Genomic DNA, 239,365 nt, shown 5'->3' with positions numbered 1-239,365 from the left:
CAGTCATTGAGACAGGCTGTCATGAGCTGAATACAGACGGTAGCAACGTGTGGGATGAGGTGATGAATGAAGCAGGTTTCGTTGTCTGCATTAGCTTCCTTAACATACTGTATGAATTACAATCTTTAGGCATGGATTCATATCCTATTTGGTCCAAGAAAAAATTAAGTATAGAAGGCAGATTATCACAATTATATGTCTTATTTATATATTACATTTTTTAGTCAGTTTAAAATTAAAATTCCTAACTTGAAGATTTAAATCATTCAGATTTAAATTCATTCCTCAACAGATAGAGAATGAACTTTTCGATTTATTGATGTTTTTGGATTAGGATCTAACGGGTCAGATTGTTTAATGCCGTACAACATGTAGCTATTAATTAATAAGAACAGACGTGTGCGGTCAGCTGTGGACGGCTGGTAGTCTGATAAGTCACGATGTTGTAGCTCAGGTGGGCGTAAAGAAGTGTTTCATGAACATGGATATGAACGTGTGTGAAAAGGTGCATGTGAGATGTCCTGTGAAGCTCTGAGAGTGTTCTGTAAGAATAGAAAAGAGCATTATAAAAGCATTTCGTGGAAACACTATAGGATTTATGAGATTTTAGAGAAGAATGTGTTTTTGTGTAGCCTACAAACATTTGGGTCTATTATAGGGACCACACATAGATCAGACTATATAACACCAGAGTATTGTACAGGTCAAAGTGGTGCAAAACATATGAAATATTCAGTTCCACTGTGTTATATCACACTATGTTAACCACACCCGGGCACCTGCTGCCGGTGACGTCGCCCCCACACCTCCACACACGCACGCACACAGACAGAAGTTGTTTTTGGGAGTGTGTGTGTGTGTGTGCGCGCGCGCGTGTGTGTGACCGCTCGCTCGGCGCGCGGCTCCAGCGGTTCCACAGAGCGCTCGCGCTTTCCTTCGTCAAACTGCCCAAGAGGACAATGACAGGGTCATCCGGTCATCTCTTCCAAAATTAAATATCGTAAATACTGAAAAGGAAATTAGGCAATGTGTTCTATGTGAAATAATAATAATAATAACCCCTGTGCAACTTTTGTAGACCTTAAATGTAATTTAATCCACACAGTTTTAAATCAAGACCTCAAACCAAACTTCAATGCTGAATAGGAGCAAGGACGCCGTAAAATTGGGCAAAGAAAATCACAATTAACTTTATGCAAGCAGCAAAGTAACTAAAACAAACAAATATGATGTATTAAAGGGGGGATATGCTTTAACAAAGGTGCAATACCATATGAGATTGAAATGTATCTGAAATATTTGTCTTGTATTTTCTAACATGATCTGGATTAAATTATACTTGGCCCCTTGATGGCAGCCACATGTAGCAACATAACAGACAAATCAAAATATGGCTTAATAATAATAATGATAATAATAATAATAACCTGGGTCAGGCTACATTAAATTGTCAAGTGGTGCGGCAAGGCAAGACAGTTTTATTTCATTTATAGAGCCAGTAAACCCAAGGTGCTGTCCTGAGACTTATTAAACAACACAGAGACAAAATGATTGGAAAACAATCAAAATCAGAAAGCACAGTTCTAAAGATTTAAAGAACGGCAACTATGTCAGTATTTCTTTCTGCAAAGCGACCAATTTGAAAAACAAGACAGGTCCCATATAGAGCTTTGACTTTGAAAGAGACACCGCCCAGTTTCCGGTGCTGCTCTCGGTGTCTCGCGCTGGTTTTACGCAGCTGGAGCGGCTGGCGTCGGCACGCGCGCCTCAGGGTACACAAGCGGACGTTCACCGGAGGAGAGAGAGAGGACACCGTTCACCGGAGGAGGGCTCCGCCGGTTTCCTTCTCCTCGCCTCTGGACCATGGGGACACCAGGTGACACACGGGCTCCGGTACATTCGGTGGGAGGAGCGGCTCAGTGACAGCCGCTGCTCCCTGGCTGACAGACCGCCCGGTGAAACGTGACGGACAGGTGAACTGCTGCGCGTCTCCAACCGATGGCCCGGGGGTTACCGACAACACCAAATATGCTGTAACGTGAAGTGCGGGGGTTTATTCAAGACTTTACCGCGATCCCACCGCAAGTATGGGGCTGTTATAGCCGCTGGAGCGGAGACACCAGGGGTTTGTGTCTGCTTGTGTCCGCGCTCCGCTCCGTCCCCTCCGGTGGACACGGCTGAAGGGACGAGAGACGCGGACGGAGACAGGGCTGCTTGTGTGGCGGCACATTCGGCGGAGACATGGCAGCGGCCATCGCCAGCGGTTTGATCCGGCAGAAGAGACAGGCGAGGGAGCAACACGCCCACCGACCGACCACGCACCGGCGGCGGAAGAGCCCCGGTAAGAAGCAGGGGCTGTGCAACGGGAACCTGGTCGACATCTTCTCCAAAGTCCGGATATTTGGCCTGAAGAAGAGGAGGCTACGGAGACAAGGTGCGACGGGCAAACGCGCACATGCAATGCACACGCACAATGGCACATGCATATTGATAACCGAGAGAGAGAGCGCACGCACGGATACACTTTTACGCGCGTCCGCAATCATGGCTCCACAGGCACCTTCACACGTGCACGCCCCGGCTGGTGCATGCATGTGCTCTCGAGCGCGCGCTCACACTCGCGCACGAACCCCAATCACGCACAAACACACACTGACACACTCGTTCCTCTCTCTCTCTTTTTGTCCTCTCTCTTCTATTTTGACGCACACACACACACACACACACACACACACACACACACACACACACACACACACACACACACACACACACACACACACACACACACTCACTCACTGTCAGGTCTTGTAGTGTCCCATGGTTCAGTAGTTTCCAGGTACATCCATTATTGAAGCCACAGATTAGTCTGTCTGGTCTCTCCCTCTCTCTGTCTCCTCATGCATCTCTACCTCACTCTCTCATTTCCAGCTCATAATTCAAAGTGCCCCATCACCAAGATCTGACTTTGCCGAAACAACAAAAACACCAAAACAACACAATAACGCTCCTCGCTCTTATTTTGAAATTGCACCCAGCTATGTGTAAGTCAGATTTTTCTCTCAAAGGAGTCTCTCCCAAATCTAACTTAACGTCATTCACCAATTATGGGATGGATCTCTGTGTCTGTGCATATGGACGTGATTAGATATGGAAGCAAATGCAAATTCGCGAGTGTTGTGATTGTGTGCCATGGTTAACGTTGGAAAGCCGAGGCGATAAGTGCTGTTGTAATCAATTGATTTTGTGAGAAGCCAGCAGGTGACGGTGTACGGAGGGAGGAGAGACGGAGGCAGGAAATGAGGGGAGGAGGACGAGATAGAGGGGAGGCAAACGTGAGGAGTCATGTTGATGGGAATTGGTTTTCACCAGTTTGGTCTGGTGAGTGACGGCTGTCGGTGGCATCACCAGAATTCCAGCTCTCTGTGGGAACCGAAGGTGATTTCCTCTGTTCGCCCTCTTCCTCCCTTTTTTAGCCACCTCCTCCTCTAATTTCCTCCCACTCTCTTCCTCTTTCTCCCTCCTACCTTTCGCCCTTATGTCCTTTCTACATTTCTACTTACCTTCCATCTCTTTTTGTCCTTCCACTCTTCAACAACAACCTCCTCCCCTTTTGTCACCTTCCTCCCTACTGCAGAGCTTTTCAACCCGTCTTCCTACTCCATTTTAATTTTACTCCCTTTCCTCTCTCCATTTTCCTTCTCTTATTTTGCCTCATCCTCTCCATGTTACTCACACCTCCTCATCATTTTTATTCCTTTTGTCTTTACCCTTTTTGTCTCTTCTTGTCCTCCACCTCCTTTTGTCCCTTCATCCTTGCACCCCTCTTAAATCCCAATCCTCCTTTCCTATATCTTAGGTGCTCCTCGTTCCCTTCTTTCCGTTTGGAGGAGAGTACATAAAAACGGCCTCTCCTATCTCCTTCTTTACTCCTCCTTTCCCCCTCCTCCATCTCACCACATGTTGTCTTCAGTTCCTCTTAATTTTTAGTCCTCTTTCTCTATTTTGTTGTCACATCACCTCCTTTCTCCTTCTCCTCTTTGTGTTTCTTCATTATCCTCTCATCCAGTCCACCCCCATATCTTAAATCTTTTACACCCTCCTCTTCCTTTCTTATTTGGGGGACAACAGCTTCCTCTCCTCTGCTTTTGTCACCTTTCTCTGTCTCTCAATCCTTGGCTCATCACCTTCCTCCACCTTTCTGCCCAATTCTCCCCACATATACTTTAGCTCTTTTCATCCTTCCTTCCTTCTCTTTTTTCTTTCCACCACCTTTCCCACCTTCTCTGTGTTCCCAGCTGTGAGAACTGCTGCTGAAAGCTTGGCAACGTCCATGATCTCCCTGCTCTGTGTGTGTGTGTGTGTGTGTGTGTGCGTGTGTGTGTGTGTGTGTGTGTGTGTGTGTGTGTGTGTGTGTGTGTGTGTGTGTGTGTGTGTGTGTGTGTGTTTTGCCAACATCCCCTACTGTCTTCCAGAGGTTTTGTGAAGGAGAGACAGACAGACCCAACTCAGAATGGTGTGCAGCCTTCATTGTAATCAAAGATTTTGCTCAATAATAAGTTATAGTAATTAGACCTTTTGAGCAGAGAATACATATGAAAGGATTTTTACTCTGTTGTTTGTAAACCCTGTGGTGAAATCAGCGTGACTTAATAGCTGTTAACCTAAAACTGGTCCCCCAGTCAGACTTCGAGTGGACAATTTGATTGTGACACAATGGATGAGGTTTCCTCGCCAAATTAAAAGATTATCCCGTAGAACTATTGGCTTTTAGTCACTTGAATCAAAAAGGAAATCATGCAGCCTTGAAAAAATCCCATCGGCTGAGTCACACCACAGTGATGTATTCTTATTTTACACGGTCACTGACATGCACTTGCACTAATATGTCCATACCACATCAAATAGGGGTTTTAATGCAAAGCCAGGCCAGTATGTGGGGTATATTGTACATTACGTTTTTATAAATGAGCACAGATGAAATACAGGAGATAAGGCATGTTCTGGAGAATGATGAGAGCCCATAACAAACATTTATAGCAGCTTCTTCAGACCTTGCGTCACACAAGGACAGAGAGATGTGACTGATTTCAGTCTGCGTGCAGCAAATGGCAGTTTCTGTTCTCTCCTGACGGACGGACGCCGGGCAGGTGAACTGTTATTTCGAATAATAAAAGCAGCGAGAAAGGCCACAGCTGTCAGCTGGAGTGATATTAACTTAATGCGTGAAAATATAGAATTTGTTTTTCTCATAGAAACAAAAAAGCCGCGGGAGTGTGTGTCTATGTGGATGTCGGCTATTTTTAATCATCTGTAAATATATCAATACATTTTCTTGATAAGAATATGACCAGAATACTCAATGTATTGAAATATTGCTTGTTAGTTGGTTATTTAATTTATTTTAACAATCACATAAATACAAGTACCCGGTTCATATGGTCTCACAAGACACTAAAAATAAGATTGCATGTTAGACAACATAACCTCTTACATATTAAATTTAACTGCAAAAAGAAGCACATTCACTAGAATTACAATCAGCCCATTTGTTGATGTTGTATCTAGTCCTCACCTTTTGTCATTAACTCATGTCATAGAGATTTTGGATATGCCAGACTAAGGAAGATGAAGAATTAAATGATGGAGGAAGAGCCTAAAATTTTTGTCGAATGTTGTTGAACATTGGTCTCCAAATATAATGAGCATCAAAATAGTTCTCTTTCTAAAACACAATTATAAAACCTACCATTAACCGATTTTCTCATAATCATGAAGATTTTGAATAAGCCAGAATAAGGAATTACTGTAGGAGATGAGGGAGGACCGAAACATTGTGTTGCTGCTTATTCATATCAATAGAAGCAATTTGCACGTTTTCATGCACCTGATAAGGACACCCCCTGCAGCAGAGATCTGCCCTATAAAAAAGAAAAGCCTGTAAACATGTGATCGAAGACTTAAAAATGTGAATCAGCATTTTCTCAGGACATGCGGTCAGAAGTCTTTCCCCCAGCCGGCCTGTGATGACCAGAAGACCAGGGCGAACAAGAAGAGGGCTAAATAAAATGACTTCTCAGCCGCTCTGTTGCCATGAACCTGACCCAGACACACAGCTAGAAAACAGCTAAAAAACACTCTGTTTCCTCCATCTCAGAAAAGAAAAACAATATTTTTACATTAAAAAAGCTGATGAATGTTTTTCTCCATGTGGGACAGATCTGAGGCTCCCTGGTTAATGCAGTGATTGACAGGCTTTCAGTACAGGTTGTTCTCATGGCTTTCAGTCGATACGTAATCATAAGCAGGATCGGAAAATCCATATCAGTGCATAAAAGCTGAAGGAAATGGAATTATGAGGTGCAGACATTTGATCATAATGTCTCATTAGGACAAATTATGCTGTAGGAGTTTGTTATTTTTTAGCTAGATACATAAAAAAACTGCATCATTGCTGTAATATCACATATGAAGTATATTAACAGAGGCTAAACCTGATCTGAATGGACGAACAGTGTCTGTATTTTAACGAGAAGTCTGCCCTTTTCAGCACCATGAGCCTTCGTCTCATCAGTAATCATTCAGATGTAAATGAGGGTAGTTGCTGCTCGTGAATTGCTTTTGTTTGGGGAGATTGTGTGTGTGTGTGTGTGCGTGTGTGTGTGCGTGTGTGTGTATAAAAGATACGAAGGTCTTCGATGCATCGCTTGTATGAGACGCCCATAACACTTAATACTTCATACTGGGGCGAATAAACAGACAATACGACATGTCAAACAAAACGGCGTGGCCGTCTGACGAGCTGACTGATTCAATCAAATCACATCATGATAAAAACATAGCTGTGTGTGTGTGTGTGTGTGTGTGTGTGTGTGTGTGTGTGTGTGTGTGTGTGTGTGTGTGTGTGTGTGTGTGTGTGTGTGTGTGTGTGTGTGTGTGTGTGTGTGTGTGGGGAATACCCTTCCACTGGAACAGTCTGGAACCACAAGACTGTTGCCATGGCAACGCAAGGATGGGAATTTCCCTAGTAACAGACAGGATTTGGAGATACTGGTAAGAATGGGAACATCACCTTGACGACTGTGGGAATGTCACTGTGGCAATGTTTGTCCACGTCAGGCCGGTCTCGGGGTAAATGGATAAATGGTAGCAAGACGGGTGGACAGACGTGTTAACAGAAGATGATGCAGCAGGACAGTCCCTCGTGGAGAAGCATTGATTTTTCATCCATTACAGCAGGGAGTTATGCAAACGCCTCCATTTCAATTCAATTTCAGTTCAGGTTTATTCTTATGGCGCCACACAACATGCATTATTTCCAGGCACTTTACATAGTGAGATTGAGACATTACAATATTACCGAGAGACTCAATAATTTCCATAATGAGAAAACAGAAACTTTTGAGAAACTTCCAGAACTTGACTAAATAATACAAATCCTAATAATGATAGCTGAGTACTTAGGAGAAAAAAAACACAAACTACAGGAGAGAGAAAACATCAAGTTAGTGTCATAGTAACTTCATATAAACACATGGGGGGCAGAAGTATGGAGGGAGAGAGAAGTGCTCAGTGTTTGATGAGATGATGGGAGTGCTCGAGCACTCTCTGCCTTTATCAGGGCTCCGACCTGAGCAGCTTTAAGCTTTAACAAAGAGGAAAGTTTTCATTTAATGTCAAACGATTATTAAACATGTAGTGGTGCACATATATATATATATATATTTGACTGACACCAAATAAGAAATCTACTTCAAGCCTGATGAAAAGTTCATTTCTCAAAAAAGGGCCAAACAAGACAAAGTTTAAAACTTTCAAAGACTTAGCCACTAAGAGAGAATGTACAAAGGCCTGAAAAGAAAATGATATATGAGAATATATAGTATATTGAAATTGGGAGAATGATGCTAGTGAGTGTGAAGGGTCAGGCTTCATACAGAGTACTGATTACATACAGAGCCGTTCTTATAAATACAATTGAAGACACGTTGCCACTGACATGCACCTACAGTTATATATCAAGTATTTTAATGGCTGGAATACAGAAGGTACATTCCAGAGAACGATGAGAGACAATAAAGAACAGTTGCGGCAGCATCTTCAGACGGTGCGTCACACAAACAAGGACAGAGAGACTGAAATGAGTCTGTGTGCAGCAGCGGGCAGTTTCTGTTCTCTTGCTGTCGGCTTTACGCGAATGAAGATATAGACAGTGCTGCAACATAACAAAATATAGGAAACAAGAAATGCAGTTGCACTGGGGAGAGGTGTGCACATACATCACATGAAATATCAAATGTTATGATTTCATGTGATCTGCACATGCAGTGGTGGGTGATACCTGCCAGCAAACGTAATTGCCATTTTTCTGATCTAACTAGGATACGTTATTGACGGCACCACACAACGCGCAAAAGCAGTGTGAAGGGAATATTGTCAGTTGGAGCGCTGGTTACAAGCTTCACGTCTTCTCCTCCCTCCTTCTGCCCTATTGCACAAGATGGATCCCTCACAAAGATGGAAAACACCCATGCCTCTCTCCCTCACACACACACACACACACATAGAACTGGGTCAGCCTGGCTTTTTTCTGTCTTTCTGCATTAGCGTACTTTTACACATTCACCCTCTCTCTCACTAACACACACACACACACACATATGTTCAAAGGGGATTCCCCCCCCTGCTGATGGCTGCCCCGACGAAGACGAAATCACTGCCGTGTGCGTAGGTAGAATGGGTGTGGTCACATGTACGTGTGCGTGAGGAGCCGTATCAAATAATTAGTGTCAACAACCAATGTGGAAAAAGAATGACTGCATCCACAGGAGAAGGTGTGATGAGGGGTAGTGACGATAGACTGGGGAAAAAAGCATGTCTGTACCTGTCGGAGATGCTCCACTGTCAAGTCACCAGTTGTGTCTCGTTCTGAGCAGCTGTAGTTTCATTTCATTTCATTTTTATTTCATTCATTTCTGGTTTGATTGCAAGTTGCAGGAATCAAACAGCAAGAGGCAAAAGTGAGTGCTGCTTAATTGTCTCAATATGAAATAGCCCAGAGCGCCTGAGTTTGATAAGGATAATGAAAAAAAAAAAAACATAATGATTTTCATCTCCTTGCAATATTAGATCGGTGTTTATGTAAACATCCCATCTAATATTTTACTATTTTTGAGAAGAGTAACATCTTATCTTAAAAATATAATGCTTCAGATGGAGATAAACAAAAACATCAGAGATCCAAAGAATCATCTACGTTTTACTGACTCATACCTACAAACTAAATATGACGGCTTCAAAGCTACAACGCAGCTGCTCTTTGCTATCAGTGGTTCAGAAATAAATTATCAGCGTCATTCGAGTGGAACAATGACGGCGAAGGAAGGATTAGTCCAAGAATCCTGTAATGGATTGGATGTGCTTGACTAGTCTCTCCAGAGGAAATCCCTCAGGATGCAGCAGGTTACATGTGGCCACATTGTACTTCCTTAATGCTGAACCGCATTGTATCCCCAGTGTGGCCTTCTGGGAATGTGTGTGGAAATTGAATTCACAGGATAAATTTGTGCATAAATTGCATAAAAGCTGACGGCGCTTATTTAAAGTTTCACTAAATCGTATGACGTCTGACATGTCGTGATTTGAAGTTGAATTCTTAAAAACAACCCGTGTGGTTCTCTCTGTTCTGTCTGTGTTATAGAACCACAGCTGAAGGGCATAGTGACCAGGTTGTTCTGCAGACAGGGCTTCTATCTCCAGATGGGCCAGGATGGAAGTCTGGACGGGACCAAAGACGACAGCACCAACTCCTGCAAGTAGACACACCACACACATATACAATATATGAAAGTAAATATGCTAAGAGCTTGTAAATGTGCATTTTTCTAAGGTAAACCTGTTTAAATATATAAATATATAACAGCAATTGTGTTTTGATAGAAAAGTACTGCAATTTAATTACTTTATTTACTCAACATAATGAGAAAAACATTTTTAATTAAGAAACTGGCCGAGTTGCAAAATGTTCACTTACTATATACACCATATTTCAATTGCTTCCTTATATCCACTCTCAGCAATACAATATTCGCTCACAGTAAATTAAGTTTCACAGGATTGTATTCAAGCCCTCAAAACAGTGGGTTTAGTTTTGGGAAATGATGTGGCAAGAGTGACTTAAAGCACAAGACATTACATCTTTATTTAACATTTTATTATTTAAGCAAAACCTCTATCCTTACTATAACCGATGTGCCTGAATCCCGGAGATGTATTTCTGTTTCAAAAACGAGCGAATACTGAAAAAACAAGCTTTGAATTACATCATGTCGCACAGTAGAAAAAATGATTTGTTCCCGTGCCAACTGCAGCTGCACCCAGCTGCACATTACATCACTCACTATACAGAAAAGGGAGGATCTGTAATCCACAGCAACGTATGCATTTATTTTAAGTGGCTCTTATATAATCCATCAATTAGCAAAGCAGCTACAAACATATTGTACAGCTACCCCACCTACCATTTATAGAATGCTGATATCAAAGCCTGACAGTCATTTTAAACGTTGGTATAGATCGACGTTCACAGCGTATGAAACTATAAAGACAGTTGAAGTGTTTTTATAACGGCTCTGTTTGGAACATTTCATAAAGTGCAGGCATTACGGCTTCAGAGCGTTCCACTGAAAGCAACAAGCCGTTGCTCAGAGCATTTTATTTTTTAAGGCCTTTTTTTATTAGACCTCTACACTCGACACAACCTTCAGGGAGGAGCCGCAGACGGATGGCGTATTGACAAATGTAGCTTTCGCCACATTCCAGATTGGAACTCTTGGAGAAAAAAATTATTGTTGATAACTAAAGCATCCAACTCACTGGTCCGAAGTGTCCTGGTTGCTCTCTGTCAGTCGCCGGTTGCAGCTATGTCCCACTTGTTTACTAGGATTTTCAGACATGGCTCTTCTTGCACATCAAACAGAATTTCTTGCAGCTTGCAACCCTGAATGCTGTAAATGTTGTTTAGAGAGATTCAGCATTAATATCTGTGCAACTCTGATAATGAGGCCTCTGCTATTTGGATTATTTAGAGTATCCAGAAAGATGCACTGCTGTGGAGGCAGAACACTTACATGAGGATATTTTACAGCAAGATATCAAACTCACAGCATGAAACGACAATATCTATACATGCTTCAGCCAAAACCAATCTGATCCCTGAGATGAAACAGCTCAAGATCCAATATAATAAAAAAGTGGAGATGAAACACACTGTGCGGACAATGCAAAATATTGTTTTTGTGTTTGTTTTGTATCGGTGCGAGGGTTCAAATCGGAGAAAGGGGTAGGAAGATCAAACCACAGCCAAAGTCTGGTAATTTGTCAAAAGTCCACAAGTGGAGACGGTGAAGATGAGTGGAGAAACCTTGGGTGACCTCAAAAACACGGAAAAATAAAACTGTGTGTAAAAACTCAAGTGAAATAACCTTTATATATTACTATATATAATATAATTACTATAGATATTTGCACATTTACCAACACTGACATCCATTCACTGTAAAATATGAACATTGAGTCATACCACTTGATATATGAATCGAGGCAGGGCTGAACAGCTGGACTGTCTGTTTCTGTCAGCAGGCTAATCAATATGATGATAAGAGCTGAACAGGTTAAAGAGCTGCCATTTCAACTGACCTCAAAGTGATTTCAGCATCTTTTGAAAGGTCACAGCAATTGAATTAGTTTGCTTCCTGTATTAGTAATTACTACTAGTAATAGTGTATTGTAATAGTAAGTATAATAATATTCAACATGCATCATTCTAGTTTTTCTTTGCTTTAAATGGTCTAGTGTAGCTGCTCCTCTAATGTTCTTTCTGGGTCTTTCACTCGCAGACTATTATTCTAGATATTTGTGAATCACTTCTGTCTCAGCATACTTTGATTGTTTGGAGGTATAAAGACACATTGTCTGGGTTTTTAGGTATGATGAATATTTCCAGTTAAAGCAGTGGTTTGAATTTTCAGTCAGTGTTCTGCAGGCATCTTCTCCTGCAGACTTTAAAAGCCCTGCAAGCAGCCCCCCGAGGGTGAACTGCTTTATCACCTCACCAAACCAGTGGAGCAACAGACGAACATTTCAGCGCTCAGAGCACACACACACACACACACACACACACACACACACACACACACACACACACAAACAGACACACATGAAAATAAATGTTTCTGTTTTTTGTCCTCAGCTCTGTTTAACTTAATTCCTGTGGGTCTGAGAGTCGTGGCCATCCAGTCAGTCAAGACTGGCCTCTACATCGCCATGAATGGAGAGGGTCACCTCTATTCCTCGGTGAGAACACATACGAACACATACGAACACACACTCACACACACACACACACACACACACACACACACACACACATGGAAGCAAAGGCACAAGAATAAGCAATTGCTTGCCAGTTTGTGACATGTCACGGTGCACAGAGCTGTTGTGGAACTGGGCAGAGGCTGTATGTCATTCTTATTGCTCTTTTCTTTTTTGAGCAGCAGCCAGTCCTGCCGGAGGCTCACAATAATGTTTGTTTTTGGGAAACTGTTGCACTTCATTGCAAATGTGTCAGGTCCCAGGTGTTTGGTTCTGATCTGTGTCATAAAGCGTTCCAGGATTTCAATAAGAGACAAACAGTAAAATCATTAAATCTCTGGTAATTTATTTGTAACCTCCAGTCGCGACATTTTTTTATGATGACATTTTAATCAAATTGGTGATTTATTGTTGCTTTCTCCAACAACTTGCAGTGAAGCTTTGAACTGTCATGAAATAATTTTCAATTTTCAACATTTTCACTGTTTTCCAAAATTCCAATTCAATTAAATCAGGTGTATTTAGGGACATGACATCTGTGAATGTTTGAAATTTAGTTTAGTTTAGCTTATTTGATTTTTATGGGACTTTTAGGCCTTGGTCCTTAGTTTTCACTATCCATGAATCTAATGATTTAAAGTAACTTTCTTAAAACAGATTTCCTCCTGCTTTCGTCTCATTATTCTGCTTGATGAGGCACTGGGTGATTCTAGCTGCTGTATAGACCATTGCATCCTCTGTGTCCAGAGACTTGAGTCTGTCTGCAGAGCGGCTCCTGCTCTGTCTGAAGAAACGCTATACCCCGAGCAAATAAAGGGAAATGAATAATGAGCAGTTTAAACAAATCTTTCTCTAAATCATACAATCTGCAACTTACATTCAGGCTTAAACTTAAAGGAGAATTTGTGGGACAATAAAATCAAGTCATTATGTAGATTGTTCCAAAGAAGTGGCACAGAGCCGCAATTGATAAATTCTTAGAGATCAATCCAAAATGAAAAATGAAAACGTGTCCAACTAAAAATTAGATGAACTTTCTTTTTCATTCTTGTGAAAAGCCTGGCTGCTGTTACTGATTGAGACAAGAATACAGAGTTGGAGCAAGCGGTGCATAATAACACAAGAAGATGGAGGTGGTGAAGAGCAAGTGGAAGGGTGGAGGACAGAGGGGAGGTGAGGTAGAGGCGTAGCGACCGACTGCGAGGAGATCTGCTCGAGCAGAATATGAATTATTTCCACGCTGACTCTTCTGAGAGAGTTCACACTCCTTTACTGATGTCTCTTCTACATCTCATCGTCCCTCTTACCTCCCCTCCATTTCTTTGAGATGACAGGTGCAGGAGAAGAGCGGAAAGGAGACAATGGGTGGAGGAGAAGACGAGAAAGGAGAGGTGATGGAGAGAGGAGGCGAAAGTGGGTTGGAGGGAGAAAGGAAGAGGCAGAGAGAGGAGAAAAGATGAAAGGAGGGAAATGAAAGGGAGAGGTGAGAGGAAGAAAGGTGAGGCCAGGATAAAACATGGAAAAAAAGACGGGGCGGGGAGAAGAAAGGATTGGGTGGGTGGCAAAAGAAAAGAGGTGAAGAAGAAATGGGACATGGATGTATAATGAGAAGAAAAAGGTGTGAAGGGAGTAAAAAGGTTGTTTACAGAAGATGAAAAAGGGGCAGTGGGAGGAGGGACATTGGTGGTAGAGGAGAAAAAAGGTAAAAGAAGTTTGCACACAAGAGGAAAAGATGGAGACGAGGGAAAGAAACTGTTATAAACAGAAAACAAGGAGAGGCACCGAGGAATGAAGAGACATAGAGAAAGGAGGAAATAGTACAGAAGATGGAGAGGAAGAAATTAAATAGCTGCAGACGGGTACAAGACGAAGAGAAAGGAGTAATCAGGAAGAGGAAGAATGGAGATCTGTGCTGCTCTGCTGGGCTTACTCAGCCTGTCGCTGAAAGTCACAGATGCATGAGGGCTGCCTGTAAATAACTGAAGAGGGGGAGTTCCCCCCTACACACACACACACACACACACACACTAAACACATTAAATACACACTGTAGAAATCCCCTCAAAAGCTGCGTCGACGGAAAGTGTGAACGTTTGATCATGTTCCAGTTCGGCGACTGAGGTGCAGGCAGCGACATGATCACAAATACATAAATAAAATACAGCAGGTCTAATTTATCATGATGTCACTGCTTCCTGATGTTTAATTGGTTGCTGCTGTGAAGGTCCTGACAAGTGTGCTGTGTGGTGACGGTGCCTCCGTAGATGCTCATTAAACATTATATTGCAGTTTGTTTTATTCTGGACGTTCACTTTAATGTATTTTTGTAATTGGTTCGGTTCAGGTTCTCTCAGACCGAGCAGCTTATTTATTGAGTTTTTCATTTATTTTATCCTCCCAGCTTAGTTATTGTAGAGGTGACAGGAGGTCGATACAAATCAGATTCTAGTTCCTGTAACTCCACCAAAAACACACGGGGAAGTTGTCACCACTCTTTGTTATAATGTGTTCCACATGGATCATTAGTCTGCAGCATTTTGGCCCTTTGTAGATATTTATGTTTTTATGTTCACTCATAAGTGTTAGGTTGTTCTGGTGCTGCGATATCATGGCAGATCAACAAACATAGAAGAACCAATAACCTGATATTCCTGTATTAACATACATTATGCTCTTATTCAGGTTCATAACTTTAATTTGTGTTATCACCTGAAAAGGTTTACATGCTCTCAAAACAGCTTTTTCTTATTTACTTCTGTTTGTCAGTGTAGCAGCCTGTTACTATGATAATTGAAAAATCTATTTTAGACCCACCCCTGTCTAAAAAATAAACATGTAGGACGTGTCCTTGTGTGGTGTGTTCTCCGTACAACAGAGCTAGTTAAGTCTGAGCCTGCTCTGCTTTCAGTGAGATTCTTTATCCTCTAATTGCAAATTGTTAATGATATGCTGCAAACTTAGTTATACATGGTAGGACCTTCTTATTAATCCCAGATCCTGGGCATCTGGCGGTGTGTGGTTGTGCATGCACGTGTGGCGTGTGCACACGTGTGGGTTTTTGGTGCGTGTGTGCGACCAACAGATGGCACAGTGCAATGAGCTGCAATGTGATAATTATGGAGCATGCTGGGGAAAGGAGGCAGAAAAAAAAGGTGCTGATGAGTTTGAGACTCGATGTGTGTTTGTGTGCGAATGGAGTGTAGAGAGTGTGTTACTGTGCAGAAATGTATTGAAATGCACATATCGTGTGTGTGTGTGTGTGTGTGTGTGTGTGTGTGTCTCAGTCTCAGGGTTGTTAGGTGGGTGTCAGGATGTCGGCACAGAGGTGAAAGAGGAAATTGGGTTTCCTCTAATACACTGCTATAACTGCTACTCCTACTACTGCTACAAGAATAAGGTGAGACAGAGGATAAACAATAATATGTGAGGGATGAAACGATGTATAGTATTTAAAAAGGCTTTCTTGTTGAGATTATAAATTGTAGAAAAATCCCCAAGGAGACAAACATTTGAATCTGGAGTTTTCTCAAGTACATTCTGTGGATGAGATCAATACAGTCATGACATGATGTCAAGATCATGACTGAGGCTCGTGTGAGGCTATTTATTTGAAATCTGAATAGTGCTGACTGTCCACCAGCCAAGTTTAGAAATGGAAATGTATTTCTCCATGCCAGCTCCTCTGAGTCAGACTGTTAGAGCAGACAGACCTGCTCGAGAGGCCCTGGGAGCCCAAACACCATCAATTCAAGTCCACTCTCCATCCGTCTCTTTCATCCGCATGTTGCTCCTCTTGTTTATTTGCTGATCCTCTTATCTCCTCTTTCTACCTCTGTCCCTTTAAGTCCAGGCATCTTCAGGTCACAGATACGTCTTTAAGTACTGCAGGGGTCGGCGAGTAGCCTGCGGTCATTTTCCCTTCAACAAAGATTTAGTTTGAGAAATCAGTAAATATACAGGTGGAGCATCACAGGGTGGACAGCTCCTGGTGCTGAAATGAAGTCTAAAAAAGAAAAGAAAAAAACACTCACTATTATAAAGAATATAAAAAAAGGACTGAAACTGTTTTGAAAGTAATCTGAGTTAGTTCTATTTCATTGATTACACCGTTAAAAAGTAAATGGGGAGCCTTTTGTACAATGTGCATCCGTCCTTCCATTTTCTTTTCACCTTCTTTACTTCTGTATCTCTCTCTCTCTCTCTCTCTCTCTCTCTCTCTTTCTCTCTCTCTGAGATACATATTTTCTTACAACAGGTTGCTTTGAATGAACACAGGAGTGTGTGTGAGTGTGTATGGCGTGCACTTCCATTCATTATACAGTCAGTATGGTACTCAGAGAGAGTGAGTCCTGTGATGTCTGCATCCAGAAAGATGAGAGGGAGGAGGAGTGGCAGAAAGAATAAATGTTAGCCATGTGAGTCATGACACACACACACACACACACACTTTGTGGTGACTAGAGAATGAATGAGTTACTTTTCAAAGGTGCCACTCTAAGAATAATGACATTAGAAAAGCACAGGGCACAGACGCAGACATCACACTCAAACAGCGACACCATGGAATGAAATGAGCTGAGTCAGTAAAGGAAGTGAGAAGTTTACAGTCGTTCTCTCGTCTCTTTCCAGAACTGGTCCTTATAGCGCATCGCCGCAGCTGTAACACACCTGATCCAATTAGGAGCCGCACATTTTCATAACAGTGTAATTGGATGAAGTGGTTGAGGAACACGCTGAGAGCGACTGTGATCAGAGTCAGATTCCAGCTTTGATTCTATGTCTGGGCCGCAGGACGTCCTCACATCCCCTCCTCTAACCACGCTCTTAACTCTTTTGTTGTCGCACTTTTCTTCCACTCCTCCGCCTTCTTCTCCGTAGGCTTCTTTTCTTTAGAATGATTTGTTTACCCACAATTCCCCTGGGTAATTAGTGCTTTGATAATAACTGGTGTTGGAAATAAACACACCCACTCACTAAGCAGCTCACACAAACAGACAGAAACGTGACCAAACACCCACATGTGTCTTTACACATGTGGGTGAAAAAAACAACTTTCTTGAGCTTGGTTACATTAAATTATGAAACACTCTTAAATGAGGCGGGTAGATCTGACCACATGTTAGTGTAGTTTGAAAAGTAGTAGTAGTTTTAACCTTCCACAAGACTTAGTTTGAATTAATGTTTAAAAACCAGAGGTTGAAGTATTTCACGTCATTTATTAAACATCATTTTGATTATTTGATATTTTTTCATATCATTGTATGGATTTCAACTATATCACACAGCCAGATCTTATGACTTCTTAAAATACATTTTTACAGCTGCAGCATTAAAACGTGTCAATATTTTAGTTTTACTCTTTACTTGCTCTTTCTCCCCATTTCACGCTGTATAGCAACATTTTTGAGGAGGTGCACATCCCTGCAACCTGTTAAGTATCCGTCTATCTGCAGTCAGTCATTCAGACAGTCAGTCTTTAGAGTGAGATCTCGGGGTCACCAGCCTGACCTCTCTGCCCTCCATCACAGTATGATGCCACTCATCCAGCTCCCTTTAACAAGACATGTTCCCAATCGCATGTGGATTAAAAGCTTTTGAAAATTACAATTATTGTTGTGCTTCTACTGGGAGGCTCCCAGTGGCCAGCAGTCAAGCTGTGTTAGCACTGGGCAGCTGATTGCCATGTGTTATTAGTGCAGCCTGGTGCTGGGCCAAGAGTTAACTCTGTGTTTCCCAGTTGTTTCTTATTTTGAAGTCTTTAACGCCTCTGCACACCTACAGGCAGGTGTTTACTGTGGGAAGACTCCCCTCTTCTGCTGGAGGAGCCCATGAAAGTAAACTGAAGACCTTTAGTTTTAGCTGCACCTTTCAGTAGTCTGGTTTAAATTGACCATATTATTTTTATTCCTTTTGTTATTTTTAATGTGTGTATTTGTTTAAATCTGTGTCTCATTTGTGTCTTTAAACTAACCAGTTTTCTGGTTACAACTTCCATGGTCGCTTATGCTTTGTTTTGTTTCCACCTGGAACGAAATATGTTATGTGTCCATACAGTCCCTCGCCTACACATTCTGCAAATTCACACGCAGAGTCTGTTTATAGAGATCATTGAATACTAAGTTTACATTTACACATCTTCTTCAAGGTCCATTTTAAGGCAGCAAATGTGTGTGTGGAAATTTCTTTTTTGACAGACTGACAGTTTCATTCTACTGTTAATTTTGTGGCTTGCATGTAAGGCGTTATTTATTTATTTATTTTTGTGACATCATAAATTCCTACCTTTGTTCCACACAGCTTCAACCTGGCTAGGTGCAATCAGCCAGGGTAATTAACCACACGTGTGCAGAGGCTTTAATAGATGCAGGACAAAGTGCTGCCTGCATCAATTTAGTCTGTTTTGGAGCTTTGGAGGATATTTAATATGTTAATGGCCTCTGTCTGATTATGGCAATCTGAAAAACAGCACCTATTCAGCCATGCGTGTGTGTTGTGTTGTGTTGCATGCATGTGTGCAGCGTATTATCCTTCACTATATCTCTGCAGCGCACAAAGAAATGACAGAGTGAGGGGGGAAAAAAGAAGAGCGATGAGAGAAACAAAAGATAAGAGAAGGGAGAGAGAGAGAAAGAGAGAGAGAATCCCCTGCTGTGTTTCCAATCAGGAGGCGTCGTCCTCCTCGCCGAGTGATTTATTCTCTCTTCTCTCCTCCATGTCCCAATTTCCAAGCCACCCCCCTGCGCTCTACTCCGCCCCACCCTCCACGTCTTTCATTCATTCTTTCTTCCTGTGGGCAGCTGGAGAACATACCAATTAGAAATGACGACAGAAACACATTCAGGCAGGCACCGTTGTTAAAATGACTCACCTGTTAGGCTGCAAGGCTCTTGTCTGAAGTAATTCTCACAGTTCGTTCTTTCTTCCCATCTCAAATTTTAGTCTGGAATAAATGCTACTGCAAATATCAGACATTTATATTTATTTATATCTTTTATATAAAAGAAGCATTAAAGGCTTTATGACCACACTGACCAACAGAAATTGGCGTCTGGAAGATGAACATCCTATAACTAATGAATAATGAATGGGGTTTGGAATAAATATACGTTTTATTAAGTTTATCTAATTCAGGAACGAAAAATATGATGCTATTAATACATATCAAAGCCATGGTTGCCGAAGGAGAACATTTGACATTGCCAATGAATGAAACACTCATTCATTATCACCTGTCTTGTTTTGTCGCCAGCCAATCATTTAGTCACATTTCACATCCCGGCGAGTCCCCTCCTGCACCTCCCTCCATTCATCCCCTAGAGCCACAAGTGTGTGTGTGTGTGTGTGTGTGTGTGTGTGTGTGTGTGTGTGTGTGTGTGTGGCAGTGTGTGATCCCTTGCAGCTGGTGCCACCCTGCCCTACCCTTATTAAGTGTCATCCTGTGTTAGCATGAGAGCCCAAGATGTAACACACTATATGTTAAATACCCAATGCATGTGTTTGTGCGTGTGTTTCTCCCCGTCTCGCTCATGCTGCCCACCTCTCTCTCACACACACACACCCACTGACCCCTCCCTCTCAGCACTGGTTGGTTGCCACGGCTACAGTGTCGCCTCTCTTCCTCATGTTGCTATGAGACTCGGACCAACAGACCTGAGCTGAATGACAATGTGTCTGTGGCTTGATGGCAAGAGGTCCACAACAACCAATAAGAGACGGTCTAGACAGACACTTCCCATTCTGGGGTCTGGGGACCTCGGGGGCGATTGTTTGGTTTGGCAGGAGCCTCCTCCGCCATTTGAGGAGTAATTTATTAATATTATTACTTTTCACTTCCTCAGCAGATGTCTCAATGAGGAATATGTGTGCGTCACTGAATGCTCAATAATTATGAGAGTGCATTGATGAAATCTATGTCTGATAAAGATATTGCCTTAAGACAGGAAGATTCATACAGTGATGAATAAAACACATTTCATTACAAATGAGGAATTCAAAAACAATCATTGACTGTTGTTTTAATATGTAAGTGAATCATTTAGAATGTGTAATATTCAAAGTGATGCTTATAGTGACAAGAGGATAACCAGCTCTACAAGTCTACTCTTCTAGCTCATTGTTTTGGTTTTCTCTCAAAAGTTGCACTGCTCTCCCAGACTCTATTCATTTCATATAAGAAAATGGTGAAAACTTCCTATTTGAAATCATACATCATTGACCTCGGCTTTAAGATGTCACTATTGCTTGAGAAACTGCAGGAGGATTCTGTCCTCTTTTTCCCTGACCTCCCCTAAAAAAGAATATTTTAAGTCAGCCTGCCTTTTATACTCCCTGTGTATCTGTCCTGCACACAGACACTAGATAGAGGCAATTTTTTCCCTCTCCCGGTAAGAATAACACCTTGTTTCTGTGCAGCAGAATGCTCAGCTGGAGGTGCCAGCACCCAAGGAGGAGAGTTTTGACACATAACGGCAAAGCAGATGTGGGTGGGCATGCGAAATCTGTGGGGCATTGTGTCACCAGATTCAATCCGCTTTTTTTTTTCTTTATCTATGTCGTTTCTTATTCATGTGCACACAGAGGGAGTGATGGGGGAGAAAGACAGGTCAGAGCAATACACCATAAAGTGAGTGTTGTGCTGCTACTGTCGGTCTGTGGCTGGTCAATATGGTTTCATTATTTTTTATATCAGCTCTCAGACCAGAGAATGCCCAGGACAGGATTTTGTTTGTTTTGTTACTTTTAAAACAACGCTCTGTAATTTCTTTCTGTCTCTTTTTGTGTTTCTCCTCAGGAACTGTTTACAGCAGAGTGTAAGTTTAAGGAGTCAGTGTTTGAGAACTACTACGTGATCTACAGCTCTATGCTCTACAGACAGAAGGAGTCGGGCCGGGCCTGGTTTCTAGGCCTCAATAAAGAGGGTCAGGCCATGAAGGGCAACAGGGTCAAAAAGACCAAACCAGCTGCACACTTCCTGCCTAAACCTATAGAAGGTAACATACTGCACATGCATGCATTCCAGTTATTATCGTTTGGAGTTTATTTTCTACTAACTTTTGTCCTTCCTCTCTTCCAGTTGCAATGTACCGTGAGCCTTCGTTGCACGATGTAGGGGAGGCGGTGCCTAAACTCGCCGGGGGCCCGCCTTCCAAAAGCACAACCAGCGAACCGGTGGTCATGAATGGCGGCAAACCAGTCAGCAAACCCGACAAGGAAGCGACATAACCCCACCTCCATTTTCTCGCCCTCCTCTGGCTGACCAAAGGCCAGGAAAAAGACTCGCCCCACTGCTGCGCTCTCAAAAAAAAACAAATCAAGCAACATAAGGTAACAAACACAAACAACAGCTCAACTTCTGACTGGTCAGCAGTGGGGCCGCACAGCCCGCCTCACCTCTGTCCCTATTGGATGGATCAGGTTGTTGTGGGGCGGGGCCAAGGGGACAGAGCGCTGCGGCTGGTGGGAAGAGGAGAAAGAAGACGGGCCACTGCCAGCCAGATATTTTGGAACTGGGACAGTGGTACGCCCTCGTATTAGAGACTTCTTAAAGAAAAAAGAAAAAAAATCGTCCTCCCGGTATTTTTCTGTGACAATCTGTAAGATCGAGGCCCCAGGTTCCTCTGCTCCCTGCAATGTTTTCTGTTGCCAGGTTTGCTTGCTCACTAGTGGCTACACACAGACACACACACCCCGACCCCAGAATCAACCGCTGGGATTCGATCTTTGAGTAAAGCAGATTAATAACATCAGCAAACATCTGGCAGGGAGAACAAACACTGATGATTCAGATGATGCTTAGTCATTGATCAGTTCAGACTTGGCACAGGTCATTCAGTGTGAAACTTACAATGACATGTACTTGAAAGTGGCACTGTGCATTACATACAAGGCAAACACACACGTTAACCCGTCTCTGATTTTCATCACTTGCAGTATATCTCTTCTTATTTGAGACCACGTAGCTCAAAGCATGTTTGCCTTTTCAGCATTCCTTTACTCTATCTGTTCAGTGGTTTTTTATCCTGCACACAAAGCACTAGTGATTATTGAGCTACATTGTTGAACAGACAAAAAAAATGATTTTAGTTTCTACCTCTCACTTCTTTTTTATTTTCCTTCATTCCCTTGAATAAATGCTGAGATTTCTGTCACAAGTGTAGCTCCGGAGATGACGTGTAGCTGAAAGCAGATAGAACTCCACAAAGTCCCTGTTTCCTGTAGCAACACAGAGAGTACAGGGGGCGTGTTGGCATCAGAGCAGAATGGTAGCAGTGTTTACATGGAGTAGCATATATAGTTGAGTGGGATGGGCCAGAACGTGGTGGTTACGTCTGTTCCCTTCCCAAGTACTTGAAATTAAAGGTAGAAATGAGGGTAAGAGTTAACAGGGTAAAGGAAGGTGATAAAGCCACTATGTGTAAATACTTTACTGGCCCACATAGGGTAAGTCCACACAAATACGTTTTCAGTTTAAAATGGATTTAGAGCTTAGGAACCAAAACAAAACAAGGTGAGGTGTACAGCATTAATGCCCCTCAATCTGAGAGGTCATAACACGACTAACAACGAAGAAAGAAGAAAACGTGACCTATTCAGGCCTTGCATAGTATTTATATAAGTCATTCATTGAGGATGTTGCTGTTGTCTTGACAGTTCATAAATGTGCAAAGTGCTTTTCATTTGCAAGCATTTTTTCTAAATCTTGATCTGAAAAATAAGTAAAGCTGTTGGATAAATGTTGTGGAGTGAAAAGTTCAAACTGAAATGTTGAAGTAGTAAGTAGAAGAAAATGAAAATGTTTAAAGTCCAAGTGCCTCAAAATGTCCTTAAGTTTGATACTTGTTTGGAAATGTACGTTTCCAACACCGGTCTCATGTCTCCACGTCAGTTTATCTGAGTGGATCCGAGCAAACTGGGAATCAGCTGTGATCCTAAGTAAAATCATTTGTGAAAATACATTTCCCCCGTAGCCAGGTGATCTATTTAACATTTGAAATGGGGCCTAATCAGAACAGGTCTGACTGTTAATGGATCCTGTCAGATCTGGTCTTTTTTGTTCTTTTTTTAAATTTTAATTAATTTATGCCTGGTCAGGATTTAGTTTTCTGTAGGACTGTGGACGATGATTTGAATAATGCTGTATTTGCATTAAAAGTCTTCACATAGTGGCTTTAAATAAGCCTGCACTATAAAAACAGTTATTTAAAAAGTGTAAGAAATGTGTTTTCTGAAGAAAAACCATTAAAAACAAATAGCTCTCATTGATCACAGTGGCAAAATATGGGTTTGTGTGTGCAACGTGAAGCTACAAGGCAGAAAATGAAATGAAACCGATTCCCATGTGTCGTCCCTCTCACTGTGACAGTCAACATGGCAGCAGTCTGTTCTGGACCTGAATCCTGTTGGACACCCAGGCCTTTCTGTTTACCCCTCGTTCTCTGACATCAAGTCTAGACGCCAATTAACTCCTCAAAAAGTTACACCAGTCGCCGGTCGTACCACTGAGGAGATAATAATACTGTGATCCCACACTTCATGTTAGTATCAGTGACAATGAGGCAGACACATGCTGATGAATATATTCAGTATGAAACAGAAACCCTGCGTTTCTTTTGCTCCCCAATTTCGGGCGGAGTGAAATAATCACCGGCGTAACCAGAAGTACAAAGACACAATGAGACAAAGCAGCCGCCCTTGACAAAAATCAAGGCTGCGTGATTAATCCTCACAATTGTTCCGACATCAAACAAGCATCAGCCCGAATCAGCTGCACACCCCCAGCCTCAGCAACAGGCACGTGTCTGTGCCGCAGCTGAAACGCTGCACTCCAGTGAAGCCACTGTAACGTGTTGAATGTCGTCCCGCTGTGAGGATTACGCTCCGTAACTGAAGAGACTGTGAAAATGCTCTACAGCTCACAGTGTTTCTAATTGGCATTTCTCACATTTTTTCCCTTCCCTTCACATCACACCACATTGTTTCCTCTCTCTCCTCTGATCTCATTAGCTTTGTCTTCTGGATATGTGCAGCTTGACCAGTTTTCATTACGTAAACTCACCCTGTCCAGTGTGTCCGTGCTGGTGTCGGCTCGTGGCCTTTCCATTCTGTATTGAAAGAAAACAGTTTAAGGCTCATTAATGCTCAGCGTTAGATATGTATACAGAAACGTACTGATCCTCGTTTCCACCAAACTTTGTCCATATGCAAGTCAACAACAAGTGTATTTTATTCCTATTCCATGATCTGCGTTGTGTTCGCAACTCTCTCCCTTTCAGTCTGGTTTTAACCAGCAATCTAAAGCAACAGTTTTTGTCTCAATATTGCTCCAAACACATATTCTACAAAACCGTGTGACAAAATCTCTCCCATGTGGCGTCTCTATCCATTCATAAAGAAATACATTTCTGTGCATTGAACACTAGGATGCAGAGTCTTATATACGTTGTATATGAAACAGATTTACAGACACAAAACTTTGTGGAAGCGATCTGATCTGTCCGTACTCCGGCGTTATTATCGTCCGTGTTTGTGCACGTCTTCTGAAAACGTACAGATTCGGATGCAACAGAGCAGTAGCACTTGAAATTGTAAGGGAGGGACGGACGCTTGAACCAATAGTTCAAGCGTAGGACACGAGGAAGAAATTCCAGTTTGTTATTGTCAGAAACTCCAGCCTCTGCGCTGCCCTATAGTGGATGCGTGCACGGAAGTATGCAGGCAGTTATTTTTCTCTTTTCAAATGTTAAGGCAGCACAAATGAGCCATTAGAGAACCAATTGCAAAATACTTATTGATTAATAACAAATATTAAAGTACATTTTCAAGAGGGATCAGAGTTTAGCATTTTCAATTCACGTGACATGTGATGTTAGTCCATCAGAAAGTGTCTCTCTTCCCCTGCCAAGCTCAAGGTGTGAGATCCAGGGCGGCTATAGATTTATGCTCAGCTCAGCCGTCCTCGAAGCAGTTTTACACAAGATTTCAAAATTCAAATTCAAAAGTCGATTCACTTCATCCTGTCTTACGTTACTTTAAAAGCAAATAGGGATTAAAAAGTGGACGACTTGTGATCAGTGTTGTGCACGTCAAATAAATGTGGATGTACAATTATTTGTCACACCATGAAAAAGGTTAAAAAAACAAAAAACCTGACAAACAGGTCTGTAAACATCCTTTTTATTTTTCATGCATCTTGTGTTGTCCCGACTGCCTGTGTCTTTCCAAGGAGCCTTTTTTTGGTGACCATCTATAGATACAGCCGGTAGCATGACTCCAGGACGGTAACTGCTCTTCACTGAGTGATTATCAAGCAGCTAATTTGTGCTGCACTGCTGGCAGAGGAACAGGAGGCAAATCTACTCAGATCGGAGAGGCCCTGGCTTGTTAGGCCTGCAGAAGGGTTCACATCCTGTAAAACGCTGCGATTGAAGATCTGTGGGACACGCGCAAGATATAATTATGGTTGAGGCCAGAGAAAATTGGCCTGGTTTCCTGGCTACTGACCAAAGCCTCTGCTACAATAGCATTTCCAGGCTTGTAATCACAGTTCCTGGTTCAAACAACGAAGGCGCAATTACTGTCAGCGTCTCCTGAGAAATTTCTCCCCACTGGTGGTTAGCCAGGTACCAGGGCTGCAATTATGAGACGTCTAGCAGCGAGCGCTGTGCAGGAAGAGAGCAGCTGATTTAATTAGATGTGAGCAATCATGACATCCTTGGTCACTTTTAATTTCCACATTCAAGTACCGCTCATGTTTTCATGGCAGGTACACATGTAGCCATGTTACTCTGTCTTCTGAAGTCAGGAAGGCACAAAATGGACGAGACGGAAAAGACGAGGAGACACAGGAACATGTAATGGTTTAGCACTGTACTCATGACGTAGCTCGTCTCCCTCAGGTTTTCTTTTTCCCCTGTTCCCCTTTATTCCTCTTTCAAAAGGCTGCCTTATTACATCAGAATGAGAAAGAGAGACGGTAAACAGGCTCTCCTCCCAGCTGTTTCTGTCTCACCTCCCTCACCCCTCCACACACACTCTCTCCATCCCATTTTACTTTCAATTATCATTTGATCCCCCGTCTTCTGTGCACTGCAACTAAGCTAGCTTCCGCTCTCTGTTCGTTTCGTAATCATGCAGCCAGAGAACTTATTCCCACCTCCTCTTTTCTTCTCCTCCTCCTCTTCCTCTCTCTGTTTGGACTGTTTCCCACTTGTTGCATGGTTTTTAAAAGAGGAAAGATGATGGAGGGGGAGGAGGCTAATGCATGTGGTAATGTAGGAAATGTGTTATCTGAACAAAACAAACATTAACAGCATAGCACCGGTAAAACTTTGCCTCTGGCTCATCCCTGTCACTGGTTTGCACTTGGACAGATGCGACAATGACTTTTGGTATCTGCATTTTAAAAATCTTCTTCCTTCACTTCCTTGTGGTGACAGAAACAACTTACAGAGACATATGGTTTTTAAACCATTATCCATCACTGCAGTAATGTTGTGAGACAGTGGAGAAATGGCAACCCTGAGCATCAACGCTTAACTCCAGTGGCTGAAAACAGGACAACTAAAAAAGATGAAAACACAAGAGTAATGGCTTGATAGTCTTTGCATCTTCTTTTAACAATGATTGACAGATTAGACCTCAGGATTTTATTGAAGGTAGATGCCGGAATGCATGATGCAAAATAGCTGTCATGTCATCCATCTTTATAAACACTCTAAGGATCCAACAAATCAGGCACCATCTTTAGTTTTGTTCTTTGTCACACCTTTTATCTTTTATTTTACTCTCAAATCACTGTTACCACCTGGTGTAGTTTGTAGTTTTTAACGTTCTTTCCTTATCAAATTTTTGGCATTGGGCTACAGACTTTAGGGTTATCACTGTGATATGTGGTGTGTCGTTCCTAGAACGAATCAGCAAATAACAGAAAAGAACCAACAACGACAAGCCTGTGTATAAAGTTATGTCAAAGCTGCATCATCAGAATTAGTTAATGAATATTGTAAAGATGAAGGAGGTCACGTTAAATGCATTCATCGCCTATCTTTCCAGTGCAAACCGTGCTAGTTGTGAGCCACAGGGAAATGTGAGTGGTGCAAACATTTAAAGGAAATCTCTCTCTGTCTGTCTGTAAATGTACAGTTACCTTTACATACATATTATGCAAACAGTTTGTCTGCACTGTACAGTTTGTGTCCAATGCATTGTATACACACAGAAAACAACAATATTGAATAAAGGATTTATAGAAAGGAAGCGTGACTGGACTCGTTGATTGACTCTCTGCACAACATTTGTTTTTTACAGACATTGATACACGGCATATCTGAATTTTCTCATGTGTTTAACATAAGAGCACTCAGGTTGACAGTGTCCTCCTCCCAGCATCTCATGCTCACACACACACTTTCATCTTCGGTGTTGACTGAAGGGCAGGCTGCATTATCAGCCATTCCAGCAGCAGAAAAGCAGCAGTGAGTGACTGACTTTGCTCAGGAAATGGACAGAGAACTGTTTTCAGCTGCTTGAACAGTCACACATTTAACAAAATAAGCCCTTACAAAGGAAGCTGGTAAAAAGTTTGTGTTTTACGCAGAAAATCGAGCTTTTACTCCGCTCCCCAGAAGTATTTCTTTTTTCAGGAGTTGTATGCTTCACATTTTCCTTGCCATATCTGCATACCTAATTTATTTAATATAATGAAATGACAGAGAACAAATTGTGAGTATGTGTCTCAAGGGGGTGGTTGGGATTGGAAGGCACATATGTATCAGTATTTCATTAGCAACTGGTGGTACATGTACATAAAGTACATGACCTGAATATAACCATGTGACAACCATGTGCTTCCAATACAAGAAACAGTCCAAAGATTATAAAATCATATTAAAGTCCATATAATCCATATTCTATAGAGACATGTCCTCCTTTTCTCTCTCTCCCTCTCCGTATTTCACACTTGTAAGTGGAGGTAGAGTAACAGAGAAATATACCACCAGTCAGTTTCAGCTAGAGTATGAAGAGATATATAGAGGGACAGATCAGCAGACACACGCAGAGAACGTTGACATGCAGGAAGACGCTCATCACACACACAGACGTCGCCTGGCCTCCTCTAAGTGACAGATAAACCAGCAAATACTGTAATCAAAATGTGCATATGTAAATGTAATGTAAATGAGGTGTACTTTGAATTAGTGGGAAGGGGTTTCGGAAGGAGTCAAACTTTAATTATATCCAGTGACATGCTGCATGCTTCCCCTCTCATTCAAACCAAATATCGCTCAAATGCTACTTTGAGAGACACCATTTGAGAATTCCTGAGTTGACTCCCCTGTCGTTCCCTGTCATCGCAGGTAATTTGTTCCATCATTTGTTCTGTTACCACGAACACTGTGACATCCAGACTTTATAGTTTCTGTTACAGTGAGATCAGATGTGTGCTTTCAGGTTTGAGCTCTCCAGAAATTCAAAAAGCCACTTTAACATGAGCAATGTGAAGCTCAGGATCGCCTCAGCTGCTCATGTGTTGTTCGTGTATCTGATACAATATGTGCTGTACATGTCAGGGTCTGCATCTGTGTGGTCTCTCTGTCAGCTGGTTTCCAAGATGAAAAATGTGCTAACAGCTCCCTGATGTCTGTATGTTATGTGCACATGAAGCATAATCTGTGTGCACTGGTAACGACCTCCTGTTGGATAAAAATGAAGCTAAAACATTCAGTATCATGCATGTGAGTCAGTCTCAGCTGTCAATCATGATGTTTATAACCTGTACTGCAGCTGATCAATATGCTTTGGCTTCACTTTTGGGGAGCTGTCATGTCGTCCGTCTTTATACACAGTCTATAAGGACGCCACCAGAGACCTCCTGAAGTGATGCAACATCAAAATGTACCATCATAACCTCTTACAGGCACTACTATAGTCTCTCTCACACACTATCATACTCTCATACACAGACTACTGTTCTTATTCACATCAATCAATCTGTCTTACGTTCACTGTCCTTTTGTTCCTTACACGTGGTTATTTGCATTCACATGTACTATTCAATTCTCTTACATGTGCTATTATTCTCTTTGAAATATAATGTATCTGTGCAAAGGAGATCAGTGTTGTGTGTATGAGAGTGAATAAAAGAGATTATGATGGTGCATGTGAAAGAGTGTAGTAGTGAGTGTGAGAGAGTATGATGGTTTTCTCTTGTACGGCCTCTCATATTATTTGGCTTGCCTCAACCAATGAGATAACTTTGGCCAGCAGCTACACTAAAACTCCCATTATGCACAAAGCAAAATGGCTGCACGGTAATCTCTTATTAAAAAGCAGCCAATTATAGACATTTTGTTATCACGCAGCACAAAATGTTTCGATTTCCTGTCTTTTTGATTAATTTCATTAAAACAGCATCGAGTTGGGATTTTTTAGTCTCTTATCTTCCGCAAACTTGCACGCACACACACACACACACACACACACGCACGCACTGCAGGAGCAATGTGTTTGAGGTGGCATTCAGAGCTCACTCAAGAGCCTGTTTCCATCTCCCTCATTATCATCAAAGACAACAGGCGCTCCAGTGCGCACACACACACACACACACACACACACACACACACACACACACACACACACACACACACATACATACACACATACATACACACAAAGCCATGCATCATAGATGGTTTTCACAGTCATCACAGCTACTTCAAGCCTCCGTGAACAGAAGTAGTGCAGCATGTAGCTCGACTCTCGTGCACTTTCCTCTGTGTGTTTTTTTTAATGGTCTCTCATGTGAGGGGAATTTCCTCGGCCCCCAATGTAGCTTTTAACTGACGCCATTATCTAATATCTAATAATGGAAATCTGCAAAAACACATGAGGTTTTCACACTATAGCGATATGCAAGGCAGTCGGCGGTTTCATTATATCGCCATGGCAACCAGGTTGCCGTCCATCCCTCTGAAAGATGAACCCACCCAAACACATACACTCTTGTAATTACTGCTTCTACATCTCATTTTCCTCGATTGACCGAGGGAGACATAATGAAAAAATCCTTCTTTCATGGCTCAGACGCAGGATCTGGATTATCACAAGTCAATAAAGGTCTGAGCAGAAAATGAGAAATGTAATTTACTGACATGTATTTGTCTGGAAATGGGTCCAAACGTCTGCTCGAGGTTGAAAAACTCCACTGCCTAAACTGTATATATGCACATCAGAGTTCAGACACACGTCATACTGTCACTGTCGACCATTCTTCTTCATCACTTCTCCCTGCTCGCCACTCCTCTTTCTTTGCCTCTTCTCCTACTTCTCCTTCTTCAACACCTTAATCACAATAACAACAGGAAGGGGATGATGAAGAAACATGAGGGCTGGAAGAGAGAGAGGGGAATAATTTGTCTCCCAGGTGATAAGTGACATTTGATGCACCCACACACACCCACACACATACACGCACGCACACACACACTAAGTGAGTGGGGCAGAGCAGGAACCAGTCAAGCCAACACGCTGCCTGAATACTGATTAACCAATCAGAGCCCATTTCTGCCCAGCACCAGAGATACTCGTTGGCTGCCATGGCAACCAAGAAAGCATCACAGCTGAAAGGAGAGAGAGGAATCGATCCGTGCATGTGTGTGTGTGTCCTCCAGCTCTGAGAGAGGAATAAGACGAATAAATCACATTTTCATTATTTTAATAATATCTTATAATAAAACATATTGTTTATTTTTTTACATCAAGTCATCCTGCAGTTCCTGTTTTATTTGTCACGTTGCAAACTCTTCCTGTCCTTTCACTTCCTGATTCTCGGTGACTTGACACTCACACACCTCTTCTATTTAGGGCCGCCCCTGTTCTTCCTGTCAAGAAACCCCTCACACTCTCTGTATGTTCACCAGGTGTGTAGATGTAGTTGTTGGTGTGTCATGTTTTTTCTTCTTGTGTGTGAACCTGCTCGTCTTTTGAGTCTTTAGGATCTGAACTTCCATTAACTGTGAGTAACAACTTTCTACCAACACTCTGCTCTAGTGTGTGTCTCACTGTCCTGCTATGTCACAAGTCTCCTCACATATGAACTTGTTTGTGTTCAGCAGCCATCTTTAATACTTTGAATCTTTCAGGAGTAACGATTGATCTAATGAAAGGTGACGCTCTCCGTGACAAAACAGAGACTGTGCACATCAAATCATTTTCCCTCAATGTTGTTTTTTGTTGTAGTAGTTCTTTTCCAGTAAGTCTGTTTCAATTTGTGATTTGATGCTATAAAAACTTAAATGTTATGACGGACAGCTGCAACTGACTCACGATTGGTCAGGGGCATGTATCTATGGGAACTCGCTACTGTGGCTCCATAAGTAGAGACGCCATCATTGTTTACAGTCTACGTGACAAACGCACAGACCAACTCTGCACTTCCGCTCAGCTCTCTGCCATTTTTGGCCAATCAGCCGTCAGAAAGCCACTGGACACTCCCTGCCAGATATTTCTCTTTCTGGATTTGTTCTGAGCCGAGCTTTGGTAACAGTGTTTCTAACGCACTTTGAGGACTGTGAAACATTTTTTATTATCTGAGCGGCACTGAAAGAGAAAAGAGAAGCAAATTAAAGAGAGGGAGCGCCTTTGTCTCGCCGCTTCGCCAATATTGTTCTCAACTGTCATGCAAATGAGGCTCACTGGCCCGAGAAACATACGGAGAGAGATGAGCAGAACAAAAAGAGTCAATGAAAATCTGCTCTATTATTTCATAAAGAGCCAAAAGCAAAGAGGCCTCTACCTCTTGGTTTGAGTGTAGATCAAGTGGTAGGCAAGGCAGTTTTTTTATTAAGCACATTTCATACTTCATATTAGGATTAAAAGGAAAGCACAGTTTAAAACAATTTGCAAGTGAAATAATCGAGATCTACAAAGAGCATGTTGAAAGAGGTACAATAAATATCTGTATGACAAATGAAATCGGTAGAAATGCATAAAATAAGATTAGTGGACGGATGTAATGATGTGATTCATAATCAGCCTATGCTCTGTAACATGTCATCAGGAATATGAATGAAAGAACTTAGAAACGTCTTATTCAGAATAAGGTCAGTAGTTTGATTATCAGTGTCCATGGAAACGTAGTGCCTGTCTCTGCAGTGAGAAGACATTTAGAGTACATTATAGAACTGCGTCATGTCACCACACAAACACTTGTATTTACTCACCCAATCCTAGAGATTTGGATTTCACCACGCAGCCGTGCTGTCGCTTTCACACACACACACACACACACACACACACACACACACACACAGCCATGAGTCATCGGTGAGGTTTTCACATAAGCACGTCCACTTCAATCTGCTGTTACATATCGTCTGTATTGAGCAGTGTCTTGTTTATCTTGAACACTGTTCAGATTTAAATGCTTGATTCTGCAGATTAAGGCAAAATCCACTGTAGTAGATGATAAACACTTATTTTTATAAAGTTTATTCATATTTTACCTTAATGTTGTTGCGACGTGGACACATTCTCAGTGATGAACCCAGGGTCAGTGGGTGTTTCAGCCGCCCTGACGTTCCTGGTGGCTCCTCTCTCCTGCTGCCCTCTGATACCGAGGAGCTGGGCGTCGAGCCCGCCCTGCAAAGCCCATGTAAACCCACCTCGATGGGATCACTGTGCACCTTCCATAGATATTAAGCCTTTTTCCAGGGATGTTTAATAGTAAAAAAATTTAAAAAGAATAAGCTGGAAGAGTTAGTGCAGGTTTAGCCTTGGATTAACCCCGACGCTAGGGAAACAACAGCATCCATATTTCACTGTGTGCATGTAAACAGTAAAAAAACTGACTAAACAGTGTGTGGCGTTAATTCCAGATACCTGTTGCATTAGTGATATTATTGGACAAATGGATGGGCTGAGCAAGGAAAAGGAGGAGTGGGTATTACAAAGCTTTGCAAGGCAGCTCAGCAGGTTTCATATTGAAGTTGAAGAAAATTCTTCAATATCAGGATTCATAAATATTGCATTTCATATGAATATGATTTCCCTGGCTGGCTCTCACCTGATAAACACATGCCAATATCCTTTTATGATTTGATTCCAGTGCATGTAAGAAATGTAGGAATCCTCATATCTAGCTTTACCTGCCTTTTTTAGGGGGCGTGTTAGACTAAAAGTTAAAAAAATATATTGTCAAACTTCTTCTATTTACAACTAAAAATCTTCTTTGTGATGAAGTGGAACTAAAATTAACAGTGAACCATCCGGCAGCAGTTTGTTTTATTGATTTGTTTCACTATAAGTAGAGGACCATTGCTGTGAATGGAAAAGAAAAAGAATAAGCTCAAACTGGAAGAAAGAAACTAGAGGTTTGGGTCTAACCGGTAACTCAGCATGTTGGTTAATTCACAAAAACAACCCCACTATGTCAGGTGGGAGTTGTATCAAGCTTCAATTTAAGAGCGCGGCTTTGAAGTCACAGCTCCGTGGTTTGAGAGAAAGAGAGAACTGGCTTCCTTTGGAGATTTCTGAGAAAAGGCTGCTTTATTTCTGTCTGCCTCTGTGCAGGTAAGAGGGGAAAAGTGGTCTGGAGCTGAGAGACGGAGAGATCAAGGCCTGACTGCAGCACAAAGAGCAAGAAGAATAAAGGGTTTTTCTTTGCTTTTAGGCAGCGGTAGGTGTGCAGGTTTGATGACCTTAGCAACTGGTAGGTGGAGTGGAACGTTTGTTTGACGAGAGCACGGTGTTCAAGCACAAACTCGATGCTTTTTTCTCTCACACATGCACGTCTAGAAAAGGCAGGTTTTCACAGTTAAAGCTGCTTTGAGTTTCCTTTCTCTTTTTTTATAAGAGAAGCTTTTTAGCCTGATGAGTCAGACAGTTTTGTCCGTTGAGACGCGCCTTCCCTCAATTTCACCCCTGGGTGCTGCCGCCACTCTGCCATCTTGGCTATTTCAGCCATTGCAGCATCAGCAACAGGTGTGTGTCGGCAGCTGTTATGACAATTACTCTAAATGGAAGGAAAAGAAAAGGAAAAGATGTAGTTAACCTGTTGTGTTCGACAAGGAGACCTCTCAGTGAAGCTGCCGTTAAGAGCAGGAAATGATTCAATGCTTCAGTGTGTCAGTTCATCACATTATCCCTTTCATTTTTATTCTTTAGAACTAATTCATTCATTTGGCCTCTTTTAAAGTCCTCCGTCCTCTTAGTGAGGCTACATGAAGCACTTTAATCTCAATAAATTATTATCATTAACTGGTCAGGAGTGTTTCAAGGGACCTTGGGGCCCTACACCCCCCTAAAAAAACAATACCAAACCAAACTTCGAACGATTAATGCATACTGTGTACATGCATAAAGTAAAGTTGTAAAGTCAAAGTGAAAACCTTCACCAAGCTGTTTGTTCAAGTGTCCCACCAATTTGGTTTTAGTTAGTTTTTTGATGCTATATAAACAAGGTGAAACATCATGATTGGTGGGACGTCCCTATACCCATATGTACATATTCAGGATATTTTGGCTTCATTTCTGGATAGTGGGAGGAAGAGGAGAAGTGTCGTCCATCTTTATTCACAGTCGATAGTCAAAACCAAGATGCAGATGGTTTGGTTGGTGTTATCCTCTACATTATGGTAATAAATACCTGTTGTATGGAGAAACAAAGGCTTAATACATGTCTGAGTAAACCAGTGCTTCCTGTAGAGAAAGCTTATTCCTTACAATGAAATGTGCAGACTACACTGGACTCGACAGTGGAGGAGTAATGATGACACACTGTCTTGTTGTCTTTGCCTAAAATGTAAAAATGCTTCAGTATTTCAGTCGCACATTAACATCACACTCAAGCGCAAACAAACAAACAAACAAACCCAACTCTGTTTCCTCCCACGTCTTCCTCTCTCTCTCTCTCTCTCTCTCTCTCTCTGTGTCGATCAGACCCCCATTCTGTTTTTTTCTGTCTGTCAATAGAGGGAGCGGGTGGCATTTCCAGCCTGCAGACAGCTTCTCCCATCAGGCCTCATGACTGACGCTGGAACCCTCATGCATGCGCATGAATACAAGTGCGCTAATCAACTATTCCTCGCTCGTTCTTTAACGTGTCCATCAATCCGTTTGACCATCTAAGCTGAATAAATATCTTTAAAGCAGCCGGGGCTCGTACACTCGATGGTGGAAATTGCAGGTTTAACTTGTCTGTGTGTGGATTGGTGATGTTTGTTCATCCAGGACTTTTTCACAGATATGATCGTCTCGTGGTTTACCTGGTGACCTATGACCTTTCCTTTACTGTCACTGAACTCCATAAAATGTACTGCGGATATTCATGCTCCCTAGAGGATCGCCACTTTCCATTCAGGACACTCCATGACCTTTCCTCATGCATCATCCTTAGGCCAACATAGCTTTATTTATATATTCTGTACATTTCCAGTGTATTGCACAAACATGTGCATCCTGAGGCTGAAAAAGTGACAGAATTTACATTTTCATCCATCACTCCCTCCTCCCCTGCGTGACCTTTTTGGTCATTACACCTGCAGAGTTCAGAAGATGATTTGTCTCGTGCATTCTGACTCCACCGGAATATTTAAGCAGCCAAACTGCGTCATTCCCACATGCACAGGGTTGATAAACCACAGTCAGGACAAACGCAGTTATAGGGACCAGGGGGCGGTGAGAATGTCACACGGTGCTGCATCTGACGACAGGAGAGTGCGATTCCAGAGCAGAGGAAGAGAAACATTCATTGTGTTGTCTCTAAATCACCTGCTGATAAAGTGCGGTATCTGTAGATGTCTCGGACTGATCCATCTCTGAGTGACACAGATGGAAAGGAAGCTTTTTCAAAGGTGTTAAAGCTGCATGACGTGTGGACTCTGGAGCGTTCCAGTGTTTTATTAATAAACTGATCCCATGTAAGATTTAGCCATTGCAGACTAGCTAATTAAATTAGCATTTAAATTAAAAACAACAAAGAAAAAAATAAAATCATTATACTTGCAAATAAGTCCTTACACAGCTTTTAAATTCAATTTGTATTTATACTGTTTCCATATACTGTATGTCTGCATATCATACTCAAACGCATGTCTGCCATTAATTTCTCCTCATTTTACGATCACTTTAATCATCAAACCAAATGAGCCCACAAAGCAGCAACAGGAGCTGTGATTGGACAGTTTTGCTCTTTTAATTAAATAATTGAGGATTAAACACTGAAAACAGACATTTTCATTCCAGTGGAACTTTTTAAAGTCAGAGCTCTGGGTGTCCTAAAATCTGTGGAAACACTTTGGTTTCATCTTCACTGGATTTTACTGAATAGAAAGTCACTGTATGAAGCCATTTGAGCTTAAGAGAATGTTTATATCAGTTGTACTGTGTTGAAAAGCAGAGCCGACTCTATTTCTGAAATGTTCTCAGGTCTGACTCAGTGTGGTCTGATCCTCGTCGGCTAACCTCAGTCTGGCCTAACCTTGTAGACACGTGTGCACTGGAGCCGTGAGCATAATTAGACACCGCTTCCAGCAACAAGACTGCACTGTCATGTCTCCCGGCGGCATGTGGATGGGCAGCTCTGTGGACGCCGTGGAGCTAAGGCAGCGTTCACAACTGAAAAATCATTTGATCAGAGAGCGGTGGCAGCTCAGCCGGAACTGTCGACATGCTGTCTGTCCCGCGTGTTGAATACCACCTCCTGCCTCCAGAGGTGTCCTCATCCTCTCCACACATGATGGAACTTGAGGGGGCAGATGCCATTGAAATGTGAACCTTGAAATATGACAAATGACGATGATAGATTGTTTTTGAATTCCATGCAAATGGACCGTTTGGCCTTGGTGGAGGTATGTGTTCTCGAGTGATAATATTAAAATACGAAACTGAACAAGATCATCAGAGGAAGTGCAACATCGAAAAACGTTTTTCAATTCAGCTCGTCACACTATTAATTAGATGGTCACAATTAATGAAGCATGGGAAACACTCTTTCTGAAGGTGAACGCTTAAACTTGAATAAGATGACAGATACTGTGCTCACGGCTGAGAGTGGTTTTCACTCCTCTGATCTGTGTCTGGGCAAAAGTATCAGACTTAAATACGACCTGCTGATCTAATTATCCTCATTAAAACCCAAAATGCTAATGTCCAATTAATGCTGCACATGCATCCTCAAGACTCTTGTTAAAGCAGACTGGGAACAAAGGAGGAGGAGATCTTAGTGGCCTTGTTGTATGGTTCGTGTTGTGTTGTGATGCATAATGAAGTGGTTTTGTATTAGTTCGCTCTTTCTGTCATTGTGTTGAAACATGCAGGTGCAGCTGGAGACACAGAGACAAGAGGGATGAAAACACGGAACAAGAATTTATCCGTTTGATAAGATTCTCCCAAACACACCTGCTGCCAGGAAATGCCATTAAATGTCAGCTGTCTGTTCCTGACACACACACACACACACACACACACACACACACACACACACACACACACACACACACACACACACACACACACACAGGCAGTGTTTTTCCTGTCTTACCTCAAAACACTCTCAGGAGGTCGTACAAAAGGAGAAGAGGGCTCGGGTGGGTCGCAAGGAAATGAAGCTGCTTTTTCTTTAATGACATTTACAGTCATGTAAGTTTCTGTTTATAACATCACAGGAGAACATTGAGGGGACAGGAAAGATGGTGCACCATTCTTTGGTTTGTCCCACTCTGTGTCCCTCTCTGTGTCCCTCTCAGTGTTCCTGTGTTCATCTGTTTCCTGTTTTATTTTGTAGTCTCTCCTCCTTGTGTGTTTTCTCCCTGGACTTCCTGCCCTCGTCAGTCTTACCTGTCTCTAGTTTGTCATTAGTTCAGTGTGTATCTAAATCTTTGTCTTTGTCAGTTCGTTGTTGTGAGATTCAGTTTCCATGTCCATGTCTTGTTTCACCACTCGTCGCTGTTTCTACTCCCCCCAGTAAGTCTCTAGTGTTTCCTTGTGTCTCCCCTGGTTTTGCCTCAGAGCATTTTGAGTTTACTGTTGATTTTGGATTGTGTTATTATACCTTATTCATTAAAGGACACTTTTTGTTGAGAACCTTTTGTTCTGCCTTTTGGGAGTTTGAGACAAACCTGGCTCAAACCAAAGGAAACTAACAACTTCTCTTTACTGCTGTCACATAGTGAGCATTACACTATTTATTAAAATGTAGCAATAATTACAAATTAAAGGCAATTAATAATAAATTGTAAATGAAAGACGTTTTGAAAAATATAGAAATAAAAATGCAAAAGGATACTTATTTTGTATTTTCATGTGTTATTACATTTTATTTGGCATTTGTGCATATCAAACATAAGTATTGTGGGAATTAGCCTTTAATCAGCCTCAAATATGTTACATTTAAAACTGTAATTCCTTTTGTGGTTTTCTTTTCCAGTGAAAATACCAAACACGTGAGCTCGGTGTCCTCGGTGGTCCTCGCCGTCACCGCTGTGACCACGAGCCCTGAAGCTCCTGGCAGCTGGATCTGTTTCTCAGGTATTAGCTGAGGTTCACTGCACCGGGCTGCTGACTCACACAGACATATATCTGAAATATCTGACATTTCAGGAAATGTTATTGATGGAGGCCCATAATGTTGTGCTGAATAGTGATAAAAATTGATTAAGTCAAGTTTATTCTGCTTGAAGATTATGAGCAAGTGCACATGTCTGAGGCTGTCACAGACAGAAAGGCAGAATGAGCTGATACACCGGGTCAGTGTGGGAGGTCCTGCTCAATATAAAGGTCAACAGTGAAAGCTATTTCAGCTGAGGGGAAAAGAAATGACACGAGGGCTGTTGGGAATACTGGGAGAAACGTTTCGAGCATTCAGAAAACCATTTTGATTTCACAGACCAATGCACTGACAAACACCTCTATATGCTTAGATATCCAGCATCACACACGGATGCATAGAAAGAAAAGAAGATGGAGAGAAAGGAGAAAGAAAGGATGATTCAGGCTGTGTCTGTTCCAGCTCAACAGTCAGGGCTGTCTGCCGTGTTAAAATGGGTCTGTTTTATATTTAGGCCTGAAGAGATGGCTCTGGTCAAATAAACTGGTATTTACACAGACGCACACACACATTCATCAAACGTCTGAATGAGAGAGCCGTTGAAAGAATTGGTTTTTTCCAGACTGGAATCAAAGCAGACAGAAGAAATATTTGCAGGAGAAAGAGGCCAAGGTGAAGCTGGACGTGTGCAACCAGACTTTCTCTCTCTTGTCTCTGATCCGTCAACATCTTCCTCCATCCAACAACAAGAGCTACATTTTTCCCCATTAAAAATAACTCCAGAGAACAAATAACTTGAAGTTAAACCATATCAGTTTTTTTTAATGGCAGTTCCTTTATACCCGAGAATCTAAAGCCAGGATGATGAGACAGAGAGGAGTGATAGAGGAGGGGATGGACACTGGATAAGAGAAGCTATTACTCCCTCTAGTGCTTCATTATGATACTGCAACTCAGTCACATCATTAGGAAATCATGTGTTTACAAATAGAGCAGCAATGTGATTTGTTGAGCACAGGAGTATTTCAAGGGGGTTTGGGGGTCCAACCCCAAAGGGACCCGAGGGGGGGGGGGGGGGTTTCATGAGACATTAAATTTCTGCCAATAGTCCCTTTCACCTCAATCTTACACACTGGACCTTTAATAGCTGTTCTCTCGAGCCCCTTCTCCGCTCGGGGGGACTCCACATAATTACCCGTTCTGCCTTCCTTATTGCAACGCCCCTGGTCAGGAAGTCTCATTAGCCAGTGTTTAAAACATGAAGTAAATAACTAAAAATAAACTAGCCAGTTGCATTATGGGACATGCAGTCTCCAATGTTTGTGGAGCTGATTGTGAAGGTCTGGATATCTCAGCTTCTGCTGTTTTAATTTTCCATATTCTTGTTTTAATCTTTCTCTCACAAGTTTCTTTCGTAAACCTTTAAGTTACCATTATTTAAATATTCACAAAATGTAAAGCAGTTGATTTTATACTTTAAGCCACAAGAGGGCAGTATGTCAAAGCAAAGGGGCCCAACCGAACAGCTCCATCAGTAGTAAACATTCAAACACATTTATATATATGAAAAAACAGTTTATTAAAGAAGAAGTGGGATGCTTTGCTTCCCTATATTCTATACATTATGTGCTATACAATGCAGAGGACGGACAGAGCAGGGGTTTATTTTCTTTACACACATATGAAGGAGAGTCATTGTCAGAAAGCAGTTGACTGGTCTAGTGACCGTATGCAGCACCGATTTATTCCAATGACAATAAAAAAAATTTAAATGTCAAATCAAACCAGGGGCCAAAACTGAAATGTTGGTTAATGTGCAGAAGTAAAAAAAAAAAAAAAAAACTTCACTGAACACTGTTTACCAAAAAGATTTAACATCATCTGCTTAGTTGCTATACAGTTAGATGCAGATTTAACGGTGGGATCTAATAGAGAAGATTGGATTGGATTTTTTTAATTTTTTTTTAGAAACATCTGTTCCCTGGCCCAGGATCGCAGCTTCAATGGGGTGAGATCACAGCTCACAGCTGTTCAGACAGAAATGACAGTATAACTCTTCTGCCTTTTTCTACAGTAAAACCCTTTTGAATGGTGGTGAAAAAGGGAAATCCAGCAAATAGTCATGATGTACCACAGCAATTAAGGCCTTTCAACTCACTCTTCAAGGATTGATTGTAGGTGTAAAACATAACAGAATAATAATACAACAACACTGTTTTCTTTTTGACTTGTTTCATAAAATAAACGGCCCATGTTAACATTTACAGCCAAATAAGTCTTTAAACTCAGACAATATTTACAATATTTAAAGAAACAGAGATATCTGAATATTTATCGCTCTTTACTTTTTTGTTATGCAGTGAGAAAGAAGTGAGGTTGTTGTGGTTGTTGTGAGGATTGTTTTCTTGAACATGCTCTGTCTTGTACAGCACAAGCTGAGGGGAACCACGCTTTAATACTCCGTAAACCCTTAAAGACATTCTCCACATCGGTCAGTTCCCTGCCCAGGTAACATCTCGCTGCTCAGTTGTCGGACTCTGTTTCACAAATCTAATGACACACTTTGATTATAGGATGTAAACAAAGTCGACAACAAGGGGGCGTTATGACTGCACGAGCCGTTCTCTCTTCCTGTGTGTGTGTAAGTAGAAATCCTCTGTATGATCATGACTGGACAGCTGACCTGATTTCTAAAATACCCTGGATTTTAAGGAGACTGGTGAACTAGGGTTAGACAGATAGTGAGGGACCAATACTGCCTATAAATATTAAATATTCTATATGCTGAGGATTTCTGCAGGTCCATACAGCTTCAGTGCCTCGTGCTGTAAATGCTAAAAGCAGAAAAACTTTCTGATGTGGAATAAAATGATCCCAGTTTATCGTTTTAATAACTGCTACAAATAGAAAATTGAAAAAATATCAATATCTGACCCATATCTGTCAAACCCTAGTGAGTAAATGCAAAACAGACACACTGCATTTATATATACACACACATACATACATTTTTGCATAAACTATGTACATACATTATGTGGGTTGGGGCTAGATTTGGCAAACACGCTGAGAGAAAAAGATTTTCTTTCTCATGAATAAGGCATGCCATGTACTGCGGCTCTGTGCGACTTCCAGTCACACGCCGCCGTCCACTTAGGGTGTTTACTCTGCACGTCACGACAAGCTCTGATAACTTTCATTTACTTGGCTTTATTCGTTTGTGATCCCACTCAGCTGACTGTTGTGATGTCATCACTTGGTGACCGCCTGTAATGCCATGAGCGCTCAGAGCGGGGCCGGATCGCTCCTCCAAGGTATGACATCATCTGGATAAGAAGCGCTGAAAGACTGCTGGTTGGCCCATCTCCGCGATGTCATAACCCGATGCTCCAATGGCTGGGTTGCTTGTAAATGCTGCTGTCCCCCTTTTCAGATATTTGACAGTCGTCGCCCTCGGGTGGCACCGAGGGAAGCGCGCAGCCTCGGCTCTCTGGCCCTGTGGAGAGCAGACAAGCTGCTTCTGAATGCATCTTAAAACAGTTTGACGAAGTTTTCTCCTTGACTTTACAACGTGTTAGCAATAAGAAACAGTAGCAACAATTCACCCTCATCCTCTTTGAAATGGTTCATATCTCTGAATCCGCAGAGAAGGTTCACCACTGTGCACATTCGTGTATGTGTGACCACGCCCACTACACATTGATAGGTGTGCTTTCTCAGGACTTCTGTATTCACCTTCTATTTATTTACTTTTAATTTCGTCCTGATATTTTTTTTATTCTTGTGTTTGTGCTGTCATGCTGTGCAATCTTCAAATTGCTTTTAAATGTTTCCTGTTGTTTTCCTTTCGTTTTTCATTTTTAACTTTTAAAGCACCTTGTTACCGCGCTTTGAAAGGTGATATACTGGATCTCTTAAAAGTACAGGGAACTGGTACAGCAGCAAACTTTTTTGGCCAATGTTGAAACTGTGTAGGATGTTGCACAAACCTGTAGTGTTCGTTAAAGTCCAGTCTGAAGCTGAGGAACCGCAGACTCTCATCTGAACTTGTCATCAACAACACCAGGAACTGCTGGACGCTGCTCTGAAAGAATCAGTGTCAGAGGGACATTTCAGAAGGAGAAGATTTGGCCAGAATAAATTAGTGCTGCTTTTCCAGATGGCTCAGGTTAGTACCTGGTAGCAGTGTGTGAGAATGCGGAACTGGGAGCGCATCTTTGATATGGTTTCCTGGAACTCCTGAATCCTCCGCTTCTCCTCTGCTTCCAGCTCGGCCGTCACTCCCCACTGACCCTGAATCAGCAGGCGACGACACAGATGGAGACAGGTTAGTCGATCAGAGAACTCTTTCCTGTCGCTCATCAGTGGCTCAGAGTGATCAGTTCCTACCTCTTCTTCTCTCTGCTTCTTCCTCTCCTCATACTGCAGCCGTAGGGTGAGTTCCTCCAGTGCGGAGCGGTACAGGGAGTCCTGTGAGCTCTGAAACTCAATGATCTGGTCAAATATGGACCTCAGCTGGTTCAAAAGAGACTGAGAAAACAAGAGACGGGAAATATGACCGACAGTCTCATTTATTGCATAAGATTATTATGGGAGTGTTTGTGTGCGTTACCCTGCTGTTGTTGTCCAGCAGGCATCTTGAGATGATGGTGTCCAGGAAGACTTCGTGGGCGGCGATGATGTGGTCGAGGTCCTGAGCCTGCTGCACTTTGTTCCACAGCTCGTCCCAGGAGCATTCCAGCACCTACACACATGTGCAATTAAGTATATGGGAATTACACTGCTCTATCATAAGGTATCATTGAGTTAGCTTCATTATTTAATTATCTTAAAACCTTCTAAGTCTAAGTTTCACTTTTGAGGCTCCTGCCCTGAATTGTTTTGCACTTGATCTGGACTCGAACCTCCAACCTTCTCAGACCTCGCTGACTTTGCTCCCGGTGATTGGATAAAAACACAGTAAATCACCTCCCTCCTGTAAATACTACTTTTCATTGATGTGACGGTAATGGTGCTGCTAATGGTCTGACCTCGAAGGTGATGTAGTACTGCATTTGGTGGATGAAGTGGACCATCTCCGAGGCCAGGATGTGACACTGGTGCAGCACGCCGGACAACTCTGGAGGGTAAAAAAGAAAAGGTTTTATGAGCCGCAGATAACAGTGTGTGTGTGTGTGTGTGTGTGGGATAAAGTTTCACGTGGAAAGTGTGTTTGTCATGTGTGTTTCTGTACCAGGCATGGTTTTGAGGAGCTTGGCGTTACACATCTGTCCCTTCCAGATGTCGGTCAGTGTGTACTCCATCCTTTTGGCCCTCCACAGGAAATTAAACACGCGCAGGTAGTGACCCATACACTCCCTTGTAAACACCTTGTAAACACACAACAGATCTTCAGAGATTAAAAAAAAAAACACAACATAACCATGTGCTGGGAAGTGTATGTGAAAGTGTGTGTTACCGTAGCAATGGGTCCCTCCACATGGTAGTCCAGGCTGAAAACATCCCAGCCTGTGTCGCCTGGAGACACCTGGAGCAAATAAATGACACGTTGAGGACCTGCCGACATCTTGTGTGTGCATACACACACACGCTCTCACACACACACACTTTTAGACACACTTTACCTCCAGCAGACGCACGTCGAGCCTCTTGAGGATCTCTGCGTTGTCAAACTGGGCGTTAGTGGCTCTGACGGCTGTTTCTAGGATACCAGTCAGGTTGTGTTGGTACAACGTGGTGGCAGGACGCACCAACTCTGGTCTGCAGTGACATAATTAGGATATGGATTTGTCCTGAATAATATGCTGCTGTTATATCTTTGCTTTACATGTACAAATTAGCATTAAGGTGTTATTATCAGATATCATTGTTACTTTAGCAGGTCCATGAGGTGTCTGATGAAGTCTCCCTGGCCCAGCAGCAGGTATCTCCTCATGGCCTGCAGGTGCTCCAGCAGCAGGTAGTTGTGGTTGAGAACGTCCAGCAGGTATTTGCTGGTGTCGAAGTAGGCAGCGTCGATCTTCTCCTGAAACGCCCCCTCCAGGTCCGACAGCAGCTCTGCAGCTACGACAAGACAGAAGATGGAGAAGGTATTCAGACGTTTTAATTCAAATAAGTTTCATAAAGCGAAAACATTACTTGAGTGCAGCTGATATAAAAATGATGTTTACTTCAAATGCACAGTTTTAATAATTCTAATAAATGTTCTTTCCTTTAAACATTTTTTTGATAGGACACAACACAACAAAATGTAAGTATTTCTTATTTGGGGTTAAAGTTTTTTTGGACTGAAGGTCAAACTAAACACGTGTCCTCTCCAGGTACAACCAAGCCTCTACTGCTGGGCCGACGAGGGACTAAGACAATTCAACTTGACATCCTTCAGTAGATACAGTAAAAGCTACAGGTCAGACTCGACCGATGATGTCCGACAAACCGAATCAATAGAATATGGCTAAGTATAACTCTTTCCACTTCGTAGTCAAAAGGAGAGTGGGAGAAGGCCAGTGACCGGTAAGAGCATCGATCACTGCCAGTCCACTGGCCCACGTCAATACAGCAATATCAATAAGATGAGGACAAAACAACAAAGGGTGACGATAAAGCTCGTAGCATCATTCCAGCTTTTCCATGAGCATGCTGCGTATTATTGTCTCTTTATTAATGTTATTCCCAATTTATTCAATCTTAATTATGCCCTTAAACCAAGTACAGAGAGATAAACAGTGTGAGAGGGACACAAGCTGTTTTCAGTAAAAACGTCAGACTCAGACATTTTCCTGGAAAGGAAAAGTTCCAGCAAACATCCGATGCAACTGACTCTGACATTTGCATTCTCACTGAGGAATATTTCAGGCAAGACTTCTGAGCATTAATCTGAAAGCAGCTGAGGCTCTTACCATCTTTCGGCGTGTCTGCAGACTTGGATGCTGCCGTGATTTTGCCCGGCGGCGTTCTGTCATGACAAACCTGGTGCAGGAAGTTGATGGATTTACCGATCAGCAGAACCTGGAGGGGAGATGAAATATCGCAGCAGGCAGGAGATAATAGTTAAGTGATATCTGTGTTGTGTGTCAGCACTTCAGTACCTCTGATCTATAGCATTAGAGTGTGTGGGTGTGTATATACCTTGCGGGCCTGGTCCATAGTGATGAACGAGGGGATCATAGACTTCCTGAGGGAGTACTTGTCGTGCCACAGACGATCGGTCTTCACGTTGGGATCAGATGCTACAAAGAACTACACACAAAAATAAAGAGGGTTCAATAAACAGTAGAAACTTTTATTTTCTCAAATCAGTGATGAACAAGAATCAGATCAGGTGTCGTCATGAGATGCTCAATTACAGATCAGGTTACTGTAGAATTGAATAACATGATACTTTTCTTAACTTGAATATATTTGAATGTAACTGATCAGAATAAAGTTAACAGTTACACAATAATAAAATACTTTAGCTTTATGGACAGTGTGCCATCTTTGTCACTTTCAGTTAGATCTTCCATTTACTTCAGTCGCTGCTACACAAAGCCTTAACTGGCTGTCTAATGGTTATGCTGAACGCTGTGTATTCCACAACTCTCAGCTTCACTTTGAATTCATCTTTTAAAAAATCTTTCCCGTAACCTCCTTAGCTGGAACACGAAATCAACAATAGGCCACGTGTGCAAATTGAATTGATTCTGTAAACACACTTGATACAAACATCAATATCTAGTTTGTTTGTTTTTTGCTTAATATCATTATATTTAGATAACATAGTGTAATTCTGTGTATGATCATTTGTTATCCTGATATTGTTACACTGAAATCTACTGTAATAGTGATTGATTCTAGATTTAAATTCCTAACTGTTCACAGAAAGGAATCGCTGTCATGTTACAAACTAAAACATCCCTTATTTACTTGTGTTTTACTAAATGTTGGTTTATGAGCTACTTGGTGATTTCCCTTGTGAAAGGTGCAATAACTTTCTCTCCCTTGCTTTCTTTAAACACAGCACTTATGAGCAGAGTGCAGTGATAACTGCTGGACACATAAATACTGTGACTGAGAGACGAGGGAGCAGGGAGAAATAAAGGAGAAACATCCATCAGCAGGTTCTCCATTACACTCCTCATCAGTTCTCATTTAAGATGTCCTGCCTCACCTCACTCTTTATTTCTCTCCCTCCTCCTCTTTCTCATCAGGGTCAAACATCAGAGGAGTTAAAAGGAACGATGTACAGATCGGTTGCTCTATGAAAGGATCTCAGGGAGGCCCGGAGCTTCAGACAAATCACACGGTTTTCTACAGGTGATGGTGGTGAGTGAGAAACATCCTATATTTTCTCCAAAGATTTCCCAAATGTACTGAAAGTATCAGAAAGATGTTTGTACCTCGTGGTAGGTATCTTCCAGCTCTCCATCATAGATCCACCTGTAGAGGAAGTTGAGGATAGGGTGTGACACCAGGCTGAGGATGTGTTGAACCAGGGCTCTCATCTGCGGGTCCCCTGTTTTCCCGTAAGCGTGGACAGCTGAAGCCAGCTCTCCTCCCTTTCGACCTGAACACAACACAAAGGTTAAAAAACACACACTCATCTAATGTTAACACAGCAGCCACGTCCAGCCCACCTTGGCAGTAGTCGACGAGGGCGGCCAGCGTTTTAAGCCGAACTTTGGGGTCGTACATCCAAACCAGCAGCCTCCTGAGAGTCAGGCTGCTCTCTGTGCACACGATCACACCTTGTTCGTCTTCCACCTGCAACTGAGACACATATAAAGCAACAGACACCAGTTATGTCTTTGCTTGTTTGTCAGCAGGATCAAACAATTTTGGGATAATTCATGGATCTCAATAAAAGAATCAGAACAATTTAGAAGACTGATATCTAGGCATGTGTGACATTAGGTGCAGCTTGATTGAGATTAAGGTCGGCCTTCATCTTTTTAAAAACTTAAGAAGTTAAAAAGTTGTTTTGAATATTCTTTAATTTCCCTAAATCCTTTTACAAGATTGAGATGACCTTTTTTCTTTAAATGAGTTGTTAAAGTACCTGAGAGTGGAGGACAGACAGCAGCCTGTAATATTCCTTCAGCTCCTGGTGGAGCGATGCACAGAAGCTCTGCGGACACAGAAGGGACAGACATGGATAAAAAAAACATGTATAAAAAAACCAACAGATCCTTTAAGGATAATTAATACACATGGTAACGCAGACACACCTGTCCGACCAGCCCGAAGGCCCGGTCGACGCTTCTGGCGTCTGTGAACTTCATGACTTTGTTGTGGAGCCAGCCGAGCTCGGCCAGTCTGCTGCAGGTGTCCCTCAGGGACTTGTGCAGCACCACCTGGTGACGCACAGCACACATTACAACACATATGCATCTCGAGTTTTATTTAGACGGCTGTGATGAGTGACATCATGGAGACGATTCCAATTTTCCTCGTTGTATAAGTTTTCCAGCTTGGGAGGATTTATCTTCAAGTGACGCATTAAATTGTCATCTGATTAACAAAACCTCTCATATAGGAAGCTTTAATGAGAGGCAAAGTGGCCAATGACGAAGTATCTCCACCCTAGACTCATTTATCTCTGGCCTCAGTGGCTCCCACATTGACGGCAGGTCTATGTTTAGCAGCCCTGAGAAGCTACGGGACAGGTTACATCTCAGGTCTTCCTATCGATGATATGAGAGAGAGGGAAAAAAAGAAATTGACAGGACAGAGAAAAGAAAAGAGGAGTCGATGTGGCTCAGAGCCAAAGAGCTTCATATTGATCTGTTGAATCTTTCGTTTAAAGTCCAATCAACAACAATACCTTCGATATTATGTCATCTTCTCTGGTGACCATTACTTCAACTGGGCTTCATAAGAGGAAGACAGTGGCATCATCCAAGTGATGTAAAGCTTCCGTTACCAGCCAGATTTACTCTGTTGCTCTTCACCTTGTTGATTATATTGTTACAGTTGTTCAAGGATGATGATGATGACCTGAGCTGTACTGTTAATGTTACCGTTACTCTGGCATCTGTGTGCTGGGCTCGATGCGGTTCACATACCTTGCTGTCTATTTTGTAGCAGTTCTCTTGGGCACTCAACTTGATGAACTTGCCATCGATGCCCTGGAAGACGTAGAGGATGTCCCGCACCAGTGCCGCCTCGCTAACCTCCCCTATACCAGCAGAGGACGAGGGGATGAAGTGTTTTATCGAACATCAAAAATATACTGTGCTCTCAGAGTTCCCGTTAAATTTAAAAACAAATAAGATAATCTGAAACTATGACATAATCTGGGACATGAGTTTAAACTTTATGTTTTTTAAGAGTAGATATGATTTTAAAAATGTAAGACGATGATGAAGCTCCATATCGATCTATTGTTCTGCTTTAAAAAGACTCAAGACTTAAAATAACAAAACACATTGATGATGTTCTGGTCAGTCTGTAACCTGTGCTGCTTACGGTTATAAGGTTATTCTGTGTTTATATACGTTGCTCAGCACCTGTGTCACCGTCTCGGCGAGGTCGGACCAGTCGTGTGGAGGGAGCTGGAGGTCCGAGAGCTGGCCGGGTGGCGGGCAGGGCCAGAGCGGAGGAAGGGGAGGAGCTCATGGGAAGAGCCCAGGCCAGTCGAGAGCCCAGAGGAAGAGTGGCTGCAGCTGCGGACTGAGGAGGTTGACTAAAACACACACAAACACACCATCACTGTTAGTTACAAAGATCTAACCAATATCCTGCACCAATGTTGTCATTATACAATCATCGGGATATGATCTACTTGGTGTTGATATAAATTTATGCTCTAAATGCAACTTTTTTATTTTCGGAGTAAGGACTTGACCTTTTACGATTAAAAGGTGAGTGCTAACAGCTCAATGGTCATTTTTAACTGAAGGACTCCTGCATTATCAATGAGGATAAATGGAATTAAATGGCCTTCTGGTGCCACATAAAACAGATTTATGTGAGGTCAGGCTGAGAGGCCAGTTCAGGTTCCACTGTTATTGATGCTTCCTTTATTTGATGTTGTTTTTACAAATCGAGCGTCAATAAGTAAACCTGCTCTCACAAGAGGCTTTCAGGTGAAACTGTGAGAGTGTACTCATTATTTTGACCGCATAAATAATAATATAAAGCAGGCTTCAGAATCACAGAGGAGACCACTGTGGCACCAGATGCTTTTAAATGCTTTGTCTGTCTTCTCACCCGGCCAGTAGTGACTGCGGCGTCGGTGTGGGTCCGTTCAGCGTGTAGACTCCCAGACTGGAGATTCCGCTGGTGCCGACACTGGCTGTCAGCCCGCTGCTTCTCTCCACGTAGCCCAGGGCCAGGCTCTGTGGCCGGGTGCAGTAGAACGGGGTGGAGTGGGCGTCCCTGGGGAGGGCCTGGGCAAACAGCGCCCCATAGTTGCCAACCTGAGAAGACGATGAGGAGGTGAGAGAAGTAGGTTTCAACCTCAAACTTTTATTTTGGTCCTTTTATAGAAAACCTATGGGATAATTATAACCATAAAATAAATGAACGTGTGTGTGTGTGTATGTGTCTCACCCTGCTGGATGGTTTACGAGGGTCCTCAGAGAGGCTGAGCAGCAGGTAGAGAACAGACCAGCGATGCTTCAGAACACCCTGTCAAACAGTAAACACAGCACAAAATATCCCTTAATAACAAAAAAATACAAACAGTAACTAATACATAAATAAAAAAATACATTTTAAATTGATCAGATTCCACATGATGATTTGAAGCACTGAAGAAAAAAAGTACTCACCTGTGTCTGAAGTTTTCTATGCAGCTCAGAGAACAAAGCAGCGTCTGCCTCTCTCCTCTGCCTCAGCACTGCAACAGCATCAAGACAAACTTTGTAAGTCCCCTGCAATATTAACTTTACAATCCTGAACGATCACCATGTTTTAAATTGCAGAGTAAAGCAAAAGGAAAGTAAATATCAAACTGATGAGGAACATGAGGTCAAGAAGATGTGCTTAGAAAAAAGTCTGCATAGCTCGCTCTGTTCTACAGAGAAACAAAAAACTTCAGTGTCTGTTTCTATGAGATGTTTTTAGACCTGAACAATACCAGCAGTCTGTCCACACATTGCTGATGTTAACATCTTACTACCAGCTGACACGTCTCACTTTGTGGCCAGAGCTGAATTGCATTCTTGTAGCTGCTTTTGTTGTTTACACTGCAATACATTATCAACCTGAACCAAATATCTGATTTACTCACATCAGGAATGGATATTTAACCCAGTCAGCAGGTGCCTGTTATACAGTAACAACCAGAATCGTTATTTTAATGGCACCTCAGAGACCTTCAGTCAACCTGTGATAAATAAATTATTCTCTGCGGTAAGTGCTGCACTATTTCTGTTTTAGCTTTGATCAATGTTTTCCCACTAATGGTGCCATCTTCCACTAATGAAAGTTTCTTTGGTGGAATGACTCCAGCGTAAAAGGCATTGAACACACGGGGAGAAAAGCCACAGTAGTTCAATAATCAACAGTATGACTGTGTCGTCAGGGGACAATATTCATTCAAAGGCCAGCTTACGTTCTTTCTTGATCTTCTCTGACACCAGGAACTCATCCCGTTCAATGGTGGGGGCGTAGTTACTGCCGATGACTCGCACTGCATACTGGAACTGATGGGCGACTTCAGCTGGAGAAATAAACCACCAGTGATGAGTTAAAGTCAAGGAAACACTTTCAGGTAATGCAGAAATAACCATCACTTAGACCCAGTAGAATGCTATAGTGTTCCCATTGAAAAAGAACATGCACATTATAAAACTTCAGGATTCTGCTGTGAAAACTATTAATGTGACTGCAAAGCATTGCTGTGTTTGATCACATGATAACAGTGATCTGTTTGCTTCTGTGTTTGATCACATGGTCACAGTGATCTGTTTGCTTCTCCTCTGTGAGCAAGACATGCTAACCATCCTCTGAGATGCCAGCATCCAGCAGAGGCCTGCAGCTAGCAGGACCAACCAGTGTAGTGATCAGCATCACAGCTAAATTGCTAACAAGCTAACAGATACCCGGGGTGAAATCAAATCATCTGATCAATACAAAGCTAATAGTTAATAGGTCCATGTAGCATGAAGCTAAGTATGTGTGTGCTTACAGCCGAGCCCATTGGCTGACAGCGGACCAAGCCCCGCTTACGTGCCGTTATCCTGCTCAGCTAAAGAGACACCAATCCTCATCTGTATTTCTTATGATTTAGTGTGTTGCATCACTTGTATGGACTTGAAGAAATAAGCTATATTGTAGCTTTAATTCGGCTTTTCTCCAACAAAAGCAAGTGGCCGTTATCCCAACGAAACTCCCATCGTTTTCTACAACACTCCGGCACAAAAATATACCGGGTTGAGCCAATGAGAGCAGTGAAAGTGTTAAATTATTGATAAATGTGGGGCTGTCAGGTGTAGGAAACATACGCCGAAGTGGTCAGTAGACTGTAACGATTAAAAAAATGCATATACAGATTAAGTTACGCTTTTAAAACTTGAATTGTGCAGAGAAACGTTTAAGTGAAGATTTCTTTAAATGATGTTTGGTTTGGATTTCGCATTGAACGCGACTGGCGCGGAGCTTGCCAGCGTTAGCGGGCGTACCTTCGCTTTTCCCCGTGATCCTGCAGCAGAGGCTCTGGAGAAGCACGTTGGGGGATTTCTGGTCCAGGGTCGCCATGGTGCAAACGCGGCTAACGCTCCGTGAGTTGCCCGGTAGTTTATTAAATGTCACTGATGATGTGAACTAACTCCAGACTCCCACTAAGAGCTGCGCCATTTTGACAACTTGAGTCAAGCTAGCGTGAGGCAGGAAGCACATGCCAGCAGTTAGCGGCCTTTTGCTTCAAAGTAAAAGCATTGAACTCTGGCCGTATCCTTGACCATATTTATATATATCTATATATCTTTATTTTCTTCAATATATTTGTACCTGTCATGAGAAATGTTACATATTTAATAGGTTCCCTGACATGAAAATGTAAATAGCAATTTATTCAGTTATATTTGAATGCATATGTCAAGTAAACGTATGGAAATGAAATACATAAACATATAAGCACTTCAAAGTATTTATTAAAATATCATATTGATAATATGATAATTTATAATAACTAAATGTTTCTTTCTACATGATGTGCAAAATAGATAACTGCCTTTTCACACATTTAAATCCATCTAAATGTTTGTGCTCAGACAAACTCCCTTCAGCAGGGGTTTTATTGTGAAGTTAAGAACCGGATGCGGTGGGTTTTATTACAGTTACCTTGACGCCGGTGTCCCAACAGAACCCGCCGAAAAGCGTCTCCAGGAAACAGAGGCTGGACAAATGAAGGAAAATAGTTCCCCCCGGAAACAAAGCACGAAGATTCATGGTTCTGACCATTTATTTCTACACAGTGATGACTTAATATTGTGTTGACTTTCTGTTGCAATGATTTATAATATTAATTATAATATTACATATAGATTTTATGAATATTATTTAAATATTCCAAATAATAAGTTGGATGTGGGTTTCCTTTTTTCACGGATTTTATTATGTTGCTTAAAATAGAGAGTAATAACAACTAATAGCTTTTGTGTCCAAGATAAAAGAATACCATCTTTTGATGATAGCAGACGATAAAATAAATTGACTGGACAATAGAAATAAAAATCAAACTACTAAAGTTTCTGACAAACACACAAACACTTGCTTTGATTCAATCCCATTCACATGACCCAATGTTCAACAGCTACGTACATCATTTAACATGTTTAAAGATCATATGAAGTTAAGTATATTCTTACAAGGAATTTGCTGTGGTGTGTATGGCAAGTAGAAATGAGACGTACATAACAAAACTAATAGAGTAAATAAATAGATCATATAAAAAACACAGACACACACACACACACTGATCTCCTAATTAACTGGTGCGCACGCGCTCTCCTGCAGTCACCACCTGGACTAGTCGTGACGTCACAGAGAGAAAAGCTTCTTTTGGCCGCGGCGCGCGACACAAGCAGATTACCGGGACGCGCGCCGCTGCGAGCGAAGAAGAGGGAGCGCGCGTGAGGCGGGCGGAGGTAACTCCATGCAGAGGAGGGGCGCGCTTGTCTGTACCTGCGTAAAGTGCGTAAAACCCCCGCTCCGCTCCCCCGCCTCCACTGAAGCCTGTTGGGTGAAGTGTGGTCGGACCGAGCGCTCCTCTCTGTCTCCATCCAGGAAGACGAGCCGCCGGAGAAAGTCATGGAGCCAGGAGGAGATTTAAAAAGAAGCTAGCGCGCTCAGCCCCGCGGAGAGAACACCACTGACGCCCCGCAGAGACAGAAGAAGTGTCAGCGCAGGAAAGAGGAACAGGATGGGGATGGATCTCAGCACCCTCCGGACCCTCATCAGCAGATACGTAAGTTTGGATTTGGTGTGTTCCGTAAACACAGGCGGTCTCCTGCCACTGTTGGTTTCAGATTCCGCCGAAGCGGCCACTCATCCGGATTAAGTTCCACTCAGGAAAGCGAAGTGGAAAGAAGCTGAAAGGGGAATTATGAGGAAGACACCTTCAGTCATGAGCGTTTTATTTGACAGGAAGTTGTTCTTTGCTCTTGTTTTCAAGTTGAAATATTTCACAACCCACTCAGACACACGGAAACGAAGTGTTTGAACTGACACTGGCTTCAACATTTTCAAATCAGCCCTAAAGTATCACGATAAATTGTTATTCCTCTTAAACTTTCCTCAGTGGGCAGAGGACAAGGCGATCTTGTTTTTGATGACAAACATATAACGATCATTATTAATGTCGCATAATTGCCCAGAGATACTCAGAACCCTGTCCTAACAGGATTTCTCTATATGTTTTTAACTTTAAAGTGGATAATCTATCACTCATTTGAAAATCTTAATCTTAAAACTCATTTTGTGTTTTGAAAAACAGTCTAATAATGTTACTTTCTAAATATAAGTGAAGTAGTTTATGTTAGATCAGCTAATGATGTGTTTTTGAATTTTGAATGGTATAGTGGTATTATTGTATAATTGTTTGGTTGTCACATGCGTTATTTATGAAGACGTAATTTAAATCATTGGAGCCGACACCGTGGAACCACAGCAACGTTCATACCTTCAGTCAACATTTGCACTTTAATAAGAGAAAGGTGCAGTCAGAAATGATGTCACCAGTTGTAATGCAGCATTGTGGAGAGGATATTCATTCATGACTTCATGACTTCTTAACGTACGTCGAGTCAGTTTCAACATCTGTGAAATCCAATTTTTAGGAAAAATTTTTTCATTTTCATGTGACCTAAAAAGTGATTCATTCACTTTAGAGCATCTCCTGTGCTATTTGCTCTCATTTATTATGCTACTCCTTCCAGTTGACCATGACTACAAATGGAAGAGTCGCTCACATGAATTATGTAATCCAGTATTTTTACCCTGCTAGTCAAATCGATGGGCAGCAGTGAAGCAGCCGGCCTCTATGTCTATGACTTGCATTAGGCTCCTGTGTAATGTCTTTGACAATAATCCAGACAGAGGAAGCCCCACTCACATGAGAGATAGCGAGCTTCATACCGAGGCTCCATGCTCAGCAGAGGCTTAGACACAGCCTCCCAACTGTTGCAAATGGCTGATTAGATAAGTCCCTGCTGTGTGCAGGGTGAAATGGAGCCTTGTAGTAAGAAACCTGCCGAGAAGAGTCTTTGATTGGAAGGATGTGGGATGCTGATGAGGTCTGCTGCTGTAATTGATCTGGATAACTGCTTTAGACAAATGGCTTAGGGTAAATTGATTGTGTTGCTGTCACAAAAACCCGGATGCAAAGAGACTGCTGAATACTAAAATTAGGGCTCGGAGCCTTTATCTGTTTGTCAATACAGTGCTTTTATGAAATATCAGTCAATACTATAGGAGCGAGTAGGAGGAGAGAGGGAGGCTCTTCTTCTGACTGCATCTTGAAAAAGAACCTCATTATAAATTCAGTCTTTATTTGCTATTTGCTATATTTATTTGCTGTGCTCTTAAGAATTCTCATGATCATGAAGGGTTAATTGTTCTTATATCAGTTAAATGTGAAATTTGTTCTAATATCCATGAGGGCAACATTGTTTTCAAATGCACTAAGTTCTTCAGAATTCCTCCTTTAGAGGCTCTAACCATCAGTATTACTCATATTTATTAGAAGCTTTTATCCAGGAAGCAGTTCTCGTGTTGGGCTTGTATTCATTACGCTTCGGGCATGTCCAGGTTTGTCTTGTGGAAACACCTCAAACCGCTGTGATTCAGACACAGACAGAATTATATGGAGTTATAAATATCCTGGTAGTTTCACGGTAACTGAACAATAAAGCAAATCAATAGTCAAACAATAAAAACAAGCTGATTCTGTGAAAACCCAAAATCAACCTGTATCAGATGCTCACTACAAATGATAGAAAGCTTTGTTTTGATTGCAAAGATCTTATTTTGAATTAAATAAGCATCTTCACCACAGAGGAAATTTTCATTAGGAAAAAAATGCAGACAAGATTAAATTTCTTTCCAAAATAAAACCTCCTTTTTGTTGCATACATGTAGTTGATGCAGAAGATGTTATATAAGCCTATGGATCCCTTTTTAAAGCAGAACATGTAGAGTTGTAGTCTTTGTGGCTGTCACTCCTGTTCAGGCTGAATGAGAAGCAAATGTAATCACAGTGACGGGCGGGAGCACTGAGATCCAGTGTACTTGTACTGTATTCTCACTGCTCCCCTGCTTCCCCCTTTCTTTTCTCTTCTCAGGGTTGTTTTAGGCTCTGAAAGTTTTTAAAGACTTCCAACAGTCTTTTTTTTGTTGTTGACCATATCACATTTTTCTTCTTGTCGGATGTTTACCCCTGTCTGTCTTTGTAATTAGTTTATCGCCAGTTATGCTCAGTCAAAAGAAAACTATATTTTCTAGGCTGTATTTGGTCTTTTTTATACTTACCTCTCACTAATGGTGGAGTATTAGATACCGATGTGATTGTTATTGTGATGGAGTAGCTGCTGTACAGAAATTAGATGGTAACTGGTTTGCTGAGGATGCATGAGTTTACAAAGCATCATGGGTAAAATTAGCCCCAGTTTGTTTCTGTCACAAGCATCCACTTTTATAATAACTGATCTTTGAAAATCCTCATTTAAGAACATTTAGCATTGTTTGAAGTTATTTCCAGAATAATCAAAGACTCTTCGAACCTGCTGAAAAATCATCTGTCTGCTGCTTGATTATTTTTAACCTGTTTCCTGTCCAAGTAATCATAGCTGACATATTACCTTGCTTGTTTTATGACAAAGGCATTGTGTCTAGTAAATCTAATATTATCTACACTGAATTTCTTCGATTACAATCTGTAATTTTGAAATGATCTTCCGTCTTGAATAATGATAAAATCCAGACTGAGCCGCTGCAGTTGTTTTGCAGCTGTGAGTGAAACAAGGTGAAGTTATCATGTCTCTGTGTGTGGAGGTGGGCTGAAGCTGTCGGGCAGCATTCCTCTGCAGCTGACTGATCTGGATTCCTGGACAGGAAGTGCCTCTCCTCTCACTCTGCCTGGCTTCCTGCCCTCCCATAGTGGAGCAAGGGGTTACCGGCATTCACTAGACCTTCAACCACTTAATATAGTTTAATTTCAAATCTAAACCAAACACTGATCTCCTGCTCACATTCTACCTGTTGCAAGTTCTCATCGGCACATTAGAGTGAGTGAATAGTGGCTGGTGGTCAAACTGTTGTCTCAGTAGTGTTACTGTTACCTCATGCAGGCTTGTAAGTGGGGAGGTGGAATACAGTAAGAGCCAGGTGACGCAGAGGGCAGCGTATCACATGAACTCATTGCCGTTGTCTGGTTGTCAATAATTCATAAGCACGCTGGCTGGCAATGTGGGCTGATGATTATGTTGCTTGTTATAGAGGCTTCCACTGCAGGCCTTCTCACTATGGGGTGCAGGGACACCCATGGGAGCTTGAAAAAGGATTCCAGGAGGACCCCAGTGAGATAAGGAATGGACATCTTACTCACATTAACTTATGTTGGAATCTTTAGTTTATACTAGTTTACCATCATTTTGGTGGTGTCATGTTAAAAGGTCAAATAGGAAAAAAGACCCCACCACACATATACAGGCACTGCTCTTTTATTTTGCATTTAAACACTCAAATCTAAAGAAGATCTCCCTGAATTTCATTTTATGCCGCAATGCAGGTGACACCAAGTGGCCGGAGGCATAATGCTTTTGCGTTGTCTGTCCATCTGTCCGTCCTTTTCTTGTGAACACGATATCTCTAGGACACCTTGAGGGAATTCTTTTAATATATCTGTGCAGTAGTGTGTGTCGGATATTGAATGAGGTCACTTTTCAGGACTTTTAAAAAATGCATTTTTTATTTTGAAGGACAGTCGTATTTTTGGAAAACTGTATAATTGATTCTTTTGCTCGTGTTTGGCAGCAACAGCAGATTTCTCCTCCTCATGCTAATCATTTAACACCCGCCTGTCTATACTGTCCACAGCCCACAAAGAGTACCAGGGTTCACCTCTTTACCTAAAGGATTTGCCGGCTCTAGCTAAGCCTCTCGGTCTTGGGATTGTTTGGCTGCCTGACCTTACTGCTGTCACTTTTCAATCTTATTTGGCCGCATGAATCATATTCAATGTTCGGCAAAAAACAGCAACATAAAAACAACTAAACTCAATCAAATCAGACTAAATCTAATAACAAAACAGAAGGAAAAATGAAATCTTGAAGACGTCACTATGTAAGAAGTGATAAGTACATGATACTTATCATTTAGTGTTTAACTGAATGCTGGGCTTCTTTTGTAAATGTCAGAATCACCTTGCCACAAAAAATGACTGACTCGGGTCACCCACATGAGCAGTGTTTTGTGTATTACTTCTATTCTAAAAATGATAAAAACATTGTGCCCCAACCAAATATAAATCTTCAAGGTTCCTGAATTGTTAAGTAATTGATTAATTCCCTGAACTGTCAGCTGAGTATTTGATGGTCTTTATTGGAGCAGTAACAAATACCCTGCAATTCACTAAACAAAGAACAAGAGATCAAAAATAAAAGTATAAAGGTTGAATAAATGTCAAAATAATTCTAACAAACATAAACCTACATATAGAATTGCTGTATCACTGCTTTTTTAAATAGTTTCTCTCCTCTTCTGAGTGTGAGCTCCATTACTTCAGCTTCAGTGTTGTTGCGGCAACATTAACAGTGTATTACAGCCCATTGGACAAGGAGACAGATGATGGATCGACCTGGGTTAATGGTGCGTGGAGGTCTCTATCCAAAGAGAGGCCAGCACAGAGAAAACGTAGAGAGAGAGATGCTGTTTGAACTCGTGCCTTCGTAATAACTTTGCTCCGGGTCGCCAGTGAAAATGCTGAGGGGGTAGATACACCTTAATGTTCTCCCTGTCTGAGCCAATGATCGCTGTTCAACTTGCTGCTGGAACACCACTCCCCATGGTCCTCATGCCAGAGAGGGAGATGGAGAGCAGGAAAAGTAGCCACCCCCCTCCTCTAAATGCTGATGGTGCACTCTGCAAATATCACGCCCCACCTCTCTCTAACATCTCATCCTATTCCCCCTTTCTTTGCTTTGTTTACTTGAGACAATAGCCGGAGATTGAACTATTGATTATCTGGATTATTGGCCAGAAGCACTCACCTCTAACTGCACGTTGACGCAGGAAGTGAAGCTAAATTTTGCCTAGACTTGCAAGAAATGTTTGCTATTGGTCAACCTGTTCCTGTTAGTCCCATTAGGTGGTTCGACAGACTAAAGCATGCACCAAGATGCTTTCAGACATGCACTGAAGTCCGCACATTTTCCAGAGGGGGCTGTATGTGAGGACTCAAATGTCTGAGTCAATTGCTGCTGACTTTTCTGGTCTGTGTTTTAAATAATGACATCTGTTTTGAACTATAGAAAAACAAATAGGAGATTCATAGTAAAAATGTAGACTCGTGCTGGTGGCATGCACCTAAACTTTGCTGCTTTATTAGCGAATATGAAACTCATGCAGTCTGCTTTGGCAGCGTTGAATGCTTTTAGCAACATCCAAAAGGAAAAACTTGTGATGGCATGTTTGTAGTTCAAATCTCTATAGCATGCTGTAGTACAACACCCTATTAAAGACCCAGTTGTCTCCCCCAGAAGATGCACTTAAAACCGTTACACTGGGAGCGAATGTTCAGTATTTAAGTTATTCCATAGCCAAATGAGTTGTGCACATGAAACAGCATTGATTTATTCTGTAAAAATATCACCGACTTTGGCAGCCACCATCAACTGCACAACAGTGATCCTCTCTAACCACTCTGTCAGTCTGCCGGAGCAGAGCAGCATCAAGTGATGTAATTCTGAGCGTACACATCACTGCACTCTGAAGCGTCTCTGATGGAATTGAGATGACATGTTGTCACGAGTCAAAATGGACTTTGTCTTTGTCTTAATTTTTGGTTTGCACATCACAAGGCGACATTCATTCAGTTTGGACTCTGATATCAAAGGATTTGGTCATGAACTAAAGTAAACGATGGCTCTGAAATGCTGAAGATATCTTTCTTAATGAGTATTGGACCCAAGAATAGAAACTTCTCAGTGTTGGAGTTGTGTTGGAAGTGGTTCACAAAAAACGTCTCAGAGAATTCTGTGGTAGAAATAGATACGGCAGACAAGTGTATCCACACTGGAAAAAGTATTACAAAGGAGAAGAATATAAATAATGGAACAATGGTCACATAAATATATTTCTCTGAGCGCATCTTTACTCAGGATGAGCCCAAGTGACAGGACCGAACCCTTTAAAGGTGCGATGTGGAGCATTTTAACATGAATAAATAATCACCACATTAATATTTGAGTGTAATTGCCACAAAACAAAAGAAGCCACTGCTATATTTACAACAGTTCCTTTTACATTGTGTGTCACCAGGTTGGATTAGGGCATTAAACAACTGGATTGATTAATATACAAATACAGGCAAATAGAAGATTATATCACGCATGTTAATGATTCACAAACACAGTAAATACAAGTTGACTCTGTGTGAGGCCACAACCACACTTGGGTCATTTTACCTCAATAGCTGGAGAGTGTGCGGTTCTTGCAATGATGTCATAACTTCTAAAATCCATTTCTACCATGGTACTACGCCCTGGTCAAGTGACTGGTCTCATGAGAACCACATGAGGCCATTAGGTTCCCGTCACCCTCTGATCTGTCCTGTGATTTCTACTCCCTCTGAGATAATGTGATAATCACACTTGGTGCAAGGCAGTTGTTGGAACTTGTTATACCCTTTGATTGAAATATATATTTTTTGATGCCATGACCCCATACATGTGGAAAGAAGGAATGAAATAAAGAAGGAAAGAAAGACAATCAGTCAGTGGTAGAAGTGAGTGCGTGGAAGGAGCAAACTTGTTAATCCCATGGGTGTGTGTGTGTGTGTGTACACAGTGGGACTCAGTTGAATGGGAATGAAATAAAGTGCAGTAAAAACAGCACAAAGCACAGAACAGATCAGTGTTAAATAATACAACAGAAGATCAGACGACAGGAATGCAACATGATGCGTCCAAAAGAGCTCATAGCTAGTTAGCATACAGTCTTAACTTGTGGTGCACTGTGTTGTGTGTGTGTGTGTTTACCGCAGTGCAACGTCATTAACCTTCTACTTTGCTTTGACGCTTGTTACAGTGTTTTAATTATTATTATTATTTTTTTAAGATCAGTTGGAACTATTTTAGACACACACTGACACAGTTTGTCATGGAAACAGGAAAGTGCATCTCTAACTAAAAGAGAAGAGTGACAATAGCTGAGATGAAACTTTAATAAAAGAACAAAAGCTTTCAAAAAGTTCAAACTGGAAGCTGAACAGAAACTAAAGACTCTAGAATGAGAGGCTTGAATTAGCATTTGACTGCAGTTCTTTATCAGTTGATCATCATGTGATTGATTTAGAGTCCCTGCAGCCTGGACCAGCGACACCCACCAGGATGGTGGGCCGGTTACTGAGGAGTCAGTTTGACTGGCAAACAGACAGAAATGCAATGGAGAGAGACAGAGAGATAAAGGTCAGACAGACTTGAATATTCAGGCAGAGTGAGGCCTCATTAAAGAACTAATGCCAACTCCTGCTCGCACAACCCCAGACTCCAACATGGCTGCAGTTAATCTCTGACAGAGAATGAATTCACTGCTCAGATAATGAGAATGAAGAGGCTGATTCAGGTAAAGCTTTCATTTCCTCAAATATGTCACTGTCTCGTTTCTAATGTTTTTGTTTCATCCAGTCTCTTTCTGCGGCGTTGCTTTATAAAAAATGTTTTTGGCCTCCCTTGACATCTGAACACTGCCATAGCAACGGTCGAAGCTTCGAGCCATTTGGGCTCTTGATCGCAGTAACCTAGAGAACTGTTGGTACACAGTCAAGAAACATCTGATATCACTTTGTCTAAACTCACACCGCTTTTGGCAAGTTTACAAAAGATGTGTTCGGGACTTGTATTGACATTTATGAACTATGTAAAGCTTCAGTGTTAAATCCTACTTCACTTGTGTCATTAAAACTACTGTTACTTTCATTCCCAGACTTCCTGTAAGGGGATGTCACTACGACTCATAGCTCTCTCACGTTGGCTAACACAGCTGACATCAACGTACATCAGTCTGATAAGAACTACCTAGAATGACAGAAACCATTTTTGAGAAAAAATCATATAATGCACATTGACTTTTTAATTTGGCCCAATTCCCATCCACTAACTTGGAGTAGGTAGGTTTTATGAGCTATACTGTAGCCAGGTGGTGATTGAGACACTTTAGGGCAGCTGTCATGTTGTCCATCTTTATATTCCGTCTATGATTTGAGATGATGGAAGATGATGGAACAGGAGTGTACATTTTAAGTTTGGTCCTTAAGTTTACAGACCACGATTCAGCAGCAATTTGAACAACTGATCGATCAGTTCTGTCATTATCCAAGCAGAAATGTTCCAGTTCAGCTTCTCAGTGTTTGATGCTTTCCAAAGTCTTGTGCTTTAATAAATCAATACCTCCTGGTGGTGGTTGAATTAAAATGCTATGTGAATACATCACCTTGGGCTGCAGGAATATACAGAAAAAATATTTTTTTAAATGGCAGATTAATTAGGAAAATTTAAATAATCATAGTAGTTGTTTTTGCCCTAATTTTATTGCAGTGGTTGTGGAAATGCAGGCGTAGACACTTTATAGTGTTTATAGTGTGTGTTTGTGTGTGTGTTGGAATAATTACCGGCATCGCAAACAGTGTAATGAACACCATTTAGCAGCTTTGTCCCCACAGGACAAACATTAGGGAAGACAGAGAAGTGCACCCATTAGCGAGTATAAAGGATGAAAAGTTGGGGAATAAACACTTTGGCAGAAGATACAAAAAGTATTAAAAGCATTTTGGTGCTTTTCTCTGCGCTCCTGAGAGGCGAGTAGACAGAATTACATTACAGCAGGAAGTGAAAGCACTAACAGCGTGTGGTGAAACGCATGTGTACAAGCTCAAAAGCTAATGGCATTGTCACCCTGAGGAAAATAAAAATGACTGATGAACAGTTGAAACTTGAATAACAATACCCCACAGGACGGTTGGTTGTCCGTAATATAAAAGCATCACGGCTTTTACCGTTAATGTTTTATAGGTGAGTGAGCCAAGTCAGATATTAGTGAGAACTCAAATCGTGAAAGAAATATGTGCAGCCGATGATGTTTTTGTTGGATGTACCTGCAAAAAGCAGTTGTCTTGTAAAAGTATTTGGAATAGTTGAAGGAAAATGGGAAAGGAAAAATGAAGATTAGAAGAAGTGTTTATATGCATATTCTCCTCATAGCTGCATTCTCCAAACACTCCAGTTTACTCCCACAGTCTAAAGACTTGCAGATTAGATTGATAATAGACTATATTGCCCGTAGCTGTAAACGATTGTGCGTCTGTATGTCAGCCCTGTGACTGACTGGAAACCAGTCCAGGGTTTCCCTGTCTCTCACCCAAAGTCAGCTGGGAATTGCTCCGACCCCCAACAACCCTCACAGGATTAGCAGTATTGATAATGGATGGCTGGACTGACAGGTCTGCTTTTAACACACTCATGGTACATACACACTTATACCTCTTATGCACCACACTTATCAGGTTTACACCTGTGCCCATATATTTTTCATATATGAATTTTCGTCATCTCTGGAAACTTTGAGTATAGCTGACCCTCAAAAGTCATTCTCCTGTACAGAAACCATATAAGCAGCGTCTCCTTAACATACTTATTGGAGAGGGATCGTGCTATCGCTGCAAAAATGTGTAGTGTTGCCCTCTCGTAACAGTCCACTGCTTTTAAATGGTACTGCTGGAGTTATTTTAAGTGTTATCCACAAATCAATGCAGGCACTTAATGTGACCTGGGTACCACACACACACGCACAAACACACACATAGATTCCGTAACGCGTCCTAATGTTTTTTTTTTTTGATTGTATGATCAGGCATACAATCAGGCTAATTTGATTCACTCAGTGTGTGTATTGGTACAGCAGATTATAATTTTTAACACAGTTTTTACAGAGTTTTCTGGTTTCCAGGATCTCTTTACTCTGATGTTTGTGAGTAGCACTGCATTAATGGTGAGCCGAATCATTGGTATTTACGAGCCTTTACGACATTTATTCCCTTGTGACTTGAATGCAACATGAGGTAAGGTCATGGGGAGAGGTGTCATGTGACCACCAGCAGCGCTCCCTTCTAATCCCTCTCTTTCACACACACACACACACACACACACACACACACACGTATGACCAGTGTGCAAGTTTATTCCCTCGACATCTCAAGAATGACACAGGAAATCCACAACATTGGTCCTCTATCCAGCTCTGAGGGAAAAGCACAGTAGTTGGTCTATTATCCGACCTGCCGCCTGTCTTGCATCTATCCTGCATAATCCTGCATCTACTTCATTAAGTGCAGTAACTGCTTAAATCTGCTTAAAATGTACCTAAATCTGCGCTTCTAGGATGTGGCTTTTAATAGGGGCAAGTATTAATCCTGCTGCAACCCTGACGCAAAGAAAACGCCCTGAGTATTTGTAATTTGGGGTATTTCAGTCATTTGAAGTTTGAATCAAGAGCAGGGAGTCATGCATCCAGTGTGTTATTCCAGATCCCATCTGAGATCTGCTCCGTGAAAACTAGGCTAATGAATTTCTCTCTATAGATAACAGAAGCATTGAGGTCACACCATTCTCCTCCTCTGTTCTCCTCTCTTCTCCCCTCCTGTGTTTTTGGTACACAGCATCAAAACACACACTGTCTCTTTGGTACATTTTCTGACAGAGCAACCTAAAATGAGCATCTGGGTTAGTAGGAGGTCTGGAGTTGGGTGGAGGTCTGAACCCCCGAAACTTCCAAAGCTTGAAGCAGTCTCTGTTTTCTGATGACATACATAAGTTTGCCTCTCTTCGTTATTTTCACCATCATTACCCTTAATTGTGAGTATATTTGAAAATGTTTTTACCTAAACTTGGTTGTGATTTTTTAAATATTGTAAATTTATTTTAAAGGTTAAAAGTCAAAAATGCTGTCCCCCCTCCCCTCTCATCACCTCTCCTCTCTGTGTCAGTAGTTTATCAAGAGATGAATCTCATTGAAACCAGAGATACACTCCATACTGTAGCAGCCTTGTGTTTTAGAATAATACACAAGATGTGCTTGTTAGTAATTGATAAGTTACACAGCGTTTAAAATTTTAAAACCACACGACAAACCAGCACACACACACACATTCAGCTGCACAGCTCAGTGATCATCTCAGTGATGTTTGATTTCCAGAGCTGCCTCAGATACCTTCAGATACTTTTCTTTCAAGTCTTTACTTTGTTCCATTTCTATTATTTGATTTAGATGTCTTTTTGTCCTTTCAGATTATTTTCAGAGAACATAAAGCCCTGTTAACGCCAGACTTTTTAAAATTCTGAACAGATGTGTGAATCTTACTCTTTCATTTTGTAGACTAAAGGAACAGAAGCTGAAAGTTTTTATTATACTGTATATTGTTTATATGAAATATTTTAATATGGTTATACTTGTGATATAAATACAAATGATAATATAATAATCAAACTTCCTGTGTTTTTCTCATTTTTTATTGTTCTTTCTTTCCTTTTTAACACTCAGACGCAATAAGGGTAATTAAGGACAGGCAGGTGTAATGAACAAATCACCTGTTGTAACACACACACACCAGTACAAACGCTGAATCGTAAAATCCAGTGACTCTGATTAATACCAGCGCTGCGCTATGTGATCAGGCTGTGTGTGTGTGTGGTTACAAAGTGGTGACGACTGGAAGGGTCAAATCACTAAATCCACCAGAGACGGACACATGCAGACAGTTTGCTTTATGACTGGCTTTGGTTTAACTGATTAGTATTAACGTTTTCTACAGCAGGTAGTGGTAATACCTGTTCTATGGGTCTATCTTCATTAGCAGGAAGATTGTCGTTTATATGAAATGTGTTGGGACGCAAGACAAATTTTGACAGTTTAAACTTGTTTAAATGCAGATTTTTTTATCAATGCAGACGTTTTTTAAGTTTCTGATCGTGGAAACAAAGGGAAAGAATCATCAGAGTTGGTTGAAATGCCATACAGTGTAGTTTAAACTTCATGTCAGTTTGTCTGGAAGCTTTAATTGAAAATGTCGCTGTTGAACGCTGCTTCATGCTCGAGGTTAAGAGGGGCAGTTTTAAAGGTGGATGATGAGGGTTTATCACTATCTTATTTTGACTGGCCCGTTGGCCCGGGTGAGGCTGATCGACACACTGACAGATGGGGAACACAGCTGGTATTTAATCTGTGACTCAGGGACACACACACATGCACACACAGCAATGCACGTTTTTATTAAAAAATGTCACACACACATGTAGCACAACAATATACACAGCACAGGCAGGTTGGCATTTAATTGTTAATTGTCAATATAATTTGCATTGTGGTCGTTATCTTAGTACATACAGTACTGCAACAGTTAATCACTTTACTGTCTACCAGGCCTCACAGCTGTCGTACGGCACCATATCTCCATGTGCAATGTGCACGCAGTATAAAACACAGGCTAATACATGTTACTTCTATTTTCAACCTGCCTTAAATGATTAAAAGTCCATCGTCAGCAATCATGACAAATGTGGAGCCTTCTGAAAATGTTCTGCTGAAGCACTGTACTCCCAATCTCATGTGCAGTAGCCATCTCACACACACACACACATACAGACACACACACGCACACACACACACACACACACTGTATGTCCGTATTTAATGCCTTGTGATTCAGCAAAGAGGAGGTGATTTCTCTTATCTCCATAGTTCAGCGGCAACAGAGAGATAACACACATTCATGAGGCATGTGTGCAATCGTGTTTGCATATGCAACCCTGATGTATACCAGAGGATTTAGATGTGTGAGTGTGTGTCTCAGTCAGCAGTATCGCAAAGAGCAGGTTGTCGTCCATAGCTCTTTGTCGAGAATCATTTTCAGCGCTGCCTGTTGCAGTGGCAGATAAAATACTTAGGAGCTGGTCATCAGTGGAACAAAAGCTCAGCCTTTTAAAAGCTTCACGAAGACGAAGACGGCTGCATTTGAAAACACATCGTTTCTCTTTTATGTCAAGAAAGGTTAGATGGTTAGATGGTTGGTTACATTCAATATATTCTTTGGAAAACAGTGCTGTAAGTGGGAGCTGTTTGGAATTTAAGATAAGGTCGCCATCAGTTAAAATGGTTGCAGCAGATTGCAGAATGCAAGTGTTGGATGATAAACTATTCTTATTGTGGAGTTGGAGATTGTGCAGCTATGGTCCTATTGTTTGGCTCTATTGTCATGTTAGTCATCGTAATGTTGTGCAGGTTGTTCAGTGAGGCACATCTGTTCGTTGTTATTTGGGCTCTATAACTAAAATGTAACTTTCTTTTCCTATTCATGTTGTTTTTGTCACCCACCTTCTCTCAGCAGAGCAGCACAAAAATGATCTGGTTAATAGGTGTTTTTTATAACCCATAATCTAATAACCTTTATGGTTGCCCGGTTAATTAGCTCGTCTCTTTGCTCGTTTTTGAATCCCTCTTTCCTCCTGTGTGTCTCGTGGCTGTGACTTTGTTTCAGGAAGTTTGTGGATGTGTCCCTGTGACAGGATGGGTCCAGCTCTTCCTGTTTACAATATACTCTTCTGTTCCTGGTCACAGGAAAGCCCTAATTTATCTGATTTGAGTTAGATGTAAGGTGTTAAGATGCAATTGATTATATTCATTTCTTTTTTTTATTTTAAATCTGTGTAAATAGATAATGGCATCAATGCAATATAATTAAATATGTTTCACGCTTTATGCCTCTGCTGCGGCAACAGCCAGCGGCCATAGGTCAAAGGTCGAGGTGACCTTGGAAAACCCCTTTTTGGCTCGTGAAGGCCTTAAGATTTAAAAAAATAGTTTTATTCTATTTCCACAAATCTGTAGGTATACCCTTGTTATAAGTTCACATCATCTTCCAGGAAGGCAGAATAAAATGTTAAATTCTAAATGTATTTATTTATTCTTTCATTTTACTTACATGCATTTTAAAATAACTTCCCTGTGTTAGTTTCACTTCTTTTAAACACACACACACCTGTGGAAGAAATAGATAAAACACACCACACTAGAAGAAATGGGGAAGTGGGGCTCGTCTTCTCATCTAAATTTGGACCAGGGACTACAGAGGTAACATTGTATGTCATTGTCTTGTGTATACCTGCTCTCATACATGTTTGATTGTTGCGGGCGTGTGCGATTCCCTGAAAGGCTCCCTGTGCTTTCTACTCATAAAGCTCTAAGGAAAGTATATGTGGCTGCTGATCGGTACAAACAGAAACAAAGCCTCCGCACTCTCTCCATCCTTCTACCCTGACCACAAATGTTTCCCTTTCAACTATAAATACATCCCCTGAAAACCTGCCGCGTCCTGAAACATAAAACGCAGCTAAAAGTGATTATCAGGGTCCAGAATAGCCCAAAGTCTTGGGTTACATTCAGAAGCCAAAGGCCCGAGCTAAGTTTTATTTTATAAGCCCGGCTTTTATTTTGTAAAGATGCCATTTTATTTGATTAAACAGAGGCAGGCTTTCATGTAAAAAGCATGAATGTGGATGAAAGCTAAACGTAATCGATAGGAGAGAGAGGCCGTCCAGGTTGTGGTGAGAGATGGGAGTGCAAAGAGGTGAGAAAACTAATAAAGGTGCATTATGGAGAAAATGGAGGAGATGACAGTAAGAGAGGAGGCCCACTGATTCCCAGTCACTGCCAGGTCTGTATCTGATCTACACAGATCCATGTGATGATCACGATTTTCTGAAAAGATCACAAACTTTATTGCTCCTTTCTCAGGCCAGTGGCTGATCTAACAAACGACAGGGCATACATTTAACACAGACAAACAACTGGTTACATGATCAGTTTAGCTGTTTTCGGACATGCACTGAAGTCCAGACATTCACCTTACATTTTCTGAAGTGACAATTCAGCAGGAAAATGTCACAGTGAGCAAGTGGGCGGGTTGATGACGTTTCTAACTTGCTCTTGATGCAAGACTAGAGGAATACAAATATCTCAGTGTGAAACGGAGGTGGCATACACGAAGAAGATGCTCCTGCTGCGTTCTTCATATGTGAAAGTGAGGGGGGGGGGGGTTAGCTTGGCTTAGCATAAAGACTGGAAGTCCTTGTCTTTCCAGTCTGTAAAGCTGAATCTGCTTCTGTGCAAAGGGAAGAAAATCATCCTCTTAGCAACTCTAAATTGTACAAATTGAGACGTCAAATAGAAGAGCAGTTTGTGATGTGACACATTTTGCAGTAGAACGCCTGTAGTGATGAATATTAAACCAGAATTAATTGTTCACCTTTTTTCAGTAGCTGCAGGGGAACAGAAACCAGACACTACTTCCATGATAAAAAACTGGCTGTCCGATTTAATATCAGCGCTCACACACAGCATGTGAACCGCTGTGTTTGTGTGTGTGTGAGAGATCCTGCTCCATATGCAGTTAACTCACAGGAAGTGTGTGAGAAATGTGTTGGCCGAAGCAGACGGAGCAGGCAGGTGGGCGTGAGGAGGAGAAACAGCAACGGCGTGTGGGCGACAGAGTTGGCAAGCTGTCCATGTGATCTGGTTTTCATCAGATATCAGCCAGTTAGTTAAATTGTGTATTTATTTCAGCATTAACTCAGCGTCGTTACTGGCCGTCAGATAAAGGAAAGACGAGGGCGGTGAAAACACATCTTGCAGATATCAGTTTATTATTCATACATCAGTTTTCGCCTTCTTTCCATTTGGCTCCCTTTGCTCTCCCATAGATAATTAGAGGTCACAAGATATAAATAGCTATCCATTTCAAACAAGGTAACCTTAGAGCAGCGAGTTAACCGGTTATTGTCTGTTGTGAGAGGAAGAGATGCACTCACTGAGACGGAGAGAGAGTAGATAAACTGGGGCATGTAGCCTCTCAGTCTCATTGACCGGTCAACAGATTATTGTCAACCCTTGTTAGCGTGTGTGTGTCTGTGTGTATTTGTGCTACATCACTATTAAGCGACTTAGCACCATGTTTATTTGTTCTGATGCTGTGACTGACGAGACTGAAGACAGAGAGGATTTGGTGTGTTCAAAGTTCAGCTCTCTCGTCCAGGCCTGCCCCTCAATGTGAAAATGACTTAAAGATAACTGTGGCCTGCTGTGACATGAACGCCCTCTGCATGACAGTCTGACTGAGACTGTGTGAGACTTTTCTCATTTTAAAACATTACAACATTACACTTTTGTGGAAATCTGTTTATGTTCATATTATTATTTGCATTATGGTAGTAGATGTGCATTTAATATTGTCAATATCCAGATATTCACATAAAACTTGCAACTTAGTCGCGTTTCGAGCTGTGACTCTGTGGAATGATTTTCATCACTATGGTACTCAGATGATTGGAGGTAAACATCCAGTGTTTTATTTGTGACATTCTTGTTTAGACTGACTTGATAGATTCACTCAGAAGTGGTAATAATGAGCTTCTTTTGTAAAAACCTAGCTGTGCAAAAAGTTCCCTTCCTGCATTTTTGTATTGGAATTAATCAATGAAAGGATTATTGGACTGCAGGGAGTTCAGACTGTGTTTGTGTTCCCCTCACCTGGTTGGTCATAAATTGCATGTGTGTGTTTTGCACTGCAAGTCCAGGCCTGTTGGAAATTCTTTCAGCCCAAATATCTGACTTGCATGTATCAGGTGAAGCTGGTGTCTCAGAATACAACTTCCAACGTCTGCGGTGTAACGTCTATTTGTTCTTGTTCGTATATCTGGCAGACTTTAAGCTATATCTTTTTTACGTTCATAATATTGTGGAGATATATACAACAGCATGAAATGGAAAAATACAAGAAGCAGAAAAAGGGGGTAAGAATTTCAATTTCAATGTTGGGGCATTATTAGCTAAAATAATAAGAATGAATGAAATATTAGAGATTAAAGAGAAGTTGCATGTGGCATTTTGCAAAATTGTCACATTGGAAAAAACAGGGTGTCTTCAATAAAGTTGTTTGTTCATTTGATATGAACATTATAACAACAACATTATAGCAGGAAAATCAGGAAACAAGTACACAGAAATACCAAAAGAACAAGAGAGGAGCATCAATGGCAGGGAGATCTGTCCTCAGTCTTATCACTCTGTTTGTATATGCGCACAAGTGTGTGTGGGAGTTTGTGAGTGTGTGTGTGTGTGTGTTGTATCTGCATTCCAGGCTGAGTCACATGCAGATCTGTGTATCCGTGGTAACAAAAGCTCTCATTCATTGAGGAGAAATTACTCATTCATTCTAACCCCTGAAAGTGTCTGTGAATCTCTTTCTGTGTGTCACACAATATCCTGTATTTCTTTACAGTGTTTTGATTGGATGTTTGTGAATGCATGGGTTCCTTACACCTTATTTAGGTTCCGGAAATTCCTTGTCAAACTTGGATGTGAAATGGATGGGAAATCAAATTTGAATTCAGAATTCACCTGCGTTGTGTGAATGCAAAGATTCATCCACTGATCTCTCCTCTATCACCCACAAAATACAGTTCAAACTGAGAGTACATGAGACGTTCAAACACGCGCATGTTTCATCCCACACTCACACCTGTTGTGTGTTGTCTGCAGTGTGTTGGTGAGGAGAACTGGGTGGACAACAGGACCATCTACATCGGACAAAAGGAGCCTCCTCCTGGCACTGAGGCCTTCATACAGCAAAGATTCCCAGACAACAGAATAGTCTCATCCAAGGTCAGTGAAAACACACGAAGATCAAATACTCACTTTATTCGTTACTGCTCAAAATCAATTTCTCCACCACTCTATTCAATTTAGAGAGCAGGGTATAGATATAAAGACACGACAGGAGAGAACAGTTAGTTCTGAAGCACAGTTCAGGTTGTTCAGGCTTTTATTGTGTGGAGGAGTTATCCTTGGTAATTTTACACTGTGTGAGAGGTTAGAGAGGTTATAGAAGGTTAGAGGTTATATTTGAAAGCTTTCACTGATATGTGGAGCCACTCTAGTCTGGGCTTTATTGAGGATTTTGTGTTGTTTCTTTTGTAAAATAGTCTTTGGAAATAGATTCATATTTGTACTGTCATTTTATTAAAAAATCCAGTCCTACAGATGGTGATGCCAATTAAAAAAGCATCTGCTAATGTACTGGAACTGTTCATCTTAAATGAATGCACTATTTCACTGTCTCACTTTTCCAGTACACATTTTGGAACTTTGTACCAAAGAATATGTTCGAGCAGTTCAGGAGAGTGGCCAACTTCTACTTTCTCATCATATTTCTGGTCCAGGTAAAAGATTTTTCTTTATAATTTATTGCAGCTATTTAAGATTTATTTCCCAGATCCTTTTGTGCTGCTTTCATTTCTTCATAGCCTGCTTTTATTCTGTCATTAAATGTTTTCAAAATAAAACTATATTCGTATTTCTCTCTAAGTTATCTAAGTTGAATCTGTCTGTTATATCTTTGCTTAACACAGTTTATTAAATATTCTGTATTAACTAACTGTATTTTTACATTTTATATCTATATTTCCTATGTGTTCCTATAAAACATGATAGTTTTGCCACACAGGATCATTAGATACCTCATGTAAAGATTATTTACAGTAGTAGTTCTGACACAGAAAACCTTCTTCACAGTTTTCTTCCAGTTAGAGGCCTGTAAACATCAAATATTAAGTTGTCCACATCTTCTTCCGTCCTAAATTCTTGTATTTGTGCTCTACTGTTGTTTAATGCTGAAATAGCTTTTACTTGTTTTCTATTATTTGCCCTCAATTCTTCAGTTTTAACTTGCAAAGAACCTTGTTACTGTGTTTGGAAAGGTGATATATAAATAATTTATGATATAATTTATTCACGTTCCTTTCTCTCTGTGTTTGTCACTTCAGTTGATCATCGACACACCCACCAGTCCCATCACCAGTGGGCTGCCACTCTTCTTTGTGATCACAGTCACGGCCATTAAACAGGTGAGGCCGTGGTTTTCAGTCTAATTTACTGTATTGGCATTGACAATGAACACAACACCAACACACCTTATCATGTCTGCACACCTCCCTCACTTCCTCTTCTCTCTCTCTCTCTCTCTCTCTCTGTGTTTGTGTGTCAGGGTTATGAGGACTGGTTGAGACACAAAGCAGACAACGCTGTCAACCAGTGTCCTGTCCACGTGGTGCAGCATGGGAAAGTGGTCCGCAAACAAAGTCGCAAGCTCAGGGTACGTGTGTGTGTGTGTGGGGGGGGCTCTGCATTTTTAGAGCAATTGAGCTTTTTTAAGTAAAGTCGTATTCATAGAAATATTCAGCTGAGTTACTGTATGAAACGTCGTGTGAGAGAACAAATGTAAACAACAGTTGGCTGAGCCTGAGCGGCCTGCAGGTGGTGAAGCAGAAGGTTGGCCTGTTAGGCAAACTGCATTAGTAGAAACTGCATTAGCAATACTAAAGGGATCAGAGCCATGTCATCCTCAAAGACCAGGGGGTTGGTTTTTATTCCCCCTTGACAAACATACAGTGGGGGTCATCCTGAACAAGAGTGAATTATTCATCACCTCTTAAGAATTATTTCTTTAACTTTTCATTAGTTAAGATTTAAAGTTAAAGTTACAAAACGCAACCTCCTTGCTGGAGGTAACAACAATTTGCATTGAGTTGTATGGTTTACAGAGTTTTACACAAGACGGTGTATTTATTCATAAATATTGAACTCCTCTTTCTCAGGTTGGAGATGTCGTCTCAGTGAAAGAAAATGAATCTTTTCCTTGTGACCTTATACTTCTCGCCTCGTCTCGAGATGACGGGACCTGCTTTGTTACAACAGCTAGTCTGGATGGGGAGAGCAGCCACAAGGTGTGTATGTGTGTTAATGTGCGGCCTGACAGATTTATATTTCATTTATTTTATTCATTGTAAGGTTGCTAGTTGTCATTGTTTTATTTTGTTACTCTCTGTATTTATTTATCAGATTTTATATGCAACTTATTTACAGCTGCAGATTTTTCTTGAAGCCTAAAATGCTCAAAAGTGTCACAACATTCAAGGTGAAGGTACTTTTTCAAGAAGAGGGATTTTTTTAATTCTCTCTCCCTCTCTCCTCCTCTGCCTCCCTCTATCATCCTCTCACTCTTGTTTTTTATCTTCAATTTTTGGTTCCTCCTCTTTTCTCCCATCTTTCCCTTCCTCCCTCTTTGTCTTGATTCGCTCACCTTCCCTCCCCCTCTCAGACATACTATGCAGTTCAGGACACCAAAGCTTACAACACAGAAAAGGAGGTGGACTCCATTCACGCCACAATAGAATGTGAACAACCACAGCCAGACCTGTACAAGTCAGTACAAAACAAACACTTGCTTACTCTCCGAATTGTGTTGTGCCACACAAATATCTGAACTCTCACCTTTGTCCTGTGCAGATTTGTGGGACGTATCAACATCTACATGGAGAACGAGCCAGTGGCCAGGTAACCTGAACCCCTCACATATCAATATAAATTAGATTATGTTATTTTTTTCACTTGAAGATGATAAAATAGAATCGAAACTTTGCTTGATTACTTATTTATAAGACACTTAAGGGTTATGCTTGTTAAGGTAATCCTTGTACTGATGTCTGTGTGCAGGCCTTTAGGATCAGAGAACCTGCTGCTCAGAGGGGCCACACTCAAGAACACAGAGTACATCTATGGTAAAATCACCTGAAATAACAATTAACGGTTACTCACTTACTTTTTTGCAGCTTTCAACAGGATTTTGCTGTCTTCTTTTGTGGAGAAAGTTTGCTCAGAAGCTCAAATGTTAACATGAATTCCAACATTGCTGAATACATGCGATTGAAAGCTTTAATAAATGTTATTTGGTTTTGCTGAACTTCTTAAATGCTCATGATTTGCTTATTCCTCCTCTCAGCGGTTGCCATCTACACTGGCATGGAAACCAAGATGGCTCTCAACTACCAGTCCAAGTCTCAGAAGCGCTCTGCAGTAGAAAAGTAAGCTCTCTCTCCCTGTCTTTCTTTCTGTCTGTAATTTTAACAGACATAAAATAATTTGCTTCTGGAGAAGAACCTATTTGCATCAATTATCATCAAACTCAATGCAAAACATCCTTTTTCCCCCAAATGAACACAGGCTTGTATCCTCATTTGTGTTTTTACTCATCCCTCCATCCATCTGTTCACTTTTCACCCCTTCATTTCTCCAGTGGGTCTTTGTGAGTCTGTGGCTCACACTGACTCGATCACTTTCTCTCTGTATGCATCTTGTAGCCAGATGGCCTGTAGAGATATGACTGGCTGTAGGTGGATTACATTTACACTTGGATACAGTGTGTGCCTGATTAATGCATTGGAATAGTATTTGTCTCCCTTTTTCCAAAAAGAACTTGGCTGGGAGTAAATGCCTCGTCTCAGCTGCTGCCTGTATCCAAGTATTTATTCTTGTGTGTTGCAATGCAAACACACTGTACCTGTGGGACGACACCGCACTGTCTGTTTGAATCCTTCTCCTCTAGTTTGGATTATTGCATTTTCCTTGTATCTTGGCTTTGTTTTACATCATTCAATGTTATAATTTGGCATCATGTGCATTGTTTGTCCTGTTAATTAACAACAAAATCCCCCAGATCTTCTGTTGCATCAAAATAATGGAGTGTTTTTAAGTTATGTCAGTTTTCTGTTTGTGAACAGATATGTCATTAGCTGCTTGTTGTCTCCCCCTACAGGTCAATGAATGCCTACCTGGTGGTCTACCTGTGCATTCTCATCAGCAAGGCCCTCATCAACACCGCCCTGAAGTACGTGTGGCAGGCCGATCCCAACAGAGACGAGCCGTGGTACAACGAGAGGACGGACACAGAGAGGCAGAGGCACATCGTGAGTCTTTCAGTCCAAACACAAATGTGTTTTGTTTCTCACCTTCTCACCTCCTCACACTCTTCATCCTTCTCATCCTCAGGTGATCAGGGCGTTCACAGACTTCCTGGCTTTCATGGTTCTCTTCAACTACATCATCCCTGTTTCCATGTACGTCACCGTGGAGATGCAGAAGTTCCTGGGTTCCTATTTCATCATGTGGGACGACGAGATGTTTGATGAGGAGCTGGGGGAGCGAGCGGTGGTCAACACGTCAGACCTGAACGAGGAGCTGGGACAGGTAGGGAAGCAAACGTAACTCTGAGCAAAATAAACTATAGGAAAATTTCGGTAAATTCAGTGTATGTCTGAGAGCAGCTTAAGTAAAATCAAATATTACTGTATTACACATAAGGGGGAGATTGAGAGAGAGATACAAATGTGAAAAGTTGGTCTGAACAAGAAACTCTGAACACAAGAATTAAACAATTAGATTTAAAATCTTGGATGTAAACGAGCCTGGGTTATGTTTTACATGACAAACACAACATTTAACCTGCTCTTTTTCCAGGTGGAGTATGTGTTTACCGACAAGACTGGGACTCTGACAGAGAACAACATGGAGTTCATTGAGTGCTGTGTGGACGGACACGTTTATGTGCCTCATGCCATCTGTAATGGACAGGTAACAACTGATGTGGAAGCTCGTCATCACACACTACTCACAAACTCATATTAGTGTGTGCCTGTATTTCATCCCTGCGAGCTTTAATACAAAATACACTTTTGTTTTCTGTTGCTGTCATTGTCACGTACAGCACATATTTAACTTTAACTGCTTCATAACGTTGCTAGGTGATGCCTGGTGCTGTTGGTATGGACATGATCGACACATCGCCAGGTCCCGGAGCCAGGGTGAGCACATCCCGAGTTCGAATGTGTTGTAAATATGCGTGGGTGTGTGTTTCAGGGTAACACAATGTTTTGCCGTCCACCCAGGAGCATGAGGAGCTGTTTTTCCGGGCGCTGTGTTTGTGCCACACGGTGCAGGTGAAGGAGGAGGAGACAGTGGATGGGATCAAGCATGGAATCCACCAGGGCAAGTCCACCTCCTTCTACATCTCCTCATCACCAGATGAGGTGGCGCTGGTGGAGGGAATGAAGAGGTGGAGTGCACACACACACACACAGGCTTTTTCACTGACTTACACACATTCGGTTCAATAACGGTTTGTTGTTGTTTGTCATAGGCTCGGTTTCACCTATCTGAGACTCAAAGACAGTCACATGGAGATCTTGAACAGGGAGGATGAGATTGAGAGGTGAATGTTCCCTTCTAACAATGTTTTCCCCTCTAACCCTCAGCAACCATCAACGTTTTATCTGCTTGTTATTTCAAGTGTCGTTGCAGTGTTTGTGATTGTGTGACTTTTTCCTCAGGTTCGAGCTGCTGGAGGTTTTAACATTTGACTCAGTCAGACGGAGGATGAGCGTCATTGTCAGAGCTGGCACTGGTAATACACAGCAAACTGTTATATATATGTGTGTGTGTATGTATATAATTTGAACATATGTATTTACGTTTTGTCCTGCACACTCTTTCCCTTTTTGTGTGTATGAGCAGGTGAGCTCTATCTGTTCTGCAAAGGTGCGGACTCCTCCATCTTCCCTCGGGTTGTCTCAGGCAAGGTGGATCAGGTTAGAGCTCGGGTGGAGCGCAACGCAGTGGTGAGAGCAAACACACACACAGGAACGTACACAGTCATTTTTTTTCCGGGAACACTCCTGAAAGTTTCCACAGCTACGGCACGTGACCACAGCGGTTTCCATGGGTACCACAGTTTAGTTTTCCATAGCTTAAGGTAAAGGTAATCAACTTGAACTAAGAGCCCACCCTAAAACCTTCAGTTGATGTTCTATAAACCCATATTTGATTGTATGAATTTCCAGGAAATGTCACATATTAACTGAGGTGGAATCAGACACGTTAAAGAGAAGTATATATATATATGATAGAAAAAGTAATAAACTGCAAAATGTGTAATGGAAACCATGTCACTGTAAGGCTGTATGTCGTGGTTGCAGCTGCAGATAAATTGAATAGTTGTCAGTGAAAACAGAAGGATGTGTGGTGGGTGTTATTTACTGGTTAAAGTCAGATAAATAGAGCAGCTGCTGCCCACACACTCACATTAATAGATCACTAAAGTCCACCTTGCTGTAGCAGTCTAACTGTGTGTGAATCTTCTATCTCCTCCAGGAGGGTCTGCGGACGCTTTGTGTTGCCTATAGGCCTTTGAGCCCTGAACAGTACCAGGAGCTTTGCCACTTGCTGAACGGGGCCAAGTTGGCGCTACAGGACCGTGACAAACGACTGGCTGAGGCCTATGACATGATAGAGAAAGACCTGATACTCCTGGGAGCCACCGCTGTGGAGGACAGGTGGAGGATCTCTTTAAAACGTGGAATTTTATTGAATAGAAATGTACCCTTTGCCTTCAGACTGTACTTCAAACTCTGCTCAGCATTAACTCTTGATTCTGTGTAGTAATAGTGCAGGATTGAAAGAGGGATTTTCTCTATTTCCTCCACAACAGGCTCCAGGAACAAGCAGCGGACACCATCGAGTCTCTCCACAAGGCCGGCATGAAGGTGTGGGTGCTGACAGGCGATAAGATGGAGACGGCGGCTGCAACCTGCTACGCAAGCAAGCTCTTCCATCGCAACACCCAGATCCTGGAGCTGACCACCAAGCGCACAGAGGAGCAGAGCCTGCATGACGTCCTGTTTGACCTGAGGAGGACGGTCCTGATGCAGCACGGAGGCATGACCAGGGACACTTTCTCTGGGTTTGTGTTTTAGCCATATGATGTCCCTCACAGCTGTCTGGTACGTCGTTTCCATGACTATTAACTCATCTTGTACGTGTATAGTTTATCAGGTGACTGTACTGACTTTGGTCTGATCATTGACGGGGCCACCCTCTCTGCGGTGATGAGGCCCAGCCAGGAGGACTCAAACTCAGGGAACTACAAAGAGATCTTCCTAGAAATTTGCCGCAACTGCAGCGCTGTGCTCTGCTGTCGAATGGCGCCGCTCCAGAAAGCACAGGTACGGAGACGTCTCCTGGCACAAGTATTGTTTTTAGGGTTTCCAGTTCCTACGTATGATGTGACTTTTTTTCTTTCTAGATCGTGAAGATGATCAAAACCTCTGAAGAGCATCCGATCACACTGGCGATTGGAGATGGAGCGAATGATGTCAGCATGATCCTGGAAGCCCATGTTGGCATTGGTTAGTGGCAGTTTAACTGTATCATGCAGCCTCAGATGCAACGTGCTTCTCTATAGCCGTTTTCAGACATGAACTCTGTAAAATATCTGCAAAGCTGGGTTCAGGATATTTTCCGGGTCAGATTCTAAAGGTTTTACGGTTTCTACTCTCCACTTGTTAATCTGAAATACCAGGAAATTACAAACCTCTCTCTGCCTCTCAAGGTATTATGGGTAAAGAAGGTCGTCAGGCTGTGAGGAATAGTGACTACGCCATTCCGAAGTTCAAACACCTCAAGAAGATGCTGCTTGTCCACGGACACTATTACTACATACGCATCTCCGAACTAGTGCAATACTTCTTCTACAAGGTAGAAACAGTGTTTGATTGTGAAAAGTAGTTTTGCATTTAATTATTTTTAACTTAGTGTAAAGTTGCATTTTGATTTTGCCTGCTTTTCTTCTCTAATTTATTTTATATCTGTTTCCAGAATGTCTGCTTCATCTTCCCCCAGTTCCTTTACCAGTTCTTCTGTGGCTTCTCACAACAGGTAGACAAACACACACACACACACACACACACACACACACATACACACATACGGAAAGGATGAATGGTTGAAACGTTTCTCTCTGTACTTATTTCCAGCCGCTGTATGATACAGCCTACTTGACTCTGTACAACATCAGCTTCACCTCGCTGCCCATTCTGCTCTACAGTCTCATAGAGCAGCACATTAACATAGAAATCCTGAAGAAGGACCCATCGCTGTATAGGTCAGTGTTGATACCTCTTTCTTGTCTTAATTTGCAAATTCAGAGTTCCCTCCCCCCATGACAACTTCTGCTGAATACAGGAAAGCACAGAAGGAGTGAGCTGTGGAAACATTGTCTTACAGGTTCCTCCACGTCCATATCATCATGTCAGAGAGTCCTACTCCAGTGAATAAGACTCTAACATCAGCTATATCAACTCTATCTAACATTCATCTGTTTGTTGTTGGGAAACAATCCCTCATATTAATACATATTTCCAAAAATAGAAATTCTCTGGATGTTTCAGTGATCAGATCTCCTCCAACATGATGAGCTGCTTGTTTTATTTGAAAATATGCTGCAGCTCAGTCTGATTATTCCAGAGAAGTAACGAGCTCAGTGTTTATTTCACATACAAAGAACATTTCAGACATTCTAAGGGCACTTTCACTTCTTTTAGTCTTTTCGAAAAGTCTGAAGGTCGGGACCAAACAAAGAACGGACAATAATTGTATAAAGTAATGTTATTTTATATTTAGATTTATAATAGTTCTACCTTTGGTCACAGCTCAATCAAAATGAAAAAGCAAAACAGATTTCACATGACTACATGAAGCATTTTTCCTCCCAGGCTTTGTTCTTTCTTTTCCCTCGTCTCTCTCTGTCTGTAGATAAATAACGGGCCTCGTGTTGTGTTTCAGTTTTTACGACGGGCCTCTCTCAGTAATGTACTCTTCACTCAGTGCATAGGAATCAAATTAAAATATCCCGTATCCCGTTTCTAGTTAAAGGCAGCTAATGTCGTCCTGATCAATGTGTGTAATCACTCATATAGGTAGATAGGTCGTCAATATAGTCAAAGTAATTCATGATGTTTACTGTTATGTTGTTTTATGTTCTCAGAGATATTGCTAAGAACTCTTTGCTGCGATGGCCCATCTTCATATATTGGACCATCCTGGGTGTATATGACGCCATAGTGATGTTCTTTGGTGCTTACTTTCTGTTTGACAACACCACCTTCACAAGCAACGGACAGGTAACAGCACTTGTGTCTATGACACTTCATAGTCGAGATCTTTTTTTAATTTGGATAAAATATACTTTTTTTAAACTGTAGACTGCACAGTTTTATAGAAAATACTGTGCTTTTAATTTTCTATTTCATTTTGTCTGTGTTTTCGAAACACATCCACATCTATAATTTTCTGCCTTTCATTTGTCTTTTGCTGTCTACTTTGATTAGAGCAAAAAAAGTACGGAGGAATATTAGGGCATATTAAATATTACAGTAATACGGTCATAATATTACGAGAAATACATTTGAATATACAATAATGAAGTCATAACATTACAAGAATAAAGTTGTAATATTGTGACTGTTTTCTAATTGAATAACAACTGTATTCTTGTAATGTTCCGACTTAATTCTCAAAATCACACAAGGTTTTTCTTCAATATGGACCTAATACTCCACATTTTAAAGTGGTCTGTATCACAGATTATTCAGTCGCACTTCATTTAACAGTGTGATCTGATATGTGGCTTCTTGTAGCACAAGGAAACATTAAGATTCAAACAAGTAATTAGAGTCTAAGATACCAGATATTTTCTGTGTTCTAAGTTTCAAGACAAATATGCAGCATGTAATGTTTCTGCGACGGACAAAACAACCTTCCTCTGTGACTTTCTGCAGCATCTGACTGCAGAAAAGGTTTTCAGGCTTCTGATCTAACGTGTTCCCTTGAGTAAAGAATGATTTCATTGGACTGACAGTTTTATATAAAAGTTGACAGACTTTCCATTCACATCCAAAACATGATAGACAGCATGGCAGGTTTTCCACCATCTTCCTCTCTGTTCTCAGTTTGTGTCCTTTCATTTTCAAGAGGCCTTACTCTCCCAGAAACCCTCTGGACTGCTTTGAGTTGCTTGATTTCACTTGAGTTTTGCCTCAAATTTTTTTCTCTTCTCCAGCAACAAAACTGTTAATTTTATTATGATTTTCTTCTTCTGGCCTTCTCCTCTTTTTCTTCCTCTTCTCTTACCTTTGTGTTGCTTTTTCTTTTTGCTTCTCTTTCCTCCTTCCCAGCTAATGACAACCAACACACAGATGGTAAGCCTGTCCCTGTCTCTCTGTCACCTCTGCCCGTAGTTTCACTATTCAATTCACTGTTCTTGTCCCGTCAAGTAGCCTGATCCCAGATCACCCATCATCTCTTCAGCTCTTGTCTTCGTGCCTGATGCAGAAACAACAACTGCAGGCTTCTGTGTAGTGTCCTGCCTTTTCCTAGAACCACACTGTGTGTGTGTGTGTGTGTGTGTGTGTGTGTGTGTGTGTGTGTGTGTGTGTGTGTGTGTGTGTGTGTGTGTGTGTGTGTTAGAATCACAGGATAAATGAGAGTAGAAAAAAAGATTTGCACTTTTACTTTCATTACATGATATGTGAGACATTCAGTCATCCGTCTAATCTAATTCTCACTTAGCTGACGGTCAGAGTAGAAGATCGCTGTCACCTGACTTACAGGCTTATTTTGTAAAGACACAAAATATAACTAATTATTTGTTTTTAAATGTTGTGTCATTATTCACGTCATGATTCATTTATTTAAATACTGCATTGCATCCTTTTTAAAGAGTCCTGCCTTGTGAAATACATGTTCTGGAAATTTTTTTATAATATTTACACATTTAGAGACACTTGTTTTTGATTTTGGCATATTATCTCCAATACTATCACATTTTCAGGAATGATGTTATTTAAGTGTTGGCTTAAAAGAACACGTTTCACTATCTGTCGTTCCCAGAAATAAAAAAACCCAAAACATTTTCAGTGTACATTGCAAGAATGGCACGATCGTCATTAAGTTCTTCATCTTTTTCATTTATTAATGGCCAATGTAGCTCATTAATTAACACATAAAGTCATTTAAAAACCTCATCAAACATGTCTCCCATTCATCAGTCATCTGATGTTAATGCTCTACCTGAATGCTGCTATCTGAACTCCCTGCCATCTGTTTGATTGATTGATTCCTCATTGAATATTTGCACTAAAGTTTATCTCCATGTATGAGATTAACACCAGAGCTTTCAGTGCATTAACCTGTGACTTTCTCCTGAGTATAATTCACAAAATCCAGGTGAATAAAGGTTTTCAAGCTGTTGTTTGCTGTAAATCTGCTCAGTTTCTGGCTGATTGTGCGACACTATGAGTTGCAACAACACAACAAAATGAGTTACTGATGATTTATCATGAAATCCCTCCGTCTGTAACATGTCCTCTTGTCCCTTTGTTCCTGTAGATGTTTGGAAACTGGACATTTGGCACGCTGGTCTTCACTGTACTCGTCTTCACTGTCACATTCAAGGTAAACAGGTGCACATATAGAGGAAACAGTATCTACACACACACACACACAGACGCTCCCAAGTGTCACTGGTGTCTTTAAGATGACAGGTGTTATGTGTGTGTTGTAGTTGGCTCTAGATACTCATTACTGGACCTGGATCAACCACTTTGTCATCTGGGGCTCGCTGACCTTCTTCGTGGTCTTCTCTCTGCTGTGGGGAGGAATCATCTGGTAGGTTATGACAACATATTTTCACATGTCTCCAGTGACTGGAGACATTATGTTTCCAGGCTGTCCGTCCATCTGTCCCATTCTGGTGAACATGATATGTCATTAATGCTTTGAGGGAATTTCTTCAAATTTGGTGCAAATGCTCAGTTGGACTTTATTTGGGTTATTTATATGTAAAAGCCTGTGTATTCCCAGTGCCATACATTTTAATAAGTCAGTGAACTAGTTGGTTTCACACCTAAAACATTAGTGAACTAAATCTATCTCTCCACTCCTCTCCTCTCCTCTCCTCTCCTCTCCTCTCCTCTCCTCTCCTCTCCTCTCCTCTCCTCTCCTCTCCTCTCCTCTCCTCTCCTCCTCCAGGCCCTTCCTCAACTACCAGAGGATGTACTATGTGTTCATGCAGATGCTGTCCAGTGGTCCGGCCTGGCTCAGTATCATCCTGCTGATAACAGCCAGTCTGTTGCCAGATGTGGTTAAGAAGGTGATCTGGAGGGCGCTGTGGCCCACCACTACTGAACGCATACAGGTGGGTACATTTGTATGTACACATAACATGTTGCAAGTATCATCTGTAGTAAACCTAAATACATACCATCAATATTCATAGCATTGTATTGGTACTCCATTTCTTATAATTCACTTTCTGTACAGTGGGGTTCACTGTACAGAAAGTGAATTATAAGATCTCTTTAAATATCTTTAAATGTTCTAATGTCATGTGTTAAATGTCTAACTGATGAACGTGGGTCAGCAGATGTACGCTGGCTTTGGCTACGTCCCTGCTCTGTTGGGTGTAAGTCAGTACACCTCTCTTTGTTTTTGTGCTTCTTTATTTCTATGTCGGATAAGTACATAGAGCTTGTGTGTGAGTGTGTGTGATTTTATTAATGGAGAGTTAGTAATGTTCAGCAAGGATGTGATGATTAAACAAAGAGCCCTGTTGTAAATGACCTTGTAAACAACACAGCGAAGATATAAGGAGATATAACACGTGTGTCACAGGAAGGAGAAGAGAGGGAGGTAAGAGACAGCAATAAGACAGCATACTGTACACACAACAAAATAATGTTTCTAAAATCAAGTAAAGCGCAAACAGCAGGTATTTATTAGTCAGTTAAAAATAATGTATTGTTCAGTGTTGGAACAAAACATCAGCCACTCCCAGGCTCTGGAATCTGGTCCGAGAGGAGCTCATGAAAAGCACAGCTGTTGTTTTAGTTGCAGGTGAAGGGAGAGATAGGGACTTTCTAACAGGCCTGTTTAGCTGTTGAGAGTGTTGTTTGTTTTCTAATTGTTTGCAGTGAGGTGTGAACTATTGTCTTCTGATGACCTGAAAACCTTTTTATATTTCTTCCTCTATAACCCGAACGTCTCCTTTTCCCATAACCAAACCTGTCAAGATATTCCTGTTGCTTTGGCTCAGACTTTTTCATCTCATAGCTGTTCAAATGCAAAGACTTTATTCATAAGAACTTTTTAAATCTCATAAATTGATCATGTGGCTTTGACTTTTTCTCTCCTCTCCCTGTTCCCTCTTTCCACACACCCTCTCATCCTCCTCACCTTGATGAATCCCTCCCTCTGGTTCTCGTGGCAGGCTAAACGTCGCTGCCTTGCCTCCGAGCCCTCCACCATCTTTATGCTGTCTCAGACCTCCAGCAGAATCAGTTTCTAACCCAGCCCCCTCTGGAGGTGACCCTTCTGCTTCCCTTTATTTTCCTTTTCCCTTCGTCCCGTCACTTTCTCCCTGCCACTGTTTTTGCATGACGTGAGTCTCATGTTAACTCGTCTGTTTGCATGCCACCACAAGAGTCTGTGGTGTGAAGGAAGTGAATGCAAATGTGCCGCTTGACCTTCTTAGAATTTATTTTTTGCTAAACATTGAGGTTGAAATAAATGTATTTTTATTCGTTAGACCACAAATATGTCTGAATGTGTGTGTGTCCACAGAAGGTAAGGGATAAAAAAGGGTTTGAGAGGGCCATGGCCTACCGGAGTTCTGACTCGTTAATAGATGGAGTAGCTCTCACAGAAGCCTAGAGGGCTTCAGCACGGTAAAATACACGCCCCGGCTCTCTGTGTGTGTATGTGTGTTTAATGGTTGGACTGGGTAATGGTGGGTGAGTTTAACATCCTGCAGTGATGGGGGTTTACTTTGCCGTGGTTTGTGGTTCCTCCCATTTGACTTTGGGGACGTTATTGCTGACTAACACATGAGTTGCAGTGGGTTGTGTCTGCGAGCGCTTGGTAAGGCCTCAAAAGTCAAGGATTCTCCAGGTATTGCACAATACTCTCACACCCTGTTCTTCACTCTTTACACGGAGCTCTGCTGCCCTCTAGTGACACAACATCGCTACAGAGGAAGTTTTCTCACTGTGGGACTGAACGTTCATGCATGTTTTATTCATCATGTGTTTCATTTGCATGGTTTGGTTCATGGTGTTACATGGTGTTTGTTTATTTTTTCATGTTTATGCTCAAATGTGAAGAGTGACATTATCATCACAGCTGGACAATTAGATTAAAGCTAATGCAGTACTCTATCAGTAATAAACTGATATAATAAAAAAGGACGTTCATACATATATGATTGTTAGACTATGTTATCACAGGTTTAAATCTTGTGACAAGGATTTCTATTCCTGTGAGATGACACACTGATCCTCGCTAAAGTTCATAGCAAATACCCTAAACTGGAAAAACTCTTAATCGATCTGGATTTGTGCACAGTGACAGTCATGTTAAAACATAAAATAATAGATAGATACTATATTGATCCCGAGGGAAATGTAGGAATGGTCCACCCTGCAGCCTCAAAGGTGCAGCAGTGGCCCTAACTTTAAAAAACAGCCTGAGACCGTACAGACATTTCAGTGTCCTGTAAAACAGATTGAATTTTGGCCAGCTGAGATAACAGTGTTTCCTCTAAGTGTCTCCTCCACCTGCTCTCTGAGATCTCTCCACAAGTAACATCTCTTTTTACTTTTATATCCATCTCTTCCCCTCTGTCTCCTGCATCTTCACACTTGTGCAGAATGCTGATAAACTCTATAAGGGCCACCTGTCAGAGTTCACCCCCCTGGCGTCTCTCCACGCCCCACCCAAGGCTGGCGGCCACCGTCGAGGCTCGGGACAACAAAGGAGCGCTGCGCACCCTCGAAGGTCTGAAGCCTTTAACAAGAAAGTCATGTTCACACGCTGGCAAAGAAAGCCAGACTATAGCACCTTCACCCCACTCCTCCGATTCACAGACGGCTCCCGCCACATGATTCAGGGACATGGCTACGGCGAGGCGGGGCCTGAGACCTCAGTCTAATTTATTTCTCGTTAGTACTTTATTTTTGACATCGGATATATTTGGAGCTGAACTGAACAAATGTCCCTGAGGACAGTACGTGACTAAGTGTTACTGAGCTGGACCATGTTGCTATAGCATCTGTAATCCATCTCTTAGAGATTACAGTGAACCTTTAGAACTTCTTAGCCAAGTGTGGCGCAAAGCACTATGGGACGACTCTGGAAAGGACTCCAACCACGGGGGCCTCATGACGTGCAAAGGGCTCAGCGTACTGATGTCACGGCAAAACACTTTGATTATATGAGACTGGAAATATGAACACTGGCCCTTTACACCTGTGTGCTGCTGACAGCAGGCAGCTGAGATGTACTTCTGGGATTTACATGACTCATTTAGATGTGTTGTGATTCTGCAGATGATGATGATGGTGCTTTCTCAGCATTTGCTTTCTCTGACCAACCATTTTCTTTTCTTCAATTCCTGCCATCTCTCTCTCTCTGTCCATCTGTCCATCTGTTCTTCCTCTCTATAGGACTAACTGGTGTTGCCTGTGTGCAAACTTATTATCCCGAAACACTCCGTAGGACTCTGGGGTCAGATCCTCCAGCGCTGTAAGGAAGGGTGCAGTACAGAAGCTGTTAGTGTTTGTAAAGTGCATCTGAGTTGGTCTTCTCCTCATTTATTAGATTCATTGTGTCTTAAAGGGAGAAAGACCAACTTCAGCTGCACTTGCAGACTCTTGTGTAGGTAGAGTGTCCGGTGGGATAGATACTTGTGTGTTTGCTGATAGCTAGAGGTCGTGTTAGTGTCTGTGCTGTTTTCATTCCTTCTCCCATCGTCTTTGAAGCACTTTAACATATATTTATCTATAATGCTGAGAGATTAAACGCTGAAGTCTTTTATGCCTTATTATTTATTTTATTGATAGAATCCAGTAGAAATGGCTTCGTCTCAACCTAATGCCTTAATGTCATCATGTAAATACCAGAGATATTGAACCAAAGAACCACAAGAGAAAACAAAGTTAGACGTCCTCTAACCGAAGCTGTTTTTAGACATGAAATCCATAAAATTAGGTGCGGTCATTTCCCGGAGTTTGACTTTGACATACAAAGAGCGCAGAAGGGGATAGTCCGGGTCAGACGCTGAGCAGCTCTCTAATCTCGTTAGTTAACATCTTCGCCTGCATCATGTTTGTGTTCACTCTCTTGAGATATTTGGATTTTCCCAGTTTTGTGTCCATCGCATTTTAGACACATGCTCCAAACTTCTTGATGCCTTAGATTCATATTAAAGCTGTATTTCTGTGATATGTTCATCAGAAGTTTAGCCATTTAATACGGAGGACGCACATCCAGCCCTTCCATCCAGGTCTTATTTATTTGTATTCTGTCATACACAACCCACACATCATAGAATTTTCACAAACAATAAGAAAAAACAAGATCATGCAATCCAACATGTAGAAACAAAATTATAAAATTAAACGAATACAGTTTTATGTACAAAATATGACACAGTTTATTGAATATATTACCATAGTGGTCTTTATTGTGATCCCACTGTCTCATACTTTCTTTTAAAGGCAGTTTCATGTCCACAATTCAGCGTACAGTCACTAAAACCTCTGTTCCTCGTATAGAGTAAAACAGAAAACAATGCTGTGTTTTCAGCGTGACTTCTCATTCAGACTTGGACTTGCTCGGTCTTTGTAACGTTTGCCTGAATGAGGTGTTTACACCTTTTGAGATGAAAAGAGCGACACAATATAGAAACATTTATGGCACCACCAGCGGCTGGTTAGCTTAGATTAGCACAAAGACAAAACGGGTGAACACATGTAGCCTGGCTTCAGGTTGAATCACACCTCTAAACCTCACTATAAGCACATTCATCTAATAAATGATTATGGAGGGAAATATGTAGAAATTCAGTTTGGTTGTCATCACACTACTTTTAATTAATGAGGTATAGACTGTTCATGCTCTTAAAGGCTCTTAAAGATGGACTTACAGAGGGAATGACACTTTCTACCTTCACATTCTGGTTTCCTGTTTGAAAACGTATCCTCTCTGTCTTTCTTTCTAGCTATCTCTCCTCTTTTTCTACCTTTCTCTCATTCTGCTGAAGCGACGTGGACGTTTTCTCACCTCCATCCGTGCTCCTCATCACCCGCTTCCTCCATCGGTCTGTCCATCCATCTGTCTACACGTCCATCATGAGACGGATTAGAAATCGTTTTGTACTCGACTTTTAATAGTTCTCATATGAACCAAAGCCTTGTTGCTGCTAGAAATCCTCGTAGCTGCTTTACATTAGGTGCCTTGTGATAGTGAACTGTCTTCGCTCGCTTTTATGATGAATTCTACTACTTATAATCAGCGATTGGATGGAAAGGCACTGCAGATAACGGATGTATGGAAGAGAATCTAAGAAAAGGTGAAATGCCGCATTGAAATATGATTGGTATGCGATCAATGAACAAATTAATCAGCACTTGCACCAAAAACATTCAAAAACAATCGATGTTCAATATCTGTTTTTTTATGTTTTTATTCCAGTTGTTTTGTATATGACCACAGGGCATTTTGTCTCTGAAATGTTATTTCTACTGTTTTCATTAATGTATAAAGTTTAAAATTCCCCATCACCACATTAAGACAGAGTAAGTGGTCCGAGCACATTGGATATCAGATATCAGCCCAATGGTGTTTTTTATTTAAAGACACTGAAAAATTGCTTCAGCTCTGCTTGATTGATCAACTGCTGTTGATCGGTGACACGAACTGGAATTTGTTTTGAGTATATGTTCTGTGTTTTTTTACTTTAATGTCTGACTCCTATGGAAGAGTAATATATTCAATGGAGAAATAAAATTCGCTCCGTTTATCTGAATTGATGAGATCAAAATCATCCTTGTATACTTTCCGTCTGAAGAGTCCCACAGTCCTGTGCCTGTGCAAAGTCGACAAACTACTCTTACTTCAAGACACAAGCAGCTCCCAGTGTCCTAATCCTATTTACATTTTAAACTTTTCTCAGAATTCTGACATAAACATCTTGTTAATTGAGAAAAACGGAGCAGATTTCTTTTTTTTGTATTGCACTCACTTCAGCAGACATAAGTTTTTTGACAGAAATTTAAATATAAAAATTAACAGCAAAGCAATATCATCAATATATATTACAAATGAAACAATATTTCTGAAAAGAGACAAATCCAAACTTACTAACGGTAGTTCATAAAATACTTTTATTTCTGTAATGTGGTTGAACTGAGCCTTAATGTTCTCAGGATTACGAATGTAAACATGTAATCAAAGATCCTCCTCCTGCTGGTGTTTGTGTGGATGTAAATTGGGCTTTGACACATTCAGATTATCGTAGAGAGCTTTTTGTCAGACCGTGCCAGTATTTAATATCTTAAAAACTGTTTTCCCACCGGAATCCAGAATAATAAGTATGAGTATCGGCACTTAGAGGCACTCTGGAGTCTTTTAAAGAATCATCCGAGGAACTGAATCAGTGCCATGAGCCCCTTTTTCATTCAGTCAGGCCCATCTCAAAACTGTTACAGAAAAGGAATATCAAGAGCTTTTTGTAGGCTCTGTGTTCCACGTCCCACGAGGCTTTGGTCCTTCTTATTATTTCTGGAGACCGCATTTGACGCGTGTCTTATTTTGTGTAGAAGCGTATTCAAACAACCCCGCACACGTAGCTTTAAAATGAGTATTACAAAAAGACAAAAGATATTTCCGTGGTGTCCGCTCAGATCCCTGCACTGAACCGTCTTCTTCTGATGATTGACACGTCTCTGTAGAAATCTTTCAAAGCTATTTAATGGTGGATTTAAGGTCTTTACTGTACTGATCACTCTCTGTCCAGATCTTTCAACACCACTGAAACTGACAGCCTTCAAACCGAATGTTATCCTGTCTCTTTTACAATGTATTATTGTGTCGTGTTCTGTATGTCTCCTAACCAAACAGTATCTATAACTGCTGTACACACACTGATACGGTTTAAATATATATATATAAATATATATATATATATAAAGATATAAATGTAGTTATGTTAATTGATGTACAGTTTTGGGGTCTTTTTGTATACAGTTTTTAAACAGAGTCATATCAAGATTTACTTGTGGATTTTTGCCAACCTTTCTGTAGCTATCGACGGCAAACAGCTGTACATGTGCTTAAGAATAAAAGCCAGAGGTGGAAATATTATAACCTTGTATAATATGCTGTTTTATGTGTAGCTGCACTTCCTGCTCCAGCCACAAGGATGCAGCAGAGTATTTTTGACTTGTCAGACCTTTGCGGGGCCTAAATTGACAAATCTTCAGCACCTGAAGAGTTTTTAATATCTGAAATATGATCGAAAAGATTGAGGTGAATCCAGAACATGTTCATCTAAGTCACCTGTGTTTTCTCATGCTAAACTCTCATCAGTGTTGAAAATAACAAGGAATTAAAGGGGAAAAAAGAGATTCCTTGATTTAATTCTTCTCCGAAGCTGCTCCAGGGCTGCCGTTTGCACCATCTGTGGATGTCAACAAGATTAGGATGGAGCTTTTGGATCGATTGGATTCCCTTCATCCTTTTCACTTCTCATCTGCGCTGATCTCCACGTTCCTCTCCTCCACAGCTGGCAGCCGCTGGGACCTGCTGGCATGTCTGACAAGGATGGAGAAATATCTAGAGCACGACTGTCAGAGGTGAAATCGAGGGAAGAGGAAAAAAGGAGATGTTGAAAAGTGGCAGTGCGTCGTCTACACTCTCATCCTCGAGCTTTTGCCAGCAGCTGTTTTTACCAAGCTGTGACTCATACAGTTGTTTTTAGAAGGCAAGCAGAACGACCACCTATCCAACTCCAATACCACTAAAAACTAGGTCTACCTTTGATTTCCCATCATGCTTTATTAGTTGGTTAAGATTCTAAACAAGAGGTGCAGGGTTGAACCTGAAACTGTGCATGCTAACCCCAAATCCTGAGTCATAGTCAAGGCCTCTGAGGCTGCATCACTGGGGGTGCTTCAGTGAGATGTAGGTGTCAAGTTTGTTACTGAAAGAACGCTCCATTAAAATGAGTTCACACCCACGTGAAAATACTCTAAGATCCACAGAACGACACAGTGGAGAGAAATGTTGTCTGAATTTGACATCATGTTGAGAGTCTAACTCATCTTTCTGAAGCTGCAACAGGTGAACACATAAACTTCTGTATGACCACAACAGCAATTTGCCAGATTAAACTAATGTGTTTGTGAGTTTCAGCCTCATGCGCCTTATTTCCAGGCTTTTTTCTGTGCAAAAGCTCCAGATACAGATAGTGGTGTGGATCTTCTCATCCAACTTTGGCAAGAATGAATAATAAGTGATGTTGGCTAAAAAGCTGCAGCAGAGTGTAGCAACACACAAGTAAGAGATGAGCAGTAACAATCTCTGGGTATTAAGTCCTTTTTTATTTTATTTCTGGGAACATAAATAAAGCTGCGAGTACATGAAGATGCTGAAGACATTGGAGGAGCTGTGAACTCCCTTAAGAATTAAAGAGGATCAATGTTAATTTGATTACCAAATAACAATCAGCTCCGATTAATACCTTTAGTAACAACAGTGTGTTTTTGTGTTGCTGCTGCACACTTCTGTGCCCAGCAGTTGGTCTGACACTCAAACTATTAAATCATTAGACCTAAGACCTCACACACACACACACACACACACACACATACACACACAGAGCAAGTCTTTTCTCATGGTTGTATTGTCAGCATGTGTCTCTATTCACAGCATTAAATGGAGGGAGGTGATGGACGCATCCACACGTGAAATCTACGAATTAGCTGTGAAATAGCTGTTATTTGTCAGCGATTATGGCCTGGCTTTTAAAGGGAGTTGTTTTGAGGATGGATGCACAGACATAAACACACACACACACACACACACACACACAAATACACACAAGGAAGCTCACTGACATTTTTGCTGAGTTTAAACACAAATAGAGAAAATCTCAGAGAAGACTTTAACATTTCTTTCTAAATTCTTTATTGTTTCAGAAAATGAAATCCATCTTCCTCCACCTCACCTTCTTCATCCTTTTACCCATCCACCACCTCCAGCCTCTGCACCTCGCCTGAACGAGGGAAATTGTGCAGAAACTTTATTCCATCTGTCGTCTCATCTTGTCACGTCTTTGTCACTCACTCGTCAATGTCCTGAGACACGATACAGTCACACAATACGAGGGGATCTTAAATGCTGAGGGGGCTGCTGATGTTATGTGGTGTGTACACGGACAATATTCACACACAGTCTCAGAGACACACGCACATTGACTGCAGATATACAGTTTAAGGATTAGGAATATTTAAAAATAGAATAAAACTGTGGGAGACATTGATCTGACTGCTGTTAATGTCTGATAGATAAAATGTAAATAAAAGATGAATCTATTGTTGGTTTAAGTGCATTAGTTTTATTTTTGGTGTTTCTAAAAAAAAAGATAACTTGTCGGTATTCTGTATAAAGGCGAAGAACCCCAATAATAATAGTATGATATAGTATAGCATAATACTATAATAATAATAATAATAATAATAATAAAAATATAGTACGGTATAATAATAATACTAGTAATAATAAAATATAGTACAGTGTAATAATAATAATAATAAAATATAGTACAGTATAATAATAGTAATAATAAAATATAGTACAGTATAATAATAATAGTAATAATAAAATATAGTACAGTGTAATAATAATAATAATAATAAAATATTGTACAGTATAATAATAGTAATAATAAATAAAGTACAGTGTAATAATAATAATAATAAAATATTGTACAGTATAATAATAGTAATAATAAATAAAGTACAGTGTAATAATAATAATAATAAAATATTGTACAGTATAATAATAGTAATAATAAATATAGTACAGTGTAATAATAATAATAATAATAATAATAATAATAGCTGTAAAAGGTGAGAATAATTAGTTTAGTCAAATAAACATTAATTTCCACCGGGTTCTCTCAAAGAGGTGAAACAGCGCCCCTCTTGCTTCAAACCACAGACCAATGTAAAACTCCGTGTGGTCAATACGCGGTACTGCACCCCCACCTGTTGCGCCAGGTGTAATCGTGATTGCAGGAGAATCACTCCGGAGGAGGAAGAGGAGGAGGAGGAAGAGGAGGAGGAGGAGGAGGAGGAGGAGGAGGAGGAGGAAGCTGTGGAATCCATCAAATGTAACGATGGTGTGAATAAATTCCGTTTAAACTTAGTTTGTGAGCTAATGGCTAAGTGATGTCTTATAGGACTGTTTACGTCACAGGGAGGAGGACGCGAGCACTTCCGTCAACAAACAAACAAACACAGTGGCCGGAGGGGAAACATGGCGGCCTCCTTGTCTCCATGAGAGGCAGCAGAGAGGACATGGACCTCTAATGTGAGTCAAACACCAACTTCTGTCTCTCTGTGCTCCTCTGGTTTGTTTCCACCTTGTTTGAATGTCCCGCTCTGGACCTGTGCTGCGTGTCTGTTTGCTGGTTTGACGCCATGACAGTCCTGGAGACTGAGTCCTGTTGGGTTTGCTGGTTGTTCCTTCACCATTTGTTCGTCTGGTTTTAGATTCTAGATTTTAAAAATGCAATGATAAGTTTCATGTGCTGGTTTTAGTGTTTCTGATTTGAAGTTTTTGGTGTTCTTAGTTTCACTAGAAGCTTTTTATGTATTGAAATGCACGTAAGTCGATTATCAGTGGGATTTGCATTGTTGACCTTTTTTGCTGTGAATTTAAAAGTGGTTTCCCTCATTTTAGGTAGCTCTTATTACATTGATGCTTGTTCAAGCTTTAATTTATAACATTTCCTCCTGATACCGATTCTTTTTTTTTTGCCAGTGTTGTAATCTGCAAACACTTGATTTCATTTCTGGACAGTGGGAGAAAGTGAAGGCGCATTGACCATCTTTAAATATAGTCTCTGTGAAATTCATAGTATTTGATTCATGCATCGAACATAAATCTGTATCCTTTATCTACTTCTACTTAATTAAAGAGTTGTTGGCCTCAGTCTGGCCGCGGTGGTTTTAAACGGACTGATAGAAAAGCAAATGGATGTGGCACATATAGACGGCATCGCACCGCTGACTGTCTCCACTAACAAGTGCAGGAACAAGCTAATCAGATTAGTGTGAATCCCCCTTCTCAAAGCTGAATGGAGTCCAAGTGCCAGAGGCAGAACGCTGACATTTCACTTTTTTTTTTTCTGCCATGAACTCATTTCCTTTCCCCCTCACCAATACCTACAGCACAAGTAGTGATTCAGATGTTGAATTGTACATTCGAGTGTTTGTGGACAGACGAGCAGTGTGTTCTTGCTCTGCATTGTCCTCCGCTCCTCTCCTCCCTCCACCCCGGATATCAAAGTCCTCATTTTTATTTTCTCTTTTTTCTATATTCAGCTCTTCCTCTGCTCTCACCCTCTGCGTTCTCTTCCTCCCTCACTGTTGTCTACCAATCAAGGTGATTGATTTTATGCCTCTTCTTATCGAGCGGAGCAGCCACTGTCAATAAATGTCGCCTGTCCTTGCTCACTCACACACACACACACACACACACACACACACACACACACACACACACACACACACACACTGACATGGGTGAGCTGTAGGATTCAGTCTTTTTGCTTTTCAAACTCGCAGTCGCATTGTTTCTTGTTGGTCAAATTATATTATTACAAATGCAGTGATAAGTTAGACTAGATATCTGTTGAGATCAAAATATTTAGAATAAAAAGAGAAATTGTCATTGACTTCATCAAGTTCGTTTTTTTAATTTCACAATCCCAGCTGGTTCCTATAGATCTGTGTGGGTTGGTCTGGTCTGATCTCTGTGGGATGGTCTGGTCTGATCTGTGTGGGTTGGTCTGGTCTGATCTGTGTGGGTTGGTCTGGTCTGATCTGTGTGGGTTGGTCTGGTCTGATCTGTGTGGGTTGGTCTGGTCTGATCTGTGTGGGTTGGTCTGGTCTGATCTGGTCTGTTGGTCTGTGTGGTTTACAAAAGTAAAAATTACACTAACTGTGTGTATACATATATATGTATATCTCGGATACATAGTATTGATTTAAGTGTAGTAAGTTCCCGCCCATACACGCAATCGACCAATCGCGGGTAACCAATTAAAACCAAACTGGATCTGCCACCAAGAAGATTGATTTGATCTTTAACAACACTTATTTTAGAGTCTCATTTCATATTTTAATGTACAATATCATAATGAAAAGTAACTTGAAACTGCAGCTATCTGATATGAGACAAAAAGTGTATATAAGTATATATTGACTTGAATTGTACACACTAATGTAAAAGTACTTGTGTATCTGTAGTATGTATGCCAAGTATTTTCATGGATTGATTTGTTTCATATAAAGAAAAAGTGTATAGAGAGATATTCACACGTGACCCAGACTTTGTCTTCTTCTCTATTCTATGATATTCAGTTTTAGTTCTCATGGTCGGGTTGTTTCCACGTTGCTAATACAAGTTGGGGTCGAGGCTAATTAGTGGATGAAATTCATTCCCTGCTGTCATTTCTTTCAGCAGGAGGCTTTCTGGTCCTCTGTGGGAAAAGGGAGGCCTAGTTTATTTGTGTGTGTGTGTGAGACAGAGGGAGATCCCCTTACCCCCCAGGGTTATATCATTACATGGATAATTAGGCCAGGTCAACCAGAGAGAGAAGAAAGCAATTCCAATGAATTCAAGAGGACCTCTGTCTGAGTTCTGAAGTTTTTGCCCTGAAAAAGTCCCAAAAAAGAGCTTTTACTGTCCAAAATTCAAAATGTTCATGGCCATCTATTGTTAGATTAGTTACCTGCTAAAAACATCAAACCTTTGTGTTTCTTAAGAAAAATTAATTGTACTTAATCTCACTAAATCATTACTGTTACTGGAGGCTCTGGAGGAGGCTCTGGAGGAGGCTCTGGAACATGTGGTCTAAAGCTATGTGTTTACCAGAATGCAGCACGGGCTGCAGTTTCCTGCAAACCAGCAAGCATTCTGTTTTTTTGTGGGGTCCAAACCGACCCAAATATCATTTTTCGTTTTCGGCTGCAGTTGATTGTTTGTGTATTTATTAAATTGTCGATTACCTTTTTATATTTTATATCACATGATGGTGAAAAATCAGTTTCCTGGAGTGTTGTGTTCATGTTGTCTGGTTTTTATCGTACTTGTCAGTTATGTCTCTCCCAGCATCTTTGAGAACTTGCCTCGTGTGTCTCTTTATCTGATTCCACACTGACTCCATGTTCTCGTCTCTGCAGATTGTTACCTCTGCCCAGGAGGTTATGAATTATCTGTTATTTGTGTGTTTATCAGCAGGACTGAGCTGATTTGCTTGAAGCTGGTGTAAAGGTTGGCCATGAAATGACCCATTAAACTTGAGCATGCACACGGATCCAGAAATGTTTCATCACTTTTCACATTGACAGAGCTTTTGTTGACATTTCCACTGATTTTCTAGGGAATAATTCATGGACCTTTTATGGGAAAAAAAGCATGTTACAAAAGCTTATAATTGGTTTAAAATTGATTTCATGAATTCCCTTTTCAGGGGAAGCAGATCCAATGAATGAATACCAGTGAAATATCTTGACTACTTTTTTATTCACAATGATCCAAGAAAAGGAAATAAAACATCATATGGTGCTAGAAAGCGAAGGCACAAAGGAGCAAGGACGTACAAATGGATAAAAGAGGATTATTGTTTGTTCTGTCCGTCTGTCTTGCTTATCTGAGGTAATGTTTCACTGTTAAAGCAGCTCAGCGTTATATTTGATCAATTTGTTCCGAGTGAGGACTTGTATTTCTCCTCGTCCTTCCATTTATCCTGGTTCACTTGAAGATGCAGACCTCAGTGACTGAATTCAACCCCCCCCACATACACACACATCATCGAACATGTTTACCTCTGTCACTGCTGAATTGCTCAAATCTGAGCAGCCTTGGAAAACTGCATTCATTCTTGTCTTTCTTCCTCATCGCTCTTTTTCTCCACTCTCTGCCTCTCCAACTCTTTTCTTCCCTCCAACCTTGGATGTGTCTGAGAGCTGCTATTCTCCAGGTGGAGCTGTTAACAATAGCACACATCTGGAATGCTGTGGTATTAGTTGAAGTTTTCTAACCTTAGGGGAGTTTTCAAGGATTGTGGAGCTGAATACACTATAAATACAGGCGGATATTTGCAGCTAATTGGTGTCATTCATTTCTTTATCGCAGCACTTCTTCTCTGACCACTGTAAAAATATGTCTATGCATGTAATGTCGTTAGAATTACCTTAATTGCTATGAAACAAAACATGTCATCTGTGTCCCAATTCCTCGTCTATGCCTCTAATTGATAATTCAATTAATTTTCTGATGTTAAAGGTAATGTCATTTGCTTTTTTTCCTCAGAAAGTGAGGCCATAACATCTTGATCGCCCCCTGGTGACTGGCTGCAGGGTAGGTCATAAATTTCACCACCTCTGTTAGTTGATGAGTCGTGAACCAAACTTAATGTCCAAGTACTTGTCAAAGGTGTGTTTCCTTTTCTGTATTTGATCCATACAAACAGGGTGAAACATCATGTTTGACAGCTGAGACATAATCACAATTGGTCAAGTGTTTATTTGCAGACCTCACTACCTTGCTTCAATTACATTGTATGAATCTCCTGAAATAAGCTGACTGAGTGACTGCTGCAGACTTTCTTTCACCTCTTTCAAATGAAAGTGAAAATAAAGGGACTTAGAAGTAAAAGTTTTGTTTCTCTTTTGTCAAGCAGAAGTGGGCACTTATTTTCTTTATGCCACTTCTTCTCTGTAGGAAACTAAATTGACTCTAAAGTTCAAAACAGACTACATAATCTGTCTCATTCCTTTCACTCCCAGCAGTCACCTGATAAGAGTTGAAAGTTGCCTCTTTGATTTGGTATTCAGTCAGCTTCTCTGTCACTCAGCCAGTTAAGATGACGTTAACAACCATCCTTTCTTCAGCTTGACATGGTGTTGTTTCTGGCACCATCACAATTATTGTTTTTTTTTTCCAAGCATACCTTAAAATGTCTGGCAAGTTGCATGAAATTCTAAGTACGGGTTCCTTAATGAGGCTAAACCTAATTTCTGAGGTTCTGTTTAAGGTTAGATGTGAATTTTGATTGGGTTCAGGTTGGAAGTAAATTGGTCACGGTTAAGGTGAGGGATAGGGTTTTGTTAGCCGGTCCACAATAAATGGAAGTTAATGCAAAGTCCTAATACGGTCAGCTGCATAAGCCTGTGTGTGTATGTGGTGATTTCTTTGAATGGTAGTTAAAGGATTAGCGGTGTCCATGTGTTCCCATGGTCTCCGTCTTCAGACAATAAGGTCTATAACACACACACACACACACACACACACACACACGCACGCACGCACGCACGCACACGCACGCACGCACACGCACACACACGCACACGCACTTTATCAGCCCATCGACTCCTAGTCAACCTGAGCTGCTTGAAGTCAGAGCTTAGTAGTGTCGCTGGTTGACTCCACACACACTCTCACACGCACACATGCACACACACACACACACACACACACACACACACACCCCCCCAAGAGACTGAACTTGATCCCTGGCTCTGCTGGCTTGTCAATCACTTGTGGGATTGACTTACGGATAACTGACAGTAGTTGGAGCGGGTCCCAGCGGCAGGTAAAGAATGCTGGAGGAGCTCGACAGGCGAGAGCTCGAGTGGGTGTGTTTGTGTGGACAAGTGAAGCCTGGATACAGTCCAGGGCGTTGTTATCAGATAACAATCAGTCCTAGAGGTTAAGAGTGTGGTTATTTTTTAATAGTGTTGCAATGAATGAATCGGAAGCACACTTTCACCTACGGTACAGTTATTCTCTTTCGGAGCATCTTAAGTGAAACGCCTTTAACCTGCAAGTTTACATGAATATTTGAACATTTGGGGAATGATGTTAATTCACTTTCTTGTTGGGAGTTGACTTAATTTATAGATGACAAGTACAGGAAAACCTCTTTTTTTCCAAGGGTCCTTAAAGCGTCCTGAAATGCTGCTTTTCTATTTTCCCATCATTGAATATAAATTTTGGTAGAGTACACTATATTAAGAAGTCAGAAGATCTAACCTCTGGCTTTGAGAGACATAATAGAGCAAAGACTGAATAAAATCAAGAAAACAATCAGCAGTTTAATTACTATAAAGAACGTGATCACTAATGTCAGCTGTAGTTTGAGAAACTGTACACGGAGCAGAATGTTTAGTATTTATTTATAATGTCAGCCTTAAACATCTTGTGCAGACTTTCCTGGAAAGGATTGGTTCATATTTTTTTTTTTTATTTGAGCCAAGGATGTTATGTTTTCATCTGCGTTTGTCTTCTTTAATTGTTTTTTTGCTATTTACCAGGATGACTGAACCAATTGCCATGTAATTTTGTGGAGGGATGGCTTATTTAGTTGTGTATGTAGTAAATCAGGTGTGCACACACGAGTTGTAAAGAGCTCTTCAAATCAAAGTCCAGACAAGCTTGAACATGAAACTCACTTTTCAATATGTTTTACTTTTGGAAAAAATACATCTGTCATTCCAAGGTCTTCTCCTCCTTTTTTTTTTTAATGCATTTTTTAATTATTATTCTGAAAATCTACAAACTCTCAAAGATTCTCTTAATATAAAAGACTTTTATGCTTTATAGTTTTGAAGGCCAAAATTTCTTGATATTTACTTTACAACTTGAAAGAATGCAACGCCAGTATGCCAGTACGCCTGTGATTTGGCTTTGGCATGTCTTTTTGTTTTTTTTAACCTTGTGTTGGGAGGGATTTTGTCATCTTTTTTCATTTATTCTGCACGATTTCAGCTATTTGTTACTAAGGAAAGTCAAGTTGCATCAGAGCTGTGGGGTTATTTACTCAATCTTTGAAGACTACTTAAATTACTGCTTCAAAAAGAGAGACTTTTAACCTTAACCTAAACAAATTGGAAATGTAAACAGCTGAATGTTGTATTTCAGATGTCTCGAACATGAGAAGCTTCAGTAAAACATTTCAGTGACAACTTCCTCGAGGAAGACTTTTTTGTTATTGATTGCTAGAAAGCTCTGTAAGACCCTCAACAATTCCCCTTTTCATTCTTTTCTGTCTCTCCTTCCTCACTCCTACACTTCTGCTCAGCTATCTTCAAAGCAGCAGCATACATTAGTGTCAGCATGTGAATGGAAGAAATCCTGTGTGTGTGTGTGTGTGTGTGTGTGTGTGTGTGTGTGTGTGTGTGTGTGTGTGTGTGTGTGTGTGTGTGTGTGTGTGTGTGTGTGTGTGTGTGTGTGTGTGTGTCATTTTCTTAAGAGCATTAATCAGTACACAAACTTTTCACCCCAGAAGCAAAACTGAAAAAGTGCTCATCAACAAATCAAGTAGTGTTTTGTTTATGAATTCTCTCTGGATGGTTGAAAGCAGACAACACAATATTTAATTTGTCTTTGATGGGCAAATATTAAGTGGAAGCACTGATGTGACGGTTACAGTTCTGATTCAGATACCTGCTTATTTACCATCGGTTGATTAAGAGTATAGATTCAACACCAGTGTTTGAGCTGTATGACTCACTGTATAGAAGAGGCAGAGATCATGATTTCATGTGCAAGGCAAAATCAGGCTCACTTCTAGCCAGAGAAGGACTTTAATGACCTCTTGATGTTAGAAATTGAATATCGCACGATATACATTCATGTTGAGAAACTTTTATATTAATAGTGCAATTTATGTCACTGTCATTTTCCTTATTTTGATTCCATCTGTCATACAATCAATCCTTTAATGCTTTAGCTATAATCTTAGTGCAGTGCCAGTTTTCCAAACATTGTTCATTGTGAGAATACTGCACCTGCAAATCAAACCCTTTCTGTGACATAAAATGCAGGTTTTGTCACTGTACAATGTGATGGTTCAAGCCTTAAGAAACGTTCTCTGTCACTGTATAGAAACTGTGCCGTCTGCTTCTCCCCTGAACACTGCCCTCCTCTATTCATCCTCCTCTAATCTTACCCCTTTCCCTCTCATTGTCCATCTCCCTCCACCTCACCCCTCCATCTCTCTCTTCTCCTCCTTCAGTGACAGTAAACAGCCCTCCTGCTGTGTGTCTCCTATTACAGCCTCCATCCTGATTCCCCTCTTTCTTCCACCCTCTCCTGTTTTTTTTCTTTATCCCCTTTTCTCCCTTACCATTAGCTGCTCAGCCTAAAAGCTAAAGGCCCCTCTCCAGACAGTAGCTAAAGAGATACAAGAGGTTCAGAACAATCAAACGGCCTAAAGAGGAAAGCGATGACGAGGTGAGGATGGTGAAGTGGACGGCCACAGCAGTGATGAAGAGACTGACTGAGGTTCTCGTAATCACAATAATGACAGAGGTGATCACAGGAGGGAGTTTAACATGACAAATAATGATGAGTGTTCCAGTACTACTGATTATTGTTGACATTTCTCATACTCTTCACTAAGTTAAGCACAAAGCATGTTTCCTCGTTAAAAAAGACAAAAATGTAGAAGATGTGAAAAATGCACCAAATTTTAAATCAACTCCATCAGAAACTGAAAAATGAATGTTTTGTTGCAAACGAAGCATTCCATAGACGCATATAAAGATGAATGATATGTTTCTACTTCCTCCTACCATCCAGACATCAATCCAAGTCTGTGCAGTGGTGATCGGAGAATGGGGCCCATGGTAGCAGGATCCCGCTAATGCAGATGCTCGACCAGTCAGTCTCAGCTGTCAATCGTGATGTTTCACCTGTTTTTATAGCATCAAATATCTAATTTTAACCAAACTTAATAGAAAAATTAGCATGAGAACAAACCGTTAAAGATTGGAACTCTCTTTGAGAATTTTTTTTCTTGACCTGTACTTGGTAGATTTCGTTTGGTCCATATCCCATCTGTTAACATGGAGAAGGGGGGGGGTTTATGCACTATCCTGCAGCCTGCCACCAGATGGCGATCGTGATGCTTTGGCTTTACTTAGTCACTTAGTCCATCGTCTATTATGCATCCTCGTGAATTAGCTCTTGCAGCATTCGCGCACTTAAAATGAAAAAAACCCCAAACAATCATCATACGTCATTCTCTCAGACACAGCAGCATGTGGATCTGTCTGCCTGACTGGCAAACATAAAACAGATTCCCTGCCGCTCTGTGCAGTGTGGTGAGGCAGCCATATGCCAACCTCACCTGGCTGTAACATTTAGATTAGCTGCCTGTAATTGGTGAGGCCCGGAAATTTATCACGGCAAATCCAGTCCTGTAAGGGGTCAGTACATCATCCTTCATGACATCTGAATCGGTCTAACTGCTCATCTTGGATTATGGCACCATGATTTCCACATCAAATTCCGTGTATTGGGAAATGATTGATGGGTAACGCTGCCTTTTTGCACTGACTGGGCTTTATACTGGAAATTAAACAGGGATTTTGGCGAAGGAGGAAAAGCTTTACATAGAGCTGCTGTCTGCACAAAGATAACCTGACCTGGATGAGCTTCACATGCTTGTGCAATGACAGCATCAAGCTTGAACTGCACTGTAACAGCACAGGATGGGAAAGCAGCTGCATTGGTGGTTCTCTACATGACGTCTGTTATAACTTCCACCGTCTTCCACAATAGGCAAAGACACAAATTTTTCCTTCCACCTCAAGACCGTAGAAGGATCTTTGGTTTGGTTTACATTTGTTGTTCGATGCTATGAAATTGGATTGATACAGCTGAGACTGACTTGCAATTGGTCAAGCATGTGTTCTTGGTTGGAGCTGGAAACCGTGGCTCCATCCCGCGGCTCCAAATAACGTAAAAATTGCAAGATGGCAGAATCAATATCTGGGATATTTTCAGATATTGTTCAATCATTTTTGTATACATACAGTTCTGATATCCATGTTGAAATGCACCTATTATTCAATCTCACTTCAGATGCACGTGAATGTGCATATGAAAGTGCCTATCGCTCCTCAGTGGGAAAATAGTTGGGACTCTGTGAGGGAAAATGACTCTTAATTGTCCTTATTTTATACTCTGTGGGGCTGGAAGACGTCCCGCAGGGTTTAATGTCCATACACACACACATGCACAACCACTTGCACAGACACACTCATAAACGCATACACGGTCAAAGCCGTGAAGTTTCTGTGGCAACTTTGAAGGCCAGAATAATGACTTCCATAATGTCTCCCCTGCGAAGGAGAGTGAGAGTGTAAGTGAGGGGAAAAGTGTGTGTGTGTGTGTGTGTGTGTGTGCGCGTGCTAGAGAGAGAGCACTTTTCTTTCCTTGGCTGCAGGAGTCCTATTGTTGCTCCCCCTGCGGGGGCTTTTAGTCCCCAGGTCCAACTTATCGGTTGTCCAACCATGTGGTGTGGGTGTCTGAGAGGGCACGGTGGTGGTGGTGGTGGGGGGGGAGACTCTAAGGCTTTTTTTTTTTTTTTTTGAGGGAGGGGGGCTTTGTGAGTGTTGAGAGGTCAAAGCTAGTCGATCGGCCTCCTCCTCTCTTTTTTTCTTTTTATTGCTTCTCACTCATTGATCCCATTGCGATTGATCTATTTTTCTGTTCTCTTGCTGTCGCGTGTGTGCTGCAGTTCAATATGTGATTTTATAATATACCAGAGACACAAACACATGTTTGAAATGAAATTAGATGAAACGCTTGCTGTATTATAGCCTTGAATATAATGAAGAGGGTGGTTTGCAGTATGTTTTCATGAAGATCCCACAGCCCAAATACCTTCATTTGGTTTCAGAATTTCTTCCTCTCTTGCACACTTTGTGTTATAGGTTAAATTTTAAATGGGTAAAATTACCCATTTTCTCTAATACACAAACACTCAATAATGCATAATAAAAGGAAGAGGACATTTGTTGTCACATACTATGTTCAAGCTGTACGGGCAATGACTCATTGACATCTTCCTCTTCAAGGATTACCATAGCTGTATAGTTTTAGGCTTTTGAATACTTTAGCACAGAAACCTGAATTAGATGGGTTTGTCTCTTGGGTGTGATGTATAAATTTGCACATACAAGCTGCTGCTGTTGTTCTTGTACATGCAGAACTACTCTTTCATGTAGAATTAGGAAGAAGACTTTATCTGACCACCATCAGTTGCCAGATAACATCAGCCTTTCATAGACATATCGATGTCTGCATTTATGTTTGCTGATACACAAAAGTGTATATTTGACATATTTTCTTGTTAATGGTTAAACTGTAATATCAAGTTAAGCTTCTTTATCAAACTAAAGAAAAATTGAAGTGCGTTGAGTTTGAAGTGAAAACCTTTCTTTTCAGAGTATATATATATCAGAATTAATAAAATGTTTACTCCTACCCAATGATCATTATTGTCATCAGACTCCAAAATACGGACCAGCTACGCTCTAGTCTATGGTAATATTAGTGTGCAGATAGCACCGTTTCCACATTTAAGTTTATGTCTCAGGGAGTAATTCATGGATCTTGAAAAAGTGTGTGCAGATTCAAAAATAAAAATCTGTATGTAGTAAATTTGAATTTGACTGTTTGGCCTTGGCAGAGGTATGTGCACTAATTCTAATGTTAGAAGATCAGTGAACATTATCATTTAATAGTTTGAGTTAGTTATCAAGTGGTTATGGTCTCAATGGAATAAGTAAGTGTTTTTAGTGTGTGTGGGTCTTCACTGTTTTTAAAGAGGCAATGCTTACACGACTTTATATCATACTTGTGTGTGTGTGTGTGTGTGTGTGTGTGTGTGTGTGTGTGTGTGTGTGTGCGTGCGTCCCCACGTGCATTTGTGCACGCCTGATTAGATGATTATTTCGAGACGAGATAAGTGGGTGAAATGGAGACTCTGTTGACTGTTGTTCAGGTAATCAACACACACATGCACGCGCACATACACACAAGTCATGCAACGCCATACCAGATTGCATTACCTGTCCCTTTTCATAGGAACATAATGAGATCATGGAAACCCTAAACGGACGGACGGATGGAGGGAGGGAGGGACAGAGAGAGGTAGTGTGGAAGAAAGGGCAGACATGAAAGAACGGCTATGAAAGTTAGAGAAAATTTACTTTTTATTCAAATCTGGAGCCAAATAATTCTGCAAAATATTTAGAAATCATCTTTATGTCATTGTTTCTAAATTGATAAGAATAGTTTTAGTGAATTTACCTCCATATGTATCATAATATGAGAGATGGAGAGATAAAGTGAGTGATGGGTAAATATTAAAAGGGCGAGATGAAGGTAAACAGAGGGAAATCTGGCAGTCGGCTCGGTTCACTGTGCCAATTTGTCCAAACGGGAGACTCAGGTTACAGTGGAGGGCTAGGTAACAGGAGATCTAACAGACCACACCTATGCAGCAGGTATTAGCCTGATCCCCCTGTTTCAAAGGCACACACATGAAATGTATGGACAATGGCTGGTTAAGTCAATTCAAAAGATAGAGTGTTATCGGAGAAATAAAGCAACAGGATCAGCCTGTCAGTTTCTACGAGTATATTGATGCAACTCTTTTCTCGTTGGTCAGATTTATCTTGAGGTGAAAAAGCCCAAACAGATTTTGAAAATATTTTTCACTCGGGGTAAAAATGTGTTGGTAAAACTGACGTCAGTTTAATTTTGACTCGTTGGGCAGTGGATGAAAAGTGGCTTTAGAATTTCAATGATTTTGACTGTGATGATTGCTGCTTTTGACAGGTGCTCATCGTAGTCGTATTAGTTGTTACAAGTGCATTAGGCAACAGGTAATATGAAGGTGTTGCATCTTTTCTTGAAAGAATTGTTATCATGGATTTTGTTTTTGAGCAATGCACACAATTACTAATAGACTTTCATATTTATGACATCTTTCAATCTTCCTTCCTCCATCTTTCGGTTCTTTCCTCTCTTATATCCTCCCATCCAATCACCATGTTGGGGAACAAACCAATATCACCGTGTCCTCCTCATGACTCGTAAAGCCATGACACGTCTTGAACTTTCAGACAAACGTACGGCTGATGGTTGTCATCGTTTTTCCCTGAGCTTCGTGAGCAGAACATCCAGCAGCATGACGTCGGAGCGGCGCCCACGCCCTTTGATTGACGGATGATCCCTGGGAACTGGAGTGCAGAAAACATTCGCACCAAAAATAACCCGGGATCTTGAAGATTAGCAGTTTGCCTGCATGTGTTTTAATCTCCAGTGTGAACCGGGATGCCAAACCTGCCAGACTGCTGCCCCGATGGATTTTCAAACATCACAGCCGAGGAGACAAGGTGGCTTCCAGGACACATTTCTACAGCTGCCTCCACGCTTCATTATGCAGCTTATTCTCATCATATTGCCCTCGGTTAACAGGCTGACGCAACAGTCAGCAAGATCCCTCCTGTACTCGCCTCCTCTTCCCACTCTTTCCTCTCTTCTCCTTTTTCCTCCCTTCATCCATCGTCTTTTCTCCAATCTCGACATCTGTCCCCTCACATTGTTCATCATAACTTTTCTCTTCACTTTCTTGTGTCATTTTACACTTTGTCTCTTCTCTCTTTCATCACCACTTTGCTTTCTCTCTCATCCCTTCTTTTTTCCTTTTTCTCATTGTATATTTTTTTCCTTTTGTCTTCTTTCCTTCTTTGTGGACCTGTCCCATCTTTTCCTCCTAATTTCCAATTTTCTATTTATTTCGTTTACCTTTTTGCCCTCTTTCAGATTCTTCTTTAGTTTCTCTTGTTTCCTTCATTTAATTCTCATCTTCCCTTTCTTCCTCCCTTAACTTTTTCTTTTTTCCACTCTTTCCTTCATTTATTTTTTTACTGCTTCTCCCTCACTCCTGCTTTTCTTTTTCCTTCATTCCCTCCATTTGTTTTTGGTCACTCGTCCCTTCCATGCTTTCTTCCTTTTTAATTCTTCCTCTATCTCTTCACACTTCTTTTTTCTGTTATGGAATGTGTGATGAGCCTCCAGCTAATCCCATCCCTAAAGCACCTTAGCAACGCTCGCTAAGGGAATTTGGTGGGAACTACAAAAAAGAAAAAAGCGTATATGTGCACACACACACACACACACACACACACACACAAACACACACACACATGCTCACACACACATGCACACAGTCATGCACCAAGCCCAACGAGCAGCCCCCTATTGGCAGCAAGTGGATGCACTAATACATCTTCAAATGTGCTTTTTTAAGCGTTTGGAAAGGCTCTGTCGTCGGGCGATAACTCCCCACCGGTTAAAGGATGGGTGCTCCCGTTGTGTTTCAGCGCCTCTTTTCCCTCCCTCTCTTTTTCATCCTTCCACATCCTTCGCCATCGCTCCTTCCTTCTCTTTCTCTACTCTCTGACCAAGTTGTCTACTTAAAAAACAAGAAAAAGTTTGTCCAAACAACTGCTGCACTGTGTAAACTTTCCTTCTGACGATGTTTGACACGAGGCTGCATTTAATCTCCTGCTTCTGCTCAGTGGCTCAGAAGGTTTCTGTCTTCCTTGTTAAATTGTGCAGACTTTGTCTCCAAATTTGGAGATGGCGGTGCTCGTATTTATATTTTGGCTTCATTTCTTGATAGTGGGAGTATAAGTGGAGACATGTCGCCATCTTTTTAGCAGTATGTTAAGAAATAATAACTTTATTAAGTTATAAGTATGATAAGAAATCAGTGTGTTTGTGTTTACTGCTTGCTCTGTTGACCCCTCAAAAATAATCCTGCTTCATAGGATAACTCTGGTTAATCACAATTTGGGATTTATTTCCATAGCTTTGTCCATCACTTTTAGTATCTTAATATAAAGACTATAGAGACTGAATGCTGTGACATAACTTGACAGGACACATGAGCCTGTTATTAAGGGAGAATATCAGCCATATATACTTTATATTATATATATTAACTAGAACTTAGTATATCACATACCTTCGACCAAGGCCCAACAGTGTCCATAAATTCAATCAAGCTGCACCAAATTGCACACATAGACATCAGTTCCCTAAATGTCCCATCCTTCTACCACGTTTTGTGGAAATGTGTTCTGTAGTTTTTGTGTAATCCAGCTGTGGTAATACTTATTTACAAACATCTATATTTTTATTGATGCAATAGTAGTAAAAGAGGTATGTGTTTTACTGAGTCATTCATTCCCTCTATTCACTTTTCACTACTTCAGCACCATGGGGGACAGCAGGATATCCCATCATGCACTGGGCAGGACAGAGATACGTATTTCTACCTATTGGCGTTCTGTTTTTGACTTCATATTTTAATGTTATGCACATTCAACTGTAAGCAAAGAAATCAGGTTAAAAAAACAACAAAATATGTTACATTCAAATTTGGTCTAATCACAGTAAACAGATTAAGCTGTATAGGTGATTAGATTAGTGTGTGTTTGTGTGTGTATGTGTGTGTGTACGCAGATTCTGAGGCTATAATGAGAAACTGTAAATACCCTCAGACTGAATCCCTCTCCATGTTTAATCTGAGTCCACAACTACTGGCTGCCAACACTGATCATCCTCCTGTGTACACACACTGACACACACACTAAGCACAGGGGCATCAGTAGTCAATTTGCAGCATCCGCAAATGACAAAAACAGTAAAAGCATTAAACCGTGTATATGAAACCATATATTCTGACAGATCTGCTTAGATCATGTGCACACACACACACACACACACACACACACACACACACACACACACACACACACACACACACACACACTAGAAGGCCTATATAAGTGGATCAAGGAGGTGGGTGTGTGTAGGAATCTTCAGCCAGGCTATCACTAACAAGCATGCTCCTCTCTCTCTCCTTTATACAGCAAATCCCTCCACTCCACACCGGAGATTAGCATATAGTTTTAGCCAAATGTGTGTGCACGATTACACACACACACACACATATACAGACACGGTACTACACAAGGCTGTAGTCAGGATGGTCACTAAGGAAAATTATTGCATCTTTAACAGCAGTGATAGAGAGCTTCGATTGAAGGAAAACATTGATCTGACATGTTTATTTCTTTCTCTGTCTTTTTGCACGCAATGCAGTTAACTAAATCTATGAGGTAGCAAATAACTAAAGTTTTGAGCAAGTAGCTCTCACTGGAGTCACCAACGTGCAAAATAAGAAGCTGTAGTAAAGCAGGTTTTAAAAGCATGCTTATTTCCTAAAGTGATATTTATTAGTTTGGAAGGCTAAATCCATATTTTTACAACTTATTTTTATACTTTTTGCCATCATTTTAAGGTGTAATAATATCATAGTACATAGTTTGTTAAAATGTTTAACAACGACTAAACCTGGAATGTATTTACTTGACTTACTTTATTGAAAATGCGTCAAACTCAGAAAAAAAAACAATTTATTCAAAGTAACAGGAGGTTTCTTTTTGGCTGCCTTTTAAACTGGCCATATCCACTTTACCCATGGGGCTTTGCCTGTTACTGTTATAAGTTCAGGGGCAAACTACATATGATGGAGGAAGAACTTGCTGCTGGCCAGTTATCCTGTTATCTGTTTGTATTGGTAATAGATCACGATTATTCATCGCTGTTTCCTGTGTCACATTACCTTCGTGGATATGATTTGTATCTGAGATACATCACACTAGATAATTTCTTACTGTTTTGGTTTACACACCTTGCAGCCAAAGTTGCATATTGTACATTTTACTGCTGAACAGTTAGTCAGACACGTTTTAATGAAACCTCCAGTTTTTCCTAAATTGTCCGAAGCATCCATCAGTGTATTGCATTCTGGTTCAGCTTTGACCGACCATACTTAACATTTGTTGTGCACAGTTTTCCTGTGGGATGAGGGATTATTTCATTTCTGGTTCTCTTAATTTAAGTTTTACATCCAATTAAAGCATCTTAGATAATCAGAATTAACAGTTGGCTTGTTTCCACGTCTCCTCTTCTGACTGCTCGTGTCGTCATGTGGCCATGTTAAATCAGTTTCTTTGGCGAGGACATTACAGCACATCGCTTATGGCACAAACTATAAACTGGGATTATCCTGGAAGGTCTGCAAAATGAAATATGTGGTGGGGGTATAATTACAAGATGGATTCGATCAGGTCATTTAGATTTGACTGAATCACTCAAAAGTGAAGCATGCCGACGCAGCTCAAATCACATTTGATTTTATAAATTGAGTCATTCGCTCCTCAAGTCATAAGAAAAAGTGTAGGCAAGAGGAAAGGGACTTATCTAAATCAATATATAACTACTGTTTTTCAATTTTCCATTGTGACATGATGATGTAATGAAGTTTCAAAGAAATGTAGAGCTATTAACTCAGTCTGCCGCTTTCTCTTCATAACACCCACATACCTCACTGACCGACAGACTAAGTAGTGTGATTAATGGCTCCCTGCCCTTTGCCTTGCCTTGGCTTCCATGGGTCAACAAATTATAATGTGCAAATGAACTTCCTGTAAAGAGGCAGCACAATCACTTCCACACATGAGCACACATTTAATATCTGCACATACATGTTCATGCACAGTGACGGTCGAAGGTCAAACATCCAAGTTGCACAATAAATAACTTTCGGTGGCGAGGTGGTGTGACATCATAGGCAGGACAGAGGGTGAAATAAGTATGTGAGTAGCTGGGACAGGAGAGCTGCTCGTCAGAGCTAACAACCATGAAAGGCAGCTGCTGTAAGTTGAACCTGGTGTCCATCAATAGAATGATATGTACGCGTGTTGTAGCTGAGCTTGTAGCTCTGTGGTTTAAGTGTCCTCAAGTAGCTGTTGCCTGACTGTTTATCACGGTTAAGGTCACAGTTCATCAGGACTAGAAATCTTGCTCTGAATACAGCAGTTATTGGTGAGCTTGTGTTGAGTTCAGCACCACAGAAGAGGATTTTTCATGTTTTGGCACTTTTAAATCAGCTAGATCCAACTTTTTAATTGGACCCATGTCAGATTGCAGTTCCCTATAGATATCCATTCCCTCCTCTTCTTTGTTTCCTCTCTGAAGGTCCTGAAGCCTCCTGGTAAATGGTGTTTGTCGTCACTGATGTATGAAATATCTCTAATGATGCATGTGTAGTACTGAAGCAAAAGTAGAGGTAGCTTGTGTACACAATGTTACACTGATCTGATCAGGGTGAATGTTGATGTCAGAGAAACATAGAACTCACATTTTATTCAAACAGGATTCAAAGGCACCAGATTTTCAATTGTTTTCCTGAGTTTCAACCTATTAACTGAAAAAAAGTCGGGCTCGGCGGCGGTGAAAGGGAGAGAGTTGATCATTGTAGCTCAGGCCCAGGTAATCACTGGAGTTAAAAGGTCTCCTGCCAGCTCAGAGGCGTTACAATCATGTTAGTGTTTCCTTTCTTCGCTGAAGTGCCTGTGCCCTCCTGGAAATGGACCAATGGTTTTTGACGTAATAGACCTCAATTTTTCCTCCTGGATTTATAATTCATGTAAAAGAAGAAACTCTGTAGCTTTTCTCTGTCTAGGCTGAAGTTTTTTCTTCCTTGTAATGCACTAGCCACTACAATTGTGACATGAAATAGTTAATTGTCCGTATTTTGTGTCAATGTTCAATATCTTTATATTGATCAATATCTGGACATTTTTATTGTAAAAAGAATAAATTAACCTTTAAGGAGTCTTTTTTTTTACTATGGTGGACCATTAGAAACAGAATTTAGACTGGAACTCTGCATTGTGCTAGATTGGTTATTGTTGCCTTCAATTAAAAACTTTATAGTTACAGAATTATGCCCAAAAAGTTCTAGGAATCAATATATTTAAAAAAAACTGGTTTCCACATACAGCCCTCAGTGCATGTCTTAAAGCAGCTTATGTGAGATGTGTTCTCAGCTGTCAGACAAATGTCGTAGAGAAAAATGGAGTGTGTAAAGTTGTGGTAATACTCAAGTAAAAGTACCTCAAAATTGCACTTAAGTATTGTACTTGGGTAAATATACCTCCCGCCAGTGCAGGCCATACTGTTTGAGTTTTGTTTTGGATGAAAACCTAGAGACATTTATTTACCAAATGTGAAACAAATGAAATCAAATGAATATCTTGGAATGTAGAATAAATAATATAAATGGAGGGAAAATGTATTTAATTCTAATTATTTAATAATTTTGAGTTTAAAGCCTTGAAATAAACCAGAATCGCTCTTCATGGCTCCCAGTGGCTCTGTATTTTGCACTGAAGCGTCCCTGCTACTGGTGGGTGGGGCTCCCCAGCACCCGCGTGAGCAGACGGTGTGTGATGATTATAGGCCCCTGGGGAGATCCAGGGGGTGCTCCCTAATTGATTGTCATGAAAGACTCTAATTGAAACGCACCATGCAGCTTGTTTGATTCCTGGTGAGCGGGTTTAAAAGCAGAAGGCAGCTTTTACATGGAGATTCACTAAAGAAAGTTCATTGAAGTTTTTACATCTGCTGCAACTGAAGCAGATTTAGAAGTGATGATCTGATGTTTATCTGGTTCCATCAGAAAATCAGCCTCAGTAAAAATCATTCATTCTGCTAAATACTGCTCTGTCATTTGCCTGGTTCGTTTTATTCTTTCATAGCAGTTAGTGGGTGATGTAAGGAGATATATACATATATATATATATATATATATTTATTTTTTACTAACTTTATTGTAAAATTGCCCTTTCGCTTTAATTGCAATGTTTATTTTAGTATTGTAACTTCTAGACCAAGAAGAATAGAGATACTAAAATGATTCAGTTATTTCCACCAGAAATAGATTTATAGTTGTTTTTTTAGGTTTTAAGTTATCACACAATAGGTTTAATGCACAATTGTCATTTACTCGTCGATCTAAGGTTGTGTTTTACATTCTAATTTTGTAGTAAAATACACATGATCTAAAGGCAACAATCACAGGGAGGTATCACATGATTTTTCTTTTTATCAAATGAATGCAAGACTTTCCTCCTTCGATCACTCTATTCTTTCCTACTTTTGTATTTAGTTTTTTTTTAGCCTTTATTATTAAAGCTGTTAAGATAGTTTTTTCCTCATACTCCACTCAATGAGTAAACTTTAAACATTTTTATTTCTCTAACTTAGCTTTCAAAGTTTTTGTAATAGAGCGACCGACAACTATGTACATTTTTTTTTTAAAATGTTATTGAAATGTGGCGGATAAGGAGAGAAAAGAGGAGAAGAGGCAGAGTTTTCACAGAGCAGCAGAGTGATGGAGGGAGTCAGACGGAGAGCAGCTCCCTCAGCACCAATAGGTCTGCTTTTGGAAAGACAAGGGGGAGGGAAGGGGAGGAGGGGGGCCCTCGGATTAAGAGGCTGAAAAATGGTTAAAACGTGTCAACGTGTAATTGCATGATAAGGCCCCCTCGCGAGGAATCCGTTGGCCCCGTTGCTATTTTCTATGGCGTCCCCGGCTAATCTCTTCGCGCCACATTCAGTGTTGTGCAATCGGTCCCCCGTAATCTCCCATGACAGAACCGGGTCCAACGACGGAGGTGAGGGTTTTTATAGGAGGAGAGGGAGGGAAGTATGCGGAGGCGTGATAAACTGACGACGATTAGCCACGTTCAGGACACCGGGAGCACGCGGGATGGGACGTGTGGGGGTGCACCAGGGGGTTATGGAGTGGGAAGTGCCAGAGCAGCAGTGTCCAAGCATGTGCCAGGCAGAACATGAGGAGAGGATGGAAACCTGCAGGAAGGCTGAGGGTGGTTCAGCTCACAGCATCCAGGGACATGAGTATATTCCTGGCTGTACGAGGGTAACCAGGGTGTACTACGGTGTATATGTATCAGGCTGCACCAGGGTATATATCAGGATGTACCTGGCCTTACCAGTGTGTACCAGGATTTACCAGGGTATATCAGGCTGTACCCGGCTGTGTGTACCAGGGTAGTAACAGGGCTGTATCATGCTGTACTATGGTACATATCAGGCTGTACCTAGGTGTACCAAGCTATATACCAGGCTTGAAGTAGGGTTATACCTGGCTGTGAAGAGGACCAACCAATGATTATAAACACTGGTTCTTTCCTTATCTAGTATAAATACTCATCATCATCTTACCTGAGGTTCAGTGATGCTGTGATTATCAACTGTCACCAGGACGGGATGATAGTAAACCCGATTATTTGATTTATCACATTGTTATTCATTATTGTGTGGTGGTGGATATAGTTGACATGATTTTATCAGAGGGAAAAACTCTTGTCATACCTGGAAGTTTAGTGAAGTGATGCTCCTCTGAAAGACTGAAGTAGTTTGTGTATTTGACACTGTCTTTGATTTTCTAGTTTTGTATCAAGACTGTAAGTGAAGACAGCTAAGTGGAATGACACCAACTATCACATTCAACAAATGGAATCAGTCTTTAAAAACAGAAAACCTCTCTTTCTTAATGTTTTTAGATTTTAAATAAAGAACTATAGTTTATAAATACTTTTTAATTAATGCTATAAAGTGAAGAAAGATGATATGTTGACTTCTCTTCCCCTTTTTCTATGATAAAGTTTATTATGAATTCGGAGAAACACAACGTTTCACAGCCTCCCATTAACTCTACATCCAATTATTGGCCAATGAAAATTCAAAATGAGTTTGTCATTCTTGAACTGTTTTTTAATCACTTTAAAAAACCAGTTAGCCAGATAGTTTGAGGACATACTGATGAAATGCAAATTCATGTCAAATGATGAGAGAAATTCACTTTTATTGGCATCGTCATGCATAGATGATGAAATTGTAGTTGAAAGTGGGTTACTGTAAATTAGAAAAAACAATTGCTTGTTAACACTTTAAAATATCGCATTTCAAAGTCTTCATGTTTGTGTGTTTGTATTATATTTGTATGTTCTGAAGATTGACCCCCTCAAATATAAGTCCAAACTTTTATTTGTTAAATACCTTCAGTTTAAACACATGACGTCCCTGGAAACAGCTTTATCTGATGTGATTTACAGCCACGCTGGCCTCTTGTTTTTAAGTCCAGACCCGAGTGGGAATTAGTCTGATAAAACCAGGGGTGTTGTTAGCCGGGCTTTTTGTGGTGGGGTGACCCCCGGGCTGCCCCAACTTACATCAGGACTAATCCCCATTCTCCTCCAACACAAAAACCTCCCCTCCTCGCCTTCTCCCTCCTCCTCCTCTATGCTCTTTCACTCCTCCCTTTCTATCCCCGGGGCCTCTAGCGTTTCAGACATTAAATTAAAGACGGAAATCATTTAACAACCTGGAGAATCTCACACTGGCGTTTGATGCTGCGGGTGTGCAGAGAGGTAAAGCTTGAGGACCTGTGCTGGAGAACAGGGACTCAGGTGGAGACGAGGTTGAAATGGGCCCAATTGAGGCCAGTTGAAGAATTAGTCATTCATTGACCACCGGATACTCTTGTTGTCGGATTTATTTTGGAGTGAGACGTAGATTAGTGAGGTCATGACCCTGCAGGACGGTAAAAAAGAGAAACTTTGCTGTGTTGGGCCTTTGAGTGCAATTATATAGACATTTCCTTTGTTAAATTGAGACTGACTGTCAAGGTTATCAGCTAAAATTATAAATCTTGCATGTTCAAGTTGTCCGAAACAAAAACGTAGATAATAAACAAATTGTTTCAGTTAAATAAATAGTGATGAGACGACAGAAAGGCCTTCTCATGTCATATTTTAGATGCAAGTGATTCCATGAGGCCAGCTCATAAAAGATTTCCCACAAAAATCTTCACAACTTTCAAGACAGAAAACAGGAAATCAACATATAACACAACACATTACAAGACAAAAGGGAAAATTAATTATTTCCCATTAAACACTGACAATAAAGCATGAAATTTATAGAGGGGCTGGCCAAATTTAAAAATAGAAAATCCAGACAAATACGAAATTATTAGGCTCATATTTTGTACATTCTTCTCCCTGGAAATAAAATCCTCAAACAACTGCAAATAAATCTATATCAAACATCATGATACAATTAGAGATCCAGGCAGGACATTTTAAATGTTAACATATAAATAAATGGAGTCCCTTAACCTGTAATTTCCCCAATAAAATAATCTCCATCACCTTAATATGGCAATCTTATAAAAAGGTTGAACTGATGTCTTTAAAAAACAAGATTGGTCATAAAGAAAAGCAAAATGTGATCAGGTTTGCATCATTTTAAATAATAAGAGAAATAATCAATCAAAAGCCAAATTGATAAATAACATCCCTGTTTTCAAGGGGATTAGGAAACATATCCGTCTGTAATTTAATGTCAATCTTTTTTAGCTGCCAATTACATTTTTGATAATTTGGACTGAGATTTGACGGGATAATAGTATTTTTAATATATTTCCTACATGGAATAAATCTTAATGAACAGCAGACACTGGAATTGTTTTAAATCTGCAAAAACAAAAACCCCACTAACACTTTCTCCACAATGAAATTATCTGAAAATGTATTAAACTCAAAACGGTTTCATCTGCAACCCCATAGCGGGGACTTTAGTCAATTATGTGTACAATTAGATAAAAGGCGTTTTCAGGAGGCCTATTTATTCACAATTTACAAGATTTTACAACAACAAAAACGAATTCAAATAACACCGACTGACTCACATGTTTACAATCATGAAAACTGGAAATCAATGTCAACTGCAGCCAAGAAACTTGTTTGAAACACATCCTGCACAGCGGCTCCCTCATTAAACAGCTCTCACACTCTGGTGCCTGTAATTCCACAGAAAAGTCGGAAAAATAAAATAAAACTTCAAAAAATGCACCAGCCTGCACGGGTTATAATTTAAATGGGGTTAAACTTGGCATGCCCTGTTCCAGAGAGCAGATCAGCTTTAACTCGGACAGACAAGAATCGATCAAAGAAAATAGAAACAATAAAAATAAGTTTGTTCAAAGTGATTGCATTTTCATGGCTATACCCGCCTATAATTTACAATTCATCCTCAGCAGCCCGCTCCACATCTACAGTTCAAATATTTGGTTTTAAATATGCGTCAGAGGAACCGTCCCGTTGACCGGAGCGGAGCCGCTGCTCTGGTAGTGCTGCGGGTGCAACACGTGCAGTCTGCTCTGAACGTCTCCCGCCGGGTCTCCGGGGGGCAGGTACATGCTGATCATGTCCCGCAGGTCCCCCGTGGCGCACGGCGGCGCGCGGGCTGTGGAAACCGGGGGGCTCACGCTGGGCTCAGATTTCACCAGGGATCCCAACGTCCCACCGATCACCCCGGACACGCCGGAGCCCTGGTGCTGGTGAGTGTAGCCGGTGATGCCGCCGTATCCCGGCGGAGAGGCGCTCATGTAGCTCTGAGAGTTTGAGATGGGGCTGTACGACAGGGCGCTCATGTCGTACCTGTGCACGGGCTGCGGGTTGTGCGGGTGGTGGTGCGGGTGATGGTTCGGGTGACCCCCGGTGCCCGGGTGTTGCGTGTACGCCAGCTGCGCCTCCTGCATCATTGCGTGCGCCGCCGCCGCAGCCGCCGCCACCTGACCGGAGTACGCGCCGTTCGCCCAGCCGTTCACATGCGACGCGTAGCCCGCGTTGGCCCCTGCGTGGCCGCCGGGACTGTCCAGCCGCTGCACGCCGCCCATCCCGACCCCCGCGGAGGAGCCCAGCAGCCCCCCGGCCAGCGAGTACTTGTCCTTCTTCAGCAGCGTCTTGGTCTTCCTGCGCGGCCGGTACTTGTAGTCCGGGTGTTCCTTCATGTGCATGGCCCGGAGCCGCTTCGCCTCGTCGATGAACGGCCTCTTCTCCGCCTCCGTCATCACCTTCCACTCGGCCCCCAGCCTCTTGCTGATCTCCGAGTTGTGCATCTTGGGGTTCTCCTGTGCCATTTTCCTGCGCTGGCCCCGGGACCACACCATGAAGGCGTTCATGGGTCTCTTGATGCGCTCCTGGGGGACTTTGCCTCCGGGCCCGCCGTGTCCCCCCGGGTTGGATGGGTTGGTCTGGGACACCACGGGGGAATGTAAGTCCGTCTCCATCATGATGCTGTACATTCACCTCGTCTGACAGGACCCAACTTGAGTCAAACACACAGACACATTCAGGCTGGCCCTGCGCGGCTGCACCTCCGAGGAAGAGATGGATGAAGAGGCACCGAGAGAGGGATGAAGAGCTGCTGTGGTGTCGGGATGAAATCCTCAGAGGTGTAAACTTGCTCCTCACTTCTCCTCCTCCTCCTCTCCCCTGTCAGAAGAACAGGAAGCTGCTGCCGGAGCTTTGAGTTTGGTTGAAGCGCAGCTGAGGGAAAAGTTACCGGAGCGTGCCCGGGACGCGCGCTCCCACCGCAGCTAAATGAGCGAGAGACGTCCAATGGAGAAGCGCGAGCGCAGACGTGATTTGCATGCAGTTGCACGAGGTTCTGGTGACGTCGAAGCGAGAGACCCCCCCCCCCCCCCCCCCCCCCCAGAAAAGGCTCCCCGTATTTAGTGCGTGTGGATGAAAACACAACATGTCAACACTTTGATGCACATGTGCTCTCAAACACTCAGGAGTCTGTCTCCTCTTCTTTTCATATATTTCATATATTTATAATCTAAATGATAAATACTGTTTTGGTAAATTCATTATAACAAATTAAGTAAAAATAAAGTAATGACGCATCATGGCCTTAATTACCTTGGTCACCATCAAGTACAGGAAATACTCATCTGGTTTAACTGGGTTTGAATTTTAAAACAGGCTTCTGCCTACATTAAAATCTACTGTTACATTCTGAATTAAAATGCTGAGATAGCTAATTAAAAACCCACTAATATACAATCCATATTAATTTCTTATGATCTATAATTTTCAGTTAGATTATTCTGGGATTATTCTACACATCTCATATGAAAACCTATTTTTCAATTTGCCTCTGGTTTCTGGTCAAACTAAAGGGCTCCGCAGCCTTTTATTCAGAGCCACAGGTGCTTTTCTGTTGTGCCCGTTGCTAGGGAACAGATGACTGACGCCCTGGAGCACATGCCATTCAAAGCACCCCTTTTGTTTGTTTCCCCAGCGCTGTGTGGCGAGGACGAGAGACAGAGGGAGAGGTTTAACCCCCACACAGAAAAAGTGCCACAGTAATGCTGTGATCAATGTTAGAGACAGTATAGGTTTTTAAATAAGAGCATTTTCAATCAGCTGATGAAGTACAAGCCCATGTGAAGCAGCTGCAGGCCTGATGCTGCTTCAGGCCTCACATCACCTGGTCTCAAGGATCAAGGATGATGGTGCAAAGCAATTCTTCTGAAGGATAAATGTATTCGTCTGTCATGATCTGTTGAGGAGAGACGACTGTTTTTAAACACACAATACTGCAATTCAGTGTTTAGTTGATTCTGTCTGGGATAATGTGGAATTTGTCAAAGGTATAATATATATCATTCTTCTATTATTAATAGAAAATAACATAGAGTATAAAAAACAATATTTTACTTATTGATTAATCTGCAGATATTTGTTGTACTTGTTTTCAGTAAATTGACTCAATGCAGAAAAACAACAATTTTGAGAATGAATTTGAATATTACTTTTATACATTATGACTAATATAGCTCATATAAAAACCTTATATAAACACCTATCACAATTACCCAGCAGCACAGGGGACAAATGTTTAATTAGCCTGTAATGATTTATCAATTTATTATAATCTGTCAGACTTTAAGAATTGATTAATCTGGGACTGTATGACACAGGGCTCATATTAGAACCTATATTGTTAAATTACTCAATACTCACATTTAAATCAACTTTGTCCAAAATGTGAAGATTTTCAGTTTGATATGAACCATGACAGAAACAAATGTCTAATTTTATATATGGGTTATATTTTTTGCTAAATTGGATTGATTGAGTCTGTTTTGTTGCAGATGGTTTGTTTTGACCATCAGTGAATCTTTGCAGCTTCATGTTTGACACATAGTCGTATGTTGTTGGGTATTCCAGTGTCCTCCTGCTTCACTGGCTTCCCGTCCTGTGGAGGATCTTTTCAGCCCTCTGGGATTATGCTGCTAAAGTGCCATCTGTCAGGTGCAGCCCGCCTCTCAGCGAGCTGTTAAACTACACTGGCACGTTGGCACGGCTGGATTTTCCTCTCGCTGCCTTGTACCAGTTGGCTATAGTGCTGTTAAGTGGCTTGTATGAATTGCGCTGCGTGCACTGTGACAGCCCCCCCACCCCCCTGCATCCAGCATAGAAACACATGGTCGCACAGTGTAGCTTTCAAACACAGGAAATACAGCAGCAAGAAAATCAGCCGTCATGAGGAGGAAATGCAATCAGAGCATCGACAGAAATGTTTCATATCGAGCAAATAATAATATCCTGTCAGTGACCATAGTTTTCTAATGTTGAGTCTTTATCTGTTGATTTCACAGCAATGTTCTATACTTTTAAATGGAGCTTTGACTCCAAAAGAAAGCTAAATAATAATAATAGGTGGAATCAGTTTCCATAGAGGTGGATGGTTTCACTTACAGCCTGGATCATTTTGACCTTTTCAGAGTTGTGATGCCTGCGTGTCGGCTTTGTGTGATAAGTGAACAGAAGACCCCACTCCCATCATTGTCCCTGCTGTCAGATCTCAGCTCTTTGTGTCTTATTCTCTCTGTTTGTGTGTGACTTATACTGTCTGTGAACTGACGTCCTCCAATGGCTCCAACTAGACGGTAGATAAATACATTAGATTTGCTCAGCACATATTTCTAATTATTAAAAGTACCCTAATAACTAATAAGTGTGAACCAGACAGTGACAGAATCAAAACTAAAATAGAAATTATAAATAGGGGGCTGGATTGATTAAGCCAATAGATAAACGTATTGACACAATATCAGTAATTAATTTGTTTAAATATTCTAATGATCAATATTGGATTATTGTGACAGCCCTTCACTAGAAACATAATCACTGTTGATGACTTAACAACTAACATTGTTTCCATGAATAATTAAAGTGCAGTTACAAAATAATTGAGGCAATACTGCAGATACATAATAAAGTAATATGTAAAATATAGTAAAAGTTGAGTACAGATTATCCTGATACCCACTGTAGATACATGTGCTCACCTCAGGTATATTAGAAGAGGAAAGGGACCCACTGAAGCTGCAGGGCCCGAATTTCTTGGTAAGAATCTTTAATGAGATAAGAAGGAGACTGAAGCAGGAGAGCTGATGGTGGTTGGTTGTACTTCAGAGTCTCTGGCTTTCAGTCAATGTGACTTACAGACATAAACAACCTTCAACTTGATTTCAGTTGGACTTTAACACAGTATTTGTTGTCCACAAACTGCATGAGCGATGTATGAAGGATTTTCCTGCTGTCCTCAGGTGACTTCAGGTTTTATTTGGAGTATAGAGCTGTGAGACATCATACAGCTGCAGTCCAATATGCATCCAAGTACTGTGTGATTTGGTGCATGTGAAAGTGTTTGTTGATAGTGTCTGTGTCTGTCTTCATCAGCTGCTCAGGACGTGCAGGGTGTCGCATCAGCTGCTGCTCAGTTTAAGACTGTGTCCACTCTGCAGGAACCATTGTGTCCAAGAACCTGCAACAGTGAGCTGCTGGTGAGACCTCTTCTCTCCATACAGTTTCTATACCTGCAACAAACAAACAATGTTTATCACAAAGTAGGTTGAAAGAACATTTGCTGGTGACAGGAGATGTTTGTGCAGCAACAACATCTCTGAGTTAAGACACATGGACGTTTGAGAGAGAGGTTGGTGGGAGAACACTAGACAATCTGAAATAAAGAAATAGCTCTCTCAATGAAACACTACTCTCTTGATTATAGATTGGAAAGAAACTCCATCTGAGTTTGGAGCTAAGTGAATTAAGACTCAGCAATTATGTTTTCCGGGTGTCTTTTTTCGGCTAGTTGACTTAAATCGAGGGGGTATGTTAGCAACATAGTACATATAATATCACTACTTTGTTTTTCTCAGCACACACGTCTGGTCAGAGCAGAAGAGAGCAAAAGAGGTAGAGATAAAACATACAGCAATGAGGAAATCTCAAAGCCAACAATCCACACACACACACACACACACACACACACACACACACACACACACAAACTAGCCCAGTAGAATCAAAGGCATTTCTCCTGTGCAGCGGCTGACCCAGTGGGTTTGTTTAAGGCTCTCTGTCACAGCAAGCTGTCAGCTCTACTGGAGCTCAGCAGCACTGACAGAGCACACACACACACACAGACACACACAGTGTCTATATGCAGCATTAAGCTATGACGTACTGTATGTCATGTTAGATATTCATAAAAGGGCAACTCACTACTCACAGAACTACAGTGAAATGATATTTTCAATATTTTCTTGACATAGAAATCTCTTCTCTCTGCAATCTTTCAGTATAAACTGTAAAATGGAACAGCAGCATAATGAAACCGTTTCCAGGAGAATTTATTTCTAATCATATGGGAATAGTTGTGATGACCTTTAAATAAGTATTTTCTGAAAGCCTTGTGTTCTCTCTATTTCTAAAGTAATTCAACAAGTTTAACAAGTATCTCTTCAGTCTTTTACTGTTTATTTTATTACTGATATTAGTGAAGAAGAGTGGGTTGGATTAACCTGCCAGGAGGCCATGGGTCAAATTTAGTTATGGGCCCTGTTTAAACTGTGTGATGTGTACATGAAGACTCTGACTCATGTAATTTCAACATTGGCTCGGCGCTATTGACCTGAATGCTGTGTTCATCCCACATAATACAACAGCGTCAGCTCTACAGCTGGTTTGTGCGGCTGTTGGATTTAAAGTGATATTACCAACAATTTTTGCTGCCAGCACAATTGAATGTAGTTAGCGAAAGCAGTTAACACATACTTTGTATATAGATGGAAAACTTGTCTCCACTTCTTCCCACTATCCAGAAATTAAGCCAAAAGATCCCAGATCAGAACGCTGCCATCTTAGGTGATTAAATGATTTGGAGTCAGACTCTGCTCGATAGCGATCAAGGGATGGAGCCTCAGTATCAAGGTCGTGCTGTTTCACATGCTCGACCATACGTGAGTCAGTCTTAGCTGTCAATCATGATGTCTCAGCCTGTTATTTTAGCATTGAATAAATAATTAAAACCAAACTTACCAGAAAAATGACCTTTACTGCTGCCGGTCACCAGGGGGCGATCACTTGTCTAGCGTCCATCTTTACATTGAATCTGTAATCAGAAATTTGACAATAAGGCAAAGCAAAAAGTAAGAATACATTTTCTTAAAAATACAAGAGCTGCTCCACTCAATCTCTATTGGTACTTTCTGAGTCTCATAATAGGAACAAAATGTGAATTCCTCACTAAAGCATAATTTAACTATGACTGAGAGCCAACAGGAGCACTCTGAATTCTCTTTGCTCCACCAGCATTTGGAGAAGCTTTGACTTCAAGGTTTTGAAATTCACTCTCCGTAATAACTTCCATGAATATAATAACCATCTGCAGCCATCCAGTTCCAGCCAGCTACACAGAGACTAATGTTGTCTTTCTTCCATCCATTCCCTCCATTTTCAAGTGTCACAGTAAAGTGGCCTGATGTTCCGAACACTGTTAAGCATTTGCACTCATCATTTAATCATCACACCTCGTAATTTGATTGATGCTTAATGAATGACTGGGGCCTCAGTTTACAAGACGATCGCTAACAGAGCTGTGCTAATGGGTTTTGCCGAAGATGACGAGAGACGGAGAATTGAGAATTTACGCTGGAGCTTCAACATCATTTATTCTGTAATTTCTCGCACAGAAACCTGCAGCATCTTAACAGAACAAACCAGAAACGACAGATTGTTGGCTCTGCTTTATTTGGAAGCTCCCGACATGTTCAGATCTGCTCCGTGTGTGAGAACTGAAAGATTCAGCTGTACGCGTCATTATATAAACTCGGCCTCCAGTCTTTTCCAAGCATCTCTCTCCAACTACGCTCACAATTATTGTTAATTATTGGCCACGTCACTTGTTTCTAATGGGCAGATAGGAATGATAGTCTGAAACAAAGTGGAGACAAAACAGATGTTCCTGCGTCTGCATGTGACACTGTGCTTAAGGTAGAACTGTGTACTGTACATTTTACATCAGATTAATCAGTTGCACTCTTCATAATGGGAAGATATAGAATTCTAAACTATAGGATTAAAAAAAACTAAGTATTCTTTACAGCAATCGTGTCTTTCATGTAGATGACGAGCAGGGAAATCTCATCCTGTTTCAGCAGTTTATGTTTCCATCACCTTGATCTTTCCTTAACCATTTGGCTAAACCTATCCAAATATTCACAGTTTCTTTTCCATAACCCAACTCTTTCCTGATCTGAATGATACTATATCTATTTTTTAGTCATTCAGTGTTTCTGCAAAATTCCTTCATGTCAACATTCCTATCTGGTGACAGGGTCTAATCTATTAGGATTAAACTACAGAGGTGAGGATCAGAAAAGCTTCTACATTTGCTGTTTTAAACACTTTCTGGGAAACCGAACCTAAACTTGACAAGTGATGTTTGAGAAATCCAGAGCAAACAAAGATCATTAAGAAATGATTAATGACGATGTTAATGCAGCGGCAATAATGAGCATCCGTCTTTGACCTTTAACACTTCCAGCTGAGCTCTTTGTTTGCTCTCATTCTTCCATATGTGCTTCAGACAGGTCAAACAGTGTTGATGCCACAGCTACAGTTTATTTTTACCTCTCCTCCCTCATCACCCCCCCAAAATCACACACAAACACACATTTAATTTAATTAGAGCATGTGCGGCCTCCCCGTCTGCCAGTATTGTCAAGATGCTCAGGAGCAGCCAACACTATCACTGATTGCTTCCAGATATAAAGAAATATGGTGTGTGTGGGTGTGCGTGGGTGTGGGTGGGTGTGTGTGCGTGCGCGAGAGATGAAATGCGATTGTGGTTTGTTAGTGGCGAGAGCAGAGGTAAGATGAAGGATTGAAAATGATGAAATGATTGGATCGGGGGATACAAGAGCAGAGGGAAGGATGGGATAGACAAGGTTAGCTTAGCATACAGACTGGAGGTAGAGGGAAACAACTAGCCTGTCTCTGTCCAAACTAAGAAAACGTCCATCTCTTCCTGAGTTGTGTTCACACTAGAGTCCCCAATATTCTATTATGCCTGTGAACTAGCCTAAAAGACGATTGATTGCTTTCCCATTCCCAGTAGAGGAGTTACTGTTTCAACATTCTCACTTTCCTAACAATAAATTGTGTTTATTTATTTATCTTATCTGAGGTGAGGTGGAGGACAGGAAGAGGAGAAGATAAAACACAAGGAGGAAGATCCATAATCTCTCACTAATAGTCTGATTTTCAAAAAGACGGGAGATAAACATGAAAGCTTGGATTCTCTGTGAAATAAGATTAGTGTTATTAAAGGAAGAATGGTAGATGGTGAGCGAGGGAGGGAAATATGGCATATGGAGAAGTGGTAGAGAGGGAGTGGTGAAAAGAACGAGGTAGAAGAGGTGGGGGTGATGGAGGGAGGCAGGGATGGAGTGACCTCGGCAAAAACAGATTAGTCGACAATGAAGAGGATTACCAGCAATGATAGTCCCACTGAGGGGCCAGAGTCGGTCCCAGCCAACACACACACACTCACACACTCACTGACCACATCAAAGTGATCTGCATGAGTCCAACCTGTCTGGCTAACGCAAACACACACATAACTGACAAAATACATGTCACCCATCACAGTGTGGATTTAACATGTGTTGGTATTTGCACTTTCACTGCACCACATGAATCCAACAGCAGTCATTACTCTGATCAATAGGTTTTACATTGGAAATAGAGCTTCAAGTTAAACCCCTGAACCTGGGGTCAAACTCAGATGACAAGGCCTAGTTTTTGTTTTCAGTGCCAGTTCTGAACCTGCCTGTTTGCACTGGGTTGTTTGTTCGGCCAGTGTTTATGCTGGCTGCAGTTTTCATTCTGAGACTGTAAAAGTGACCTGCAGTAATTGAGCTGCCACATGTAAAGTGGCCTTTAATAAAACACAAACACTGAGAGGTTTAACGAAGAACTGAAGAAAGGCAAATATTTTCAGACTTAAAGCAGCTTCTTTATATCACATCCATGATCCATCACAATCTAATAACTCATCTTATAACCAATTTGATCATAATTCAATTTTATGTCTGTTTAGTTCAACACTAGTTCAACACTCCTAGCAAACAGTTTTTGGAACATATCGTAAAATATTGAAACAAAAAACAAACTTCATATAACTTTTACAAAGGTTTTCTAACACACACACACACACACACACACACACACACACACACACACACACACACACAGATGCCTGTTTTGCACACCAGCACAGAAAACAGCTGACTGTCATTGTGCTGCGCTGCCAGGATTACCTAACCCCCACCACCATGACTGATTTTAACTGACGCTTCTGAATCTACCTTGTGAAACTGTCAAAACCTGAATGAAGTTTTCCTAACTTTCTAACTCAAATGACATTTCAGGCATTTATTTTAAGACTTGGGCATGCGTCATTACTCAACTTTCCATTTACAACTACATTTAACTACACACTAAGTGTTTAAATACAGTACAAATATAAAGGGGGTGGTTACAGTACAAAGAACTAGCAAAAGTACTGAGTAGCAACACGTAAAGGTGCTCTTTGTGCAGCCCAGTAGCTCTTTTCAAGACTCCTTACATGTTATACTAATGGATTCTTTTATAATAATTTATGTACAAAAGAGTATTAAATGCAGCACTTAGCAGAGATAGGTAGAGCTAAGTGAACTACTTTAAATGGAGTTGGGTAGTTTAATGTGTAGCACATCAATATATCATACTTAATACTTACTATATTTAAATAACATGCAAATAAAATATTTTCCTCTGAAATGTAGTTGAGGGACACTGAAAATACTCATCTGTAGTGAGGATCTAGTATTTGTAAATGTACTAAAATACATTCCTCCAGTGCCAAAATGAGTCACTGACATTTTGAGTATTTATTTTGTACTTCATATTTTTTTTTACTTGGATGCATTACAGTGGATCCAGGCTCCACCACAGAGAAGTGTTTCCAATGTTTTGGATAAAACTTGTGTATTAGCTTTAGATGAAAAACAAGTTGCTCTTTAAGGTGAAGCTGCAACATCACAAAATACTGAGAAGCTGATATGGCTTCATTTACAGTCTCTGCACAAACAAATCAATATAAAATAAAAATGATAAAAGACAGAACCTTTCCTTCTTCCTGACATTTCTCTCTATCCCACTGAGGGAACGATTTGATATCAGGACCCCCTCAGAGGAGGATGGGGGTCCTCTCTCTCGCTCTCCTCCACTCTTCCTAAATGAGGGCTTTTTCCTCGTTTTTCTGCTGTTGGTGGGGGGTGTCTCACTCTGGGAAGAATGAGGACTTCCTGTGGAGGGTTAAGTGTGCGGCTGAGGAGTCCCTCTTTCTACCTCCTTCACAGTTCGTCTCTGGGTCTCTCGCCCATCTTAAATGGGGTCAAGCTCCCAGCCAGGAACTGCTGCTTTCAAAGACCCTAAAGAGCAACTCTCCTCCATCTATCCTTTCCCCCTGTCCCCCAACAACCTTTTCTTCTTCTTTCCCTCCTTATTCCTTTTCACCGCTGTCCCACACTTCATCTTCCTCTCCTGTGGCTTGCTTTCTTCCTCTCTAACCCGCTCACATCCTTTTCTCCATTCAGAAAGTCTTTCTGCTCTTGAACGCTTGATTAAATCTTGGAAATTTGTTGATCTGCAGGTAAGAATAGATTTAGGTAAAAACTGTTAATTTGGTCTTATCTTTTTAGAAATGTGAGTTACATATAAGTGTTTCAGAAGCATTTCAGAGACTATGTATGAGTTATTTGTGACTAAATGTCTGAAATGTTTGTTTTTGAGGTTCTTATTTTGCCGTCTAGACAAGAGTTTATTATTAGGGTTAGGGTCGCCAGCTTAATCTGAAGGATCGTGAGAGAGGAGGATGAAAATCAAATACTGCAGTGAAAAGTCACTCTTCTGTGACACCAACAACAAGCACACAGGCTGATTACTCCTTTGTTAAATGCAACAACACCTAACATAAAAAACGAGATTAGCCTAAAAAGCTAATGGCACTCGGCTACCTACCTCTAACACACAGAAACACACCTTCACACCCAACTCAGGACCCTCCCTCTTTCACAAGCAGCAACATACCTTCACTCTGTTCTCCAGACGTCCATCTATCAAAACAGTAAAAAGGCAATTTGAGAACTTTTTTTTCTCCATATATCCATCCTGGATGAGCTCTGATATTTCTACACTTTTTAAAAGTCTTTTAGAAAAATGATGAACAGGTGAAGAAGAAAGAAATAGATGATGATCATGTAATCTCCAGTTAATGTTCAACTTCTTCTCATTGTTCCTAGATGCAGATGTTTTTCCATCAGTGCTCTCAGCCTCGCAGTGACAGAGATTGTCCCACAGCATCTCCTCTCCCTGCAGAACCTCACGTGTCCATCTACAGAAGTCCTGGTGAGGACCAACTAAACTCTGTCTCCACCTTTAGCATCTTCTCCCCCTTTTCTGCTTCCTTCCACCCAGACCCGTCTCAACCCTTCCTGCCTTCCTCAAACCCCCTCTGCCTCTCCCTTGTCTCCACTCCTCGACCTGCCCACCTCTCCCTTCCTTCCATGCTGTTCCTCCCATCACTGACTGTCCTACTCCACCAGCGAAGGTCAGCGTGGCTCTCCGCTCCCCTTCCAACCCATACTGGGTTTTATTTAATTTGTCCGTATAATAGACGTGAATGAACCCCGGGGTTTAGGGCTACACAGGCAGAAAGCGACAAAGGAGGGAGGGGCAGGCCGCTCAGCAATGTGTGTGAAAAGAGAAACAATAAGTGCCATTAATTTTGATCGGCTTCCCCTTTTTGAAAATTACTTCCAAAGTATGATGTCCCATTGTGGGAGCAGAATAATGCTGAACAATGCAGCAGGGGGCTGGGAGGTAGTCTTATATATCCAGGCTAATATTCAAGGGGCTTTGGCCAATGCTGGCTGGCCCGCACTGGATAACCCTGCAGTGCAGTGACTGGGCCTGGGGTTAGGCTCATAATAGGAGGCATTGGGAGGCCTTTAGTTCCCATTGTGGTGGCTGTGTCAACAGTGAGGCTGCTGGGAGTTGCCTGGCATGTGCAGCGGAGAAAAGGCCCTTTATCCCCTCCCTTTTAGAAACGCAGAGAGACAGAGATGCACCGTCGCTTCCTCTGTCTCTTTCTGTCCCTGTTTACAAGTGAGGGTTTTTATAGATTGTCTACAGGGAACAACTGGACCATTAGTTACTGTAATGATTACAAGCTAATACTGTAGCATATAATATAGTATTTAAAGAATATGTCTAACCTTTACTAAAGGTACTATCACTCAATCATGATTGGTCCACACACATCATGTGATACGAGCAGGCGATAAAATACAGTATCTACAGGTTGTCCCAACATTAAACAGAATAATAATTTACTTGGTTGGGCTATTAGCTGCTCTAAGAGGCTTTCAACTTTAAAACATGTTACATTACTCCGGCCAATGAGGTTATGTTTTCCTCTGTGTTCATTTGTTTGTTTCCTTAACAAATATTACAACAGGACGGACTTCCAAGAAACTTAGTTGAAGGATGTGGTATCTGTCAGAAAAGAACCGATTTAATTTTGGTGCAGATCCACTACATCCCAACATTTGTCAGAATAAATTCATGGATGTGATGAAAAGACCCAGGCATGTGAAGATTGGTGCAGAAATATTATAAAAGCACTGTTGGGCCTTGGCAGAGGTATGTGCTCTCTGAGTGACCTTCTAGTTCTCTTTTAGACTTTTATAACGCACCTAAACTGTCAGTCCACAAATGCCTCTCCCTCCCTGCTACGCTTTAGATCGACACACGCACATGAGCAGCGGTCGGCTTGTCAATATCACTGTCGGCCCATTCATTCATCCAACTCCACCTGGGAAAGAGACGGACACGTGTGTTTGCTCTAGATTCTATTCCCCCAGGCAAACACACACACACCACTATTATACTTGTCTCCTGGCGGCGATGAGCCAACCTTGAGAAAGCGGAGCGAAGCTGAACAAATAGAGGCATCCAAAAAACACACACGCACAGGCGTACACATGTATGTAAATACACACGCAGAACAGCAGCACCTAAACAAACAAGCCCAGCAATGGTAGCAGCGCACGCCAGCTCTCATTACCAGCCGCCACAATAAGCTGATGTCCAGACACACACACACACACACACACACACACACACACACAGCCTGAAGTGCTCCTCAGTCAATACTTTTAAGTTTCATTCAGCACGATTTTCCAAATAGCGTGTACTTTAACATGAGATATTTGTCATCATAGTATTTTCTAAAGTAACTTATGTGAAAATGAGTTTATCTTTAAACATAAAACAGGATCTCTAAGATGAAAATATCCAAATGTGAGCAGAGTGATTCCCTGGGTGGATGGTGGACAGCTCTCGATGCTGTTTGTTTTCTGCAACCACCACAGCGTCAGCACTTTCCTGTTGGGTTCTATTGTGTGACTGACACGGATAAAGCACACGAGAGGGAGAGCAACTGGTCAGCATAGAAGGCAAGAGAAAGAAGGAAAAGCCTGGCAGTGTTACTCCATGTGTCAGGAAATAAGTCAAAATCTACAACCTAGTAAATGACTGCATCATATGTGCTCATCACGCCTGCTCGCTCTGCTTCAATATATAGCATTTTAATACATCAGGATTCCCAATGAAGCTGTTCTGCTGTGGAAGCATGACTGAAACACCGTCCATTAACACTAATGTTAATTAGAACGGTTAGATAGAGCACACGCCACTTATATTCAATCAAGATGCACAAAATATATCTCACACGAACACGCATACACACACATACACACACATCAGTTTCTTAAATATGCCTGTTTTCTGCATCAAGATCCATGAATTACTCCCTGGTTAAATTATGAATGTTAAAATGCAATCTCACAATGTCAGAGAAAGTGATAAAGAAATTCCTGCACCCTCTTGCTGATCCAAATCTGCATCCTTCCACCAGGTTTCATTGAAATCTTATCAGAAGATTTAATATAATCCTGCTGACTAACAAACACGGACGGGGTGAAAACGTATCCTCCTTGGTGGAGGTAACAAAAAGTCCCATCCAGGCCATTTTCAAACCGCTGCTCTACAATCCTGATGTTTACAGCCGCAACGTCGACTGACGTAATAACCAGGCACACAAGTTAGAGACAATGCCTGTGATTTCAGCTGTTTACTAAATAAGTTAGGAGCTCATTCATGTCTACATCAGCTTCTATGTGGATGAGACAACTGAACAAGACCCATAGACACGTGTGCGTCTGCAGAGAGAAAGCTCCGTCTCATGTGGCAAAACTGGAGAATCTCTTACAGAAAGTAGCTAAGGCTTATCTCTGACTCATTTTTGCTGAAGGAATATGTAAAGTCAGTAAATCTAGTAAACAAACGTGCAAACCTGCTGCAGATTCATTTTGGCATTTGTTTATAGGGTGAACCCCACTGATCATCTTCAACACTGATTTTCTCTGCACGTTAATGGTGCTGTTGTTTTTGGCTGTTCTTGCTAATCAGGATGTAGTCATTAGAAACAGAATCTATTTATGATATAGTTTTACCTACTGCCTGTTTTTATGTTGCTTAATGTTGTCGCTTGTTGGGTGTTTTCTCAGGTGTCCAGGGTTTTTACTGCAACTGTTAAACCTTTACATTAAGTTCAGGAGAAGACTGTGGATTGGCTCCTTCATCACTTGCATTGGAAGAGCAGGAATGATTAAAGTAGGTACATATTCTATTTTAGTTTTTTAAATTTCTATTAGTTTTTTGAAGTCTCTGATATAAACATGCACTCAGTTTATTAGGTACACCTGTACGTGTAAATGTAGTCTTTGTATAGATAATTATGTTAAGTATTATTGAGGTTGTAGTTTGCAATGGTGTTGACTACAAGGTTTTTTCCACCTCAGTAAATTAATATGTCTCCAAAAACATTATTTTGTTTATTAATTTGTATTGGACTGCATCAGATATTTGAGGTGTACAGAATAAAGTGTGTAAATGTATTTGCAGTTTCATTGCTTTGTACTAAATTTGTTCATTTAAATGAATTTTCTTTACATTCAACATGTGTTTACTTCTAATTAATTTTTTTACTTTTGATGCTTTGTTCCACTTTCCCTCTGTGCCGTGGTTTCCTCACGGTGATCATTTAAGTACCTTATTATCTTGTGTACACATGTGCACACACCCAGCTAATGACAAGCCCTTCAGCTGACCTGCTGACCCTCATCAGAGCAACAAAGAGCCGGATAGCAGCAGTGGGACAATAAGATGGAGAGGTTGCCGAGGGTGATGAGATAAAAGCAGTGACACAACACTGATGGAGGGATCAGGAGCATGACAGGAGGACGACAGGAGGATGGTGAAGGGCCTGATTATATGAAACTCGGCTCTACTCTATACAGGATGACAGTGAAAAAGGTAATGCCTTAAAAAAACAAAAGGTAACTGCCAAGGTGTCAGCGGTTATAATTACGACACTAGACGTTGTGTTATCTCCAACATCTCTGACCAAAACCAAAGCTTTGTCTGCCATGACTCCATCTCCCTTTGTGTTCTCTGCCTTTTAAAGTCTACGGTGTTACAAACTGTGCTCAAGCGACCACTGAACGTGCACAACCAGAAATACAGTGAAATAGTAACCTAGTGTACAGAAGAACCACTAAAACAAGCTAGCTGTCGCACAGGTTGGCAAAATGAATCTGTCCTGTCCATAGACTGCGTGAGTAAGCCAAAGACTTTAAATTGCCCCCTGGTGGCTGGCTGCAATACAGGTACAAACTTCATGTCAAATACATTGTTCTCAAAGATGGTTAATGCAATTTTATGTAGTTCTCCTCACACTGTAAGTTAAAAAAATTCCTTAAAACCTTTTTAGGCATCCTGAAGACTTCTTTTTTAAGCTAATGTAAATCGAACATTTTCCCCTTTTTATGTTGACAAATATTCAATTTCTTGCTAACTTTCTTCCCTCCATCCATCCGTCCACATCTCTTTCTCCATGTGCATAATGAGGTGGACTGGGTGAAGACTGCAGAGCGTCACTGCTCAGTCAGTCGAACTGGACAGATGATCAGGATAAGAGCGAAAACAGCCGTGTCCATCATTCTGTCTGTCTCTAGCATGACCAACGCACGTTATCATCTCATCACTGTGCTGTCAGCAGTCTATTGCTTCTGCATCCCCCCCACTCACACTCACACACACCACTATGTAATACCACATACTGTCAGGCTATACTGATAAGATGTCCATTACTGCTTCTTTCAGACTGTCAGACAACACAAATGTATTTATAGGGACACACTCACTGCTGTAGCTGCCTGTTGATTCTGAACTATGAACTTTTTATTACCATCTGACCATCTCTACCGCCAAAAAAGTAATATTGCATTATTTGATGTTGTACTCCTCACTCTCGAATTACAGATAATTCAGAAGGATCAGGACTACACCTAAAACAACTACTGTCATAGATCTATAAACACCAACCTACTTGTTTGTCTCTTCTCATTCCCCAAACTCTCCGTCCTCTATCATCTCTCAAAGGTTCCTCTGGTCTGCTGAGTTGCACTGAGTTCCTGACGCCACACCATCGGTAAGACGTCCTGTCCTGTGAAGGTGAATGTGCAGAACGAGTATGTTTTTGCTGCAGATTATTGTCTTTCTAGGGTCCAAGGTGCAAATTGTCAAATAGTTTGAACAGTCCCAACCCAAAGGTGTCCAAAAATATTATCTGCAAATCTTCCAAATTGTTCAAGAAAGTTTTTGCTGATTATGTCAAATGATAAACCGTATAAGCTCTAGTTAGAATATGTTCTCTTTTCATTCTTGTAAAAATACAATAGTTTGTCATTTACAAGCTAAATTAATATTTTTTCCATAGAAATGAATTTCACTGCTAAACACAAACACTAATGAAAGTTCTGATTAATTGTATCAATGTAATATTATATATTATATATATATTTTATGCAGTCTGTGATAGTTAATAAAAGAAATCTAGAAGTTTTTGGACAACAATAGAATAAGGTTGAATTTATTGATCTTTTTGTGACATTTCTTGAGCAATAGGAATATAAGAATTTCACATGCTTTCAAAGCTAACTTTTCTACAAGTGTATTTGTTAAAGTGCGCGGGTTGAACTCAAAATAGTAGAAGTCTGATCCTGTTAATCAAACAAAAAGTGCAGAAATTTCTGCCTCATTCAAACGGCACTAAGAGAAGTCCTTATTGAATAGATGTGTGGTTATTAGCTGCTGATTTAAGGTGCAGCTGGAGGTATTGACACTTCACCTCACACATGCTGCCAGCACGCATTCAGCTGCATGGTTTGATTGAAAACCTTTCTTCACTGAGGGGTAAAAAATCCAACTATTGTGAAAGAGTGCACTGGCAGACAGAGAGAAATAATAACTCTGACCTTGGTATTAAACATTATAGATTTCCTTCTGTACAGGATCAGCTGTGTTATCTCATTGAAAGAGACACACTGACACATGCACACACACTCTATGAGATCAGCCTTGGCCAGGTTCACAGAGATGGGGGGAAAAAAAAGTTTTGGTCAAGGGAAGATCCAAGCAATGACCACAGATACAAAAGCTTTTCCATTATTAGTTGGCTGCATCATTAAATCGTATTAATTTTGATATCGAAGTAAAGTTAGCACCACAACTTCAGTTTATATCAAACTATCATTTCTGAAAGAGATAAGACCTTTCACCTCAGAATTCTGAGGTGAATTTAAACGAGACTATTCACAATAAGCTTGAGGTGATTAGGAGAAATATTTACTTTTTTATGGATTAAAAAAAACTTATTCAAGAGGAGTTGTCGTTTGCTGCTTAATCCTGGCTTCACGTTAGCTACATCATATCCTTTTAAAGACAAAAATAACAATAGCAATGGCTAAAGACTTCACTTCTACTATTGCATTCTCGTTAGATGTATATATGCAGGAAGCGAAACCTTTGGTCTGAAAAAAATAATAAATAAAATGCAGCTGATGTGAAGACTTGACTGAACATGGTTAGAAAAATATTATTAGTAATGAGCAAATTAATGGCAGAAATGGATGTTTGTCTTGTGTACAAAGGCCTTTAAACCTATGATTCACTGAACTAATAAAGTAAAATTAAGCAAAAAATTGTTTATTTTGACTTCATTAAACTGATCTAGCAAAATTTGAAAGCCCACAAAGAAAAATTGTAAGTAACCTTTTCGAAGTAAGGTCTGTGTCTGGAATGAGTCAACATCTTTTCAGTAGAATTGTGTGAAGTTCATGGTTAGTTGCCATCTTTCATTCGTCCTGGAAAACAGGAATAGAGAAAAATATGATTATTAACTAATTAAGTTCTTCAGTGTGAACATGGAGCGGTCTGTAAAGGTTTTCAGGCTCAAACGTTGCAGTTTAAGAGAGAAAATGGATTAGTTTGACTCCAAGTAAAGTTTGATCAGCGACATTTCCTGTCTTCTTAGCAATAAAAACTGAAGTTATTCCACCTGTGGTATCTGTCAGCCTTGAACAGAGGAAGAATTATTTCCATCATTTGGATTTTGTCTGTTCACATCTTTGAATTAGAATAAAAGTTTCACTGACAAAATACTTAGTGACACACATTCACACCTGGACGCTGCAGAGTACGAGTCTGAGCAGCTGACCAGCAAACACTACTTTATATAATGATGTTGACAGAAAGCAGGAGAGAAGCAGTAAAATGAAAATCTAGTCAAATGTATCTCTGCTGTGGAGGAACTCAGCCCTGTACTGAGATGCACATGGTCATAGACACATTATTCCTCTTTCACCCTCAAATGCAGGCACCCTCTCCTCTCATGCCTCTAAATTTGCACTACCTTTTCTTTTCTAGTGCCATTACACACTCGCACACACTCACACAAAGGCTCCATTCATAACCTCCCTATCTACTTTGTCTCCTTCTCTGCCGCTTTCTTGCTCCCCCGTCTCCACCTCCATCTGCTTGTCACACCCAAGGTCTTGGGAGAATAATAGCAAATAGCAGATTAGCATTCACCTCCGACCGATGCGATGTGACTCGGTACTCACGTGCACACACAGGCGGCTGCAAGGCCACATGCCCAGACCTCACAGAGTTAATTAAGGTGACACAATTATCACTGTGGAGCTGTCAAACACACAAACACACTTATTTAACACACATTTTGTTGTTTTTTTGGATTTTTACAATACAATGTTAAATGAATCTGAATTACATGACCATAATGTGTCATAAAAGAACAGTTCATTTCACCATCTAATTTAAGACTCATCAATTATCAATCACTTCACAGAACAAAAGAAGAATTAATACAATGTAAAATGTAATATAAAACAAGACACAAATATATAAACAAAAGATTTGATCCTTATGTTGATGCTAAAGGAACATTTAAAAGTGCAGAAATGAAGACCTCCACCTCTCTACCCTCTACAACATGTCTGTAATATCTCACAGATTCACTTATTAAACAGAAATATAAATCGATATTGGGCAACAGAAAAAAGTGACGGTATTAATCAGCCTACAACCTTTCTGAGTCTCTTCTCTGTCTCACACACACACACACACTCTTGTTTGAAATCTCGGAGTGGTGTGTGGGAGCGACAAAGAGGCTGAGAGCAGGCGATGGTTATCAGCCACTGTAGGAAATTAAAGGGATGGTCCAGTGCTAATATGCAGATATGCAGATTGATGATAGAGGCCTTGCTCACTGTCGCTCAAACACATGCTCTCACACACACACACACACACACACACACTACTTCAGAAGACATTACATCGACACACATATCTCTAGGCATAACTACTACTTTCCTAACCCCCGACCCCTACCCTTATCAAATTGCAGCGTAAACAGATTAAGGCCTGGATCATACACACACACATAGACAGACACACTTGTATACGTAGAATCAAGTACAACATATAACTGCAGTGTGTGTAACTGTGCAGCAGCGAGTGCATGAGAAGGTTGATTAGACTCTGTGACATGAATACAAAATCAGGTGTGTGTGTGTTTTCTGATTTCAATCTAATGTAATGAAACCCAAGAAATACTCTTAATCCAACAATAGAATTTTACTATTACTGTAAAGCTGCTTATATATTAAATGCAACAAACCATGTAAAACAAGAGGTATCATTACAAGTTATGTGAAAGCTTTAGATTCAAGCAATACCACAACAAACAACTGTGTGTGTGTCCATTCCCTAATGCTCAAGCTGTTTATTTTCATATCCTTTAATAGTATATGTTTGCATCATTTCTTGTTAATCCCTACTACGTAGGTACAGATTAGTTCTCTCCATAACACAGTGTGTATTTTGTATATATTTGCAGAAAATGCCTAAATGATTCTTTTCTTGATCTTTTCTGTCGTTTGTGTGGATTTATCCCAACGCCAACAGAGAATACCACATATTCCCTCATGTGCACCACTTCTTCTGACTAAGCCTCACATTAAACACACACTGAGTGTGCAGGAACAAACCCAGACAGCAAGAGCAACTCAGCTGTGCCATTTGTGATTTAGATGCAACAGTTGTAGTGGCGTATAACAGTGGAAAAGCTTTTGTACTGTTTATTTTACAGATTTCTAAGTACACGTCAAATAATGTTTGTGTTTTTTCTGTCATTTCAGGTACTTCTACACTGATGTATGTTCAAGTGTCTTCTGGTAAGTTTGGTTTAAATTATACAATAAAAACATTGTGAAACATGGTGATTGACAACTGAACTATATTATTTTTAGACTTTTTTTGTTAAATACTGCAGTTCTGCCTCCCATGGCGTAATTATTGTTGGCAGTCAATTTTGAGGGTTAACTGCTCACCATTAACTGAGATGGACATGAAGCATCACAGGTAAAAAAAAAAAAAAAGTACAGTAATGTAACATGCAGGCAAAACAGAAATAACCATAATTCCAACAATTTAAACAACAGCAAACAGTCACACAAAGAAAAGAATGAAAGGCCGTCACACAGCTCTTCTTTACTGTACAAGTCTCCATATGTTTCACAGTTTCTACAAATTAAGTCAGAGGGCGAGAGTGAAGATAAGTCAAAGCAACAGGGACAAGTTGAAAAGAAATAAAGTCTGGGCCACGATGTTGTCATCACAGACTGATATGCTGTGCAGATTCCCTCTACTCACATGGCTCACCTCTCCAAATCAGATGCTCAGAGCTCTTTTGATATCTGCTTTGAGCTGAATGCATGTTATTACAGGTATTACATGAAATTGCCCGTGTTAGGTGAAGGGGATTATGGTGCTTTTGGGTCAATACTTCCTCTGAGCTGTTTGGCTGCTGGAGCTGAGGAGCGATTAGGCCTTTGTCTGTCAATCCGAATTCATAGAGCCGGTTATCACACACACTTGGGCAGAAACCGCAGTGATTACTGCCTTAGGTGTATCGAGGCCCATTCAGTATGCTGAGAGGTTTCACTTCGAGGGTTGCTGGGGCTGTCCAACACACACACACACACACACTCCGAATCTCTGAATTGTACAACGTCTCAATTTGTTGACAAGAGGAAGGGTGACAGGTGAGAGATAGAAAGTGCCGAGCTGAAACGTCGACTGGATACACTGCAGTAGGTTCTGTTTTATCCAGATGTCTCTTAATTGACTTTTCTGAGGGCGTTACATTATAAAATGAGAAAGAATTCCATGAAACTTTTACTGGAATATGGGTTAGGAGAAATATTAACCCTTTGAACTCTGCAATAGAAATGGTCCACCAGTGTCTACATGAGGTTTTTTTTGCTTGGAGCGGGTGTGCAGTGTTTCTATGAAGATTCGAGGTCTAATAAAGGGACCATCTATCAGCGGATATTACACAACTATGAATTTTGCTTTTGGTTGACTGAACAGAGTCTCAATGGAAATATACATGTGCTGCCTGTTTGTCAGTAACAGAACCTTTCTAATAACTATCTGTTATATCTGCTTGCAGTAACAGAGCCATTGGAAAAACACCTCCGACGTCATGTTTATCCTCTCGAAGATCTCATCTGTGCAGCAGGAAGTAGGTAAGTTTAGTTTGAATGATTTCATTATCTTTCTCATCTTCTCTGTGATACTTATTTTGTGATTATTATGCTGATGTATCATTGTAATCTCCCTTTAGATTAATAGGGTACTCGCCACATAACAGGCTAATGAATTATTTATCAACAGTATCACAGAAATAATTATTTGTATAAAATGTTTTGAAAAGGATGAATTTGATAATGAAGCACTGCCATTTTAAAATACATCACCTTTTCGTTTTATTTAGGGGGGATTTTATTAGTGCACATTTTAAAACTCTCGTACTAATGCAGCACAAGCTGGGGCAAAGTGATGTTATTAGGGGGTGTATAGTCAGCCTCACGGTAGGAGCTGAGCTGACCGGGTATGGTGATTTCCACTTTACTTTTGTGTGGGTTAATGAGGAAAAACCTGAAAAACCCTGAGGCTAATGGGATTTTGTGATAAGGAATTACTAGTGCTGGGTCCTTGCCTTTTGTCTCTAGCTCAGGAGTTCAATGGCTGAGCCAATAAGAGGGAGCTAGGGGCCTTGGTTACCGTGGGAGACGGGAGACGGCAGAAGACAGGCCACAGCGTCGGCATGGTAAGCAGGGGAGCCATTCAAAGTTCTTTTCACACACAGTCACACTCGTACATACACACACGTGGCCGGTGCTCATTTTTTCTCACTAAACAATTGTAATTCAAACTGAACAGATTTGTTCAGATGGGTGGAAACCGATAATGTCTATCATGATGGGAGGGAATTCCTCACAATGCTCCAGACAATGATTAACTTTGCAGAGCTTATAAAATGTATTTATTTGAACAAACCTATCTTCTGTTCTTCAGGTGCTAGATCAGACATTTTGGGAAATGGAAATTAGCCAGCTCACCAGCTTTATTAATCGATCTGCTTAATTTAAGATTTATGAAAAGGAAGAAAAGATAAATGCATTAATTCCCGATCAGTAGTGATGTGAACATGCCGATTACTTCTTCATGTTGGCAGTGTTGACGCTTATGTTGCACCTTTTCTGGCGTGACATCATATGATACAGATTGAACTTCTGGGCATTGGTGCGTACATAGCCGTGAATGTTGGTGTACTTATTGTTTTTTGGGAACAAGGAGCCAGAAACTGAAAAGTTATCTTGCCTCTTTGTCTTGCCAGTGTTGCACGATATAAAAAATGATGGTGCAAATGATGGTGCACGTTTGTGATGTCGAAAGTAACAGGAGGAAAAAAATGACAAATGGAAAAGTAAACAATCGCCTTTTTTTTTTAGCAAGACTTGTGTTTAAAAAGCATTTATCTAATAATTTTGTTAGAAAAGAAGTTTCCAAATTTGACAATGGATTCATGGGTGATGGCTTCAGGATTTGAAAATCTCTTCTTTTTGCCGTGTTAATATTTTACATTCTGCTGACAAAGCCTGTTAAAGCCTGTTTAAGACCTTGTGTTCCAAACTGTCACAGCTTTGTTTTCCCTCGTACACTTCATTTCACTGCTGTTAGGCTCTGATTTCGGTGGTGGTTTGCAGCCTGCGTTTTTCTTAACTCAGAGGCCACGGAGCTGAGCTGAGTAACACAATGACAACAATGGGAGAAACCCGGAGCAAATGGGCGAGTGAGCTAGAGGAAGAGATAGGGAGGAGAGAGAGAAAAATGCTCCTTGGCTCTCCTGCTCCTGCAGTGCATCAGCTCTATGGCAAAATGGAAAACAAGCAAATTACAGAGCACTTCCACGAAGACAGTGGCCTTGTCATCTCAACCTGCCAGTAAGGATTTCCTAAATTACCGGTAGTTGGGAACAGGCTTACAGGACGGAGTCAGAGATTCTGTCATGTGTCCTGAGCTCCTCAGCAAGTCTAGTGTCAGGGCGATGGTGGAAAGTACCTGGGGTTATGTATTCAAGCGATGTGCAGAGTAAAGTTTGAGCTACAAATACTTATGTTAGGTACACTATGCAGATTTGTATGATACAGATCTGGCAGAACATGTGGAAATCACATGTTTTTGTGTACAGCACATCAACACCAAAAGCTCTTGCATGTTGTGTTTTTACAGAATTTTCGGAGCATTTTCCTGATGTGTTTCAACATGTGGGAGATGTGCAGCTTTGTGTAGATGTGTAGCCTGTATATAAAGTCTATGGTTTGAACTATCACAGCAATGGTTCAAATGATCTTAGTATATTCCAGGAAACACTGTTTTTGTAAGTTTTATCATAAGGAAGAAGCATCATTTTATACCACAATCACAAAGTTAATGTGAACCACACTTGTGAATAATGACTCTAATGTCCTCTGTCATTACATTTTGGCCGATTGCTTTAACAAAAATCAACTGCGGGAGAAACGGACAAAAGCCTGAGAAACGGACAAAAGCCTGAATTTAGTGACCGAGCGATAATTATTAAAAATTGAATATTGTCACTGATGCAACATCAGAGAGAGTGAATGCTAGTAATTTCTCATTGAAGGAAATGGTGAGACTTGAATGGGACTTAAAATGTAATGATCTCGTGCATCACTCACACACGCACACACACACACACACACACACACACACACACACACACACACACACACACACACACAAACACACAGACACAAACACAGCCTTACAGTAGTGACATTTAAATGGCTCATTTGATGATAAAAGGCCTGCTGACATCAAATGGATCCTAGTTATCATAATAACAAACAACTAAGAAGAAATGAGGCTGCATAAAGACACGCTCCGTATTTGTCTCCATGAATACAATAACTAAGCAAACAAATATTGTTAACAAACAGCAATCTAAACTGTCTATTCACATGAGCACATTATGCAAATGTTTGCCAATTTACGCTTCACCAATAGCTGAAGGAAATCAGAGTGCATTACGGCCGCCTCTGCAGAAATGTTCAATTAATTTCTTTAAGCATGCCTGACAAAACATGGTGTTGGTATTATACAGCCGGAATTTTGTCAACAAGCAAAAATCAGATTTGAAAAGGAGATTCGTGAGGCTTCATCTATTGTTTAGAATAACACCCAAATTAAGCATAACATCATGAATGTTCCCTTTCAAATGTTTAATTAACACTTAATAGGAAATTCCATTCATATATATTATGTTATATTTTTACCTTACACTGTCGATCACCGAGTCATGTTGTAGTTCCGTTTTTTTTACCTTATAAGTAGAAGAACATTTAATTTGATTGAAAAGTGAAAACAAAATCACTCGACATCAAATATCCACAGTGAGTTGTAGTTGTACATTTCCCAAACACTAAGCTGTGGGAACTGATGGAGAACACAACCCTGAGTAACTGTGACTTAGGAGTCACAGTTTCCTGCAGATCTCCAGCTGTCTGCCTCACGCTGAAGGCCTCTCACAGCAGCACAAAGTGATGAGATAAACGATGATAGATCCCCAAAAGATGTGGCAAACTCTGGCTCCAAAGGCACAAGATGGAAGCTTTTGTGTCCTGGGTATGTTGGTGTAAATTCTGGACAGTGGCAGGCAGTGGAGATGCATCGTCTAAATGTATATACAGTTTATGATTTGACCTAATACGAACATGATCAAATTTACTGACGTGACCAGATGACTACCACCTAATTGAGTCACAATTCCAAACAACACGTACTGGTAGTTTTCAAGCCCTGCAACAAACTCAGTGCTTGTGAATGCTTGTTCACACTAAGGCCAAAACCCCCAGACACAAACCCAACAAGGTGCTTCATGCAGTCCCAGGCACAAGGATGGCTCAGACCTGTACAAAGAGGAACCACGGATGGCACAACACGGGAGGGCCCATTCCTGGACTCTGCCTTTTACCAACACCTGAGGAAAAGAATGATCCCATATTTATCAACCCGGAAAATCCATCACTTAACAGAGGAGGGGGTTTGCTGTCTAAGTTCTGTTTAAACCGCTGCAGATGCATCATGAAAACCCCATTCATCTGGACAGCTTGCTCTCTCACACAATATTCCTGTTCTCTTACTCACTTACCTATATCCTCCTCATCTGCTCCACCTCCTCTCCTCCCCTCTCAGAGGGTTTAGCTGTAATAGGCAGGTAATTTCCTCCTATTACGAGACAGTACATTAGTCTCTGCCTGCATGATCTACACAAGTTGGCAGTCCGACCCAGCCATTTACACAGGATCATTATAGTATGTGGTGTCCCAGTACACTTGGGAATTCTGAGATGGAATGATGGTTTTACCGCCTGTGTGTGTGAGATCAAGGTAACATCTCACAATAGGTCCCTTTAAAAGCCCAGCTCACGATATGATACTATTAAGATTTTTGGGAGCACCAATTATGCTACCACTATCTTAAGTGGCATTCCAGCCATTCAATTTTGATACATTATGAAGATGGCTTCATATATATTATACCAGGATCTTCCTTCAGATGTTTTGCGGCTGACTGTGAACCTCAAAGTGCTACAGGCAATTTGACAAAATTATCAATCCTCCTGCATTTGGCTGCTGCCCCTTTTTACTGGGGTGATATCATCTTGAATGAGTGCCTTCACACCTGACACAATCTGAACACCATTTACTGGTAACAGCGTAATATCTCACATGAAATGGGATGACATCTGGCTAACACTGTGTCCCAGCATGTGAAGCTCAATTCCCCTTTTCTCCATTTTCACACTGCATGTAGGATATGGTATATGCAACACCGCCAAATAAAACTAAAAAATTGGAGGAAAAAAGGATGATGAATTTGTCAGATTAGAGTAGCATTGTTCACACGTCATCTACTTCCATCTCAGTAACATAAAGTGACAAGACAACAGCGTTGCAAATGACACTGTTGGACAAGTAGAGGGCGTTTTTGACAAATGATCATAACTGAAGGTTCATCTGTCCACCTTTTCCAAAAGCGTTAAAACACATGAAGTAATATTCCCACCAAGTTTGGGCAAAATCTGTCCAAGTGGTGTTGAGTTATTATGTCAACACAAAAATTCATATTAAATTCATTTGAAGTGACAGCCCTAGTGGTGTTAAGACTAGTCTACTCTACTGTGTCTGTGTGGCTCTCCTGTAAATGTCCTCCTGTACTGATTCCTCTGAGGGGGACTCTGTCACACACAGACACACGTGATGGTCTCCCACAGCAGAATCAGTAGGACAGGCTGAACAAAAGGCCTTATCTTTATCTCCCTTTTCAGTGTGGTCGATTGGCCAGTAGAAACGAGAAGAAAGTCATGTTCTCACCAGAGGCCCCAGAAATGTCAGCCATCTTCCCGTCTCCATGTTGTGTGTGTGTGTGTGTGATAGGAAAACTACAACATTTATTTAACAAGGCTTCAGAGGCCTAGAAAATGTTACTGTTACTATGTCAAAGTCATGAAATATGGAGGATTCTCCGTCTGCATATCCAACACTTTGTGGACAGATGAAGAATGAAAACATTTTAACAACAGCTGATTTCTAATTTGCATGTGATGTATGTAGAAACAGGCAAAAGATGAGTCCAAAATGAAAATGATGCTAGTCTATATCTTGTGTATATAAACAGAGATTTCAAACAGACATTCTAAATTTTGGAGAAAGGAATTCTTCTTAAAATTTTCCACTAAACAAAGTTTGAACCATTTCTCCTTTGGCCACAATCCTGTAAGTTAAGACTTGGATTTGCACTCTCTCTATAAAGTTGTCCTCATTTGGTTGAACTAAGGGCTTTATAAGACAATTTGTGCCAACCATCAATCAACTGGCCTCTTATTCACCAATTCTCTCTTCATGAGCTTTCCATAACTAATTGAAAGATCATTTTAGCACCAGGATGTGGCTGAAGACACTAATCAGGAACTCGTTAAGGGTTATTAAGGGACAATTGGCCATCATTTCTCTAATCCACTGGATATTTAATTAATTATCCAATAATTAGAGACCAACAACTATACAAGCTGGCATGTTCAAACCAGACAGACAATTTTAAATTGCCTCTGCTGTGCCATTAATTAGTATTTGAAGTAGTTTTCACATATATGTCTGAGTTGTGAGTGTAGTACATTTCTGTCTAATGCCTGAAACTGTAAAAAGTAGAACTTATGCATAAAGACAATTTTCTTTACTTTCTTCCAACCTTTGACTATTTGCATTGGGTTTGGACATGGAAAATTACTCGACTGTTGCAAGAATTGAACTCACGTCCCACAATCTACAGCGGGTGAAATAAGTATTGAACACACCATTTTTCTCACTAAATATATTTCCAAAGGTGCTATTGACATGAAATGTCTCCAGATGAAACCAGGTGTTGGTAAGAACTCAAGTAATCCATACATACAAAGAAACCAAAACAAATAAGTTCAGAAATGATGTTATGTGTAATAATGTGAAATGGCACAGGGTATTGAACACATTAAGAAAGGGAGGTGGCATGGAAAGCCAAGACAACAGCTGAAATCCAGACCTTCGCAACCTAATTGTTGCCAAACATAACGATGGCATTGGTTACAGGCGCATTTCTATTTCTGTTTGGATGCCATAATACACACCATGATTGGAGGAGAAATGGCACATCACCCTAAAAACACCATACCAACAGTGAAGTGTGGGGCTGCTTTTCAGCAAATGGTACGAAGGGTTCCATTTGCTGAAGAGTTCTCAAAAGGCTAAAAGGGTTAGTCCTCTCACCTCCTGGATCACAATGTTTCCTGAGCCGTGTTTGATCAGAACAAAAAACACATCAAACGATATGTATATTATAAACTACATTATCCAAAACTTACAGTCACAATACCATTACAACATTAACTTGCATGAAATTAAATATAAAGGCATTTTTTTGCCCATGATACTATTGTGAATAACATATAGTGAAATAACCTTAATGAAAAAACAAAGCAAACATAAATGCCAATGCCAATTCCTGTGGAAGGCTCTTATCTATCAATTGTATGCAGCCTACCAGAGGGGGGCAGTACACCAGGGCTGATGCAACTGCTAAATGGGGGTGCAGGATCTCTCAGCAGCAGGTCAGAAATCTATTAGTGCTGTTTTCCAAATGCCTCTTAGCACAAACAATTAATGGCAGAGACAAGAAGAAGAAAACAGTGTGAGGGGAAGATGGAGAAGGATAAAGACAGACCACAGAATCAATTAGTCATGTTAGAAACAAGTTCAGCACACATGTACAGCCACACCTGCCCTCCGCCCTGTCCCTCACATGCACAGAGGGCCACCCACAGACACCATTATAAACAATTAAGAGGGGCGACAATTTTTCTCCCCTTATTATCCCGACTCCACTCCCTCTCTCACTCACTTGCGCCGTCTCGCTCCGTCTGCTTCTTGAAAGTATGGGCTTCTTCAGCCCCCCTGCAGAGATCATTCATCCATACAGTGACACGCACTGTGAGCTTTTTTTTTTTTTTTTCAAACACTAATTACTGTTCAGACCGCCTGCCCAATTATTACCAGCTGTACTCTAATTAAGGCTTATTTAAACGGCTCGTCAATTAGTCTTTAACATCACTGTCTGCCTGAGGGAGATGGACCAGTTAACACTTTCTGAACCAGAAGCCGAAACAAGTCTGAATACATGAATTACCCTTGGTTTTGTCAAATGATATAATACACCATTATAGCTGTCTTGGAACTTAGAAGTTATACGTTACCCTATAGATGTCATGAAATTACAGTTTTTCCTGAGAACCTTAACTATATATATAGTTGGATTAAAAAAAGATGCCAAACAACCATGTGAAACAATGTTAAGTGGAGATGAACCTGCAATGATTTATCCCTTCAATCTGCAGCTCCCCTCTCTGTTTTATAGAGTTTCAGCTCATTGTTAAGCTGTCTCCTGCAATTTTCTGGAAGTGGAAGACTAAATTGCTGGGATACCCTGTTAATAGTAGCCCGGGTTGAATGACAACTCAGCCTAAGTGGTTTGAGAATGTTTGGCCCAGTTGAATTGACTCCAAAAATGCATGTTGAAGCTAAAACCAAGGGTCTTTTCCTTCAACATTTCTTTACTTTCAGTATTTAGTTTTCCAGAAGCTGATGTAAATGAATGACCTGAACAGAATCTCATTACCTGTACCAGTTGACACCTCTTTCATCCTGACATTTTGTATACTTTATAATATATTTTCTTGCTGCATTCTCTCATCGACTTGCTGATATTTCATGGACGTAGTTGAAACTGTCCAGAGCAATTGACTCGGGACATTTGCGTTCTCACAAACAGCCCCTCTGGAAAATGTCCATGACTTCAGTGCATGTCTGAAAGCTGCTTCAATGATAAATGCTCACTTGTTTAGAATGAAGACTTCTGCTGGTTCTGCAGAAAAGACTGGTCCATTAATGACACCAACAACAAGGCTATAAGGTTTCTGTAATCCATGACATGTTGGGTCGGGGTAAATGCATCAGATAGTTGTAGACTCTCCTTCCTCCTCCCTCGCTGCTCAGAGCACTAATCTGTCTGTCAGTGTTTTGCCAGTGGCTCCCTGTGGGCGGCTGTCTGTTTGAGGCTGTTTTAATTAATTTCCAATCAGAGCAAAGTAAATTCATTAAGCACTCACAGCTCTGTTTGAAGACACACACACATATGCAACCGTGAACATTTCCACAAACCTGTGAGTATGATATGCACTAATAACACTGTCTGTTTTTCATATACTCACAGTAAATAAAAACTGTAATTCATTAAACAGGAGAAGAAAGACGACAGCCAAAATAAATATAACTGACACTACTGGTTCCAAACTTTGAAAATAATTCAGAAAAGAAAATAAGATACATTTTAAACAAAATATGAATATGAATAAGAGAAACTTGTGCTCCTGCTGCTGTAATGCATGGCTTCAAACCAACCAATCAGAATACAGCATAACATACTACAGGATTCATGTGAATACTGGCATGATGACACTCCACAGAAACTGATGTTGTACAGCATGACATTTGCTGATGACAATTACATTCGACTCATTTCACACAATAAAGCCGCTTTCAGACATGCACTGAACTCTGGAGATCCTCCGGACTTTCTCCACAGTGGCTGTATGTGTTGATACATATGTCCGAGTGAGGGCTTTCTCCATCTGGCTGCCACGCTCAGTAGAAAGTCCACAGAAAGGAGACAATGTGAGAATGCAGGAGATCCTCCGCAGGATTCACTGTGAACAAATGGGTTGTTGATGAAGTTTCTAACATCCGACAGACGCAGAAATGACAACAAAAAAAAACAATTGTTCTCAAACATCTGTACAACTTTGGTGCAGCTGTCAAGATATCTCAGTGAATCAAATTGTCATACGGACCAAGACACATCACCATCCTCTGGCACTCTGGAGTGTAGCTGGGAGGAGGCTGAGGAGGGAGGCTGCCTTAAAAAGGAGGATTTATCAGGTCTAATCTCTCAGCAAACCAAGCAGATCAATTTCCACTTAACGCAAACATACACACGTCGAGCATGTATATTTAGCTCAGAAGCTCCCTCTCCTTCCCCCACATAGCCCTGTCCCTGTCAGTGAAAGTGGCAGAGGGAGAGTGTGGCAAACAATGTTGTCAAGGAAAAGAGGAAGAGAGAGGCAGAGGAGAAGAATGATTGAGGAAGCGAGCCTAAAAGAGGAGGAGGAGGAGGAGGAGGAGGAGGAGAAGAGTTCTCAGAAGGCTAAAAGGATTAGTCCTCTCATCTCTCCTGGATCACAATGTTTCCTGAGCCATGTTTGATCAGCGATTGTGTGCGTGTGTGCGTGTGTGCGTGCACAGACGTGTGTGTGTGAGTGAGATGTTTGCTCCGATATTGACGCTGCCTCATTCTGATCCTATTACATGGCAATAACATCAGCTACCAACATGGGGATTACTGAGTGTGTGGAGATGTATGCAACACTCATGGTTTTTGGCTGGACCTTTTATCCTCCTTACAGAATGACAGTCCCTGTCTTCCTCACACATGCACACGCACACCCTCCAATTTACACTTCTATCCATGTGAGCACCGGAGAAGTGCAATATACCACAAAATGACAAAATCAAACATTTCAGAAAGGTATGGAAAATTGAAATCATGAGTGAAATAAGGCAATATCACTTTTGTATAATGTGTATCTTCCATCATATAATGGACAACCTAAAAACTAAGACCAGACAAACTCTGAGGTTTAAAGGCTGGTACAACTGTTACTGACTATTCTTGAACAAGAGTCTAGATGATCTTAATTTTTTTCATAAATGTTCACTAAAGTGGCCAATTCTGAAGTTTAGTTTGTAAAGCCCATATTCACTAATCACAATGTGTCTCATAGAGCTCAACAACTTGTGATATCCTCTGACCTTAACCCTCGGCAAGAGTGAGAGGTGTTTAACATATTTATACATGAGGCATATTGTAGATCTAGACAATCTAATTGGAATCATAATCCACAATCAGCTGCCACCAAGGTGGTAGTTTCATTTCTGCATTATTGAGAAAGAACTACAACGTAAAGATATTACAAGACATTACAAATTATAACACACCACCAAAACAATCTTTTAAAATGTGTATTTTTAAGTGGGATAGGACTAAGGTTAAATGAACACTAACACAATTAAGACCATCTACACATATTTAAGAACTATTACGTATCGCATTACTCTATTTAACATGAAAGCAACACATTCACCTCAGATTTATGTCAGCTAAATAAATGACAAATCAAAAATACAAGAACAGCTGTATATCAAAATGTTGTATTTTAGACTCTACAGTGTATGAAACTGAAAATAGAGATCAAACACTCCACTGACAAAAGCAACAAGGTCCAACTTGATGAATCGTCACATAACACAGGTTTAGGGTTATTGTGCTGTGATCCGTTTTTTGAGAATCTTGACTCTGTTCTTACCGTTTGCTCTGAACAAAAAAATAAATCCAAGCAAAAGCCACTTGGAAGAAGTGACGTGAGGCTGCCTGCTCCAAAATTTACACCAAAATACACGGACACCTCTGAAACTACATTTAAACCATTGAACTCTCAGACGAATGAAAAATCCCACACAAGCATCAGAATCAATTTTCTGCTCACATATTTAATTTAGAATATAATAATAATTACACTAGTAATAGACATGGATTAATGCATGATATCTTTTAAATGCAACTTATTTGAAACCTCCTGGAACAATACTTTTCTACCTTCGTCAAAAAGAAATTGGTCCTTAAACCAATCCATCCATCGTCACACACACTTCTTTCCCTCCTTCCTCCCGATCCTTTCTATTCCTTCACACCATCCCTCCCTCCTCCTGTCCTCCCCCCCTCGCCTTTCTTTCTCACAGAAAATCTAGAAGGCTGACATGCAAATGGGGTTTATTAAATCCTATTAGGCCGTCTGTCACAAGCCAGCAGAGAGAGAGGAGAGGGGAAGGGAGGGAGAGAGCAGGAGCGAGAGACATTACAATTGGAGGGAGGGAGCAAAAGAGAGAAACTGAAAAAAGGGAGGAATTGGAGGGAAGAATGTGAAGAAAGGATGCTTTTTACGGCCAGCTGCAAGTCACTGTCATGCATATGTCTCCTCTACATATAGATACAAAGAGTGTGCTCAGTATCAGTAAAAAAAAATGTGTCACTGCATGAAATCATAGTTTTTTTAAGCATAATTATATAATTATAGCCCCATTTTATGTTTAAATATTCCATAATTTATCCTGAAATTTCATGTGACATTTCCATCCGGTTACAAGCTATAAAAGCAGTGATTCATTTATCAGATATCATTAATTTTCACCCTGAAATATATATATGAAAACCATAGATAGACAGATAGAGATCAAAACTGAGGTATATAGCTCAAGTCCATTACTGACGAATGTTTAAAAAGCAGCTATTCAGTTGAGTTTGCAAAGCTGCGGGTTCTTGTTGACACTCATAGAGCTCTCAGTGGAGAAATAAAGAGAAGCACCTTCTGTGGTGTGTAGTGTCTTTGTGCCTGTGTCACTGGAAACATCTCTGATTTTGAAAGAAAGAATTCAAACCTTTTTTAAACTCAAAAACATCTCAGCTCAGGTTTTCATACATGAAAGAAATTCTTAAGAAGTTTAGAAAAGCTTCAAAATTATTCAAATGGAATAATTTGTTTAATAAATGTAACAAATATCTTTGGGGACCTGAAGTACTAGTACACAATTAAAGGACAAGGCCTTTACGGAAACAATTAAAAATGTCAGTTAATTTGGTTCATATATGGGAACCAACCATTTGAACAAGTAATGATGGCAATTGTTTGGATTTTCTTAATATAAATGCTCTAATATGATTTAACAGTAGGTGCTCCTGCACTTGTCTCCTTTACACATGATAATAAAGGCTCAAATAAAACATTTGAGTAGAAACCTATCAATTCTTAATGAGCAATATTTTTGTTTTGGTTCCAAATGTGCAAGATGTCAGCGTTCATATTCTCCTGAAACAGGAGACAGATTTCCTAAAGGTCATTTAAATCTTTGACATTTTTCTCGAAGACATTAAAGATGTAGTATTTAAAAATTTAAGTAGTCTTCATTATACACATTCTCAGGTAATTAATGTGAGCAAACCTGTGACAGGTTAATAACGGAGCATGAAGATACGGAGATGTAAAGTAAAATTATTATTATTATGAATAATATTAAGGTGGAATTTAAACAGCTGCTTTGTCATCCTTTCACTACGTTTAATCAACCTATACTAAGTGACATCAGAGATTTCTCTTGGCTCTTAATCAAGCCTCTCATTGTCTTGTTGATGCTCGTGGGCCAAAGTCGTGTACATGAGCTGAACACTTCATGTAATCTGAATTTGCTCTGGGCAACATATTACAGGTTATTACTTCTCGTCCTCCCTCTCATCCCTCACTTCTCCTCCCTGCTGCTCTCTCTCTCTTTGATTTTCTTTTTCAATGATGAGAGCTGCCTTTCTCCTGCCTGTCAATTATCCCCCTGTCCGTCTCTCCGTCCGACTTAATTGGCGTTTGGGAGACGCTAGCGTCATCCCAGCGGGCTCGGCCGGGACAATGGAGGCCCATATAGCTGACCAGCCCTCGGCTCAGCCCAAATTGAATTGGAAATCTTCCATCTTCTCTTTAGCATAACAAAGGGGGTGTAGGATTTTTAGACAAAGGGCCCGTTTTAATGGAGAAAATCAATCTCTGGGAGGAAGCAGCGGCATTGTCTCCCATCAACTGTACAGGTGTGTCTCACCCACGGCAGCTTTAATCAGAGGTGGCAGGGGAGAGATCTGGAAGCCACATCTCTGTCAAGGTGGGGAAGACTGGCAGCCGGAGGAGTGGGGGAAACATCCATACAAAGTCCTGTGGTTCTGGCATCTACGCTGCAAAGGTTACAGATTTATTTCCCCTATGGACTGGACTGAACCTCAAGTGTGAAGATCTCTTGTGGTGTCGATAATGTATGAACCAAAGCAGGCTGACAAGGAGGACGATCAACACAACTGTCTAATAAAGTCATTTATCTGTCTACAGAACACGACAGGACGAGACCTTCCACACTGAACAGACTGGACCTCCAACATAATACTCTCAACTCAGACGGAAACCTTGAGGTGAAAAAGAGTAAGTCTATACCTGAACCATTTGTTCCCTATGATTGACACCCTCCAGCCCTGTTGCGTTGTTTGAATCATACTGTGGCCTTGAGAATACAACACACAGCAACTGGAGCTGTACGCAGTGAATGTGGTGAATTAATCCAACAGCTTTTCCTATTGGGCCTTACTGTAACTGTGTGCACTCCCTGCTAAGACTGTTCCAACACCAAAACTCTACTCAGCTGCTGCTGCTGCTGCTGATACCAGCTCTCGAACAGATTCACTGCCCTCCACATGTCACTGTGCATGGAGCAGCAGTGAAGAATGCAAGAGAGACTGAGGGGAGAGGGGGGATGTATTCTCTCAAATGACAGTCTCCATAGCTTGTGAAACTTTCTGTAGAAGTCTAACATAGAAGTTTATGATCTCAATCTGTAGTTTCCAGTCTTCTTCAACGCAGCAGGATGTTCATTTTGCAAATTATGGTCCAAATTAGAGACAAAATGTAAGTGTCTGAATGGGAGAGCTGTCAGTCAGGTCAACCTCCGCTCCTCCAAATATGACTACTTCTGGTTTCCAAAAAATGAAAACCACAAAATGCAAAGCTTGAGGCTTCAAAACGATGGGTGACGTCCCAGTGGGTCGACAGTTGCATGTTGCAGACAGTAGACTCAGTGTTTTTGACCTATGGGTATTACTTTGAGTCCCTGCTGCCTGCTGGATTGTGGAGAAGCTTGTGGCTGTAGCACAAAACAAACAAGTCTCTTATCCTCAGGGTTTTTTCTATTCAAAAACACTTGGATGTAATGATTATCAGTTATATGTACAGACTACAGCTTCGTATTTAGAGAGAATAATGAAGCAGAATGTTTCTCCCTTCCACTTGACACTGACACATCATGTTAGTGTGGCCTGTGACCGATTATGAAAGGTGCATAACACTCAATACTCACAACGGTAGTATATCCATGAGTGTGCAGCCAGTGTACAGTGAGGGGGGAAAAACACTTGAGTAAGAGCACCTCAAACATGACCAGAGGAGTAGATGTACTTATCCACATTCCACTGCAGGTTGTTGTAAACCCTGCAGCTCAAAGAGAGTCATTGTTGCAATGATTCAATAATTAATCCATTTTTGATTCAGAGGCAACAATATTTGGGTGGTCCAGTTAAATGGTCACGTGTGTACTCTTGACAACATTTGGAACCAGTCTTTGCAGTAGAGATCGTGGAGTGGAGCCGTGGGATTGCGTTCCCACCAATTGCGCTCGGACTAATTGCTAGTAAGTCTCAGCTATCAATCATGACGTTTCAGCACGCTGTCATGGCTGCTTGTTTGTTTTATGGACTGTGTTTTAGAGCTTTTTCTTCACTTAGTTAATCCATTAGTGTTTAAATACTTGTGACTTTGAAGAATACCATTTAAATAAAATACTTTACTTGAATTGCAGACAGAACATTTATCTGAAACATGCTTGTGTTAGAGATGGTCCTTTATCTCTAATGTCCTGGTATCTTCGTTGATTGAATCATTTTGACAGCTTGTTTTTGCAGTGCATTAAAAAAACCTTCCTCCTCACCTTCTGATACTTGATATATATAGATATAAAGATATATATATCGAAATTACTACTAGATGCCATATGAAAGATGCATCAAAGAATTAATTGTAACTACAACAAACTTATATTATTGCCAAAGTTAAGAATGTCACTTTCTACGTCGCTGGTTTAGTTTTCTCTAAAACAAGACACCCGGGAGAATCTTGGAGTCGTGCAAAGTACGTGATGTGCTGTTACACCACGATGCTCAAAGAGACTGAGTCTATAGAAAAGACGGATATAAAAATCCTCAGAGCTCAGCTTCTCTTGAAGGGGCCAAAAAACAAACCTGCCGCCAAGAGAGGAGATTTGGAGAGACATGGATTTGGTGGCTAAGATTGCTGTCTGACTGCAGTGTTGAGAAGACACGAGTGAACACAGTGATCGCCTGGAGCAGAGAGAGGATACTGTGGATTACAGTAGCAGAGAGATTACTGTCCCACATGCATTGTCTTTCACATCTGCGCTCGGCATTATGATCAGTAGAGATTCAGTTATCAATCGGTCAGTCAAAACATCTTCGGTCACCAAAATTAAAAACGCATACTGTTGATAATAGCAACATATGGTAAGAAAATAATGAACGAATGAGCAAGTGAATCTTAAAGAAGTTAAAGTAGACTGAGATATTTTGGCATCAAAAACACGGAGCATAACATTTTTGCGTTTATGTTAAAGTTATTTTTTAGAGACAGTAACTACTACTGAACTCATTTCCTTGACACTTTGTGGCCGAGTGGGACATGATGGAAGAAACCATTCAATTTTGAGCAGATCTGAATAAATAGACTGATCCAGATTTTTTTCTTCCACTTTTTATGCAGCATTTTCCACATATTTAGCTCAATAAATGGTGGTAGCAGATAAAACTCGATATCACAAGAACACAAACCCAAAGATTCGGGAAAAAGCACTAGCATAGCACTAAACAATGCAGTACCAGAGCAAAACTAAAAGTTAGATCACGATTGTTTGTCAGCAGCATTACGCAATGCCAAAGGTGGAAGAGTGGCAAAGAAGGAATCCATTACATTTTACTTTTACATGGCAAAATACGACATTAGCCTTAGTATTTTTACCTTTCATTATCATTTTATCAGATGTTTATTTTCTCGATTAATCAATAAATCATTTTGTTAACATCTGAAAACTGAAACTCAAAGTTTGAGTCAGTGGGGCAGAAAACAACCTACTAACAACCTAGTTTTGTGGCATTAACTTGGACAATGGCGTCTTACCTTTTGCATTTCAGTGTACTGCGTGCAACCTTGACTGATGCATTGTCCAAATAATATTTCTGAATGAGGCCATAACTAACTGACATCTCTCTCTGTCGTCTGGTCCCTGCTCTCTGTCAGTGTGTCTCAGTCGGTCTGTCGGTGCTGTTAAGGAGTAGTCTTCCAGGTCTGGGTGTTTTGATAAGGTGAGTGTTTGCGTTTATCTGCGCGCTCCCAGCTCTGTGCATTACCATGAGAATGGTTTAAGCCCTGTGCTAATCCTCTGTGTCTCTGTTGTAATAAATGTCTTCATTCACACTCTTTGCAGCCGAGACTGAAATACACAGCGACGGTGCAAATATCGCCTTCCCAAAGATTATGCAGTCAAACATTATCACCTTATGTTGACCTTAAATTGTAGCATAAGGGTTTTGAACCAATCAACATCTTATAGTCAAATTGTTGTTGTAAATTCAAATCAACAGTATACAGCTAAGATTTTTAACAGGTCTCAGTTATCTAGTATTTTAACACTGCTGTTATTTTGACACATTATTGTAATTGGCTGGATTTAAATAAGGTGTTTAAATGTCTTTTAGGTTCAGCATAGCGCAGGAAATAACTGATTCTCTGCTCAGTTAGCTTTCCAATGAGCCGTTCTCACTCCGTCTCCCAGCTTCTCTCCGTCTCTCTCCTCCCTCCCATGTTTCCCCTGGGACCCCCCCGCCCCCCGTCACCAAGAGTTTTCCACACACAAAGCAGTCTATTAAAAAGCCTTTAGCGAGGCCATTCATTCAGAGTCTGCTTTCGCCGAGATGAGGAATGGGTTTAGGGTAAAGGTTAGTGTGTGTGTGTGTGTGTGTGTGTGTGTGTGTGTGTGTGTGTGTGTGCGCGTGTGTGTGATGAAGTTAAACGTGTAAGGTCTAGGCCTTAACGCCCTCTGGATCATCATACCCCAAGGGGTTTATCATGGCTAAATGTCCTATAATCCCATTTAATCCTATAGAAATACATACACACATGTACTAATAAAACTAATACCTATAACAAATTAAGTATAGCTAGTATTTGCAGCCTTTTACATCATTTTAATCTAATTATTGGAGCGATATCATCAATGACAACTGCTCAGACTCTAGCTTCAAATGTGCAAGATGACAGCATTCGTATATTTTGGCTTCATTTCTGGAAAGTGCAAGCAAGTGGCAATGTGTCATCCATCTTTATATAGTATGGTTTGCACAAAGCTATTCGATCATCCATTTTAACTAAATGCTGCCACACCTGACATCTTCTCTGACATTGTGTCAATTAGTTTTTGCTTAATTTGGAATAATAGTTAATGGTTATTGATGCAGTGTTCCTGGCCAGTCAAACCAGAGCCTACAGCTACATCTAAAACTGTCCAGCGTGTCACTGCAGCAAACAACTTAGAATAGATCTGAGGACCAAGGTCATGAAGTCTCAATCTGAAGATCAGCCGTGTCTATGCTCAGAAATGATTTCTGTCAAGATACTTTGCTGATAGCAGAGGCCAGGGCAGAGGAGCAAGTGAGAGACAGGAGGACAGAGCAGAAGATGCCTGAAACCCACAGTTAGCCTTTTGCACTTTAGTCTGTTTGAAGAAGATGAAGGGATCTGTGGGGAGGAAGGTGAGATCGCAAACCTCTTCAACACCTTTTGATGCTGCAGGAGATCAGAGACGGGCAGATGAACACCGGGAATGGAAGGAAGAGCAGCGACAAATTGCACAGAGAGGAGACAGAAAGGAAACGTAGATGGAAGGATGAGAGTATGTTTTCCAGCAGTAGAAACCAGATTGAGATCCACAGGAGCAATAACATCCATGTCAAATATATCTCCCCGTTCTGTGTTAAGTGCACTGCAACTGGTGCAGTGTGTCTGCGTTTACCACAATAAGTAGATTGTCAACATCTGTCTGTCCAGCAGAAAAACACACACACACACCCTTTTACTACTATTGCTATGAGGACCTCATTTGCAGGTGTGTTCTTCTAATGGCAAAGGGAGGGGGACAGAGTCATCTGAGCTGGACCAGCACATCATAGGAGACAACTGTTATCCACGTCTTCCTGTTGTACAAAAGCGAAGCTAAAATATCATGAGTGTGGGTGACACCTTCATTTGAAGCCAGAGTCTGAGCAGATTGTGGAGTAGAGCCAAGTTATTGACGACGCAAACCATAGACTGTATATAAAGAGATGCAAACATACTGTACAGAATCCATCTAGAGAACAACTCCACTATGTGATGATCAGAGTCATCAGGGTTCAGAACCATGGACAGAGCCTTCACTGGCAACACTTTCAGCTTCAGCACCACGGTCAGCGACACACACATCTGCAGTCAGTCTGTTTTCTCTCAACATCGATGAATATAAAAACTGAACAGCCTCATTTGACCAATACTGCTGCAAGTAAAACGTGTTTTACCTGCACTTCCATGAAGTACACAAACAAGTCCTCACTGTTTTGTATATTTTGATCTGCATCGACAGATAAAACGATGGTTTAGTGCGGTGAAGGCCTCAAAAAGGGCGTCAGGATGCAGATTTCTTTTTACTGGTGGTGGTAGAGAGTATTATCTAACTCAGTGTTTCAAAACTTCTGAAAAGTGTCATATTTTCTTGTATTCATAAAACAACTTAGCGAGCCATCTAATACATGCAGCATACAGTGCATTCTTATTTTTTAACCAAGTTATTGTGTTTTTTCTTTAAATGCGTCACTAGTATCCACTTCTGACACAGAATCATCCTGTAGTGGTGCATGATGACCATATACAGCTTTTTCAGTGATGTCTTACCCACATGAAATACTGCATGCTGTGGTTTACGAAGTAATAGTATGAATGAAAGCAGATCTTTGATGTACATGTATTTAACAAACACCATATGCTGCTGTGACGTCTTTGTATCTGAGGCCTAACCTGTATAATAGGTGTCACATTAGCAAGACAACAAATCAAACCGTCCTTCATTTTCCAGGCCTCTCCTCTGCTCCACAGCTGTAGGCCTCTTTGTTGTCAGGGGAGTTTCTAATTAATATGATAAATAAGATGGCGGGCTCAACTCCCTGATGCTTTTTAATTGGAGGAAGCCTTGAATGGCACACGGGCAGAGGCAGAGATTAGCGTGTTATTTGTGAGTTTTTTCTATGAGGAGGAGAGAGAGCGTTTTTATCCTCGCGGTGATTTCCTGTCTCATTGTAATACTCGACTGAATGCTCGTAACACACACACACGCTCACAGAGCACAGCAGGAGTTGAGAGACAGCTCACGTCTGGTTGTATGAGCCCTCGTGTTAGCGTTTCCTGATGAACACCACATTTACATAGTTCATATTCATCGGCTCCAAAAACACGTTTAAACCGTGTGCAAGTTCACGACTCAAACAGGATATTGACACGCATGTTAAGAAAAGTAAAGACACATTCAAACTTTGAACAGTATTTTTTTTTTTTGATAATATTTTAAACCAGAAACATTTGCTTTGCAACTTTACATGTTTCCTGACGTGTTTTGCAGTGCTCCAGGACCCGTGTGTGTGTGTCTGTGTGTGTGTCTGTGTGTATTCTTCATGGTATACTATGCACCACCTCCAGAACACACAAAAAAAGAAATCGGTCGAATATCTGACAGATTTGCCTCAAGCATCTACGTTTCACCAGCCCACTTCTCCTCAACACACACACACACAACTCTGATCTCCTCATCCTCAGATAATCCTGCTCCATCTAAATCAGAGCAAACAGCCCAGAGGGGACGAACCAGCATTGTTTTGTACCCATCTAATCCTTCTCTCCATCATCTCCATCTCCTTCTTATGTGTGACAAGGCTCCTCAACATCAGTGAACATCACAAAACCACAACTCTGCCTGTGTGTATGTTGTGAGAAAATGGTGAAACAACCACAGCAATCCAAAGGGGATTTTAGTCCAGTTTCTCCAGGCCTATTTTAGTGTCACATATCAAGCCTCAATTACTAAGAATATCCCGTCTGGCTGGACAGTCAAAACCTCTCTGCCTCTGAGAAATTAAAGCGTGGATCTCCGGAATAAATTCTTCTTCTTGGCACCACTGATGGTGTGAGAAAAGAAGGAGAGAGGAGAAGAAGGGAAGGGACAAAGACTGAAGTGGAGCGGGGAGAAGGAAAAGAGATTATTGGATGAGTGCGGAGATGCAAGAGAGGAGGAGAGGAAAATAAACCAGAGGAGTGGAGAGAACAAATCGGGAAAATGGGAAGATGACAAGAGATTATTGAATAACGAACGGGCATAAGGAGGAGGTGATGGAGATGTGAGGAGCTCAGATGAATAGGAGAGGAGAGAAAACTGGAACAGAGGCAGAACAAACTCAGGATGACAAGAGATTATTGCATGAAGGATGGAAAGAGGTACTGAGGAGATAAAGAAAGGAGGAGAAGAGGAGTACATTCAAAGAACAAGAAATTCAAGGTGAAATTAAGTCAGACTGGAGAGGTTTCTGCAGTTTTACTTAAGAATCAAAAATTAGAAAGGTGCAAGAGAGGAAATGAAAAGGAGACAGAAGAGAAGACGACAAACTTATTAAAGAAGAGATGAGACAAACTGAAGACGAAGACATGACAGAGGAGGTAAATAAAACAAACAAGGAAGAGATGAGATGACAAGTTATAGAGAGAAGAGACAAAAGAATGAGAAGGAAGGTGAGGAAGGACGTTAGAGGAGAGTAGAACAGAGGAGAGAAGGGAAGAGGAAAAGAAAGTTGAATTAGGAAAGGAGAGGGGGGTAAAATGGGGGGGAGAATTGAGAAGGGGTGAGAGAAAAAAACAAGGAGATGATGCATAACGGGGAGAGAAGAGGAGAAGTGATGAAGAGTAAAATCAGTGGAGAAACAAGTGGAGATTTAAAGACAAGAAAAGTAAAAGAACAGAGGAAACAGATAGAGAAGATATAAAGAGCAGAGTATGGGAAAAACTGACAAAATCTCTCTCAACACACACACACACACACACACACACACACACACACACACACACACACACACACACACTGTTGCCACTTTGCCACAGCAGCATTTAAAGCTGTAATGACAGGCCAGAGAGTGATAAGAGACTCTGAGTGGAGAGGCCACTATAGCTGCTCTCCTCTCCCTGCTAACAACTGTAATTATCCAAACTCCACACTCACTACTATTGATCTCTCCCTCCTCTCCCCCCTTCCGGCCTGAGAGGGTGTGTGTCTGTGTCTCTCTCTCTCTCTCTCTCAGACAGGGTGACAGCAGAGTGTGTCCCTCTCAGCACAAGAGTTGTTCACACCTGCTGCCAGTAGATGTAGAGAGCGGCGACAAGGACTTTGACAACTACGTGACAGCCACAAAACACAAATATTGGTGCAGCACCACTGTCTGACTCAGTCATGGTGTGTGTGTGTGTGTGTGTGTGTCTGTGTGTGTGTGTGTGTGTGTGAGGAGCATTTGTGCACTCATGTCTCTCACACCTGGTTTGGAAAAGCTTAGCAACAGTGTCGTCACATGCATCATCTTGTTTTTTACTATTAAACGTCCACAAGGATAGTCATAGTCCAAAGTCTTAGTTAGCTTCAATGTTTGTTTTTGTGTGTGAGCGTTCTCACGATTCAAAGATTAAAAACCATCTGTCAGGTTAAACTCACCTCGTGTCAGTAATGTCTGGCTACAGACCCACGTGTAGAGCCACAACAGAACAGACGCAGCAGAGATGAAACCCTGTATCTCTGAAATGGAAATTTCAGCTTTTCTGAGGTGTTTCAAACTCCACATTCTTTAGCCAATGAAAAAAAGAACCTTGTGCAGGTGTAAGAAGAGGATGGCAATCAACACGTCCTTGCACCTAAATGAGATAAGGTTTTGCACATCCTGGGTTTTGATGGTATTCAAACGCTAAATAATAATAATAATAATAATAACTTGGGTTTGTATAGCGCCTTTCAGGGTACCCAAGGCGCTTTACAGAGAGAAGAAACAATGATACAATAATAAAAAGAAACAAACTCTGAAATCATTGAAATCAGAAGATAACAAATTGCTCCCTGACACTGACCAAAGATAAAGACATGTAATCTGTTCTTCAGATTTGTTAAGTGGTTTGACCGCCTGCTGGGCTTTTCTTTGGGTTTCCCTTTAAAAATAACATTCAAATGAAATAATTACTTTACCTTTTCATTCTCTACTTCTAAGCATGGTAAAATTAAGTTTAGTATTACTGATTAAAGTACTTTTCTGCTCTTCACTTGACCAAAAAGGAATAACAAAGCTTTAATGTTGGTTTTTAATGAGGAATATTAACAACACTAATAAGTCTTTATTGAAGGAGATTAAGGTACAAACTGTATTTCCTACTGTGTCAAAGAGCTGAGAAAGAAAAATAAGAGTGAAATTGAAAATGTCAGGGCTTTAAGTGTTGGAACTAATCAGGCGAGCTGTCATTATAAAGGCGAGGTTAATAGCTGCTGACAGAATCACCTTCAGCAGACACCAAGATAAGAAAAGGTCTTTTTATTAGCACTGCTACACACACATATATTCTTGTGTATCTGAGTGCACATAAATACTCAACACAGTCAGAGGATCAATGTGAGAGATCCTGTCTCTGCATCTCCTGTTCTCGCCATATGCGGACCGTCAGATAGCGCCATTCAGCCGGGGGAAGGATTTACAAGTCGCGCCGTGGCCTCGACACCCAGACAAAACCCCTCTTTTGTCCTCCCGTCACCTGTCCCAGATTTATGACGTCCAATTACAAACGCGGATGCTAACAGTATTCCCCATTAGCCTATCAAATGCTTTAGTGGTTGTTACCTCAAAGGGTTATCTGGCCTTTCAGCAGGGGCGTATCCAATTTATGGCCCCCCCAAGAAGATCCGAACAAAGACCTCGCTGGCTCTGCTTTTTGTTTTCCTGCACTGCTCCCCAAGACAGGTAATTAACAGGGAGTTTGTGGTTAATTTGCGAGATAATTATCTAAATTAAACTGCCTTTCGTTACGCCAAGGCTCTCTCTCTCTTTTACTCGTCTGCATGAGCGCAATCTCTCGCTCTATCACTTGATGAGGGTGGTCAGGGTATTGTGGCGCTGTAGAAACAAAACCAGTAATGACATGTTCTTCTGTGTTTTCTTTTGTTTTCTCTCGCTTTGTTTTGCTTTTTCTTTGTTTTTGAGTCAGGGGAGAAGTAAATGAAGAGGGTAAAGGAGCAGAGGAAGAGAGAAATATGGACGAACACTGAAGGAGAGGGAGATAACAGAGAGAATCAGTTTACTTACAGACTTACCAGATGACAAAAGAGAACAGTGCCATTAACACACCGGCTAATCTGATCGGCAGCCACTGTTATTTATCAGGTCGTTCTGAATAGCAGTGCTCATCTGCCAGGCAGCGTTTGCCTCTCAGGAGGAGCCTGCTGAGGGGATCAAGATGACTGACACAGAATCTGGAGTGGAAGTCCGAGTTAAGAGGAACATCCATTCAAGTTTCTTTTCTCCAAGATAGATTCGTAGTTACGGATTCTATTCCTATCAAAAAAACCTAAAGATCACGCATTCAGTCAACTCTCTGCAAATGGTTTAATATGCAAAAGGCAAACACCAGAAAATGTCCAGACCCAATTTTAACAGACAGTATCCAGAGTTCATGTCTGAAAACGGCTCTACAGACACACACAAACATTTCTGATGGCCGATCAATGTGCAAGACACTTAATGATCCAAATATGTTGTTGTCACATGACCAGAAACCAGTTTAAAAGTCTAAATGAGCTAAAATGATGAATTGCCAGTGAGACAGTTTGCAGGTGGTCATAAATGTGTAAGCATGTTACAGAATCATCTAAAGCACTGAAATGTGGTTGTTGATGATCAAACGAATGGGCGCATGACTACAGTAGAAGCCTCGATTTGGGTGCAGCAGTGGTCCATCACTGCAGGGAGTTCTGGGTGGACAGAGAACAGCAGCATTTACTTGACAAATTGATTTCAATCATGGTTTCTCATATCAAACTTTCAGCGAAAACTTTTTTTGAGAGAAAATTTCATTAGAATTAGCTGCTTTTCAAATTTGACTCCACTATTTGCATAAAAATGCCTCGATGGAAACCCAACGTATCTGTCTTCCTCTCGCCGTCCTCATCCATCCTTCCCTCGCTTTCTCCCCCTCTCTCTGTACAGTATGAAGGAGGGATGATCGCTCCCTGTCACATCTGTTGGCACGTTGCCATCAAGCCTTGACAGGAAAATAACACTCTTCAGGGAAAATAATACACTCGGTCTGCCGACGGCGCTCCCAGACACATGCCTGTGAGAGCGAGTGTGTGTGTGCGTGCATCTGAAAGCCCTCGTCGCTCCTGTCAACCTGAGTACAAAGGATCACTTTATATGATTAGTATGCATCTCTGAAAAACATATTGAACAAAAAGCCCTGCCCCGAATGCTGCTCCACGCCAATTAATGGATTAAGAAATTATTTTGAGGCGAAGCTTGTTGTGAGACAGCTATGATATGTGGCTGGAGAGGCATTTCTGTTGTGCTTATTGCCAGCTATATGGCCTGAATGCATTTTGATCATACAACAGCGACGTATACAACCAGATATTTGTCTTTACTGAGTGACAAGGCCTATAAAACACCGTTCTGCCCCATTTAAAGCAATGCAAAACAACTTTGTCCTTCTCAAGAGCTTGATGTAAAACAGCCTCCGGAGCAACAATTGCACATTTATTGTAGCGGATTCAAACTGGCAACCTTCAAGATCACTTCAGGCTGCGCTGTCAGCCACACATCATCATCCAGCGCTGTTCAGGGGAGGACAAAAGCCACTTTGACACAACAGTTAACCTAAGCCAGACAGAGCCGCGGCCCTCTTTAACCCCTCTGCTCACCTGGCTCTCACTCCCGCGTTAAGAGCTGCGTTTATAGATTTTGGAAATAGCTGAAAATAGAGATTGATATCGACTTGGCCCAGAGAAGGACATTTTATTTCTTACTTAGTGGCACTCCACTTTAGGTGTGCACCTGACTGTGTATCAAGTAATCAGAGGCTGGCTGTTCACAATCAACGATCAACTATTTTTTCATATATATATATATTTTTTTTTTTTTTGCTGCAGGGCTTCAATATTTTTACTTTCGATAAATGTGTCAATTATTTTTTTATTTAAGTGAATCAATGAGTCTTTAAATAGCCAGAAAGCACAAATTGGCATCTTTTGATTACGTGTTCTGTCCACGCAGTCTATGTTCACATTAAGAAGCTAGAACCACGGCTGGACAATAAAGTCAAAACATATTGAGATCCAAATAATCAATTGCTGATGGATGATTAAATAAAGGCCTTTCAATGGAGCTGTAGTTTACACAATAACAAAGTCAAGTGAAGGGTATAAATCCACCATGGTTCAATAGTTTTATTAATCCCATATTAATAGCATTAATCAGTAATATGTTAGATTCAAATTGAAGATTTAAATATTAAATTACAAAACAGGAAACCTGCATAAAAATGAGATTCAACATTACAGAACAATCCTCCTCAATGATCATATGTCAGGTGATCTAGTTTTTTGGTGTTGCATGTTGTCAAATTTATATATTTCTTTTTTTTAAATAGACAAAATGTGCACCAACAGTAAAGTCAAAGCCTTTTTTACAAATCTTAAAAGCCGGTCAGTTTAATACTGCTATTGTAATGCAAATCTTCAGCAACAGTACTTGAGAACTGATTATGAGCAATAGTCAATCAGATAATCAGTAGAACACTACACCGTCCATACAGACCTGACCAACAGTGTGACAAATATATCTGCTCATGTAATTCTAAATGTATTGGATAGAAATTCTAATGGTGTAAGATGCGATACGCCATTAGACAGCATCGACACCTCCGTCCATACAGCCCTGCGCACTCACTAGCACTGCTAAAGATATATTTGCTCATGTAATTAGAAATGCATTGAATAGACTTTCTAATGGCGTAAGATGTGATACGTGGTTAAAAAGAGAGCATGTCGAGTTACATCAGCCGACTGATTGGTTTTAATCCATTACAGACCCTGAAGAGAGCTCCATTCTCAATTTTTACCCAGCCACGCGGAAAATGGCAGTCCATTTTCCTCCGCTAATGCAAACAACATAGCTCTTCTAAAATCATTGTAATTGGTCGGACCATTTAGTCTGACTGGATGTCTTGTGTAATGCTTGTAGTGGAGCGATGATGGCGGTGTATTTCCTTTAGTGAGGGGGTCTGATTAATGGGTGGAGCACTGACATGTGGATGGGTTTGGGGGAAAGCCATTTAAATATATATACGGAGACAGATTTGCATTCATGATGCTTGTCAGCCAGGCAGCTGAAAGGTGACGTGTTACTTTGAGGATCAACCTAAACCAAGCACCTGTCTTTATTCTAAGTTGCTTTACAATAAAAATCCACCGTTTTACATGAATATATTCTTTTTCTGCCACAGTTTACACATACATTACATTATGCATTCACTCAGTCAGGGGTTTATATTTACTGCTCTGATCTATGGGGTCCACTAGTGAAATTCTTTGCAGATGTGCAGACAGGTTTCTAGTCTGATGGGGCTGTAATATATATATATAATGAAGTATCCTGTTAGGTTTGCTTAAATAACAGACAATGCAAGATAATCGGTTTTAATGAAATTACTCCACTTTGGAACCTGTAGCCACCGCTGAGGATAGAGACAGTTTTATTTTTTTTAAATAGGGACTCAAAAGTATTGTGCAGCATGAAAGGATCTTTTAAAAGTGTGAGATTATAACCTTTATTACACACAGAGTGAAGGCGTGCGATTCCACCAGTTGTAATCATAACAAATCATAATCTCTCTTCCTTTACTGCGTTGATTTTGACCATTGCCTGTTTTGTATTAATCCAATAACAAACCATAAATACCAATGTTTACTCTCATATTTTATTTCAGTCAAAAAATGTTCTCTACTCTGAGGCTTAATAAGGATTTTTAATTTGGGCTGAATTTATCCATTTGTTTTGATTTAAAGAAATTAGAAGTTTAAAATGTGCAATTACAAAAAAAATTACATTCTGGATTTTTTAATAATTTATTTTGAATGACAATTTTAATGACCCTTGTATGTTTGAAGGTCTGCTACACTAGTTGAGTTGCCAATCACCAGTGGATGTGGGAGACATTCGGTTGTGTTCCTCAGCATCGACAGGTGTTTTGCCTTTAAATCACACACCCTCCTCTAAGGCAGGCCCACCACAGACTGATCACACCGGTGTGAATGTCCCCAACATCTTGGGGCCCAGTTGGTTCAGTTTCACAGCTTCCTGCCTCTGTATTTCTTAATTTAGTCAAGTTGTCTTGCTTTTTTAAGACATACAGAGAAGCCCTGCACTGTAACAGGTAAAAAATCAAGAAATATAATGATCTTGCTGTAACTTTAACATCTAAATCAGATTATATTAAAAGAGTCTGGTCAAGGATTTGTGTTATCGAGGAACACCAACAAAATGACTGCTGCGGGACATTAACAGGTCCAGGAGGATCCAGGTTTGACTTGGAGATATTTCCATTTGCTTGTGTGGGTTGTGGGTTTGCAAACTCAGACCCACATGAGATTAGTCAGTGTGACAATAAAGAAAGCAACACAATACAAACAAGAGTAGAGTGACCTTCAAGTGAGATTCACTCGTCATTAGACAGAGGACTGAGCTGCTTACCCTTAGGAAATTGCAAATTGCAAATTGTGGTTAGGGAGAAGTGTCTATTGTCTGTATGTGTTTTAAATGAAATACACTTAAATCCAGGCTGTATTTGTTAATGCATTAGAGGGGGAGAGCGGCTGCTCTGTGCTGGAGGCCCTCTCACCAGGCTCTGACAGCTCCCATGTTTACTGCAACGAGAATGAACGCAGGATGTCGGATATACATCACATTAACGCGGTTTGATCGCAGCGTGGCTTTTTTAAATGCTTCAGAGTGCTGCATGCCACTTATGCTATTTTTAAAATAATTTGTGTTGTTGGTAGTCTGCAGTGCCATTTTAGTGAAATCTACAGTAAATGTGTTTGTTTCGGCTTCATCATCATCGAGAACTATGTGGAAAACACGTGTTTTTGTTGACAGCATATTGACAACAGCAGCGGCCTTTATCACCAAACGCTCTTGAATCTCTTTGTCTTTAAGTTGTCATCTTTATCGGCATCTCCTGAATGTTTGGCTCCTTTTTTTCACCCCTAAAATGAACCATTTTTCTATATTTACATCCATCACATGTTTTTCTGGACATGTTCCTGCTCATTTCTCACATGGGCTCACTCTGACAGTTTACAAGTAGCTGGTGGGATAAACTATGGAAAATGAGGGGAGCAACCGACTAAGACATTTGCGTTGTCACATATAGCTCCTCCAGATATTTTCAGGAGAATGTTTGAACTTCAGTGCATGTCTGAGAGCATCAGTTTCAGTTGTGTCCAAATGTAAAATATACGCTAACCCATAAACTCTGCTTGAGTTCCTGAGTTATGCTTTTAAATAATGGACCAAAAAAGTGTTTTAGCTGGAAACTATGATGTTGCAGTGAAGTTTACCTTTAACCTTTTTGGATAGAAAACAGCTAACATGGACAAACACGTGTTTTGTGAGGTCAAACTGACCTTGACCTTTGACCACCAAAATCCATTCAGTTCATGACGGAGAGACAAACAGCCCTTAACAAAGCCCTCTGACCTCGGCTGTCACCAGAGTGGAGGCATTAAAAAAGCAGATGAAACTGAGAGTGAAGAGATAAAGTAAAGACTGAATTTTCAGCATATAAAAGAATGTGATAAGAGAAAATGTCAAACAAGTTAATGTACAGAAGCTTCAGCTGCAAAGGGCCTGGTCACCATCAGTGGAGACCCACGAACAACCTGCCGAGCCGCATCCACAGACTTTTAACACACTGCAAACTGTATGATGGAGAAATGCAATTTAAACCCCGTGAGAGTCAGGACCAACATTTTGAGGTCACAGGTTCTTCCACTTCACCACAGGGATCTGCATCAGCAAAAATATATACAGCCACTTTATCTGAACAGAAAGATGCAACAACTCTGACACCTTCAAGTGTCATGCTACATTATATGCCCTTGCTGTTTCTTAAAACTCCAGCTCATTGGCCATTAAAGTTGTGGGATAACGGTTTACTGGATAAGATCAGTCTTCTCATTTCATCTATGTTCAAAATAAAAAGGTGGGATATGAAACCTTGTGCTGTTAGAACATTAAACGAACACGTGTCCTATTTAACAGTAATACAAAGAACTAAAATCTCACTCATACCTCCACAAGGCCCAACAATCCTCTGAACATAAAACAAGCCATGCAGCTGAAGCTTCCAACCCCATTTCTTATATAGCAGCTGAAAAGCCTACACCCATTATTAAACCACATGTTAACCCACTAGATTTTCTTCTGTTGCATTTGCAATCAAATTTCAGTTCCCCAAACATGCCCGGGTTTTCTTCATCAAGATCCATGAAGTATTTTATGAACTCAACAAAAATTCTCTATCTTGCAATTTCAACATAAAAAAAATCCTGGATCCATATCAAATTTTAACAGGTTCTTCCCTGACCATTACCACGTCCTTCCACCTAGTCTTACGGTATTCTGTCAGTTTTTGCGTAATCCTAACTAACACAAATGAAAACATTAATTTGGCAGTCGTAATTAATTGTTCATAACACACTATGTAATTACCAGTAGAATTAATTTTAATGCGTTAATAGTAGAATAGATTAGTATGTGTTAAAGTGTTTGAACTTGAATAATTAAAATTTTAATGCTGGACACAACACATCACAAACGTACCTTTCACCTATTTATTGTCTGTCCTTAAACCAGCATACCACCAACAAGTGGATGGACAAACATGCGGTTTGGAAATATAATGTCACTTATATTATTTCACACACACACACACACACACAGAGGAAAACTATACCCTGGCTCCAGCGATGCTGACAGAGAGGGTAAGAAAATAAGACCCTGAGCTCTCATAATGGCAGGCTTTATTCCACTTAGTCTGAACAAGAGCTGAAGAAATCGCAGCACATAGTGAAGAGATGATATATTCCCTACACTGCCAATTCATAATTTAATGTCAGCACCTACAGAAAAATAACCATCTAATCTGTTGTGAAGGCCGTTTCCTTATTTACAGTGTGCGCTCAGAATCCGCCAATGAGCTCGATCATTATTCAACAGTATTTCAGCTGCTGCAAACTGTGGAGACCTTTTACACAATCTTGTTTTTTGTCCGGGTTCATTTTAACGTCAAAATGAGAAACAATTATTGAATACTTGGGACCATGCTTAAAATATTGGAGCCTTTTGTGTCCTGCAATTTTATGCAATTTGTCTTTCTCTTAAAAGCATAAATAAAAATATATAACAATTAGGGTTAAATTTACTTAATCTGAATGTCTCAAAATAGTAATACTCAAAACACAAAATACAAAAAACACATCTCTAATATGAATTTTTACAGCCAATTGAGAAAAGGATTAATTTGATCTGAAATTAAATATCGAACAGTTGCTATTGTTTCATCATGAAAGAACAAGCACTGTACATCTCACTTGATTTCCAGTGTTTCCCTCATCAGGCGTCATCCTGCTGTGACATAACTACGTCGTCCAGATGTTTCCCACAGTGCACTGTGTGTTACATGCACAACAACTTGAGGACTGATAAATCAGTTAGTGTCAGTGTGTGGGGGCTGTAAACATCTGCAGGGGTTAGACACACAGCAGTTTATAAAACTCAGTGTTCAGTCGCAGAGGATTCAGTGCCCTCTGAGGTTTAAGGTGGATGTAAAGCTCCCTCTAGTGAAACGTTTTTAAACTCTTGGCTGCTACAGAACAGTCCTAGCATTCATGTTCTGTAAAACACTTATTAAAAAAAACTAAATTAAACGGCTAAAGAGCAGTTTCAGTCTCCTCACGAAACTACTAGTGACATCCTGTCCTCGGTGTTGATTCTCAGACTTCGGGGGATTCAAACAACCTGTAAATGAGTTTAGTCATTTGTACATTTCTTTCTCTAGAACAGAAAAATGCTGAGACATGTATTTGTTTCATTCTGATTGTTTTAGAGTCAAAATTCCAAAGTATGTTAAATCATAAATGAAATTACAATTTAATGTGATCAACACCTTTATTTGCCTACTATTTCATGAAGATAGTCTATTAGTATTTGAACAATTAAATATAAGGATATAGATATACATTTAAAAATATCATATATCATATATCATTTCATAATTCGATTATTCTACTGACTTTGGACTCTAGACCTCATGATTTAGCTTCACGCTGTAAAGCCAGAATTACAGTATTTGATTCTGTGGAATTTTAATTTTAATATAGAAGACACATTTTTAAAAATTGAATCGGACTTTGACAGGGATGCCACTGTCACTACTTCGTGGTTTGTTAGACTCTGCTGCCATCTAGTGGTTTAAGAAGGACTGTCAGCATTTCCTTATCACTGCTGTTTCCAATGTCAGAATTCATTTGAGGAAGGTGGAGATTGTCCGATTTGTTTGAGGATCACATCAACTACTTCCATACATAACTATGCTGTGGATTTATTGAATTGTTTTGAACATAATAGAAACATTTCTCAATCTCAAAGTGGTGAAACTGGATGTGCACAGTGAATTAAAATGATCTGATACCTGATGAAGTCCTTGTGCATCAGCAGATGCACCTTAAGTTAGAAAAGCATCCATCAGTAATCCACATAAAGCAGATAAGAGTTTCAAACAACAGAGACAAATCTAATTTGAACAAATCTATTGAAGTCAGTTTTTAGTAAGGACACAAAGTTCAGGTCCGTCTCATTCGAAAGCATTAAATTACTGTTTTTCTTAACTGATTCATGTGTGAGCCAAACAAAAAGCTGGGATCATTGACAGGTGAAATAAACCTCACACAGACGTGCTAACACCCAGTAGCCAGACAGACCTGTACACACAAATTACTCAATAGCAGCATTATTAAACCGAAGATAACAGGCAGAAGACACGACTTTCATCATCCGGCTGCTTTAAATTACAGAGTTGCTGTTATTTAAAACTCGACACCGTTCACCAAGACGCCAAAAACTGACAACGTCAGGAGATGTGAGGTTTAAGAGGTTGATCCAAGTTACTTATTTCACGTCTCATCCCTCTTGAATCAATAAAATGTGTTAAATCCTGAGAAGCATCTGAACATGACCTTAAAGAGCTGGCTTGTCGTCACATGACTCGTTGCTTTAATGAGAGTTTAGTGCCAGCCCTAACTCTGCGGGTGGGAATTTGTGTTAGGAGCTCAAAATCTGGACCGATACTTTGTTTGACTAATATTTACATTTCATTCAATCCAAACTGAACCGACATCTATTATACATTCAGTTTTTCATGACCAAATCTTGAAAATAGAAAGAGAAAGCGTCTCATGTGATCATCAATGATATGTCCATAATGTAATGAATTCACTCAAATTACATCGTTAGATTCTTTACACTTTGACTCTTTCAATAACAACTGGATTAAGTAATAATCTTGTGCTTAATATCTATTAAGAGGAAATGTAAGTGCTGTGCAAACTCATTCAGAGACATGCTCACATTGCAATTTATGTCACATGACTGAAGAGTGGTATTGCTTCACATACAGGAAACTACAGCGAATTGAGCAGAGGCGAGACAGGCTCACAGCTCGTCCCAACAAATGTTATAAATCCAACTAACACAACAAACGACTGAAAGTCAGGCTAAAATAAAATAATTCTTTTAAATGCCCACAACCTGGGTACAGTCCTTTCCAGAGCGTTAAGGTTGCACCATCTGACAAGCATAGGAGGACAGACTTGGACCAATCTGAGCTGCCAGAGAGGAAATGCTCCTGGCTCCACTGCTTATATTTGTACGGTTTAGTGCAAAACTAAATAAACACACTTAATTCAGCGCTTTACAATTTTACAGTCAGGTTGCACTCAATCTGCCCAATTAGATCTGTGGAGTACAGAGGGTTCAGTCTGCATCTGAAACAACCACAAAGAGAAATCTACTGATCAACATGTGAGCAGTAGCCAGGGATAGAACCAGCCAGACCAACAACTTTGTGTCTGTTAGCAACAACTTCCTTTTAATACTTTATCAACACAGGTGAGAACTTCAACACTGTATTATGGTTCCTACCATTAATCTGCCTTAGGGGCAGATACTGTCTTCTTATTTAAGTTACACAGAATTTAAATGAATAAGTACAAATATGCATTTTCCGGGTGCTATAGTGGTGGAGAGTGGTAGTGTTGAACTTTGTTTGACAAGCAAACTATTGAAATAAAGATGTTATAAATGGATTTTAGAAATTCTGCTCAAAGTTCATGACAGATGCAAATAGCAGCACTTACATCATGTTGATTCAAATCCACATTATGTACATTTCTTAATCTCTTCGCATGAGTTTCCATCCACAAGCAAAGTGTGAAAATACAAGTGACTTCTTCCAACTGAGGAAAGTGTCTTCTTCACATTCAGGTAGGAGAAGATAACGAGGCTTGGATCTCTTGCCATCATGACATCATGACATCAACCTCACTCAGGTGTAAATAAGAAGTTGTTCCTCTCATGGATTAGCTGTAAATTCCACTTTGAACGACTCAGGTGTCCAGTGCTGTCAGCCATTTCCATCTGTGTGTTCAAAAAGCCCTGCTGCTCTCCTCCATCTGGATTAAAGGGTTAAACTCTGCAGGAAAAAAAATCACTCCACAGACTGGAGGTGTTGCTCCCTTGAAGTTAAAATAGAGCAATATCCTTGACCTGATAGGAATAAGTCTGCTGACATCCAGTGGGTGTCCTCCAAGTCTGCTGCTCACATTGCAGTTTTTAGGTTTTCTTTATCAAACTGCAACACTTTTCTTCTGGGTCTTTATATTTTGAAAAAACAAAAATGGCACGAGGACAATCACTAAAATCCAAAATGCACTGATGGTGGATTAATCCATAAATCCTCAGACGAAGAAGAAAATCTTTCCTTGGAATGACAAGTGTGCTGCAATCTCACACCTGTCACCGGCCATGAAAACCTTAAAGTTAAAGTTTGGACTTCTTGTTCCAAAAAGAAAAGAGTGGGAGATGTGAGCGGGATGAGAATGTTGGACAAACAGAGATGACGAGGTTTAAGGAAGCAACAGAGAGAGAGAGACAGATGAAGGACGTAGAGTTGAGGAGTCAAGCACCCTGCGTCTCCCATCCAGGACGATGAATGGAGAGCCTGCCTCTCTGCCTCCTTTTATATTCTCTTCCCCTGCTGACTCGCTTTGGCTTTTACTCTGGCTTCAATGTGAGTGTGTGTGCGCGCACACAGAGACCGACCTCTTTCAGAGCTGCAGGAATATATTATAGCCCAAACAAAAGAAGCCGCCTTATTGTTTATGAATTACCAGCCTTCCAAAGGCAACAAAGGCCCCTATTTTCATAGAAAACTCAATTTTCATTTCAGCTCCATTTGATTACCCGAGCGGAGAAAATAAAAAGACCTCTCCGGTCGCCCCGTCCCAAAGGGACTCATTCCTCCTTCTCTCGCTCAATCAACACAACTGAAAAGGTTTCTTTATTGCTTCCCTTTCAGGACTGACGTCAAATGGGCTTTTAGGAGTAAACCAATGACAAAAAATTATTGCTTGGCTATTTTGTACAACAACAGGGCCGGGGAGAAGAGAGGAGTCCTGTGTTGTCTTTGTCATCTTTCTTTTCCCTTTTCTTTCACTCCACTCTGCTATTGAAGAGGTAAATTGCAGAGACTGGAAATTAATGGTGAGGGTTTGAAGGGAAGAGAGAGAGAAAGAAAAGAGAGACACAAAGCAACAATACAAGTAAAATCTGAATTATCAGCTGCTACTAAACAGTGAAAGAAAGGTAGTGGAAATGGAGTGTGTGTGTGTCACCTGTTGGTTCTATGGCCAAAAACAATGCAACACCAGTGAATCAAGTTTTTGTTTCATTTACAAAGGGCCTGTCGATAGATCGTGTGCCTGTGTGTGTGTGTGTGTGTGTGTGTGTATGTGTGTGTGTGTGTGTGTGTGTGTGTGTGTGTGTGTGTGTGTGTGTGTTACAGACTTAACGATTGGTTCTCTATACAGCTCAGATCTCAGGTCCTGAGTTTCACAAGCATTTTACATTCAACTCTAAAATGAATAGAGTCGTGCAGTTACATGTCAGGAACATCAGTTTATGTTATTACTGCAGAATGGGGTAAAGTGTGCTCTTGATTAAGAAATTGAAGCGAGAACAGATGCACCTCCAGTCATCAACTGACTCTGCACAATTAAAACTGACAATGGATAATGAAGAACAGTAAAAAAAGTGAAAAATGTTTTTTTTTTACTTTTCTCCATTATCCAGCCAGTTAAGGAGAGAGAGAGCTACTGACCTCAAGAAATATTGAATGTTGTCATTTTTGAGAAGCTTCAAGAAGCAGAGAAGAAAAGGAGTTGACTGACTCTGAGGAAAATTATCACACATCATTTTAATGTGAGGCTGTGTGCACCAAGCCGCCCTGCACACACCATCCACAGTTTCAATTTAACATCACAATTTCTAACTGATGCCATGACAAAAAGAACAGTCACACGAGGCCACCTTTTCCCGTGATCGCAAGCCCAGCAAAACCCGACAGATGCTATCTCCTCTGGAAATCTATACAGTCTGTGCACCAGCTCTTACAATCTAATGCAATCCAATCACAAAGTGGAGAAATCCAGATAACAAATTAATAACAGGCCATGCAAATTGAATTACCCCCGAATCCTTTTCATTATCATCATCATCCTGTGATTGTCACTCATTTTTCTAGTCTTATCGCCCAATCAAAAGGCTTTTCATACAACATGCTACTATATTCTGCATTTCTATCACACACTGTCTGCACAGGGGCAATTTGGGGTTCGAACCACCTGTTAGTGGACGACTGAGCCACAGCCACTCGCTTGAAACACTGATGCTGACATTTTTGCTGATGCTGAACCCGATGAGAAGACACATAATCAAGATGAGTTAGTGTTATACACGGTAATTAAGTTTGATCGTGTTTTGTTTTTGAGTCATCTGCATTTCTATTTTGAACATCTTTAACTGCATGTCCTGTAGATGGATGAGGAACCTACAGCCTGACATTAGCAGCCTGCACAATAATGTGGAGAAACTATTTTTTCCTCAACAAGATGAACAGCGTCAGCACACACTGAGTCTAGAAGATGCTCTTTCATCTTCTGCTTTGCCTTCTTTTTTTTGTCCTCCTGAATGAATATTTGGCACTAGACAAAAGGTGAACCAATCAATTATGCCTCTCACAGGCCCCAGTGCTGTTGTGAAAAGCATTGACATTTGAGCTTTCCAGACGACATCTGCAAAATTATATGCCTTCCATTGTGTGAGGCAGCCAGCCCTGTATCAAAGGCTGTAAAAGGCCTTGTCAATTTAGTAAGGACAACTTCACAAAGACTCCTTTCTCCTCCGTTGTTATGAGAATAATGCTTTTCACTGGTGAACTGCCAAAACCTGTTGGCAATTTGGCCATGTGATGTTATTGACGGCATTGATAACAGTCATCCACCTTGGGAACCATCAAACCGTTGTTAACGCACTGTCAAAACATCACAAACGTATACGTGGTGATCAAATTCAACAAAAAGTGTATAGAGGCTATGCAGAGAACAGTCAGAGTCTCTCCTCTAGTGTTGTGCAGCTGCCTCAAACCACTGATCATTTGCAGGGTTAGGGTTAGTGCCTAACCCTTATCTGTGCAGTGATAAAGCAAGTGATACACTCGTGTTCCTTCTTCTGCCACTGCAGCTGCTCATTATTACAGATGGAGATAGACACATCCTTTTCCAGTTTTGGGGGGAAAAAACCAAATTACTTCGATCACCAAGTGAACGCCACAACATACCTGAAACATAGAAAGATATAAAGAGTCGATTTGGTAATTGAAGAGCTGGATGGTGATGAAGACATCACAAAAGATTGTTTGAAAGCATGGTGTGTACACCCCTCTATGTCTTTCATAATCCAAGAGCTGACAATGGATCCACTTATAAAGGAAATCTGTTACTGGAATGGATTTTATTATTCAAACAGTAAGGGGTCTGCTTTAGGAGGGGACTATTGGATTCCTTGGATAATTTTTTATAAGTGAATCAAAAGAACATGGCTCACATTGTGAAAGTGAAGAAGAGGACGTCATTGACAGTACCTCAAGCACAGATCAAAAGATGGATAAAAGGGAACATGTGTTGGCCTCACATTTGAAGAAGAAGTCCCCTGCTTCTTCATGAAGACAGGTGTAACAGTCATTTTGTCTGTTGCCAGCAGACCTTGTCCCCTTTCAGTTTCCTTAATCAGTCAAATAAAAGCTCATTAACTTTAATAGATAAAGGTTCAGTGTGTAGGATTTAAGTGAAATGGATCTATTGGCAGAAATTAAATATAAAATAATTGTAGTGATGTTGTCCCTAGTGTGTAATCATCTAAATCGTTGTTTTCTTTACCCTAGAACGGGCCAAGAAGAGGAGCAAGATCCAACTTCACTGTTAGACGTCACTAAATTCTACGCACTGAAACTTTAACACTGACAAAAGTTATTTCCCCCTGACTTGACTATAACTTTCATCATTTACCACAAACAGCCAATCAATGCAAAGGTGATTACATTCTCAAACACAGCAGTTTCTTTTGACTCACATTTGAAGTAGAGGTCCTCTCCGCTTCCTCTCATGAAGACAAAGTGTGACCGTCGCTGAGTTTGACAGAAGTCTCCGTCTCCTCTTCAGCTGTTAAACCTTATATACAGTTGTGATCCAAAGTTTTGAGAATGACACAATCTGACAAAAATATCTACAAACACTGGAGCAGCAAACTTTGTGAAAACCAATACTTGTGTCATTCCCAAAACTTCTGGCCTGTATGAAGTGCCCTCCTGATTTTAGTTTGTACTGTAGTAGGTTGATATCTGTAATATAAGTTTATCCTTATGTCGACTTTGTCGTTTTTCTTCATTTATTACTTAAGTGGTTTAATTTCTGCATTAATATGGGGAACTGTGCATTCTTGTAAAGATGTTCAAATATCCAATGTTCAGAACTGACCTTGAACTTCTAATGTCCGTTTTCTGTTTTTTATTGGATAGACAGGTGTCAATCAATCAATTCTGTGAAGGGCGGGACTTAGTTCAGAAGAAGCACGAGGACAGAAGCAGGGACGATGGCTGCTCTAAGCTCCGCTCATTCTGTGTAAATCCAGTATTTTGGAAGAATTCAGACCCAGCGGGATTGCGACTGTGTGTAACCTCAACCCGCCGGAGTGTGAGCCGTGTTGGGAGACGTCTGACTGAGCACTGTTGCTGAATTAGCTCTTACTGTTAGCACGTGCAACCGAGGAGCAGACCTGCGTCACGTGGGAACCCTGGCTTTATGTACAAGTGTCTGAGTGAGTAAAGATGAACGCTAAAGTTTTCTAACAGTGTATTCTTTTTAACGTTGCTGTGCCTCGTGCTGCTGCAGTAGAGGCGCTCAGGCCTCCAGGAACATGCATGGTGTTATTTTTTTTTATTTGTTTGGGGCTTTGAAATTAATGCTGTGATATGTTTGCAATCCATCTGTGTGTTTCAGGGGGATTCATGTTTAACAGTTATGTAAGTGTTTCACTGTAGGGGAATCTGATTTAGGTGGAACACATATAGTTGAGTAAGTATGAAGCATGGGAGTTTAAGCTCACACATACAGTTTAGCTATATTATAAGCTAACTGGGCCTTTGCACCTTGATTTTGAATCATATTTTTGTACACAACTCCCAGTTTATATCTGCAGCCATCACCGATTCCTCCCCCATGCAAAACACGTGTTTAAAGTATAGAGTGTGTCATTACAAGGGTTAGAACCCCAAAAAAGTTACACACACACACATACACATGTGACTGGACTATAATACAGCATGGCCAAGTATGTGACAGAGCTCCTGAATGAAAAACACCAACATAATTAAATAACAATGAGACAATCACCTAATCAATGCAAAACACACAGTTAGTGTTAAAACTGACATGAGAAGTAAAAGTCCTCTCTGCTTCCTCTCATGAAGACAAAGTGTGATTTGTTTGTCTCCTCTCTGTGTCCAGTCAAATGAGAGCTTCCATCATCAACACTGACAAACTGAGCTAACCAGGTTAAGTTCCCACTGACTGGCCTATAATAAACAAATATATTTATAAGCAAGTATTTTTACTCAAGTAGAAAAGATAATCTGGAACTTTTACTTGAGTACATTTTGTCTATTTCTTTGTACTTTTACCTGCTTAAATTATTTCTCTAGATATATCCTCCATCACCGGACATGACCAGTTGTAATGGTAGCTGCTAGTTACTCTGCAGGTTAATAAAACAGAATATAATCAACAGGTAAGTGGTGATTTATCTACTATTACCTATTATTATAGCCTGAGACTCATCAATGAACGTTGCTCTATTAGAGACGTGACTGGATTTAACGTTTTATTCAGACAAATGGGTGAAATAAATAGAGGAGGTTATGATTCTCGTCACAGTAACAACTGTTTGAACACACAATACATTTACATCAGTTACTTCAGTTAAATACATAATTTAAAGAGAAAAATTGGCATATTACATTACATGGCTTACGTTGTAGTTCTCATTTCAGTTCATTTTGCAGGTGAAGCCTTAAAGCTAAAAGCCTCATCAGTTTACTGATTCTCAGAAGAAAACAAAAAGGCCCAAGTAGAAAATAACAAGTCTTACAAATCAAAATCAGCCGTTAGTGTAAAAACACAATCACAAATATAAAAATAAGAAATCGTGCTCCAGTAAGTTTCTCATCAACATTGTAAAAATCATTAAAAAAAACAAATCAAAGAAACAATATATTTCCAGTGTTGTATTGCTTGGATTTTGGTCTTGAAACAGAAAAATCATTGAGCGGACAGACTAAAGCTCCTGAAGACTGTGATGGTGTCTGAACAGCGTTTCTCTTCAATGCCTCTGAATCAGTTCAGTGCAGTTAAAACGATTCCTGAAGTCTTAAAACCATCTCCTCGCCTTAGAATCAGCTACTAAACATATAATATTTGTTGATATTGCTACCTGATGATTTTTTTTGATCGTATATTTCATGTTTTTGCTGATTTACAAAGCTCGTACTTTCTCGGTCGCAGACAGCTTGAGCATGGAGTAATGACAGTGGATCCACAGATTTACTTCATCTTAAAGGCACAGGGAACTCAAAATTCTCAGTATTTCTAATAAAACAAGGAACCATTGCATTGGTATTGTTGCGAACAGCTCTCTGAAATGTCATCACTTGCTGGTAAATTCCCCCATGTTGTTTCGTAATGTAATTTCATTATTTACATTTCCAGGTTCAGACTGTATACAAAGGTGGACGACATGACTGCACCCTAAAAGTGACGCCAAGGCACCTTTGCCCTCGTGGCCTCCTTCAGTACAAGTCGTCCTCCTCCTCCATGTAAGTAAATGGGACATGGACCAAACTAAAATAATTATTTGTTAATATGTTTTTCTCAAAAAGGATTTTCTGTGATTTGAGATAGTTCTTATCACACTTAAGAGACACTTTGTTTTAAAACATAAACAAATCATTTTCCATAACAGCTTGTTAGTGTTTTGACACATGATATAAAGCTCCAAAATAATGTGTTGAGCATTGCAAGGACTGTTAGAGGCAATGCTACGGTTATTTTTCACAATAAAAGCTTACATATTTCAAGTGATATTTGGTAGGAATATAAAATATACTGCTGGTAGACAAGATTCTGCCTATGTTTTCTAAATTAACTGCAAATGGTTGCAATGATGTTTCTGTTACTCTCATGTATTTTACTGCAGCTTTGGGCGGATGTATAACATTTAACAGTTTGTTTACCTTGTAAGCTTTCTCAAATTCACACACAGGTAAACAGGTGAATCTGAAAGTTTTGGTTACAAGTTCAGCACAGACACAACTTTTCATTTGCCTTCTTGCTGTGCTGAGCCTTGTGAAACTGGTTCTTGCAGCTCATTTGGCTCAAACACGTTTCTTTTACCTTTAGATATTGCTTTCTCCATGAAATCTGAAATGGATGCTGAATGGAACCTGAAACTCCCTGATGGTTGATTCCTGAGAAAATCTCCCTCCAGCTTCCATTTGACAGTAGCAAGTTTTTTTGATTGGATAAACTCACTATATATCATCTAAAAGTCAATTAATTCAATTAACACTCAGAACTTTCATGTCATCCTGAAAAATATGAGGCCACTTTTAAGTGCTGGTAATTTAAGCTTAAAATGTGTTTTCACAAATAATAATTTTAAATGTTTCTTTAACATTTGGATTTCAGATTAAATCGCTGCTAATCAAAAATGTATGTTTCTAGTTTTTATGAAATATATAAACTCATGTATCGTTCTAATTAATGCACCAGGTCAGTAAATAAAATACTTTCCTGGCGATAAATTTTATACTTGCAAGAAAGTAAAAGAGATTTTTTCGTCGGCACGCCAAAGGCTGAAAGAAAGTGGAAAAGGACCATGACAGGAAGTGATGTCATCATGCCTACCAGCTATTTTGGCTTCACAGCTTTAAAGTCAGATGTGAAGGCTTCGCTGATGGCCAGCAGGCTTCGTCTCTTGGTCCAGAGTGTAGTGTGCAGGGAATTGTAAGGGTTAAAGTGGAAACGGTGAAGACATGTTGAATAACACGATGGAGTGTTGGCAGTTTCTGTTCGCACAGGTTGAACTACATTTTACTCAAGCCATTCAGTCTTTTAGAGTCTCAATCCTGTCCATGATGTTTGGATCCACAATGATCTCAGAGGTTTGTCTCGTCCCAGGTTGGGTCGTCCAGGTTCTTCAGAACCCTCCTGATGATCCTCTCCAGCTCCTTCCTCGCTCGCTGCTCCTCCTCTAGCGTCCTCTTCATCCTCTTATTGTCCTGGAGAAAAACAGGAGAGGAGGGGAAGTGGATTGTTGAGAGAGAGAGAGGGAAAACAAGTAGCATCCTTTGGGAAAAAGAAGAACTTCTATATTTGTGAACTAAAACTGCAGAATCACCTGTTTGAGTTCCTGAACTTCATCCTTGAGGCTGTAGACAGTGTCCACCAAACTCCTGCAGGAACATAGCAGCTCTGTTTTACTGTGATGTACTGACACTATCCTCGTTTTTTATATCTGTGTAATCATATTTAGAACTTGTTTGCATTTGATATGTTTCTTTTCATAATTCATATGTTCCACTTTATTTCATGGCAACCTCTTAATTTTTTTTCCTCTATCCACTATGTTTGTATTCATATATTGTGTTGTTGTGTTTTTGTTTTATTTTCAGCACCTCTCCTCCACCACAGTCTGTCCGTTGCTCCTGGTTTCCTCCACTATTATCTTCTCCTCCTCTGGAAACAACATGTGAACGTCCTTCCTGCTGGAGCCTAATTGAAACCATGGCAACAGTGTGAGTTATCAACCCTGCGTCACACACAATACGACAGAATAACAAAAATATGTGAACATCTACACAAAGATACTCCCTCATTCCAAGTGGTTGATATAGAATTGGAGGAGAATGAGATTACAGAGAGGCTTGGATACTGATGCCTTACAAAGTACAAACACAACCACCTTTAAAGATACTTGACAGTAAAATGAGGTATATGCTTGCTAAAGCTATAGTGATGGGAATGCACAACACACACACACACAGCAGTTGAGATGTTTGGGCTGATTTACACGTAAACACATCTATCTCTAGTTGGACACTAGCTGCTTCACCAATGTGTCTTACGAGAAAACGAGGCAGTCCTAAAACTTTGGGCTGTCCAGATACTGTCATAATCCGAGTCCTCTGATTGGTCGGAACATGGCAGGCTGCCATGGAAACCAGCAAGGGTGAGGTTGGTGTCAGCGAGTACATGGTTGTGCATGAGGTCAGTCCCTTGCCAAGCTGTGCCATAAAGTCACCAGCAGCAGACGGGAGTTTGGAACAAACCAAATTTAAATGTTGGGGGATGAGATGAGCAGAGGAGTATAAACCATATTGGATAAAGGGTGGGGGGGGTGTTGAAACAAACCATATTGAAACCAGGCAGAATTTATTTAAGAACAAAAATATGAGATTAAACCAGAAATTAAAGGAAAGTAGTTTGTGTGGGATAAAAATATTTCAAATTGAATAAAATTCAGGGGGAAAAAAAGGGAGAAACAAGACAACAAGGACAAAGGAGTTAATTAAAAAAGAATGAAGGATGAAGGGAAGACGTGAAAAAAGAGGAGAGAGAAACACATTGTTAGGGCTGAAAGCAGAGAACAAACAGTGTCAGCATTAACACACAGTAGCTAGCAGTGAGTGAGAATGTGCAAAATAATGTGTTCATGGTGTGTGTGTGTGTGTGTGTGTGCGTGTGTCTGTCTGTCTGTCTGTGTGTGTGTGTGTGTGTGTGTGTGTGTGTGTGTGTGTGTGTGTGTGTGTGTGTGTGTGTGTGTGTGTGTGTGTGTGTGTGTGTGTGTGTGTGTGTGTGTGTGTGTGTGTGTGTGTGTGCTTACTGGAGTTGAGAGTCTGTCGTGTCTTGGCGCTGGTGCAGTACGCCTCGATCACTTTCAGGATCTGAGCGTCCTCCTCTAGAGCTACGGTGCCTGAAAGACAAGGACGGGAGAGAAGGACGAGTGAGGACGCACTTCTAGTGCATAACAATGCTGTTATAAACACACTTATGAACTGACTCTTTCTGACAGTGAAGTCCTCTTCTGAAGGTTTCCTCTCTGGCTTCCTCTTCGGAAGCAGCTTCTTCATGTTTTTAGGACTTTTGCTCAAATCCTAGAAAGAAAAGTGATTGGATTGTTCACAGCAGAAATGTAATTGTAGCTCCAGGTTAACATTTACATTGTGTAATTTCAAGTGAATGAATATGAACAGAAGAAGAGGTGTGCAGAATTATTTGAAAGTGTCATTGAGCAGCACCTCCTTGATGCAGAGAGCAGCACACGGCCGAAGCGGAGGCGCAGGGCGAAGGCAGCTCAGGCTCCAGGGTTTGGGGGTGCTCGGTGGCTCAAGGGGACCCCACATTGGGTTGCTACCGTGTGGCGTCCCGTATGAGGCGGGATGGGGAAGGGTGTGGTAGGTGTGTCCGCTGCTCCCTCCACGTGACTCAGAGTGTCTGGTGGGGGTGACCGGGTGAGAGGGCAACTGGGAGGAGGCGAGGAAACGTTAGAGAGAGAAGCAGGGGGGTGAAGAAGTGGATGAGAATCGAGTGAGGAACAAAACACTTACTGTGTGACAGACGGACTGATGTTTGTGTGCGAGTGCAGCTGGAGTGTGTGTGTGTTTGGTGAGAAGGTCCAGCCATTCCTGTAGGTCCTGCTGAGTGTTACACACCACCTGCATCCGCTCACACTGACAACCTGAACAATAAAACACACAATATTATGTGATAATAGTTTTTATCAAATTCTAAACAATACAGTAAAATAAGATGTGAAATACGTGATACATTATTTGACCAGTTTGTTCAGGTATTTTTTGTTTTAGGCTGAATTAGTGTGATCTTATTTTTTTTAATAAGTAACCTGCCTGTTAAATCCAATTCAACTTTGAACCTCACAGGTATCGAATGCAAAAACATTAAAATCATCAGCTGAAATCAGAAATATCTACGAGGTAAAAGAGACAAGGGGCTGACCAGATATTTCAAAGGCGTTCTTCAGGTTTTCTCCGTCCTCTATTCTGGAGATGAGCATCCCTGACAGTGGCATCCTCCCCTACATAGACACACAGTGTTAATAAGTCCTGACAAACTCAGGGTTTCGGTTTAATCTCATGTGAAACGCACCTGGTAGATGAATCCACTCATTCGCAGGCTGGCAGATAGAACGAGCAGAGTGTGAGGGAAGAGGACGAGGTAGCGTTCGTTTGACTCCTAAAAAACAAAAGTAGGTCAAAGTAACTTTTAATGGCTGCCACAAGAGATTAAAGGATAAACTGTAGAGTTGAAACACTACAATAGCCTGAGGTGAAGTAATTAAACTTAACCAGCTGAAATAGCAAACAAATGTGTTTTTAAGTTCAGATGGAAAAAGATGGTATCAGGGTTTAAGCTGCTCAGGTTTTCTGACGGTACCTGACAGTTCTGCGTGTGGACTGTGGCCTGAGACATGTGCTGGACGGGGCCCAGGGTTCTGATGTCATCCCCCTCCCAGTTTCTGATTGGCTCTGTTAAAATCTGCAACTCCAGGTCCTTCTTCTTCCTCACCTCCTGACACTGAGCCTGAACACACACACACACAATCATACAATCATACAAAGGCACAAAATCTCTGTGAGATACTTTCCATTTTGTTAGTTGGTAAAATTGCACACACAAGTCAGGAAGCTACTGTTAATTTAAACTTTAAATAAGATCTCATCATCTTACTGAAAGTGTTTTGAAGGATGTCATTGAAGCATGGAGATCAGCTCTGTCAGGGTGTTGGTCCTGAGACAAAGACGAAAAATAATAAAATAGATAAAACATAGAAACAATAGATGCATGGAAATCAGATCACAGTCCACAGTCATTGTTATGTTACTTAATACCATCTGAACCTATACAGGTATAAAGTGCAAACTAAGCTGATAACATTTTAAAATGAGCAGTCGTGAGACGTTGCCATCTTTGCTTGTTGGTTGATCTGAGTAAACACGGACGGATGGACTCACCTCCATGTGTCTGTCCAGTTCTTTCAGCAGCGTCGGGTATCTCTCCAGTCTGGTGAAGGGTTTACTCAGACTCGTGGTCAGAGTCAGGATCCCTGGAGTGGACGCCCCCTTTGACTCCATGTACTCCCCGAGCACCTCACTGTCACACACACACACACACACACACACACACACTTAGATTTATGTTTCCTGTCTTTGTCTTGTGGTTTCTAAACATGCACACACAGTTTTCACTCATTCTCTGACTGTACCTGTGTTGTGTGAGCACACTGACAGCAGACGGGTGGCTGGAGCAGTAGGCCATGTAGAGGTTCTTCATCTGGGGAATCAGACCAAGGAAGAACCCCCCGATCCTCTGCTGGCTCTCTGGGAGTCTACACACACACGTTATGTCAACATTAGACTCCAAACTGCTTCTGCTGCCATTTAATCACACATACAGAATACACACAGATGCATGAAGGTTTATTTAAGGACATTGACATGAAAATGATTGCGTCTGTTGCTGCACTGCATTGGCAAATAAGACTGTGTTACTTCAGCCTCCCACTAGATGTCTCTGTCACTGCACTGACTAAATACATGACCATCCCACCATCTACAGTCTGCACTCTGCTTTGTTTTGATGTGAACCTGGAGGATGCATTGTTAGTTTGACAGGATGCAATACATCTGCAGGACAGAAGGAAAAATAATAGTGGTGCATGAGTCATACTGTGCTCAGTGACACAAATAAGAAAGATACAACTATTATACTGGCTATATTCAGTTTATTTTCAATCTGCTGGCAAAGGAAACATTAAGCAGTGCATGAAAGCCATTTCATCGAGAAAATACCTCTGCCTCAAAAACTGCAATTGACAGCGTCTGATATAAAATATATGTGAAATCAACTCTTCATATCCCACATGAGATTACAACCATGTTTGTAGCTGAAATCTATTTAAGTGAGATGTTGGCAAACAGAGGAGAGGGATGCACTGACTTTGTGTGTTCCTCTAAGGACTGAACCAGCATCTGTTGGAAGGTCGAGATCTCCTCCAGATTTCCTTGAATGTGACCGATGTCGACGCTGCTGAGTCTGCAAAGCAGAAGAGGATAGAGGAAGAGAGGAGGGACATCATTCATCATTTAAACATCTTCTGTGGGTAATCCTGATTAATTTGTATATTCACAGATTTCTGTGTTTGAATTAAATCTTTTGTAGAATCAGGGATTTAGAATTTAGATATGAGTAAACTGCAGCCTCATCATATAGACAAAAATCCTTTTTTACTTAAGAGGAAATCTAATCACTAAATGGTGCCAGAAATAAATCAGATCAATCAAATCTTGAAAAGTGCAGTATTGATTAATTCTACATATTGTAGATTTGATTAGGTTGATATAAATAAATCAGTGTATTTGACTTGCTTCAACATATATATATATATATATATATTCATTGGCTGTAATCCATACATATACTATAAATATTGCAATGGACAATACAGTATAGATGCAGTAAATGTACTGTGTATGTACACTAAATTCTGGGGAAATTGTGCAGACTATATTAGGATAGCAACAGATATGCTTGTGTGTATATAAATAAATAAAATAAAAACTAAAAAGGATCAAAATAACGGCACCTGTCTGTGGGGTGAAGTGAGCGCAGGTATGAGCCCAGGAGACTCTGTAGTTCTCTGGAGTATTCAGTCTCTGCTTCCAGGATGTTCTGTAGGACCTGACACACACAGAGACTTTAATATTATTTACAGTGATAGTAAAAAGATATGAGTGTCAATAAAATTCCCAAATCCTTTCACATATAGCAGTAACACTTATTTTGAAAATCTTATATTTCTTAGGTAGATGGTGATATTTAACTATAAACTCAAAGGAAGTCAAATTGTTGTAATCCTTGTATGGGACAAGTCAACTTTGAAGGGTGCAACAATACCTAAAGAAAAGCCAGTGAGTCAAACATTACTATTGAAATATAACTCAATTTTAACTAAATACACAGTCACTCAAATGCAATCTATTACTCCTGTAATGTTTTTTAATATGGCTTATGTGGAATACGTTAATATTATCTTAAACCCTAGACTGTGTGTGATGGATGATGCATCTCCACTTCCTCCCATTATCCAGAGAAAAGATGGGATGGAAGTTCCGCCGATCAAGGTCCCGCTGATACACGGGACAGACCAATCGTGAGTCAGTCTAAGTGTTTTTACCATCAGCGTATCAAGAACTATGTAAACTGACAGATAATGAACTTTGACGTTTTAGTTAATTTAGCAGATGAAAATCACTCTATGGGCACTTTGTTTTGTTGGTGGAGGTGGTATTTTGTAAAAGGCTAATGGAGGGAGATATCAGACCCTCAGGGAGCTGGAACACATTAGCTTTTCAATGGGCCTTACTCCACAGGCTAATTTGCTAATCTCTCATCAGAAATCTCACAGGAACGAGGTTTCTCTGCTAATGAATTGTAGCATTTTAGACAGATGTTGTAAAAGCCAGACTGCCACTGCAGCTCTGACACAAAATGAAATTGAGAGCATATTTTATAATTGGAAATTAACATTGACATCAAGCGCATGAAAACATTTACAGACAAAAACACACAGTCAAAAAAAGGCTCAAAGTCTGAATCCTCTACATGCCTTTGTTCTAAAGCTCTGAAAGGCTCGATAAGAAAAAGGAAAAAATATTCTTTATTTATAACTTTTTTCCTCTTTCATTCTTGTTTACAGCATTGACGTCAGGCAGGGTCTGTGTCTGTGTTTGCATGTGTGCCTAAGTGTGTGGGACACTTAGGTACTCCAACCAAAGAATATGGACTGTCTAGAGTGACTGTGCAGCTTGTTACATTATTAAAACGCACGCACGCGAACACCCACCCACACACACAAACACACGCAGGCAGGAGACAACCCTGGGGCAAGGCTGCCCCAGAAACCACTGAAATGGAAGCAATAACCTACTTTACATCTGCTGCACTCACTCACTCACACTCACTCACGCACACACACACACACACACACACACACACACACACACACACACAGATGACATATGCAGTAGTGCCATGCAGCCCCCACAAATCAAACCATGCTTGTACACACACACACGGTCAATGGCTCCACAATCATTAATTGGACATGTGGATGAAAAATAATTGATAAAAGCAGACACACACACACACACACATCCATTAACTGGGTTCACTCCAGCAGTCTAAGAGCTACACGCAGGAGATTATTTATTTAATTTGTGGGTAATGGCATCTTCAAATATTCAGATTTGTTTCCCGTCCCATTTCAAACCTTTTCCCCAAAACGTCTACGTTCTACCCAAAAACAATTTGGGAAATAATAATCAACAGATTTTCTTGCATGAGCATTTGACAATTAACACGCAGACACAAACATGGTCTCTCCAGAATGATGCTCACCACGTTGTAGTACGTCTTACTGATGATCGTGGTGTCAAAACCCTTGGGTGGGCTTTTTAAAGTCCCAGACTTTGGCTTGTCTAATGTTTTATCTGAAAGCAGAAGGAAGGTTTAAAGGTCAGTGGCAGGAAATGGAGACACATACAAAGAAAAGAAAATGGAGACAGTAAAAGTTGTCATATCCTTCAGTTCAATATTGCTCTTTGGAGATATATAAATGTACAACCAGAGGAGTAATGACTATTTTCTAGATACTGAGTGTATTCATGTAAATCTCAAATCTGACTGAGCAGAGAAGGTAAATAGCTATTTGAAGTTGAATCTGCAACAATTAGGATGCCTTTAAAAACACAAAGAGGACAAACAGGAGAAACCTTTACAATCTATTCGTCTTTATTTTGTGTAAGGGGTCTTCTTAGAGATGCAGACTAAGGCTCAGTGAATTATGTCAAGACGACTGTTACGTAGAAGATTCTTCCTTGTGCTGGACAAACATTTACAGGCAGCACTACTTTGCATCTCTCCGGTACAAACCAGCTTCATCTCACAAATCAAACAACTCCCACTGAATGGTCACTGCATGAATGCATGTGCTGCTACTCTGTACGCTGTGATCATGGTCCTTGTTTGCTGTTGTGAAGCGTTAAGTCAGGAAGTTCTTTTTCTATACAGCAGCTCTGGAACTTCCGGTCATTGTGTGCTTGTGGGGCTTCCTTTCTTGTTTCCTGCCTCACACACAACTAACCAACACAATCAGGCACAGGGATGTGGCAGCAGTTGGATATTTGAGCCATTAAATCCAGAGATGAATGGGATTAAGTTTCTGAATTAAAATGTTTTCTTTTCATTTGCTAAATTACCGGAGTGTTCGGAATCAGCTTTAGGACGCAAAAAGCAGTTTCAGATGTTAATCTGAGAGATTGAAACAGGAACAGCAACCAAACCATCTACTGAGGACAGGACTAGTTTGAGGAGAATAGAAATATGATTTTGGGAAATGAACAAGAGCTTCACCCACCACTTCCTTTAAGCTCCCGCACATAGTTACTGGGGAACCATCCAGATTTGCCGTTGTACGAGCCTTCCCACCAGCCCCCATCCTCCTGCCTGCTCACGCTGATGATGTCACCCTTGCCGAAAGAGAGCTCATCCTCATTGGTCTGCTGGAAGGGGAAGCGTGCCTTGACCAGCAACTGGACACACCCACTGCCCTCCGACATGTCCTAGGAAGGAGACGGTTCCCGGTCAGTGTTTGTTTTCTACCATTACTTGTGAGTTATGTTACTGCGGTTGTCATGGTTACTCACCAGGCTGCGGTACTGAGGCTGATGCAGTTTCGAGGAGCGACTCTGAGTGTTGAGAGAATCAAATGACTTGATCCTGGATGTTGAGGAGTGCGACACACACACACTGTCCTCAGAAACACCTAAATCTGCAAATGCACAATATTCTAATGAGCAGTTTTACTAAAAAAAAATTATGTCTTAAACATTTGTCTCACATGACATAATACTAATAAAAAGTTTTATCAAAATAAAATGATTCTGTATCTTGGTCAGTTCTCTATATGGTTTTACAATTGGAACTATTTGACAATAACATTGAAAATATACATTTATAGAGCACAATGCAAAATAAAAGCACTGCAAAGAAGAAAATTGAGCTTCAGAACACACTGACACATGCACAAAACCACAATGATCTTGCCTTCAGTAGCTTTGTTCAGGGCGACCAGGCAGTTCAGCACCTTGGTGAAGTTCAGCCCCTGCAGGAGGTCACTGACCTCGAAAGGCTAAAGGAGAGAAAACCGAATAAAGACCATGAGATACGTCTAAGAACAGCGATAAGAAAGTGTCGAGGGGTTCGAGACAGGAGAGACACGTTCATTATAAATTCATGGAGCAACGTCACAAAGCTTCCTTGACATTTCCACGCAAGTATCTCATGCAGGGAATATTGTGGTGGATAGAGAGGAAGGAACCTACCACCTTATTATTGTTGAAGAGTGGAAGTCTGTTGATTTACCTCCAGTACATGTTTGGTTCTCTCAGCTTGGGCTTCTAGCAGCCTCAGAGTCTTTTAGGATTAGTAATCAGGTGGATATATTTTTAAAATGGCAAGTGCCAACATCAAATAAAAATCCCTTGAAACTTGCGACCAGGCACCAGTCCTTTAATATACGATTTACCTGCGATATAATCCTGAACCCATTTGGTGACACTGTAATTTTTATATTCACTGTTTTATCTGGTGTGCGTACATGTACCCTATTGTGTTGTTTAAGTTCCGCTCTGTGTCCCCGTCCCCATTGTGGCTGTCATTGTTTAAAAAACAAAAAAGGTGTTATTCCTAAAAAAAGAAGTTTGTCAGCTTAAAACTGAAGAAACACTGAGTTTAGTGGAGGTTTACATCCCTGCTCCAACTGCAGTCTGGAGCAGGATTACTCAAAGTCTGAGCTCCCCCTTGTAATCTCCCCATCACACACACACACACGAGCCATAATCAAAATACCTCTGAAGCCCCTAATCTTGTGTATACTCCACACACTGACTTCAACGTTCCCAAAGCACGAAGGTGGAGCGATCTGAGGCGTGAAAGGCAAAACTGAAATATTCTGATGAGGAACTTTACAAATTCAAATTGAACAATAAGAATTCCTCTTTTTCCTCAAAATGTCTCAAAAACACAGTGTTTTTAATGTGATCCACTGGACGTGATGTACACACACGTCCCGATCAAAGTCAAAGCAGTGTCAAACACCTGTGCTACTGTTGCATGCACACGTTTTACTTCTTCCGAGATCAATACATTTGATTAATACTTAAATCTGACACTAAGGATGACATGTAGCACGTCAGCAACAAAAACAGACCCCTCTAAGCTTCCCTACTAACAGGGAGCGCTTGATTTAGCGTCACAGAGGAGGCCCACTAAATGCACAGGATCAATATCTCCATCCGTTTAGGTTTAATTAATCGCAGCAGCCGAATGTATGTTGCCGATTGTTTTTCTGACGAATCGTGCGGCTGTGTTTAATCGTGGAGTCAGAGGTCATCTGCGCTCACACTGTTGCCTCTGTTATCCTCCTCCCATTGGACGGCCGGTGGCTCTGGCTCGTCCTCTGCCCGTTCCGTTGACAGTCTGGGAGAATTACTATGCTGATGTCAGCCAGGCTGCTGGTTAATGGAGGCCTTGGCTTCCAGCAACATGGCAGACATGGCTCTAATCAACCTGATTGGAAATATCCACTGGCTGCCTGGCGTATTGCATTACATCAGCCCACCCCTCCTCCCTTCCATTTCATCTTCTCACTCTCTTTTCCATTTCTCCTTTCCCACAGATTTAAAGCCTCTTCTCCTCATCAATTTGATTATTGAGGTCTGGAGGCAAACCAAGTTAAAGATCTGCAGCCTACGACTTCTGAGTTACACAATCTGAGGTTTTTCATTATGTTTTTTTCCATACATTCCATCAATTGTGTGTGTGTGTGGGTGGTGTCACTTCGTACCACATTACTCACCCGCCCCCTTCACACCCACAGGATATAAAGTGGCTTGATTTACTGTTGTGCAAACACACACACCCTTTAGAACTCTGATAACAATACAGATATGATTTCAATAAACACGCCATCAGCTTAATATTTCTATCTTGATATCAGCATTTCAAACTTTATGTCTTACAGCTTCTGTGCAGAATTATTTATTGTTTCCCACAAAGATTTAATCTTAGTAAGAAACACTTTTGACAGAGTGACTACAAAATGCAGTTTGGTAGTGTCTTACTCAGACTATTGTGTTAATCAGGTTAATATCAGAATATATCCAGTGATTACACTATAAAAGCACTGCTGGAGCCGACAAACCTAATGATCACCAATAACAACAACATCTATGCATGTCACCAGCATCATGTGCTACCAGAGGGAATTAAAATGCTGTGAAATCCAAATAATATTTAATCAGAATTATTCATCAGATTCCCACAAGCGCAGCATGTTTGATCAGCCTCTGCCTCTTGTTTTTTCAATAACTACAAAGCAACTGCATCTCGTTCTCGAGCAGCAACAACATGTTAAACCAAGAACTGAGAAGCCCCGACTGGACGTTTAACTATATTATTACTGGAAACTCCATTTTAACTCTTTCAATCACTAAAAGTCAGAAACTACACAGTGCCTTCATGCTTTCATACCCTCCATTCTGTAATAATAAGGATACACAACCTTTTCTTACATAAAGAAAGTTGTACCTCTTTCTATCAAACGTAATTCAAACAAGTTTTATCGATTGGTCTTATTAATGGGCAATAAAAGAGTAATGCTAACTTTTGCGTTGCCAGGTTCTTAAACACCACGAGACCTTTACCTGGACCACAGGTTTTGATTAAAAGTCATTTATAAATGAACACATTTACATTAATAATGATAATATTATAGCAGACTTCCAAAATGTATAATAAAAGAAATATACTTATAACCCCTAAAGAAAGGGTGATTCATGTAAAAGTTGCAGGAGGAAACGTGTTGACAGGCTGGAGGAACAGGGGAAACAGAAGATTAGGTGATAAAGATTTAAAAAACCAATCATGGCTGATGACAATGAAACATCTGAGAATGAATCCCCACCACAGCCACGTTCAGTCGTGATGCAGCCTCTTCGTCAGAATAAACAAAGAGGTGAACAGGAAGATAAACAAGTTGTGGAATCTGTTTTCATCAACACGTGTGAAGGTGTAGATGTGGCGGCGTCTGCTCGCTGAGCCTCATCACGTGTTCAACACACTGATCGATGGGTGTGAAAGGAGTCAGCTCACCTCCACACAGAAGGAGCCGCAGCCTTTAATGAACTCTGCGATGTTCCTCTGACAGTCGCTGTCGCTCCTCGGCTCCTGGAAGAACTGCACACACCGGAAGTGGCTGAATTAGCGTCAAAACACTGACTACAAACATGGATACTGACCTGGTACCGATGTGCTGTAATGGTCTTCTGCACGGTGACAGATCTGCTAGTGCACCTGCCACTTGCTGCTTGTTAGAGACAAGCTAGCTAAAGATAGGAGCCATGCTTCCGGGTTAAAGCTTCGAATTAAAACATAAGCGAAGACGTTTTCCTACATTTTGCGATTTAAAATGTGAATAAAAACTAAATTAATCACTTTGCCACTTTTTAGTACAGTGAGCAGATACCTACATGTTTATAGGCGAGTGTGCCTTTAGCTGTGGAAATGCTAATAAACTAGCACAGGAGGGGCGATCCAGAGCTGCTGACACGTTTATGCTTTTATTTTGAAATAAATGTTGCCTCACTGTTTCTTGAGTTGCAGAAAACTGAGGCTAACTTGACTTAACATCCACAATCTCCAAGGGAAGTTAGATAAGCCAGAAGAGGATGTGACGTCGACAGGTTCGCGTGTGTGTGTGTGCGTGTACAATAAGTTTGCACAATAGTACAACATAGTATTATTAAGTAATACACACATATCCTCCCTTATTTGCACAGGAGTCATGTATATTTTGTGTCGCTACATATTATTAGAAATAAATGTGCAATTAAAATAGATTACATTAAATTAAATAACAGTAAAGTAAAGAAAAATTGTGGCACAGTAATGGTGAGGACAAAGTGTAGACTGCTGTACTGTAGTGTTTCAAGAAATATAATTAGTATGAAAAATATTAGTCCTAGTAAGTAATATTAATATATGAATATATCATTCTTATATTTACATATGAAAGCAATATTCATATTAAAACAGTGTCTTAAAGGTAGTTTTCATACATTTCTTATATATATGGGTTTTTTTACAGCCCAAAAAGCCACTTTGGCTTTAATGATGAATGTGTAGTAACTCTGGTGTTTGAATCGTAATAAGTAGATTGCATTGATTTTTCTTTGATTCTCTGCTCTCAGGAAATGTTACACTCACAGGAGCCTTAAGTTCATTTAGTTGCAGCCTAATTGACTTTTTGTTTGTCCTATTATGTTTTCATCACAATGCACATTGTTTGGTGATGTATTATGTATTTTATCCTCCCACAGCCCTCCATGCACTCACTTTGTCCACTGTCCCAGGTCGGAGTCGCTCCAGCAGCCGGCACAGCACTGCTCCGTCCTGCAGGGATGTCTGGAGGAAACCCTCTGGGTCCGAGATGCTCTTCTTGGGGGACTCCAGGACCCCCAGCGTGATGAGCCATGTTACCGTCTGCTCAGCTGAATTCATGGCTGAGGGTGTGTGGTGTCCTGGATCAGCAGCAGCTGCAGCAGTCTTCCTCCTCCTCCTCTTCCTCACTGTCTGCCCTCTCCTGATGGTGCTTCCAGAATAAGAGGGGAGGCTCAGTCAGCTCCTCCTGGTGAGAACATCAGTCCCAGCACTGTGGGTGGATCAGCCTCTGGTATTAATAGAAAACACACACAGAGGTGGAAATGAGAAATAAAGCAGCTTCCTTCCTTTAAAAACACTCTCATGTCCTGCACTGCTCTCTCTATTCTTCTCTCTATCCTTCTCTCTCTCTCTCTCTGCTCGTGCACGAAGTAGCAACAACACCAGGGTCAATTTCACCACTGTGGGATGTGACTTCCTTTAATGATTTTCAGTTTAAAAGCCCTCACGTGATAAACAATCTGATCACAATGAAAACAATATGATTTGTATACTGACAATATTTAATTACAACGTGCTTAATGTGGACGAAACACAGGAAACTTACTACATCCAATTGGAAATCATATATAATTTGTGGCACCAGAAACATTTCTAACAATATCTTGTGTGACATATATTTACCAAAGAGTTAAAAAAACATAATCATAATTACAAGTTCTTTATTTTATTGATTTCTATTTTTCAGTTATCAAATCAAATAAGATATATAGCACTGGTCAATAGCCTAAAATATATGTATATATAAAAAATGTCTTGTCGGATTGCATTAATGTTTTTTCCATTCTGTGTTAAATATTAATTTCTAAAGTCTTACAGGATACTCATCTACGCAAGGTTGCAGTTGCAGTTAAGCTGGTATATCAGAAATATTCAAACTGTCCCATTCAATACCACTGTGTAGTTTACAATTTAACATCTTACTTCTTCAGGGCAGACAATGTTTTTCATTCATTTAATACTTTTACTTTGAAGGCAAAACCATTACTTCCATTTTAACTCGTCATATCTTTTAAAACTTGACAGCAGCATCACAGGACCGTCCCACAGATGATTAACAGGCTAATTAATACAAAAACTCCATTTAAAAATGTACATATTTAACATGTGGCTGAAACACACAGTGTTAACTCTAACTTTAGCAGCTGGAGTTGGATGAAATATATTTTATTCAAAGGATACTTACACTATAGTAATTAACAGAAACTGGAATAAAAAAGCATGCAAAACTCAAATAAAAATATTTTGTCACCTTCATATATCTAAAATTAGGCTTTTATTTAACTATTTACTGTTTCAATAACAAGTACAGGTTGAACTCAGATTATTGCAAATCTATATAACGATTAATACATATACATACATATCTTACAATAGATAATTATTGATTTAAGCCCTCAGACTTTTAATTGACTCTTCATGGGTCTTCTTCAGCCAAATGACCAACATATGTCATGTTGGTCATTTGGCCAAGAAGACCCCCCTGGTTAGTTAAAGAAAAAGGTTATATTCAAGACCAGTCAAAAGAGAGGTACATTTTCATGTGAAAACATAACTGCTAACTCCCTCACACAACAAGAAGACTGATACTCAGCTGTCACTGTGGTGTCCGGTCTGATGATCGCAAGCAAACATGGTTGGGTTGTGGGTGTGAAAACAAAACACCCAGCAAGATGTTCACTTCTACTGGGAAACTATATAAACATGTGAATTACCAATAAGATAAATGAGGGGAGGTAGATGAAATTGATGTAAATAATAAGCTCTGCCATTCAAATCTTAACCCACCTTAACTCATCTACCACCAACATCATGAGAAGCTAAGGAGAATCATTTCATTTTGAAAATGTCGCAGATTTCTAGACATCAGTCTATATTTCTGAATAACCCAACCAGCTGTCATGTCAGTGATATTATATTATCACAAACAGGATCAAACCATTTTATAACAAAAGGTTGAGGGCTTAAGTCGCAGGGGGAGAAAACAAGCAGGCCCTTTTTTTCCTACAGTGGTTGTTGCTGTTGTCACACATCAGCATGTTCTTCCTACAAACGTGACCCAATTCTTACACACACGGACGTTTCCGAGTAAAGCGAGGCAGAACAGAAACTACAGCGTTACAGATGTTAAGGTGTTAAGGATATAATACAATGATAATTCATGAAAGCAGCGGAGGTGTTGTGTCTTGATAAGATCAATCTAATCTGGACTGTTTGGTACAATGCATCATAGTTATTAACATCACCATAACTGATACTTCTGATGTATTGTGATACTTATTTGATTTCTATTTTATAAGTCATGCCCTGCCTGCTCTACTCAAGGATAAATCCTCTTTGTTCCATGAATATCTGGGAAGAATTTCACGGCTGTTGAGTTATTTTAGTTTCCACCAACAGACATTTCCATCTCCAGAGCCACAGTAGTGTGGTTTAAAACCTTTAGCAGCACTTATTGCCAACAGGTGAAATTCCATCATCCCTATCATCATATTGACGTAAAGAAATAACAGCATTGTGTGTTGTTAAAAAAAATTTTAATATTGCTAAACTGCAAAACATGTGAACCAAAAATCACTTGCACTGTGGTTTTGCTCATCAAAAACGTCAGAAGGGGAAGTGAGCCTTGCCTACTCTAGCACAGTGGGGGTGGGTTTTGTTTTTTTATTTGTTGGACTGTGCCATTTCATGCTAGAGGAGAGGGGGTGGCATGGCAGTTTCATCAGTCCTGTGAGTTGTTCTGTTAACTTCCTTATTTTTCTGCAAATGCCGTTTCCTCTTTTACTCACTGATGCGGTTCTTCTTCTTCAGACAAGACGCTTCGGACGACTCCTCTCCGCCTGTCGTAGAACAACTATATGAATAATTACAGATGCAACATGGGTGCAGTTTGCAGCTGGTGTTGACTTGTCTTCAGATATAAAGACTGACGGTACTTTTCTCATGCTGCTGCAAAACTGGTGAGTACAGAGATCGCAGCAGGAGTCGACTCGAGGGAAAGTTCTGCAAATTCTTCAAATCCGACAGAGAACGATTGTGATCGTTAGGTTCAACTCTGTCTCCAGCTTCACTGCATCCCTCCGTGTGTGTGACTGAAATGTGTGTGTGTAGGTGTGTCGACAATGTATGTCTCTGAGCAGTAGTGTGTGGAGTGTGTGTGATGTCAGGAGACACCAGCACCCTGTCCTGGAGGAGCATGTCTCCCACCAGCCGCTCAGATTCCTTGGATTTTTCTCCCCCGGCAACTGTCGCCAGGAACAGCATCCTCCTGGTGAAGATCATCAAAGTGTGTTTCCTTAGCAACAGCTCCAACCTGGGCAAGAACTTCAAACTGGTCCGCTGTGAGGATGGCTGGACTGTCAAGGTATACTCTACTTTACTTTACTCTACTTTACTCTACTCTGCTCTACTTTGCTGTACTCTACTGTACTACTACTCGATTGTACTCTGCTCCACTATATTTTACGATGTTATATTCTGCTATGCTTGATGTGTATCTCAGGATGTCATTCATGTGGTGCTGTCCAGTGGTTGTGTGGGTCCAGAGATAAAACACAGCCTGTGTTACGGCCTCCTCCTCAAACACCTCAAGTCCTCAGAGAAACACTGGCTGCACCCAGACATGACAGTGTCCGAACTCACTCAGCGCTATGAACAACAGCACCTGGAGGCCGAGTGGAGGTCAGTACTTCTGTCTGGTTTTTCTTTTTGTCTTAGTCTTACTTATTTAACATGTGAATTCCTCACAAGAAAGGAGCCTTGACTTGGAGAACCTAACTCTGTTGTTTGTGTAGATATGACCTGAGGCTGAGATACATCCCATCAGACTTCATGGAGAAATTCAAAGAGGACAGGACCACAATGCTTTACTTTTATCAGCAGGTCAGTGAAGTGCCAGTGTGTGTCTGTGTCCCTGTTCCCTGTGAATGTCCGTTAGATAAGGACTGGCCTGTGTGTTTATGATAGTTGTAGTCAATGAAACGTGTGTTCGTGTGCTTACCCACAGGTACGAAGTGACTACATGCAGCAGTATGCCTCAAAGGTCAGTGATGGGATGGCGCTGCAGCTCGGTTGTCTGGAGATTAGGTACTGCACAACTACGGCCTCGTGCACACTCCTGAAAATAATTAAGATATGTATCTGTCACTGCAATAGATTAAGATTAGATTAAGGAAAGCAGGACAACAACAATAATGATTCTTTACTGTTCATAGATGATAAAATTGTGTCACTGTATGTCTCATGTTCACAGGAGATTCTACAAAGACATGAATCCAAACGGACTGGAGAAGAAGTCCAACCTTGAACTATTAGAGTAAGATAAATGTGATTGTTGTATGTGCGCCCTTCTCCTCCATTTACACAAACTATGATTTTTCTTCTACATCAGGTCTATGTTATAAATGCACTAGTGTCAGATCATCTTCACCAAAAACAATTGTGTAAAGACGACAGTGAAACTGATTGTGGTTTGATGAATAAATGCGGAAGGAGAGTGAAATGAGAAGATGTGGTTGAAATAAAAACACACACACACAAGTCTCACCCTCAAGCTGGTTCACATTCATCTACAGTATAAAGCTACAAGGGCAGTATGGTGATCAGTGATCAAAGTTCCGGTTCGAATCTTGGTCCTATCAGTGCTGTGGAGTTTACATATCTTGCTCTTTATGCTTTTTTTAAATGAACGCTTGTTTCATGATCTGACTCTCCTCCATTAGGAAGGATATCGGGTTGGATGTGTTCTTTCCCCGAGAGCTGATAGACAGCATGAAGGTGGGAACAACTCATTTACGTGGTTTAAAACCTTCCATAATCTTCATTTTAAAGTCTAATACAGGTTGGACAGAATTAGCTAATTCAAAGTGTGTGCGTTTATCAGCTCAAGCAGTTGCGTCGGCTGATCCAGCAGACGTTTCAGGGCTACTCCACTCTGAAGCAGGACCAGTGCATGGCCAAGTTCTTCACCACTTTGGCTCAGTGCTACAGCTTTACACAGGAGAGCTTCGCCTGCCAGCTGGTGGTGAGTGCTTCAGTGTTTCAGACTCTATGACGAACTTGTGTAATTATAAGAAACAAATGAAAGGCTACTTCCTGGTAGTTTTCATGGTAACATTTGAGGCACAGCCTTATCAACTGTTCTCTGCTTCGACATGTTTGTGTGTTATTAATGTTTCTTAGTATTCTTAGATTTACAAGCCAAAGCAAATATTGGCCCGATAATCATATAGCATCCTGTGTATTTGTGTGTTTTCTGTGTCCGCAGCATGGCTGGAGTATAACAATAGACCTGGTCATTGGCCCTGAAGGCATCAGTCAGCAAACTGAGAACTCAACGGTGAGCTTAAACTCTCCTCTCTTCTGCTTTTGTCAAATTCTTGCTGATGTTTTTTTTCCATGTCATGTGGAAAGAAATCTCATTGTATATGATTAATGAGAGATTCTGTACATGAAGATCCATTATTGCAAATCAGCATCACTGCATTTCTTTCTCCATTTATTCCTTCTTCGTTTCTGAGTTTGAAATCTTTTTCTCAATGCAGCCCGTCTGTCTGGCTGCATTCTCTCAGGTGCGCAGCATCTCCTGCTCTGCAGGTAGCGACGGTCGAGCTCTGCTCACTGTGCACATAGAGGGAGCCCAGCAGGTATATAGCCCTCATGTCTCATGTAATACTACAGTAAACAGATGCATCATTTTATGTGTTTTCATATATTTTGGTTAAATTCTTACAAAGAAGGGTTCCAAATAATGAGTTTTTAATTAGGAGCTATTTCTTGGACGGGTGCAGTGATGTGTTTTTTTCTATTTGGACAGGGCCAGGCTGTGTCCCCCTGTTTCAGACCACTTCACTTTTCCCAAATTCAAAAATATGGGTCAGTTGTGCAAAGCTTTTCAATACCTTATGCATTAAACCCTACAGCCGCTGTCTGTGAACACCCCCTCCCTGGCTGTAGCCGAGAACATGGCCGACCTGATTGATGGCTACTGTCGCCTGGACGGCAGCGCTGAAGGCTCGCTCATTGTCAGGCCCAGCCAAGGTACGATAACAATAAGGAAATAGAAGTACTTATCCTGATTTCTATTATTTAACAACCTGTGATTGTTTTATTCTTGGAACTTTCATCCACTGGATTTCTGGTGTATTCACTTTCTTTTACACCTCAAATAACTGCTTTGAAAAACAGATTTTAACTGAGGCCTTTGTTTAATGTAAAATAAATGTATGGTTTTCACAGGCAGAGATACACAGAGACTGAAACTTCCTGACATCCCTAAATAGTAAGTGTGAAGAATCATACGTATAGCAAAGACTCTTAAAGGCCACTGAAGATGACACCCTCAGCTGTTTTCACACTCTTTAGTTTAGTATTTTCATTGGCGTGCTGGAAACATATAAATATCTGGGCGTGCTCTTTTCACACCTTCCTCCTCCTCTTCCTCCTTTACATTCTTGTTATCTCTTCATTATTTCCCTACTGCTTTATTGGAAAAAGGAAACAAGGCTTAAGCATTATTAAAAGGTGAAAGGTAATTGACTTCTTGCTTTTAAAAATTAAATGCTTCTCTGTCCCTTCCAGCAGTGCTCCCAGTGCTCCTGATGGAGGTTTGAGTCCAATCTATAATCTATAAATTCATTGATGTCTCTTATATTTAATATTAAAGTTTAGCTTTGTACCCATTCAGCTTATATCGTTATTTTATATTGTGCAAAGCAATAACTTACCTTGACTGATCAGCATTGATTTCACCTTCTAAATGCAAAACAAATACTTCTAATTTCTGCATTTTTCTTTAAATTCAGACTCTGATGTTTATGCTGTGATTCCAGAAAACAGTGCAATCTCTGGTGGTGAGTACGTCTGTGAACATGACATTGCATTCAATATTCTATAACCAGTCAATTGAGTCAATAAACCAGTCACTCTTTTCCTCCTTGAGAAGAAAATCATGACATATGACATTTTCGATTAATGATGGGAGGTTAAAACTAAAACTTAACTTAAAAAATAAATACCCTAGACTGAACCATCATTTCAGAAAGGTTAGGTTTTAGCTCTTCCGTGCCGCTCAGTTTCAGCCAGAACACGTGCCAGGGGTATAGGGAGGTGGATCTAAAACAACTTTGTATAATGAATTCTACTTCTATAAACTCAAAGTTTACTTCCTAAATTACCTGCAGAGGTTTGAACATGTAGCTCACCTACACAGCTGCATACCACACCGGTCTGAAGTGTATCGAGGCCTTTGCTTGCTTGAGGTACCTGAATGCAGCACAAAAATATTATAATGAGTCCACCCATTAACAATCTCTATCTCAGTTCTTCAAAGTTATATTTGCCTCTGTAGTATACACACAACTCAACAAAGTATTTATACACCTATTTCTTTGTTTCTCAATGTGTGTGTGTCCAGACAAACACAGGATATCCAGAGATGACATTGTTGTGGGTCAAATCTTGGGTGAGGGATTCTTTGGAGAGGTTCATGATGGAAAATATAAAAGCCCTGTAAGTTCACCTATTATGTCTCAGATATCATGCAAGGTATAAAAGTAATGCAAAATAATGCTAAGTTACACTTGGGAAAAAACAAAAAGTACACTATTGTGAAAGTGATGTGTGTATATGTGTGTGCGTGTGCAGACAGGGGAGATGATCCGTGTGGCTATCAAAACATGTAAAGAATGTTCAGCAGATGTGAAAGAGAAGTTTCTCAGTGAAGCTGGTGAGTATGAGACTGGAGCAGTGATTATTTCCTCTCTTAACACTTTTTCTGGTGAACGTCTCAGTCATGTGACAGCACGGTACAGCCTGCCAGAACTTTGTAACAGGAAATGTAAAAGTTTCCCCTTCACGAGTTACTTGTTACACAAACAAAATCCAAATGAAGTAACAAAAGAAGAGTGGTTTGATACATTTCAGAATTTTGCATGTTTCACCAGTCAGTGAGTTGCTGTATAGTCTTCCTGTTTTGTGGTTGTGGCTTGGTAAAACAGCTCAGGGGAGGCTGTGGTTGCCTCAACATGAGACAAGTTTGTTCCAGAGATGACTGACAATAGGTGTGGGTGTAGAAGAAAAACAAGGTACAGCATTATAAAGATAAAGTCAGCATGTGTCACTTTGAAAAGTCTATAAATCAAGATTAAGGTTGGTGATTTAGAAAACGTTATGGAATAGTAAAAAGTCATATGACTCCATGCCCTTGTTTGAAAGAACGCTACACTTTAATATCTGTGGACTTTTTTGTGATCTCTCGAAGAAATAATAGACGTCTTCCCAGAAGTCGAATTCAAAGTGGCATTCATTCATGTTTTTCCTCTTTGAAGGGCAGTGAAATAAGTTCTGATAATTGGATTCAAAGTAAAACTGAAAGCGTGGGCTGTTTGTGAAGTTGAGTGGTTAAGAGACAGACCATTTCAGTAATAACAATAATAGCTTTTCCTGTGGGTGGACTAAAAGTCACTTTCCTTCACTGGCATGACTAGATCATAGAAATGTAATATATTACTGATCAGAGGTGTATTGCTCTGGCTGTTGCAGGCTTGATGAAAAACCTGGATCACCCTCACATCGTGCGTCTCATCGGGGTCATTGAGGCCGATCCTGTCTGGATCGTCATGGAGCTCTATGAACATGGAGAGGTGTGGTTTCAGGTTTTTGTGCCTGTTTGCTCGAATGGACTGTTGTTAATCATGAAAGTTACCTGTATTATCTTTACAATACTTTTAGTAATACTAGTAATTTGCTCCTGATGTTAAGATGAGTCTGAATGCAACTTAGATCAAATCTTAAAAGACGTGGATGTGGATGTTTCTCTAACAGTTGGGTCACTATCTCGTGGAGCAGCAGTACATCGTGACCGGACCAACGTTGATCCTGTACAGTCTACAAATCTGCAAAGCCTTGGCTTACCTGGACGGACTCAACATGGTGCACAGGTAAAACGACCCATTCTTTATTTATTTATTTAGAAATGCATGCATCCTTCCTTCTGTCTTTAGCAACAATGCAATTCTAAATCAATTCAGCAAAGACGTCGAGCTAGGACGAATGCATTTCCCATGAGATGTTTTATATATTCTACTAATAAAAATGAGCTTTGTGTCACTCCTGACGGACATTTTATTATCATTGAATGTAAAACATTAAGTAAGATACATTCAGCTACAGAGCTAAAATTTGCATTAGCACAGATATTGACAGGAAATGTGCATGTACATAAAGCACTGATATATGACCTAATTTTACATGTTGTTATTTTCGTGTGTGAGCTCATGTCTGGTTCCTGTTCTGTCTGCAGAGATATAGCCGTGAGAAATGTCTTGGTGAAGTCGGCTGAATGCGTCAAGCTGGGTGACTTTGGGCTGTCTCGCTACATTGACGAACAAGAGTATTATAAAGGTACACACACAAACGTGTCTGTGTTCAACATATCCCTGATCTGCAGTGTAGAGAAAAGTTCTTGGGTTTAATTTATCTTCAGCATGCATGCACATTATTTCAGTCTTTCTTAAAGTAAAGAGAAATGCAATTAAAAATATATTTATATCTATTTGAGTCCATGCGTCTTTTCACATTTCTCTTCTGCTTGCAGCCTCAGTCAGTCGATTACCAATCAAATGGATGGCCCCAGAATCCATCAACTTCAGACGCTTCACCGCAGCCAGCGACGTCTGGATGTTTGGTGAGAAAATATCAAATGCAGGAAGATAAAACCAATTTTCTGTGGAGCACAAGAAAATTCAGCCCGTGAGTGTGTGTGCATGTGTTCAACCAGGTGTGTGTGTGTGGGAGATCTTCTCAATGGCCCAGCAGCCGTTCTCTTGGCTGGAGAACGGGCAGGTGATCCACCAGCTGGAGTCTGGAGTGCGACTCCCCAAACCGCAGTTCTGTCCACCCACCGTCTTTTCCCTGCTCAACCGCTGCTGGACCTACGAGCCGCACGCCCGGCCCAGCTTCAGCCAGCTTGTCTGCTCCCTCAGGTGCAGACACACACACACACATTATTTATGATTTCTCTTCCCACTCAGGGGTTTCTTTCCTCACTTCTTTTTCATTTTTCAAAGTTTTGAAGATGTTTTGATTGTGAAATTGTGGTTTAAAAGGTGGATTTTAATGGAAAACATTGTACCTTGAGGTCAATGTTTCTTCCTGAGATTGGAGAAAATTAAATGTTTTTTAAAGGGTTGGATGACATTTCAAAAGTTCAGATGTTGAACTACTTGTCTGTGTATGTGTATGTGACAGTGACATCCTCAGGATGGAGATTAAGCAGCATCCCAAGCCAGACAGGTCTCGCTCCCACCCATCATTGTTAGACTCCAACGTCACAAACCCTCCACCCAAGGTACGACACACACAGATGTCAGAAGCTCAGGAGCTAAATTCACTTCTAACACCAGCTTATTGAATCTGTCCACTAGATAAGCATCGTTGAGATGTCGATGAAATGATTGGTGTGCAGGAAATAGAATACACAGTTCATTTCAGTTATCTGCTATTTATGTTTGATATGTGATGTTGCTTTGTCATGTCTCATTTACAGATCGTGATTTTTAAAATATTTGCAATTTTTTTATGTGGATACGTTTTTTATTCACCTTTATTAAATGACATGTCCTGTGTTTCCCTCTCTCAACAGCCATCCAGAATACAAGGCAACACACTTCCTCGGGACATGCGCATACAGGTGACAAACACACACACACGCCACACAGAAGTGCTCTTACACATAAATATACTCTAATGTGCACTCTCATGTACATGCACTGTCCAAATGTAGGTGTAACTGAGCTATTTCAGTCCCCTGTTGGGACATTTTGTCCCCTAACAAAGAGAAAAGATGCTGAGTAAAGTCTTTCCAAATGATATAGTGAAAATGCTTGATATCAATATCAATATAATGATTAAACCTCCCAAATAACATAGCAACATGAGGGGGAGCTTTGTTGAGTTACCTTCTGCAGTTGAATGAGGTCATGGGACAAACGAGTACGTTTTAATAAAAGCTGAGTTAGACAAACAGCAAAAATATATTAATAGAAACCACTAAGTTACACTGTGTGTTTGTGTGTTTGTGTGTGTGTGTGTAGGCAGCAGAGAGCGATAGCAGGCCACTGTGGGAGAAAGAGAGAGCGCACGTGGAGGACACTTTACAAAGACAGAAATTAGAGATGCTAAAGGATAAACAGTGGCTGGAGCACGAGGAACGACAACTGGTGAGCAGTCACACACACACACACACACACACACACACACAGCACACAAGTCTTAACCCTCAAACAAGCCTTTGAAAAAAAAAAACTACAATTAAACACATACATTCATCTGTCAGTGGCCATAAGACACAGAGATGTGTGTCTCTTCAGGAAGATCTTAGACACATGACGTGTCTGAACAAATGAAAAATGTGACTCTAATGTTACACAACCGCTGAACATTTTGTGTTTTCGTGTAGGATCCTATTGTGCGACTGGATTCACAAATCAAGGTACATGCTCTTCTTTGAATTTCCTGTTGTGTAAATTTGAGCAGGCCGACTATACTAGTCTCTTTTTGACCAGTAGGAGGCAGCAACACACATAGAAATACACAGTAGTACATCCATGGGCTTTTAAGTGTAGTTGGGTCAGTCCCCAGACTAGTTTACTTTCCTGTTCTGGTTTTGTTTAAGTTTAATTTCCACATTTAACACACTTTGCAAAATCTTTATTTATTATTGACCAGCATTTTTCACACAGTGACATTGTTATCCACACAATGGTGTTAAATATAAAAACTCCTGTGTCAAAACGATGAGTTTTACTTCTCTGTCTTTTTACAGCCTCCTGAAAAAAGCCCGGAAAATGGTGAGTCCTGTTTATAAGACTTATATTTGTACAGTAATTCACTCAAACGAGCTTTCACCTTTATAGCCTGTTGCTCTCATAGTGTTTAAGCCACAAAGCACACTTTGATATCAGATATTTAACTGGTGAAAGACCATGACCAAATGTTCAATACAGTAATGTCCACATAAAGAGTCCATAGAGTGTCATATTTAAAATGTGTGACACTTTCTGTCTGCGTCAGGTCCTCCAGAGAAGCCCCCAATGCCTCCTCCAGTCACACAGGTAAAGACAACCAAGCCTCTAGTGTAAATACTATTAGATTAAGTAAATGTGAGTAAGTGTAAATATGGGTTTCTTTGTGTCGTAGCTTCGCCCCACAGCTGAGCTGGACCGATCGGGTGACCAGGTGTACACTGGCGTCATGGAGATGGTGAAACAGGTGGTTCAGCTGAAGAATGACATCAGCACACTGTCCGCTTCCGAGTACCCCAGCGCTGTCAAGGTCGGTCCATCAACAACCTGTGGAGCTTCTTCACAGTTTCTAATCATCTACTCGATTTAATCCTTTCTTTTTCTTTTATTTCCCTCTTGCACCTCCCTCGCTCTATCCTCCCACCCTGCCACACCCTCCCTCTTTCCCCTTTCCCCTTCCCCCTTCCCCCTTCTCCCTTCTCCCTTCAGGCGGTGGGTGTCACTCTGCGAAGCCTGATCCAGAGTGTTGATGAGATCCTGCCCTCCCTGCACTGCTCTGTCACCACAGAGGTACGTCCCACTTCCTCCCTCTTTGCAGCAGCCACTGTCACAAACATGCCTGGAGGAAGTGTGCAAAGTAGTGATGTCTGTCTTATTGTGGCAGAAAACACAAGTCTTAGATGCTGCAGACATAAAATCTGAGGGAAAGCCATCCTGCTATTGTTCAAATCCAGGATTTTTTGTCTTTTCACAAAAAACATACAAGACCTTATATATCATTAAAGAAAAGAAAAGAAAAAAAAGAATGCAGCATTGAAGTTTATTTTCTCTCCTCCCTGTTTAAGATCGAGGGCACAAAGAAGCTGCTGAACAAGGACTTAGGCGAGCTGATCAATAAGATGCGACTTGCCCAGCAGAACTCTGTGACCACGCTGAAGGAGGAGTGCCAGCGACAGATGCTGGCAGCTGCTCACACTTTAGCACTCGACTCCAAGAATCTGCTGGATGCCGTGGACCAGGCTCGGGTCCGGGCCAACTTGGCCAAGCCCAGAGAGGAAACAGAAGACACAGGAGATTCAGGGGAATGAGGGGCGGACACCCACGTTCACATGGATTGGATTTAAAAAGGACTTAAGAGTTTTAGTCGGTTCTAATAAAAGCTCAGTTCATATGAGAAGGGGCAACACTCTCTATAGTATTATAATATATTTTTATTTTCTACTAAACCACAGAACTCACGAAGGGGGAAGAAATAAAACTGTGACAATGTAAAAAGCAAAAACATTTGTACTGTTTACTCTTTTTTTTACGATTTAAGACAAAAAGGGACATTCTTGTTATCATAAGACAGCTTGTCAACATCTTGACTGTGACAATAAAGAAACACTTACAACAGATGAGGAAAGTCCCCAGATTCTACAAAATCTAAGTTTGTCTTATCTGATGCCATGAAAACACAGGAATGTAGGTCTTTCTCAACACTGCTTTTATTGTCAGTCACTCACAAAAAATCTCTTTGATTGTAGGGTAGACTACACACAAACAGATATGCTGTGGCTCGCAGCGAGCTACAAGAATGTGTTTTTAATTATCTTTTTTCCTTTCATGTAAGTCTGAGTAAACAAGGGAGTCATTATTCAACAGAAATCAATAAATATAATCTCCACTGACAACCAAGAAAACACCAGATAAACAAGTTTCAAGCACTTAAGTGTCGAGTTTCAGTGTGAGCCTCCCTGCTGCAGTTTCAAGCGAAGACGCCTGCTTTATGTGTTTCTGGGCTCTGAAAGGCAGCTCCTCTGTTCAGTCCCTCAGCAGAAAGTGCAGACCTAAGAAACATGAGTCAGGATCAAATCCCCAGGTAAGGATTTTACATTTTATCGTAGTTTTAGAACATTCATTTAATGGAAATTTAGCTCTGAAAAAACCAACTCTGGGTTGTTACCTTCTATTTCTGTCGTTTACAGGTTTAAGTCGACAAAGTATTTAACTTTAACTCTCGTAGATGTTAAGCTCATGAAAGTTTTGTGATAAAAACATGGCACACAGTTTGTCAAAAAAAGACGTTTCATATTATTCTACACGATAGATTCCAAACTTTGTAAAGATATATATGTAATAATAATAACTTTAAATAACTCAATTTTGAGATACTCTTTATTGATAGATAGATACGATTGGTAAAAAAATGCTGTATGTGTGTTTCTCAGGCTTCCTGTATCGCACCACCTTCAACTCTCTCAGCCCTTATCAAGCAGTAGAACAGGTTTTGGACCTGGTTGCATAAAATGTGTTTGATCATTGTCACGTGCTTCGACTCATTGTATCCTCAGGCTGTCAGGAAAACTGCTCCGATGAGCCGCTGCACACCTGATATTAACTGAAGAGGAAGAAAGTGTAGAAAGTATGAGTTACCTCTCCTCGCATGTGATGTTTTTCTTCTTGCTCAATGTAGGATGAAGAAGAAGTTGATCATGGATGTGGACACTGGTGTGGATGATGCTATGGCCATCATGATGGCCCTCGCAGCCCCTGATGTGGAGCTCCTGGGGATCACGTGCTGCCACGGCAACACACCCCTGGAGAACGTGCTCAAGAACACGCTGCGCGTCCTGAAAATCTGCAACAGGCTGGATGTAAATATGTTAATGAAGAAATCAAGCATCTGAAATGTAGTGATGACTTCTTGAATGTGAAGTTGAACTTGTCCCATGACACAGGTGCCCGTGTACCGAGGCTGTGCAGAGCCCCTGGTGGCTCATAAACGCCACGCTGGAGATTTCCACGGGAAGGACGGACTGGGTGATGTCCCGGATCCAGACGCTCCAGGTCTGCAGCTGCTGCAGAAGGAAAAAGCTGTGGAGGCCATAATCAAGATGGTCAATGACAACCCAGGAGAGGTGGGTCAGCGGTAAATCAACAAGACTCACCTGTAAATCAACAATTTTATCCAAATATCATTAAACCATTTAGCGTTTGGCATTAAAAATACATTTCAACTAAAAGACTCCAGACGACCATAAGGATTTGCTCCCTGAAGTCTCATTTCTTTGATCAGTTTCCTCTCTCCTGTTTGAATGAAAAGGACATTTTATCTTCTCATCTGTTGTCCATACTTTCTTGGACCGTGTACAGGTGAGTCTTGTTGCCACTGCGCCCCTCACTAACCTGGCCATGGCGGTGAAGCTGGACCCCTCCCTTCCTGAGAGGCTGAAGGCGCTCTACATCATGGGAGGAAACACCGAGTGTGCGTTGTCATGTGTGATTTTATCTTTCTCTAAATGTTAGCTCAGTGTTTGTCACACTGATTTTGATTTGTGTGTGTGCAGCCAGGGGTAACACCACAGTGTGTGGAGAGTTCAACTTTGTGGCTGACTCTGAAGCTGCCTACGTCGTGTTGGACCGCTACACCTGCCCCACCTACATCGCCACCTGGGAGTTCAGCTGCAGGAGCAGTCTGCCATGGGTCTGTCATTAAACACCAGCTAACACGGGTCTCTATGGAGCATCCTTGACGACCAGAGATGCTGAGCATGTGACACTAATAAGAAAACATATCTTTCTCCCTCAGTCCTTCGTTGACACTTGGCTGGCCCAAGATACAGACAAGGCTCGTTTCATGGAGAGGATTTCCTGCCACACCAGGAAGGTACGAGAGTGTCCCAAACAAAAATTCAGAATTAGTGTTGCTGTTAATTCGTTGTCTTGAATCGCAGATGGTCCAGACGGAGCGGTATCAAAAGGAGCTGGTGTCAGGACCTGGGTTTAACTCCTGTGACACCTACGCAGTGGCTGCAGCCATCAGCGACACTCTGCTGACAGAAAGCGAACAGGTGACATTTTATACTTTTTACTAAACTTTTCTAGCAAACAAATTCCAAAAGTGGTTCAAGTATGAAGCAGATGTTCCAGCTTCACTTTCCTCGTCCAGGTGGCGGTGACGGTGGAGCTGGGGGGGACCTACACCCGAGGCATGATGGTGCTGGACTACATGGAGCTGCTGAAGAAGACACACAAGGCGTTCATCATGAAGACGGTCGACCTGGAGAAGTTCAAGCAAATGTTGATGGATGCGTTGAAGTAACATGGATTTCTCAGAATGTGCTTCAGTGTTTTAAAAAGGAAAAAAAAAAGTTTACGGTACAAATGAAACGTATATAAACTACATGTGCTGGCTCAATAACTGACCCTCTTCTTCTTGTAATTCTTCTATATTTACATTCATTGTTCAAAGCATAGATTGCCTGTAAAGATGCATGAAATGACAGCAAAGTGAGGCCAAAGTATCTGTATCGCCCCCTGGTGGCTGGTTCATATGAGGGATATTTTGGCTTAAATTACTGCATTGTGGGAGGAAGTGGAGACACGTCAACCATCTTTACATAAAGTCAGTGGTTCGACCTAAACTTTGACTCCAGTATTAAATGCATTAACGCTGCAAGATCTGCAAGAAAAAGTGTTGCATGCTGGGGAATAGTTTATCATGGGTTTATTTAAACATTTTCCAGCCTGAAGGCAAAATGAACACTCTTCTCATGTCTTCCAGCAGTGACTCATGAGGCGTCCAATGATGACTGGAAGCTTTCAAGTTGTAAAATAAATGAAATTATTAAATAATTGAAATTAATGAAGGAGTCTAAATCATGTGACTCAATTCAACTCTTTTTAAATATGATCATCATCTTTTGTAGTTTGGATAAAACTCCAGAGAAGGAAGACAGTGGAAGCAACATGGGCGTCTCACCTTTTTCCATCTGTACTCCAGTTTAACACAGAATTCTTTCAAGCCTGGAGACGTTTACTGTACTTTCACTGTAGGTTCACACCGGGTGAGGTTTCAAACCCTTTGGTTTGAAGAAAGAACCTGTAATTGAATCCATCAGGGACATGAGGCAGGTTTGAACAGGATCTGTGAAGCAGACAATTATTGCTGATATTCAGATTGGAACAAGAACAAAATGTCTCATTTTAAGGTTTGAATGTCGGGATGAAGTGATTATTGTGAAATACTCGGTTGCATTACATTTCTGTGGTATTCAAATCTCCACAGCTTCTCAAACGGAGAGGTCTGTCAGTGAGATATGACATTCACAACAATGTCCTCGGTTTCAGTCAAAAGGCCAAAATTCTTCACATTGCATTTCTGTAACTTTGGTCCATGTCTCTGATCTGTATATGAGTCAAAATTAACATGCACAAAATCTCTCTATCTTCTTCAGTAGATCAAGGAAATCACATTTATTCAGACGTATTGTATCCTGGCTGCACATGTTAGACATTGATTTAAACCTTTCTGCAGAAAAATGCATTTAACTCTCTGCATCAGCAGCAAACAAACTTTTAAATTCATTGTTCTGCGTTATTTCTGTCAGGCCGACAGATTCCAACTAATGGAAAATCAAATGAAACTAGTCTGAATGCTCGTAAAACCTGATGCTACTTGTATGCCATCCTGCTGCTTTTGCATAGGCCAACACCTATTTGTCTCTGGCCTTTATAAGGCAGCTATTCAGGATGAAGCAGTCTGTAGGTTGAAGCAGTCCGCCGCTTCCTTCTCAAGCAGTAAAAACGCTGTCAGGATCCACTGAGCAGGTGAGGATTTTACATTTGATTCTAACTTCAGACCAAAAACAGGAATGATTCACATTGCTGGAATAAGATTATGTTCAGTTTCTGTTTGTTTCAGATGTTTAAGAAGTTTAACACTTATACCAGGGTGTGGTTTGTCTTTTGGGGTTTGGTTTGAAGTAGGGTCCCGCACCTTTTTACCCGGGGCCACAAAGTCTCCTGACTTTACCCTCCTCAGCCCTGCCCCACTTCATGTCTTAGCGTTTGCTGCACAGACAAATATTGTATTTTACTTATAACCTGAAAGTGCAAAGATACATCATTTATTTTGTATACTGTATGTAGCAGGTTACTTTCTCAACGCTGTACATTTATATTAATAACGTGTTTCAGATGGAGCACAGCTTGTCCTAATCTGTCTCGCATGTGTTGCCCTGGGCTCCGTCCGCCACTGTAATTAAATCGTGAAAAAGTTTTGGAATGCCATCTTACACAAAATGCCAGAGACTGTTGTTTATCATGTCACTCCCTGTGGTCTAGAATCCATTCCAATGAACAACTGAACCTTTCAGCCAAAATCCACAATCAACTATCTGCAGATCTGATTATTAATTATCTGGTTATTGAAAGTAAGTGTAGGAAGTGTAACAGAAACTACTTCTCTCCACATGTTGTTTGTCATAGGATGAAGAAGAAGTTGATCATCGATGTGGATACTGGAGTGGATGACGCTCAGGCCATCATGATGGCCCTTGCGGCCCCTGATGTGGAGATCCTGGCCATCACCTGCTGCCATGGCAACACGCCCCTGGAGAACGTGCTCAAGAACACGCTGCGCGTCCTGAAAGTCTGCAACAGGCTGGATGTAAGTTTGAAAGACAACTGTGTGGGAGCCGTCGTGGTTGGTTGGCTGAATTTCCCCCATGCATGATATTGTATGAAGCATGACCTCTCGTACCCTGTAGATCCCGGTGTATCGCGGCTGTGCAGTGCCCCTGCTGGCTCCTAAAAGGAACGCTGGAGATTACCACGGGAAAGACGGGCTGGGCGACGTCCCGGATCCAGATGCTCCGGGCCTGGATCTGCTGCAGAAGAGGAACGGGGTGAAGGCTATGATCAAGCTAGTGAAACAGAACCCTGGAGAGGTGAGACACACATTCTTAATTTCCTTTAATTAGGAAAATCCTGATTTAATCAAATACTTGCTTCTTGTATAGTGTATAGTGTGTTGGTAGGACTCAGACTTGTGCTTTGTCTGCATTGCCATTAAATAACTATCAGTCATCCTTTAGTTACCATGAGTGGAGAGCCGGTGTCACCAGTTTCTGCAACAAATCAATTAAAACATGATACAGGATGCAACATGTCTAACTTTGCTGCATCCGTACAGGTGACCCTGGTGGCCACGGCCCCCCTCACTAACCTGGCTGTCGCAGTGCAACTGGAGCCCTCCTTCCCTGAGAAGCTGAAGGCCCTCTACATCATGGGAGGAAACACCAACTGTACGTTATTTTCACTAGATTGTGAAAATATACATTCAATCTGCTGTATTCTACATTTTGTTGCATGTCTGTTTATGTGTGTGTGTAGCCAGGGGCAACACCTCTGTGTGTGGAGAGTTCAACTTTGTGGCTGACTCTGAGGCTGCCTACGTCGTGTTGGACCGCTACACCTGCCCCACCTACATCGCCACCTGGGAGTTCAGCTGCAGGAGCAGTCTGCCATGGGTGAGGCTGCGGAGATCAACCTGAGGAGGGGCTTTAACCCTTCACTGCTGGTGTTAACACAACAGAATCATTGTTTGAATCTGTGTGTCCCCCCCCCCCCAGTCTTTCTGTGACCAGTGGTTCGCCTCAGGCTCAGAGAAGGCTGTCTTCATGAAAAAGATTTCCAGCCTTTCGATGAAAGTAAGTGATATGAGGAGAGAGATGGTCGGACTGTGCTGAAACACGCACGAGAACATGAATGCATTTCACAAGATTCCCTCGACTAAAAGATTATTAAAGCATTGCATGTGTATGCACAAGTAGAAGCTATGCAGTGTTCTCAGAGGAGTAATCACGCACTCAGCTGGGCCCTTGGAGGTTTCTGGCAGAAGGGAGCACCACCAACTAATAAAGTTTGACATATCATACACACACACGCTATTTGTGCAAGATGGATAAACACCCACCTGCAGCTGTCTAGCTCACCTGGTAGAACATGTGGCCTTGTGCAGTGGCTGCAGGTTTGGTTCTACATGTCTCTTTCCATTTTACACTTATCAAACAATCAAAAAAGGCAAAAATGCCGTAGAAACCCCTGCATGCAATAAATGCTTTTTTATTCAATGTGAGTTTAAATCTTGTCTGACTAAATGAATTTTAAAGAAGCAATACCCAATGCAAACACTCCGCAGCTTAAAGAAACTGTATGGAGCCATCTGAACAAATAGCTCAGATAAATAGAAGTGTTTGGAAACAGTGAGGAGTCTTATAAAATGATATAAAGTGATGCTGATGTGTTGCCTCTGCAGAAAGCTCAGTCGGCCGAATATCAGAAGGAGATCACAGCAGGAAAAGGCTTCAACTCCTGCGACACCTATGCTATGGCTGCAGCCATCGACGACACAATCATAACAGAGAGCGAGAAGGTGAGCGAGGGGCCGCTGCCTTTTTATTTGCACAAATCATCTCAGCTCACATCACTTTCCAACAATGGTCTCCCTCATGTTCTTTGTGCAGGTGGCGGTGACGGTGGAGCTGGAGGGGAAGTTCACCCGGGGCATGATGGTGCTGGACTACATGGAGCTGCTGAAGAAGAAACACAAGGTCACCATCATGAAAAAGGTCGACCTGGAGAAGTTCAAGAAACTGCTCATGGATGCTCTCAAGTAGAAAGATGCTGTAAGAAGTGAATCTGAACGATCAAAATAAATAAAAATGGCTCCTCTCGTAAAATATCACCTTTTTTTCAGCTTTGGCAATTAAACACAAAATATATTGGATTTATTCCAATTTTCCTTCAAATATCTTATTACCTAGCAGAGGCTGGAAACAGTGAGGGCACAAGTTCAAATCTTATTAGACTCTGAGTTTATGAAGTTTACCGCACAAATCAAATAATTGAGAACTTCACGAGAGGAAGATGAAGCTCAAATAGCTCAGTCTGTTGAAAGACGACCGGGACTTCTGCAGACCAGAGTTCAAATCTTGTCTGATCACATTTAAAGTCCCGTGCCCAATGCTAACACTCAAATTCATTTTAAAAAGGTTGTGATTACATGTCAGAACAAGAACTACAGCTCAGGTGGTAAGAGGACTGCTCAGGAACCCTGAGCACACAGATTCAAATCTTATAGGAGTCTGGGAGTTCTCCTCAGTGCAGAAGGGACTTGGTGGTGGGGAGCAGAGGGCTGCAGTGGGTCCCACCGGGTTCCCGCGGGACCCAACGCAAATCTCGCGAGAGCGTGCGGTTTGAGCTTTGCTGCGAACTGGAACGGGCTAAAAAAAACATTGCGGGATCGAGAAAAGTCTGCAACGGACTGAAATCTGTCACAAGCTCTGTGTTGGGGCGACACACCTGCTCTGCTCTCCCCGGTCAAAGTAAGCAGCTTCTCAAGGAGCGCTGTTCCTGACCAGTGCGTCAGAAGACACGAAACAAACAACCCCATGAATCTCTCTATTCATAGCCTATAAAATGACGTGTTTCTCCTGCGGGACGGGAGAAGACACAAAATCAATGCATCTCTGTTATTGTGCGGGCAGAAATTCTCAGAGCTTTGCGGATATGATATTTGAGGATGTTGACAATTCGTTGTTGTGTGAGATTTTTGTCACTAGATGTAATGTTTAATAGCCACATCCATTAGTTTACCACATGCTGCAGCCATATAATCCTTCATATGACACAGTTCCTCAGACAGCCTGAGCATGGAGGACGAATATAACATTTCCCAATTTCGTGGCAGGGGGCAGATAGACAGCAATGATTGCTCTTGTGCAAAGCTGGAATGCAAACTGAAAAAACCCCTGAAAAGATGCAGCAATGTCAGGGGACAAATATTTTATGCAAGCATGAAAAGCAGAAGTCACCATGAGGCTTTTATTCATGACAGATGCTTTAGACTCTAAAGTATCTGGGAACAATGTGTTCTTAAAAAAACTCTCTAAACTTTTAAAGAATTTTTTTAAGGACACATTGTTCCCATGCTTTTGTATCCAGCACAAGTTGTACTTCTCTGGTCGACAGATAGAAAGTCTTAAGTTGAAACTTTTTCCCCATGACACCTAATATATTTTCATTATTTTCATTTCAATTTTTAAAAGTTGTTGGATTTCATTATGAAGCTTTTATTTTTTTGAAAAAAAGGTTTTCTTTGAATTTGTGAAAGTGGAGTAGGTCATACAGCTTATTGTTCCCATCATGTTATATTTTGTTCCACCTTGTTTCTCTGGAGAAGTAAAAAGCCTGTTTTCCATCACAACGAATTCCAACAACAAGGATTTCAGCTCTGAAATCTTATCAAATTTTGCCTCTCTGTGGAAACATACCCTGGCCAGAGTGTGTTTCCTCTTACATAAGAAACTCCTTGTGCTTTTGGCTTTTAAAAGGCTGCAGCAAAGATAAGAGCACACAGCAGCTACAGCTCATCACACAGCAAACACCAGGACGACATCACTCATCCACAAAGTGAGACTCATTTTCTTAGTAGAATACTTTTATTATTCTCATTTACAACATGAATATCTGTCATTTTAACTTATATGAATTTAGATTTGACTTAAACAAGCTGTAAAATTAAATCAAAATGGAAATTGCTCAACCTGTACTTATTCATATTGTTTAGATTTGATTTTTTATACTTCATATGATATATACGTTTCTGACTCACAATTTTTTAAGTGTTTTAAAGCAGCAGTGTTACCTTTGCTGAGCAACAGCGCCCTCTGCAGCCATATGTGGTGATTAGTTATAAGCAATTAAATGGTTTTCATGGAAAGAAAAAACATAGGGTAATCCTATCCCTAACCCAAGCCTATAAATGTGTTGTCTGCATAAAGCTGAAACACAGCTTAACGGAAGATTTTACCCATAATCCCCAGCCTAGTGACGCAGAAGAGCTGCTGCTGTAAATCGACCAAACTCTGTTCAGAATTCTTTATATTTTAAATTTCACTTAAAATTCAAATTCAAACACTGTTTTTTTTTATTGACTTCCTGGTTCTTTTTAATGATACAGTTCAGCTTTACTCTTGAACTTTCCAGAACCTGGTTCTGAAAAGTTGCACACCTCTCTCTCTATTCCAAGTCAGTGAACCATCAAACAAATTTGAAGCTGCAGTTTTAAGTTGAAAAGTTGCATAGTGCTGCTTTAAAACACAGTTTGGTGCATGTTTGAAGGATCCACACTTCATTTGCTATAGATAAACGTTTGAATGCCATAAGCAAGTGTTCATTATAGAATATGTTTGCGAAGACACCACAGTTTTCCAGGAGTCATTCGTGTTTGTGTGTGTGTGTGTATGTTTGACAGGATGCAATAGAATGTCACAACTAACATTTGCAGAATTCAGAGGAGATTTACAACAGGACTCTTACTTGTGTTTGAGTGTAGCATGAAAAAAAAGCTGCTCATCGATGCAGACACAGGGGTGGACGATGCTCAGGCCATCATGGTGGCCCTGGCGGACCCCAATGTGGAGATTTTGGGGATCACCTGCTGCTATGGCAACACGCCACTTGAGAACGTCCTACACAACACGCTGCGAGTCCTGAAAGCCTGCAAAAGACTGGATGTAAGTTATATTATATTATATATATTATATATATCTGAGTGAGAGGGTGACACATGCCTACACAACTATCACACTCAGATTCCAGTGTACAGAGGATGCTCAGGGCCCCTTCTGGCCAACCGACGCCACGCTGGAGATTACCACGGGAAGGATGGCCTGGGTGATGTCCCGGACCCGGACGCCCCCGGCCTGGAGCTGCTGCAGAAGAAAAGAGGTGTGCCTGCCATGGTCAAGATTGTCAATCAAAACCCCGGAGAGGTGAGACACACACCGTAAAATTCCTTCGGACTTTCCTGTTTCAGTTCCTGATGGTAGGATTACTCATATGTAACATCTGAAGCTGCTGTAGACAAGGACGAGATTGATATGTATTGACTTTGACCTCTGACCTTTGTGGGGGGGTTTCTCTTTCGGTAAGCACGAGCCAGAAATACGTCTTGTTCTGAGGAAGCGTTCAGAGAAAAAGAAAAAAGTGTGTTTTTCTGTTTCATTGCTCTGTGTACAGGTGACCCTGGTGGCCACGGCCCCCCTCACTAACTTGGCCGTTGCAGTACAACTGGACCCCTCCCTCCCCAAGAAACTCAAGGCTCTTTACATCATGGGGGGAAACACAGACTGTATGTTAGTCATTTTAAAACATGAACACAGAAATACATGCATTTGTCCCTTCTGTTACATATGTGTGTGTGTGTGTGTGTAGCCAGGGGTAACACCACAGTGTGCGGAGAGTTCAACTTTGTAGCCGACCCCGAGGCTGCTCACATCGTGTTGGAGCGCTACACCTGCCCCACCTACATCGCCCCCTGGGAGTTCAGCTGCAGGAACAGTCTGCCATGGGTGAGGCTGCGAACGTGAACATTTCTGTCAGTCGTCTTACGGAGGTTCGGTTTGTGTTAGAAGGAGTTTTTATAGGTTTTTCAGAACAGTGGTGGAGAAATGGGTCCATTTCCCAGTGAATGCATTAAATGTCCCCTTGGATTGGGAAGTATTTATCCTTCTATTTAAAATATATTGTATATTTGCAGGTAAAGTCTATATTTAAATTTCAAACTAACCACCTATAACTTTTCCTTAGTCTTTCTGTGAGCACTGGTTGTCCCAAAACACAGAGAAGGCCTTGTTTATGAAGAAGATCACCAGCCTCTCAATGAAGGTAAGAACAGGGAGCTGTGAAACCCTCATTTGATAACTCTGACCCCTCCCATCACCAGTAAAAAGTCATTTCATGATATCTTCTGCAGAAAGCTCAGTCGGCCGAATATCAGAAGGAAATCACCGAAGGAAAAGGGTTCAACTCCTGTGACACCTACGCCATGGCTGCAGCCATCGACGACACATTTATAATAGAGAGTGAAGAGGTGAGCGGCCCCTGCGGTTTCTTCTTCTTTTAAAATCTCCGTCCAGCTCAAAACATTTTTCTTCCTTCCCTCCTTTTCCTGGCCCAGGTTGCCGTGGCAGTGGAGCTGGAGGGGAAATACACCCGAGGCATGATGGTGCTGGACTACATGGAGCTGCTGAAGAAGACACACAAGGTCACCATCATGCGGAACGTCGACCTGGAGAAGTTCAGGCAGATGTTCATGAACTCACTGAAGTAGAGAGATGCTGTGACAAGCTGAAGGCAGGAATACAACAACTTTTCTCATGTTTTCTTTGTTACATCATGAAAACGCATCTAACCAACAAATACACAGATTCTGAGCCGTAAGAACAGAATATAAAAAAACCCTCACACATGAGTGAGGAGGATTCAATAAGAGCCCATAAACTTCACGTTTCTTTACAAATTTGTGAATAAAGAAAGTGAGGATTGTTGGTTACATCTTATTTTGTGTGGTGGAAAAAGAACTAAAATGAAATTCAACTTCTAACTTCTATAACTTCATATGCTGTCTGAGAGCATTGTGTCATTAGAGCCAAGAAATACTACTGATGCTTCATATATATGTAGATTAAACATCTAATGAGGTATTTCCACTAATGGCTGATATTAAATGCTTGTATTATATATTATAAAACATAAACATTACAGGATGTTATTCCAGCACATGGTTGACATTATGTCGTCACCCATTGCAGGGACAACAGTGCCACTATAAGGCATTAGCGTGTTACTACAATTGCACTCTATTTTTCTATTTTACATTATTTTTCTCTTGATATTTACATATTGGACATAAAATGTGAAAGTGGAAGAAGTAAAAGAAGGATGGACATAGAAATGAAACCCAAAACAGTGACATGGAAGAAAAAGAAAGAAAGAAGGCCAGAGAAAGACAACAATTCATGATGCTATGAATGAGAATTAAAGTACAATAATTATTGTAAACAGTAAGTTCAGATTTATTTCTCCAGGAATTAAAGCCACATCCACTGAAATTAATAAAACCTTTTATTGAAAGTGCTCTGGAATGTACACTTCAAGAGAAAAAGAAAAGGAAAAAAAAGTTTGCATCCCACATTCCTCCACTTTCCTTTCCTCTCTTCAATAATCAGGATTTCATTTTGTTCTGTTTAGTTTTTTTTAAATGAAAACTCAAAGAAACAAAGCAAATTTCTCCTCTTCAGAAACAACGCTCCGTGTATATATTACAACCTGCCAGAGAACTATTTACAAATCATACAAAAAAGACCAACGATAAAAGCTCCATCTCTTCTGTCCCGTTGTTTCTGGAACTAGTCCAAACACACCACTCTTCAGCTTCAGGTCATCATGAGAGACAAACAGGAAATCAAGTGTGAGTCAGCGTCCCTCAACCTAGAGGTCCCAGTTTCCAGAGTCCCTCTCCACCAGATGTTGGCCGGCAGCGGCTAGAAATAGATTTGATGTCATCAAAACTGATTTTGTTGGCTTGTCGGCCTGAAGGCGTCTCGTGTCCAGTCTGAGGGGCAAACTGGTTCTACCGGACTCTGAATTTGTAGAATGAGCAGAGGCCCTGAGTCAAGTTCCAGCCCAAAGAGACGGAGAGAACGTAGAAGAGGCAGAGCAGAGCGAAGGGGTAGAGCAGCACCACCGTGTTCTGCAGGAAGGGAAGAGCTGCAGGGACGACACACGATGACGGATTAAAGACAGAAGATACTTTGTGTAAAGACATATAAAATCACACTAAAACATAAACTAATATAGTATATGATCATAACTCCAACCAATCAAAAAGTTGAGTTTTGAGCATCGCCTCCATGGACTGAATATAAAGATTGGGGTGAACGGGGCTTACCATTGTACCCTAAGAAGGTGATGTAGAGATAATAACCAATGGCAATGAGCCATAAAGTGTTTCCGACAAAGTATCCCAGGAACCAGTCTGAGTTTATCACCACAACATCTGAAACACACAAAATGACAAACTGCAAATACAGACACAACATCTGATAAAATAAATCTGTGTAAGTCTGGTGTTGATTTAGTTTTTATCTTGCTCTTATAACAAAAACTCTTTTTTTCCCCTGATTAAGTTGAAAATTTAAGACATTCTCGTCTTGGATATTTTATAGGAATGATTAAAACATGTTAAATGCACATTTAAAGATCATTTAACAGCTTGAACTGAATGGGGCTAAAAATCACACATCTTCAACTCACGGTTGATGAAGAAGAGCTGCAGAAAGTGCAGGATGACTAACAGTGGGTAGAACGCATTGAGGTGAACATCAAACGCGTAGCCCCACTCGACGTCAAAATTTCTGCTGGGTTGTTTTAGAAGGTACTTGTTGCTGATAACCCTGGAAAAGACAACAGAAGAACAGAATCCACCTTAGAGCTCAATTGTAAAATAGCGAGAGCGACAATGTGAAGATGATTTTCATACGGTAAACCAGACCAACTTGCGACCCACCACATGAGCGTCGATATGAGCAGGCCAACTCCTATACAGTCGACAAAAACCACCCACAGCAGAAGTTTCAGAGTTTCCAGGACACCCATGTCCAGCACCAGACCAAAGCCTAATGTTGACACTACAGACGAACACAGGGAGCATTTAGTTATCAGGATTAAACCAGCTGCATTAAGACGAGGAAGACAAATTGGTGTGAAAACTAACAAACAGATATAATTACAAGGTGTTTTTATCAACACACTCACCACACAGCCAGATGCTGAGCAGCACCAGGAACGCAGGGTCGTCCCTGGCCCACTGGTCCTTGGTCTGTTTCCTGTAGTGGAAGTTGCGGTAGACCCTCTGTGGCGACGTGAACAAGTACAGCATCTGCCATATGGCAAAATCAAAGTCCATCTGTCCGAAATGCAGCAGCCGCCGCAGGTACTTGTAGCGTTTGGCGCCCGCCGTGTGGCGTGCGGCGTCTCTGGAGCCAGGGGCGCCGTTGCTGTGCGGCGAGGTGGTCGGCAACATGGTGCTGCAGATTTGATTTCAAGTGCAAGAAGGTGAGGGAGATGACAGACAGGTTGAAATGCTCCAACAATCCTGATCCTGATCAATAGACTAAAACTGACTGTGTTGAGCTGTGTGGTTAACAACAGATACACAAAATGTACACAAGAATAAAACTGTACACAAGATAAAACTTAAAGACTGTCAGATCATGGACTTGGAGCTTGATTTTTTTGACTTTCTGATTGAACACCATTAGTTACAACACGTCTACAACAACACACACACATCGTGGCTCTTCAATAAATAACACACATATTTAGATGTGCACCACATTAAACCTTTTGTGTGCTATCACTGATAAGTCATTACAAATGGTGATATCACATAAACACAGCGTGTTACTGCAAAGCTAAGCTACACACTGACCAAGCTAAGCTAACTGATTGTTCACATATAAAACAATGACACATTGAGCAGTTATAACACACATTCTACGTATTTTATCTCTATAAACACTGATATAGGTTATATATTTAAGTTACTTGACGCTAGCAGACACAGTTAGCATGCTGCTAGCTAGTTTAATAAGATCAAACGGCCTGTTCAGTCTCGTTTCAGACAGATTTAGTATAAAAGGCAGATCAAAAACTAAATCGCTCCATGTCTGAGGATATTTACCAGTTTATTTTGTTGCACTCCTTCACAGGAGAAAGCACCAGGTCTAGTTTGTTTGTTGACGCTTCCTGATCTGGGAAAGAGACCACGTAGTGACTTCCGCTGAACTTCCGGGGCATCCTGGGAAATGTAGTCGAAGATGTAAAGCCAAGCTGTCCGGTGATCGTAAAACCCATTTTTGTTGTGTTAACAAATTACTGCAATCAACTCAATGGATTGTATGAGAGTGCAGTAAAAAATAAATAACTTCAAAACAAAACATCATGTCATGTCAACGCATCAAGGTTTTATTGTGAAAATCAGGATCTTGTTTTAATCTGAATAAACGACGACCTTCTTTTATCTGAATAATAACTTTATTAAATGTTGAATTGCTGACAGACACATGGACGAGAATAGAAACTTAAGGCATTCCAACAAAGTACGAAGAAAAATACACCATCATATCTGAATGACCATATATTTAATACTAAAGTGTCATATTAATACTACTACCACTACTATCGCTAATAATAATAATAATAATAATAATAATAACATCAGCAATAATAACAATAATTATTATTATTATAAGTTAATTAAAAGTCTCTTTTTATTTTAATTTAAAAACTTTTATGGTGAAATTCAAAGTCTAACCTCAAACGGAAGTGAGCTGTAACGCCACTTCCGCTAACAGCTGCCATCGTTATACCACTGGTAGTTCAGACTCAGTTCACCGCTGTTCTGGTCCAGAAGGCCAAATAGCGAAAGGTAAGACCGAAAAGCGACAATATTCTCTTACATGCGTTTGAGTTTTTACGTTATTTAACCGCAAATAAAGTGTAAAAGTACGCGTTGGACCCATTAACCCGCAGTTACCCTCTTACAACACTGTGTCCTTGACTAGCGCTCTGAGCTAACGCTGCTAGCTTGCGTCCTCTCTGCAAGGTTCATGCTGCTTTTAGCTCCTTCTCGTGTCCTCGTTGCTTTATAACAGTTTGTACTCGTGCCATCATATTAACATGTCGTGGAAAACCCACCTGTCCTCTGTGCTTTATGTCCCTGAAACGTCCCGTGGTGGTAGGACAATAACACGTTGTTGTTGATAGCTTGTTAGGTTATCAGCGCTAGCACTGGGACTCATTCCAAAACAACAAACCCTGCAATAAAAGATGCTTCATGAAAACCTGTTGGTTTGACTGTGACATAAGTTTTGAGGTTGTTCAGCAGTTGGATGAATGTTTTGCCTTAAAATGCTGACTTTAAAGATTGTATCTAAACTTTGTCATGTCACAGTTTATGGAACTACTTTAAATTCAATGATTTCTTGTAAAAGAAGAATTGCAGACAGGCTCAAGCCATTCTGGTTTCTGTGTCATGACAGCATCATCAAAACAGTGTCATAGGTTTGTTTTCTCAGCGCTTAACAAGCCACTAACATTTGTACTGCGATGGAGTTGAAACAAATAGTCAAGCAGTCAATTAATCCCACGCTTTTTATAGTTGATGAATCCTTTAGGTCACTTTTGTACAGAAATGTCAGCGACTGTAACAGAAACTATTTAGGATTTGCTCTTTCTTAAAATGATTACTGTTCAAATTTGAATGTTTACTTTGCTGAACTGAGCATTTGCTGCTCAAAGTCTCCCAAAATCAAGTGAGATCGCAGATTTCTTAAATTACATTTGATACATGGCATTTCTGAATAATATTAACTCACATGTTGCTTCCTCTCACAGCGTCATGTTGCGACTGCCGGCTGTCGGCCGGGCTCTAGCCGGTGCTGCCAAGGGCAGTCTGGCTCCCTCCAACACCGGTAAGATCAGAAGTGTGTGTGTTTATACAAGTCTGTAATTACATCTGTGCATGTGTCAAGGTTCCTCACTGGAATTGCTCAAGGTCCTTGTGTACATTTGTAAATTAGAATTGTATATATACATGTGTATAAATATATATTTGTCTGAAATGCAGGTCTGCTTAATATACAGATTTATTTCTATGACACCTTTGTGGGAACTGAGTAATTGTTACACATGTTCATTTGTATTAATATATTGCTAGAATTTCAACAACTGATGTTTTATTTGCATTTTCAGTGCGTACATTAGTGCGTGCTGCCAGCAACATGGTGGAAGTGTTTGTGGATGGGAAACCAGTGGAGGTGGAGCCAGGAACCACTGTCCTCCAGGTAAGAGGCATCAGATTATTTTACTGCAAACTAATACAGACAGATAATTTCCTGGCAATAATTTGGTGTCTACTTCAGTTTTCTCAAAAAGTTGAAAGACCTGTTGTTACCAAGCATTACTGGTTGTTTTTAATTAGTTCCTTCTTTATTAAAGTATCATTAATTAGTTATTCAAGTACTTGGTTACTGTCTGTAAGACAACACATTGGTGCAGTTTTCCTAATGGTTGTTGTTGTTGTCTGAATTATCTTTCTTTTCCCTATCAGGCGTGTGAGAAAGCAGGAATCCAGATCCCCAGGTTCTGTTACCATGAGCGCCTCTCAGTGGCAGGAAACTGCCGTATGTGTTTGGTGGAGATCGAGAAAGCTCCAAAGGTAAAAAGATATTATCCGTTCATCTTTAGCCACATTATTTTAGTAGCCACAAGATTGAACAAGCACTGAAAGAGAAGTTGCAATGGAATAGAAACTGCTGTTAATGTTTGTGTTTGAGTGTCATATCTGATTTGTGTGTATTTTGTTGTGTGCCTTCAGCCGGTAGCAGCCTGTGCCATGCCCGTCATGAAGGGTTGGAACATCCTCACTGACTCAGAGAAAACACGCAAAGCCAGGTACAAGTTCAAATACGATTCAGTCTTTTGTCAAACTTTTAAATATGTCCCTTTAGGTAATAAACAACTGTGAATGAACTTCATGAGTGTTTGTGTTTGCATCATTAGAGAAGGGGTGATGGAGTTCCTGCTAGCCAACCACCCACTGGACTGCCCCATCTGTGATCAGGGAGGAGAGTGTGATCTGCAGGTAATTATAGGACAAGGTTATCGACGTTGAAGATTCAGTTGAATGAGATTAGTTGAAAAAGTCAGTTTAAAAACAATCTGCATGCGGTGTTCCCAGGATCAATCCATGCAGTTTGGTTCAGACCGCAGTCGTTTCTCAGAAGGGAAGAGAGCGGTGGAGGACAAAAACATCGGGCCACTCATTAAAACCATCATGACCCGCTGCATCCAGTGCACACGCTGTGTCCGGTAATCATGAACATCCATACCTCGTCTATCAGGAATAATGTGATAATCTTATTGTTTTTTATCGTAATTAAATTAGTGAAATATACTGATATCTTTTGTTTGTTTAATTTGAAGTTTTGCCAGTGAGATCGCTGGTGTGGAAGACCTGGGAACGACAGGAAGAGGAAACAACCTTCAGATCGGGACGTACGTTGAGAAGATGTTTATGTCAGAGTTGTCAGGAAACGTTATTGATGTCTGTCCCGTGGGAGCGCTCACCTCCAAACCCTATGCATTCACCGCACGACCTTGGGAGACGAGGTAGGACAGGGTTTTAATCTTCAGTTAAGCCAATGGAGTTACTGCTATATTTGTTTTGTAAATTCAATCTTCTGCTGTCTTTGTAGGAAAACCGAGTCGATCGACGTGTTGGATGCTGTGGGCAGTAACATCGTGGTGAGCACCAGAGGAGGTGAGGTGATGAGGGTGATGCCTAGGCTGAACGAAGACGTCAATGAAGAATGGATCTCTGACAAGACCAGGTGAGGCGCAGACAGAAAATATAAACCTGTTATTATAACATGTAAATTGATTCAAAAGCATCAGATTTAAAAGTTATATACATACATGTTGCTTTGTAGCTTGACTGATGAGTGAAACTTGTGTTTTCAGGTTTTCATATGACGGTCTGAAGAGACAGAGGTTGACACAACCAATGGTTAAGGACGACTCAGGTCAGCTGACCCCAACTACCTGGGAGGATGCTCTCACTCGTGTCGCTGGAGCAGTAAGTGTGTGTCTGCTTCTTTATGCAACCTGTCTGTTTATTCCTCTTTCTGTAGTTGTACTATGGTGATGGGAGATGTGATACCAATGCTCTCTGTCTGTTAAAAGAGGTATCATCGTATGTGCGTTAATGCTCGTCTGTGTGTGTTTGTGTGTAGCTGCAGAGCGTGCAGGGCAGTGGGGTTGCAGCCATCGCGGGAGGGATGGCTGACGCTGAAGCTCTGGTCTCCCTCAAAGACCTCCTCAATAGATTTGACTCAGAAAACCTCTGCACCGAGGAGATCTTCCCCATGGAGGGGGCAGGGTAAGTCTGCTTATGTGGTCATGAAGGTTGTGAGTCTCTTTATATGTGCAGTGTATCACCATATTTATCAGCTGACTGTTTTTTTTTCTTGCTCTCTCTGCAGTACTGACCTGCGCTCCAACTACCTGTTGAACTCGCGCATCACCGGCATTGAGGACTGTGATCTGCTGCTACTCGTAGGAACCAACCCGCGCTACGAAGCCCCGCTGTTCAACGCCAGAGTTCGCAAGAGGTAAAGTCACACATCACATAGAAAGACAGAAACATGAGGCGTCCATTAAGTTGGGAGAACTGCAAAGGATAGAATTAGGAAAAATACTAGGTCCTACATTACCCATGATGCAGCTCGCCAGCAACTTCAAACACTTTTTAAATCAGGCTCTGTCATAAAATTCTATTCTCCAAATTTAAAATGTGATGATACAATTGATGTCATGTAATGGTTCATTATCACTTATTTCCACTATTTCATCATTAGTTTTCATGATATTTGAACTTATGAGTGTAATCGTTGTCCCATCATCTTCCTTCTCTGTCAGCTGGCTCCATAATGAGCTGCGTGTTGCCATGGTGGGTCACAGCGTTGATCTGAGCTACACGTACGACCACCTGGGGGAGGACACTTTGGTGCTGAAGGAGCTGGCTGACGGCACACACCCCTTCTGCCAGGTAACGTACACAAACAAACATGAAGGCTGATCGGTTCGGAGAATTTGGTGTAAGATGATGAACTGATGGTTTTTTTCCCTCTTCTGTTTTGTCTCCAGGTGCTTTCAGCTGCGAAGCGTCCAGTCGTGGTGGTGGGCAGCAGCGCTCTGCAGCGAGAAGATGGAGCTGCCATTTTGGGCACCGTCTCCACCATCGCTCAAAATGCAAGGACCAGCAGTGGGGTGGAGGAGGGGTGGAAAGTCCTCAATGTCCTGCACAGGTAGAACTTGTGTGAAGTTTGTAAGATTTAATACACGAGTAGTTACTTCCTGCTCATACTTTAAGTGTGTACTATGCGTGTGTGTTTCCAGAGTGGCCAGTCAGGTGGCTGCGTTGGATCTGGGCTACAAGGCTGGTGTGGACGCCATCAGGAACAATCCACCCAAAGTCCTGTTCCTGTTGGGAGCTGATGCCGGCTGCATCACCAGAGCTGACCTGCCTAAAGACAGTCTCATTATCTATCAAGGTATACACACACACATGCACACAGATGAAAAGGAAAGTCAAACTCCACTTATATCCACTTATATATTTTAACCTCTCCATCCAGGTCACCATGGCGATGTAGGAGCACCAATGGCAGACATCATCCTACCCGGTGCAGCGTACACAGAGAAAAATGCCACTTATGTGAACACTGAAGGCAGGAGCCAACACACCCGGGTGGCCGTCACAGCCCCTGGAATGGCCCGAGAGGACTGGAAGATCATCAGAGCTGTGTCTGATGTGAGCAGGATGTTTCTCACAAAGAAAAAACAAACGCTCCTACTGCACGTCAACATTTAATTTGACCACAGAAACGTTTGTGTGTTTGCAGCTGGCTGGAGTGGCGCTGCCCTACGACTCCTTGGATGAGGTCCGTGCCAGACTAGCAGAGGTTGCTCCAAATCTGGTGCGGTACGACGACATAGAGGAAGCGAACTACTTTAAACAAGCAATCGAACTTGCCCAGGTACACACACACACACACACACACACACATTCACACGTGCAATTTTTCACTTCTCTTGATTCACCTGTTTCCTCTCTCAGGCAGTGAATCAGGACCTCATAGCAGCTCCTCTGGTGCCTCCTCAGCTGACAGTGAAGGACTTCTACATGACAGGTACGTGTGTGTGTATTTGGTTAAAATTTTAAATATATAGAAATGTAAAATAAACTTCTCACGTCTGCACCTTTTCTGTTGTCAGACTCCATTAGCAGGGCTTCGCAGACGATGGCAAAATGCGTGAAAGCCGTCACAGAAGGAGCCGCTGCTGTCGACGAGCCATCGATTTGCTGAATCACACCCACATACAAACAAACAATAATAAACTCTCCCTCCATCGACGAAATAACCAACCGACACTTCTCTGGAAAAATCTCAGCGTTGCTCCTTAATTTAAAGTTGTTACTTGTTGTATACAGTTGAATTGTTTTCGCTCCTGAGAACGAGCTTGTTGAACAAAACTGAGAAACGTATAAAATATGAATAAAATCTTATGTCTTTACTCCAGATCCGTGGTTTGTGTCGCTGTTTGTCCTCACGGGAAAATATTAGACTGATCTAGACAGGGAACTGAACAGACCTTGACAAAAAGGTGTAGAATTTGAACAACACATTAACATCAGATTAAAGGCATCATTGCCACCATTGCAATTACGTATGTAACTTAATTCCTTTATATTTTCGACAGGTTGAGAACTTTTACTTGATTAACTACCTGCAGAGAACAAAATCTGCAGTGGCCCTGAAGTGAAAATCAAAATACAAAACGGCAAATAAGGAAACACAGCAGCAGATGAAGCTATGACGAAATACAATGACAAATAAGAACATTTGCATTTCAGGGTGAGCATTAAAAGACACTGACGAGCATTTGCCAAAAAATGCACTTTGACGTGTGGTGAAATCTGGCTTAGTGCACAATCCTGCTGACTTACAGGATGTTTGAAAGAATCTGAGTTCTTATCAAGTCACGGCTGCTGGAGCAGTGAAGTAAATAAGCTCAGACTCTAAATGACCTGCGACTGTTTGTTGTCCAGCTGTTATCTGAAAAGCTACAGCTGCAATTACAGCACGGGTGTAATTGCAGCTTCAGTTCCAGACACATTCATTGTGTTTGTTTTTGGGCGTAACACACCGCACCACACCCATGTTCCAAAAACATCCCTCCAGTTCACCAAGCATTTTATTGGAGCCTCTCCAACCGTTATAGTGAGGTGGGAGTTTACCGTCATCTCAGAATCAGTATTCAGGGTTTTGGCACGTCTCTTAAAAGTGTGTCTACACGTGTCTTGAATGGATCCAGAATGGGAACCTGGCTCCTGGAGATGGACAAATGGCTCTTGTCATATACTGTTCCCTGAAGAAGAGAGAGAGAGAGAAAGAGAGGGAGAGAGCCCTTAAAAGCAAACACAAGCAGAGAGGCACACACACTTAAACACACAGAGACGGAGAAGAGACAGTCCCATCCCTTCTCTTAGTCTGCTCAGTGTCTGACTCTCAACATTATTTCACTCCATATCTGGAACTCATTTCCACCTAAAGGTGAGTATTGCTGCAACTTCTAGTGTTTACTTATAGATCCACCTAACTATATATATTTCTATGTTTGTACATTGGGATATATTTTGGTCTCCTCCGTAGGGTTTTCATGCTGGGACAAACAGGACAGGAGGCAGTGGACTAACAGTGGCCCTGGCAGTAAAATGGTTCCAGTTAAACTCCTCATTCTGGGAGCTCAGAACACTGGAAAAACCGGTAAACTCCACACAGCAACACACACACACACACACACACACACACACAGGATGGGCATACGAGCGTAAATCTTTGGATTATATAAGAGCAGCAAAAATCCAACTAAAGGAATTTAAAGGTGAGTTTAGGGTTAGATGTTGTTCATGGTTGCAGAGGTTTTTTTGCTAAATATGGAGACGTTACACGGGGGTCGAGGTTGACCCGTCTTCCTGAGCACTGAAGTGGAAACGTCTCCAAACACTTCTGTGACCTCGTCTGACTGTTTTACTGCCAAACCACTGTCTGTCTCCCATCATGTCCACTTTCATGGTGGAGATTCCTTCACTGTGTTTTGCTTTTCATACATGAATCATGATTTCCTTGAAATATTAGAATCCTTTTCTAGCCTAACAGAAAAAAACAACTAAAAGAACATCAGTCAAATATCATTTAGGTAATTTTATTAAAATCAGTATAACCTTCAATCAACTTCTGTGTATAAACAAGACTATTTGCATCAGACACCTGTACAACAGATTTATTTCATACATGTTCCTGTGCACATATATGATGATCTTTCCTAGAAACGTCAGACATGCTTTCACCCTTAATATGTGAAGGATGCAGGAGAATGTTGGTTATGTTGTGTGGTTGTTGTTGTTGCAGGATCATTTTAAAAACTACTGTACGGATGGAAGCTTGGTGGAAAGATGAGGATTTTTCACTTTCTTTAACATAGTCAGCCTGTCTGTCTCACAGACATTTCCATGGATCTTGATGAAAAGAATTTAAAGTATGGAGGATGGAGGTATGCACCCGAGTTGTCTGTGCAGTCTTGGGTCAGTTCACAATGGAGATGAGAGGAATTTAGTTTCTGATATTCCCATAAAAAACATAAAGATTGTGAATTGTCAAAAGCAGCTGAACCTCAGAGCAAAAGTCATCTGTAAAGCTTCGAATAACAAGTCGAAGAAGCTTAGAGAACCTTTTTCAATGTGTCTGAAAATGAGCCCTCGAACACCAGACGCTCAAGTCAAACAAACATGAACCCGTCCAGACGCCTTCCACACAAACACTGAGTGTTTGTGCATCTGTTTAAACAAGTCAGGAAACTTCACAAAGAGGATCCTTCTCAAAGCGTCAGTGACATAATGTAACATGAACACACAGATCAGATGCAAGTGTCTGTGTGTGTGTGTGTGTGTGTAAATTCTGCAGAATAACTTTGTGAGTGTCTGCTGTGTTTTTGGCTCCAGTCACCGAGTCTGTTTTCTGTCTCCAGCGCTGTGCGTCCGTTTCATAACAAAACGCTTCATTGGCGAATACGACCATAAAAAAGGTAAGACCGCAATATCACAATAAACGTTACATTGCTTAGATCACTGATTAGATAATATGAATATAATGTGTCTGTTACTTTGCTGCAGAGGTGACCTACAGATGTAGTCGGGTGGTGGACCAGGAAGCTGTGGACATGGAGATTTTGGACATAGCTTGTAAAGTAAGTTTTGAAATTGTGTGTCTGTGAATTCCTGGATGACAGAGCCCAGGGAGCAGTTAAGGCCAAAGGATCATGGCCATTAATACACACACACACACACACACACACACACACACACACACACACACACACACACACACACACACACACACACACACACACACACACACACACACACACACACTCACACACTCTTCAAAACTCAAAACTCTCTTTGGCAAATAAGGACATTTCCTTTATTCATGCCAATAAATCTTTTTCAATGGTCTTTAATATCTTTGAATGCGTCATAGTTTCCCGTATTCACTGAGGCATGATCTTCTCCAGGAGAGCACTGTGGCATCTCTGGAGTCATCTATCCGCTGGGCTGATGGTTTCCTGCTGCTCTACTCTATCACACAGCGGCTCAGTTTCCTGGAGGTCCCGCGACTCAAGAATCTCATCGACCAAACCAAACAGAGCCTGGGTAGGAACAGACTCCTCTGACTGTGACATTACAGATTTCATTGGGACATGTGGAGTTTTTCACTGTAAATAATTCCACAAGGAGATACCAATAGTCAAAACCTAATAAGTGGCTTTTTACTTATTTTGTAAGATCATTTAATTTCTAATATCCCTACACAGAAACTTTACTATATTTAACTGTCAGTGTCTAAAAGACGTATGAGACAGAATGTACAGAGAGTCACTGTTGAGGTGGTGAGCCAGCAGTTTGATCTCCAGAGGAACTGTGTGTTCACTATGTTCACTGTGTAAGTGCAGCTGGTCTCTGTTCATCCTCTGTTTGACATCTGTCCATTGTCATCTACTCACACACACTCACATGTACCTTCCATGTTAAGAGGGACTTGTCCCCTGTAGGTAACATGTTAACAGGACACAGAGATAACAACATCATTTCGGTTTATTGTCTTCTCTCTGTGTGTGTGTGTGTGTGTGTGTGTGTGTGTGTGTGTGTGTGTGTGTGTGTGTGTGTGTGTGTGTGTGTGTGTGTGTGTGTGTGTGTGTGTGTGTGTGTGTGTGTGTGTGTGTGTGTGTGTTTGTGTCAGTCGTTCCTACATTGCTAGTAGCAAATAAGGCCGATTTGGAAATAGGACGGGAGGTGACAGCAGAGGAAGGACAGAGACTGGCCAAGGATTTAAGGTTTGTGTGCATGTGAAGTTTCCATTCTACTGTACTTATTAGTATGTACTAATACGAAACCTTTTCATTTGTCATTTGTCAGAGAAATTCAAGTGTGTGTGTGTGTGTGTGTGTGTGTGTGTGTGTGTGTGTGTGTGTGTGTGTGTGTGTGTGTGTGTGTGTGTGTGTGTGTGTGTGTGTGTGTAGTTGTGGTTTCAGGGAGCTGTCAGTGGCCGAAGCTATTTCAGCTGTGGAGGCAGCAGTGTTTCAACTCATCAGGTGTGTTTTATCTGTGTTAGATGTAACTTGACGCAGTTTGTGGCACACGCACACACACACACACACACACACACTCTCACTCTCACTCTCACTCTAAACAATCCTTGTGTAGACTTTTGAGGATGTGATTGATTTACTCTTTGCAAAAGCACAAAGGAAATGAAGGAGCGAGAAGACAAATCGAGAGTGGCTGGAAAAGAAAGCAATACAAAATCGTTAGAAAGATATTTTGTTTTCTTTTTGTGAGGTTTTAATTAAATTCAGTCACAGTCTATTTTATATCTGACGGCACATGTATTGTTAAGTTCCCTGTGAGAACAAAGCTGATTAAATATATTTATTTCTTTAAAACTAACTTCAAGAACAACAATAAAGTAAATATGCAACAGAGCAAGTTTTTATAACCACAGAGAGGAGACTCTTCATATGTCTCATGTGTCCTTGCAATCTGCAGTTAGTGGTGATCATTATTGGTGACATATTGTGTCTTGTGACCGACAGGCTGGTGTTGGATCATCAGCGGCCTCTGCCTGACCGGCGCTCCTACATGCTCACGGTTCGCCACGCTCTGACCAGGAAACTGACGCGATCCAAGACCATGCAGTGGTGACACAGCAGACAAACGCTTCACCAGCTACAGTCACAGAGGGACATTTGATAAAACACTGCTGATTTCATGATATCAACTCTGTAGCACTGAAACAAAAAGATGTTTGGTCGTTGTCTTGTTTAAGCTTCGACCTTTCTGGATTCAGGGATTGTGGGTCTACTACATACGATTTAAAGCTGATGAGTTCAAGATATTAAACTTTAAGCTAAACTGGTCGAACATACAGTTTATGATATTGCTGCACAATTTCAGTGCATTCATCTGGAAAAGAGGCAGAAGCAGGATGAATACAATGAGGTTCTTAGGCCAGGCAAAGACATTTTATTTATAAAGCATCTAAAAACATTGCAGAGACAAAATTAAAATTTAAAATCAAAAAGCACAATTAAAAAAAAGAAAGAGGTTAATTAGGTAAACTAAAGAAAAAGGATACATTTTTATTAAAAATGAGTTAAAGGAGTAAAATTATACAAATAAAATAGATAGAAATATGTTAAATATTGGTATATTTACTGAACATGTATAGAAGTTAGTGTCCTAATTTGTAGTGTGTTTCATCCTCCACTGGAGGGTGGCACAGTCACAGTCTGCATAGTGGGTCAAATACACTAAATGGCCAAATGTATGTGGACACCCTGGTGCAGCTGGATGGACAACAGAGAAGCGGATGCAGCAGCAGATTGATTCCCATTCTTTTAAAATGAGATGATCCCAATGTTACGGTGTCCACATACTTTTGTCATTCCTGTCAACCGCATTATCCTCACACATGTTGATTTCTCCTACCTGTAGATAAACAACAGAGTTAAACTTGTACTTGTTGTGCGTAGATGATGTAACGGCATGTAAAGGACAAGACTGGCTTTTATCACAGTGCTGGCGTTATTCAGCTCGGTTTCTGTCGTCCTCCTGTGTATCCCCCTCTCCTCATCGCTCACTCTGAACTTCTGAACTCCACCCTCGACAAGAGAAAGAGGGGAAACAAGAAAAAAACGTTAACAGGGGAGGAACACATTGGCTTTTTATTTGTGAGGAGCAGAGGAGGGAAGAAGAATAAAAGCTGCCGAGTCTGAATACATGTTTGTGCAGACTGTTTTATCTCCAGCCACATGTAAAGATAAAATGGGAAACCTACCTACTCTCCATCCCACCACCCTGTCCACTACTTTTATACATGAATTCCTCCACCCAACAAACCACCAACAAGCTCCTGTCTGGGCTTAATGCACAAACACAGAGGATGAAATGGGTGCAGGAGGTTTCAGATTTGGTCTTTTTTAGCTTTTTCTTTGCATCAATTTCCATTTTTATACTTTTTACGTCCAGAATCCTTTCACCAGTTTCAACTGAATATATTTGCTTTCTGTCATTTTCTCCTGTTTAACAGTTTCTGGTGGGACCTGTCCTTAAAATGCAGGATTTAAACTAATGCAATTTCAAAGTTTGATACAAGGCAAGATAAAACACAATATTGCAATCGAAACGTTACAATATGGGATATTTGCCATAAAGTAAAAGTAGGAACAAAGAAACATCTATAAAAAAAAGGATGTGAGTAGGAACATCTGCTGCCTCCTGTAGTTAGTTGCTTCACCTAATATCAAATCCCAAATGAGTATTAGTTTTTTTTTTTTAAACGGAACAGGTCATAAGTACAAATTAATTATGTGCTTTTGGTGATGGTTTGTTGGGGGTTCATTTTCAGATTAGAACTTAATGGGAGCCCTGTTAGGTTTTGTGCAGACTTGTTTCCGACTGCTTGGACGTAGAAGTCATTAATGTTAAAGTATGATTTTGTATTCACAGTCATGAGAGAGTGCTGCTGTGAATAAGCCTGTTAATCTTCAGCAGAGGGGTTGATGAAGACAGAAGATGTGACGATGAAGAGGAGCTGTGTGACGGTGACAGTGTTGTGAGGGAATCATTGACTCACACACACAAATATATAAACTGTGCGTTTTCCATCCCTGCGCTCTGATGCCACCGCTCCTCTCACATGATGACAGCTGCTGTGCATGGAGACGAGGCAGTGACATCACAGCGGTCACCAAGGCGATGAAAGGTCAGCATCCCGTGTCACCTCATTGGCTAAGAATAGAGGATGAGTCATACACCTGCATCGTCACACCAACGGCCAATCGGGGAGCTGCCTGTGGAGATGTGCATCAACAGATGAGCAGGAGACAAAAACTCCAGCTGTGAGATTCATATACGTTATAACTGGATGAACTTAATGCAGTTGACAGCTATTGAGCTACATATGAAAATTAACTATGAAAAATAATACAGATTCTTCCTCTTCCTCTTCTTCCTTGCCAGCAGCCGTTTGTGTTAATTCATCACAGCCCAGTTTGACTGTAAAGTTGATTTCATGCTGAAGTGGCACAAACACAAACCAGATTCTTCCTACGACGATATTAAATCTAAATGCTGCTAATGTTACTCTGTGTCTGCTGAGTCTGCGCCTGCTGGATGAAAATGATTTAAAACCATAAAACTTTATAAGGTGATAAAATGTCAAAGTGTTTATTACTTATTCTGCTGCTCCCAGCTGGGGAAGAAATATAAAAAAAAATAAGATTTTAAGATTTTAGTTGTGGTTGATTTCATCTGTGGTCACTGGTGGTAACTGCATTTACTCAAATAATAATACAGATTTGTAAAACTGGGGTTTGATATGGTAAAATCAATATAACATTATATTAGTATTGAGTTTCAAATTAAAGGCATCACACAGTGCTTTTATTTTAAACAAGCCTATCTTGTTCATTTCATTTCCTACCTTATATTAAAAAGCTTTTAAAATGTTTTTAAGATGAGTGGTTTACACTTGCCTATTATTGATATATTTATCAATATGTATACTGTCCTGAAAAGAGACAGATAATAGAGGAGGGGTGGAAGCAGGGGGTGCATTGAGTGGAAAACAGAAAAAGGAAGGAAATAAAAGTTTGCAGAGTAACAGGAGCTCAGTAGGTAACCGTTTGAAAAGGAACACAAAACAGACATACAGATGCATGATGGTAATCACTGCCGTCCATTATGACAAAGGAGCTCCGTCTTTTCACCTCCACCACACCCTCTGCAGTGACCTGGTTTGCTCAGTGCAGCCAGGGGCCAACATTTAGTCTTGCCTATCAGCCTCAAGCCCAAATTAAATCCTTAGTTACTGGTGATCGAACAAAGTTGGCTCTATGCATCTGAATAATATAAATGCTGCAGGCCCCAGAGCTGAGCTGTGCCAGTTTTTGTTTCTGTTTTATATTTTACGTTACTTGCTTTTACTTGTGTCTCTATGTTGTTGTAGGGCTATATGAATAAAATGTGCTATTATTATTATTATTATTATTGTTATTAAGTAAAACTTTTAGGTAATCCTACTTGCTTTGTCTCCACAGTCTCATGGATTTCAG

The 239,365-nt window shown here is 41.0% G+C and overlaps 12 protein-coding genes and 3 long non-coding RNA genes across 38 annotated transcripts in view; 10 read left to right on the top strand and 5 right to left on the bottom strand.

The window, feature by feature from the left end:
• LOC109640104 (fibroblast growth factor 14-like) overlaps window positions 1–21,734 on the top strand; it is a 38,879-nt gene extending 17,145 nt beyond the window's left edge. For 2 of the 3 annotated variants that reach the window (XM_020103925.2, XM_020103927.2), the window contains exons 2-5: window positions 9,701–9,811; window positions 12,251–12,354; window positions 21,164–21,362; window positions 21,446–21,734. In XM_020103925.2, coding sequence (XP_019959484.2) covers window positions 9,701–9,811; window positions 12,251–12,354; window positions 21,164–21,362; window positions 21,446–21,594 — 563 coding nt within the window. In that variant the 3' untranslated portion in view covers window positions 21,595–21,734. Of the gene's footprint in view, window positions 1–2,105; window positions 2,435–9,700; window positions 9,812–12,250; window positions 12,355–21,163; window positions 21,363–21,445 lie in introns of those variants that run through there. The other variant, XM_020103926.2, reaches the window with a different exon arrangement.
• Window positions 21,735–40,468: 18,734 nt separating this feature from the next.
• tubgcp3 (tubulin gamma complex component 3) lies at window positions 40,469–52,725 on the bottom strand. The gene is made up of 23 exons (XM_020103923.2): window positions 52,522–52,725; window positions 51,453–51,560; window positions 50,668–50,735; window positions 50,447–50,524; window positions 50,105–50,313; window positions 49,402–49,577; window positions 48,958–49,070; window positions 48,121–48,246; window positions 47,952–48,020; window positions 47,530–47,662; window positions 47,293–47,459; window positions 46,043–46,153; window positions 45,814–45,922; window positions 44,788–44,977; window positions 44,539–44,674; window positions 44,373–44,441; window positions 44,148–44,283; window positions 43,945–44,033; window positions 43,527–43,658; window positions 43,304–43,444; window positions 43,091–43,207; window positions 42,904–42,998; window positions 40,469–42,410 (listed from the first exon to the last, which is right to left on the bottom strand). Exons 1-23 carry the CDS (start codon window positions 52,595–52,597, stop codon window positions 42,344–42,346), a joined length of 2,715 nt encoding a protein of 904 aa, XP_019959482.1. The 5' UTR covers window positions 52,598–52,725; the 3' UTR covers window positions 40,469–42,343.
• LOC138406940 (uncharacterized) lies at window positions 44,835–49,525 on the top strand. Its single transcript, XR_011240284.1, has 6 exons — window positions 44,835–45,003; window positions 45,147–45,164; window positions 45,235–45,963; window positions 46,914–47,013; window positions 47,104–47,218; window positions 49,399–49,525. It is a non-coding gene; the product is annotated as an uncharacterized lncRNA (long non-coding RNA).
• Window positions 52,726–53,801: 1,076 nt separating the features above from the next.
• On the top strand, window positions 53,802–90,251 carry atp11a (ATPase phospholipid transporting 11A). 7 transcript variants are annotated; one of them, XM_069520529.1, is made up of 33 exons: window positions 53,941–54,308; window positions 72,203–72,325; window positions 72,793–72,882; window positions 73,486–73,566; window positions 73,707–73,814; window positions 74,317–74,445; window positions 74,820–74,923; window positions 75,008–75,055; window positions 75,215–75,279; window positions 75,501–75,582; window positions 76,314–76,464; window positions 76,547–76,744; window positions 77,015–77,128; window positions 77,299–77,358; window positions 77,443–77,609; window positions 77,694–77,765; window positions 77,884–77,957; window positions 78,068–78,171; window positions 78,704–78,885; window positions 79,041–79,292; window positions 79,377–79,554; window positions 79,635–79,737; window positions 79,941–80,086; window positions 80,207–80,266; window positions 80,365–80,492; window positions 81,375–81,510; window positions 82,564–82,587; window positions 83,777–83,842; window positions 83,952–84,055; window positions 84,419–84,584; window positions 87,093–87,220; window positions 87,889–87,967; window positions 89,445–89,584. In XM_069520529.1, exons 1-32 carry the CDS (start codon window positions 54,264–54,266, stop codon window positions 87,938–87,940), a joined length of 3,540 nt encoding a protein of 1,179 aa, XP_069376630.1. In that variant the 5' UTR covers window positions 53,941–54,263; the 3' UTR covers window positions 87,941–87,967; window positions 89,445–89,584. The 7 variants fall into 7 exon arrangements, with proteins under 7 accessions (XP_019959475.1, XP_019959472.2, XP_069376630.1 ...); XM_069520531.1 differs by lacking the exons at window positions 87,889–87,967; window positions 89,445–89,584 and adding an exon at window positions 86,012–86,112 and having other exon boundaries at window positions 87,093–87,232; XM_069520530.1 differs by lacking the exons at window positions 87,889–87,967; window positions 89,445–89,584 and adding an exon at window positions 86,009–86,112 and having other exon boundaries at window positions 87,093–87,232.
• Window positions 90,252–94,699: 4,448 nt separating this feature from the next.
• On the top strand, window positions 94,700–178,693 carry LOC109640069 (uncharacterized). Its single transcript, XR_011240283.1, has 13 exons — window positions 94,700–94,819; window positions 98,831–98,878; window positions 122,872–122,975; window positions 129,825–129,930; window positions 133,155–133,260; window positions 133,696–133,962; window positions 135,091–135,162; window positions 139,209–139,244; window positions 140,525–140,600; window positions 141,087–141,184; window positions 154,067–154,156; window positions 157,091–157,155; window positions 178,559–178,693. It is a non-coding gene; the product is annotated as an uncharacterized lncRNA (long non-coding RNA).
• sox1b (SRY-box transcription factor 1b) lies at window positions 117,936–119,729 on the bottom strand. The gene has a single exon (XM_020103862.2). The coding sequence runs from the start codon at window positions 119,415–119,417 to the stop codon at window positions 118,404–118,406; it is 1,014 nt and encodes a 337-aa protein (XP_019959421.2). The 5' UTR covers window positions 119,418–119,729; the 3' UTR covers window positions 117,936–118,403.
• LOC138406939 (uncharacterized) lies at window positions 122,871–129,752 on the bottom strand. The gene is made up of 3 exons (XR_011240282.1): window positions 129,613–129,752; window positions 124,516–124,588; window positions 122,871–123,008 (listed from the first exon to the last, which is right to left on the bottom strand). It is a non-coding gene; the product is annotated as an uncharacterized lncRNA (long non-coding RNA).
• A 1,846-nt stretch (window positions 178,694–180,539) lies between the features above and the next one.
• On the bottom strand, window positions 180,540–196,427 carry arhgef7b (Rho guanine nucleotide exchange factor (GEF) 7b). Of its 4 annotated transcripts, XM_069520520.1 has the most exons (22): window positions 196,263–196,427; window positions 195,021–195,104; window positions 191,913–191,997; window positions 191,513–191,637; window positions 191,224–191,428; window positions 190,206–190,297; window positions 188,392–188,486; window positions 187,746–187,841; window positions 187,012–187,134; window positions 186,761–186,899; window positions 186,477–186,536; window positions 186,183–186,329; window positions 185,895–185,981; window positions 185,745–185,823; window positions 185,336–185,466; window positions 185,027–185,251; window positions 184,789–184,882; window positions 184,612–184,701; window positions 183,854–184,012; window positions 183,404–183,500; window positions 183,127–183,181; window positions 180,540–183,007 (listed from the first exon to the last, which is right to left on the bottom strand). In XM_069520520.1, the coding sequence occupies exons 1-22, from the start codon at window positions 196,425–196,427 to the stop codon at window positions 182,885–182,887; spliced, it is 2,556 nt and encodes an 851-aa protein (XP_069376621.1). In that variant the 3' UTR covers window positions 180,540–182,884. The 4 variants fall into 4 exon arrangements, with proteins under 4 accessions (XP_069376621.1, XP_069376623.1, XP_069376622.1 ...); XM_069520522.1 differs by lacking the exon at window positions 183,854–184,012; XM_069520521.1 differs by lacking the exon at window positions 195,021–195,104.
• Window positions 196,416–209,787, top strand: LOC109640090 (protein-tyrosine kinase 2-beta-like). 12 transcript variants are annotated; one of them, XM_069520510.1, is made up of 31 exons: window positions 196,416–196,557; window positions 199,179–199,327; window positions 199,479–199,731; window positions 199,870–200,048; window positions 200,162–200,249; window positions 200,374–200,453; window positions 200,620–200,682; window positions 201,089–201,143; window positions 201,250–201,390; window positions 201,634–201,705; window positions 201,911–202,012; window positions 202,289–202,406; window positions 202,605–202,647; window positions 202,947–202,972; window positions 203,171–203,218; window positions 203,782–203,876; window positions 204,012–204,093; window positions 204,909–205,009; window positions 205,191–205,306; window positions 205,669–205,769; window positions 205,963–206,052; window positions 206,146–206,350; window positions 206,616–206,715; window positions 207,010–207,057; window positions 207,461–207,586; window positions 207,826–207,858; window positions 208,192–208,216; window positions 208,440–208,480; window positions 208,566–208,700; window positions 208,880–208,960; window positions 209,236–209,787. In XM_069520510.1, exons 3-31 carry the CDS (start codon window positions 199,528–199,530, stop codon window positions 209,476–209,478), a joined length of 2,841 nt encoding a protein of 946 aa, XP_069376611.1. In that variant the 5' UTR covers window positions 196,416–196,557; window positions 199,179–199,327; window positions 199,479–199,527; the 3' UTR covers window positions 209,479–209,787. The 12 variants fall into 12 exon arrangements, with proteins under 12 accessions (XP_069376611.1, XP_069376614.1, XP_069376616.1 ...); XM_069520513.1 differs by having other exon boundaries at window positions 199,433–199,731; XM_069520512.1 differs by lacking the exon at window positions 196,416–196,557 and adding an exon at window positions 199,027–199,097.
• A 118-nt stretch (window positions 209,788–209,905) lies between these two features.
• LOC109640091 (inosine-uridine preferring nucleoside hydrolase-like) lies at window positions 209,906–213,017 on the top strand. Its single transcript, XM_020103904.2, has 8 exons — window positions 209,906–210,251; window positions 210,846–211,026; window positions 211,111–211,290; window positions 211,526–211,637; window positions 211,720–211,856; window positions 211,962–212,039; window positions 212,107–212,223; window positions 212,322–213,017. Exons 1-8 carry the CDS (start codon window positions 210,229–210,231, stop codon window positions 212,472–212,474), a joined length of 981 nt encoding a protein of 326 aa, XP_019959463.1. The 5' UTR covers window positions 209,906–210,228; the 3' UTR covers window positions 212,475–213,017.
• Window positions 213,018–213,020: 3 nt separating this feature from the next.
• LOC109640092 (inosine-uridine preferring nucleoside hydrolase-like) lies at window positions 213,021–216,897 on the top strand. The gene is made up of 8 exons (XM_020103905.2): window positions 213,021–213,982; window positions 214,643–214,823; window positions 214,924–215,103; window positions 215,349–215,460; window positions 215,549–215,685; window positions 215,788–215,865; window positions 216,474–216,590; window positions 216,682–216,897. Exons 2-8 carry the CDS (start codon window positions 214,644–214,646, stop codon window positions 216,832–216,834), a joined length of 957 nt encoding a protein of 318 aa, XP_019959464.2. The 5' UTR covers window positions 213,021–213,982; window position 214,643; the 3' UTR covers window positions 216,835–216,897.
• A 494-nt stretch (window positions 216,898–217,391) lies between these two features.
• LOC109640093 (inosine-uridine preferring nucleoside hydrolase-like) lies at window positions 217,392–221,550 on the top strand. 2 transcript variants are annotated; one of them, XM_020103906.2, is made up of 9 exons: window positions 217,392–217,542; window positions 218,551–218,629; window positions 219,555–219,735; window positions 219,814–219,993; window positions 220,241–220,352; window positions 220,436–220,572; window positions 220,811–220,888; window positions 220,977–221,093; window positions 221,181–221,550. In XM_020103906.2, the coding sequence occupies exons 3-9, from the start codon at window positions 219,556–219,558 to the stop codon at window positions 221,331–221,333; spliced, it is 957 nt and encodes a 318-aa protein (XP_019959465.2). In that variant the 5' UTR covers window positions 217,392–217,542; window positions 218,551–218,629; window position 219,555; the 3' UTR covers window positions 221,334–221,550. The 2 variants fall into 2 exon arrangements, with proteins under 2 accessions (XP_019959465.2, XP_019959466.2); XM_020103907.2 differs by lacking the exon at window positions 218,551–218,629 and having other exon boundaries at window positions 217,405–217,542.
• A 559-nt stretch (window positions 221,551–222,109) lies between these two features.
• On the bottom strand, window positions 222,110–224,882 carry unc50 (unc-50 homolog (C. elegans)). The gene is made up of 6 exons (XM_020103908.2): window positions 224,748–224,882; window positions 223,820–224,091; window positions 223,572–223,692; window positions 223,319–223,458; window positions 222,954–223,061; window positions 222,110–222,772 (listed from the first exon to the last, which is right to left on the bottom strand). Exons 1-6 carry the CDS (start codon window positions 224,861–224,863, stop codon window positions 222,636–222,638), a joined length of 894 nt encoding a protein of 297 aa, XP_019959467.2. The 5' UTR covers window positions 224,864–224,882; the 3' UTR covers window positions 222,110–222,635.
• Window positions 224,883–225,362: 480 nt separating this feature from the next.
• On the top strand, window positions 225,363–231,210 carry LOC109640105 (NADH-ubiquinone oxidoreductase 75 kDa subunit, mitochondrial-like). The gene is made up of 19 exons (XM_020103928.2): window positions 225,363–225,494; window positions 226,463–226,539; window positions 226,820–226,911; window positions 227,178–227,285; window positions 227,445–227,521; window positions 227,630–227,711; window positions 227,808–227,938; window positions 228,053–228,238; window positions 228,325–228,459; window positions 228,590–228,704; window positions 228,862–229,007; window positions 229,111–229,239; window positions 229,547–229,676; window positions 229,775–229,935; window positions 230,027–230,181; window positions 230,266–230,441; window positions 230,533–230,667; window positions 230,748–230,820; window positions 230,906–231,210. The coding sequence occupies exons 2-19, from the start codon at window positions 226,467–226,469 to the stop codon at window positions 230,995–230,997; spliced, it is 2,196 nt and encodes a 731-aa protein (XP_019959487.2). The 5' UTR covers window positions 225,363–225,494; window positions 226,463–226,466; the 3' UTR covers window positions 230,998–231,210.
• A 900-nt stretch (window positions 231,211–232,110) lies between these two features.
• On the top strand, window positions 232,111–237,026 carry LOC109640075 (ras-related and estrogen-regulated growth inhibitor). Its single transcript, XM_069520527.1, has 8 exons — window positions 232,111–232,245; window positions 232,345–232,458; window positions 233,720–233,776; window positions 233,865–233,938; window positions 234,266–234,404; window positions 234,991–235,084; window positions 235,271–235,342; window positions 235,844–237,026. Exons 2-8 carry the CDS (start codon window positions 232,407–232,409, stop codon window positions 235,950–235,952), a joined length of 597 nt encoding a protein of 198 aa, XP_069376628.1. The 5' UTR covers window positions 232,111–232,245; window positions 232,345–232,406; the 3' UTR covers window positions 235,953–237,026.
• The last annotated feature ends 2,339 nt before the right edge of the window (window positions 237,027–239,365 follow it).

Source organism: Paralichthys olivaceus, chromosome 24 (assembly GCF_024713975.1).
Source record: "Paralichthys olivaceus isolate ysfri-2021 chromosome 24, ASM2471397v2, whole genome shotgun sequence".
Classification (NCBI taxonomy): Eukaryota; Metazoa; Chordata; class Actinopteri; order Pleuronectiformes; family Paralichthyidae; genus Paralichthys; species Paralichthys olivaceus.
Note: the sequence above shows the minus strand (reverse complement) of the source record. Positions and strands in the feature narration are given on the sequence as shown.

Coding starts and splice junctions, on each gene's coding strand:
- sox1b (XM_020103862.2), bottom strand. CDS start 119,417: ATGTACAGCATCATGATGGAGACGGACTTACATTCCCCCGTGGTGTCC.
- LOC109640091 (XM_020103904.2), top strand. CDS start 210,229: ATGAGTCAGGATCAAATCCCCAG. Junction 211,857..211,961: donor GCAGGAGCAGTCTGCCATGG/GTCTGTCATTAA, acceptor TTTCTCCCTCAG/TCCTTCGTTGACACTTGGCT. Junction 212,040..212,106: donor TTTCCTGCCACACCAGGAAG/GTACGAGAGTGT, acceptor CTTGAATCGCAG/ATGGTCCAGACGGAGCGGTA.
- LOC109640093 (XM_020103906.2), top strand. CDS start 219,556: ATGAAAAAAAAGCTGCTCATCGATGCAGACACAGGGGTGGACGATGCT. Junction 220,573..220,810: donor GCAGGAACAGTCTGCCATGG/GTGAGGCTGCGA, acceptor ACTTTTCCTTAG/TCTTTCTGTGAGCACTGGTT. Junction 221,094..221,180: donor TTATAATAGAGAGTGAAGAG/GTGAGCGGCCCC, acceptor TTCCTGGCCCAG/GTTGCCGTGGCAGTGGAGCT.
- unc50 (XM_020103908.2), bottom strand. CDS start 224,863: ATGCCCCGGAAGTTCAGCGGAAGTCACTACGTGGTCTCTTTCCCAGAT. Junction 223,693..223,819: donor GCTCAGCATCTGGCTGTGTG/GTGAGTGTGTTG, acceptor GTTCGTCTGTAG/TGTCAACATTAGGCTTTGGT. Junction 223,459..223,571: donor CTCATATCGACGCTCATGTG/GTGGGTCGCAAG, acceptor TGTCTTTTCCAG/GGTTATCAGCAACAAGTACC.
- LOC109640075 (XM_069520527.1), top strand. CDS start 232,407: ATGGTTCCAGTTAAACTCCTCATTCTGGGAGCTCAGAACACTGGAAAA. Junction 233,777..233,864: donor CGAATACGACCATAAAAAAG/GTAAGACCGCAA, acceptor ACTTTGCTGCAG/AGGTGACCTACAGATGTAGT. Junction 235,343..235,843: donor GCAGTGTTTCAACTCATCAG/GTGTGTTTTATC, acceptor TGTGACCGACAG/GCTGGTGTTGGATCATCAGC.
- atp11a (XM_069520528.1), top strand. CDS start 54,264: ATGGGGATGGATCTCAGCACCCTCCGGACCCTCATCAGCAGATAC. Junction 74,924..75,007: donor CCACAGCCAGACCTGTACAA/GTCAGTACAAAA, acceptor TGTCCTGTGCAG/ATTTGTGGGACGTATCAACA. Junction 78,172..78,703: donor GGGTGGAGCGCAACGCAGTG/GTGAGAGCAAAC, acceptor TATCTCCTCCAG/GAGGGTCTGCGGACGCTTTG.
- LOC109640105 (XM_020103928.2), top strand. CDS start 226,467: ATGTTGCGACTGCCGGCTGTCGGCCGGGCTCTAGCCGGTGCTGCCAAG. Junction 229,240..229,546: donor AACGCCAGAGTTCGCAAGAG/GTAAAGTCACAC, acceptor CTTCTCTGTCAG/CTGGCTCCATAATGAGCTGC. Junction 229,936..230,026: donor GTCCTCAATGTCCTGCACAG/GTAGAACTTGTG, acceptor GTGTGTTTCCAG/AGTGGCCAGTCAGGTGGCTG.
- LOC109640090 (XM_069520510.1), top strand. CDS start 199,528: ATGTCAGGAGACACCAGCACCCTGTCCTGGAGGAGCATGTCTCCCACC. Junction 200,049..200,161: donor CACCTGGAGGCCGAGTGGAG/GTCAGTACTTCT, acceptor TTGTTTGTGTAG/ATATGACCTGAGGCTGAGAT. Junction 200,683..201,088: donor TCCAACCTTGAACTATTAGA/GTAAGATAAATG, acceptor CTCCTCCATTAG/GAAGGATATCGGGTTGGATG.
- tubgcp3 (XM_020103923.2), bottom strand. CDS start 52,597: ATGGCGACCCTGGACCAGAAATCCCCCAACGTGCTTCTCCAGAGCCTC. Junction 45,923..46,042: donor CTATGGACCAGGCCCGCAAG/GTATATACACAC, acceptor TCTCCCCTCCAG/GTTCTGCTGATCGGTAAATC. Junction 44,034..44,147: donor GCTCCTCAAAACCATGCCTG/GTACAGAAACAC, acceptor TTTACCCTCCAG/AGTTGTCCGGCGTGCTGCAC.
- LOC109640092 (XM_020103905.2), top strand. CDS start 214,644: ATGAAGAAGAAGTTGATCATCGATGTGGATACTGGAGTGGATGACGCT. Junction 215,104..215,348: donor TGAAACAGAACCCTGGAGAG/GTGAGACACACA, acceptor GCATCCGTACAG/GTGACCCTGGTGGCCACGGC. Junction 215,686..215,787: donor GCAGGAGCAGTCTGCCATGG/GTGAGGCTGCGG, acceptor CCCCCCCCCCAG/TCTTTCTGTGACCAGTGGTT.
- arhgef7b (XM_069520520.1), bottom strand. CDS start 196,427: ATGAATTCAGCTGAGCAGACGGTAACATGGCTCATCACGCTGGGGGTC. Junction 185,824..185,894: donor TGAGTGGATTCATCTACCAG/GTGCGTTTCACA, acceptor GTGTCTATGTAG/GGGAGGATGCCACTGTCAGG. Junction 185,467..185,744: donor GAACGCCTTTGAAATATCTG/GTCAGCCCCTTG, acceptor TTTATTGTTCAG/GTTGTCAGTGTGAGCGGATG.